The 280,073-nt window shown below is 41.7% G+C and overlaps 28 protein-coding genes and 1 long non-coding RNA gene across 41 annotated transcripts in view; 15 read left to right on the plus strand and 14 right to left on the minus strand.

Annotated features, from left to right (window-relative positions):
- Positions 1–4,779: 4,779 nt before the first annotated feature.
- On the minus strand, positions 4,780–5,780 carry LOC306778877 (gamma-crystallin M2-like; the record flags this gene model as incomplete). Its single annotated transcript, XM_079270601.1, has 3 exons — positions 4,780–5,058; positions 5,168–5,410; positions 5,748–5,780. 3 exons carry the CDS (start codon positions 5,778–5,780, stop codon positions 4,780–4,782), a joined length of 555 nt encoding a protein of 184 aa, XP_079126727.1.
- A 1,867-nt stretch (positions 5,781–7,647) lies between these two features.
- Positions 7,648–12,827, plus strand: inpp5e (inositol polyphosphate-5-phosphatase E). Its single transcript, XM_079271005.1, has 11 exons — positions 7,648–7,669; positions 8,253–9,088; positions 9,335–9,458; positions 9,554–9,651; positions 9,744–9,868; positions 10,115–10,234; positions 10,369–10,476; positions 10,924–11,085; positions 11,194–11,309; positions 11,408–11,544; positions 11,617–12,827. Exons 2-11 carry the CDS (start codon positions 8,322–8,324, stop codon positions 11,750–11,752), a joined length of 1,893 nt encoding a protein of 630 aa, XP_079127131.1. The 5' UTR covers positions 7,648–7,669; positions 8,253–8,321; the 3' UTR covers positions 11,753–12,827.
- Positions 12,828–12,839: 12 nt separating this feature from the next.
- pmpca (peptidase, mitochondrial processing subunit alpha) lies at positions 12,840–18,055 on the minus strand. Its single transcript, XM_079271008.1, has 13 exons — positions 18,003–18,055; positions 16,820–17,022; positions 16,643–16,722; positions 16,481–16,563; positions 16,242–16,336; positions 15,959–16,059; positions 15,571–15,834; positions 15,338–15,430; positions 15,113–15,231; positions 14,281–14,371; positions 13,996–14,058; positions 13,748–13,892; positions 12,840–13,655 (listed from the first exon to the last, which is right to left on the minus strand). The coding sequence occupies exons 1-13, from the start codon at positions 18,047–18,049 to the stop codon at positions 13,486–13,488; spliced, it is 1,554 nt and encodes a 517-aa protein (XP_079127134.1). The 5' UTR covers positions 18,050–18,055; the 3' UTR covers positions 12,840–13,485.
- Positions 18,056–38,630: 20,575 nt separating this feature from the next.
- ptgs1 (prostaglandin-endoperoxide synthase 1) lies at positions 38,631–46,800 on the minus strand (the record flags this gene model as incomplete). The annotated part of the gene is made up of 11 exons (XM_079270220.1): positions 46,724–46,800; positions 46,560–46,637; positions 44,880–44,996; positions 44,223–44,363; positions 42,914–43,057; positions 42,661–42,842; positions 42,417–42,500; positions 41,106–41,352; positions 40,407–40,693; positions 39,492–39,639; positions 38,631–38,983 (listed from the first exon to the last, which is right to left on the minus strand). The coding sequence occupies exons 1-11, from the start codon at positions 46,728–46,730 to the stop codon at positions 38,631–38,633; spliced, it is 1,788 nt and encodes a 595-aa protein (XP_079126346.1). The 5' UTR covers positions 46,731–46,800.
- Positions 46,801–58,616: 11,816 nt separating this feature from the next.
- Positions 58,617–64,900, plus strand: lhx6b (LIM homeobox 6b; the record flags this gene model as incomplete). The annotated part of the gene is made up of 8 exons (XM_079269518.1): positions 58,617–58,706; positions 59,332–59,460; positions 59,860–59,981; positions 61,892–62,112; positions 62,740–62,840; positions 62,940–63,035; positions 63,694–63,895; positions 64,818–64,900. The coding sequence occupies exons 1-8, from the start codon at positions 58,704–58,706 to the stop codon at positions 64,898–64,900; spliced, it is 957 nt and encodes a 318-aa protein (XP_079125644.1). The 5' UTR covers positions 58,617–58,703.
- A 6,248-nt stretch (positions 64,901–71,148) lies between these two features.
- krt1-c5 (keratin, type 1, gene c5) lies at positions 71,149–78,637 on the plus strand. 2 transcript variants are annotated; one of them, XR_013772021.1, is made up of 10 exons: positions 71,149–71,197; positions 71,863–72,257; positions 72,580–72,662; positions 73,704–73,860; positions 74,929–75,093; positions 75,183–75,308; positions 76,832–77,049; positions 77,500–77,528; positions 77,897–78,067; positions 78,346–78,637. XR_013772021.1 is itself a non-coding variant. In XM_079269506.1 (9 exons), the coding sequence occupies exons 2-9, from the start codon at positions 71,871–71,873 to the stop codon at positions 78,010–78,012; spliced, it is 1,281 nt and encodes a 426-aa protein (XP_079125632.1). In that variant the 5' UTR covers positions 71,149–71,197; positions 71,863–71,870; the 3' UTR covers positions 78,013–78,637. The 2 variants fall into 2 exon arrangements, 1 of the variants encoding a protein (XP_079125632.1); XM_079269506.1 differs by having other exon boundaries at positions 77,897–78,637.
- A 4,911-nt stretch (positions 78,638–83,548) lies between these two features.
- Positions 83,549–94,318, plus strand: shoc1 (shortage in chiasmata 1; the record flags this gene model as incomplete). The annotated part of the gene is made up of 26 exons (XM_079270735.1): positions 83,549–83,599; positions 83,699–83,828; positions 84,141–84,231; positions 84,316–84,506; positions 84,588–84,750; positions 84,941–85,046; positions 85,131–85,272; positions 85,379–85,462; positions 86,129–86,258; positions 86,514–86,608; positions 86,800–87,045; positions 87,382–87,636; positions 88,542–88,748; positions 88,857–89,051; positions 89,171–89,263; positions 89,468–89,649; positions 89,744–89,816; positions 89,926–89,995; positions 90,334–90,509; positions 90,601–90,697; positions 90,918–91,029; positions 91,226–91,510; positions 91,922–92,053; positions 92,245–92,394; positions 92,745–93,510; positions 93,978–94,318. 26 exons carry the CDS (start codon positions 83,549–83,551, stop codon positions 94,061–94,063), a joined length of 4,308 nt encoding a protein of 1,435 aa, XP_079126861.1. The 3' UTR covers positions 94,064–94,318.
- Positions 94,319–98,600: 4,282 nt separating this feature from the next.
- Positions 98,601–98,939, plus strand: tal2 (T-cell acute lymphocytic leukemia 2; the record flags this gene model as incomplete). The annotated part of the gene is made up of 1 exon (XM_079269894.1): positions 98,601–98,939. One exon carries the CDS (start codon positions 98,601–98,603, stop codon positions 98,937–98,939), a length of 339 nt encoding a protein of 112 aa, XP_079126020.1.
- A 4,497-nt stretch (positions 98,940–103,436) lies between these two features.
- On the plus strand, positions 103,437–107,195 carry LOC306778413 (UDP-glucuronosyltransferase 2A1-like). Its single transcript, XM_079269903.1, has 6 exons — positions 103,437–104,436; positions 104,557–104,705; positions 104,796–104,927; positions 105,253–105,340; positions 106,033–106,252; positions 106,641–107,195. Exons 1-6 carry the CDS (start codon positions 103,713–103,715, stop codon positions 106,924–106,926), a joined length of 1,599 nt encoding a protein of 532 aa, XP_079126029.1. The 5' UTR covers positions 103,437–103,712; the 3' UTR covers positions 106,927–107,195.
- A 1,148-nt stretch (positions 107,196–108,343) lies between these two features.
- On the minus strand, positions 108,344–116,338 carry LOC306778996 (uncharacterized protein; the record flags this gene model as incomplete). Its single annotated transcript, XM_079270736.1, has 16 exons — positions 108,344–108,478; positions 108,712–108,832; positions 110,278–110,416; positions 110,742–110,857; positions 111,200–111,304; positions 111,410–111,483; positions 111,594–111,707; positions 111,856–111,996; positions 112,085–112,156; positions 112,251–112,365; positions 112,451–112,591; positions 112,690–113,024; positions 113,426–113,684; positions 114,049–114,147; positions 114,250–115,748; positions 116,188–116,338. The coding sequence occupies 16 exons, from the start codon at positions 116,336–116,338 to the stop codon at positions 108,390–108,392; spliced, it is 3,570 nt and encodes a 1,189-aa protein (XP_079126862.1). The 3' UTR covers positions 108,344–108,389.
- A 397-nt stretch (positions 116,339–116,735) lies between these two features.
- poli (polymerase (DNA directed) iota) lies at positions 116,736–121,339 on the plus strand. Of its 2 annotated transcripts, none has more exons than XM_079269767.1 (10): positions 116,736–116,849; positions 116,994–117,119; positions 117,214–117,378; positions 117,875–118,021; positions 118,241–118,477; positions 118,591–118,769; positions 118,952–119,043; positions 119,133–119,266; positions 119,612–119,832; positions 120,135–121,339. In XM_079269767.1, the coding sequence occupies exons 2-10, from the start codon at positions 117,083–117,085 to the stop codon at positions 120,903–120,905; spliced, it is 1,983 nt and encodes a 660-aa protein (XP_079125893.1). In that variant the 5' UTR covers positions 116,736–116,849; positions 116,994–117,082; the 3' UTR covers positions 120,906–121,339. The 2 variants fall into 2 exon arrangements, with proteins under 2 accessions (XP_079125893.1, XP_079125892.1); XM_079269766.1 differs by having other exon boundaries at positions 116,739–116,844.
- A 1,366-nt stretch (positions 121,340–122,705) lies between these two features.
- LOC306778857 (ras-related protein Rab-27B-like) lies at positions 122,706–124,507 on the plus strand (the record flags this gene model as incomplete). The annotated part of the gene is made up of 5 exons (XM_079270575.1): positions 122,706–122,873; positions 122,983–123,068; positions 123,621–123,724; positions 123,918–124,041; positions 124,321–124,507. The coding sequence occupies exons 1-5, from the start codon at positions 122,721–122,723 to the stop codon at positions 124,505–124,507; spliced, it is 654 nt and encodes a 217-aa protein (XP_079126701.1). The 5' UTR covers positions 122,706–122,720.
- Positions 124,508–127,860: 3,353 nt separating this feature from the next.
- On the minus strand, positions 127,861–131,191 carry LOC306778856 (alpha-N-acetylneuraminate alpha-2,8-sialyltransferase ST8SIA3-like). The gene is made up of 4 exons (XM_079270574.1): positions 130,779–131,191; positions 129,705–129,827; positions 128,777–129,334; positions 127,861–128,170 (listed from the first exon to the last, which is right to left on the minus strand). Exons 1-4 carry the CDS (start codon positions 130,934–130,936, stop codon positions 127,888–127,890), a joined length of 1,122 nt encoding a protein of 373 aa, XP_079126700.1. The 5' UTR covers positions 130,937–131,191; the 3' UTR covers positions 127,861–127,887.
- A 1,276-nt stretch (positions 131,192–132,467) lies between these two features.
- LOC306778121 (cyclin-G2-like) lies at positions 132,468–136,416 on the minus strand. Of its 2 annotated transcripts, XM_079269515.1 has the most exons (8): positions 136,274–136,416; positions 135,719–135,842; positions 135,473–135,610; positions 135,088–135,338; positions 134,869–134,947; positions 134,676–134,774; positions 134,147–134,349; positions 132,468–133,292 (listed from the first exon to the last, which is right to left on the minus strand). In XM_079269515.1, the coding sequence occupies exons 2-8, from the start codon at positions 135,839–135,841 to the stop codon at positions 133,181–133,183; spliced, it is 1,005 nt and encodes a 334-aa protein (XP_079125641.1). In that variant the 5' UTR covers position 135,842; positions 136,274–136,416; the 3' UTR covers positions 132,468–133,180. The 2 variants fall into 2 exon arrangements, with proteins under 2 accessions (XP_079125641.1, XP_079125640.1); XM_079269514.1 differs by having other exon boundaries at positions 132,468–134,349.
- Positions 136,417–136,586: 170 nt separating this feature from the next.
- Positions 136,587–145,917, plus strand: LOC306778496 (uncharacterized protein). Of its 5 annotated transcripts, none has more exons than XM_079270000.1 (23): positions 136,587–136,958; positions 137,080–137,140; positions 137,328–137,473; positions 137,831–138,000; positions 138,110–138,219; positions 138,298–138,616; positions 138,717–138,772; positions 139,128–139,238; positions 139,360–139,441; positions 139,677–139,796; positions 140,187–140,285; positions 140,368–140,574; positions 140,690–140,858; positions 141,207–141,359; positions 141,726–141,838; positions 142,329–142,487; positions 143,078–143,170; positions 143,381–143,503; positions 143,921–144,048; positions 144,363–144,425; positions 144,636–144,703; positions 145,125–145,285; positions 145,725–145,917. In XM_079270000.1, exons 1-22 carry the CDS (start codon positions 136,844–136,846, stop codon positions 145,238–145,240), a joined length of 2,781 nt encoding a protein of 926 aa, XP_079126126.1. In that variant the 5' UTR covers positions 136,587–136,843; the 3' UTR covers positions 145,241–145,285; positions 145,725–145,917. The 5 variants fall into 5 exon arrangements, 4 of the variants coding, with proteins under 4 accessions (XP_079126126.1, XP_079126128.1, XP_079126127.1 ...); XM_079270002.1 differs by having other exon boundaries at positions 143,921–144,015; XM_079270001.1 differs by having other exon boundaries at positions 143,924–144,048.
- A 6,743-nt stretch (positions 145,918–152,660) lies between these two features.
- LOC306779247 lies at positions 152,661–155,621 on the minus strand. The gene is made up of 3 exons (XR_013772102.1): positions 155,502–155,621; positions 153,006–153,108; positions 152,661–152,872 (listed from the first exon to the last, which is right to left on the minus strand). It is a non-coding gene; the product is annotated as an uncharacterized lncRNA (long non-coding RNA).
- Positions 155,622–161,960: 6,339 nt separating this feature from the next.
- scarb2a (scavenger receptor class B, member 2a) lies at positions 161,961–176,342 on the plus strand. The gene is made up of 13 exons (XM_079269847.1): positions 161,961–162,352; positions 166,689–166,846; positions 167,010–167,157; positions 167,457–167,651; positions 168,411–168,502; positions 169,028–169,147; positions 169,440–169,618; positions 170,823–170,941; positions 171,369–171,442; positions 171,549–171,600; positions 171,696–171,848; positions 172,879–172,926; positions 173,247–176,342. Exons 1-13 carry the CDS (start codon positions 162,230–162,232, stop codon positions 173,376–173,378), a joined length of 1,593 nt encoding a protein of 530 aa, XP_079125973.1. The 5' UTR covers positions 161,961–162,229; the 3' UTR covers positions 173,379–176,342.
- Positions 176,343–184,454: 8,112 nt separating this feature from the next.
- LOC306778747 (flavin reductase (NADPH)-like) lies at positions 184,455–188,263 on the plus strand. Its single transcript, XM_079270407.1, has 5 exons — positions 184,455–184,541; positions 186,027–186,167; positions 186,873–187,074; positions 187,753–187,917; positions 188,093–188,263. Exons 2-5 carry the CDS (start codon positions 186,033–186,035, stop codon positions 188,248–188,250), a joined length of 660 nt encoding a protein of 219 aa, XP_079126533.1. The 5' UTR covers positions 184,455–184,541; positions 186,027–186,032; the 3' UTR covers positions 188,251–188,263.
- A 2,011-nt stretch (positions 188,264–190,274) lies between these two features.
- Positions 190,275–198,600, minus strand: LOC306778746 (long-chain-fatty-acid--CoA ligase ACSBG2-like). The gene is made up of 14 exons (XM_079270406.1): positions 198,530–198,600; positions 198,287–198,423; positions 196,644–196,927; positions 195,647–195,735; positions 194,989–195,109; positions 194,817–194,897; positions 194,445–194,594; positions 193,698–193,865; positions 193,433–193,614; positions 192,851–193,084; positions 191,312–191,529; positions 191,020–191,159; positions 190,691–190,934; positions 190,275–190,416 (listed from the first exon to the last, which is right to left on the minus strand). Exons 1-14 carry the CDS (start codon positions 198,592–198,594, stop codon positions 190,325–190,327), a joined length of 2,205 nt encoding a protein of 734 aa, XP_079126532.1. The 5' UTR covers positions 198,595–198,600; the 3' UTR covers positions 190,275–190,324.
- Positions 198,601–202,309: 3,709 nt separating this feature from the next.
- LOC306778745 (long-chain-fatty-acid--CoA ligase ACSBG2-like) lies at positions 202,310–211,023 on the minus strand. The gene is made up of 14 exons (XM_079270405.1): positions 210,891–211,023; positions 210,648–210,784; positions 208,994–209,277; positions 207,987–208,075; positions 207,329–207,449; positions 207,157–207,237; positions 206,785–206,934; positions 206,038–206,205; positions 205,773–205,954; positions 205,191–205,424; positions 203,638–203,855; positions 203,338–203,477; positions 203,009–203,252; positions 202,310–202,677 (listed from the first exon to the last, which is right to left on the minus strand). Exons 1-14 carry the CDS (start codon positions 210,953–210,955, stop codon positions 202,586–202,588), a joined length of 2,205 nt encoding a protein of 734 aa, XP_079126531.1. The 5' UTR covers positions 210,956–211,023; the 3' UTR covers positions 202,310–202,585.
- Positions 211,024–214,870: 3,847 nt separating this feature from the next.
- LOC306778744 (long-chain-fatty-acid--CoA ligase ACSBG2-like) lies at positions 214,871–224,450 on the minus strand. 2 transcript variants are annotated; one of them, XM_079270403.1, is made up of 15 exons: positions 224,319–224,450; positions 223,258–223,332; positions 223,015–223,151; positions 221,636–221,919; positions 221,205–221,293; positions 220,306–220,426; positions 220,134–220,214; positions 219,755–219,904; positions 218,704–218,871; positions 218,449–218,630; positions 217,825–218,058; positions 216,202–216,419; positions 215,864–216,003; positions 215,535–215,778; positions 214,871–215,203 (listed from the first exon to the last, which is right to left on the minus strand). In XM_079270403.1, exons 2-15 carry the CDS (start codon positions 223,320–223,322, stop codon positions 215,112–215,114), a joined length of 2,205 nt encoding a protein of 734 aa, XP_079126529.1. In that variant the 5' UTR covers positions 223,323–223,332; positions 224,319–224,450; the 3' UTR covers positions 214,871–215,111. The 2 variants fall into 2 exon arrangements, with proteins under 2 accessions (XP_079126529.1, XP_079126530.1); XM_079270404.1 differs by lacking the exon at positions 224,319–224,450 and adding an exon at positions 223,816–224,057.
- A 293-nt stretch (positions 224,451–224,743) lies between these two features.
- Positions 224,744–227,284, minus strand: LOC306778642 (putative HIT-like protein). 2 transcript variants are annotated; one of them, XM_079270250.1, is made up of 5 exons: positions 227,030–227,284; positions 226,668–226,805; positions 226,418–226,522; positions 225,995–226,067; positions 224,744–225,890 (listed from the first exon to the last, which is right to left on the minus strand). In XM_079270250.1, exons 1-5 carry the CDS (start codon positions 227,114–227,116, stop codon positions 225,799–225,801), a joined length of 495 nt encoding a protein of 164 aa, XP_079126376.1. In that variant the 5' UTR covers positions 227,117–227,284; the 3' UTR covers positions 224,744–225,798. The 2 variants fall into 2 exon arrangements, with proteins under 2 accessions (XP_079126376.1, XP_079126375.1); XM_079270249.1 differs by having other exon boundaries at positions 226,886–227,284.
- Positions 227,285–228,151: 867 nt separating this feature from the next.
- Positions 228,152–234,167, plus strand: mrps30 (mitochondrial ribosomal protein S30). Its single transcript, XM_079269994.1, has 5 exons — positions 228,152–228,780; positions 229,237–229,382; positions 229,505–229,610; positions 233,455–233,631; positions 233,738–234,167. Exons 1-5 carry the CDS (start codon positions 228,165–228,167, stop codon positions 233,995–233,997), a joined length of 1,305 nt encoding a protein of 434 aa, XP_079126120.1. The 5' UTR covers positions 228,152–228,164; the 3' UTR covers positions 233,998–234,167.
- A 183-nt stretch (positions 234,168–234,350) lies between these two features.
- On the minus strand, positions 234,351–239,129 carry emb (embigin). 2 transcript variants are annotated; one of them, XM_079270287.1, is made up of 9 exons: positions 239,025–239,129; positions 237,005–237,082; positions 236,719–236,902; positions 236,288–236,373; positions 235,961–236,097; positions 235,609–235,764; positions 235,330–235,447; positions 235,212–235,242; positions 234,351–235,102 (listed from the first exon to the last, which is right to left on the minus strand). In XM_079270287.1, exons 1-9 carry the CDS (start codon positions 239,092–239,094, stop codon positions 235,042–235,044), a joined length of 921 nt encoding a protein of 306 aa, XP_079126413.1. In that variant the 5' UTR covers positions 239,095–239,129; the 3' UTR covers positions 234,351–235,041. The 2 variants fall into 2 exon arrangements, with proteins under 2 accessions (XP_079126413.1, XP_079126412.1); XM_079270286.1 differs by having other exon boundaries at positions 235,609–235,770.
- A 1,345-nt stretch (positions 239,130–240,474) lies between these two features.
- malt1 (MALT paracaspase 1) lies at positions 240,475–249,069 on the minus strand. 2 transcript variants are annotated; one of them, XM_079270464.1, is made up of 17 exons: positions 248,847–249,069; positions 247,855–248,021; positions 247,578–247,699; positions 246,769–246,916; positions 246,389–246,567; positions 246,148–246,244; positions 245,989–246,036; positions 245,372–245,395; positions 245,228–245,272; positions 244,610–244,813; positions 244,320–244,497; positions 244,102–244,173; positions 243,879–244,006; positions 243,345–243,494; positions 242,230–242,387; positions 241,898–242,023; positions 240,475–241,580 (listed from the first exon to the last, which is right to left on the minus strand). In XM_079270464.1, exons 1-17 carry the CDS (start codon positions 248,993–248,995, stop codon positions 241,098–241,100), a joined length of 2,478 nt encoding a protein of 825 aa, XP_079126590.1. In that variant the 5' UTR covers positions 248,996–249,069; the 3' UTR covers positions 240,475–241,097. The 2 variants fall into 2 exon arrangements, with proteins under 2 accessions (XP_079126590.1, XP_079126591.1); XM_079270465.1 differs by lacking the exon at positions 245,989–246,036.
- A 2,270-nt stretch (positions 249,070–251,339) lies between these two features.
- prlrb (prolactin receptor b) lies at positions 251,340–254,711 on the plus strand (the record flags this gene model as incomplete). Its single annotated transcript, XM_079270737.1, has 6 exons — positions 251,340–251,470; positions 252,398–252,567; positions 253,173–253,339; positions 253,421–253,599; positions 253,856–253,925; positions 254,028–254,711. 6 exons carry the CDS (start codon positions 251,340–251,342, stop codon positions 254,709–254,711), a joined length of 1,401 nt encoding a protein of 466 aa, XP_079126863.1.
- A 990-nt stretch (positions 254,712–255,701) lies between these two features.
- LOC306778630 (selenocysteine insertion sequence-binding protein 2-like) lies at positions 255,702–264,245 on the minus strand. Of its 2 annotated transcripts, XM_079270235.1 has the most exons (18): positions 264,105–264,245; positions 263,532–263,635; positions 263,247–263,424; positions 263,081–263,156; positions 262,557–262,768; positions 262,364–262,448; positions 262,184–262,275; positions 261,744–261,890; positions 261,550–261,639; positions 261,042–261,143; positions 260,822–260,951; positions 260,466–260,632; positions 260,228–260,363; positions 259,952–260,135; positions 259,583–259,803; positions 258,894–259,048; positions 258,584–258,767; positions 255,702–258,370 (listed from the first exon to the last, which is right to left on the minus strand). In XM_079270235.1, the coding sequence occupies exons 1-18, from the start codon at positions 264,111–264,113 to the stop codon at positions 258,243–258,245; spliced, it is 2,400 nt and encodes a 799-aa protein (XP_079126361.1). In that variant the 5' UTR covers positions 264,114–264,245; the 3' UTR covers positions 255,702–258,242. The 2 variants fall into 2 exon arrangements, with proteins under 2 accessions (XP_079126361.1, XP_079126362.1); XM_079270236.1 differs by lacking the exon at positions 264,105–264,245 and having other exon boundaries at positions 262,557–262,793; positions 263,532–263,607.
- A 614-nt stretch (positions 264,246–264,859) lies between these two features.
- On the plus strand, positions 264,860–275,395 carry LOC306778998 (zinc finger protein 462-like). Its single transcript, XM_079270738.1, has 11 exons — positions 264,860–264,982; positions 265,318–265,379; positions 265,472–270,558; positions 270,659–270,945; positions 271,045–271,163; positions 271,670–271,804; positions 271,902–272,133; positions 272,249–272,391; positions 272,475–272,695; positions 273,081–274,098; positions 274,651–275,395. Exons 2-11 carry the CDS (start codon positions 265,370–265,372, stop codon positions 274,791–274,793), a joined length of 7,395 nt encoding a protein of 2,464 aa, XP_079126864.1. The 5' UTR covers positions 264,860–264,982; positions 265,318–265,369; the 3' UTR covers positions 274,794–275,395.
- A 384-nt stretch (positions 275,396–275,779) lies between these two features.
- The window catches only part of LOC306778485 (major facilitator superfamily domain-containing protein 10-like), a 5,569-nt gene continuing 1,275 nt past the window's right edge, over positions 275,780–280,073 (plus strand). The window contains exons 1-10 of the mRNA XM_079269985.1: positions 275,780–275,812; positions 276,829–277,013; positions 277,511–277,607; positions 277,731–277,834; positions 277,917–278,075; positions 278,300–278,491; positions 279,289–279,391; positions 279,503–279,614; positions 279,712–279,820; positions 279,946–280,036. Coding sequence (XP_079126111.1) covers positions 275,785–275,812; positions 276,829–277,013; positions 277,511–277,607; positions 277,731–277,834; positions 277,917–278,075; positions 278,300–278,491; positions 279,289–279,391; positions 279,503–279,614; positions 279,712–279,820; positions 279,946–280,036 — 1,180 coding nt within the window. The 5' untranslated portion in view covers positions 275,780–275,784. The remainder of the gene's footprint in view (positions 275,813–276,828; positions 277,014–277,510; positions 277,608–277,730; positions 277,835–277,916; positions 278,076–278,299; positions 278,492–279,288; positions 279,392–279,502; positions 279,615–279,711; positions 279,821–279,945; positions 280,037–280,073) is intronic.

The following is a 280,073-nucleotide window of genomic DNA, read 5'->3' on the forward strand; positions in this document are numbered from 1 at the left end:
TTTGATTTGGTTCACTTAGCGCACTGGCCGGGTGGTGATTAAATCAGTGCTTAATTTTAAAAAACGATGCCAAAGTTCAAAAATGTTAACCAGAACCAGAACAGAAAGAGGTTGTGATCCATAATTTGAATGTATTTCTATGTGACAATGAATTGCGGCCCTTTGTCAGAGAAGCTGCTTGAAGGCCTGCAATACTTGAGATCAAATGTACTTGAGTAAAAGAATTACCGACTTTTAAAAATAAAAATACTCCAGCAATGGTTGTGTTCCAGTAATGTGAGTTAATGTACTTTATTACTGCCAATATTATTTATAAACATAAAAGCCTATATCACAGATCACAAATATACCTCAAATAGACCAAAATAGCTACATTCCAACATGTGAAATCAGGATTGATCATAAACATATGAAGAATATGGATCTGAGAGGACTTTGAGTCACTTCCAGGTGCTGCCAAACAGATGAGCAGATGACCTCCTCTCCACCATGTGACATAAATAATCTCAGTACTTCTTCCACTGTTGCCAGACTCTCATCAGTTTGTGCAAATCTCTTCTTCATAAAAAAACACCTTCATCGCAGCAGTGGACATGTGTTCGTGGTACATCTGCGTGTTTATTCCCATGTTTGTTGTGCTTGTACTGATCTGTGTGTGTGTGTTTTCGTGTGCTGTGATGTCGTCACGGCTGGCTGCAGTCTTTCATTCGGCTCGCTGCTGGAGAGCCCGAGGCCTTTCGACGTGTGCTTGCTGGCTGCAGATGCTATCGGGTGTGATTAGAACAACGTGTTTGTTGGCACACGCGCTCTCTCTGTCTGAAAGCAGTTACACTTGTGACAGCTGCCCCGAGGAGAAAACCCCTGCACCTGCCTCTGTATCTGTAAACAGGTAACAAAATAAAAGTGTGATGTCGATGTGTGAGCAGGAGGGGATGTGAATGGGGCAATTTGCACAGATGAGATCAAGTTGTCAAGGTGCATTGAGGCCATCAAACCACGAAGAGAAAAATGACACCATCCTTATTAGACATGTAAGATCAGTGGGGTCGTGGGGACGGGGCCCAGAGGATCGCTGATGCAAATGTGTGTGAAATGAGGCAGAAGAGTGGTGTGGATTCCACGCAGCATGTCGGAGCAAAACATGACCTCTGGGGAGGATTCAGCCGCTGTGACTCACTGTTTTACACTTTAAACTGATGAACTGTCGGGACGTGTTGGTCCAGTCCAGCAGTTTATCAGTTCCGCCGTATTTGAGCATTTAATATCGTGGATAGGTTTGTGACAACAGAAGCAGTTCATCTGTACAATATTTCAGTAATGCTGCTGGCAACGCCCTCATAGAGAAGATGTTCTCAAAATAATTATGCAAAAACTGAATTAGTGATTTCAGGTTTCATATTTTGATTTATATTTTTGGTTGTATTGTGGTGGTTGTTGGTAATATAAAATGATAAATGGCATAAAATAAACAGTGTCAACGGATGCAAAACCGACAAGAGCCATTCCCCTGTACACATTTAAATATAGACCAGTCAGAGGATTATCCTGCCACACTCAATGACAATCCATCCAACAGTTGACCACAGCTGTTGACCAACCGGCAAACAGAATGATATTGCCAAAATAAATCAATATATCGGCCTCTTGATGCTTGAAGATGAAGTTGTCATTGAACATGAGAACAACTTTCCTTTACCAAACTTACTTTATAGAACTACAAAAGAACCCTCGTCTGTTTAGCAGCATCAACTATTAACCCGCATTCTTCACAACAAAAAGAATGCCACGGGTGCATCATTGGAGAAATCATTTAAGCTTTTTCATCTCCAGATTTGCTCGTGCTATGCAGAGTGATTTTCTGGGTCTCCACTGGCCGAGATCAGCGAGGGGGAAACAAATGGAAACCTGCCAAAACAGGGGAGCTCTGCTTTTGAGAATCCTGCCTCGGGTTAAAAGACGCAGAACTGTTGCGGTCTTTGATCTGCGTTCATATATCCAGGCAGAATAACGATGGCTCCTTTGTGCGGAGCTACTGATGTCTGTGGTGCTGTATACTGCAGAGGGGGGTTTGTAGCCACATGGGTACCTTTAATGAGTTTTATTTTGTTTTGTTTTATCCCCCTCCACCTCATACTCACCTCAGTACACAGAATGATGAAGAGGGAGGGGCGGTTTAAAGAATCAGCCTTCTCTGCACCTTCATGGGGCTAATTATCCAACCCTCAGAGGACCATCTCACAGCTAAAGGAAAAGAGATTTCCCCTCCTTTCTCGACACATAATTCCATATTAACCTCCTTCGTTAGTCCAAATTGGAGCGTGTCTGGATGAGGCTAATATCACTTGGCATTTCCACACTAACTATTCCCATCCACAGGACTCATACAAGCATATGCTGCTTTCCTGATGGATACGAAGGAACACGAGGTAGAAACTCGAGAAATGAAGGAACCAGAGGAATAGATATGACAAGAATCCCTGGACAATCAAGACTGTCAGGAACTACAGTGTACTTGTTTTTTAAACTTGGGTAAACTTCCAACTTTTGTGTTACTGCTGCGCTCAACTAAAAACACACTCAGAATCTTTCCAGGGCTCAGCATTCAACTTTAATCCATCTGTCCCACTTTTATTTTTGAGTAATGTTCACACTCTCAGAAGTCTGTAATCACCGACGCAGACTGGAAAGTGTGCCCTCTCGCAGCACCGGTCACACAATACGCTCCCTATCTCTCTCTCTGTGCGTCTAATGAGAGCGGATCAAATATAACTGACACCGAGGGGAGACAAAGGGAGACGGAGCCCTGGGTGAAAGATGAGGCGAGGTGGAACAATGGCCCTAAATGTGCCATCGCTGCGGCGGCATGGAGCAGCACCAGTGAATGCAGATGATTCCGTAATGAGGGATTAAGTGGTGGATTATGGGTCTTTATTAAGATGTTTCTGATCCTCATTAGGCTGAATCTCGTATCAGGGCATCGATTCGCCGCTCGCTCGCTGGATTGGCCGTTCTCTGGAGGAAGAAGAGATGAAAAGAGAAAGAAAGAGTGAGAAAGAAAGATAGAGAGGCATGTGCTTCTTTAATCCTCCTCTGAGGCGTGAAACAAAAACCTAATCTGGAGATAGGCAGTGATTTATAATGTATCTTTTGTCTGCATTTATCTTTTTAATAAAAGTTTAATTAAAGTATATTTTGACTTGGAAACATAAAGAACAGCTGAGGCTGATAGGAATGACACTAGCTGTGCAGGTATTTTTGGCAAAAATGATATAGAATAGATGATATAGAACAGATGATATAGAATAGATGATATAGAATAGATGATATAGAATAGATGATATAGAACAGATGATATAGAATAGATGATATAGAATAGATGATATAGAACAGATGATATAGAACAGATGATATAGAATAGATGATATAGAATCGATGATATAGAATAGATGATATAGAATAGATGATGTAGAATAGATGACATATAATAGATGATATAGAATAGATGATATAGAATAGATGATATAGAACAGATGATATAGAATAGATGATATAGAACAGATGATATAGAATAGATGATATAGAATAGATGATATAGAACAGATGATATAGAATAGATGATATAGAATAGATGATATAGAACAGATGATATAGAATAGATGATATAGAACAGATGATATAGAATAGATGATATAGAATAGATGATATAGAACAGATGATATAGAATAGATGATGTAGAATAGATGACATATAATAGATGATATATAATAGATGATATATAATAGATGATCTAGAATAGATGATATATAATAGATGATATAGAATCGATGATATATAATAGATGATATAGAATAGATGATATATAATAGATGATATAGAATAGATGATATAGAATAGATGATATATAATAGATGATATAGAATAGATGATATAGAATAGATGATATATAATAGATGATATAGAATAGATGATATAGAATAGATGATATAGAATAGATGATATAGAATAGATGATATAGAATAGATATAGAATAGATGATATAGAATAGATGATATAGAATAGATGATATAGAATAGATGATATAGAATAGATGATATATAATAGATGATATAGAATAGATGATATAGAATAGATGATATAGAATAGATGATATATAATAGATGATATAGAATAGATGATATAGAATAGATGATATATAATAGATGATATAGAATCGATGATATATAATAGATGATATAGAATAGATGATATATAATAGATGATATAGAATAGATGATATAGAATAGATGATATAGAATAGATGATATAGAATAGATGATATAGAATAGATGATATATAATAGATGATATAGAATAGATGATATAGAATAGATGATATATAATAGATGATATAGAATAGATGATATAGAATAGATGATATAGGTTATATATGGCAGTCTCAACTAAGACGATGTCTCAAACGACTTCAACTTGAATGTAAAGCAGTGCATTGCAGAGCTGATAAGATTGTTTTAGAGTGTGCGGGTTTTTGTGTTCAATTCCCCAATCCAGCACATGTGTCTGCCAAAAGATTGGAGATTGTGAAGTTGTTCATTATTCATATGGCGGGAAATAAGAAACCATTCTCTTTGTGAATTCCCTGTAAGTTACAACCAGCAATAGAAGTCTGGCCAGCTCTGGTTAAACTGTGTGAAGTATGAGTACTCAGAATCTTTTGGAAAAAAAGACACTGAAACACAGCAGCAGTTTAGGTTATGACAGTTTTATTCAGTGCAAAGAGAGTCTAGTAGAAGGAGTCGTTGATGCGCTTCATGCTCATGAACCTCATGCTGCTACTGCCCATGTTCATGAAGTTCCTGTACTCGCCGGGCCTCGCGTACATCATCCTGCCTCTGTACTGGGGCTGCTCGTACATCAGCCAGTGGCCCTCCATCACGTTGCAGGACATGCAGTTGGACATGCGGTAACGGTCCATGATGTTGTCGCTGTCGTCCATCAGCTCAGACATCTGACCTCCGAAGTTCTCCCTCTCGTAGATGTTCATCCTGAAGGATCCTCTGTGCTGTGATGCAGAAGACGGGTGTGTTTAACTCAGAACATTTAAAAACACAATTGCATTTTCTAGAGATGTCATCGAGAGTAAATCTAGCCAGGGAGATGCAAGATCTTACCATGGGGATCATGCGGCAGGACCTGATGGTGTCGCTCATGCCCATCATGCTCATGTAGTCGGAGTACTCGCCCCTCCTCATGAAGTACTGGTTGCCCATGTAGTTGGAGCGGTCGTACACCATGAAGCAGCCTCTCTCCACCCTGCAGGACTGGCACCTGCTCAGATAGGAGGACATGTCGGGGCAGTCGTTCATGCACTCGTAGGTGCGGCCCTGGAAGTTCTTCTCCTCGTAGAAGGTGATCTGAGGGAGAAAGTGTTTGGTTGGCACGTGCGAGGTACATGAGAGTTACAGGTGTCATATGTTCAAGCGGCACGTTTACTAAAATCTTTCATTTTTCTGCATGTGTCCATTGACATTTTTAGAGCTTTTTCAATGAAAACAGCTGCCTGCTGCGGCCAAAGATGACACTGAGCTGTCAGAGTGAACCAAAACAGTGAAATCGACGGCCCAAAAACAATGGCGCTCAAAGACCCTTTAAAGCTTAAAAACAGACGACTCAATGTGTTTAAAGGCCACAAGGGCAATATGTAGATGAGCTGTTCAGTTCTGAAAATGAAAACTACCAGAAAGAGCTTACCTTGTTCATCATGTTCATTCCGGTGGAAGTCATTTTGCTGTTAGTGGGCTGCTGCTGCTGCTGGTCCTGCTGCTGCTCTTGCACCGAACTGTAACTCAACCTGGTTTAACCCTTTGCTTTTATACCTGACTCACAGACTGGCCCTTTTGTCTAAACCCCCTGAGCCAGCATCAGTGCCATAGAAATGCACAGAATATGGAGGGATTGTCCACATTTCCAGCGGCTGGCAGAGTCAGAAACCCTTTCAGCAGTCACAGAAAGGGTGAACGGGTTAACAATTGCAGGTCGCACCTTGACATTATGCTGTTTTGTCAGCGAGAACGTACTTTTTTTTTAATCACATGTGAGTCATTTGCAAAGTCGCTGTATTTAGCTCGTAGTGGTGCATGTGGAACGTTTTTGCGTGTTCAATTGTGTAAGTCTCATGATATAACACTCAGTGAATGACCGACATGTAAATGCATACTAATAATGACTTTCTGAAAGTTAAAAATAGCCAAAAGAGTTAGGTTAATGTCACATCCCGATGAAATATTCTAACTCAATTTTAAAATATGTGAGGTTATTTTGTGATGATGAACTCTAAATAATCTAACTTTAGATCTAATAAGGCTGTTGGAGCATCCTACTTAATATGTGTTTGTAATAAACAGTGGGTGTATCAGACCCTGTTCAAATGTGTTTCATAGTTTAGATACCTTTTGCTTATTGTTGCAATCCACATCGCTTTAATGCATGTTTTAAACATTACGTATAGTATTACCCATATGAAGGATGAAATGTTGATCGATAAGAAAGCCAACATTTAAAGATAATTAGCATATAAGCCAAATGCTGCAAAATGTAAAAACTCTAGATATGATACCTAAAAGTACCTTTACCTTTAGTCATTTAACAAAACTTTAAACTTGGACCATTTCTTTAATTTACTAAAAGAGTGACGCAGTAATTAAATCAATTCTCTCTCCCTCACATATCATATCGTTATGCTTCATGTTTTCTTTGTGTGTGTTTTTCTTATTAAGCAAACTGGGCAACAAACTGCATTTTGTTGCACAACAGGGTTGTGTGGATGAGAATTTCACAAATGTTGTCCAATCAGAAGAAACAATGTCTCAGTAGTAAGTGAAGCACATTGTCCTGTTCAGTTTTCTACATAACAATAATTATAACTTCATATTCACATCAGTTTATTTGACATTGCCACAACAATACATTTTTTGTATACAGTAATCACAGCGTAATCAAGGATTTGAGGCACAAGAAAGGAATAATATCAAGCTGCAAAACAATACAGTAAACACTTGTTATTTCTCTCCTGCTAATGCAAAAGAAAAAAGGTTTAGGACACTGGTACCATTAGGAGATAATGAAGGTACAACATACAGACAGACTACGATCATTTGCTCATTCCTGTCTCTCTATTTAAACACACTCGTCACTTTTAACATTTCATACACTTCACTTGGTTTACAGTCCTGTTATCTGTTTTTGTGTGCACTTTATTCCATATCCTATGTTACATATCTTATTGTACATTTCAAATATGTTTCTATTTCCTGCACTGTGCTGACTGTTTTTGATAGTTAAATGTTATTTGATAGTTAAGTGTTATTTGATAGTTTATGTTATTTTGATAGTTCAATGTTATTGTTTATTGTTGAATGTTATGCACCTTCCGCCACGACAAATTCCTTGCAGGTGAAAACTTGCTTGGCAATAAACGGTTCTGATTCTGATTCTGATTCTGATTTTAGCGGGGTGTACTTTCACCTCTAAACAGAGGGGGGCGCTGTGACGAATGCTCTGCTCTTTGTCGTGACTCTCTTGTCTTGGTAACAAGATCTGTTGTCAAACGTTGCTAAGGAAGTAATTGAGCTACTCTTAAATTAGCCGCTCTGAAACCAAACAGTACACCAGAGGTAACTTTATTTCAACGTGATGACAATGCCAGAGTTATAGAAGACAGAAACTACCCACATCAGCCGTTTATGAATACGGTCTTTTAAACGTTTGCTTCAAACGTTAGCTGAGCTAGCATGTGACGTTATATCGCCTCTATAGCATGTTATAGCTAGATTTTCTGACGACTGTAGGCTAGAAGGTTAGCTAAAGTTAGCATTGTAACCGTTTATATTTAAACGTGACGTGTTGTCTGGATGATAGGTTAGTTAGCTGAAATCACGGAGCTTTTGTTAAGTTATTGGATAACAACGCGACTCAGTCTCGGACTCTTAACTAATTTAGAGCGCTAAGGCTAACATTAGCATAATAAGCTAGCTCACGCAGCTAGTATTTATTAACAGTAACTAAAGATAGTTAGACAGCACAAAGCTATCCCTAACTAATGCTGCAAGTTTAACGACTGTGAACACTGTCTTCTACTGGAAATAAGCATGTTATAGGTTATACAGCAAACCCTCTTTGTATGGTTTACGAGGCTAAAATAAAGGCTAATTTAAAGCCCAACATCTCATTGAATGATTTTCTGCCCTGTGTGTTCAGGTGCATGTCAGTGAGCGATGAGCGAGCTCCACCCACCTGATCGAAGCTGCTCTCAGACATGACAAGAGGATGACTGAGAATGGAGAGCACAGCCAGATCCACCGGTCTGGTGAAGTTTCAAAAGTCAAGACCTCATTAGATCCCAAATCCTGCAAGAACCACAATGAGGCCCTTAAACTCACTGCTAGAAAGGCCGAGGGAGAGATCAGTCCATACCAGCCTCGGCCACCCTTACTACCCAGGCTGTCAAAGTCCAGCAAAAGTGTCTCAGTGGAGGAGACCGTGAGAGCCAGGAGGCTGAGAAACAGCCAGGAGAGTCTGAGTGACCCGGTTGAGACCGGCTCCTCCACAGACTCGCTTAAAGAGGACCAAACAGCTCCAGGTGGGTTCGGTCTCAGCGATGACGCCCCCATCCGGACTGACCAGGACTCCGACGCGAGACTCCTCTCTGCTGTCACGACGGGATCCCCAGTCTTCCGGGACAGAGGTAGCAGTCTCTCCGAGTATGAAAGGAGGCCCCACAGTCAGCAGAGCGACCCCACGGACCACCGAGCGGGGCCCACCAAGCTGCGTCTGTCTCCAGTGCAACCCACAGGGACGCTGCCCGCTCTGGAGAAGAGCTTTGCGTCAGCCCCTTTGAGGGCTGCTAATAGGATTGACAGGGATTGTTTGGATTACGGCGTGTTGCCGAGAGAGAAACTCCGGGAGAGACTCCACAGGAACCTGAGCGACAGCCGGCTTCTGGAGAACATGGGGTCGGATAGTGCCTCAGTCAACTCCATGAGGTCCAGCTACAGCGTGCTCAGCCCCATCAGACCGCAGGACGTGAGGAACAGGTACAGTAAGCAATGGTGTATATCCTGACCATGGAGGTGATATCATCCCCAGGATGGAAGTGAAGGCTCTTTTGGAAGGCTTACTCTTTATGGTGTCAGAGAGAAGGCTTTTAAAGACCGGTCTGTTTCAAGAGTACCTAAGATCGGTCTGAGCTCTGACCAAGCTTCACCTACCTACGCCTTGTGCCAAAAGGAAATTGCTCGAAAGAAAGTGCTGAGGTTCCTTTCCGGTGTGTGTTTTCTCAGGAGCTTTCTGGAGGGCAGCGTGCTGGGGAGCGGTGCCTTGCTCGGGGCTGAGGAGCTGGACCGCCACTTCCCCGACAGGAGAATGGGCGTCTACGTAGCCACTTGGAACATGCAGGGAGAGAAGGTAGCGGAGGACATCGTGACCCAGCAGCATCTCCCAGACTAAGAACCATTTAAAGTCGTACTACTGAGTTGTAACCAAGTTTCTATTGTTTTCAGGGGCTTCCAACAAACTTAGATGATCTCCTCCTTCCAACGGATTCTAAATTTGCACAAGACTTTTATATTATTGGGGTCCAGGAGGGCTGTCCTGACAAGTGTGTTATGTTTTCCTTTGATTTGAATCATCATCACGGAATTAAAGTGAGTTATTGTAACTGATGGTGACTGTGACTGTGAATGTGTGCAGAAAGGAGTGGGAGACCCGTCTCCAGGAGACTCTGGGCCCTTACTACGTCATGCTATATGCAGCATCACATGGGGTTTTGTATCTCACTGTATTTGTCAGAAGAGACCTCATCTGGTTCTGCTCAGGTAATAAACTCGCTCCTTGCTTATATTATGTGTGTTTAGTGCAGATTATTGGAAGATGATTGAAATATACATGACTTTCTGGTACACAGTTAGTTTTTAGTTCATCTTTATTGTCCATAAAAGCATTTTGTTGTGGTGACATGTTTCTTTTATGGACACTGCACATCCTTTATGTTTGAGTCTATCTGATTGCACTGTTAAGGCTCTGATACTGACCACAACATTGTGTGCTGTTGACTCACGCAGAGGTGGAGCATGCCACGGTCACAACCAGGATCATCTCTCAGATCAAGACCAAAGGGGCTGTGGGAATCGCCCTCACTTTTTTTGGCACTTCCTTCCTCTTCATCACATCCCATTTTACCTGTGAGTAGTTCCCCAGAAAGTTGGGGAGGCCGCAGACTGAAGCAGTGATTTATTATACCAAGATAAGTAGATAGATCGATAGGACCAGTTGGAGAGTTGTACTAAAGTCTTCTAATTTCTGATTCTGCTTCCAGCCGGAGATGCCAAAGTTTACGAGAGAGTACTAGATTACAACAAGATCATCGAGGCTCTAGCTCTTCCCAAAGGCCTTCCAGACACCAACCCATATCGCTCCACAGCATGTAAGACTCCATCATCTTGTGGGAAAGACGTGACAAATCAAAACAACTTGGACGGAGTCGTCTCAACATGATCAAACTTTAACATATTAACCCGCAGCAGTCAGCCTCATATTCTGGGTTGAAATATCATCTTGTGGAACATTCTGGAAATGGGATAAATTATATTTTACTCATTCGTCATTTTCAAAAGACAAATGACTTAAACAAGGTATTCCTTCACTGGATTCTTGTCGGTTCACAAATGATGCATTTCTGCACAAATTGCTACTTCTTTTTCCCAAATAGGTTTTTTTAGCTGCAGCAATTCCAACCCATTCTTTGACCCTGCTGTTGACTGCAGAATAAAATGTATTGTTGTTCATGTACGGTACTTAGTTTCAAGCCTTGGTGTTGATAAGAATAATGGCTGGTGGTCTGATGATCACAGGATGTCCTTTTTAATTGTAGCTGACGTCACCACAAGATTCGACCAGGTCTTCTGGTGTGGAGATTTTAACTTCCGGCTGTGCAAAGACCGGGTCGACGTGGAGGCCATCATGAACCGCACAGTGGGCGGAGACATGGGCCCTCTGTTGGAGCATGACCAGCTCTCCAAGGAGATGAAGGACGGTATGCTCGCATGTTCTCTGTGAAAACATTTCTAAAAGTTTATAGAAGTAGGTCGATGTGTGTTTGATTGATTGTCATCGTGCGAATGTGCTGGCTTTCCCCTTCCAGGTTCAATCTTTAAAGGTTTCCAAGAGGCACCGATACACTTCCTCCCCACATACAAGTTCGACATCGGCTGTGATAACTACGACACAACTTCTAAACAGAGAACGCCTTCGTACACAGTAAGAAAAAAGAAAGAATATCAAGCCTCCATAATAAGCCAAACATTCAGCATATTATGGCTCTCAGCCGGGTTGAACCTCTCCGTGCGCGTTCACAGGACAGGATCTTGTTCAGGAGCCGGCAGGCTGATGACATAAAAGTGGTCAAGTACACCAGCTGCTCCAGCATCAAGACCTCAGACCACCGGCCCGTCGCCAGCGTCTTCCAGGTCAAACTCAGGCCGGGCAGAGACAAGTGAGTCCCACTGACCGTCATTTTATTTAGACTTCATAAGTCAGGTGTGTATCATTTGTTTGTGTTGTTTAGTATTCCACTGGGCGCGGGACAGTTCGACAGAGACGTGTACTTGGAGGGCATCAGGAGGAGGATCACCAGAGAGCTGAAGAGGAAGGAGGCCATGAAGAACCAAAGGAGCAGCAGCAGCATCTGCACCATCTCCTGAACCCTTAAAAACAAACTCTCCAGACCGGAGTGGATTGAACTGTGTTCCAGAAACTGGAATGGACAACCAGGCGGGCGGAACAAAGGACCAATAGGAAACCAGAGTTGTCTTAACTACACAGAGCCCAGTGCTGGCGGTGGCTTAGCAGAGTGCGCCCTCTGTTGGTCATTGTTGGGAACTGTCTGTGTGTGGCTGTACCTGAGGGCAGACACAGGTTTGCAGACTCAGTCTGGCCTTTATTTATTCAGCCCCCTCCACTCAAACATGACAGACTGAAGGGGGGGGGGGGCTGCTGCCGTCGTGGCTTACTCTTCAGTCACATGCTCCGGTGTGCACTGATCTAACCTTAAAGGCTCCGTTTCGGCATTCGTTCTCTCATTTTCTTTTTTGGTGTTTCCGAAGCATCAGGAACCAGGATGTTACGTTTTCCTGTTTTCAGATGCCTTGTGAATTTGTCATCAAATATAAATGTAAAATGAATACGAACATAATTGCATTTTGGTGGCACATTGAGGTGCACTTTCTAAATTGAATTTCAGCATCTGCCATTGGTCGATTTTGACGTGAATTTAGTTAGCTTGTTTTGTAGGAGGGAGACGATATACGCCTGAACGCTTCAGTCAGGAGGTTGTTACTTGTTACACGCTACTGTTGAATTTCAGGGAGAACAAATGTATTTGACAGCTTGTATTTAACTATTTTGCAGGAACTCACTAAATATGAAAACGCCTGTCACCTCTTATTGGGCCAAGTGATCCTTCTCAACTTTAACTGTAACTCGATGCCTTACCCTTCAGCTCCAGTGTACATGTACTCTATGTAAGTTACCATTTTAATGAATACTGCATTCCCAGCATGAAGAATAGTCTGCTCTAAAAAGTGCCTGTCAGTGTTGTTTTTATTTCCATAAGACCTTTTAACTTTATCTGCATATTTTTATAAGTCACTCTAATGTAACATCACAAACAAATAAATAATAATTTGTTTGTTGGCTAAATTTTGTACAAAACCATTTATTTTATCCTGTTTATATATATATATATATATATTTTAATTTGAAAGGGCATCTACACAGCCACAAAATACAAAAAAAATTGTTTTCAATCTCTTTACACTCACTGATACACGACGACAGAACACATGACTTCAGTGTGGAGGACTAATTGGCTAGTTGTGAGGTTTCTCACATCTACCCCCAAAAAAAACTCCAAGGATTTCTTTATTCATATTTAACCATCACTTTGTGTCGATATCCTACATTTGTGAAGAGACGGCTCAAGATCCAGCTCTAAAACCAGTCGAGACACTGCTGGGCATGTTAGCCGCTCCCTTCTCTCGCTTATATGCTACTTCACCTTCCCAGTGTAGGCGTCATTCATTCATAAACTTAAAGATAACAGGTTGGTATTGGGGTTTTGAAATGGGAAAAATAACACTTACATTTTGGCTTTTGGGGCGAATTGTTCCTTTAAAACCAAACTCCTGCAAACCACCCCAGTAAATAATGAAATGAGGCTTTCCTGCCCACAATCAATAAATACAGATACTCCAACTGTAGTTCGACAAAAGGTTAACGGAGAGTAAAATGTAACGTTTCCTTTACAATCACCCCTCTCAGAGGTACAGCCGGGAGCGCCGGGGTATTAGTCCCCTCCCAGAGCGAGCTGTATCAAGTCCTGTGGTGGGAGGGAACACGAGTGTAATCTTCCAGTCCAGTATATTTACAGCGATGACTATCGGAAGAGGCGGTACATGCGGGGCAGACGTCCGTCCTTGCTGGACAGGGCGGCCTGGATGTGTTCGTACGAGGGCAGCTCCTTCAGGTCGCCCAGAGCTGCTACTGCGGGCTTACTGCGCAGCATCTTGGTGGTCACTCTCTTAATGTCACTGGCTGTCACGTTGCCTAGAAATTAGTAGTGGACAAGTCAAAAAGAGAAATAAAACAAGTACCTCCAACAGGCATTTTAAGAGCGCTAAATTCTGGTCAGTACTCACTTATTAGATCACACAGTTCGTGTGGCAGCTTTCTCTTTCCTGTGGAGAGAACCTGGCGGCCAACATCTTCAAAAATAACCGGCCTCGACTCGAGGTTCATCATCAACATGGACTTGAGCTGAGTCTTGGCCCTCTCCAGCTCCATCTGGACATACGGGGGAGATGAGAATGGTACACTTCCATTGTTTCTTTGATCAATATCGCTTAAGTTGTGGTGGAGTGCCCGGATAGTGAAACACAGCAATTACCTCTCCTGCGCTGCCTGCCATCTGAATGAACTCTCTGGTTATTATCTCCACCATTTCCCGCACCTGGAGACGAATGCAACAATAAGAACACGAACATCACAAAAGACCACATCAACAAACAGTCACAACAGGAAGCCATGTGCAAGTTTTGAAAACAGAACAATTTGTAACCACGTTTTGAAGGGATAACTGCAGCAATTTAACTGCGATTGGTAACAAAAAGTCCTATTTGGTTCAAAGGGACAATAAGACATTTGAACGCCGCTGTGCTGAACCGGAACCAACCTGTCTGGGGTCTGCACTGGCATGAATACACAGCAGACCACTGTCCTCATAGCTGTGATGGTAGGCGGTGGCATTGTACATCCAATGATGCCTACAACCGACAAGGAAAACCAACAGACTATTAGTGAAACTGATATTAGTGAGTTAACAATTAGGGATGTTCCTCACTACTAACTGTCCTTGATGTTTAAAAAGGAAGATTAAACGTAGAGCAGTCGACTAGTTTAAAAGTTAGAAAACACTCAAAATTGAGCACAATTTAATCTGTAAGATCCGAAAAAATATGGAGTCTATTATAGCCCTTTGAAATCACATTTTTTAACAACCAAAACTGTATATTAAATGCTGCTGACATCAATGTTTATATTTGATAAAGCGGGGGTGTGGTCTAAGAAGAGTCACAACTTTGTTGACACGCTAGGCCGCTAGCTTTAGTCTGTAGCATACATGCTAGCAGCTAAGCTAGTTTTCGTCAGGCGGCAACCTCCGGTGCTGCCAAGGGAAGCCAATGTGGAAGTGTCTGAAACCGTGCACTCTCTCCACTGAACAGCAGGGGGCGACTCCTCCGGTTGAAAGAAGAAGTCCAATTGTATGGAAGTCAATGAGAAAATGTCTACTTCTCACATGATATATTGCCTCATTGTGAACATGAGTTTATGGTCTCAAGCGCTGCTGCAGGAAGAGCAGTGGCTCTCCACAGCAACAGCTGAGACAGCACATGCAAACATCTAATTAAAATAAGCTTAATTAACCGACTAGTATTTCTGGTGGCGACTAGCAAGGGCAGCAACGTTTAATCGACTAGTCGCGTTGATGTTTGTGAGACGCTCACCTGTTGAGCACGTTCAGGTAAAGGCGGGTGAACATGCCTTTCCCGGGTCCTCCTGCCGAAAAGGAGCCACCTCCACCCATCATCATGTTGAGCACCGCGAACGGGATGAAGTCGTCCTCCTGCGAAGAGAAAACTTGTATTTAATATTTGGGAGCTTGTAGCTCACATGCATCAGCCCCCCCAAGTTGAGACTCTTCAGGACAGCCGGGTACCGTGAACACCCACCAGGAAGGAGCAGCTCTCCAGGCCGATCATGATGTGGGTGAGCTCTGGGATCGGGGTGGGGCCGAGGCTCACATCCGACATATCCTTCTCCATCTAACAGCATAAAAGAAGAGGTTATTATCCTTCCAGACGAACTGTAGCAACAGTTCTGTAGCAACAGTATTACCCTTAAATAAGCAGCAGATAGAAGACAACATACAGAACCATATCAGCTCCAAACAATAAAACCCAACCTTGACGATGCCACCAGTGTACTGAGCCACAGAGAGGTCCACGTTGGCCACAGCAGTTGCTCCCCACACCGGCTGCGCACCCAGCAGGTACTTCCTGGCACATTCAACCAGCTGCTCGTGCTCGATGCCCACGCCGGCCAGCACCATCCGCTCGGGACAGTAGTAGTTACGCAGGTAGTCGTGGAGCGCGCTCTTGTCGATCTTGTCCACGTTGTCTACGGGACAGAAGCGAGGCAGCCCGACCGTGTTGCCTCGATATGCGGCCTGGAAACGAACGATGAACAATACTCTTAGAACTCTATCATAGTTCTAAGAACCGCCATTTTTATTGTGTCGCTGTCTCACAGGGAGCTGCTGCTGGAGGGTTTAAAGAAACGATGAGACTCACAGCGTGGATCATCTCAGTGAGTAAAGGTTCAGGGTCTGGCCTCATGCTCAGATCTTCCAACTCAAAGCGTACGGCCATTCTGGTCATCTCGATCTCGTCATCTGCACGGAGACGAACACAGACAATCTCAGGCCGGCAGGAGACACACAGACACTCGGTACAGTTGCCGCTGATTTGTAAGTTGAGTTAAGTGAAGAAGAGAAGACAGTAACACTAATACATAACAACAATGAAAATGAATACTTAATACGAACACCAGTAACAGGGTGAAGAGTGGATTTACCCAGCAGGCGAGGCTGTAGAACAGCATCAGAGAGAAGACTGACCACCGTGTCCAGACCCTTCACTTCAGCAGACACAGCGTACATGGTGGTATCCCTGCACATCAAAATGAGTCATGCATCACACGTACAACAGCTCTATATGCATACTCTCCAACAGAAGAAAGGCCCCCAAAGGAAGGTAATAATACACAAACGTTAGCTTTATAACACAGAAACAGACATTGAGCTGAAAGACTACCTTGATGTTTGGCAGTCACATATCCCTCCGTGTTTTTCCAACGTGAGGAGGATTTCATCTTTACTCCCGTACTGAGCTGTGGACTACAGATTTAAAACGTCATCTCACGTGCCTCAACATGCTTGACATTTCTCTTTGTGGTCTTCACTGTGTTGTACTTACAGAAAAGGCGAGTTTCTCTACGAAGTGGCTTATCCCACTCGGGTACTTTGCTTCATGTCTGGATCCAGAATTTACTAAAACTAAAAATAAGAACGAGAACAAACGCATTGTATCTACTTCAGCCAGATCCCAGAGACAAGAGGATATTGTGAAGTGCATATAACTGCTGTCACTTACTTCCGACTGTGCAGAACTGACCAAACTTGTTTTGGGAAGCGACTTTGAGGCCATTTTCTAGAGTAGTGATCTTGGTCTCGTATTTCTCCAGACCATCCCCAGATGCGAATACAGGTTTGGGGATCCCAGGCAGCGGTTCAGAGAGGGAGATATTTGGGTACCGGCCACCGCTGCTGTACTTTCTGTAAGCTGCGATCCCGAACCTTTGAGAAAAACAAAGCAATGCTCCTTTAATGTATTTCAAGCGACGTGAGGCCAGTTGTGAAAACAGTGTTTGAATCCATAACTTCAGCAAAGATAGAACAATAGCCACACATTAAATATTTAGTGTGTGCTGTTTGAAACAATACCTCAGGTCTTTGTCCCTACACTGTGTTTTATTTCACTGTAAATATTGGACTTTTCCTACAGAAAATTTAAGAATTGTTGAAGGAATATACCTGGAATTTACCTTTAACTTGTCAACCATCTGTACTTTTTATATTGTTGTGCATTTTTAAGTTGTGCTGTGCATTGCAGTCAAACATGTAACGCAAAAAGGAATAAACACCAGTTTATTAGGTACACCTGACCTAGCTCAAACGAATGCCGTCTTAATAAGATATACCGGTAACTTCTAATGTTCAGCTTGTGTTGAAACTGTTTCAGAGAGTTGTTGATTAGACTGCATGGTCATGTTGAAGTCTTATACTGAGGAGCGTTTCTTCATATTTAGTCTAAATTCATTGAAAATGTATGAAATAAATGGAGTGAACTAACGTTACATTTTAGACAACCCTCTCAGTTGTAGTTATGAGAAGCACAACCTCGAAACAAATATCACCTCTTTAAAACGGTATCAATTAAAGTGTAATAAACGGTAAAAGCACAGCTACATCACCTACACAATGTACCGTCTTTATCTCTACAGCCCCCCTCTAAACACCGGTGACTTTATTTACTCGTGATGCAACATTAGTCATCCTGACAGCAAGACCACCGCTTCTTAGACGGCTAACACTTAGCATCGAGCTAACCGAGCGAGCTAACCGTGGTGAGGAGGACGTACAGAAGTTATGACGCTGCAGTTGTCAGGGAGATATTTGACCCCGGCAGTACTGAATGTACCGCTGATGTTGTTTCCCTGTTTTTAACTCGAGTCTGGCGCTGACATAAGAGCATTTATTTTAAAAAACAAATCTACCTTTGAACACCACTCCAGGTTCTACATCCTGACATGTGAGTCGCCATCTTGGATCCTCTGTGACCAGACAGTAACCCGGATGATGATAAAAAGTTTCCTGAAGCACTTCCGCCACAAACTGCCCCCTACCCTTTCTGACTGTAAAGCACAAACAAACAGCTATATTTATTATTTAGTTTGACAATATATTTTGCTGTTTTATAACCTTAAAGAGTGCTTTAGAGAACTGTATTTGTAAATGGTTAAAATGTATTGATTTTAATCAAATCTACCTACATCAACCAAACATCTGACTTAACACAGATTCTGACCTAAACGTGTTAAAATGACAAAAAAAACCGACATAAAAGATCAAATATGGATCTCAGTGAGCCGCAGAGTTGATGTGAACCAGACAAATGCTGCTTCAAACTGTAACACATCTCATGTTTTCATCCTCTGACTGTTTTTAAACGCAGTCTGATGACTTCTGTGGGTTGGTAACAAACTCAAAGCTGTCCTGTGATTATAGCTCAGTGCCAAAACACATGATAATGGAGGTACATGACTCAAGTCCCAGCTACAAACAGGTACAGCAGCTCATTAGTAACAGTACGTAAGTTCTGACACAAAGACATAGCTGTATGTTCACTCTAAATTCCTGCTTTTATATATAAATATATATATATGTATACCCCTTGGTCTTCCTCATGCTTTGTGTCACTTTACGATTGGCTAATGGGAAAATAGTGTGCTTACTGAAAGCTGCTTGCAAAGATGAAGGTTTATTAACCCTTAAAAACGACTCTGTATCTTTGGGCTCTGGGATCCAAAACAGAACAATTGATCCTTTAGAGTGGTCTGCAGGCCAGGAGCATTTAGCTACACAAATCAATTCTGACACAGAAGTAGGCCAGCTCTAACATAACGTCACCACTTCCACCTGATTTTAAAACATTCAAGAGCTGCAGGATTTAACGGGACATTGACAAACAGCAGATTTGACTAACTAAGTGAATGACATCCCATTAGTACCACAATGTTCTCCATCTTGCAAGCCAGCACAGTTTTATGGTTGATTTCTCAGCTTTCACGCTGCAGCTCAGCCTATGAGCTCCAGGATACCATCCACACTCTGAAAGAAGAGAACCTCCACCTGCAGCACCGACTGGAGAACCTCACCCGGGCTCTCAGGGACTTGAAACATCTGCTGAAAGGTAACAGCTGAGAGCTATCTTGTAATTGAATTTTAAATGAGTAAATTGTCAGGATGAATAGCCATTTGTTTCACATTTAACACAGTTTCTGAGGGAGAACGTGGCGCTGAATTCCTGCACGTCTGGAAGGAATGGTCCCAACACGGTGAGGTGAAGTTTGACATTATGGAGCAGACCCGGTTTTGGTGGGTTACATTTGTCTTTATCTTTTCCAGGCATTAGTGCCGAGACTCACCAAACGCTGGAGCAGGCCCTCTGTTTAACTGAGCTCCATGGAGCTGCCAAACCCACCTTCATCACTTCGGGATTCCTCCTCCTCTCACCGTTTGTCTCTATGAATCTCCTGCTGCTGTCCTGACTCCGAAACGCCGACATCGTTCAACAACTCCACCTGGATCAGTGTCTCTATTAGGAAAGTATTTGTAAATGTAATTATTATCCTACAGTTAATAAATGAAATGCAGGACTAGACTTTTTTTTTAAATAGGCCACTGAGGTCTTTTTTTGGCCTTTTCAGTTGTATCCGCTGTAAATGTTCTCTCTCTCTTCTCTAAACTGTCGGTTATGCAATTGTCGTCGACAATAAATCTTTTAAACTCCTGTCTTTTGTTAGGATTGGCTTTACTTCCTCATTGTTTGCGATCATATGTTCATATGGCACAAGGATTCAGACCAGAGGTAGCATATCAACAGTTACTTCTGTAGCCAATGGGTCTTTACCTCAAAGAAACCTCTTCTAACATCTACGTTAAACTGTGCTCTCACACAGATTATTTCTGGAGAACTGGGATGCTACACCTCCTTTGGTGGATTTATGTGTTTGATGTCCTGAATCCAACAATATTGCATTTCGCCTGCTAAATCAGTCTTTGTCTGCTTAATTAAAATGACCCCTCCTGCATAGATTATAAATCGGTGCATTTGTACTTTCATTTCCATTTGATTATGTTGAATGGATCGTCAATTTACATTTGCAAGGACTTCATCTGGCCCCAGTAGACATGTGGCAAGACTGCAGTGTCTTAGCTGCAGCCAAGCATGTGAATAAACGAGACAGAAGCCGCTGCATGCAGCTGCTTCTTCACGTACTCGTCCCCCCTTTTAACGTAAGACGTCACTTCATGGTTGAAACAAGACTCAGAGTCGACACTCATACCAACAGCTCTGTGAGGCTGTACTTAGGTATGTTTACTGTCCTACTTTGCAGACGAAAGTTTGCTCATTATCAAACAAAGTCCAGCGGATGCTGATGTGAATGTCATCAGTTTTTCAGGTGTTTAATCATAAAATACAGTATTGTGAATGAAGATTTTGACTCAAAGATGGTGATAGATGAGAAGTCACAGCATCATCAAAGGTTGTTACAGTTCATCCTGAGGGGGATATGAATGTTTGTACCATATTTCATAACAAACAGTGACGTTTCACTGTTGTAATTGTATAAAAGGATAATCATATAAACCTATGAAGACACTAATCGTTGTTCTTTTTGTTCCTTTGTTGTTGTTTTTCTCCCTTACATGTGAGTGGTGGGAAGAGGCGGGTAATGTTCCTGTGTCCTTAACTGCTTCAATGTGTTGTCTCTTTTCTCTCTGAGAAAGGTATAAATAAGTATAAAGTTACAAACATTTACCTCTGAGCACCAACATCTATTCAGTTCATCCTTGAGTCCAACACGACGTTTGTGCCAAATTTGAGTAAATTCCCTTTCAGGGGATCCCGAGATATTGCGCTTAAGCAAATGGGACGGACTCCCAGAAAACATAATGGCTTCGTCTACGGTTATTGCCGGCACGGTGGAGTGAAAAGGAAAGTCGGGGGAATGACCCAAATTATTAAGATTCATCATCTGTACTAAATTGCGTGTGCTTAAACTCCATCTGCTGATGCAGATTGTGTGATAGGGTACCATCAAAGCTCAAGAACAAGCAAAGGGGCTCTCAAGCTGAAACTTTCTTGACAGATGTACTTTGTGTTAAATCAATCTCATCTAAGAAAACAATAATCTGAATATGAGTTGAGTCACATCTTTTATAGTCGCGCTGAAGAGCCACCTCCCTAAATGCTTGTCCTCGGTTTCTCTTCATAGATTGATTGAGTGTTGCAGCAGCAGTCATTATCATCCCCCATTAACCTACATTTAAGAGCAAACAGATAAACTAGCACTTACACATTAAACTGACAAATCTGCTGAGGCGTCGATCAATGAATGAAGTTGGAATATAGGTCTGTTCCAACATCAGATTGAAAGATGTACACTTTTTGTGGAAAACCTTCTCAGAACAGCGACAATCACATATGGGTGTTATCTTAGTATGTCTATATGCAGATACACATTTTATAGTACCGCACTTCTTCACTCACAATCAGTGGACTTTTTGTGTGGAGAGTGTAGTGTTTTATCATTTCTGCTTCTGTTTAATTTCTAAATAATGAGTATGCACGTAATGGTTTTGTGCTTCAGTACAAGCTGTTGTCTTTTAATGAGAATTCACGGTGTTGTGTGTGTGTGGGTGTGGGTGTGTATATGAAAGGAGTGGGTGGAGGTCGTCTACTACATGCGTGTGGCTGTTCTCTCCCAGCTGGAAGCTCTGCAAATGCATCAGGACAACAGAGGTTGTGCTCAGACTACAGACAGACAGACACTGACTGAAGACGAATGGGCTGATTGCAAAGCAACACAGAAAATAAAATCCTTGGACACGTGCAGAGTAAGTATCAATACTCTCAATGGAGTGGATGAAAATGTGTTGCAACATGAACATCTTGTGAATCTTGTCTTATATTTCGTCCGAAGTGCTTTTTTTTGACTGCTTGTACCTTTACACTGATTATTCAGTGTAGTGTGTTGTGTTTATTCAGCTGTTCATATTTCTCGTTTTCATATCATATGCAAATTAGGCTCTCATCTAGTTCCTGAGGGCACCATATTGTTTTTGCACAGCATGCACTAAACCAGCATAGAAACAAGCACTGGATGTGTATTTCTCTTGTTTATCTGTTGAATGCATGTAAGCAGTTTACTTTGCTAAATTCATCTGGTAGTTGTCAGGATGATGATAAAAGAGAGTGCAAACCAACAATGGTTGTATTGTTTCCAAATGCTTTTTCTGTGCACACATTGGCGATAAAACTAACCAAAGAAAATAATTACATGCTTTACAAGATGGAGTAATTCAAATCATAGGTTGTGTACTATTAGCAAATAACAGTATAAATGACCAAATAACATATATTTTGGTGAATACATGCAGCAGTGCCACATTTAAATGCAACTTATTACAAGGGAAAGCAATTTAGACAACATTACTTTTTGTCAATGTTGCTCTGAAAACAAGCCAAAATCAAAAGCAAATGCTTCAATGAATTGTTTTTTTGTCACTTAAGCTCCACATTGAAAGCAAACTATGAACGGAGATCTGATATTAAATAATTACAAACAGAAGAATTTCAGCTTTATAGTTGAAAAATACTCTAATGCAGGCAAAATTAAATGTAATCACTGCCCCACAATCATTTCAGGTGCTGGGGATGAGGTTTAGATTGTAGATTATAACTCCAGATTATCGACCACTTGATCTGAAGCGATGCATTCAGCTCATTCACTGCAGCTGTAGCCCATTTTAGTCCCGTTTACAGGCAACCACTTCCTCATAAGTACCTGCCAGACTTGAATTTTTTCTATTATTTCTGCATTATTTGAGGAGTAAAACGACATTTGGAGAAATGCAACAATGTGCGACACAAAGTTAAGTTTTGTCACAGTGCATACTAATTCAACATCTCCACTCATCGTTTTATTTAATTTAGAGATTAAGTAAATCAATAATATTATGCCTTTGACACTCTGTATTAAAAGAAAGAGCATAAGAGTCAGTGTGTGGGCTAAAAACACAATAATGACATGCTAAACTGTGTAAATGATCTGTTATGAGACAAACAAACACACACCCACAGGCTCTCAGCATTATGTGAGTTTAACCAGCCGCTGAACCAATGATTCATTGATGTGTTTAGTTCAACAGTGATGACAAATACTAGTGTCTGAAATCAAGGTGTTTTGTGTTTTGCTTGTTTCGTTTTCATTTGTTCAAGTATGTCATCACTGGTGGGATTTACACATTATCACATCCTTTGATTTATTTTGTTCTCTAGAAGCAGCAGGGCCAGGGGACAATTATAAAATAAAAGGTGATGATATTTGTTTTTCTAAACCTCAATATTGATAATATGATGCTTTCGTTGGTATGATTGTAATAATTGAATACAATTTTAGTCCAATTTAGGGGTGGCTGATACGTTGTTTATTCATTCATATTTTGAAAAACCTATTGAAGACCAGTAGAAGACGATTACGTTTTATAATAGTATGACCAGCAGATTTCCACACAATAAGTACGTTTCTATCCACCTCAATGCCAGAGTGAGAAAAAAAGTTGAAATATCAAAAACAAAACATCAGATAGAAACAGTAACTTTCCTCAAATTAAATCAGGAGGCAAAATAATGCAGAACTGTCATCTGCATGTTCTTTTTAAAAATGTGGCTACAAGCTTCAGACAAAGGTTGTCTGTAAACCTTTTGATGATACAGTTTTTGCGAAACTTGCTAAAGTGATCAATTTGATACAAAGCATCTTTTTATGTTTCTCTCTGGTTTCTCTGTGCAGCGCTCACATTCTTGCAAAGCACACCGAACCCATTACCCACACATTCAGCTTTAACCCTTTAATCACGAATGAGATCAAAATGTGTCTTCGGCATGTTTCCCGTCAATATCTCCGAATATTTACTTGTGCAAATTCAGCATTGCATTCACAACATTTGTGGCAGGCTCAAACAATAAAGGATCAGCCCTTACATGGCCTTATTGAGGATCATGAAAGCCTATGTGATCAGACGGGTAGCTTTCCTTGCAGAGGACCAATAACTGATCTTCACAGTACAAAGCTCCGCAGCCTCTTTTCATGTCACTTTCATTGAGTGGAGGGCCACAGTGGGAGCTCTATAATGTGGCTGGGCCCATTCAAGGGACTAAATAGGACAAAGCTGTGCTTGCTGCGGTGCCACAGACTCACAAACAAAATAGGAACGAAGCAAAGCGAAAAAAGGGAGGGGAGGGCATTAAGAGCACGAGGGAGAGTGATGTTGAATTCACCTGCTGAATACATTTGCTAGAAACTGATCAAAAGTGAATCTATGCATGCGGCGGTTGAAATGACAGCTGTTGTGGTCATGGTGCAGTGAGAGTTCATGAGAAAAATTAAGGATGAAGTCATATTGTATCACTGAAGAATATCTCGGATTTTCACATATTTTTCTATCCTTCTGCGCACCTAAAATCACAAGGTTGACATTTGGGTAAATATATTCAACCAAAGCTTTTTACTGTTGGGACTCAATCTTGGTGGGGTTGCAAACATGTCAACTTTTCTTTTTCAGATTGATACTACCGGTAATATTTGTTTCCTTTGCAGTTCTGAATGTCATACGCACGTTGTTTTTTACAACTAACAATACACTTTGTGAACACCGGGTCAAAACAACCTGGTCTCTATTGAGAATGAGACCCCATGTCTCAATTCTCATTCTAGTCTCAATGACATGCCGGCAAAAATAAAAGTAAAAAAAACAAAAACACATATATTATTTTGGGTAAATAACCCAACAAAAATATCAGCACTAACTCTAACTCTGAGTCAAAACGACCCAAGTAAACCCAGTATGCATTGGTGCTGTATGCTGACCCGAACTGGGATAATGTTGAACCCAGTAATCTTTAAATTAACTTTAATAGAAGTATTTATGTTGCGCTTACCAGGATGTGGGGCTTTAAATACCACAGAGTTAAATAATACAAATGCTGTAGAGCGGATGAACAACACTATACCATCAAAACAACATGACATGTACTTTCCAACTTGCTGAAACTGTGCATTCTGCTTCTGTACCTCCTTGTCTGAAACTTAACCATATGCATGTTCATTACCTTGTGCATGTAATTACATGTTATAGACATGCTACAGGTGCTTTGGGGTTCATTTTTAGCCTGTCGGTTACCTGAGTAAGTCTGCATCAAATTCCATGACGACAAGGGTTGAAATTGACCACATTTCCAACACAAACTCTTTTATGTGTGCACATTTTCAGCTGACACCATGGATGAAGCTGTGTGGTGGTTTCCTCAGGGAGCTCTGCAGTAGGATGCATGTCTCTGTCTCCGTTTGGACGCTTCCACAGATGACTTCCCACCTCTGCCTACTCATCCTGTCCAGCTTGGCGGTCTCATCCGAACTGAGTGAGTCCATGAACTTTTTTTTCATTGTAGGTTCGTCCAACCACTCGATGTTTGCTGTCCCTTAACATCATGCGTAATGTCGACAGACTGATTCGTGATTGTCTCTAACGTTCACGTTCATGTTCTTGCTCATACTGCAGGTTTGGAGGATGTTTTCTTTAGTCCCCAGGACCAGACAGTCAGAGAAGGAGAGGGAGTTTTCTTCCAGTGTGTGTCAGGGGAAAGTTCACCTCCTGCGAGCATCACCTGGCTCAAAGATGGGACACTGGTCACAAGAGGTAGACACATTCAGGTGAGCTCCGAATGACTGTCAGCTCCTGCTCTCTGTCTCCTACAACACTCGGAGGGATCCGATATTGCTAAAGACTTTTACTTGGACTTAATTTGTAGTGCAACCTATTTTGTAAAGGTACACTTGAAAACACAGCAGAACTATCACTAAGAGTGGTTATATAATCTTCACAAATTAACACCATTTTTATGATTTTTGAAGCCTAAATGCAATCGTCAGAAGAAAAACACTTACCGGTACATTAGATCATGAACGAAACACACCACAGTAAGATGAGCTTTAGTGTCTCCAGGATTAGGGCGTCTTTATTACATAATTAATTAGGTGTTTGATTACTCTTGAGTGTTTCAAACATAAACCAACGCTCCCTGGCACTGCAGTTTTTTCCGGTGGCCGGGAATAGCCAAAGTAAAGCAAAGAGAGAAGCCGCTCCAATGATGAAACTCCTTGTGCCTGTATAGAGCTTGCACCCTAAACAAGACACTGACTGAAATGTGTCAAGAATCCACAAGCCTCAGATAGCCGCTGAATAACCTCATTAGAGGGCAAAGCCTGTGTGAAATACAGCACAAACTCCACTTGTCTCATCTTTTGTTTAATCAGGGCACAACTAATTATGCAAATTGGAATATTATTGTACCTTTCGACTGAGACATATCATACGGCATGCTTTAAACTTAAAGTGGTTGTTGTTGTTGTTCAGGGTGAGTATGGAGGTGGTAACCAGAAGAAGACCTCAGGTACTCTGCATCTTTTGCACGTAACATTAGAGGACGATGGGATGTACGTATGTGTCACACACAGTCCTTCACTGAACATCAGCAAGAAAAGCAGCCCAGCCAAACTCACCGTGCAGGGTGAGTGCGTGTACATCTTTTTGTTTTCCCTTTTACATTTGTCAGTTCATACCAGCAAATCACTGTTTCTGATTCATCAAAAATAACAAAAATCTTGTCAAAAAATGTAGATTTGTAGAAGTATACTAGTTTTAAGACTCTATTATTCTTAAGTAAAGTGAAAACTTTCATCTTGCATTTTATAATTCAGTTACATGTTTTGTATCAGTATTGAAGCAGGGCCGCATTGGCAGATCACTAGCATCACGAAAATGTTGCTTTCATCTTAAAAAGTATCTTAAAAACTCAGTGGAATCAAGAGAAATGATCCATTCAAAATTAAAGGACTTGTATTCTGCATGATTTTTAAGAGTCAGCACTGCATTAAAGGTCTCATTTGAATTGTATTGTCTGCAGCGGGGTTAATATCTTGAAGCGGTGTCACTCTACCTTGCAGGTGTCCCTAGAAGGCTGCAGATCATCCAGGGCCCTGACAACATCACTGTTGCTTTGGGAACAGAGGTCTCCATGCACTGTGCAGTCCGTGGCTTCCCTGTTCCCATGGTGCACTGGTTCAAAGACGGCTGCCTCCTGTCGAACCGCTCGTCCTCGTTCGGCCTCCAGAACAATGGACAGCTGCTCACATTCAGGTCCAACACTGCATGGGACAAGAGGAATATTAATTCTTTATTGTCAAATTGTAATGATGATACGAGAACTATGCACTGTAAGAAAAACGATGTAACAAGTTGTGATCCACGCTGTCTGGAGCTTTTATACTGCCAGATTGAATTTAAATTATAATTTTTGTCCGTCCTCACCAGGAACGTGACTAGGGAGGATGAGGGCTCGTATCACTGTGAAGCATCCAACCAGAGAGAGTCCATCAAGTCCCAGCCAGCCTTCCTACTTCCAGCCGGTACTGTGTGCCAACGTCTACAGTAAACTCAACCGTTTAACGTCTTTGATTCAGACTTTAATTGATGATTTTATGCAAAAATAGCATTTGTATTGTATTTGTGACTTTTTTGTTCACAAAATAGATGTACATTTTGTGCAATATGCAAGTTATGTAGCAAAAATAAAACTTGAGGTAGTAGTGGGAAGTAGTAATGCAGTTAATATCAAATAACAGTTTGCAACAATGTCTTTCTCAAACAGGGAAAGAAACACAAACTGAATCACAGATCGTAATTTAAATGAATGAGATTGATTTTGGGGCTTTAATAGCTTAGTCCTCTCAGGATTCTCTTCATTACTTTTACTCACAAAACATGATTATTGATGGTTGTGGTTCGACAGTGAAACTGTGAAAAGTACATACTCAGTCAGACCGTGACTCGTGTTTCCAGAAATGGACTGGAGTTTCATCCAGCAGCCCATCAACCTGACGGTGAAGAGCGGAGAAAATGTTACAGTCACCTGCAGGCCTCCATACGGCCGACCAGCAGCTCAGGTGTCCTGGTTCAAAAACAACCGACTTCTCGCCCCCACAGCTCACGGGACGGTGCTGCCCAGTGGAGACCTCTTCTTCCACAGGTTTGAGTGCATGTATGCGTGTTTAAAGACACGCCATGTGTGCAGTTTAGTTTGTGAGTTCATGTGTTTGTCGTTTCTCTTTTGTGTACATTGTCGACAATATGCTACATTGCTGCGAATAAAGCTAATAATATATAACATTTGCGTTTCTAGAAGTGCGTGTCTTGATTTTATTCTCTGCAGTGTACAGGAGTACGACAATGGGAGCTACTTCTGCAGGGCCTCCAACATCCACCTTCAAAGATTTATCACTTCCAGAAGAGCAACTCTGACTGTGCTGGGTATGACATCACGATATATCCACAACACTGCCTCACTGGACACGCTTCAGACTGTTGCTTCACCTACATGTGTAACAACAGTCATTGTTTTCTTCTCTTCCTGGAAGCCCCTCCATCAGTGAAACTGTGGCCCCAGGTTGTGACGGTGTCTGTGGGTGCTCGGGTGGTGCTGGAGTGTCAGGTGTCCGGTAACCCTTCACCCTCCATTAGCTGGATGAAGAGAGGCCACTCCAAGCAGACTGGAGGCAAGATCGTTTTGGGGTACGCTAATATGTTGTGGCTTTATTTAAAAGGAAAGACGGTTGATGATATTTTCTGTCTTGTAACCCTGTTTGCTCATCAGTGGTGGAAGAAGTACTCTTTCCTTACATCAGTAAAAGTAACGATACCAATGTAAAGGTACTCTGTTACAAGTAAAAGAAAAATGACATAGTATTACAGTATTAAAATGTACTTTAAGGGCAGTGTGTAGGATTCGGCAGCTTCTAGCAGTGAGGTTGCAGAATGCAAACAACTGAAACCGATGTCAAAAGGTGAAGGGACAGTTTTAGTTTGTCCGTTCTGGGCTACTGTAGAAACATGGCAGCCGGCAACATGAAGACGAGAAGCCGAGACTAAAATGGTTCATTCTAAGGTAACGAAAACGATTCTTATTTTCAAGTGATTATAACCTAAAGAAAAGAAATCTAATAATATAATTTTCCCTTCCTGTCAATAAATCCTCCTAAATACGAAATACTCTTTATTCTTTATTATTAAAAGTTAAATTACTGACTCACAAAATGGTCCCTTTCAGGGTGTTAGATTATTGAGCTTTCAAGGTCCCAAAAGATGACAAATATTTTTTTTACTGATTGACACAAGATAATAAATTGTTCACAAGTTATGTGCTACAAGATTAAAAAAGTTTTATTGTGGTGTTATTCTTTTAAGTGCATATGTCTACACAATACCAAATGTTCCTCTGAGACGTAGTGGAGTATAAGTACTTCAGTAAAGTATGAGTACCTCAAAACTGTACTTAAGTATACAATACTTACTTTAAACCACGGTTGCTCACCAGCAAAACTACACAAAGTACTGTGACAGCTGCGTTATGACCATGTTCGTCTCTCTCATACAGATTGAGAAATGCCACTCTCTACATCCAGTCAGCCCGGAGCTATGATGAGGGAGTGTATGTGTGCGAGGCCTCCAACGCTCTGGGCCACAGCCGCAACACGGCAATGCTGAGAGTTGCTGGTAATTTGTAACACAAACTAATGTTAACACTTTCAGTGTGAGGAATATGCACTGCTCTGTACAGTATGTATGCAAGTACAAACTAGGAGTGCAGACCACATGGATTGAACCATGATATGATGAAAGATGCTGTGCACCAATCTAGAATTGTACCTTCAATAATCATTATTCCATATCCCAAAGAGAATTGGGATATAGCATATCTTACTGGTTTTGCAATAGGAATGTGGAGCGGTGTCTTATTTGGATTATTCGATATTGGACCTGACAATCTCCTTAAAACGAATGTGACATGTACAAAAGTACATTGTGTCCACTAAACAATGATCTAGTTGCAAAAAATTGTATTTCCTTGCAAAGAAATGCTTGACACGTGTCACAAAAGTGTATTATATTCCACAAATTGGTACAATAATGACAATGTAATTATGTTAAAATAATGTTAATTGCATTTTCCTCATCTTATGGCGCATAAAGCAGTACGTGAGGGTGCCTGTTTTGCCTAAAATGCACAATATGACTACATGTTTCTCTTTCCTCGTCCCAGTGAGTCCCATCATAGTGACCTTCGTAGGTCAGGTGAGCTGCAGGATCGGGGCTTCAGCGGTCTTGCCCTGCAGGGCTGTAGGTATTCTGCCCATCACCTATACCTGGACCAGGGGCAGAGAAGAGAGCCAGTCCCCCATCAGCCTCACTGAAGACAGACACACTGATGGTGAGTCCAAAGTGTCACTGGAGCTGTTTTATTTTCATCAGGTTCTCGTTGGAAGTTGTTTTCAGCAGCAAAACAAATGTACTTTAATCTACGGAGACCTGAACCGGATGTGATTCATGACTTGTTATCTTATGGTTCGTGCAGAAAATGGAACTCTTCACATTTCCAGTGTGCAGTATTCTGATGTAGGGGAATATTACTGTACTGCTGAGAATCGAGCAGGACGACATCAGAGACGCAGCATGCTTGCTGTTACAGGTATGTCGATATCTGCTCATCATAAAACCTGTTATTTCTCCATCATCGGTAGAGTGACAAATACCTAACATTATTAAAAATATACATGCAAATATTGTCTTATTATCACAGTATATTCAGAGAGAGAGAGAGAGTGTATATGTATTTAAAGTATATTGTTATACCACAAGCTGCTTCCTTGAACCCATACACAATCTTGCTGATTGTCTTTCATGCTGTCCTCTGTCCTAAGCTGAACATCGTCCAGCTGATAGAGGCAAGCAGACAAGACTGGTTTTGTCTGCTGTGAGTAAACCTCTGCTGTGGCTTATGTGGTGACACTGTTTGGCTCTCAGATCAGTGTGGCTTCTGTCCAGAAGCTGTAAATGATTCTTCAATGTCTTTGCTCTTTACAACGTTACGTGTGTGTGACTTTTCATTGGCAATGGCTGACGTTGCTGCTCTGATATTTGTGGCATATAACCTGCCTTTTACTTGTTTTGTGGCTTAGTTCATTTCTGATTGTGTCAAACGCTACACCTGTCCTGGAACTAAGAGTCGTTCATATTTTCTAGAGCACCATCACGAGCAAAGACCTGCCTGCTCCCCAATCCAGAGACTCTTTGGCTGAGCAACACCTTGGGACAACACACCATCCACATGTGCAGACACAGCATGAGGAGGCCACGTGTATGTAGTTCAAGAAAAACTTCTATAGGTTATGATAACTTTGTACTCATCAAAGTAAGTGCTGAGCTATTGTAACCATATCAAGAAAATAGGAACAACAGCGAACAGTCAGGTTGAAAAGAAGCCTTCATGTTATTCATATTTATCTTAAAGCAAAAACAAAGGCAAACGATAAAATTGCAACCCAAATTGTCTCGGTCCTATATGTCCTACGCCAGGTGAGGGTGAGGTGATGGAGACAAAAGAAGCATCTGTCACGCCAACACTAACCTAATGCTGCATTCACATGGAATCAGGCAGACGGCAAACCTTATATCATGTTAGTTGAAGAGATCAGGTTGGTGAAATAAGGTTAGACCGGCAAGCAATGTCGGCCAACGCTTTTGCCGTCCTTAGCAACAGACTTTATAACTGGGACGTTACGATAACTCCCTCACTCAAGGAGAAAGTTGTTTAAGTTTGCAATAGAATATTAACAGAAAGCTGCATTTTATAGCTACATGCATTACTAGAATAATTAATTGCCCCATTGGACCACTTTTTAGCAATGTTGCTGTGCGATTGAGCCATTACATTGATGAGTTTGATGTTAACCAATAGAACTGACGTTTGGAGCTCCAGAACATATTTTCATTTTTCATTTTCATTTCCAGGCTCCTTATCACACTGTGATGCTACTACAAACAGAGCCACCACACTGTCTACGTTTTCAAGAGGAGCAGTGGCTGAGCTCAAGATGCCTACGCTACGATCACTCGGCCATCTTTTAAAGCACCGCCTGAATCAGCCAACGACCAATCCAAGCCAGCCGTTAGTCACACAGATGCAGCCTCCAATGTTACCACCTCCTCCACATCCAAACTTCCAGTCAGTAGATCTCCACTTCCAACCGCCATTGACCAGTGATCCTCTGTTGATTTCAAATAGTGAGCCACCAGTAACATACAGTCAGACATCAGTAGTCACTAGGGGAGTTTTGAGTACAACCCTTCAGGATATGCTCACTGAAAGTCAATCCCATTGGACATTAACATCATCGCGTACACAATTTCAGCATAAAGTCAGTGACGGATTGTTGGTAGAGCCTGATTCTCAGGGCTCTAACATCCGTGCTGTGTCTCTAGCCAGTCGACTCATAGAGCCCTTAACTGAGACGTCAAGCGCTCCAGTGGATAGACCCTTTGGCTTTCTTAAGCTGGATTTGTACTCGCCGACTCCAACACAGAGTCCAGCGACCCAAACTAAGACGAGCCAGTCTAGTTCAATCACCCAGTCTTCTGCTTTTCAAGCTGAACTGCGCCAAACTCAAACTCACCAGCTGGTTACAAAAAGTACAATTTACCAATCCGTCCGTGAGCCAACCTCAACCCAGATTTCTCAGACCAAATTCGAGCACCACGGTCAACATCTACACCTGGACACACATCTGCAGCCTTCGCCAACTCTCTCACAAATATCTCAATCTGATCCTAAACAAACTCTCACTCAAAGTCTTCTTCCAAAGTTCCATCTTGAGCTATCGACAAACCCACATCATCTGCCTTCCACACAACCTCCACCGTCTTCAGTTACAAAGCCTCAACGATCCCAAATTTACAGTGAACCTTCGCCCACCCTACCTAAACCAGCTAAAACCATGTCTACACTTCCTCGATCATCTCCAACACAACATCCACTGCTCCACTCACAAGCTTATCTACCTCAGACAGAAACCTTTCCACCCCAGAACAGAAACCCTCTTAAAATCCAGCCTTCAATCTCAACCGCCCATCAGACCTCTGATCCTTCAACGCTGGGCCCTGAGATTCCTGTTGTCCATCAGGTCAATATGTCCGATAAGGTACAGCTAAATACGAGCCAGAAAGGTGACCCAGGTCAGGAAGCTAAATCAGCCAATGACACGGAGCTTACAGAGTGGCTGAAGAGGAACACCTCCCAATCACCTATGACCAGCAATGATCAAAGGTAGGTCAAAACATGATATGGTGGAGTGATAGATATTGTGAAGAAGAAAAAACAGAAATATTTCAGTTAAGTTTTGTATTCCACACAGAGTAACGCAGCAGTCTCCGTCATGGTTGCCCGTGCTGGAGAAACATGACATTCCCATTGTGGTGGGAGTGGGTGTATCTCTGGCCTTCATCTTCATCACTGTTACCTTCTATTCAGTGGTCCAGAAGAACGAATCTGCACCAACAAGCCGAGCAGGTCAGAGATCCTCAGCCACATCAAATGTCAGCACACCTATTTCACACTCTGAACATGGTAAACTTCGGAAAAAAAAATCATTACTCTTCAAGGAATAGTTTAACATTTTGGGTAATATGCTTTTTCGCTTTAGGGCGGCGAGTTACATAAGAAGATTGATACCACTCTCATGTCTGATTGTAGAAAGAAGAGCCTCGCCTATTTTAGACATCAAAGTCTGTTTACAGCTTTTGGGGAATTCTACTGCAGTTGTGAATTTGTATAAAGACTTTTGCAGGCGGCAACCTCCGATTCTGAAAAGTTAAGCCAATTCGGAAGTTCCTTAAACGTGCATCCTCTCTACTGGCCATCGAGGGTTACGACTCCGGTTGCAAAAAGAAGTCTGATTGTATGGATGTCTATGAGAAAATGACCCCACTTCTCACTTGATTTATTACCTTATTAAACATTACAAACATTAGTTTATGGTCTCAATTGCTGGTTTTAAGTCTTTGTCAACACAGCATGATGTTCATTTTGTAAATTATAGTCCCATTGGGAGTAAAAGAGACGATAAAGCAGGTTATGCCTTAGGACGTGGCTAACTTGCGATTGTAATATTACTATCACTACCAGCGATGTATACGGGGTCTCTGTGTCACTCATCCGCATCCGTTCACTTTACTGTAAAAGAAAACAAGAAGGTGAACTCGGAGCTTTGAAACCGCAGTCCACAAACCAATGGATGACGTCATGATGACTGTGCTCTTCATATATACAGTCTGTGGTCTTTTGTGGGCTGGTCTTTTTTTTTTTAAATAGTCTGTATAAGTAATAATAAGTTTGACAATGAAAAACAAATATGTGTGTAGAGAAAGAAATCTCTGGAGTCAACTCCTGATCTCTGCTTGAGGCTAACGGCTCGAGACTACGTTAGCTGCTAGCATAACACCATCTCAAAACTGTTGGCTTCGGAGTTGCATTGTGGGAAATGTAGGTGCCAGGTTTCTGTTGCACCAATTGTTGTCGTCTTTCTGTCCATAGTGAGTCCAACAATTTGTGTGCCAATTACATGTAATAGACAAGTATTAGAGTGGTGTCAATCTTCTCTCCACCGAAAAGCGAATAAAGCATATTTACCAAAATGTCAAACGACTGCTTTAAAATTTAAATTTCCTTGACAGCTCAGAGGAACGTAGACATCCCCATACGACAAACTGAATGTCGAGCTGCAGGACGTACGTATGAAAACAGGTAAATACACTAATACAAGACAAAGAAATGCATGACACAAGGTCAAAATATCTTTCTGTCTCTTTGTAAAAGATGCAGGAGCCTAGAGTGTTTTGTGTCTTGCACAGAGCTTTTGAAGACGATGATTGCATGGCAGTGATTGAGCAGAGCCCCAACACATCAGACACCCAAGCCCGACCTCCAGGGCCGAGCCTGGTCACGGTGCAGATGGAGCCTACATTTGAGGAGCTTCAGGAGGACACACAGCTGGCTCTGGACAATCATTTCGTCACCGTAGAGACTTATCCTGAGCCCATTCTTGACACAAAGGTTTGATTACACAGAAACACATTTTAAGAGGATTGTCGGTCCTCAGGGCATGAACAGATTGAACAAACAAGGCAGCCCGGTTGTAGCGCAGAAGAGCAAATCTGATACATTTCCTCAAGCGATGTCACTTGAGTCAACAAAATCTGGGACTTAGAATGACTCAAGTTTCCCAGACCTATTTACGGTAGTCCACTTGCCATGTCTGCATGAGGTTAGCGGCTCAGGGCTACATCTGCCGTTACTATAGCACATCCAAATCTCCATCCAACCTGTAAGCAGTGAAGTTGCATCGTGGGTAATGTAGGCGCTAGATAAGGAAAAATCACAAGAAATCATATCATAAAAAGGATCTTTGGTTCTGTTGCAACGATTTTTTATCAATTTTGCTTTCAACTGTCCAGTCCGAATGTAATTAAAGAAGTAAATTCCTAAATCGAATTTAAGATAATATGGCAACGGCATGTCCTCTAGTGCAACCCTTTGCCTCACAAGTGGCAACGATTTAACAGCATCACAGCTATCTAGCTTTTTGCAAATATTTTTGTTTTCTGATGTGTAGTTAGTGCAAACCTCATGATGCCATCTGGCCTGGTACCCTTTATTTGATCAAATCATATAAATTACCATTAATATTGTTTTACTATTTCAGATTGATCCCGCTCTGGAGGATGAGAAGGGCTGCAGTGTGTCGCAGCCCAGCATCCAGCTGCAGTGTGCTGAGGACTGGACCAGTAACAGAGAAGACAACCGCTGCAGCCCGGGCCAGGACGCGTTGCCGCCCCCGTCATCCTTACCCTCTCGATCGCCTTCCCCCTCTCCACCATCCAGACGTGAGGAGGGTCTGCGCTCCTCTTTAACCCTGCAAAGTGCAGAGGCATTTGTAGCACCCATCCACCACAGCCTCAGCATCTCGCATGGCAACCCTCCCATGCTCCTTTCTCACCACGTCTCCTTGGGCCTCACTACCGTGGCGGTAGATGTTCATTTTTACCCAGCAGCCACTGCTTCAACGGCAGTAGGCACGAGCACCCATATCAGTTCAGTCTCTAATTCCGCTTCAGTGGCTGCACCTCTGTTCAGTCCTCCGGTAGTTAACCGTCAGGAGAATGACCAATCCACTGCCAGATTTCATCAGAGTAAGTAGATCCAAATTAGGGCATCAAGTCCAGGACACGCTCATATGAACAACCAGTTCAACAGTCATCCAAAATATTTTATAATTTTACAAATATATTTCTTTGACATATAGTCCGAATATAACGACTAAACAGTTTACACAGGGCTGCAGGATTAGAACTCGAAAAATATATTTTTACGTAACAGTGTCTTTAAGTGTATGGGGTCAGAGCCTGGAGGTGGTTAGCTTAGCATAGCATAAAGACTGGAGGCAGGGGGAAACAGCTAGTCTGGCTCTGATGAAGTTAAAAATACGCAGACTAACTCATTTAAAACATTATTTATCTCCTTTGTTGAATCTGTACACAAACTGAAATGTAAAGACAGTTTGTCCGTTCACCTGTGCAGCATCTCTGCAGCTCATGACTGTTAACAAGAATTGAAATTAAATTGCGACGCAACCCTGTAACTAAAATGTGCATTTTTCCCAAAATGTTGAACCATTTCTTTCAAAAACAATTGTGATACTATGGGGCTAATATATTCTGTATAAGCATTCACAACTTTTTTGTAAAGCGTATTTCCTAGCATTAGCACGGTAGTTTTTGTGTTACTTCCTGTGTTACATTAATTATTATGTGACAGTCTGACTGTAGTTCAGGCCTCTTCTGAATTGTGGGCTTGCTTTCTACTCTCTTTATTTCACTGCTGAAACAGGAAGGTGAAAATGTGCATGCTGAATATTGTTTAAATTATTCATTATATAGGAATCATGTTTCATTGTGATGTTATGGGTTAGTTCAAGTACAGTAAGACTTAAATGTGTTGTACAGTATTGACTTATCTAGTGAAACAGCCAAGGATATTTTACTTTCTCACAAAATACTGTATTTCTTTTTGTTCAGTGACTTTCACTCTCTTATATCAAGCTACTTGACTGTTAACACCTTTTTTGAAACCAAAGGTAAGGGTAAGAGGGGCTGTATCAATAAATATTTAGACATTATAAACGTCTTAAGTGATATTTTAGACAGGGACTGGGAATGTTATTTTTAACATAAAGTAAGTTGCTGAAGCCCAATAACTATGTGCTCCAAACTTCATCAAAGCACATCCTGTATCAGTGTTTTATCAGAATGAACATGACTTGGTGTTGAGGCAAACCAGTTTCTTCAAAGTGGAAGTTTTGACGACACAGAAGCCGGTCTCTCTTTGGAAGGTGCTGGGCTTCCAGTACTCAGGGGAGCAGATGGGGTTTCCCATCAGGCCTTTCAGGGCCTTTTTTTTTCATAATAAAAATTAGCATCCCATCCTTATTCTGGTCCCGTTTTATAAATCTACAGTTTTGGGATCTTGGAGTTCAGTATTAATCTGACTAATCTTAAAATAGAAGAGATGAATTACAATTTTGTTCATGAATTTAATAGTTGCTCTAAACATTTGGGATAAAGTACAGGCTACAAGCTACGACTGAAATCCATTAGAACTCATTTACATGTGAGTTTTTACTTTATCAAGAGCTCTCTTGATACTACATTTGACTCTAAAAAATACACAGTTGTATTCCTGTAGCTATTGAAAGGGTGAATCTTTTAAATGAATGTAGTGCAGAGACTTGTTTTTTTCAAAAGGTAACATATTCATATTCAAATTTGACTCAGTCAATTGTTTTGGGTCACTCTTTGTAGAGTTAACGGCTTTTTTAACAGCAGACATTTTGACTTTTCATAGAAGGAAAACCACAGGAAATAACATTAATGATGTCTCTGTTTTATGACAGTGAGCCAGCATGCACACTATCTGAAACTGAAGCAGCTAAATGGATATTTGTTGCCCTCTAGCAGCTGAAATCTGCTCAGTGCAGCGATCACACTAGTAGAAACCGTCTTGAAATGTATCCCACAGAGGTCAGTGCAACCACACTTTTCTGCCATTATAGACAGTTCAGCACATCATGCAGTACAAGGTAATCCAGCCCAGAATAGCTTTGGTGTAACTTCTCAAAATAGATATTTAATTTAGATTTGTTTGCAGTTCTTTTTGCATCAGAAGTAGTGCACATTAATCCTGCAGTGTGTTCAGCATGCAAGCCCCCATGATATGATGCCAGTATTGGTTTTACTTATTGAGTTAACACTAAATACACATGAACTAATTACATTTAAAACAGAGAAGTACTGCTGACAAAACCACAGCAGTGTGTGATCACTTTTCTCACACATGCTGTGAGGTGATACACCACCCTCTGCATCCTGTTCGTCAGTCGAGAACTCGTTTAGTATTGGGATTGTAGGTTTTTTATTAAAATTAAAATCACTCCTCTCGTAAAATCCAGTCCAAATGGGATTATGACAAAGAAGTAATTATATTAAATACAACTACAGTATCTCCCACAGTCAGTATATTAATAAACTAATTATGATTATTGAAATCGTCATTAAAGTTCAGTAGGTAATTTCCTTGGTTTTGTTTCCTCCTCTTTGTTCCGGGGAACATGGAAGTCCACGTATGGACACCACTTGGTGTTGAGGCACACCAGTTTCTTCAGAGTGGAGGTTTTGACGATATTGAAACCCGTCTCTCCCCCAAAAGTGCTGGGCTTCCAGTACTCAGGGGAGCAGATGGGGTTTCCCATCAGGCCTTTCAGGGAGAAGGGAGCACCCATCTCCACCATGCTCTCACCAAATAGACTGTTGGGACGTGTTTTCTCCAGCAGGACGCCGGGGTAGAGCTCCAGAGCGTCTATGTCACCATAGAGCTCCTCCAAACCTCTGGCCATTTCGATGTCATCTATTTGGAGAAGAGAAAACAGCAGCTAATAAACTGTTGGCCTGATCAATCATGTTACACCAGACCGCCCCGTATGTGTCACACAGATTAAATGTGTTTTTTCTTTAACCACTTCAAAAACATAGTGTGCGAAAGCATTCTCAGTCATCTCGACACCTATTGCTTTATGTTTCGATCCACTATCACAGCACAGCTCCAGTGATGCTACGTCATCGTATGTTTCTGCAAACAACTGGATACTGGTCATAGTTTCTGAACCAAAAATATATTTCATAAATACATTTCATATCTCGGATCACACTTGCAGAAATGCGCAATGCCACGTGGTTAACATTTTTAACTTTTATCAAGTTATCAGTTACCACAAAAATGAAAGAGGAAATACCGACTTCATCTCTGCAATGACAACGTTCGTTCTTCCACAAATCATTTGACATCCAACTGTGGCAAATAAATGTCAAATTTGAAATCCAAAGCATAAATGCAATATTACATTATTCCTGCTTACCAGTGAAGTCATAAAACGAGGTGTATGGCTTGAGGTTGAACTTCTTCCTGTATTCATTAAAGGGCTGCACGCGTGTTGCTCGGGACTCTCTGATGACCATTTCTGCCACCTTGAGCACTACTGCATGAGAGTTGTGACCTCCACCTATCTGAAACACAAACAAAGACGTTACTGCAGTACTGAACTGTTCGTAGTGACACCATCAGCCAGATTTTTTAAAAAAACAAACACTCACTGATAAACACTGTTCATCTTAATTCTCCGCAAACAGAAATAAACCGTTGCAAGAAAATGATGCTGCTGAAAGATACGAGAATATTGTCTCTCATTTGATTTTAGGAAGTGATAAAGAAACACAGCGTGCACACAGTGTTTAGAGATACGTGTCCTGCCACATGTTTCACAAGAACTGCAGTAAAATGAGAGGTTTTATCAAGGGAATCTGGTGCTAGAGACACTACTGCTTTAGTCTACAGGACAGCAAAAATCAATACAAGAGGAAATTAGTTATTAAGTTCCTCTTAGTAGCTTTAAAGAGAAGTACAAAAGTTCATTTTTTGGTACTTTCTCTAACCGTTCTTTTGTTAACGATTGAATGATTTGACTTATTTGGGACTGAAACAGATACTTAAATAAAGTAATCTGAGAAGTATAGAGTTAAAATCTCTCCATCAACACGTGAATATCTAAAGCGATAAAGTTAATGTAAAATCTTAATTTGAAAAGTAACTAATAACGACAGCTGAGGGATAAATGTAGTGGAGTAAAAAGTACAATATAGTATAAAGTAGCATTAAATGTACATACAAGTACAAGTAACTTCACATCTAAAAAGCAACACTACCCAGGCTGTAGCTGCATTGGTACCGCTATCACTGGATTCTTGTGAACAAACAGTAGAAGGTACTTATCTACCTGTCCTGCAGGTTGTTTGGAGAAGGCATCCACCATTTTCTCCACACCGTAGTGCATGAGGAGGGAGGTGTTGTAAATAAACTGGGAGTACGGGACTTCATCTCCGTCGATGAGGAAGCTGTCGGGCATGAGCGGGTGCCAGTGGTAGATGTGGCAGAACTCCAGAGCGATGCGGTTGCTGTACTGGAAACGTGTGTTGAAGAGCAGGGTGGGGTCGAACTTCAGATCCAGCAGGTAACCACTCAGATGCTGCACGTACTCTTCTATTATGATGTTGATGATCTCTCCTGGGCGGGGCAAAGAATATCATCACTTGATGTCACACACTGAGCTAAACCTTATCAAAATGACTGATAATTTGTCAAACAATTAGAGCTGAAACGTTAAGTTAATTCCTCTATTAGTTGATTGACAGACAATTGATAATCAACTAATCTTGCAAGTCATTTTGCAAGCAAAAATGCCCAAAATGATACAGTTCCAGGTTACAGGAATTATGTGCTTTTCTCGGTCTTAAATTATAATAATTTGAATATTATTGTGATTTGGACTGTTGGTCGGACAAAACAAGGCATTATATGAAGTCACCTTTGGTATGTTTTCACAGTTTTCTGAAGTTTTAAACACCAATAATTAAAATATACATTTGTTCCAATCCCTCTGTCACAGAGAAAGAAGATTTGCTCCCGACGCCCTCACCAATGATGATGAGTCTGGTGGTCTGGAAGAGCTGCTCATCGTCCCAGGTGGGATGTTCTGCCTTCAGGATGTCACAGACTCTGTTATGCTCCCTCAGCCATACGGTGGCGTACATGGCGAGGCCCGGCAGGAGGCCGAACACCTCCTGACCGATGACCAGGCGCTTTTCTGGAGGGAAGTTCTCAGGATACACCATGTGCACGGGGACCTCAGATGCAGTAGGAGGGTACATCTCACCATTTACTGTCTGTGAACAAACAAAATAAGTAATTCAGAGAGAGATAGTTTGAAGATGTGATTCTGAACCATTTAAACGTTTTAATACCCCATTTTCTTCACCATGTTTCGGTAAATTTAAGTTTTGTTGTGCACAGGTCATGACAGGACTTGTGAATACCATGCTGGTAGAGTAGGCCTACCACAGAACATCCTCAAGCAGAGTGGCTTTTAGATAAAAAAATAGTTTGAGGAAGTTCCCTCTCAAACCCTGATAACAAGCATGTCGAAGGCACGCTACCAGTTAGTGTGACACAGGAAGTAAAAGTTTATCAAGACTGACAGTCTTACCACAAAATACTAATATTTATAAAATATTTTGGAATAGCACTCATATCGTACAGTTATAAGATTACTTTTACTGTCAAGATGTCTGATATTTCAAAGATAAATGCAAGAAAATGCCCATATAGCTTGTAAGTCTTAATGTAGATGTGTTTGACATTTTGGGAAATATTCTGAATAGCTTTCTTGTTAAAATTTAGATGAAAATATTGGTACCACACGTCACTGTTTTTGGGTGGATTAAACAAATGAGATGCTGGTAGGTGGATTTTGTTCCGTTCAGACAGAACCAGCTGTTTCTCCTGATTCCTGTCTTTATGCTAAGCTAAGGTAAGCTAACCCGCTGCAAGGCTATTAAATGTAGCTGATACACTGCTTTGAGCTATACATGCGCAGGGTAACAATAAAACGTTTGTGTATCTGTTTTAAAGTTATTTTCAATGATTGCAAAATTGTAATTTTCACCCATAAAGTATAGGCTACACTGGACGCCGCAGTGAAACCGATCAATCATCCTCATGTTTTATGATTGTGTGTCAGCTAGTGAGCATGTCAGTAAGTGCAGACCACATTTAACATCATGACTCATTATAAGGCTGTCACCTCTCTTCTTTTAAATCTGCTTGACTGCTTGCTGGCTCCTGCGATGTATTTACAGTAAAGACGTGAGCGATTAATAAATCTTCTCATCTAACTCTCGGCAAAAAAGACAACAAGCATATTTCTTGAAATTAAGACTTTCTTTATTACCTGATATTTTAGCTTTCCATCTTCATGAAGCCGGAGGTGATGCTGTCGGATGAGGTCGTCTCCGTAGATATTGCTCGCATCCACCTGGTGAGAGAAAAATACATAAATGTGTCAATAGATTCATAAGTCAAACATTCACAACCCAACAATGAATTCATAAAAGGTAACAGGTATTTACGGTTTAATAATAATTCAATTCTGGTTGTGGCTGACTGCTGAACTGCCAGTGCTGTGTGTGTCTCACCCCGTGTCCTAAAGCCTTGGTGAAGCCACCTTGAACTTTATAGGCTGTCTTGAAAAACTGGTGGGTGAAGTGTTGGGCCATGAAGGCAAACATCAAATTGGTTCCCTGAGGATCTGGCCTAAATGTCTTCCTCCTAAAAAACCTCTCAGTCAACACTTTGGGATCAGGCAGGCCATGTTTACCTGTTGAGAAAGAAACATTTCAAGATTTCCTCAGGAACACCGCTGTCTGTGTGCAGTTGAGCAGGTCTCACCTTTAGCTCCCATCGGTGGAGGGCAGTCTTCAGGTACCGGAGGGAGGAGACGGGTGTAGTAGGAGATGTTGTAGTACGACTCCCAGCTGAGGTATCCATACTTGGTATTGTAGGTCGGAGGGCTTGGAATTAGGTCGCTTCTGGCTTTGTGAGAAAATTTACAAAATATTGTGAAATACAAATTTATTTTATGTACATTTTCCAATTTTACTGTCTCTTTGAAATGAATGAAGAACCTTGTTTGGACAGCTGATTCATATAAAGATTTAAGGGATAAGGCTGGTGAGATACTACATGTAACTTATTGTCAACAAATCCCATGAAAAGACCAAAACCAACAATGGATCCAACTAGCATGCTACCAGCTACAACGCCTGATATTATTCTTCGGCTCTGTGGAGCTCAATTGTTGCCCAAAATCTATTAAAAATACATAAATTTGCCAAACCGGAAGCACTGTATGTATTTCTCAGCCCACAAACACTGATGTAGCAATACTTGCTAGCAGACCAAATGTGTATTAATCCGCAGCTGAACATAATCCCAAACAAATGCACTATTTACTCCTGTTTAAATAATGTTTTCTTGAAAACAGTGCCCTGCTGTTATACGAAAATATTTAGCTTGTTTTTTTAGTTTTTTGAACATCTTTAGTCGGCACCAATGGGCATTTTCATGGGTCTTTTTGGCAATAAGTTAATTATAGAATAACAATAGACTTCACCTGAAACTATGCTTTCAGTTTGCTTGCAAAGAATACAATAGCCCAAAGTGAGAGCGTTGAACTATGAAAATATAGAGCAAAGGAAACCGTAATGCTCATAGTAACCCAGTTCCTCTTTTGTGGGTTCAAATAATCTTTTGCACGCTCTCAAAACTTGTCCTGCATCAAGGAAAAAACCCTCTAGAATGCACTTACTGCTCACATTTATTTAGTCTAAAAGCAGTTTTATACACGCATGTGCATGCAAACAGCTTTGTGTCTATGGATGAGGCAAACCCACTCTGACCTCTCTTCCTTGCTTCTCATAAGAATATTATGACAATTAACCCACCAGGCCTTATCTCAAAAAGCTTTGAACTCAGCAATATATTCATCAAAATGTGTCTCCACCTTTAAATAAATCAACGTCAATAAAACCCAAACTCCTGGACAACACTGCGTATCAAAGTGTACATGCTGTGACAATAAATAACAGCGAAGATCTGTAGAATAATGGAGGGAAGATATTGGCTGCAAGCCAGTCGTGTTGATTTCTCTGCAGTGGTCCGTGTGATTCATTGATTGACTTGTTTTTTTTTAACCTACCCGTCAGCACCAATGTCATGACTGTGTCCCGCAGGAAAGAGCTGTTGACGAGGTCCCAGAACCAGTGGAAGTGGGTGAGGATGAAGTGAACTACTGAAGGGCTCGGCTTCAGCGTGAGACGAACTCTGGTCCAGAGCTCCGCTGCACACAAAGATAGAATAAATATTCTTTAAATGAACTTCTAATGAATCAGCCTTGGTACAGGGTTTATAAATTGTGACTATTGTAAATAAAGTATTTATCAATGCTTCATAGATCACATTAATAAGAGAAACCTTTGTGTTTTCACGTTTGTTTTGTGTTTCTTCTCCTTCAAAATGCCCCTTGCTTTATGTTTTTAGTTCTTTCGTTCATTAAGTGGTGAAGGGTCAGGATGAGGATCGGTCCATCGGACTGTTTGACGTTCACCCTTCTGATGAAGAGCTGCAGGAACTGCAGTCTTTATAGATTATTGTAAAAACCCTTTCTTAGTGTTTTAACTATACATAATTTAACTAAACTAAGAAGAGCATTAGAGTGGGTTAGGGTTAGGGTTAGCATGGTGTTTACGTAGGCTTAAATGTAACATTTAATTAGCACTGGAGCTAACAGGTACTTGGGAAGTTGACCAGCCGTTCACTTGAAGGGTGACTTTTAAATAATGTTTTCTGTACTTACGAACAGTGCAGTTGTCTCCATAGAAGCCAGTGCGAGTGCAGTCACATTCGTAGCGATCTGTACCAAATCTCACACACACTCCTGAGTTCTGACAAGGGTACCAACAACAGGGATTCACTGCAAAGGAAGAAAAACATCAACTTACTTTCTATGAATGAATAATTGGAAGAATGTTGCCACTGCTGAACTAAATGACAGTGCAGATGATGTATTGCCTGTCATTACCGAAACCAAATTCAAACACAGACAACCTGAAAATGTGCCGTTTGTGCGCGTCAAACATGTCCCATAACATCTTATAGCTAAAAAACAACTCGAAACTTTTATTATCTCACATCATCACTACCCCAAACATGTAACCAGCGGTTGCCTAAGGGTTAGGGAAGTCGGCTGCCCGCCCTCATTACCACCACTGGCTCAGAATATACGCTTCACAGAAAGTCTTTTACGAAATTAGGACTTCATTGCTTGTAAAAAGTTGCTGCTGCATAGCACCAACCCCAACCACCTTCCTCATATCTTCAACACTCTGCTGTTGTCGTACGGCTTCCTGTCCGCCCTTCAGACTTGCAAAAGTCCAATGTGATGGTGAGACGCTGCAGTTTTTTCTTCCTCATTAGCTATGAATGAGAGGATAGATAAGCATGCCCACCCTACATGAACGACAAATAAATGTAGGTTTCTAAAAAGGAGAACTGTATGAATGCATGCATGAGCTGTTAGTTAGAATAGCACTGATGTGTTATGTAGGTCTACATGTTTACCAGGAAAGCAGATAACAAATGTATTTATTGCACACATGAGTGAATGCAAAATGGTCCTACTTCTATTTAAATTGAATCACCATAGGTAGGTATTTCATCACTATTTCACACTTTTTCAAACCATTGCTTATGATATGTATGACACTCTTTTATCAAGGTTGATCAATGGTGGCTTCATTTGAAATAAAAAAGTCAGTTTATTCATAGATCCATTCATGGAGCGTTTCCTAAAGAGTACTTTGAAGTTTGATACTTTAAGTATATTTTGCTTTTGTGCTTTTACTTGAAATGATGAATTATGAATGCTGGACTGTATTTGTATTGAGTGGTATTTCTACATTTAATAAAAAGATCTCAATACTTCATCCACCACTGCTGCTGCTGCCGCTGTTTTCTAATATTTCACTGATTTTGATACAACAACCTGATATTTTCTGTGTTTAACTTGAATTTACATTATGGGCTTCTTGCTATCATTCATTAATTTGCTGTGAAAAAAGTGATTGTAGTATGCATGTCGAACTTTACGCGACAATATTAAGATAGGAAATGTAATGTAATGTGGTAAACTTGGCATTTCTTTTTACTTTCTGTCACTATGTCTGTCTCAGTTGTCTCAGACTCTCCCACCTGTCTCAGTCGCCCGTCTCTCACATCCACCTGCTCACCCATTTCCACTTTCCCTCATCAGCCCTGCAGTATACAACAGGCCTATTTCCACCCATTCTCTGCCGGATTCTCAGTGATTCTTTGTGCCTTCCTTACTCATACAATACCCTACCTATTAACCCTTGTACTAGCATCATAATAAAGAAAGAATGTATGCATCATCATGAAATACAGTTAGTATAATCACTACAACCTCAAACCACATTGTTAGTCTGAACAATAAAGACGTGTTGTGATGAGGTCTTACCAACACTTGATTCAGCAGCACATGATGAGCTCTCCAGCAGCAACAGGTTGAGAAACCAGATGGAAAAGATGCTAAACCCTACAAAACATAATTACAGGTCAATATTATCTGGCAGTAAAAACATCAAATTCTATCTGCAGGTGTTTAATAATTTGAGGACTCACCTTTCATGGTTCCTACGAGTGGATCGTTCTCCGGGGGCTCAAAATGAGTTCCTAGAAAGTAATTTGAGAGACATGGGTTTGCTACTCTCTCAACAACCCAAAGACCTGCTGATGTGGTCGAATGGGCTTTATAACCACAGCTGCAGGGAATGGGTGGTGACACAGCTTCCTCCACTTCCTCCATTTAGTCAGCAATACATTTCAAAGAAAGTCTGCTTCGTTTTGATCGTTTTGAACCAGATGTGGTGGGCAAACTGGTCTCAGAATTACATCTGGTGTGTAAAAAGTATTCAAATGATGAACATTAACTTTAATGTGTCATTCAATTCATTGCAGTGAAAGAAAACAGTGAAGGATGCGCAAGGAAGATTTCAAAGCGCTTTATCGCCGTCTGCTGGTGAATTAATATAACATTCAGGGCTTTGCTTGTTTAAATTAAACCATTACATTTCAAATTTACTTAATTAAAAGCAAAAGGGTTTTACAAAATTGACCCTAACACATGTCGGTACTAAGTATCCCAGTAACCCTTAATGCTCTTGTGCAATAGACACCCTCATTACACTTCATGTGTGTGCAAGTGTGTTTCTTGTGTGTTTCTTGGGAATATGGGGGTTGAGTCACAGGACAGAGGACGTCCTCTTTTTAAAATGAACCAAACATTGCTGTTGAACAGCCAACTTCTGATCTTTGATACCTTCCACAGAGACATCATCTGAGCCAAACCTATATGTGAGATTTTTTCCTGTTGAAGTAATTTCCTGCATACTGTAGCAATTTTAGGACTAGCTTGTCCACATGGAGATGAGTCAAATCTTGACCAAAAACATGTTCAGCTAATTTTTTTGAACTTCGCAGACCTTACCTTCTGCTCTCTCTGAAGAGTTACTCAATGTTTCTTATTTCCAACAAATGTAGAAAAATAATTCACTTTGTCCAGATGGGCTTAACTAAATTCATTCTAGGAATACAACACTTATTAAAAACATAAGCAGCTGATCAGCCTTTGCCAAAACAAAAACCACAACAGCCGTGGAAAAGGTTTCTTTTATGTTCTATTATCTGCGAGGGGATTATAGTATGTGTCGTGGTTCATGTAAATTAAAATCATATATATCATTGAATACATACGCCGACGTTTTCATTTGCATCTGGCCAAGGGACAGCAGTTGAGTCCTTTGCCCACTGGCACATTTACAGTGATGTTGATCAATGATCTACTTTGTTACGGTAAAAATAGAAAAATGTTTGATGATAAATTTAATGTCATATCAGAAGAAGCATCTAAAATGGATCATATTACTTTACCATAAACAATTTACAGGTTTTTTATGCTTTCTCTAGACAACAATTGTATTAGTCTCTTTAGACAATTTATCCTGCAGGCTATTCTACTTAAAACGCCTGCCTGATGTTTGTGCTGAATGTTTATCTATTCGCCATTTGTAGATAATAATTGTATGCAACTGATTCTGTAGGCTTTTTTTGTCTGGACGTTATCTCCAACACCTGTTTTGTTTGAACCTGTTGTTGTTCCTATATTTGGTGCACTGGGGTATGTGGTTTCTTGTATATGAGAGAAAGACAAAACCTTCTGCCTGAGGCCTTGAACTGTCATTTTGTGTGTTTCAATGAAGATTTGACCTTTTTAAGAAATAGATTTTAATAGTCCTATATGTGCTTTCTTTCACTAAGTTGCCACTGCACCTACAAAGGAACACTGATCGGGTTCCTAAAGTAGAAAAATAAGTAAAACCTTTAATCTTAGAAGTGGGAGGAGCACTTTCATGTAGCATGAAGTCATTTTACCCTTCTCACTGCTTAAACAGGGGATTTCTGGGAACTGTAGGAATGTATAAAACCCATAATTCTTGGAAACTGCAACATAATTGTGATATCTTCGCCCTCAATACATTTTAAAACATGTCAGTGCTTGGTGAATTTTTTTCTTTTCATTGTTTAGTGTTGAAATGTCACAATGGAAAACCGAGTGGACCGACTATAGAGCATCCATATACATCACTCTTCAATGGACTTTCAGTTTACCAGCCAACCGCTGCAGCTTCAAACTATATTTGAGTTGCATTCTGTTTCCTTGACATGATTGATATGAAAAAGAATGAGAGGCATCAGGAACTAATTATCAAATCATCATTCCCCCGCCTTACAAGTGCCTGAAAGGGACTCGTACCGGCGCAGGGCTCGCAGACGGGCTGCGGGTTGCCATGGTGCTGTTGGCTCAGCCTGCAGACCGAGGCTTGCTGCTTCCTATAGCACTCCTGGTAATTGAGATCAGATGCTCCTCTGAGTGGAACCTGGACTGGGAGTAACCTGGAAGCATTTATTTTATGGCGAAGATGTTTAGTTAAGCTATATGCTCCCGCTCTAAATGAGCCTCGGTCCGGCTCTGGTGATGAATACGATTGGTGAAAGCACTGAAGGCTTTTTCCTGACATCTCCCCCCCCCTCCTCCGGATCGGGTTACAGATTAGCAGACTTCCTGTCCAGTTGGGGAACGAGCCGACCCAACTGACGGAGAGGCGATAGGCGTACAGGCAACGTGCATCATGTGTTATCTCAGATGGGTTTTTTTGCCCGACACACAGCGGTAGGTCCTTAAAACAGCCAACCAGGTATCATTAAAACTGTTTGAAGAAGCAGCTGATTGTAAAAGGAGGACAGACCTCCTCTGGAGTCAGCTGGTGGTCCATTCATCAGTGCTGGAATTAATCAACTGTACTCAGGCCTGCACCAGTCGGTATTGTGCATAAACAATGTATTAAATGGCTATGTGTAATGTGAAAGGTGACAAACCCACAGAGAATTATCGTCCGACTCTGTCGTCCCCCTTAGCCGTATGGCGCTTGCACATTTAGCTCATTGTTTCGTTGAATGGCGCAAACAAATTGTCTCTTCTCTGCCAGCCGCATAATATAATCATGATGACCACCCAACAGTAGGCAGGTAGAAATATATCATCTTAAAATACCTCATTAAAAATGGCACTTCATTTTAAAAAGGTTGCCAACCCCCTGCTGTAGATGATCAGTCACTGGGTCCTCACATTGTACTGTGAGCTGGGCTCAAGTGTTCACAGTCCTCAGGCCTTTTACACGACACGCTACACAAAGGATCTGAGATCAGTGGGAGGCGCGAGACTCGGACTCATTCATCAGCTGTCTGAGAGCTGGCACGGTTCACCATCGAAAACACGAGAGTCCCCTCACTGTAATTTAGTCACTCTGCGGACTCACCACATCGTAAGTGTTGACGGTTTCAGGCCCTCACAAGTTTAAGGGCCCATGAAACGCAAACACTCGTAGCTGAATATCCATCCACGAGTCACTTGACCAGAAGGTACCATACGTCTTAAAATGGATAAATGAACTATGCCACCGTGTGCACTCTCTGCTTTAGAACACATGCTCCTGCTGAATGACCAGGGTTACTCCTATCAAAACAAATAGTGAGGGAGTCCTGGTTGTGCTCCGAGCAATAGCGCTCTTTACTAAAACACTCCTCTGTTTCCTGTCCCACCTTCCATACTTCCTCTTACTGATCGGAGTGCGAGCGTGCCCGGCACCAGCCACCCCTACTTGACACAGCTCGACTCCGCCACTCTACAACCGGAGCTGCAAGGATCAGCAGTGCTGCAGGATATTGCAGTCGGCATCAAACTAAACACACAATGCGTCCTGCGCAAGTAATCTCCACGTTTGAACCTATGTGATGTGACAGTTTAAACACTTGAACTCGGGAGTTGGCCTGTCAGGTGGGGGAGGAGGTTGGGTGGTGCCGTGTGTGGGCTGTGCGTGTACTGACCTAAAGGAGGTTTTTTTTCCGTGATTAGGAGCCCCGTTCACCTCTGATTGCCCCGGGTCACTGCAGGTGAGTGCAAGTGGTCGGAAGGAGGTAATTTTCCTTCTGGAGCTGGTTACCTGATTGGGTAAGTAGCTGATCTTTGACATTGGCCTGAGTCCTCAAACACATCAAGAGCTGGATACTGATCAGAGAGGCAAGATAAACTGCGAAATCAAAATCAGACGGAGCGATCACAACAGGTTCACGAAATTGGACTTTGCGTGTATTGTCATATTTTGGCTGTGGAATGATTGTTCCTAAAGGAAGCTGATTTAATTAGATACTGACTTTCTCTGTAATGTCTTAATCTGTAATGTCTTAATCTGTAAATAAGCAATTGTTTGCTAAAATAAATTGCTAGATCAACTTAGAAGGTGATGATATGCCAGTGTTGTTGTTTCAAGTGGCCAGAAAATGTGTTAAAAGGTTTAAAAATGATATGTATGTCACTCTCTATTGTGCCTTCGTTGATATTGACTTTAGACTGTAATGATGGGTTGATTGGGCTCAATTATCAAATGCCTTGTTGACACTGCTCGACTTTAGCCCTGATTTTCCACTCGACAACAGTCTTTGGAGTTCCTGACAAACAAAAAAAAAATCTGAAGCAAATCTACGTTGGCTTGTCGCTCGCCGATGATGCACCGCAGACACATTCCAGATATCTAGCAGGCTGAATATCAGGACCTGTTGGGGAGTCTGTCAGGGAGCTCCAGCCAATGAGAGTGCAAGACATAGGTTGAGGGGAAATCTAGAGGAGGGGGACGCCTGTAAAAAATAGGAATATTATCATGTGTTGCATTTGCAAAATGGACCCAGGGTGTTGTTGCACCACAGTTGCTGTATGTTTGCATAAAATGTGACTGATCTGCATTGGGTTAATAGTAATGACGTGTGGAAACAGGCAGATATGTAAAAACATGCCGACTGCAACATCAAATAGCATCGCTGCGCCAGGGTCACTCAACCAGTGTGTGTTTTTGCGTGACAAAATGAAGTCTGGAGACCTTCGGGGATTCCTCCTGTGACAGATCTTAATGTGTGTGTGATCCTCTGTCTCACCAGTCAGTCATGTAGTGTGAACAACTTAAAAGACTCTCAATTATAAGACAGCAATTTGTGTAGTGTGAGCAGTGTGGCAATCTGACGACTATTAAAGTTGTGAAGTGGAAAACTTGGCTTGAAGAAAGAAACTGTCAAACGAAGCAGTATATCGACTCAAGTTTAGTTTGCTCTAGTCTTAATAACTGATTCCAGAAAAATATTATTTGGAATGAACGGTTTATTGACGATTGCTTTTTACCCTTTCAGTTGAAAGAAAACAAAAACACAAATTGCACTTATCAAACTCTATTAAAATTAGCAAATCACTTAATTGCCTGAAAACAATATGCAAAACTGAAATGGGTTACAAGATAATACCACAAACACCTAAATCTAGTTTTCTCTCCATTTTACCACTTTTTTCTTGCAGCAAAATCAGCTCAAATACTTCACCAGACTCTAAACCCCACATTGGACTCTCTGTCACACACACACACACACACACACACACACACACACACACACACACACACACACACACACACACACACACACACACACACACACACACACACACAGACTCCCTCACTCGAGTTACCTACTAGTAGCACAAGCTAGCTTAATAAAGAAACTGCTGCTAGCCGATGCTACAGTACACTTAATTAGCAGCCTGTAGCTGCTGAGCAGTTAGCATCTTTACTCCCGCTAGCTTATCGGCTAACTGCTACGCACAGAATTCAGGCTTGTGCAAACACAAAAATAAACACGAACATTCAGGCTAATTAAACGAGATTAAATAGAGAAAAAAGTGTGTGTTGGTGTCTACCTACTGCTACTATTTTAAATTTGCTTTATCTTTCTTGTCCTGTTGACTGTGATTCTATATGGATACAAAAGTTGTGTATAGGGATTAGCAACTAACGTCTTTTAACCTATTACTTTTACACCGGGGCTACATTTCCAAATTCAGTTTCATCACAAACCAATATCAGTGGTTCGGGATAATCTCAGGACATCTGTGTTTCTGGATGTTGTCTCTTTTGGTGTGGTAAAACAAGACGCAAGAGAGGATACACTTAATTTCACAGTGCTCACTGGCTACTTGAGGGGTTTGTTCTTTCACCCAGCAGAGGAAAAACATCAGCGTCTTTCTTCCCTCCGTTAGTGGAATTGATCAGCTGCTTCCTGGCTGTAAATAAAGAGGCATACTGTAATCCACTTGATAAATATCAAGCAGAATACGGCAATCAGCTGAAAGCAATTTGCGTGTCTGTGCTCAAGCCAGCGGCTCGTGATTTTCTCTCCTGTCATCTATCATAGACCACACGCTTGGGCCAAAATACACAATACCCCCAAATTGCTGTCATATGGAGTGCAAGCCCTGAAAAAAAGGCCTTCATTTTTCTTTGTCTGTACTCCAAATAAACTTGCATTTGTTAAATATCTGGAGGGGTTTTTCTCTCTCTCCAATACAACCTTTCAGAGAAAGGGATGGTGTAATGTGCCATTTCCTTTGTTTGTTGAAAGCTTGGCTGCAGGACTGTAATCTAGATGGGTTTGATCTCAGAGTAGATGCAGCCTGTTGAATGTTGGACGCTACAAACGTCAAACTGATTCTGCAACAAGCTCCCTATAGGCAAACATTCACTGGCTGTCTGAGTTTTCTGCTATTATTCATGTGCTTCTTCACGTCCTCAGCAGTTACTCCCTCTGAAAAATCGTACATTTGCATGCACACATCACCAAGAAGGATTTAAACAAACAATTGGTGGATCTAGCCGAAGCACCTTTCAGCAGTGATTCTCAACATTTTTTGTCTGACAAAAGGCCTTTCAGATGAGCTCATATAGCCCATCATCTGTATCCTTCCATCGTCCTAACACATGAATTATCAACCGGGTGTTTTTTAACACTAATAAACAAAAGTGGTTATTGTCACACCATTGTTTTCATACAATTGCATTGTCTGTTTGTTGCCTCGGTCATGTTCGCAGGCTACTATTACCACTTTAGTTTCAACATTTATCCATCACTTCAAGCTATTTGGAGTGTTCATTCTTTAACTATTTAAACGGTTTGTTCCTCACTTTTAACTACTTAACTAATTCAGAGTGTATCAATGGGTATTTGGCTAACTATTGCAATGATTTTGATTGTTTATTCATTAGTTTTAGCTAAGTATTTTAACTGTTTCGCCATGCTTTTAGCTGATATTTCAACTTCTTATTAATTACTTTTAGGAATTTAAACCATCAACCATTACTTTGGGGTATCACTGGTGTAGGGAATCGGTTGGGAATACAGGTTTACATAGGAGTTAGGCCAAAACCACAGTTGCAGCAATGAATATGTTCAAGCCCTGTTCTCACACAGCCTGGCCTTGATCCAACTCTTATCTCAAACATCTAACAACATTCACATGGACTTCAGTGGCAGAAGTTCTACAGAAACAAGATAAGACCTCGGGTGTTGCGTTTAGGGCTCGCTCCGCCCCTCTCCAAACATTTTATTTCAGCCAACATGCCAAGCAGAGCATCAGTCATCCCTGTTACGTGGCTTTGTGCCGGTTCTCCGTAACATGCAACCATTGAAAGAAGGAGGTATGAATCATGCACATTGCATTTTGTCTGCACCTCGCCCCAAAATAATTACAGAAAGCTGAGATGGAGAAAATCATGAACTGCATGCACTCGACCTGACGAAGAGAAGACATTGTTGTTCATGCTTGACCATGTAATATCATAATTACAAATGTATGTATCTACACTATCGATTCAACAAGGACAATACAGATTAACATTGTTATAGGAGGAAGTAAATGTAAAGCGTTGTCGTAAAAGTCGTTTTTTCATTTGTTATTATTTCCCTTTCTCAAATTCATTATCACCTGCAATTTTGTACATAGCGGAATAAACAATGACGAAACACAAATTATGTTTGATCTGCTGTAAAGAATCACATTTCACTGTATCAAATACACGACACAAGCATAAAATAGACTTACAATCGGTTACTGAACTCATAGTTACTGAACTAATAGAATTGATCTTGATCTCTCGTGTGCCAAGTGTGTAGGACAACTACGGCTTGAAAAGGCAAAGGCCCTATCTAGAGCCAGTGTTTGGTTTGTCCAGTCTGGGCTACTGTAGGAACATGGTGGCTGGCTCTGTGTATAAACATCTCATTCTAAGGTAACGGAAACACAACTATTCTTATATTCAGGTATTTTTGTGGTTTCGTTACCTAAAACAAGCCGTTTATATCTACATGAGAGCAGGTCCTCTTCGGGTCTCCTGTGTTCGACTACCATGTTTCTACAGTAGCCCAGAATGGACAAACCAAACACTTACCTGTTACCTGAAGGCCACCGTAGTTCTACATGCTTGGTGCAACCTCACCACTAGATGCCACTAAATCCTACACACTGCTCCTTTAAAACTCAGCTAATCTGCATCATAACAATAATGTCGTTTTTCGGGACTTTAATCATGAGGAAACTGAATCTGATATTTCAAGATGACAAAGTTAAGTATTGTTTGATATCAAGAGAAAAGGGTTATTTTATGTTATAAATTAACATTTGTCACCAAAGTGGCAGCTGTTACCCCTCATACCAAACGCTGCAGCATATAGTGACGATTTAATGGTCAAACCCAGCTGAGAAGATAATTAAATTAAATTAGGCTACATGTTTTTTTCATTGATTTTTGAACTGTTATTAGGACCTCAATCTCAGACAGTAGTGCCTACTGAGAAGTAACAACTAAAAACTGTTGAAACTGCTTCAGAAAAAGGAGTCAAACCCCTGTAACAGGAGGAGAAAACTAACTTCTGCCAAATCAAAGCAAAAAAAAAAGCTTCTATTATTTAGCTGTCACATGACGTATTTTGGCTGCTCGACTCCACAGGATATTCCAAATCAATCCACTGAAAATTACATAAGTAGCTTCTTTTACACTGTTTTACCACCAAGACCTTCAAGATTTTATAGGCTTTACCTCTAAGTGAAGGCCAGCATGTTATAACACCATTGTTATTCAGTTATGACAAAAGGGCCACGCCTTAATGCTGGTTGTTTACCAACGTTTAGCACAGTAAATAAAGATTTTTCCCTCATTTGAACTCCTCCGCACCTCCACAGCGAGCGGACGACACACGTCATACATTGTTGACATACCAGCCATCAAGCTGTCCACTGGGGCCCATTGGAGGAGTCTAATAGCTTTAGCATGCGGTAGAGTTTGTTATTATTGTGGCAGCGTGCTGGTCACTTATTGTTTGTGCGGATCGCAGACAGCTGTGCGTAAAGGAAGGTCAAGGGCTGCAGGACAGAGCAGTCACACACACACACACACACATCCACAGAGCTCTATGGGATGCAACAGGTTACCCATCCTCACATATTACTATAGTCAGGAGCTTGTTGTGCGTTTCATGTTGCCAGATCGTCAAGGAGGAAATTCTGTAAGGAAGAGGAAGAGGAAACAGTTAAAAAGCCTGTTGCACAATGCATTCTTTTCTAGATAACCTTTACAAAAGGTGCTATTCAAATCTCATCAATGTTTTATTTCTTAAATAAATAAATATATTGGGCTGACTTTCATAACCTCCACTCAAAGTCCACTTATTTCCAGTTTCTGGAGCTTCTGATCACATTGAATGACACCAACATTTACTCAAGTACTGTACATCAATTTTGGTATATTTTGGAGGTAAATATTTGTTTTACTCATTTGCAGATTCATATTATTATTACAAATTATCATCAGCTATCATTATCATCTAATGAATGTTGACGTCTAATAGATTAAACTACCAGTAGTATAGTTAGAATGAACCCCACTTTTGCCAGCTGCAAAACTAATTATGATCCAGTATTCTGAAATGGACCATTCTGTACAATGAATACTTTTACTTTTGGTTTTCACACACTGATGTATTTTTACTTGACAAAAATTCTGAATGCAGGACTTGTAATTACAGAATAGTTTTACACTGGTATTTCTAGTTTACTTAATTAATACTTCCTGTCATTAGATTATTATTGGATTAAAATTGTCTTCATACATCTGGCTGATTCTCAGATTTTATTAAGAACTATTTATCTACACTGGATACTGTTATAAATGTCAACAAATGTTCTTTACGTCACCCTAAACTCTTTTTAAAGAAGTGAATGATAATTGAAAAACAGCTTCTCCTAATAATTACCTACCCTGGATTATGTATATACCTCAAAAATCACTGTCTCAAAAAAACTCATTAAGCTGGTCAACAACCTGCACATCATCACGAAAGAGCGACCATCGGAGAAATAACACTCTTCCCTCCTTCATCTTGACCAGCTCACTTCCAGTTGACCCTGCTCCACCTGGTAATTACAGTTAATGCACAGAGCTGCTCAAGTGTGTCACACTGACTATACAAAGAGTCTGACGTAATGCTTCTGCTGTTTGAGATGCTTTTTCAGTGATCAATAAGAATTACAATGTCATTGACTTCATGGAAACCTTTACTCTAAGTCTATTCATTCTCTCTAGAGTGGGAGTTTAATGACGATTGTGAAATACATTTAAAGCTGGGGTTTCAGTTTAAAGGTTGAAGACAAAATGAAAGATGCATCCTAAAGGTTCATTACTTGACCTGAATTCAAAATCATCTCAACTGATCAGAACAGACAAGTGGACAAGACAACGAGCACTTAAAAAAAGAATAATTATTTAAAAAATAAGTTATATATATATGCTGAATAATTAGCTGGCATCATTATCATCTTGAACACCTCTTACCCTCCATCACTCTGCAATCAGCAGTGATACACTGAAGTGATTTCAATGAAGTAACTCTGGCCTCCAATCTGCACCATTTTCGGAAAAAGAAAGAAATTTAAGATAATTAGTGGGTGTTTCCAGACAGATTTTCACCATTCTCTTTTTGTTGTTGTTGTTGTTGTTTTCATAAATGCATTGCCTACGTGTGAGCCTATACAGAAAGGAGGGTACAAACCCGCGGGTCTGCTGGTCCAATGGGCAGCATCACATCCTGTCTGACTGAACTGGGTGTAAACTTTGAGTCGAGGCGGAGAGAGGGAACCGCAGCGGAGTCTGAGGCTCACACTGGTGCCACTGGGTTTTTGAATCCCCACAAAGTTAATGAAGTTGGATTATTTTTTGGTGTTGAATACAGAAAAGAAAGAGAGGAGAGTTTGTTTAAAGAACGATGTCTCGCGGAATCATTCGGATATTTTGTCTGTGATGTTCTGGGGAAACTTTCATTGGACGATGTTTTCGCTGTTTTTGGGAGGTTTTCCATGTATGAAGTATATGTTTTTCTATTTCCATATAGACCGTCAATTCTTATTTTACTGCCTCCAATATTTATACCCTAGCTGGTAATTAACATAATCTTGCATTCCTGTTAATTTCGACAAAATGAAGGACAACACGGACTCCGGATTGCCACCTAAACGCCGATTTTTTTGGCACTTTCTGAATGCAGCTGTAATCACCCAGGGGAGCCTCAAGTACTTAAATGGGTCCATCATGACAACGACACAATCAAGCTCCTTTATGCCTCGAGATCAGCTGCAGTTTCTGCACATTGTCTGTTATGAATAGACCGATCTCCAATTGAGCCACTTCACTTTGGAGATTTTTCGATTTTCGATTATACAGCTATTGAAATTAGGATGCGCCGCTTTTTCTCTCTCTCTTAGCTTGGTGGCTCGGTTGCCTTTTCTTGATTGCCAGATGAAATTGACACTCGGGTTGCCACTTAACAAGCGAAGCATTTCAATCCACCGCTAATTGCAGATTTAGTGCCATCCTTTCTTTTCACTGCGTTTTGATTGCATGGGAATACAGCCTCCTATTGCGAGGAATGATCGATCATATATGTAGGGTTTTTTTTTCTTCTTCTAATTGCATCAAAATGTCTTTTGTTGCCAGGGTTTAAATGCAGGAGAAACTGTTATTCCTTGTTTTGGACCGGATATAGTGTGGGTTGGGGCAGAGATGCGTAATGCGCAGAGCAAGCTCCATCTTCTCTCCCAATAGGCAGCGTTCAAGACCCGAAAATGGTGAGTCACAAACATCTGGACGAGTTTGCTTTGCAACCTTTTGATTTCTTTGTCTTTCAGTCGGTGTAAGCTTCTTTGATTCCTTCTTCTTCCTGGACTTTTTACATGCGGGTTAACCACCGCAGGACTCTGGGTTTGGCAGAGGTTCTGGTTTAAACCAGGCTCGACTGTAACTTAAGGCTGTATGCGTGTATGAACAGGGATGTCGTGGAGAGTATAGCCACATCAACTCAATTGATCTGCTTTTAATTTGCGGATTGGAGTAAAGAATGCAGCATTTTTAGGCTGAGATAAATATTTGCGTTATAAAATGTAAATGAAACAGAACATATTGTCTTATCATAGCACATGCGTGGATATGTAAGTAAGTAAGTCAATGATCAATGTAGACTATAAATATAAATAATAGTCACTGGATAAAAATAAAGCCAGTAGTCTGTAATAAAATAAAATAAGAAGTTAAATAGGCTTATTAGCGTTTTTTCAAGACTGAATCTTCAGGTCTGACATATTTCACGGACTATTTTTTTCAGTGACTCCACTCTTAATATTTCCTAATACAAATCAGCAAGAGACGATGAAACTATTCTTGTCTTTGGTATGAAACCGTATTTTTTTAACGCAGTCTAAGTCGGAGGTGAAGAAGGAGTCCGGTGAGTCCAGCCCGTCGGAGGCCGCCTGCCTCTGCTCTCCGGCGGCCAAGAACCAGTGCGCCAGCTGCGGCATGGAGATCCATGACCGATACCTGCTGAAGGTGAGAAATAAGAGGAAACGTGATCAATATTTACACTCTCAGTCATCATAAAATGTATCGACGAAGCTTCAAGAGATTTAAACTCAAACTGCGTCTCCTAATTTGGTTGGTAGCTTTACTTTTATTCTGTATTTCTGTCTTTACACCTCAGATTAATTTGAACAAAATAGGCGCATAAATAGGTGCAGAAGGTAAATGTGGTGATGGTTTTGCTCTGGCATTACAATGCATTTTTTTAGTTCCTTCGGTTTTTAGAAAAACAAAAACACTAAATAAACACATCAAACGAGTTAGTTGAGTTAATTATAAATAAGAGGCTCAATGCACTAGTTATCGCTCACACACACTCAGACGTGCATTGGTCCGAGAGTGATTGCATTTTATTTTGAATCTCCACAGGTCAACAACCTGAACTGGCACTTGGGATGTTTGGAGTGTTCAGTCTGCAGAGCGTCTCTGCGGCAACACAACAGCTGCTACGTTAAAAACAAAGAAATCTACTGCAAACTGGATTATTTCAGGTATACAAATCTGCTTTGTTCTGATTTATTATTTGTAAAACGCGAGCATATTCTTAAAAGTTACTGTCTGACGAGGCCTTTATTCTTAGATCATCAGTGATTTTATCTATGAAGCTTAAATATGTCAAATTTATAAAATTACAGATTATTAAAAATTATTAACATCTTTTGAATGGAGTTCAATTCAAATGTGTCGATTAACACAATTGAACTGAGGTTATTGAAACGTTTTTAATGTAAGTATCAAATTAAATAATTATTTAGTTTTTTCCCACGCCGAGTTTCTCCTGATAAATAAACTGCAACTTGCCAGTGCATACAGTAATACTGTATATGGTTCATCACATCATTTCACTGCAGATGTTTTTAATAAATAAATAAAATAACGAATAGGCCTACTGGTCTGTACTCTATGGCGAAAAAATACACATTAAAAATAATACCGGAGCGTTTTCTACCTAAATATTCCTGTTTCCACGAGGTTTAACTGACTTAAAAAAATCTCCGAATCACCAAATTCATGTGAACGATCACTAAGGGACAAATGCTTTTGATACAATACTCGAAGAGCATCCTTCCTGTTGTTTTTCCACGTTAATAAAAAGCCATGCAGACAAATCAAACATGCATAAAAACAAAATAATTAACTATTTCTGGAAACCATATGCAGGGTGATTTTTCAATGCTTCTCAATCCTGATAAAAGTGAACGTTTTTTATAAGATATTTCAGACGATCTAAAAACCATTTAAGAGCTCATTTATAAAACACTTGACCTTTACACCTGAATGGAAAAATAATGAATTTCTAGTGACAGGTGAGCTAAATCAACCTGGCAACCCCCCCCCCCCCCCCCCCCAACGTCACAGACAACGTGCTGTCTGACACGCCCACCACGGAAAAAGAACAATGATTAATCATTGGACATCATTTTGTTTATTTTTCTGTGTATTTTACAGCTAATTTATCTTTGCACCCCAATATACATTTTTGGATTCAAGTATAGGATTTGGCTCCTCGTTGAACAATATGTTCTGCACAATGGCCATGATGGGCTTTTGGTCTACAAGAATATATGCTGTATATATACTAACACAACCAAGTTTTTAAAAGTGACTGTAAAAGGACAGATGAATGCACTGGGTGAATTACCAACCAGGCAAAGTGGACTACTCCACTAAACCCCCCACTGCATGCCAATTAGTTTTGGTAATTTGATTGAATGACAATTGGTTTGAAAATTTGCACCACTGATGTCCAATATTAACTGCAATATTTGCGGATTTGACCAAGCTTCGTATTTGAGGAGTTGGGAACGTGTTGCAGCAGGTTTGTAATATTGTGCTGACATGGTGCTTAATAAAGTTGTCTTTAATCACACTATCACAGACTCACAGACACATAGAAACCTGATTGGAATTACAGACGCTCATTAGCACGGACGGATTAAAAGACAATGAGCCCCTGGGCACAGACTTTAATCAGCCCCCTCACCACCACCCAACAAGACACCCAGACTCAGAGACGCAGAGATGCTGTTGGTTGAAAAGCTGCAGCTGAACTTCAGTATTTAGTTCAGTCTGGAGAGGAAGAGAGGTGGTCTGACTCTCCACAGTTCCCTGCCACAACAGATCAACAATAACACTCTTCTGCAGCGATATTACACAAAATATACAGCAAACTATAAATATAATGGGATGGATGATACAACTTCTGATGTTCTGCCTCAAACTGCTTTATTAGTTTTACTATTTAAATGTGCTGTGTAGCTGTAATAAGGTGGTCAAAATAAACAAATATTGAATAGGGTTTGGTTGGCAGATACTCAATATTAAACGATTCTGTGAAGGATCTGAACATCTGGTCTGCAACAGCCGACTTTCACCTGCGTTTCCTTCTCCTTCCTCACAGTAGGTTCGGCACTAAGTGCGGCCAGTGTGGCCGGCAGGTGTACGCCAGCGACTGGGTGCGGCGGGCTCGGGGCAGCGTGTACCACCTGGCCTGTTTCGCCTGTTTCTCCTGCAAGAGGCAGCTGTCCACCGGGGAGGAGTTCGGCCTGGTGGAGGGCAGGGTGCTCTGCCGCAGCCACTACGACATCATGCTGGACAACCTCCGCCGAGCTGCAGAAAACGGTAACAGACGACATCAAACGTGCAAACGTAATGATCCAGATTGGATTACCAACAAAAACATGCCAGAGTCAACAAATGGAACAAAATATTCTGGCGAGTCTTGATCTCTTAGGTTTCCAAATCTCCCTTTAAGTTTCCCCTCAAGGAGCTTTTTCCACTCTGGATAACAACTTCCAGCTCTTTGTTGCAGTCACGTAACTATTATTAAGTGAAATATTAAAATACGAGAACATTTTCAAATGCAATTCTCTAAATTTCTTATTTTCACCATGAAATATCATTTGATTTGATGTTAACTTCTCTCACTAAAGATACATATCTGGGAGTCTGAACAGTGGTTCTTCACCCAACATTCAATTATGAACCTGCAACATCTGTAAGGTTACCTGGACATTTTGAGGAGTTCTAACAAAATCACAATACAATAAGCAAGAGGAACAAAGCGTTATTTCACCATCAGCTCACCATGTGATACTTTGGACTGTGCGGTTGTTGGCAAGAAAACATCTTAATTGCGTTACATGGGTTGTTTGGACAAATGTTGCTTTGTGTAACTTCACAATATGCTGACTCAAACGTAATTATGGGGAGAAGGAACAGAACTGTTGCGATTGTGCTCTCTTAAAGGGACAGGACTCACTCTGGAGGGAGCACTGCCCTCTGATCAGGACTGCCAACCAAAACCAGCCAAGAGGGCGCGGACATCGTTCACTGCTGAGCAACTGCAGGTGTGTGTGTGTTATTGCAGTCAGGGTAGTATTACATGTGTGTACATAAATATATGTATATATGTGTTTGTGTGTGGATTCATGACTGTGTCCTCGCAGGTGATGCAGTCTCAGTTCGCTCAGGACAACAACCCCGACGCTCAGACTCTACAGAAACTGGCAGAAATGACGGGGCTGAGCAGACGAGTCATACAGGTAGGAAATAACAAAACACAAGATGAAGAAACACCAACGCAGCAATTTCTGAAGGAGTTAAAAACTTGGGGTTGAAATACTTTTAAATGGTTGTGAGACATTTAGTGGAATGAGACAAATAACAACAGATGTTCACACAAATAATCCCCCTAAATCCAGAAAATGTCCCCCAGAGTTCAGACATGTTCTCGCTTGTAGCTCCTTAAAATGAAGCATTGTCTACCTGAGACCAGGTTTTCCTTCTGAAATTGACAGATTTGAAGGATTTTTGGAGACCAGACGAGGTAAAGTATCTGGTATTTCAAAAGAAAAGAGCAAATTTTGTGAAAGTTTTCATTTTCTTTCCATTTTTATCCCAATTTAATGAACCTGTGACTCCTCAGATGTGTGTGGGAACTCATTTAGACCACTTTAAATAGATAAACTCTCTGATGACACACAGGCCACTTGTATGCTTTGAGAAAAACAATCAGAGTCGTTTCATTGTAGGCTACACACTAACACCATTAATCTGATGGCTAAAATCCTCCCACACCACACTATGACAAACAACTGAGGTCTGGAGAGAGGAACGACGCTCAAACCCTCATTACCACAGTGTTGTTGAGTATATCCCTCCCTGATTGCTGCATGTTCACTATCTGAACTACTTCACCAGGTCTGGTTTCAGAACTGCCGAGCTCGACACAAAAAACTGCCGCCTCTGAGCGGCTTCTCTCAGAGCGGCTTCTCTCAGAGCGGCTTCTCTCAGAGCGCTCCGATGTCCAGGATGCCTCCGTCGCTGCCAGACGACATCCACTATTCACCGTTCAGCAGCCCGGACCGACCACATCTGCTGGCCCTGCACGGATACCTGGACAGTGAGTTTAAGGCTCTTTAAGTCAGTGCCACTTCGTTAGGGACGTTAGCCAATTAACACGCACAACAATTATACATTTGTTAAATAGCAATCACTATAATTAGCTAATCAGTAACGTAGCACATTTACTTTCTTTGAGGTGCTTGTACTTGTGTATCTCTATTTCCTGCTACTTTTAACTTCTACTAAATTACATTTCAGATGGAAATATTGTACTTTACTTCATTTATCTGACAGCTGTCATTACTAGCTATTTTACAGGTTATTAAGACTTAACATAAAAACATCCGTTCAGAAATTATGATGCACCGTTACACATACTGTAGATGTTCCCAACTGTATCTATAATAGATCAAATCAGCGAAATCTCCACCAACTATGAATGTAAAATGCTACTTACATATTAAGGCATCAGTGATAATAATCCAATGATATAATATGGAGTCGTACAACAATGAGAGAGCTCGAGTAGGGAGATACAGGGTGAAATAGGTTGTGATTAAATGGCTAGTTTGCAATCAAGAACAATCATTAGAATAAGGGTATGAATAAGTGTTCGAAAAATACATGCCAAGGACCAAAATTCAAAAATAAAAATGTATTCATATTTGCAAAACAAGTATTAAAGCCGTATTTTGGTCTTACATGTAAAATCCCACACAGTGATTTGGGGCTACACCATTAAAATGACTTGAAAGTATTACAAAGGACATCATGATAAAGTGTTGAAGGCCTGAGTTAGAAACACCGCATTGTAGTTTTAGAAATACGCATTCTGAAAGTATCCTGAAGTCTCTGTGGCTTCACTCAACATTCAGGAGTTTGTTGTTTTTCCGTCGTCAGCAGAATTTTCTTGAACTAAATGACATTGCCATGCTCACGTTGCTCCATAAACTCACGCGGTCTCTCTTTCCTTCATGCAGCTCATCCCTTCTCCGTCCTCGCCGCTCCGGGCCACTTGACCCATCCCTCCATCTCTTTACCACAGCTTCCCATCAGCCGCTGACCTCCTGCGTCGTCACCGTTCTGCTGTTGTGAGAGGGGAAAAAAAAAAAAGAATCCTTTTGGGACGTACTGTCAGTAATCTGCTCTGTTTGGGAGCCTAACCCCTCGGGGCGTGCAGGACCTCGGCGATTTGTTTTCAATCAGTTGGATTCTTCTTTGCTGTGAGACCGTCTTTGAAAAGACAGCAGACTGGAGAAATGGCTCACCTTCATGCCAACATGGGAAATAAGAACACCACTTACATTTTATTTTTCCTCTTCTTGATGGGACTCAAAACATTGCATCAGGTCAGGATTGTTTTCCTTTTGTTTCCCCGCTCGACGTATTTTAATGATTTTGCTGCAGCATGAACACAGGGAGTGTTGAAGCAGAATTACAGTAAAACCTCAGCATTTGTTTTTTCTATTGGTGATGAGCACGTTTGTAGCTTTACTGTTTGTTGTTGTTGTATTGTTGTCAGAAAACTCCTTATTTATTCAGAACAAAACTTCACTTTTGAAAAAAAAAAAAGCACTTTTAAATGTGTCTTGAAATGAAATAATTCAGTGATTGTACATTGTAAATACTGCTACAGTTTAATAAAAATGTATCAGAGCCGTTATGAAAATGTTAGTGTTTGAATAATTGAGGATCAGGATTTAATTTACTCGTGCAGAGAGAGCAAGAGGGAGAGTGTTGTTACGTGTGTGTGTGTGTGTGTGTGTGTGTGGCTAAAAATGTCAGGAGAAATGAACGTTTTCCAAGACATAAATGTGAATGCATCTCCACATTACATTAGGGCACTATTTTCACACTAAGTGCTACAAACATCAAAAGGTCGACTGTCAGAGGCCCAATAACTTACAGTAACCTATTATTGAGCACAATGTCCTGCACTTCATCTCCAATTTACATGCTGTACGTAACAGGAAATGTGATCAATGCTACTGTGAATGCGTGGCCATTGATCTGGCAGCTTGTTGGCTTTCATGAGGCCTTTTAACACAGATTATCTACAGTTGTTACATTGATTGACAGCACTTAAGGAGCTGCAATGTTAAGAATGAATGGAATACTTTGAGTTAAAGGATATCATTAGATCTAGATTTTCCAAACTGGATCAATGTGCCCCCCTTTTTTTACACTTGCACTTCTAGCTTCACAATCCTGAGAACAAGCAGCAGCCCAGCATTGATACAAGATATCTGATGCTGGATGAGACATTGCTATTTGAAAGATGAAGAAAATCTGTTGCTTTTGTCTCTGCCAGCATACATGTTTTATACATAAACACATAACTTACACAACGGGATCCATTACATTTGTTTTCTTTAAACAATAGCTTAACATTTTGAAAAATATACTTCTGTGCTTTGCTTCCAAAGCGTTGGAGAAGACAGAAAGGCTGTCGGCCAATTAGCTTAGCTTAGCAAAAACTGGAAATGGGGAAACAACTAGCCTGGCTCTGTCCAAATATGCAATGAATACATCTGCACACCAGCGACTCTAAAGTCTATCTTAAACGGTGTTATTAATTGCGCTTGGCTCCAGAGGCCGCTAATTGCGGATAGCCTCACGCTCACAATCTCAAGTGCTACGAATGCAACAATGTACATGCACAAAGCTGATCGCCACGGTTGTGTCGAGATGGTAACCTTCGATTTGGGAAAACTCTCGCGAGATGGCTTAGGTGAGGCATTGACCTCAACCGATTAGAGTTAGGATAGGTCGACAGGCAGCAAGTCTCGTGGGAGTTTTTCCGCATATTTCGGGTGACCATCTAGACACGACTGATTGCCAGTTGCCCCGCTGCAATTTGAGTGGCTGTTTGCCAAGTGCTGTGGACCTCATTTGTATGCAGTTGGCAGAGGTTAGTATTTATTTTAAAGACAGAAAAGGTATAAGATTGTGGCCATCTTTAATTGCTATGATTATGGCTATCATATATTAGATTATAATGGGTGTAACACGAACTACATACAGGGATTTATGTGTGCAGTGAATTTACCTGGTTGTGCTGGTTAAGCGTTTTGTTAAAACTTTAGTACTGTATCCTTGAACTTCCTACATAAAAAAACAATTATTTTAAAGGCTTTAGTGTGGAAATACCCTGATTGTTTGTTGCTGCTTGTTTTTTTTTACGTTTGATTAGTGAACACGTTTTCTCTGAGGAATTAAAACCGGTGAACACACATCTAATTTGAGTAAAAATACGGAAAGAGCTCGATCACATCTGCATAATACAGTTTCAAGTGACGGCCGTGTTTCTCGTGTTGCTTGTGGAGGAACAGCAACAGATAAAAACACACACAATGGTTCCCTTATACCACTCAGAGATTTAATTAAAGATCCCCAAACGTTGACTAGACCAGGTGTATGAGAGTGTGTGTCTGCATCGTTTTTAGGTACATGATGTATGCGTGTCTTTGTGTGGGAGCGTACGGTAAGTGCATGAGGAAGAAGAGCACAACTTGTAACATAAAAGACTGATGGAATACTCTTATTCTTTCCTAAACTTAACCTAAAAACCAAACTTTCCCCTCATCACTTCTAATCAATTCAATCCAGGAGGAAACCTGTTTAGGAAAACGATGCTCCTCCTTGTGAAATCTTAGAACAAAAAGCCGTCAATATGCTTCGCAGAGAGATGATTATCAGGCTGACACAGTTTGGGCCACCTGCCAGCACTACACTGTAAAAACGCACATTTCTTCCCCATTAAAGTCCCTGTCAGATACGAGCGCTCGAGGCAGCGTTTAGGCATGTCTTCTCTGCATGCACAAGCATCCCTGAGCATTTAAGCCGCCCCGTTTTTGCCATCATGTCACGCGTCCGCTTTGGTGATTGGCAGCTTCAAGTGGTTACAGATGAAAGCGGGCCCCCCATGCTAATGAATAGGCCCCTGATTGCAGAGCTGCTCGCTCTCTGAATTACAGCGTCGCCCACCTAATGAGCAGATACACTGCAGTGCCCCTCGTCTCTGCGTATTCACATTTCTCTCCTTCGTACTGATGAGCTCTCCCCTGCACAACAGTCAACAAAACCTCTGTGGAAGATTGCAACCAACGTGAGCCATCTTCATCAGAACCCTCCTCAAGTTTATTTCAGACGCTGCCATATGCTTCTTGTTCTCTCCCCCCCCCCCCCCCCCCCCCGGCTTCTCTTGAGGATAGTATTCGACATTGCTGATGATGGCATGCAATGTAGCTGATGAATGGCTGATGAGCATGATGAAGTCTCAGTTTCAACTCTTAAATAAAAGAATATGGAGAATACATTTTCAGAATTACTCATGAGATTCATAAAGATATATAACTGTACCAACAAACTGACAATGCCGGGGTGAATCTAAGCACAAAAAGGCTTTCTTTGTGTATGTATGACTGTCAGGAGTAAAATAATCAACAGGAAACAAGTTATCAGATATATCAATGCAGGCTATACACAACTTTGCATTTCATTGTCTCCTGATGAAGTAACTACTTTAGGAAATGTACAAAAATATTGGAGCTTTGTTGAAAACCAAGGCCCTTCCATAGGCGTGTACTTATTGTATTTAAACTCTGGCCATTTGACATCGTCGTCACAACATGAAAGCTACAGCTGATAGAATCTACCAGCAATATGCAGCCAACAAATCAATGGTTACAGGCTAGAAATGAGAGTACTGTGTATGTCCACCTCTGGCTGAATCAAGGACCCATTGTTTCAAATATTACAATAAATCTTGAAGAATAAACTCAATGTTTAGTGTTTTAATTCTAGTTTGTTCTCAACAAAATGAATGTGGCATTCACCCTTGAAACGCATAGTTTTGTTGTTTTCCTCCAATAGAAACTGCTTATTTCTGGAGGCACTTAAAGCATCATATCACATCTACATGTCATTTCGTCCATCGGCTGTTTCGTGAGCAAACCAGCAGCTTGAGCTCCTTTCCCACTAAAAGGTGACTCAATTTGTTATTCAGAACTCGACTATCCGAGGCTTCAGAACAGGGCCACGTCAACAAACAACAATGAGAGGGTTAACACTATGAGTGAACAATTTTCTGTGAAACTTTCTTTCTTTAGGCAAACTGGACCACAATGAATTTACTTTGTGGCTCAGGGTGTTATGTTTAAATGTGGATGTTGCACAGGCCTACCATTTAACCCTGGCTATAAAAGCTCCTCACAACTGGATCCAGGATCAAGTTTCCAAACAAAGCTAAATGAATTCATTTGACTCCGGGTCGGTACATAGTACACTGGAGAAATTCTGAGAAATAAACAAAGAAACTTTCTTTCATGTGTAAACTATGACTCTTACAGTAGCACACGAGAGCAAGGAAATAGCTGAAACATATGATTCACTCCAACCAGGCTGACGGCCAGCCGTGCACCATGCAAAAATAAACACAGGACTCCACGGCAGGTTCCCAGAATGTGTTTATATTGGGGGAGACGACAACGGCTTTTGAAATATCACAGCACTTCGGTTGATTTGTAAGAAGCTGGAGCAGGATCTAAATCACTCTCCTGAGGCATGTCGGAGGTAGAAATGCCTACTTGCTGTATATTAGGAGCTTAAGGTGACGCTACTGTACAACACACTGTAAATCTGGGTATTCTGGTGAAAATATATGCTTTTCATTACTATTTAGCTGCAAGGCAAAGCTCACGATTTCCCAGTCCATCTATGTTTGCACCCTCACCTATCGTCATGAACTTTGGGTAGCGATGGAAAAACTGAGATCTTAAATACAAGTGGCCGAAATGAGCTTTCTTCATAGAGTGGCTGGGCTTCTTGAAGATAGGGTGAGGAGCTCGGACTAGAACCGCTGCTCCCTCGCGTCATAAGGGGAAATCTGAGGTGGTTCTGCACATGCGTCGTCTATGATACAGTAAATAGCATATATGTTGTTATAGCAGCAGCAACTGATCTGTACATATTGTGCAGTATGTCTTTGTACCACTAGGCGGTGGTACATCCACGCTGCATCCTAGTAGGGCGATTAGTTGAAGATACAGGCAACATGTGGTAATAAGCTGACAGAAACACACTTGAGAGGCATAACATTCATGTAATCACAATAGTTATTTAAAAAACGATATGGCATTAATATGTAATGATATATTCTGCAGTATGTATTTGATATTAATATTGCAAGAGCTGTTTACATTGTCACAAACACCTGTACAACGTTATGCAATTCAGCCCAATAGCCCAGCAATCTACAGGACAAAGACAGGACATGGTACTTTTCTTTTGTTGAGAGCATGTGAGGCACTAAACCAGGTCAGTGTCACTGTGTGATCTGATCCTCGAGAGAATAATGCTCACCAGAGGAATGTTATAATACAGTAACAGGGGACAGCATACTGTACAGCAGGAGAGGGCTGAGAGATAGTTTTTCAAATGTACAAAAAGGTGTGTTTCTGTCTGTGTGCGTGTGCGTGTGCGACTACAATCCAGGTTTAGTTCAGCCACAGCTACGCCCAGCATTTCTCAGGGGTCTTCGCTTTCTTTTCATTCAGTCCCTCCATTGTTCCTGCTTCCTCCCACCGGGCTGTCCTCCGGTGAAGCCGGTGTCTCACCTCGCTGTGTGCATTGTGTCCACACTAAATGGGATCACTGTGGAGACAGCAGGGTGCCTGTTTCCAGTCCTGCTAGCCCACACCAGTCTGTCCTCCCAGTTTCACCATACAGGTCAGATAAACGCCTGAGGAGGTGGATGCCACTGTATGATGGCAAATATAGCTCAGTCAGTTTGTGTGCTAACTAGTCGTGCAGATAATAGGCTACACCAATGTTTTACAGCACTATAGTGACGACTCAAGGTCTAACCACTTATTTTCTAGCTAGTCATCCATTCTTTCATGATTATTTCTAATTTTATTATATTATTAGCTCTAATATTCAGTAGTTTATTTGTCATTTCGTACATTTGGTCAAACAGAAAATGAACACGGTTTAAATGCCCTGAAGAAAACCTCAGTACACCGATAACAATTCGTTGTTATACGACCCCCCACAGAAAACGGTCTAAACGTACAGCACGAAATTAACTGCATTTAAAATTTTGACACCGACTTGTTAAGTTCATGGGGACAAGTTATTTTTTTTTCATTCCTCTACAAGGTGTCAAGTTGCATCCTCCTCCTCGTTGCTGTGTGATTGGACACACCAACAGCAACTCCGCCCCGACAAAGAGACTTCTGCCTCCGCAGACAAACTCACCTGTGAAATCTGGTCCAGTAACAAACAGTCACTCGCACCATCCGGGTCGAAACCTGACCTCGCAGCGCAACAGAAGACCCACTGAAGAACTGAGAGCGATGTAAGTCCTATGTTATCTTTCTCCTCCGATTTTACTCATCAAATAACAACTTCATGTCACTGAGTTTTCAATTTCACACAGGAAGAAGCAGATACAGTTCACAGTGTTAAGACACCGATAGCTGGAGGCCTTGAAATCAAATCGATCCTCTATATTGTTGTGTACTTTTTAGATAACCTTCTGACAAAAACCAAAATATTGTGTTTTATATTTAGCACTTGTAGTTTGACCATCACCAGTCACGTTGATAGTAGTTGTCCTGAGAGAAGTATAGATTACTTAACGAGCACGGAGCCTGTTTGACATAACTGTTAATCAAGCGCCCACAAAGACGCAAAACAACAACAAAGAGATGCAAAACCACTACAGTGAGATGCAAAACCACTACGGTGAGATGCAAAACCACTACGGTGAGATGCAAAACCACGACAGTGAGATGCAAAACCACTACGGTGAGATGCAAAGCGACTAAAGGCAGATGCAAAAATGCCTACAGAGAGAAACAAAAGAACGCAGCGTTTCGTCCCTTTTCTGAGCACTTTCTGTCCATGTTGGTTCGAAGGATTATGCCGTTTCCAAAGTCAAGAACCCACTTTCAATTTTACCAATCAATCAAATGCATGAACGAAGGTCTGTGATTAAACGTTCATCTTAATCTTCTGCAGTGGACACCATGGCCTCCACCCTCTCTGTGCGCAGCTACTCGGTGCGTCAGCCCTCCTACTCCAGCATGTCTGTCAGGGACAGCGGACGCAACATCCGCTCCAAGCCCCCCGTCTCCGTCGGCATGCTGTCTCTGTCCCGCTCCGTCTCAATGGGCAACGGTCTCAACATGCTGGGCACCAGCCTCTCCTTCAACGGCCTCGGTGGCGCCGCCAGCGACAAGGAGACTATGCAGGGCCTGAACGACCGGCTGTCCAACTACCTGGATACGGTGCGCTCGCTGGAGCGGTCCAACGCTGAACTGGAGGTGAAGATCAAGCAGCTCATGCTCGAGAAGGTTCCAAGGGGGCACGACATCGAGGGGATGATGTCCCAGGCACATGCCATCGGGGAGGAGGTCAGTGTTTGTCGATCAAATTCAAGAGCTCACTTAACAGAGGACGTTCTTCAGGGAGCAACTGACTGCACCCCAGTGAGCTTGATGTTTACTTGTTGATCGTTGATGGGCTTGATTGTATTTGCCTTTTTACCTGCACACCTGAAATCATATTGGAATACTCATACACTACTTTCCAGCACGATGAAGAAGTCAAATGCAGGATATATGTTTCGGGTTGTTTGATTAAGCAGAAATGTTTACGCTGACATTATGAAAAGCACATATCTCCAGTCCTTGACGCCGGATCTTCATTAACTTCCCACCATGTATCCCCGCTCAGGTGAGAAAGAGGACGCTGGAGAACGCCCGCATCATGCTGGAGATTGATAATGCCAAGCTGGCGGCCGACGACTTCAGGCTCAAGTGAGTGTCACACAGTGGGTCCTTTCTTTTACTTGCCTGCGAGTGTTCACACGCGAGCGCCAAGACTGCAAAGCAATGTGAATAAATGACCTTTATGTCAGGCTGTGAAATAAGAGCGCCATTCCCACGGTGCCCAGGCAGCCGCAGGAGATGAAGATGGCCATCGGCGAGCGCAGGATGTGATAGATTGTGCGGGTCAGAGAGACATCTTCAGTTACAGAAGTCCAGAGTTGGCAAAGTGAAGCTGAATGAAAGCCGGTGGAGTCACCCACCCACTGCTGGTGTTTTTCACATTGTGTTGATGGTATGTTCTGTGGCCTGGTGTGAAGGGGCGATACATCAAGCTGCAGTTATTTATGGTGTTGGCAGCAAAGTGCACCTCACATGCAGCTCTTTGCATGGGTTTGGATGGTACTTTTCACACGTGTGCATCCACTCTGGAAAAATTCAGGAGTGGTTTCATGTGTCTGCTGTTTGCACAACCTGTTGCATTATCCCCAGATTGTGCCTCTCATTCTTATGCCTTATCAACGGTAGAGAGTTATGAAGGACAATTTCAAGGTACTTGTACTTTCCTCGAGTATTTCCATTGTATGCTACCTTCTACATCTATCCCACTCCATTACAGGGACAATATAGCAGTTTTACCCCACGATATTAATACGCAGCTGTTACATTGCAGATTAACATTTTACAAACAAACAGAAGCTAAATTAAAGATTATACATGCAGCATGTATGGAAGTTGTGTAAAGTAGCTGATAATACTTCACACTATTACTTCTAATTAAGTATTTTTACAGTGCGGTAATAATAGTTAAGTAAACAAAAGGAGAACTTTAAGCGATCTGATTAAATGATGATGATTCACAACTTTGAAAAAGGGTTAAAAATCGTATAAATGTTACGTAGATAAAGGGATTTATTTATACTGTAACCAAAATGTAATAAAAGCACATTAGCGGCACAAACTGTGACGAGTGTTGCTAGTTACTGAATGTCTGCTGATGACCTGCTTTCCTCCGCTGTGTTTTTCCTGCAGATGGGAAGCAGAGGCCACCTTGGGCCAGTCGGTGGAGAGGGACTGTCAAGCTCTGAAGAGAGCAAAGTCTGACCACGACCAACTCATCACCACTCTGCGAGGAGACCTGGACAGCCTGAAGGAGGAGCTCTACTTCCTGAAGAAGAATCACGACGAGGTGAGATCCTCGCCGAGCTGAAGGCCACGTCAAGACATGACCAATGAGTTTTTCTCCTCAAGATAATCACTTTACACGTTGTCAAGTGCAGTCTTGCTTCCATGTAGGATGTCTTTGAAGCACGGCAGGTTTACTGAGCAGCATGAAAACCAGTTTCCTGCATCTCGATAGGACGAATATCATCCAAAGAAGTTGTAATACGTTCTGTCAGCGACACAATAGCAGAAGATTTCACAGTATTCAGAAGCTGAAAGGTGATCATTTTAAGTCTGCGGACACACCTCTTTTCTTTGTAGCCATGGTGCTACAAGATAGCAAGACAACACCTGTGTAAACAACAGACAGGAGCATTTGAGCCCATCCAGCCATGGGGATTATGTGTGTTTAGACTCTAAGGCGTGGTATCCGGGATGTGGACTGTAAACCTGACCAGACAATATTTATCTTGCACATGCAGAGGTCATAAAAAAAAAAATGTAAGAAACAAAGGAGTTCAAATTGACTGCAGCACAGCTCAAACTGGTTGTAAATAAATAATTGCTATAAAAAAGAAACAGCAATACTGTCCAATATACTTATTACTTTCACTACTTTGCTTCAACCCCTCAAGTTACGAGTTATTTTGCATACTTTCACTGTTAAAAGTTTGTAAAACATGACGCAATATTTTCTTATATTGTAATTTTCATAATTTTAGTGGAGCAAACTCCTATTCCTTCAAGTTACGGAAATTACATTCCAGACTTTTTTTTTTTAAACAACTTAAATTAAATGAAGTAGAAAAAATATCCTAACCATCTTTTCAGTGTGCAGGATGATACTTTCAGTACATTTTGCTGATAGTACTTCAGTACTGCATTCAAAATCCTACATAAGTACTTTTAGTGCTAGTGTGGTAATACTACCGCTTCAACTAAAAGTAAAGGTTCTGAATAGTTCTTCTGCCACTGGATAGATAAGACGGCGCCAAAATCAGATGGGTCGCTTCAGGGTTGCCCGGAGAGTGGAAACGTAGACGTTGCAGCATTAAACACCGCTTTTACCTTTTCCCTCTTTAAATGATCAAAGGAGACGAGTCTAATGAAGTCTCGTCTGGCTACCGAGCAAGTGACCGTCGAGGTGGATGCGGCTCAAGGTCCGGATCTGGGAGCCATCATGGCTGAGCTCAGGGTCCAGTATGAGGGCATCGCTCGCAAGAACAAGGAGGACGCCGAGACCTGGTACCTCAAGAAGGTCCGTCACTGCACTAATCGATTATTACTTGCCTTTTCTTCGTGGATTTATAGACTACATGCTCAACATTATTACGTTGATGTCTCCAGTTGGAAGCAGTGCAGTCGGAGGTCAAAGAAAACAACGAGGCCTTGCGTTGCAGCCAAGGCGAGCTCAGTGAGAGACGACGTTTCCTGCAGGCTCTGGAGGTCGAACTCGACAGTCTTTGGAAGCAGGTACAGCACTTCATTCAAAGACAGCAACAGAACTCCGTACGTTATCACACATTTCTCCAGGAATAACACTTTAACTTCTCAGTAAATAGTCTTTTTCTTGCAGAAATGAATCTAGAGTCATAGTAACTACCATTCCTCTACTTCTTTGGAGCTCAGCCCCGTCCTGACCCCTTCTCTTCTGAACACGTTATCTGTAGACAACAGCTGCTTTCTTCTCGTCAACAAAGAGCCTTTAGCGGCACAATGCACACAGCAATTTCATTGTGCTCCAATAATCAATCAGCGTGACAAGACGAAGAGCCAAACAAGCCAATGCTTTGTCCGTGTCTCCGCTTCATGTAAGCACAGGTTAAGCGAGCATATAGAGCTGTGCAGCGGAGGTAAATATAGCTCGTGGATGTTTGCCTAACAGATAGCACGCAGTATTGAATGCAGAGATATTACGGCGCTGACAGTCTCAAGTATCTCTGGTTGAGTGGTGGTGGGGGGGGGGGGCGCGCGAGTGGATGAGCTCAACAGGTAAACATACATAGAAATAATGGATGGTAAGAATGTACACTGTCTGACAGCGGTGACACATCTATCAACCTAATAGAGGAATATTATGTATAATACATCATGCTTTGTGTGAGCCGTCTGAGTTTAAAAAGGTGCCCTGTGGAGTTTTCTCATAAATGTATTTATTCAGTGTTGGCCACCAAATCGCATCTGTGTGTATCCGTGGATTTCTTCCACATAAAACATTTGCAATGCCAATTTCTTTCTGTTTACATGTTTATTAGTGTGAAGTCGTCCTAATCACGGCCTTTGTTGGGGCATTGCAGCATATCTTGGCGTGTTACAAGACAAACAAAACAGGAGAAAAACATCTCCATAGGCCTCCTATTACCCGTGGGGGCTAAAACTCCACAAGGAACCTTTAACCGTTTATCAGTGTTTACCTTTTATTGTCACATCTTGACTACACTACCAGTTAAAGCCGCACTTTAAAATACGTTTATAATAATGCATCAGTTCCCCTCAGCTCTTTGGAGTGCTTTAGCAACCTTACCGTTTTGGTGCCGCGCTGTCATCTGCGTCAATTCCAGCTGCAGCAGATTTCAGGAAAAATGACCCGATAAACCCGCTGAATGCTTCCTGTAAAACAGCAGCAGACAGTGAGCGACAATGTGGCGAACTTTAAAAACATTAAATAAGTATTTTTCTCAGGAGTTGGTGCAGACCAAAACAGAGCTTAAAGAGAGTGCAGGTAAATTAATTTGGTTTCAAAATGTATTTTCCAGCAAAAGAAAAACCAGCAGATTTAACATTTAATGCTTTTGGTGAAAATTGTTTTTGCATAAATGTTGTGGATGTGAAACTGCTCCAGGTTGCACCTTTTAATACATATGAGGGGCTGACGGGTGACATTTCAGAACAAACGAAATGTCTTCTTCACGTCACATTGTTCTGTAATGTACGAGACTGTACAGTACGTATGTTATTAACGGCCACTGATCATTACCCGTTGGCTCCGCTGACAGGTCGGTGTGTTGGAGGGAAACCTGGGAGAAACGGGGCACAAGTACTCTGTGGAGATGGACCGTCTTCAGGCCACACTGACCCATCTGGAGGACGAGCTGTCTCAGCTACGTTTGGACATGCAACGCAACAAGACCGAGTACGAGCAGCTGCTGCGCATCAAACAGAACCTGGAGATGGAGATCGCCACCTACAGGAGGCTGCTGGAGGGAGAGGAAACGTAAGTGAGGGCCGACATTCCACCATCAACACTCAAAGCTACATCGTTTTATAACAACATATTTTTAAGCAAGAGCATTTGTACATTTTTTTCTTTGAGTAGTGCCAATATCACAATAAAGAAAATGGCTTTACGTATTCACGAATATTGCTTTCACACAGGAGCACATGTAGTTATCCTGAATATGAACGTATTGTACACACCAAATGAAATAGTTTGACATTTTGGGATTTACAGTACACTTTCTTGGAGAGTTGGATTAGAAAATCTATACCACCGACCACATCGAGGGTGGTATCCATCTTCTCTTCACACTCAACAAGAGGAGTAAACATAAGTCCCATAACAAGGAACTATTTCTTTAAAGTGTCCTACTTGCATCGGATGTTGAGTGAGCATGGTGTCAGCCTGCTCTCTTGGATGACATTGTCATATTATTTTATCCCACAGGGTAAAAGAAACACCTCCACCTCCTAAAAGTAAGTTCAGACTATCTTTATCTTTCCTATGTATTTCAGACTCTCCCTTTAGCCATTTAGACAGTCGATCTCTTTCCTTTTTCATCCCCTTTGTATATTTCTGGCATAAAGTTGGTACACACCAGCATGCAGGTTGCCGACATTAGTTACATTTGAAGGTTACCAATTTCACCCCCTCCCCTCCGGGAAAAAAATGAAGTATTTCTGATACTGAAGTTTCGGTTCAGCCTCATAACCTCAGTATGGATAACTAATACTTTGCTAGTAAGAGGTTTTATTGTTGTTAGAGGACTGTGAATGTTATTTTTCAGTGCTGTTCCAGCAGACAAGAAAGATTAAGTTGTTTTGTTTGATATTCTGTGTCACAGAAGAACCCGATATAAGGACAAGGAAGATAGTAAAAGTCGTCACCCAGACCATGATCAACGGCAAGGTGGTGGATGAGTCCAGTGAGGTGGAGCAGATCGAGGAGCGCAGGAAATGAGCCAAAGTGTGCGAAGAGAAGGAGATTCTCTTAAACCCAAAGCCTGCTGACTGAGGTTCAACATCAACCTTATTTGATCCAAAAATAAATAAATTAAAAAAAACAACTTACTACTTGGGGAGGTTTTTTCCAGAGCTTTTGACCACATGCTATGGTCTTCCCCAGCAGATTGATTGCTCAGTTATCGGCAAAATCTGAAACGTCCACTAAAAACTGCCTATTTTTTGCTCAAACTGCTGTTTTCAAATTTAAGAATGTACTTTCACACTCATTTGAATTTAAAGAAATCGTTCACCTTTTTTGGGGGAAATGGGCTCATTTTCTTTCTTGCAGGGAGGACGACGAGGAGACCAATTCCACGTGTCTGTATGTTGGATATGAAGAGCTTGTAGTCGAGGACTAGGACACAGGCAGCGTGGCTCTGTTCAACACAACCAGCATCTCTAAAAATGTCACAAAATAACATGTTATATCTGCTTTGTTTAATTCATACAAAAAGAGTGTAAAAAAAGTATTTATGCTAAGCTAACCAGCTGTAGCTTCATATTTAATGCACAGACATGAATCTTTTCATCAAGCTCTTGTCCTTTAATACTGACTGAAGCTTCTAGAAAATGTACTGATCCTGCGACAGTATATCTACTACATGTGCATGATAGTTTCACTGTGAAATAGTAATGGCCGTCTTGTGCTGTAGTTTTATTCTAGAAATTAACAAATCAACCAAAGCAGCTGTACAGTGTCAATAAAACAGTGTTTCAAAATAAGAGTCTCTGTTGATTTTTAAGAGAGTTTCGCACAAACAGAAACTTTGACTGATACTCGAGGAGCATAATAGGACTTAGCAACAAAGACACACATGATTCTCCACCAAGAGGGCAGAAAGTACAAAAACCTTCACACAACAGTTTCAGGTTACAGGCTTTTGTGTATTCAAGTGTTGTGTTTCAGTGAGTTTCTAACACACATATACAAACAGCATAAAGTCACCAAAAGATGACAAAGTGAAATATGACGACCACAAAAAGGGACATAAAGTCTTACAGTACTGTGATTAAAGACCATTGTGTCATCTTTCTGGGTCGCTGTGATAAAAAGATCACAGACAATAAACCCACAGTTCAACAACAAAAGTTAAAAATGGGAAGAAAAAAGATGTTTCGGAAAACCAACTTTAAGGATTCTGGTGATTTTTGAGGTGAAACTTTTGAAACCAAGTTGTATTTCATAAAATTTGATCGTGACAAAACACTGAATTGCTGTCATTTGGGGATTTCAACTATTTTGAGTTTTAAAAGCAGATAATCGCTGAAGTGTTTTGAAGAACAGATGTTTGTGTGGTAAACAGCATGTGCATGTGTTTATTATGTGTGAGCGTTTCTATACGTTTGGATATCAACGTTGTTGTAATTGGAGTCCCTGCACTGCTGCCATCAAAGACTGAATGGACTAATTATGAAGTGAATAAAGATAGAACTGAAGTTCTGCTTATTGGTCTTAACTTTTAAATCTCATCATCCCCATCTTGGACCACTAACAGCTAACTTAATAAAGGATACACAATTTTGAAACACGAATAAATATGGAAGTTTGCTGCACTACAATTATGAAAAATAAAAAAATACTTTTAAAAACAAAACAAAAAAGGTTGGAACTTGCCTTTAAAAAAACTAAAATAAAAACGCACATTTGACAGATCGTTCATGTTTTGAATGTAAAATCTTAGCATGCAAAATAACTTCATGAGTCAAAAACACGCAGTAAAGTATAAAGTAAAAATATGTCCCTCTGAAATGTAGTGGAGCAGACGGATAAAGGAGCAGATAGATTTAATACTCAAGTAAAGTACCTCAATATTATACTTAGATATAGTACTTGAGTACTCAGTTACTTTCCACCAGTTCACTGACACAGCTACAGGGATTTTAAGTGGACTATTGTCCGCGTTGTCTTTTGGTCGGGCAGAAAGAAAAGTGAGAGACATGATTTCTGTTAAACTGACCCTTCACTAAGCTACGCTGACCAACGGTCGCTATATACACATGAACAACAGTGGCAGCTTTAACAGTCCCAATGGGGGGTCATTTTATATACAATGGGTCCATCATTTCACACAGAGGTCGACAGCAACAGCAGTAAACGGACATCGTCTGAGGTTTAACAGTTGCAGATTTTTTTCCCCCCTCAATCCTAGAATTTAAAAAAGGACAGGTTGACAAATGTTCACGCCTTAAATCAATCGTCACATTTATATGAACATTGAAACAGGTTTTGCTGGCTGTAATTATACCTCCTGTTCATATTGGATATTAAAAAGATCCTCTCATCTTGTCTACTGAGATTTATTATGCACTTCTTCACCTCAAATGTCCATATCTATATCGGTGGCTGAGTTAATTAGGCTCATTCACCTGATTAAAGCCCTTTGTAAGGACGACAGAAACGTAATTTAATTTTAATCGTATAGTTTGTTGAACAATTCAAACCGCATAAAACAGTTCATTTTATGGATTGTAGCTTTTATCGAGTATTTTATTCATGGGTATTTATCTTCCATCTTTTTATGGGAGAATACATTAAACCTTGACCCTGCATTGTTTTTGGTCTGTATTTCTGACCCTTTTTTAACTAATACAACCAAATGTTCAAATATACACCACCTGGGTTGAAGGAGGATCATGTTTTTAGTGTTTTAGCTCAAGATGCCTGTTGTAATTTGGTGTTTCATGTTAGTTTTATATTTTGTATTTTATTTTTTCCATCTCTTCTCTGAAAATCGTAGAATTCCAATCTTAAAAAGGTATTGTGAAGAGAAAACTCAGCTTACATCAGTGCTCATTTACTGCAGTTTCTTGAAAATGTGTGAAAATAAAAATGTCTGTCACTCCAGTGTGAAAAGTTTAACTACGACGCTGAAAAAAATAAACAAACACGCATTCCCAGAGTCGGATGTCACTGATAACGTCAAAGCCTGAATCTGACGCCTCGTCATCCGTGTTGTTGGACGTGAGATATTAACATTGTAACCTCAGCTGCCGTTCTGTCATGTCAGCGTTTCACCACTTGAGGGTGCAAGAAGACCAAGCAGACCAACTTATCTTATCACTTGACTACATGAAGAAATGAGACGGCAGCTCTTCAAGTTCTCCCTGTGGTCTGTTCTTCCGTTTTTGTCCAATTAGAAATTGTTTGCCGACAGATGACCTTTGCCCTGTTGCTCCAGCCTTCACCTCCTGGGAGGACATCAGGCTAATATACAGTGGTGCTCACGATTCTATCACAATGGTCTCCTAACTGGCCTTCCCCAAAGGCACCATAAAGCAGCTCGTTCAGAATGCTGCTGCTAGTTTGATTAGATATAAGACTGCCACCTATCCGACCAAAATACAAAAGAAGTAGAGCATGATAAGTTGAAAGTTTGACCGACAATCACACCAAAGGGCAGCAAAGCTGGTTTGAGGCCATGGTTGTATAGAGAGAGCTGGACACAGCGATGGAGAAGGGGCCCTGTTCATTCCCATGAAAGTTGCTCAGTGGCACATGAAGCAAAAAAATATATATTTGACTTTCGAGTATAAAATTACCCGGACCATAGCGCAAGTGCAGAGACATCTACTTTCACGCTGCCTCCCGGCCCTCAGTCCAGCCTTGTTCTCATAAGGGAGGGGAAAAACGGGATGAGTGCACTTTACAGCTTTTAGCTCACAATGGTTTGAATAGGGCTATTCAAGTGCTCGTACTGGGAAGTTTATTTACCACAACAAAAAATGATCCACTGATTTAAAACTGTCTCTTTACTAGGAGACTTTTTCAGTCCTTATAACCAGTACAGAGTATGGATCTGATCCCAGTGTAATTAATAAGCCGTATACCTCACTGTGTGGAAGTGACATCATTCTGTGTAAGGCAACATCAGGCTCCAGTTATTGCTTTCCTAACTTTTTAAAACAAAATGTAACAGTAAATAAATACCAATTTATTTAATAGATATTTACTTAGAATATAAATTCATACACCAACAAATTTGTGTCAAAAAAATTAAAATTTTAGAGTAAACCTTTTCAATGCAGCAACAAATTGGTCAAAACTTACAGTAATTAAAATCCCACGATGTAATGTATACATGTAGAAATGAAATGATCAGCCCAATTCAGCTGTTTGAGTCAGTATCTAACGTTACATGATATCAATATAAATGATCCCAATTGCATCACATGACAGACCCAGAAGTTGTGATTCCACCCTTTAGCCACTACTTAAAATATGCTTCAAATCCGAAGTAGATCAAAAATAATAAGTACAATTCATAAAAACAAGATCTGCATAAAACAATTAACCCTTGCTCTGTGTCACCTTTTTCCCCACAACTATACAGAGTACTGCTTCCATGTCGTGCTACACATGCATGATTATTAACAAACATTGGCAGCAAAAAAAGACTTGTTTTTTTCACACGGACTCTGATCATTTCGGTTTTGCCCGTCTGCACAACAATACATGACTTACATTTAGTTGGAGGCCACATAGATGCTGCCTGTCCACATGTAGCGCCGAACGGCACCGCCCAGCAATTAGGCCACGTGCATCGTTGAATCGAGGGGACACTCTTGTTGCTGTTGCCGAATAGCGGAAGTCAACACCTTGGTCCAACTGATAAACGTAACGTTGCGGTACGTTGTCACCCTTAAACAAGCTACGGATAACAACGTCAATGAACCTTGAAGCTGCAGGATACGGGGACCAAACAATTGGCCGCTCACCGCGCTGCAGTGATGCCAAAGATAACATGCAAACATAATATTAACTACGAGCACCGCTGCCACCTAATAGGGCAGCTATAAAAGTGTCACCTGTTCAATTCTGATGTTTTTCTTGGAATGTAATCATTAAAAAGCCCCAGGAAACGTAATGCTGTACAGTATATGACCTTTAAAAAGGACAACAACGGTCATTTTTCTTTGTACCTCACCTGCGAAAAACCTAGAATAAAACAAAACGTCTCAAAGCGCATGCGTTGAGGAAGTGTGTCATCCGCAATAAACGCTCTTTGGCTGATCAGCCCCTGATGGACACTTCACCTGTAAAAACACCTAACTTACACCACTAAAATAAATCGTCGGCGATTATTATGTAAGTGTATAAAATACCTGATTACTTACGTTTTTATTATTTGTTAAATTTGTGCTGTTGGAAGTTTTAGTTCCATCAAAACCTGTAATGAGTTGAAGGACGTAGAACACGCTAACTAGCTAACTGCTAAATAAGTTACTCTGCTAGCTTAACTGAACGTCACTTGGAAGAGATCGCTAAGCTAACTTTAGCTAAACTAAGCTAACTTTGTCAGATTTATCATCTGATAGAAGCACTAATGTTAGGAATTTACCTGTTAATGATCTGTTTAATATTTTTCGTTTAGACAGTGATGATTATGCAATTAATGTTTCCTGAAAATATTATTTTTCATTGAATTGCAGTTTTTATGATTATATTTTATGATGTTTAACGTTACAGGTCTGAAAACGACATCAGTTCTCGAATGCAGACTTTCCCTCCAGTCAGATTTAAAGCTCTCGACTATGTTTTTGAGGTGAGTTTAGTGTTTTCTTTTTATATTTACCTCAGAATAATATCATTTAACCTCAAAGCTATGTTGCCCTGCTCTTCCTCCTCTGTCCTTTTATTTCAGACCACCACCAGTCTGAAAGTAATGATGAACTTACTGGCGCTGCCAGTACCGTACCTCACTGGTACCAGTGACCTGTACCCGCACAGGGGCAAGCTGCCTGACGTCACCTACAGGACACCATGGATCAGAGGTAGAGACACGGGATAACCAAGGTCACAATACCACTAGGTTGACTGGTTTCATGTGTTTTAAAGAGGGTTTTTATATTAAATGTAGTCCAAGACAGTGTAGCCCAGTCCATTTCCCAAATAAAGAGTATTCTGATCTTGTCTAATGTTCCAGTATCAGAGTAGACAGGAAGCTAACAGAGTCCAGTAAAGAGCTACTGTAAGGCTGAAATGTTTTCCATGCTTAACCAAATTTATTCTGGTCACATAAATACTTACAGGTGTCGAAGTACCCTAAATGAGACAACCACAAACTTCTTTTTAACTTGTTGTAGGAAAGGTGATCTCAACCTGCAAACTCTTCGTCAGTGGTTCTGTGCTCGATGACCTGGGAGAACAAAGCCAAGCAGATATTTCACCAGAAAGGTTAAAAACCCGTCTCACTGTGCATCATTTTACTCTCATTGTGTTTTATTGTTTGAGGCGTGATTTTAGATATTTGTATTCCAGATTTCAAGTGTCTCTGAGTGAGGTGAAAGGGGATGTGGAGGTGGTACCCAGCTCTAATCCTGGCTCACTGCCGGATCTAGACCAAGATGAGTATGTCTGCCTGTTAAGAGAGACGTGGATCAATAATCCGTGTCTGGAATCATTCTTAAAGTGTTCAACTGACCAGATGAAACATGGAAATGAAAACAAAGGTAAGTCAATGTTCCATTTTAAGAATATCTGTGACATTAATTGTCTTTCTCACCAAAAAATATGTTTCCATCTGTTCAAAGATCTCCTCCTGCCTGAAGAGCTGATGGTTGTTGATTACCTGCCACACTTCAAGAGACATTTACCCTCGCTGAAAGCTAAACTGTCCAGGCTGAGGACGCTTCCTGTGGCCGACCCTCTGCTGAGCTCAACGGGAGATACCATCTCTGAGGACGCCATTTTCAGGTGTCTATGTTTATCCTTCAATAGTTATGTGATCAAAGTGGTTGCACATTCCTCGTACAATCCTGCAAAGTACAATATTTCCCTCTGAAAAGTAGTCGAGCAGAGAATGGAAATAGTAAAGTAAAGTACAAGTACCTCAAAACAGTACTTGAGATAATGTACTTAGTTACTTTCCCCCACTGCTTTTTAGGCACTGTGCGTCTTTTGAAAAACCTCCTGATGTGCACACCAAGGACTTTCAGACGTGTGCAAACATTCACGAGGAGTTTGGTAAAGAGTCACTGATGAAAGAAGAGGTAACTAAAAAGAAAAGTGCCGAATGATTTGTTTTCGTATGTTTTAAAGTTACTTTAAAGATTGTTTCTTTTTGTTCTGTGAAGTCTCTGTTGCTGCCTGTCGTAGTGGACACGCTGAATCTGAGCCAAGAGAGCTGCACCACCTTTTCAAGCGTTTGTGATCGAATGATTGTTGGTCCTGAACAGCTGGATGAGCAACTTCCAGTCCTGGATGTGCTTTATAAAGGTAATTAACGACATATAAGTTAATTAGGAAATATTAAACATGCACAGAAAAGTAAACTCATATACTGGAGTCCCATTTCTCTCAGCGTTCCTTTCTGATGGATCAGCATCGGTTGATATTTCTCAGTATGAAGTACCAGAGGAGCCCGACGAGGAACGCATCATAAAGGGAGGCTTGATGGAGCCGGCAGGTAAAAGTTAGAGAGAAAACACAGAAAGTAACTTGTTAGTTCATCGTGTTTGGACATAAGTAGTTTCTACAGTGGCTGGTTTACTAGAATGTAGTATTCAAATCATTTATTTAGTAAAAGTAGCAAAACCATACACAGGTCAGTAATAGTCCTGTGTATACCCTGTAGTATATAAAGTATCTCAAATTGACTCCACGTTGACCAAGTACAACATTAAAATGATCTCACATGTATTATTTAGTGTTAAAAACAGAATTATATAATATTCTGTAATAATTGTATGATTCACAGTGTTATGAGAACTCCTTTTTGCTAATAATCCTTCTGTACTTTTGTACTTTTACTCAAATAACATTTTTAATTCAGGACTTTTACTTGCAATGCAGTATTTTAACACCATTTCTATTTGTAAAATACTCTAAAATATAAATATTCAGGTAAAGTATCTCAAAATTGTACAAACCAACCCACTACAACTGATTCCTTTTACAAGAAAAAAATTCAATATTTTGAATAGAATATAACAATAAAATGTATAAAACCAGGTGTAATATGAGTGTTTTAAATTCCAGTGTTAATATAAATCTTTGGTTGCAGTTGGGACGAGGGTCGTGCAGAAGGTAGCGGTGCGGTAATGAGCAGAAACTAACTTCCTCTTCCTCTCAGGACGCGTGACGCTTCCGACTGAAATGGAGCTGGACGTGACTCTGACTCCGAGTCCCGAGACGAGTCGAACCCAAATCTGCCCGTCAACACGTGAACTTCAGAAGGAGGAGTCGTCGGTGATCTGCGGAGGGTGAGTGATGAAACCACGCGGCCAAACTGCTCGTACATCCTGATCAGGTTCAGTTTATTCTCACTGGGCGTGCAGATGAAGTGTTAAACATCAACTGAACTGGCTCTCATAGACGGCCTTTAATTCTCCTGAACACATTCAGAGAATAGAACCATATATGTTCCAGCATGAGCTTTATTAAATCCCTGTGTGGTATAATATAACGTTATGTTAACGTCATGTAGGAAAGCTCGTGTAACAATGATCGTCATGTAGATCTTTGGTGTCAGCGAGAGCTCAGGAAGAGATGGAGACGGCCCTTTGGAAGGCGGAGAAGCATCCGACCTTCGTGGTGGGCTTTCTATTGGCAGGTGAATGTTTTAGTTTTCACAGATCTGTAGTTAAAGTAGCGTTTCATTTTTAAAAGTTGAGTGTAAAACTTCTTTGTTGTAAGGGTCCGTGTGTTACCTGAATCTCTAATCTTGGCAGTTTAAGAGACCTACACTACAAATACATCTACAAAGGATGTTATTAATAATCTACTCGCTGTATTTTCTCACAGAGCCTCAAATATATGAACCAGCGGTCGACTTCCAGCCGCTGTCTGAAGCCTGGAAAGTCACAAAGTCAGAGAATCTGAGCTTTGTCGTCGTTGGTGACAAACTGCAGTCAGAGATGGAGGCCGGAGCTCCGCAGGTGTGTTTGTGCAGCGATGGAGACTTCACAGAGAGCATGAGGCCGGAGTCTCCCTCCGCCACACAGGAAAAGATGGAGGACTTCAAAAAACTGTCCCCTGAGCACGAGGAGAGTGAGTAGTTCTGTTCTTTATTCTTCAGTCCACGCTCGGTCTGGACTCAGCAGCTAGTTGATTGTTTTAGACGACTAAAGTTTGAGATTGTTGCAGCAGATTTCTCACCCGTCCTCTCATCTCCTCTGGTCTCAGTCACATCTGTCGGGATGAATCCCACAAACAGAACTCCGTCACCTCAACTGAAGAAATGTCAAACTGCTGCTGACGACGCGCGTCTTCAGAAAGAATCTGTTGCCGCTACGTCTCAGAACGCCTTCCCGATGCACGCTGTCCACACAAACAACAAGGAAGTAAAACATGCACCCGTAACATTTTCTAAATTCTCCGCTAAAGCCGACACCAAAGATGAGGTTTCAAACGAGAGGTTTTTAGACGGTTCGGCCATGTTTCCCCGTAAGAGCGACATCAGCGCACGCAGAGGCGACTGTAAGGCCGAGCAGAGCGCCGTGTCCGCCGCAGACCGTCGCAGGTGTGTGCCGGTTACGAGACGTCCACCGGAGAAGGACCTCGACCCTCTGGCCACCTTCATGACACTGAGATCTCAGCAGACGGCTGCGGTTACTGAAGCTCCTCAGAGCTCAACTCCAGGTACTCTGTGATGCTAAATGACTGAATAGATGATGCGTTTATTAAGTGTCCCTCTTATAAAGACTCCAGAGGATTTTCATCACCTCCAGTCCTACTTTTATACACATATTTCATCTGATCACTTTTATTTTTGATAATAATGCATGCCTCTCCAAAAAATATGAATTATAGGTTAGTGTAAGGTAGAGAGCCGAGTTTAATATTTTAAAATAATCAAAATTTCCATCAATATATGCTTTTTTTTTGTCTTTTTCTTTTCGGTAAAATATAAATATGCACTAGTCGTACCTTTATTAAAGTCACTCGATGTAGGATTTAATTTACTTTTAAACTTTGGCTCCATCTGGTGGTCAAATCCAGAGTGTTCATGAAACTCCCAACAAGTATCTGCATTTCATTATTTATGTATTTATCTTTCTATTTTTATTGCTGCACAAAATAATTAACAACACACGGAAGTTGAAATTAATCAAACTTTTTTGACAATTGATTATTTGTATTTAATTTCATAAAATCTCCAGTTCTATATTTTCACTTTTCTAATTTACTATAAAACTGAATATATTTTGGTTTTGGACTGTTGGTTGAACAAATGACATTTTAAGACGTCACTGTGGGCTCTTTGCTGACACATTATTTATTTATTTATTTATTTGTAGTCCAAATAATTCATAGAAAAGGGAGGAAGTAATCTGTGGATTATTCAGTTATGTAAATAGGCTGTAGTTTTAGCACTAAACTACTACTGTCAACCTTTACATGGCTTTCTTTATCCAAAATTTAAACATTTTGGTGTTCAAGTTCATGATACCTAACTTTGATATTTACCTTACAGAACTCGATCTCAGTGTAGTGACACTAGTGTCTCTTCACACACTGTTACATCATCTCATCCTTTTCATCAGCACCAAACGTGGACCAACAAGAACCATCTGAGCACCATCAGCCTCCTCCAGAGCAGAGGCCAACATATATGAGTGGCGCTGTGTCAGCAAATGCTACCAGAGAGCAGAACGCAGCGGGTCAGGTGACGGGTAAAACGAGTCATCCTGTCCGTCCGTCCGTCCCTCCGAACAGACGGGACAGCAGAGCGGTACAAGTCCAAGCTACCGGTACGATACCCAATGATATACCAAAACACGTGTCTCAACTTGTCCTCGTGGGAGGAAAGCGTGGATGAGATGGTTCAGAAAGTGTTTGTGACTCTGGCTCCCTCACAGAGAGCCAGCAGCGTGCCCACTGTGAGCTGCTGGCCTTCGCTCAGCCTTGTTTGAGCTCTGCCAGACAGCTGGGCCTCAACTTTCCTGTACGAGGAGACTTCAGCTGCCTGGCCCCGGACCAAACACACTTCCTCCTCAAACAACAGGAGAGAGCGCTCTGCGGGGCACATGCACCGAGCCCAGAGCTGGTCAGAGGTACAAAACACAGTTTTTACAACCTTGTCTTTTGGCTTGTAACTGTTCGTTGAGATATGAATTCAGTAAATCTGTGTGAGAAAAGGTGTTAAATCCCTCTGCCGGCCTGGTGTGTACAGATCAGGAAGTGCTTTTCAACCAGGCGGCTCTGATTCATGTGCTGGTGACATTTAAGGAGCTGCTGCTGAAGTGTGACCTCGGCACTGCATTGGGTCAGTATATATATTTCTGTAGATAAGATTTGAATATGCTTCTTAATACAGCACACGTCTTTTTTTCAGTTTCACTTATAAAACTCAAACTAAGAAGCTGAAGGAAGATACATGTTTTAGGGAGTTTAAGTATAGTTTTGAGGATTTTCACGTTCGTGATTCATCGATCTGCATTGAAAGAAGTTGTCTCCTTATGCACTAAAGAGTACCTGACCAAGGCAGCTGAGGCGTGTGCAGAGCAGAGTCTGGAGCAGCTGGTGAAGAGGCTGCAGATCATCCTCTACCTCAGTCACAAGAAGCAGGAGTCAAACCTCAAACTGCTGGAGCTGCAGAAGCTGCTGGCATCATGGCTGCACGGCAGAACGGCACAGAACAGCACGGAGAAAGTCAGTTTCACCAGCGGCAATCAGGTTTCAGTGGTTATTTGTGAGAAGAAAAACAACAACCTGCTGTGATCCTGACTCACTTGTCTTTCTGTAGGTTCTTGTCATAATATCGGTTGACTCTGATGACATCAGATCTTTAATCATCAGCAGCTTGAGCCACGTGGCTGGTGAGCAATCCATTAATCTCTTTCACTTATCAGCCACAACACCACCACTTCTCATAGAAACTAAATGTGCGTCATACTGTTAAGTATGTTTTTTTGCGTGTCGTCTCAGGTGCTGCTGTCACAGCAGTTTGTCCCGAAGGGAACAAGAAGAAACTTAATGGTGCCAGTGTGGTCAGCAGGTGAAAATGATCCGTTTCTTCTGTGTTCATTGCATCATTCACGCACATATTTCAACGCAAACTTCATAAATCACATCCAGAATCTGTGGTGGGTTTTAAAATCCTAGCACGAATAAAATATACACAGCAAATGCTTGTTTAAAGTGCTCTTTAGTTTGAGTTATACGAACATCAACTCAAAAGTAATTCCTCGTACTACTCCATACTGTATGAGTAAGAAGAGTGCGTCGGTGTAACGGAGTACGTGGTAATGGTTTTGGCGTGTTAAGGAAATATGTCAAGCTGCTATTGTACGTCGAGCACAGTGTTGTTTCCTCACTCCCATCCTGTTCCAGCAGCATGTGCGACAGTGTGTGCGTGGTGGTGTGTGAGCAGCACGTCGGGCCAGACTTCCCCTGGAGCTGTTTCTCTCTGCTGGTGGAGTACGACCATCCGGGCCAGTCACCGTGGGCCACGGTCTGCAGAGAGAGGAGCATCAGCCACCTCACCTTCAACACCATCATGTCCGACACCGGTCAGCTGCCGCCACCACACGCATATTATTCCACACTGTTGTGCAGTAACGTGGGATGTTTTTCCTCTAAGATGTGTGCGTTTGTTTCCAGAAGCCGTGTGGTTCCTGGAGAACGATGTTCCGTACGTGCTGTTTGTCACAGAGGGGCTTCTCAACTGCCCACTGCTGCTACAGACACTGGAGTCGGGGTAAATGTTCCCGTTCATCCAGCAAAGACGAATTAAATCACATTGTTTCACATTTACTGGTTATTCTAATATCTCGATATTACCTCCAGACATTCCAAGAATAAATCTCTCAAGATTTCTTTTTTTTCCCTGTTTGTTTGTACCATATTTGCCAGTGAAGATAAGCTATCATCTGAACACCATGTGGTGAAAGTTGTCTGTATACGTGTTTGTGTTAAAGGTTCGATATAACTGTGCTGGAGAGGAGCCACTGTCCGTCCCTGCAGATGCTCGGAGGGACTCAGAACTACGCTGTGATCACAGTGGATGAAAGCACCGCTATCGTCATTCAGGTACCACACCTGCTGTGGAACACACACACACACACACAAAAATCAATTATGATGCTGCATTTCTTCCATGTTTTTATCTCCCTCGACTGAACTTCTTGGCTATTGCATGGACATGTGGGGGAAAAAAATCTCCGTCTGGACAGCAACAACTAACAACAAACTGCTTCTGCAACTGTCTGTGTGTGTGTGTGCGTAGGAGGAGGATGAACTGTGTCAGGAGCGAGCCAGTGAGAGGGTAGTGATGAGACTGACCGCTCTCTCTTTGCAATACAACAACTGTTGGCTCATCCTGCACTGTGGAGACAGTCAAGGAGGAGGGTCAGTGTCGACACACTCACACACCTACACACACACTCACACCGTCACTGATTGTGTCTGTCTGTGTGATGGCAGATTTTCCACTGAAGCCTTCAGCAACTTGGTGTTGGTTTATTCGTCTCTGGTGCTGTTCGGCATGAAGTCTGAGGATCTAGACATCAAGGTAGAATTTTTAAAAAATGATTCATTTTTTTCTGCCTCAACTGCTCTGGATTTTTCAAAATCGTGCTGGTCAAACTTTAGCATACCATTTGGTTATTAAAATGTACCTACTGGCACAAAAAGTTATTCAATTGAACCAGCACTCGCACTGACGATACATCTTAAGAAAACATAATTATGGGATAAAAACGCATGCGTGGTGATAAAGCGAGCGACAGCGTAACAGCCCATCATAGAATCATGTGATGGAGCCCTGTGCTATATGCTGAAACAAATAGGACGCCATTTGATTAATTAAGTTTGACATCCCCCAAATTGACGTGAAAAAGCGGCATTTGCTGAAAAGCAAGTTGTTTGCTGCACTGGGCATGATAACGATTGAAACCACCTTGTCTGCTACTCTGTCTGTCAGGTGCTGATTGTGTCCGAGGTGACTGAAATAGCCGAATGGATCAGTCAGATCTGCTTTCACAGCCTGATGGCCAGTGAGAAGGAGTGTCGCAACTACCTGGACAGAGACTGGCTGTCTGTGACTCCTTCAGAGGTGATCTATCCAGAGGAAGTTACATAAAGTAGTCCCGTATTTAGTTGAAAGGCTTTTCTGTGGTTTTCAATCACTACTTCAATGCAACTCTTTCAGGGTAAAATGACTCCTGCTGTCTCAAACTTAATTTATAGGTCTTATATCACGGTAAAAATATACCTTTCAGTTTGTGTTGTTTCCTTTCCCTCCAGGAGGAACGCTGTCTGTTGCAGTTCCCGTGTATTAACCCTCTGGTTGGTCAGCTAATGCTGAGGAGAGCGCCATCCGTCCAGTGGCTCCTGGGGGCCTCTCTGTCTCAGCTGATGGAGCTGCTCCCTGAGGTGCCACATAAAGTCCTCAAGGTGATCACAGATGTACCACTACTCTTTAAGTTCACCACACTGTATGTTGCTTTTCTGCCTCTGTAATACAATGTGTTAGCGGCTGAAAGCACACCAGAGGTTGAGACACTGCAGTTATTTAAATGATGGGATGTCTTTTTTTTGTTTTTTTACAGCCACTGATCTGACCAGATTCATGTTACTTTGTTGTAAATGTCTTTTTGGCCTGAGAGTTCTCTAAGATATATGACAAAATATTAAATGTAATTCACATGAAATCAATAAAGATAAGTGACTTAAAATAAAGTCAATTTGAATCTTTTCAGTGACGTATCGGCATAAAACATCCCCTCTTCTCTGTCTTGTTTCAGCTGTTCAGCGACACCACCTCCCTGTACACACTGACCACAGGCCAGCCAGAGTCTCAGACAGTCATCACTGAGACAAACGCACCAAACAGCCCGTGGACCACCACTGCTGACCCACAGCAGGAAGCCCTCATCCACCCCCATCCAGAACTATTCCGTAGTGACCCCAACACCAGCTTCCTGTTCGGAGCCGATCGCAGCTTCAGTGAACCGGACCCAGACTCGATGGCGCCGGAGGGAAACACAGATTTCAGACTCGACCTGAGTTCCTCCTTTGGCAGCCCGGATGTCCCCCTCCAGAGGAGCTGGACCAGCAGTGACCCATGGAGAGAGGAGGACGGCGGCAGAGAGGAGGTGACGTTTTCTGGCTGGAGACGCAGAGCCGGAGCAGTGGGGAGAGTCGTCGGGAGAGCAAATGATGAGTGGACACGGAGAGCTCCTTCGAACCTCGGCGGCGACGCTCGCGGCGGAGTCCAGCTGGACGGCCCGTTCCAGCTGGACTCCGCATTCAGTTCCAGCCACATCCTGCAGCAGCCAGCCAACAGTCAGACCTCCACTCAATCTGCAGTCTACGGTGACCTCCAGCATCCAGATGTCCACCACCGCATCTCCTACGGTCTGAGCCCCCCTACAGAAGTCACGCTGTGGGGTCGAGGCCAAAGCGGCGAGAGAGAGACGACGGCAACGGTTTCAGCTAACTATGGCTCCAGGTGCTGGATAGGACAAGAGAGGAAGCGGAGCGGCGAGGCTGCCGGGTCGGTCGGAACAGGTGAGTGATAATCTCTCACGGTGAGTTTCCATCCACCTGTTTCTCAATTAAAGCAAAATACAACAAAGTGTAAAAGACTTGTAAAAGAATAAAAGAATAAATCACAACGTACATGAAACATGTGACTTCACCATTCACTGGAGCTTCCGCTCCATAAAAAAACACCAGATCCTCAAATGAATACAAGAAACAAATGTAAATTGTTTTCCACTGTTTGAAGTCTGACATTAATACATTGCAGAGGACATAATTTAAAAAAGCATCCGACTGAAGAATTTGTGTTTATCTTGAAGAACCACCACCTAATATCTGCATAACAGTTGTGAATGGAAAAGCACATTCATTTCCATTTTCCTTTTGCCAACTTTTAGGAAAATTACGGGAGTTAAAATTTGCGCTACATTTGGACGGCTGTTACTTTGTTTTTATTGGACGAATTGAGATATTTGCTCCTGTTTGTTTTGCAGTGTTGACGCCACAGAAGAAGGGGAGGTTAAGCTACGAGAAGGTGCCCGGCAGAAGTGATGGACAGACCAGACTTAAATTATTTTAAGCATAAATGCTTGTTGTTCCTTTGGCCCGTCTGTGAAGACAAGAACGTTTCGTTAGACTCAAGTTAATTGCACAATTTAAGCTTCAGAGTTTTTAGTCATGTTATATGATGTTTCATTTGGCCTGGTTAGTCTGCAAAAGAGTTTCTATTGTAAGATAAGTTCCTCGTTTTAAAATATGAATAAAATGTCCATATTTTAGGCATAAACTCTCTTATTAACAAGTAACAGTCCAGTGCAGTAATTGCTGGCAAAATAATAAGAATTAATTATTTTCAGTCTAATAGTTTCATAATATAAAATACTGATTGTTTTGATAATATTCAAAAATATTTTGTTTTGTAACAGTTGTTTGTTATCCTATTTCATCTGAGTTGTTTGTAGACTTTAATGCTTGAATTTCACAGGACAAATGGTATTTATGTGATTTATTTAATCAAACACTTGTTTATCATTTTATGCACATTTTGAATGTCCTGTATTGTTAGGCTCTCAGAACTGGATTCACAGATAATGAATGCCAATATAACACAGTTGTAATGTTATAAAATGTTTCTTTACAGGTGAAATTGTAATTGTTAAAAATACTGCAAATTAATAAACCGTTGAAACGCCTTCCAACTACTATTTTACTGTGTACAAACTGTTTATTATTATGTTTATATACCGCTTGTAAGTAATTTAAAAAAGGACGTTGTTAGCAGTTTTTGTTTTTACAAAATAAGATTACAACAGTGCACATTTAGTTTTCCTCCATACAGAGCATGCTCAGTAGTGAAAAACAAATTGTGATTTATGGTTGGAGGAGCGGGATCGAGGGTCTTTGCCAGCTAAACTGATAAAGCCTCTCATTTTAGCAGCTCCAATGGTGGGGCTATTTCTTTCTCTTTTTTCATTTAGTGAAGCAATCCCCTTATCATCGTCTCTCAGCATGTGGAGAGAGTGCTTATCTTCACGAGCCAGCAGAGTGAAGCCAGCTCCCTCAGGAACGATCCCCAGACAAAGACAACCCCGAGGGACATCGACTCCAAGCCTCCCTGCCTCTGGACAGCCATATCCAGCACTGGCTAGCCACCATCAATAACCCACCAGCTTTTTTTGGGGGGGCTTTTTCTTTTTTTTTTAAGCATCTCGCTCTCTCTCCCTGGCCTGTGCCTTCTAACAAGCAGTGGACAAACAAAAGAGACAGACTAAATGGTTTGTTTTTTTAAATGGCACAAGGAACAAAAGATGTGGGGCAGGATGGGCAAAAGGAGTCCCCGTGTGAAGGCTCGGTAAACAGCAGCAGTAATGGAGTAATTGCCCCCGACTATACTTAAAAACCCGGAGCTGAATGGGACAAGGGGAGATGTTGTGGGAATTAACAGGCTGTTTAAACCCAAGCCATCCTTTAGATTTTGGATTCTACGCCGACTACAGCTGTAAAGGTCACACAGCTGTGGTTATCTTCAATCACAGGCAGCAGTTAACTGTCACCTGTGTGTTTCCTCTGCCCTGTAAATAAAACCCGCACAGCCCCAGCAGGAGTAGGGGGAGGGTTTCTGCTTTCACCTGAACTGATTTAAGACGGAACACATTACGTGTCAGCAGAAGGAACCCACAGTATTTTTGACACAATAACCACCATTGCAACGTGTCGATAAGATGATGTAAACAATGATGCATGGTGCATAATCTTGGGAGACAAACGGCAAAATACTCATCAATATTGGTCCAATAAGTAGTCATAACGTGTACAGTGTATCCTCCCTAAATACAAAGCATGGATAGAGCCATGCAGAATTGTAGCATAAATCAACATTTACTGTTATTATTGGGACTTTATTGTATTTCCTTATTTTTTTAAATATCAAGTCAAGGTTTGTTGACCAACTGTATGTCTTTACAGTTAAATCTGCTGGTAAATATATATGTATTGACTGTTACGGTAATTTGCAAGCAATATCACTTCTGTTTGCATGCCAGATAGCAAGTTTTGAGTGGTAATTAAAACCATAAATATTGTATTCATTTACCAAGGTGCCAACTTTTCCGTTTTTAAGAAACATGTGTTTATTATGTTGAATTCAAGATAATAAACACATGTTATGCAATAAAAAATAGCAGTAACCTCTGTTTTTGAGACCGTCTCTCACAGTGTGCTAACACGTCAAAATGCTACACTTGAATTCAACATAATTTATTCCACAAGTGGCGTCACAGCTCGTCATGCTTATTCTGCCTGTTCAGCATGACGGATAAACAACAAACCAGGTATGATCTTGGCCTTGTAGGTGTGATGGAAGTGAACTGACTGGTGGAAGTGGCCCACAGTGAGTGTGTCTGCAGACCTTCAGCCTGCAGTGGAGGCTGGACGCAGCCAGAGAGCGGCTGCGCCTGGCCTGCAGGTGCAGCCTCTTGGACGTGCAGCAGGGCCCATGAATGGCGATTCAGAAAACGGCCCCCATCGGGCCCGTTCTCCAGGCCCGGAGCTAATCCCAGCCCCTAATCGGATTATGTAAATTCCTACTCCACACAGAGACTTTTATAGAAGGCTGCATCTTTGAAACAACACTTGAAGGGTGTAAAAGGAACAGTGACAATTGGTTAAACTAGACTTGGGTTTTTTTGTTTTTTTTATCTGAACGGAGGTTGAAAGTGGGAGGCAGAGAAAGGGGGAGAGAGAGAGAGAGAGAGAGAGAGAGAGAGAGGAGTGGTTGGAGAGAGGTGAGTCAGGATGCTGTAATTTATGTGTGGCCCCTTGGAATGGCTCAACAAGATTACCATAGTCATAACAAAACACATATTGTTCAACTGTCAATCTGGATATGCTATTTTTACCTTTTGTGGCCCAATCAGGCTGAATTCAACAGCAGAGCAGGCAGTGATATCAAGGTCTTTTCCACGGCGCAGTGGATGGTGGGTTGTCCATGCCTAATGTCAGAGAAACAGAAAGGAACAAGTGTCCACAGCAGTAAGAGAGGGATCAGAGAGATGAACGTCTCAGTTTGACTTCAATGGGAATGTATTCATCACCTTTAGTGCGAACCTTCAAGGATTAAATGAGCAATGAATCATAAAAGCAGCAACAAATAGTCACTTAAAAGGCTGTTGAGAAGAAGAAAAAAAGATCCAGAATTCTGTCAAATGCAGAAACACCTATGAAAATCATTTAAAGTGATGATTTGTGGACAGTAGAATCAGAAAGCCCCCTCCATTGGTTCTAAATGATAGAAGGGGAGGGGGAGTGTGTTTTAACAATCACCGCTCAGTTAACACCAACCACACACACACACACACACACAATGCCACAGAGGCTCCACGACAGCACACGTCACACAATAGGGTTCACCCTGCTATAAAATGTGGGATGCGAGCATGCGGCAGTCTTACCCCATCCCTCTCTCCCTCCCACTCTCTCTCTTTTACTCTCTCCTTCCCTCTCGCTCATAAGGATCCCTCAGCGAGCATGAGAAGACACATCTGAGTGGACATTGACAGCGGACTCCTGGACACTGATGACCTGCAGAGGACGAGTCTGCAACTGAGATTTCGGCTCATTTCTACACACATACAGGTTTGTGGGATATTGAAGCATTTCATTTTTCCCTTCAGGCCATGTGTTAATCAACGAGGGTGTAATAAGGAGATGTGCATGTATACCAGACTTAGCAGAATTGTCTGTTAATAATGATCATTTTAGATTTTGTTTTGTAGCAGAACAGCTTTTATTTGACCTTAAAATCAAATCTGGTAACACTTAACTTCAAACCCCTCTATTTAGCATTAAATAGCACGATGTTAACATTTAACAAATGGTTTATAATGCACTGTTATGTAGTTATAACACCATAGCCTCATATTGTGTGTTCCCTGTATTGTCATTTATCTGTTCATACACCTGTGGGGGCCCACAGGAGGACTTGTTGACAAATATCTGCGACATTATAATGTGTTATCAACTATTATCAAATCTATTAAACGTGTATATACTGCTTGTTAATGCTAGATACTGTAGGGGGAGTAAAAGCATTTCCAAAATCGATATTTACAGTGAAAGCCTGGTACAACCTTTTGAATATGTCAATTTATGACAAAAAGAGGAAAAATATGAAGGTTGTATCTTTCAGAAATAAGCAGCAAATTGCAAAATGAATCCTGGTAAATATTTCTTGTAGGATTTTATAAATAATATTTGAAGAATATCAGTAATTTCTGTGCAAAATAAAATCATTCAGGAGTGTGGCCAGTTTTCCTCATACACTTAAGTCTTTCTCCTTCCAGTCTAGAACGAGGATTATTTTATTATTGATTAAGATGCACATTATTTTCTTGATTGATCATTTTGTTTATAAAATGTCCCAAATAAATAGTGAAAAACTCTCTTCATAATGTCGCACAGCCAAAGGTGGCGTCTCAAAATGTGTTGTTTTGTCCAAAAAAGCATCCAAAACCAAAAGATGATCAGTTACCTATCATAGCTAAAATAGCTGCTGATTCACTTTCTGTCAATCGACTAATCGATAAATCGACTCATCGTTACAGCTCTAACGCGGCACCATGACCAGGAAGGTGTTCACCAACACGAGGGAGCGCTGGCGCCAGCACAACGTCAACACTGCCTTCGCCGAGCTCCGCAAGCTCATCCCCACTCATCCTCCGGAGAAGAAGCTGAGCAAGAACGAGATCCTGCGTCTGGCCATGCGCTACATCACCTTCCTGGTGCAGCTTCTGGAGAGCCAGACCGGTCAGCCGGCCAGCCACTCCCCCACCGCTCTGCTCACCTTTCTCAGAGGAAACATGGAGCAACTGCACTCCCCTCCACACGGCTGGGCCCTGACCAGTGACACAGAAGTCCCGTCACCTGGATCCAGCTGCGACAGCTCCGAGGCCTGGTAGAACCACACACACACACACAAAAGAGACTCTTGAGTGGACCTTCTGACCCTTTTCCTGGGTTTAAAAAAAAACTGATTTAGTCCTTCCTCAAGACTTATTTTCTTTCTGCATTTGTCACCCGTGTGTGACTCGTGTTTCAATGCAGAAGATGCAATATTGTGTGATATTTGTGGACCCCAAACGTGGCTGACAACCTGGGCGCAGCCTCCCGATCAGTGTTGAAATATGATTTGCGGGTGAAAATTAATTTGTATTCTGCATGGAATGGATGTGTAAAAACCTGGATGTACAATACTCCCTTCATGTCTTCATGTTAATATTCCTTGTTGCCGGCCAGCCTGGAACTAATTGGGTTTTGCAATGACCGGGTGTTTTTGCCGATGAGGAAAATGGATGGGGATTAAGGAATTTCTCATTTCAAGCAATAGATTCAGCATTTGAACAGAGAAAGGCTCAGCCAATTCTCCAGACTGCAATTGTCTCAAAATAGCCAAGGGCCGGGTTTTTTTTCCTTTTCTTAAATAGACATGTTGTTTTTTTCATGAGAAGACTAAATCTGACCTTTATATTTATTAACCAAGATTATCTGACTTCAGAATGATCCGTTCTGTGAAAGACCTTTGCCAGTTCGCACCCGTTTTACACAACAATGTTCAGTATTGGGTGATTCTTAGGATTGGGTTGAGGAATTTCGGCAAAAACTGACAATCCTCTTTCAGCAATCACACGCTTCACCACACAAATATCTTCTCATTTAAACGTGTTTTGAGTTTTTGTAAAATACGCATGTCATATAGCCAAAGATTATGAATTGATTGTCTGCTGTGAAGAGTGTGCTAATTATCTTCTGATACCTCCTTTGTAAGTTATTTTGGTGTGCTTGTGAATATACAGTATGTTATTTATTTGAACTATTTATTTAATAAATGATTTGATAATAGAACACTTTCTCAAGCCTGTTTTGAACTGTAGCGTGTTCACACTGAAAAAATGGCAAAAGTATGTGTACTCAAAACAGTCAGTGTGCATAAACAGCAGATTTCTGAGTGTTCAAGGACATGATTGTCCCACAATGCAATTCACAAAGCAAATGGAGGAGTGTCTGCTGGGACAAAACAGCCCCAGGAACACCTAATAAAACAAAAACACAACTCAAATCCTTGGAAAATATTCTTAGTTCGTTTGCAGTGTGAAATTGGGGCTCACCGATGACATTATTTCACACTGTCTAAATCGAAGTGATGTGAAGTTAAGAGCAGAGCTGCTGCCTCTTTGTTCGTGCCCAATAAGCCCAGAAACACTGCTCCACAAGTCCTGTGATGACCGTGTGGACACAAAGCTGACCTCTGCTCTCTGTCCGCTGACCACAGGTCTGTGAGAGGAGCGGTGAAAGTGGCAGCTTAACTTGTGACCGCGAGGATCGGAGGTCATTCTGGAGTCAAACGCTGCCCAGTTGACCGACGTGCAGATGGAGTTCTCTTCACTTTGTTGTTACACGCAGCATTTAACAGCACCGACGTCATAACTGTTAAGTGAAAAGGCAGGAATCTTACTTGAAAGCAAACAACAGAAATGACGGAAATCACCAATTTATTCCCAATTAAACTCTAAATTCCAACATAAAAATGAACAAAATGTTACTGTGCAATTAGATTAATGCTTTTTATGAGAAACGCCATCAAAATATTGTAAAGATAACAGAAGAAGATCAACTATAGTTCCAATAAGGGCTACAATTGTTTTTTTAATTAATCGATTAATTGATTTGTCAGCAAATCAGACAACAGTAAAAAAAAAAGTAAAGAGTACAAAGTTCGTCTTCAAATGACTTGTTTTGTCGTGCCAGCAATCCAAATCAAAAAATGATATTCATGTATATATATATATTATATAATATATAATATACTGCATCAAATCGATCATCAAAATAGTTTTCTGTCCATCAACAAACTGATCAATGTGTTTCAGCAGTTCTAGTTCCAATATCCGCAGTTTTGTTTGCACCCGTCTCCTTGTTTGTCATTTAAACCGAGGTCACACATTTAGATGCCTAATTAAATGCCAATTGTGACTGCAGAAAATGTGCCCCATTTTCAGGCAAAAAAGGCTGCAACTAACTGAGCTGAAGAGTAAACACCGAGTTGGTTTCGGGCGCTTTCACCCCGGCTGTTAAACTCGGGCTAATGGTGTGTAAACGGAGCAGAGGGCAGCTGGACATACTGACTGGAGGCCTGTGGGAACTGACAGGTGACTCATTGTAATCCTGCAAACATCCAAAATAAATCACATTGAAGTGGGAGAGTGAAAACAACTGTACAGAGCAGTCTGCCTCTCCCACAGCATGCATTTTGGGAGAGATTTACCTCTTGCGCAATTTCACAGTGAATTGAGCAATTTCATGGTGAACTGAAAAAAACCTATTTCCGTTCTTAAAAGCTGTACTTCCCGGTAACATGAGATGCAATATTAAAAAATGTTTACCTCTTTGTACGTTGAATGTTTTGGTGTATTTAATGTTCAATTATTCAGTAATCATTTGAAACTGGATAGGAAGGCACGTGTTTGCTTTTGCGCACATGCTATCAGGCTGTGAAATGCATTTTGCTGATACATCCTTATTTACAGAAATTGCCCAATGACAATATGAGCATTACTCTGACCTCAATTTTCTAGCAGAATTATGAAACCCTGCATTGAAAATAATAACAAATCTGTACGCTTCTCATTCCCTCCACCAAGTATATTTGCCTGAATGACTATTCTCTCCCAAGTACGAGGGTAATCGTCTATTGAGAGCACATTTCCTTATCAGCGTCTAGCACACTGTCTGAATCTGTTATCACAATGGGCCAGATCAGTGCAGGCAGCCCCTCGCTCTCCCGGCTGAGGCGCCCATGAAAAAGAATTTCTGGAGTTGGGTGCCAACCGATAGGCCCTGAGCTCTTTATCCCCTTAAAGCCAATTCACACTCTGCATGTTTAAATATCTCAGCTCAACCCCTGCCCTCCCACTCCTGTCATGCACTCAGACTCCCTCCCTCTTTCCTTTTCCCTTCTCTCTCTCTCTCTCCCTCTCTCTCTCTCTCTCACCCCTCTGCGGCTGCAAGTCCAGGCGTGGACTGCCACCGCAGCCGACCTGCAGCCCGGATGGGTGGGTGGGATGCAGGTGCAGGCTGGTTGGAGGGTGAGAGAGGAGGGGAGTCACCCATTGTTTGGCTGGACAGCACCCTCTCTCCTCTGGAGCACCCTCTGATGGGGGAGCCCACTGACAATCACGCATCCTAATCTGATTATGCAAATATCTACTTCAAAAAGCAATGCTCTGTAACCCTTACCCTGTGGTGGAAAGACAAGGCGAGGAAGGAGGACAGAAGGAGAGGAAGCAGCAGGAATGCAGTGACTGAAGCGTAGATTGTGCATTATGCCCCTTGTATTTAATTTCATCTGGAATTCAACATTTAGACTGAATGATTCTGCGATTGTATGTAACACGGTGATATACCCATCATTAGTTTCCCTCACACGTCCTCTGAACCACCAGGGGAGGTCTGAGGACGAAACAGTATACACTTACACACTCTGAATGGCCACTGACTCCCTCAACAGGGCATTGAATTCAATATTCAAATGCTTATTGTTTTTCCAGACGCTCTTGAATCCAGCGTCAAAAGGAATCTACAATGTTAATGAGGGGGCCAAAATACCCAGAGTTAAGATTTAGACGCCCAAACAGTCGCATGTGACATTTCCCAAGAACAGCACACGCTCAACGCCACCGATTCCTAAAGGCATGGCCGACAACCCCCGCCTACCTAATGTTCACACCGCGCTGACCCCTCTGGCCCCAGCCGCTTTCTGAAATCAGCTGCCTCATTCGACTGCGAGATACATCTCTAAAACAAGAGGCTACAGCCGTGCTGGCAGCTCTGTGAGGCTGTTTGAGCTAAATGCTAACATGCTTTCAACGACACTGTTGACATGCTGATGAAAGTAGGTGTAATGTTTATGTTCAAAATGTTAGCATGCTAACGTCTGCTAATAAGCATGAAACACAAAGTGCAGCTGAGGCTGATGGGCATGCCATTAGTTCTTCAGGTATTTGGTCATGAACCAACATGTTAGGCGAATAGAAAATTTGACCCGATGATGGGATCACCAATCTTATTACAATTCATCCTGAGGTGTAGCAACACATCCGGCACTGCACTGCGATACCTTGAGCCACCGCTAAAATGATCACAACTGAGAAAAAAAAACAGTAAACATACAACGACTTTCGAAATGTGGCTTTAAAAGATCACCCCTCCCCCCCCCCCTCCCTTACGAAAACCAAACATCTTTGGTTACACTCACACTCCTACACTTTGTATGCACGGACATTCTTGCACAGGCCCCAACATGCACACTCCACATCCTCAAATTGCTCCAGTGTGTCCAAGCCAACATAGCGGAACTCTTTATCAGTCAGTTATGTCACTCCATTTCTCCACAGCCTACAACTAGTGTCTGGGATTCTGAAGTCAGTTTTTACTTTCCTTTTGTGGATTTATGGTTCAGGTTAGAGACTGCTTTCTTTTTTATTAACTGTTGACTTTACCTTTTACCCCTTAACAGTTGCTTGGGGTGTGTGTGTGTGTGTGTTATATAACATTTCATGTAGGACAAAGAATAGCTGAGTCAGAGTTCAGCTTTGTTTGGTTAATGATTACTTTCCAGGTGCACCTTTAAAAAGGGTTCAGAGCACGGCAAGCCTGCAGTCAGACAAACACGCACGATGAAGCTGGAGCAGCGTCTCTCTGTTTCTATCCTGCTGGTACTTTGTGTGACATGGAGCGCAAACGGAGGGAACATCTTGGTGTGGTACACTGAAGGCAGCCACTGGATTAACACGAAGCCTCTGCTGGAGGCGCTGATCGACAGGGGACACCAGGTGACGGTTCTGGTCCCGAGCTCCTCGATGTTCATAAACACCAGCGAGCCTTCTCGCTTTGGCTACGAACCCTTCAACGTCTCTGTTTCAAAGGAGTCCGTTGAGGACTTCATGAAAGACTTCCTTCACTTCACAGTGAATGAGATGGCTCATATGAGCTACATACAGATTTACATCAGATTCATGGATATAATGAAGGCCAGCTTGAAGAATTCTTTAAAGTTTTTGGACGGCGTGCTGAAATCTGAATCCATCATGAAGAAGCTGAAGGGGGGAAAATATGACCTTCTCTTGGCTGACCCCATCTATCCCGGCAGTGACTTAGTAGCAGAGATTTTGGGCATCCCTCTGGTCTTCTCCTTGCGGTTTTCCATAGCCAACAACTGGGAGAGACACTGTGGTCAGCTCCCTGCTCCTCCTTCCTTTGTCCCCGGGGCGATGAGCAAACTAACGGACAAGATGGACTTCCCTGAGAGAGTGTGGAACTTCCTCTTCTACGCACTGCAGGACATTGTGCTTGACAACATTTTTTGGAAAGTACTCGATAAATATTACTCCGAAGTAAAAGGTGAATTACTCAAATACAATACACTGTGTAACAATCATTTTTTTCTATGGACCACATAAAGTCCAATGATGATTTAATATCTTTGGATTCACTGGTTCAGTTACTTTTGTTTTATGACAGGAACACCCACCAGTGCCTGTGAGCTGATGGGTCGGGCAGATATCTGGTTGATAAGAACATACTGGGATTTTGATTTCCCTCGTCCTTTCCTCCCTAACTTCAAATTTGTTGGTGGGATTCACTGCAGACCTGCTAAACCGTTACCAGAGGTAGGGCTGTCTGCACAATATTCCTGACTTCAACAATAAAGAGAATGAGCCACTAAAACGAGAGAAATTGGGATAATGTTATTCTTGCAGGATATGGAGGAGTTTGTGCAGAGTTCTGGAGATGCTGGCATTGTGGTCTTCACTTTGGGATCAATAATCAAGAACATCACTACAGAGAAAGCAAACATGATCGCCTCAGCCCTCGCTCAGGTCCCACAAAAGGTCAGAGTACAATCTCTTTATTTTTTCCAGATTCATTTATTGTCATTGTACAACACAGGGTTGCATAACGAAATGCAGTTGTAGTCCCTCTTGTCCACATGTCAAAGTGTTCTTGAGACACTGAACCAAATCACGTTGGATAGATTACCTAACACCACAAGTGAATCACCAAAGACAATTTCCCAATGAAAAGAACTAAAGTTTTGCTTTAAAATACTACTTTTCACCTTTATTTAGCATGTATTATTAAATGTACTGCTATGCAGTATATTTTGAAATATAATTAGCACGGAGATATTTTGAGTGTTTACATTTTTGTTTCTAGGTGCTGTGGAGATACAGTGGAGAAAAACCAGCAACTCTGGGTGCCAACACCAGAATATTCGACTGGATCCCTCAGAATGACCTACTGGGTAAGTAAAGCTGTTAGAAAACACAGCAAGATTGTTTTTGGTGACGTTTTTTCTTTGGCATGTCACTTCAGAGAGACAACCATAACACATTCACAGCATGCATAATTACAAGCTGGTATTCAGCTTTGATTAAATGCAGGTAAACTATCTGTTTGGAGAGCAAATGAGGCGGAAGGCATTGGCCGAAATGCCATTCCAGAACCCATCGCTATCGTCTGACAACCCTTTAGCTTCTTACTATCTGAAAATGAGCTTTTAAAATGGCCACTTGTGAAACTCCAGTCTCGCAGCTCAAGTTGCTTATCGTACTGTAAACAATGACCAAGCACGGAAAAGGAAGTCTTGGCCTGGATATCCGGTATTAATGGAAGTTGCCTTCAGATGCTAAATCGTTTTCAGACCGATACCTGATGGGTTCCAAGATTGAACCTGACTTGGACCAACAATGATAAAGTGTCTAAGAGGTGAACTAGAAGCACTAATCCACGAGGGAGGGGCTTGTGTTTATAATTGCCGCTTTCTGAAGTTTTCCAAAATCTGAATGGGATCTGATCTAGCCAGCATCACAAGCCTTTGCCAATGTTCAGTATATGTTTATAGAAGTCATATCCAGAAGTCAAAAGATGTGCTTTAACAGCCAGTCTTAACTGAAGAGATTAATGTATGTTTCACCATTTTAATACCCATATCAGGTCACCCTAAGACCAGAGCTTTCATCACCCATGGAGGCACAAATGGGATTTATGAGGCCATCTACCACGGTGTTCCCATGGTGGGCATCCCCATGTTCGCTGACCAGCCAGACAACATGGTCCATGTTAAGGCAAAGGGAGCTGCAGTTACTGTAGACTTGAACTTCATGAAGACTGAGGACCTTAGAGATGCAGTCAATACTGTCATCAATGAGAAATCGTAAGTTCTTTTTATTGAGTTTCACTTTTAGGGTTTTAAAAAGGCAGAGAAAAATGACTGCCTGTTTGGAGAGCTTACGTTAATAATCTGTAAGCGATTAAAGACATGCCATAAAGGAGCTTTGGTGTAATGTAGTATGAGAGTGTTCAATTACCACAGAGTTCCAAAGTCACAAAGAAATTACAAGACCGCTGGATGGTCTGTTCCCCGTGTTTAATGGCGTTCCTGTTCGATTTTTAAGTTTTAAAATACATGGAACTAAAAATAAATCAACCCTTTTTATTCCCATCCTTGGTAAAGCAAAAAAACTTAAGTATAAAAATAAAAAATACATGGAAGACATGTAGCGCCTTCATCCACATTTCCACCTGTATGTCTGCATTGATAGGTACAAGGAGAATGCCTTGTGGCTGTCCAGTATCCACCACGACAGACCAACGAGTCCGCGTGATGAGGCGGTATTCTGGATCGAGTTCACCATGAGAAACAAAGGGGCCGAGCACCTGAGGGTCCAGGCCCATGAGCTCACCTGGTACCAGTATCACAGCCTGGATGTCCTGGCCTTCCTCCTCGCCATTGTTCTGATCCTCGTACTCCTCTTTGTCAAGACCTGCAGTTTCTGCTTCCGGAGGTGCTGTGGCAGAAAGGGAAAGACAAAGAGAAAGGCTGAGTAACTGACTGGACTGAGATGTAGCTGGTGAAAAACTGTTGCAGGAAAAATCCACAGATTGTCTTGTTGGTCTAAAATATTTTATGTATCCACAATGCCCTGGATTGTAATTTATGGCCTGAGACCAATAATCATAACTATGAAACAATTAAGACTATTTTTTCTTTTTTTTAAGTGTCTAGTATATTCTTGGGAAACAACGTACTATGTGCTGTACTTTGTACAATATTCCATGAGCATGGCCTGGAAAACTGAATCAAACTGAATCAAATATAATTGTCACAAAGTAAAAACATGAATGTAACAGACTGTCTCGTGTTTGTCGTTCTGGTGTTGACGATATGTCCCTTGAGGGTTGCCGTAGCGAAGGCGCAACCCCCGCCTCTGGCCAAAGGAGAAAACAATAATAAAGAGAGTAGGTTTGAGTTTTTGAGTAGGAGTGAGGTTCTGGCTAACAGCTGTCTGAAACCCTCTTATTTATGTCGCCACCTGAACACCAAGCATGCCAGTGCAAGTCAAAAGCCCCTTACATGTTTTATATCGAAATTGGAGGAGTTACAAAACAGCCCAAAACAACTGCAGTCTCATTCTATGTGTGGTTGATTGTAAATTAAATGTGACGCAATCTGCCTCTGAGCCTGTGCGTGTGTGCTCGCCATCCGTATTGCTCTTTAAAAGTCACGCCTTGTGTCACTGAAAGTTATTGAAACTTTGTTGCAGTGTTTCAGGGCGTTTTCACACCTTCAGTTCGTTTGCTTTGTTCTGATTCAGGGCTTAATATGATACAATGTTGCAGTTGCCCCTTTGTTCGGTTTGTGTTCACACTGCAACATTTAACAGCGGACTAAATATTGTAAACAAACGCCACGCGCGAGCAAACTGTTCTCTCATTGGTCCGATTTCTATGCGCTATAAATAGGCTCTGTTGCTTCTGTTTTTTTTAAGGTGTGGGGGATTAGGGGTGCGTGAACCCGGTCGGGATGTAGAAGGGGGTGCGCGGCCTAAAAAGTTTGGGAACCGTTGCTCTACAGGCACAAATACCATGTGTTTGCATTCCAATACACATGTGGGCATTTGCACTTTAGCCTATCACTAGTCATTGCAGACAGGTGATGTTATTCGCATAACTGCACCTGAGCCCAATTGGACATTAGATGATGGCTGTTCATTGGCTGGTGTAACTTTGTAAACAACACACACAGAAAGGGGTTTCATTATGTGCCTTTACTTGGATAATACTGACAACACCCCACCCCTTCAGATTTTCACAAATATTTATAGACACAGGCTGCAACTCAAAATATAATATACAGGTATTACTGTTAACACAAAATTAAGTGATGTAATCAAACTAAAATAAACAGCCCTCCCATGTCATCAGGACATAAACCGATGTGACTTTCAAATATGCATAACAGCATCTGCTTTATGTATGCCCAGTATGGTGATTATCATGCATTATATCCATCACTTCTTCATTTTTCCATCTTCTTTGAGTCTCCATAACATAAGCTCCATGCAGGCAGCAGCATCTTCCTCAGTGTCATGGCCACAAACTGGGAGAAACATGAACACCATGTATTAAGTCAGATGTACACATTGGGAAAACATGCATTAGCTATAAATTACATCAACATTTTGGCAGTCTTTTCACTCCGGTGTTGTAGTCCGGTTATAATCATTTCTTTATTTTAATTTAGTTTCAGATGTAGGGTGGAGTTTAAATTCAATGGACATCCAAATAAAACAGCCACTTGTATGGTGGCTGTAGTTATCCATGATGACCCACCACTCTCTTGGATGATCCTCCTGAGGTATTCAGCTGTGAGGTTGTTGAGGGTCAGCTTGTGAGGGGGACCCAGACGGTGAGGAAAGACCACAGACGTGTCTATCACTGTCCCATGGAGCAACTACAGAAAAGAGGAAGATATCTGAAGCTCTTATTACAGCCTCTTTGGAAAAATGAAAGTTACTCAGTAATCATAAAGAATATGTACAAACTAATCCCATGGCAGGGCCCACCAGCAGGTGCCCAAAATGTGTGGCTTTATAGTCACTTTGTTATAAGAAGGCAAAACTAGTAGATTGTACGGCGATATTTGATTAGAAAGTACCTTAGACCTCTGACCAAAGTGGGTCATACAATGTTAAACGCAAACTAGCATTTGTTAAACCCTTACAAAACGTCCTCTGGTGGAAGATATATAAAATTTAAAAAAAAGTACACTAGTATGAATTAGCTCTATGATATGAATTTTGACTATGCTGTCTACAGGCCTCTTTTTCCCCCCCCAAATCATCGCTGTATTTGTCGTTGTCATCCTGCGGCAGTAAATCATCTGGAAAGCGTCAGCCAGGGCGGCGGAGCCCGTGCTGGGTGCATGGTTCAGGTTTTAAAAGATGACAAAAAGTCAGACAACAAGCAGAAAACGATAATCCGCTAATTATTTCAAAAGCCGGTGGTTCTAAAAAGTGGTGAAACAAGTAATCGTCTCGAAATAATGCGTCCTCAGCAAATGGGCAAGTGAGTCGTGGAGCAAGGAGAACTGTTTTGTCGTCTTTTATATCTAATTCTGCGCAGTAAATATTAAAATACCTCGAGACTAACTGACATGTTGTAATAATACAGTTAAGAGCACAGTACAAGCCTCCATGCAGTTACCATACCAGTGCTTTAAAATGTAGGTAACCTGCACATACCGTTACCATGCATTCTTCAAAATTATACCATGATATGAATTTTAGGCCATACCGCCCAGCCCCATGTCCATACCTGTTCGACTTCCTCTTGGTTAATGCAGTTATGAGTCTGGCATATGTTTGATTGAGACTTCTACATATTACAGTATCTCCATTTTTACAGCTTAGGTTTATTTTAGTAACTTGCCAAAACACCTTCAACCGCTGAGAAAAGCTGGTACTTTACAACTTTGTGTTGAAATAGTTTATAATTCTGTTTCACGTTGAATCAGCATTTGTACTTTCTCGTGAGGCATTTATAATAGTTCAACTACATTCAGGTTGTTTACAATCTAGGTCATAAAAAGCCAACCTCCTCACTCAGCCATCTAAAAACATGGTAATATTGCTACATGATCCCATGGACTAACTTTATATACAGAAAAAGAAACATTAACTATGCACAGGAAGACTCCTGACATCGCATCAAAAAAGTCCCTTTGCAGGGAAATAGATTAAAGTTTAGCAGACGGCCATGTTGAATGTGACTGGCTTTGATCTGCTTGGTTTCAGCTTCATTTTAAAAATACAGTTAATATATGTCGTGAAACAATCTATGCAAACAAAAATGCCATAATGTTGGAAAAAAAAACAACCCCCGAGTAGTAGTAGTCACCTTCAGGGCACAGAGGTCTGTTTCCAGGCCGTGTCCAATCAGAACGGTGTCTGCGCTGACGAAGCTCAATAAGGTCTCCTGCACCTCTCTGAGGGAGGTGCGGTTACCCTTCACATCTTCCTCACCGACGCCCGAAAACCTTGAAAAGTAAAGTGTCACGCAGGCTACTGAGTAAAGATGCATCAAGTTGTGTCATTTTCTAAATGTTATCACTCTGTATTAGTAATCATCATCGGGCATTACATCTGTTGTATTATGTAACATCCTAGTGCCTTTCTGTTAAATGGCAAGACTATTTGATTTGTATACTCTTATATTCATATTTAAAGGCACAGTACAAGAGCTTTAATAACCCTTTTTTTGGTTCTTGCCAGTTTCCAAATCAGTTTTGGGTGATTATGAAAGGGGGGGGGGGGGGGGGGGAGATAGAGTTTGAACACATTTGGCTCTTTAAGACACATTACCTGGTGTTATAGTCAATGACCTCATTATCAGGTCTGACGAAGGTGTCGTAGACGACTTGCAGACTAGAGTTGACCACCGTCACTCTCGACAGCTCCAGACCATGAATGGTATAACACTATGAAGACAAGAATTTTATTTTAATCATTTTAAGTCCACCCACAGACCCAGGCACATGTGTACATTAAGGTGGTTACAAAGTAATGACTTACAATTAATAGTCTTAATAACTTGGGTGCATATAAAGTGTATTGGGGAAAGCTATTCAGTAATCATTTTGGAATAAAGAGGATCTGGTAATGAATATCTTTTCATTCTGTCAAATAAAGTTGTATATGGCCTTCTTTAAAACAGTTACTCATGTATCACTATTCTAATGAAACTTCCACAAATTAGTTGCTTTAGTTTGAGTTTTGTGCTCAACACTGGGAAGATTAAAAAAAAAAAAAAGGCTGCTCACCATTTCACAATCCAAGGAGTAGATCCCAGGACAGCTCGTATCTGAGGGATGTCTGGGGACGGTCGACACAAACCCATCCAGGCTGAGGTAATCATGGACATGCACCTGGTGATGAACAAAAGAGAAGATCAAACATTCCCCCGCCGGTTCATTTGAGGTTTTAGGCGAGAAGCTAGTTACGGATTAATCTCGCGCGCTCCCTTTCCGTACCTGAAACACCTGACATCCAGGAGCTCCCATCACTCCCTCACAGCAACTGTAGCGCGTCTCCACTCCACCCGGCACTGTTAAAGGTTTAAAAATGTACACAATGATCCGATAGCGTAAGCCATATCTCTTTGAATTGGTCAAACATTTGGGATGTTTATAAAGCATAACACTATGGTACACTCACCTTTGTTTGTGACTCCTTTCCCATAATGGTAATTACACTCCTCCTTACGAATGTGTTTGCCCATTTGGTTCACGGAGTACGTAGATCCACAGCGACAGCAGATCCTCTTGAGCGCTTGAAGCAACAAAACAGAAAGAAAGTCAGATTTAAATGTGCTGAGGAAGATGGCACAGGTTGAGTGAGCCCTCTAGTGGAAGAATATGAGAATAGCATCAAATTGTCATTTCAGGGAGTATAGTTTGAGTGTAATGTTTTCACTCACGGTCTGCACTGCCTTTCTTATAGTCAACAAAAAGAACAACACAACCAGGTTTCTCTGGGTGCTGGAGAGGATAGTTGCTCTCAACCAGCCTTTCCTCAGTCAAGATATAGTCCTTCAAACTCTCATACAATGCCATGTCATCTGGTGGGAAACACATTCACTGAGAAGCTGCCAGAACATTTTCAAGGAATGACAAACGCATTCAAATTAAAAGGAAACTATTTCTCACCGTTTCCTTTGAACTTCTTAAGATTAAGTGAAATGTTGCCTTTGGATCTTTGACTTTTGACTTCATTTTCATCTGCACCAGACAGAAATAATAGATTAAATATAACCAGATTATATGTTGCATCACATTTCATGAAGAACGGTATCGGTTTTCCAGAAATGTTCACCTTTCGCAGTAACAGCACTTTGGTTCTTCAGCCTCTTCAGAGCATTCACTGCAACACTCAGATATTTCAGTTTGTTCACACTGCGATTGTACACCGCCTTCTCTTCAGCAAGTGCCTATCAACACCAACACCAACAACAGTGTTAGAAAAGACGAGCCCGTAGTTTGTCAGGGAGGATTACATAAGTGGCAACAGGTCACCTTTTCAAAAGCCTCATTAACATTTGCTGTCGTCTTGAGGAACTCCTCTGTGAACATGTTGACGTAACGCTGTCGGATTTCATGGGGCACCTTCTCTTTGGCGGCCTCATACTGCTTCAGTTTTCGCTTAGTAGCCACCGGCTAAAAGAATAAATAAATTATTAATAGTCACAACAGATGAAACGTGTCTTCTTTACAACAGAGATGGGTTTAGTTCAGGCTGCTTGTCTCCTTCTCACCTTAACAGCAGTATGGACTGCAGCTTGAGGGATGGTGGAAGCAGCTGGACTTTGATGTGACAAAGCAGAGGCGAGCGAAGGTTTACGTGCCGGCGCAGGAATGAGCACAGGTGCTGTTGTGCGGTATCTCTGCAGAGGGGTCAACGCAGGCGTATGGTACATTTGTCTCACAGCGACGCTGCTGGTGTGCACTTGACTGATTGGGGTAAGCACTGACGTAACTTGGCTGCAAGTGGAAGTGCCGGGCAGAGGGAAGATGCCCTCTGGGAGGATCAAGTGCAAGTTGTTGTCCGCTCCAATCACAGCAGTTCCCAAAGATATGTAGTTAATGTGAGCTGTGGAATGAGACAAAGACACACATACAGGCGTAATGCAGCCATGCAAAGCAACTAAAATGCTAATAGGAACGGTTTAGCATACGAAGCATCAGAAAAATCCCTTTGCTTGCTTTCGGCAGTCACCACTGACGAGCAGGCTACTTTCTATGCATAGACCCCAGGTCGGCAAGATGAACTGGTAAATATATCAATGTCTAACATGACAATGTAAATGACAACACAAAAGTAACATTTAAATTCAATAACGGCTTCAACTTTGGAATTAGACAAGTAGATTGTTTTTCCCATACTATATTTTACTTTTGTAAATAGACACTATTTGATGTTGACAATTGAATGGTAATCTTTCTAAAAATTACCTTCATTCATCTCATCCTCTACAGCTAACAAATGCTTACCATTTTGTACAGGAGCCAGCTGCATGTATTCAGGAGTTTGAATTGAAGGAAGAGATGCATTCTGGGTCTCTGGCTTCCTCTGACAGGTGGAGGACACAACAAAGGCCTGACCACCTTTAACTGAAGCAGTCAGCACGGAGGCTCTGTGCTGTACCTGCTGGATCTTAGAGGTGATGGAGGGCTGGGAGGCAAATCCCGACACTGCAGGCGCACGTAGGGGAACCAGCACCTGGGGCTGAGGTCTGCTCTTGGCCACTGGCTGCTAAACAAAGCAGATACATAAAAGAAAGTGTTCAATTATAATTTAGGCTTGAAATTCAGAAGATAGTATTTTCAGGAAGGTAGTGCCCCAGACAAACTTCTGAGATATGCTTCTTAAATCTATGTTAGATCTATTGTACCGTATTAACTACATTTGTGCATATAACGGATTTTAAAAATTGATTTAATATATTTTCTTACCATAACATGTTAATGGTTTTAGAGAGTTTACATAGATTTATTAATCATTCACAAAAATAAGGATAATTTCCAGTGTACTTTTGTGAGACTGAAAAAAGGCAGCACTTGAACTCAAAGACTACAGTGAGCAACAAATATGTATTTTTAAAGTAACTATGTACCTCTGTATGTTTGGCATCATGAGCCACCCTCTTCTTTCCGGGCAACACTTGGGGTTTGACGTTTAACTTCGGCTTCTCTTCGACATCCACAGCGCCAACCTAAACATTTGTGAGAAATCGTTTGAGGGAAACTATTGTTACACTGCTAGTGTTGGCGAAATGTCTTCCATCTTGGATGTGTAGTGTCTACAGCATACTTACAGACTCATCAGGCTGCTCTTCCTGTCCCTTATCCTCATTTGCCTCCATGAAGATCCGGTAGCATTCCTCCATCGGATCGCTGTCAGACAGCTCCATTTCAGAGTAGTTGAGCTCATCTTCATCCGAGCTGGAACTAATGAGTATAACCGCCTCATTATCTTCTGTCAGGAAAAGCTGTCCAGCTGATGCGGCCGATGATTCTGCTCTGTTTGACAAACTTGACGCAGCCGAATCGACTGAAGCTGGTTCTGCCGGCACCAGGTAGCCTTCAGGTGCAGCAGCTTTGCCCTGAAACGGTGCTTTTTGCATTTTGCTTGACGTTTTCTGGCTTTGTGGCAGCACCGAAGACCACTGGTTACTAACCCGGTTCTGAGCTGGCGGCTCTGCTGCCCGGACTTGCTCGGCGTGTTGTCTGCACGGGGAGTACGAGTTAGCAGCCGGCGCTTCGTAAAAAAGTGAATTGTTTGGTGGAAAATGATGCGGCTGCAGTGGATTCATTTTCCCGACAGAATGGGGCAGCTCACACTGAGGCAATTCAACCTGAAACACGTTTACCTCCTTTTTCACCAACAGAGTGTTGCAGTTGTGATCTTGCTGGTCTGTGGTGGCCGGAGGACTTGCAGGTTCAGGACTTTTCTCCACTAATTGTTCAGCATTAGAGTGACTAATCTTCTGACTTTCGGTTTGCACGTCTTCTAAATAGCCAGTTAAATGAACTACATCAACTGGTGCATTGTCACAGTCTTTGTTCTCATAAAGATTAAACGGATTGTTTTCAGCACTGTAATTACCATCAACTCTATTTTGTTCTAATGTTGATGCAGGGAGAGTCGCTTCCTCGCACGCATCCACATTTAAAAGTGAAACAGGTTTTGTTTTGACCTCCGATTTCTCCTGGAGGGATTTGCCAGCAACGAAATCAACAGGTGTCTGAGCTCTCGCTCTCTTCTTCTTAGGCGACAGAGGAATATCAATAATCAGGTCACAGTCTTCATTGGAGTCATCAAGTGGCTCTGGAGATGGCGACCGGGAAATGGGAAACTGATATGCGACTGCTATGATTTGGTCACACGGTACAGCCTTTTTTGCTCTTTTCAAACATTTCCCGTTTTGAGTCACTTTTTGCTCTTTAGCCGATGAGCTGTAAGATCGCAAGCCAGCAGAAAAGTTGGACAGAGGGTCATACTCTAAATCAGTCCTTGGTCTTGAGTTGTCAACCACATACTTCTTCCCTCTGGAATACGTTCTAGGAAGGTTTGTGCATGACGACAGCCCATGAGGGCCCCGGTCTACATTTTTACCTCCAGTCTCAGACTTTGAAACGGAGAAATTCGGTGGAGTTTTGATGCTGTCTGCCAGTACGGTCTGGTAGCGGGACAGTCGCCTTTGCTCCTGTTCCACCTCGTACCTTACAGTTTCAATCTCCTTGTTGATTCGCTCCAGCTCCTGGAAGGAGTCATCTTTGGTCTCATCAGTCACCGGATAACCATTTTGCTCCCCTGTACAAAAAAAAGGAATATGAAATAGGACTTATTAGTAATATAGTGGATTATAATACAGGGTGAGATTGGTTTAAATACAAACATGTGGAGAGTGCTGGTGTGGTGACATGTAGCCGTGTGCAGAGCATACATAGTTACACTACCATCATTTGTTTTTAGAATACAAGCTTTAAGCATCTGAATTAAGAATTTGCAAACAGGCTAAGACAACAGACCCTCAAATGTGCTTAATTTTAAAGTTACGTATAGGAACAAAAAACGGGCTAAATAATTATCAGCGAAAGTGTGATACAATTTAGTTTTAGTTTAAAAAAGTGATGCAATTTAGTATTGTAGAGTAGTTAACGTTACATGTTAACTTTTAACAGACAAAGACAACAAGCTAACGCACTTTAAATCGTTGTAACCTCATGTTAGGATACCTCAATGCACTGACCTGCAAAGTCAACCACCGATGTTTGACACGACGCACCAAACACAACCCGCAATTCTGCGGCATGTTTGTACAAACAGTGCGGCCGCGCACAAAGCCCACGTTTTAAAAAAGGACAACTTATACCAGCAAAGAGACGCGACGAGGGAAACATCAGGAAAAACCGTCACTTTTCACGATACGTTTGTTTTGACTAATTGACTGTCGTGCTCCAACTGAAGTTCTCGTTACGTCAGCCTCGCTTATATAGGCTCTGTTCAAGTCGCGAGACGACCGTTAAATTAAATACAAAATTTAAATTACTTTTTTGTCTTTTAATATTAATATTTTTGGAAAATAAAACTAATTTAAACGCAGGATAATTACAAAAAAAACAATTCCTGCCGTGACAATTGATTGCGGTTCATTGTGTCGCAGTAATCCCTCCGCGCCGGCAGAGGGCGCTGCTGCACATAACCGAACTGGGACCAACCGTATAGTAGAGTATTTTCTCTGTTTGGTACCGCAACCACAACAACAGTCTTATCTGGGATATTAAGATCTACAAAACACATACAATTTGCGTTGAAATGGATAACAGCGAGGAAGAGATGGAAGAGGATGAAGCTGAGTGGAATAACAGCTTCGTGGATTCAGTCCCATACAGCACTGCTGCTTCTGGTAAAGTATGAAGACTGGGAGGCTAACTATAAAGTTTATATTCTGGCTTTCATCTGGCTTTTTGGCATGCATATAGATACACGGCTCGGTATAACAGCTATCTATACGTGTAGGATGGTCATCATTGTATGTATAATCTCTTGTTTCAGATCTGAGCCTCAATAAGACATCAGGACCAACACCTGCTCACAGAGTCATTCTGCATTTTGACCTGGACTGCTTCTATGCTCAGGTGGAAATGATCAGAAACCCTGCACTGAGAGAGGTCCCTTTAGGTAAACTGATTCACTCCAAAAGATCTTCTGTGGCGGAATAATTCAAGTTAACAAAATACTTTCGTGGTTTCAAAAATGTCTCTCATAACATCAGGTATTCAGCAGAAATACATCATAGTCACCTGCAACTATGTGGCAAGAGATCAGGGTGTCACCAAGCTGATGTCTGTGACTGATGCTAAGGAGAAATGTCCTCAGCTGGTGCTGGTTAAAGGAGAAGACCTGACACACTACCGAGAAATGTCATATAAACTGACAGGTAGGCAGGATTCTCCGCTCAATAAAGCTGTATTCTAAGACTACAAGTGTAGAGTAGTTAGAAAAAGATTCAGGGTTTAGCATTCAGAGTAAGAATCCACCCCATAACACACTCAATAAACAGATCTCATCTCATCTGTGGGTTCATTTACTGTTAGGTGGTAGCAGAAAAGAATATATATATATATATAAAAAAATAACAGAATATCAGGTTCTGGTGTCAGTCTCTCAGAAATAAAGAGGCAGAAAATATGTCTAGACACTTAAAATATCCTCTAATATCCACAATGAAAGGCAAGATATTTTGTGTTTGAGTAAAGGCACGAGTGTAGAAATGCTACCACTATTACTGCCTGCTTTCCTCCTATACACATACTATATAGCCCGCACATTAGTGCATCAAGCTCTCGCTAATCTCTGATGATTGTTTAAAGTAAATTTGTGAAATTACATTTTTGCTAACATTCTTTCTTGACCTTTTCTTGTCCTCCTTCCAGAGCTGCTGATGTCCTACTGTCCACTGGTAGAGAGGCTTGGATTTGATGAAAACTTCATGGACATCACAAAGATGGTAGAAAGAAGGCTAGCAGAGACGACGGAGTCCAACAACTTGTCATTTAAAGGACACGTCTACAACCACCTCAGTAGGTCACACTTTGTGTGTAGCTGTGCATCTGTGTACATCTGGCTCATGGAAACCGAGAAATGAGTTGTGAAACAAGCCTAGAAGCTAAACCCTAACTGTAACCGTAATTTGCATTGCACTCTCAGTTTCCCACCACATGAACAGTTTACTTTTTGTATTCTGTTGATGAATGTTTTCACGACCACAGATAGATTTCTGTTTTTCTTTTCCTGCCCAGGTGCAGACGTTAAAGCCAGTGATCATCCGAGGTTGGCTTTAGGTTCACACGTGGCGGCGGAGCTAAGAGACGGCATCCACAGCAAACTGGGTCTGACCGGCTGCGCTGGCGTCGCCACGAACAAGCTGCTGGCCAAACTGGTGGCGGGCAGCTTTAAACCCAATCAGCAAACCACCCTGCTGCCTGAGAACGTCGGCGACATCATGGGCCGCCTGAGCGGTCTCCGCAAAGTACCGGGTACACATGATCAGAGAATGCGTAACTGTGTTATCTTTATTTAGTATTGCTTGAATATTTTTCAATTCAAAACTCTTTTGCTGTGTTTTTGTCCCTGGCGATACATTCTTTAGGGGTTGGTCACCAGACAGTGAAGCGACTTCAAGCCCTGGGATTGGTCAGCGTGAAAGATCTTCAGCTCTTCCCGTTGAACGACTTGGTGAAGGAGTTTGGAGGTCCCAGTGCCCAGCGCTTGAAGAATCTGGCCCTCGGCGTTGACGACTCACCTGTCACCCCCACCGGAGCCCCTCAGGTAGACGAGGACATCCCTGAAACGACCGGAATCTTCTTAGCTCAAAGTTGTTGTGACAAAACAAAGTAACTGTTGACTCGCTGGTATTGTTGTTGCTTTGAGTCGTCAGAGTTCTTAATTGTTGTCCCATTTGATCAATCTCACCTTATTTTCCCCTAATTAGCATCCTCTTCATGTTTCAGTCTCTCAGTGACGAAGACTCCTTCAAGAAAATGTCCTCAACTAAAGAGGTTTTGGAAAAGATTCAAGAACTCCTGAGCAGTCTGTTGGAGAGGTGAGATAACTGTCATTTGGGGGGGGGGGGGGGTCTTTTAAAGCTTGAGCCACTTAATCTCTAACCTCAGATCATCTGTTGAGAACTAGGATGCACAAAGATGGCAGGCAGCCGCAAACCTTCCGGCTGACCATCCGTAGATACTCGGCGACCAACAAGTGGTTCAGTCGGGAGAGCCGACAGTGTCCGATCCCCAACCACGTAGGACAGAAGATCACCTCCGGTAAGCTCACGCACCAGGAGAACACATCCCACCTGAGACGGGTCAGGATGGCTTGTGCTGTCGCTTGATCGGGGTTTAAAGTGTATTTAACCCTTAGCATTGATGGCAATACATGTACTCATTTTGTTCAGTTCTTATCAGTGTACCTCAGCACCGTGGAGTTCTCTCCATCCTGAAAGTATTTATACAACAGCAGCTGAAGTTCATAAGCACAAAGCCGCTGTCATAATGTCAAACTTTAACTCACAAACGATGCCTTTTTTGAGTCCTTATATTCTGTCAAAGACCTTTTTAAAAGCTGCTCTGCTCGTCATTAAAGCATTGCTTTCTGCCATGTTTCTACAGACAGCGGTGATGACGCTGCGGTCCTGCTGGTGTCGTTGGCCATGAAGCTCTTCCACAAGATGGTGGACCGCAGCGCCGCCTTCCACCTCACTCTCATCAACGTTTGCTTCAGTAACCTGCAGACCAGGGGAGCCGCCGTCAGCGGAAAGGGCTCTATAACATCTTTCTTCGCACACAGCTCGTCTCCCAGGAAAACACAAATCTTCTCACCACAAAGCCAGGTAACACAGTGACGTAACCTAGCATAATCTGGCTTTTTATTACCGTTACCTGTCATGTAATTGAAATTGAAATTGGCACTGGTTTTCCATCTTACTTTTGATGGTATGATCTCGAAACAGAGATTCTTTGTGGTATTAAAAAGGTCCTAAGAAGTCTTCAGTATACAATGCTTACTTTATGCTGAGAGAGGTCTTGTTCTGTCACACTGTGCCGTTAAATGATGCCTACAGGATTCTCTCTTCATAGAAATGGTGTTTCCTAAAATAATTAGTTCTCCTCCTCCTCTTTCCTTCTCTAATAGGATGCTTGCTCTCAGAGTGGGAATACGGATCATCAGTTGAGCGCACACAGCGTGATGACTCAACCTACCCCTCCTCAAAAGACAGTCACCTCAGAAAGCCCTTGTAGCTCTGGGGCAGAATTATATGGGTTTAAAAGAAAACAGAGGCCCGTTGTTGCTGTAAAGAACCCTCCGCTTCAGAAAGAATCCTGCAGCACAGCGAGGTCGGACCCAAAAATCTCGGTGACGCATCGATTGCCCCCAAATGTTGACCCCGAAGTGTTCAGGCTTCTCCCTGAGGAAATTCAGAAGGAGCTGTTATCTCCTGCCTACACGAACTCTCTCCCCGGTCTTTCAACGAGCTCCCCTGCTGTCGTCAATGTCCCCAACGTAACAATAAACAAGTCTCCTCAGTCATTTAGTGACTCACAAAATATTAAAGACATCAAAGAGGCCGTGGAGAAATTGGACCCATCCGGCAGGCCGAATACCGTGAATCAGAGGCCCGAGGGCACAAGTGCATTTCTGGGAGAAAACGTCACGGAAGAAGGAAGACCGTCATTCTCTCGGTCTTCTGACTGTGACTTCCCAGGACATGTGGACCCTCAGGTGTTTTCAGAGCTTCCCCCAGACGTTCAGAAGGAGTTGATGTCTGGATGGAAGCAACAGAAGCCGGTCCTGAAGACGCCCTCATCCAGGAAACCAGGGAGAAGCTTGATGAGCAAAGATAGAAAGGCTGCAGGAAAAGGCAGTCAGGCAAACAATCTGTTAAAGTATTTCAAACCCAGTTAGAGGGCGAAGCAAAGCTTCTGCGAGAGCTCATTTATGACAAACTCTTCTGTTATGATATTTCTCGTTCTCAGGTGATGTGTGTATAGGGCGTGGACAAAATAAAATAAACGCTTAACTGTACAGCAGCAAATAGGCTTTTTTGGTGACACTACACTAAATTTAAAAGGCAACTACACAAATATTGAGGACCACAGGTGTCAGGAAAATGATTTCTGATGCATCACTTACAAATGCAGCAACATTATGTACGATAACATTCGGGAAAAGTCTAAAAGACCTTGCCAAAAATATGAAAATTGCATTGCACTTTAAAAAACGGCCTTTAACGTATATCTCAGCAGTGGTTGAATGCTTTAGAAAGTGAACTGCCTCTAAAGTCAAGAATTCATGTTTTGGCTCCACTATTGATCCCAACAAAAACAGAAAATAGTTTGAGCTTGACCAAGTTGGTGTTGGTATTTGTGGGTCCACCCCTGTATGTCAGTATTAATACGCATGTCAGTTACTGTTTTGGAAATAAGAATTGTGTATATATATATTGTTTATAAAATTGAATGTTGATTTCAAAATATCTCCAAACTGCTTGATTTGTCTGGGCCTTGAACATCATTTGTGAAATCTCCTTTTATTATTTGTAAACACGGATGAAAGTAAATTCCAAAATCTTACTGCTATCCTACGTGAGGTCTTTAGCTTCAGGTTTATTGTTTTCACATTGTTTGGAGAAGCAGGATTACTTTGCTTAGCCTCTAGAAGTGGGGCCCTCTTTACTTGGTTGGACGATTTCCACTGAAATCCACAGAGGCTCACATTATTCGTTGACATCCACTTTTTTTTTTTTTTTTTTTTTTTTTTAAACCCTCATGTGAAATACCAGAAAACACAAGGCCTGTAAGCACAGCCCCGCTCGGTTCCTGCTGACCTGAAACTCCTCCCTGGATCACATGTAAGTTGTGGGGAAAAGGTTCAGATGTGCCATCGCATCACCAATGAGATTATTTTAGGCAATCAGGACAAGTTGAGCGACGTCTCAATGGGTGTTGGCACTTCCTCCGGATAGACTGGTAAGGTTACTTTTTTTTAACGTCATTTTAAGTGAAACTGTTTGTGTCAGAGGGTGTTCTGAGGAAATCCTCAAAATAGTGTTTGATAGAGTTTTGTAAGATAAACACTGAGACTGATTACAGGTTGATTGCTAAACTCATACTCACACTGCTGATTGCAAAGAACACAACAATTAAACATGCACATGGGAAATGACTCTATATTTCATGGTTGTCCTGCCAGAGTTGACCATGACTACATCCTAAATGTTTAATATACTGAAGGAAATAAATGGCATTCTTCATCCATCTCTTACATAACAAACAGCCTGTCTGAGCTGTTAAGTGTAACCGAAGCGTTTCTGTGATTCGAGCGGTGGCATGCAGTGTTGAGCCGTCTGCCCGTAGCCCTTAAAGTCAATAAAAGGAGCTCTGTCCGCCAAACAGGCCCGTGTTTTTCACTCAGCAAAGTCTGGGGGAAAACTGGCGAGACATTTGACTGCTCATGTGGAAGCCAGCTCAAGTCATGTGCTAGCCCCTTCACTGATCAGAGCCTCATGAGTAGGGGAGTTATGACGTCCTGCTAAACCTGTGTGATGGTCTTCCACACTTAGACTGAACACTGCAGCTCATAGGTGGAACTGTTTTGCATGTCTTTGCTAGTGTTGACTTGTGCAAGCTCTCTCTAAACTCCCATGGTTCATGATCCATCAAACCAGCATCATTGTACTGTGAGTGCACCTTTGTGGCAGGTTGAGCACTCTGCTGCACTATGGCTGACTGGGACTATGACTATCTGGTCAAGCTGCTGGCACTCGGGGACTCGGGGGTGGGAAAGACCTCCTTCCTCTACAGTTACACCGACAGCAAGTTCAACCGCAAGTTCACAACCACAGTGGGCATCGACTTCAGGGAAAAGAGAGTGGTGAGTGATGCTTGGTATCTAACATGTTAAGGTGCACGCATACGAGGAGGATTCTTGACTTAAAATGCATGTAACTCAGTGCAGAGGTTTGTTCTGCGCTTTGGCTCAGATGTACACTGGGACAGGTGCTGATGGGACGACTGAGAAGAACTTCAAAGTCCACCTTCAGCTTTGGGACACAGCGGGACAAGAGAGGTAAATCTAATCTTCATGTTCACAATATCTTTTACGATTCGACGTGTTCATTTAAAATCCCAAATGTCTGCAACTCCTAGTGGGGAACACTGAGAATAAATGGGCCAAAAGCCAGTAAGTCATTGACCGGCATTGGCACATTTTCTGTATGTATATTAAACCAAGGTGGACCTGGTGATGGCACAAGAGGAAACATTAAAGGAGTGTTCATTTCCAGGTTCATACTTTTATTTTGGTTATCTACTAGAAAATCTTTGCATATATTTATTGACCCTCCGAAAACGTTCCGTTTTAGCTCCTGTCTCTTTAATGCCCCCTCCCAAAAAATCCCAGTCCATCTGTACCAAATTTTTAATGCCAATCCATCCAACAGTTCTACAAATCTCAACCTCATGGGGGTGCTAGAGGAAGAATCAGGGGGTTGCCAAAGTCAGTATAGGATTCATCGTCTGGGGCCCATGAATGTCTTTTCAAAATATCATGAAAATGTATCCGACAGTTGCTGAGATATTTCTGTCTGGGCTAAATAGTTAAATAAAAACCTGTTTTCAGGTTCCGCAGCCTCACCACCACTTTCTTCAGAGACGCCATGGGCTTCCTGCTGATGTTCGACTTGACCAATCAGCAAAGTTTCCTCAACCTCAGGAACTGGATGAGTATGTGTCATCTCAGCAGCACTGCTCTGCTGCAGCTCAACACTCTTTTGGATCAATGTTTTCTCTCGTGTTGCCGCTAAGAATGAGTTGCGAAGTTGAGAGAGAGTTTGAGAAACTTGACGAACACAGAGTCTGCTCATGCGCGTCTATTTGCATTTCATGGGTTTAAATGACTTCCTCTGTGTCGGTTCAGGTCAGCTGCAGGCCAACGCGTACTGTGATAGTCCAGACGTGGTGCTGGTGGGCACCAAGGCAGACCTGAGGGATGTGAGGGATGTTCATGCGAGACAGGTCAAAGATCTGGCAGACAGATACGGGTGAGGCATTACATACAGCACTATTGTTTGTTGGAGACAGCACATGTTAAAGGCAGTGTGTGAAGTGTAGTGGAGATGAATATCACTGATGTCGCTTTCCACCTTCCCCCACTCATCTTCCTCCTGAGGGTTGAATATTTGATTCACAATAAAACGTTATGTTTGAACTACTCAGGACCAATAGACATGTGCAAACTATTTAACAAGGGTTGAAAGGCAGAAAAAAAGGTTGAGAACCACACACACACGTCAATAAACTCCTCTCTCGGTTCTCGTCAGCATCCCCTACTTTGAGACGAGTGCAGTGACGGGTGTTGACGTGGACCAGGCGGTGACCACCCTCCTGGACTTGGTGATGAAGAGGATGGAGCAGAGCACTCCCAGGGGCCCCAGCTCTGAACCCATCGGCAGCCCCGTCACCAGCCATGTCGAGGAGGCTCCTGTCAGTAGGACGTGTGCCTGCTGATGTTACCACCAGCAGCCACTCTTTTCACACTCTTTTCACACTGTGTTTTTGAAATGCTGCTGCTTGCTGGAGCTTCACCAGGGTGCCTGCTAGGTGTGATCTCAAAGTCAACTGATAGATTACCCATACTGGAGAGGAAATGGGGCCCAATATTGTTATTACGGTGTGAATTCCTCACTTGACATCTGCTGTCTGTCACGTTATTTATTCACAGCTTGTGCATTGTGAGAAGAGCGAGAGAGAGGAAGGAAAGGAGTACAAGATAACCAAATTGTATATCGTAAGCGACTATTGGTATTGTTGTAAAAGAACTGCGATGTTTTTAATGCACCAAGTGGTTGTTATTCAGAAAGAAAAGTCAATTCATTATCAGAGAAAAATACTGTTTTTATTTGACACATTGAGGCATTGATGGAAGGAATATGCAGGCACATAACGTATATGTATCATGGAGCATAATCGAAAAACATTTAAGACATGGTTACATTTCTTAAATGAATAATCGTTTTTGTTTGAACAACCAAGATAGCAAAGTCACTTACATGATCTGTGACTTTTTTTTTTACGACATGTACATAAGCAGCCAAGCTTTTTTATGCATTATGGAACAAAGTTGCCATGCAGATCGAACACAAGTACAAGAATGTTAAAGGGTTGTTGGAACAAATCCTGTATAGTGCTGCGTTTGGAATAAAGACATTTGTTTCGGTTATGTATATGTCACTGTATTGTCATTTACATGTAATGCACTAAAAGCTAGACCGGTATTCAGACTGGAAATACAATCCTCACAGACTTTGTTAGCATCATTATTGTTTACACACATTCTATACATTGATTTTGATTAAAATAAGACAGAAACGTAAAATGACCTGCATTCATGTCAGTGGATTTTTCCAACATTCATGGAGTCACAAAGAAAAAACCACCACATGAATTTGGCTTGAAGCCAAACAATCTAAAAGTTTAAAATGATTTGTGTGCCACAAAAAGTGTGATTCAACATCAAATTCAACATCAAAAAAGTGATTTCTTATACAATAATACTTGTTTGTTGTCATACATCTTCCAAAATCCCCGAACAATCTGTATCAAGCTAATATTTCTCCTTTGAACACGAGGTCTTTGGTGTACCTACAAAACATTCCTCAAGACGGAGTACGGAGATTATCCTTAAATGTACACATCTATGACATATTAAATGGCCTACAATTCAGCAAAACAAACGTTTTTTTTTATCAGTTATGTATTTTCATAGTGGCGACTGCACTGTGATTCGGAGACGAGACACATGAATCTGAAATGTTCATCTTGTCTCAAGGAGACGGACATAAAGACACGCTTTGTGTGGGACGGGATGTCTAGCAAACTCCTACCATGCTCAATCTGAATGAGACGCACTACGATCTGGTAAATGCAAATCCCTGCATTGCTCCGTGTATTAAACCTCAGCCTAAACCAGAGAGTTTACAACGAGGAGCACATGTTTCAGAGTCATGAGACGAGTCATGTGGCCGGCTTCACCCCCCCCCCCCCCCCATATCCACCAGTCTGCGTCAGTCTGGCATGACAGGGTGTGGATTTTTTTTTGAGAACCCAAGATTATCTACAGTTACAAAAAATAAAGCTTGTTCATTTTTCAGTTGATCTGTAGTTTGGTCCCATGTGGAATATATTAGGGTTCTACTTTTAGCTTTCAAACGCCTCTTATAAAAGGACACTGGTGATATTCTTAAGGAATACACCAGCAGGAATACAAACAATAGCGAAGGACTGAATTTTTACCCTCAAAACAATCTTCAAAAAGGTTGTATAAAACGAGCCTAACATGTTTGTTTGTGCTTCACATGCAATGTCATTTAAATGGGTCATGCTCTTTATACCAGATGCAGTAAGTCATATGACATTCATTCATCGCTTCGTTTTACGTCACAAATATTGGAATCAATACGGTTACGGTTGAATAAATAACTTTTCCCTCTGTCAACAAAATCTGTATAATAAATAGTGTATTATCTTTAGTATTTGTCGTAATTGAAATAGTGGTAAACCTTAGTTGTTGAAACTACCGAAAATGTTGTATTTCCTGATGTTTTTCGCCACGTTAGCGCCATGATTTAGGTCACAAGAAACTGTGGTATCCTCTGCTCCCGCTCGTTTACTCAATCAAAACAGCTTTTACAACTGCTGTATCTGACATATTAGCTGTTACTACTGTAGATATTTACACTCATTAAACTGCAGGTGTAATAGTTTTGGCATCGCTAATTGAACTAACTGACAAAGCTAATGTTAGCTTGCTAATATAAGACCTGTTTAGGTTTAAGAGTAAAGAAGATCATATTGATTTGACACACCTGAACTGTGCAATAATGTAAACTTTGGAGATATGAAATTGCACGTCACAAAAATGCAAAACATACAATATGATATGCAAGTAACGTTAGTGAGGTAAACAACATTTTAGGTATTTCTCTTTTAGAAAATCAAGTTTCTGTGACTTAAATGTAGCTACTAGCGTGGCAATAGACTTGTTGGAAGATGTTTTTAAATGTCTTATCGTCTCAAAACCTAATGTAGGCCGATACCACTTTCTAAAATTCTGCATTCTAATGAAAACACACTATCGTCCGTCTATGAATTTATGGCTTGTTGTTGGAATGTCAAACATCATTCCAAAAATTTTGAAGAATCTCCAAAACATTTGAAGTAGACAGTCACACTGTCTACAGAAAATAAAAGACACGCAAGTACACATATATAAATACGGTACATATATATTTATAGATATATACGGTATATATATAGGGTACAGTAAACAAATACCATCTTCCAGAGCAGTGCAGATTGTCAGACTGGGGGACAAAGGCCTGAAAACAGGAAATTCACCTCTCTTGAGGCCTTGAATCTGATTACAAAAAAACACTGATCTAACTCCTTCCCTGAGATTAGGCAGTGATTTCAGTGTACAGAATCAGTATACTGTTGTAAAAGGCTATTAATCAATCAACACTGTGTTAAACAGAACTGGAAGATTTGACTTTGCGTTGAATCCCCCCCCGCAAACTCCAGTTACAATAGTTCTGTTCGTGCTGTTTAGCCACGGCCAGCAGCCATGCAAAGGAGCGCAATGGAAGCAACAGAGCAGCGTAAAAAGTCCGAACTGTGTAGTGCTGAAGACAACCATATACCGAATAAATGAGTGACAACGCTGTGACATCTTCATGTGACATTACAGCGCGATGTGAGTGTGTGTTTGTCGAAAGAGGGTGTCGTAAATTGCCGTAACACTTATCATGCATCGTGGATCACAACAGACGTTTTGAGCAGAGCGGATGTATCTGGGTCTCTGGAGTGGCCTCTTAAAAACCACTGCATGTCTAGGAGCAGTGCGTCAGGCTGAGTTTGATCACACCTTCCCTGTGCAGCTTGTAGAGCAGCTTGAACTCGCTGGGCAGCTGGTGGGTCTCCTGCCACTTGGTGGTGAATTTGGTCCCTTTCTTGTCGTAGTAGTGGTAAGGCAGATCATTGCCCGTGTTGGGGTCCCAGCCGAAGGGCCAGAAGCCGTAGAGATGGATCTCGTCGCACATGGCGGACGCCAGCGTGTACATCAGGATCCCCGTGCTGAGACGTTTCGGGGAGAGGTTTTTAGTCTTCCAGTATCTGTGTGGAAGGGGGGGGGGGGACAAGTGAACCACCAAAATTAGACATTATATTAAAACACCTCTGAGAGCAGAATACCACGATTAATCCTTCATCACCATAATCCACCATAGTCCCACTTCCCTTATGTCTATATGCAGACTCAAGTATAGTACTTTGCTTAATTGCAAATTTGAGATACTTGTGCTTCACTTAAGTATTTCCATTTTATGCAATGTTGTACTTCTACTCCACTACATAAGCATACACTTGCAAGTGAATGCTAATGTTACTCTGATGGATGTGTAAAGAGGCAACTGTTAACAAAGTTGCCATATCAATTTAAAATGTAGTATTTAACAGCAGTTTGTTCTACTGTAACATGTTAATATTCCCTAAAATAAGGTATACTATATAAGCAATACCCAGTGCAACGTCTTTACATATTAATCTTGTTGGCCTAAAAGTAGTCAAATGAAAGCAACTAAAGTAAAGTAAAATCCACCATGGGTACGTTTTCAACTGTTAAATGTAAACTCCAGAGTTGTGGCCCTGATTATACTTTCCAGTTAGCTAAGTCACGTCTGTTGACAAAATCTACACTACCAATCAGATCAACACTCTTACTTGTTGACATCGTGCATGATGTTTCCCGGCCAGGCCAGTTCGACTTTCAGCTGTCCCTTGTGCTCCACAAAGAAGTCCACCAGGGTCCTGGTTACTGTGGCTGAGGTGTGGAGGAAGAAGGCAGGGATCCACAGGATGGCTCCCTCCAGCTTCTTCAGGTTGAGGAAGAAATTATTCCTGTCTTGAATGGTCAGCAGGTTATTGTAGTACCTCTCCAGGATGCTGGGGTTGAAGGTGGTGAGGTTGGTCTTCTTGCCCACGTCCTTGGAGTAGATCTCCGTGGGGGCGAAGTTGCAGCGGAACACAAAGTCGGCCTGGTCGATCTCAGGGCCGCAGTGGCTTCCTGTCAGGATGCCGCTGTTGCCCACCACGGCGCACATGCTGTAGTGCTTGTTGTGGATGGGAGAGGAGTCTGGGAGCAGGGACTTCAGGTTGTTGCTGATGGAGAAGACGTACTTGTGGCTGGAGTAGTCAAAGTGCATCAGCTGGCCAACACGCACGCTGTTCTTTGTGAGGGAGAAGTTGGTGGGAATGTCGATGTAGCTGAAGATATCTTTCCTGAAAAGAGACAAAAACACTTTAACACTGGGACAGGCAGAAGTGAAAGAAGTACTCAGATCTTTTACTTTAGTAATAGCAGCAATACTGCAAAGAAGAAAATAGTATATAATAAATCATATATATAGGATGTTGGATTATTAATACTCACACATTAATGTGTAAAAGCAGGATCTTATTGTTATTCCCTTTAACGTAAGCTCTGACAACGCAACCCCTACTGTTTATCCTGCAAGAAGACACATACTAAAAGAAGAAGAAGAAGAAGAAGAAGAAGAAGAAGAAGAAGAAGAAGAAGAAGAAGAAGAAGAAGAAGAAGAAGAAGAAGAAGAGATAGAGTGGAAAATAGTTCAGAATTAAAATTTCTCACTTCTGCAGATAAAAGGCCGTCTTGTTGAACTTCCATTTGGACGGTTTTCCTTGGAGCTCCTCATTCAGGGCGTTCGTTAACGGGATGAAGGAGGGGTCCAGAAAATTCATGGCAAACTGAGACCTGTGGAAAAACATCATAAGACATATAAACCTGAGACTCCATTGTGTGAACTACTCTCTTGTTTGTTTTTGTTTGGTCTTGTTTTAAAGAGGATTAATGATATTTTGGTATTAATATTTTTTCTGAGGTATTAAAACAAGAGATCCACATTCTGGTTATTCTGAGGAAAACAAGAAGTTTTTTCATAAAGCCACCAAAAACCATTAATGTTGGACATAATCACATACTCCTTAGAAATCATCAGATTCTGATTCTCTATGTTTAACAAATATGTGTTTTAATCTCGTAAATGTAACAGCAGTGGAAACCCATTTTAATACATCTAAAGCAATTCATTCATCTCTAATTCATTAATCTGATTTTATGGGTCAATAACGTTCGGGTTGCCAGGTTGTGGAAAATGACTTTGACTGGTTGGACCCTTTGGACTGCTCATGGAAAAGGTCTGCATCGGATGTGGACCAAAATCCATTTGTTGACAATTTACTAACATTTACAACGGCAGATTAGATGGATGGAAAAGTAAAATATCTCCCTCTGAAATGTATTGTGTACAGGAGAAGTATAGAGAAAGATACAATGTAGCGGTGTAAAAAATACAATATTTCCCTTAAAATATCGAGAAAGTACTGAACAATTATACTTCAACACAGCACTTGAGAAAAATGTATTTTGAGCTGCTTCAATTGGATGTGATGTTGCTGATGATTCAAGCGTTTACAGTACAAGTACTGTTACGACATGCATCGCCCATAGCAACAACATCAGCACCTCGGACAGCTCACCATCGTTTGATTGACAGGAAGCATTTGGCCCAAATTGAGGGGGAAAGTGATGAGTTGAGCTGGTACATCACATCCAGGTTGAATCGTGCACACAAGGCCCGACTCCTCTGTGTTTACATTCACAACAACACCAATTTTCTGCATCACAACCACGAATATCACTCACCGAAATCCTGCGTGGAACATGATCCGCGGGCCTCCCGTGTAGTATTTGGAGGAGCCGAAGAGGCTGTCTCTTCTAAGGGACACATAGCTGATGAGCGACAGTATGAGCACGGCGACGCACAGAATAACCAAACCCAGGGCCTTGGCGATGCGGACCATCTTGGGTGCGTTTTCATTCCCTGTATGAAGCTGCAGCGAGGCGTTGGCCTATGTTGTAATCGCCGGGTCGGCACACTGCCTGCCTCCGAGATACAGACAAACGGGCGCTCGTGGGCTCATATAATCGAATAAAATGGACGGCTGGTGGTGGTAGTCGTCTGCATGGTGGAGATGCCGCGGCTCGGTCCTCTTTCATTCCTTCTGACTGCTTCTGCTTCTGCTTCTGCTTCTGCTTCTGCTGCTGCTGCTGCTGCTGCTGCTTAAACTCTCCGCGGAAACTCCCCTCCAGGCTGCCGGTTTAATCATGGAGATGGAGCAGAAATGCGTGTCAACACACCCAGCCCGCTACAATACAAGCCCTGTCTACCACGAGGAGCAGCAGCATCACCACCAGCTCCTCTCTCACACACACGCACACACACGCACGCACACGCACGCACACACACACACACACACACACTGCAGCTCTCAGCATAAAGGAAAGCTTGTCCAATAATGAATTGAATGGGATTGAAATAGAGAGATGGGGGAGGAAAAAATCACACAAATCCACTAACTTGTCCTCTGGTCTTTAATCCGAGCATTACTCAAGTACATTTGAGGGGCTTGTGCTTTACGAGCATTTCCACGTGTTGTTTCTTTATACTATAGCTTTTAAAACAAATACAAAGGAATGTGTCATTATTGGTTAGGATGAGACTGACCCCCAGGGAGGAGCAGTAAGTTAAAATAATACACAAATGAACTCCCCTTTACCAACGGTAACATAAAGTAATGCACACATGGATGCATTAATAATTATGTTTAAACGTTAGACGTTAATACTTTTGTACGATTACTAAAGGTACATTTTGAATGCAAGACTCAAGCAGAAGATTTGAGTACTTCTTCCATTGGTTTTGAATGAATTTGAGGTACTTTACTTGAGTCATTCCTTATGGAAGGAAAGGAATGTTGTACTTTTTACTTTTGTAAAAAAACATTTGTTTCACAGCTAGTTAGTTTAGATTGTAGATTCAGATCATTAATATTAAAATAATCAACAAACAATGATTATCATTTTCTAAGATATGGAGCAGTGCATAAAGTGATCAGCTGCGACATTAGGTGTATGCATTAATGCATCAATAATTGTCACCCAATAATATAATAAATATTATTGTGAAATAGGCAGTTCTGCATAGTGAGTATATACTTATGACATTTTGAATGCAACAGGAAGACATGCTTGATGCATAACTCCTGAGGGTGTCATGCATGAATTATACTGCAGGATATCAAATGAAGTCCCGTCCCTTCAGCATGTGGTTTGTTTGTCATGAGGACACATTTTAAAATATGATTAAATCATCTCATGTTACAGTTCTTCTCGATATGACTTTTAAGTGAACCAGAATAAGTCAGTGTTTCAGATTGCTCTCAAAGAGTTGCCATGCTATATCAATGCCACATTTTTTGGCAGCACCCCAGTTCACCACTAGTGGACAATTCAAAACACAAGCAAGTGAAAACAAGAGGATGAAAAGCACTTCTTTTATTTGGAGGGATTTTTTCTGACCCTTCCAACATCTTCCACATGATATCCAAATACAACAGACGTATGTAGAGTTCACAAAACATACAATTTGTTCCTTCTTTCTTTTTTACATTTTATATACATTTTTTTCAACATTTTTTTCTTTTTACAATGAGCTTATTTTGGTAAACATAAACAACATCCATTCATAATCACATATTTCAATGTACCCATGCATAAACAATCTGGTATTTTCACACTAAGATGTCATATTGTATACATATGTGTAATATATTCTAGCGGAATACTTTATATTTGTAGATATTGAGTAGGAAAACAGGTTTAAAAAAAGATGGAGGATGTGGTAGTGTGTTCGATGGTATTCAACAGTGAGTGTACCACAAGTTATCCCTTGTGCTTCACGGATTCTCCATGAATGTGCCGAGCTCGGTCACAAACAAAACACAAAGAGAACATCTCGGAAAAAGACATTCAGACGCATTACCGTCAAGCTGCCAAGATATTGCAATTTTCCATTTATAGGATATGTATTCTTTTTAAACATAAAAAAAACGACAGGAAACTGAATCAACACAGGCACTTAATGATTAAAACCCGCCACTTGTCGTACCTAAGGTGGTAGGACAAGTTGCTCAGAAACATGGTGACTACCTTAAATCGGATACAGTTTGGAGGACAAACCGTCCCCACTGCACAATGACGACACGTCACTTTTTGCGGTTGAGAAAGGTGGAGGGGAAGAAGGCTCCTTCGCCGTCACTTCCTGGCGAGCCGCACGGGCTTTCCTCTCCACAGCTCATGTCCTCACAGGAGTCCTCACTAAGAGAGAAGAGGAGGCCATTAATACTCAGTGCTTCATAGAGCTGAAACAAGTAGCCGATGAATCAACGAGTGAACGGACAGATGTCTTCTGTGGTTCTGGAGGTGAACTCCGAGAAAATAACTCTGGTGTCGTCTCTGCTTTGGCTTGGAGAAAAATGTTCAAAAAAACCGAAGGGTGGAGTTTAAAAGATGTGGCTATTTACAGGCAGGGTCTCATGAAAAGATGCTATTGTGCAGTACAACATTGCTGGAAATCCCCTTTAATCTACAACAATTTTGATGATTCATCAAATATTTAAGTCATGTCTCAAGAGGAAACATCAAGTTTCACTTGTTCCAGCTTCTCTGACATGAGAGCTTTTGTTTTTTTGCTGTTTTGTATTATGAACTGAATCTCTTCGTCATACAAAACAAGACATTTGAAGATGTCAACTCGGGTTCTGTTGAACTGTGATGGCCCGTCTGCACTATTTGTTGACATTTTACAGACTCATGATACGGACGACTCAACGGAGAAAGAAGTTGTTAGGTGCAGCCATAGTTCAGAGTGATATCAACTAAGGTAATAAATGACAGAATGATGATTTTAGCAAATTAAGGCTTTTGGGTTGGTAAGACTGTCTACTCCAGTACTCACTTAACCATTCATGGATACAGTTCAACTCGAAAATAAAACGTATTGTCTTTAATTACTGTTACTAGCTGTGATTTTGCTGAGTCATGAATTTGAGGACTTAAAAATGAGTCTATTGGCATTCAGGAAAGACCGCTTCCTCAATATCTCATCATCATAGCACAGTTTATTCAAAGGAAATTCAGCATGAAGGAAATGGAAAAACGGGACGATTAACCTCTCACTCTCGTCCCAGATGCCCTCAGGAATAGTTGGCAGGCCGGGCACACTGACGTGATTGGCCTTAAGATTTTGGGCCGTTCGCCTGGAAACGATCCAAACAAGTTTTTTGTTGTCTGGTTTGTTACATTCGCTTGAGCAGTATTCAGTCATGCATTCGGCCACGAGTTCCTTCCAGTGGAGCAGCTCGCTGTCGCTGATCTGGGAAGAAGACAAACAGGAAACATCTGAGAGGCTGCAGACAGAAATAGTCTTTAACTGCACCGTCATCAACAAGTGTTTTTCCACATACTATACGTGCGTGTGATCAGACCGTGACACTGACATGCCACATTGTACAATTTCAAATTATTTATAATACAAAGCTGAGGGACTTAAGAAATGATGTTTTAGACTATTGGACAGAGAAAACATTCTTCTCACATGATATTCTTCTAATAACATGTGATGGCCATGTTTCACTATATATGCAGACATTTTCCAGAGCAAAAAATCTAAATGAATTGAGAAAAAAAATATTTGTATACCTTTAGGTGTCTTTGGAATTGCTGTACAATCTTGGACAAGGTGATGGACTGGAGGGCTTCAAACTCCTGAGCAATGAGGGACAGTGCCAGCACTGATGGCTGTAAACGAGAAAAGTAGCATATCAGTAAGTCCTGGGACTCAAAGTGTGAACGCTAATATACTGTGAAATTGTCGCCTGAGAACAATCCTTACTTTTGCTTTAGAGAAAACAAGTCGGCATAAGCAGGCTTTAAGCTGGGCTTCCAGTCTCCCAATGCTTGGGATCTCCTCCCTTAAAATATAGAGGGAATCCTAATGTGACCCGCCAGTACAAAGCTCAAAAAGCAGAATCTATTTGACCAACTCCATACCAACTGGAGCAATGCATCTGCAGTAACAACACGAGTGCGCACAATTAAATTAAATGTTTACCTTTCAGCAGGCAGGATCGTGAAGGTTGGGTAGTAGAGGCGAAGAAAAGTTAAAGCCGTCACTGCTTCGGGCTCCACACTGAGCTTCTCTGAGATGATCTTCTCCATGCGACACAGGTCGGACACAGTGAACTTGCTTTGGCTGATGCGAATGAGTTCGTGGGTGGGCGAGACATTGTTCTCTTCCTCGACCATTTTCGCTGCAATGTGAAGACAGCAGACTCCAATACAGGGCAAGTGTTTGGGCTGCACCTGACACAAGGACAATAGGGAGAGTGTGAGTCCACATCCCATGATTCACGGTTAAACAAAGTCTTTGTGGTTTCCTTCTTACTGGTGATGCAAAACATCCAAAGTTGTAACTTGAAACAACACTATATTCCTACCTTCATAATGGTGAGGAATCTATCAAGCAAATTGACAGCTTGAACAAATGTTTGAGTGCTGTAGCCAAAGAAACTGGTCAGACCCCACAGTTCTTCCACTCTGGTGTCCCTGCATTTCGCAGACACTCCGCTGTGATTCTGAAAATATACCACGATACATTAGATTGACATCGCTGGTAAAATGAATATCATTTTAGCAATCCCATAAGCCTGCATCGACACCAAAGATATGTAAACGTGGCTCACCTCTGTGGAAGCTGACTCCATCATCCTCAGGCCAGTCTCTCTGGGAAGAAAGTTGTACTCTTTTGCACGACATGACTTCAACTCTTTCAGGAGCAGGCTGTCAATGGCTTGAAGAATCCTCATCCTGGAAAACAAGATATTTCAATCCATCTGCATTGATGCATGTGAGAGTCCGCATATAAATAGTGTCCCCCTCCCCAAGCCGCCCCAAAACACATTCCTGACCATATCTAATTATAACATAGTTATACAAGTATAATAAACTAAATAGTGGGAATAATGTGTACAACATTATCAACACTCACACAATCAAAGTCAATGTTGGCATTGATTTGGGCTAAATGTAGACCAGGTCACCTATAACTGGGTCACTATTGCACATTTCAGAAGAGCCTGAATTATTAAACTTTGATCGAATCTTGAAATAATAACTTACAACATCCATAAATGCCAAAAAAGATGAAGGCGTCAGAAACATAAATAATGCCAACATTGGCTAACATTAACTTAGCTACCGTTAGCTTGCTATCGTAAATCAACAACCCTTCGTCTTACTTTGCCCAGAAGCCGCCGACGTGCAGGAAATAATAGCGCTGCAACTTAAATACAGTTTTCAGCTCTTCACATTTCCATCTTGAGTACGATGGTGGTCGGTAAATGTTAAAAAAAACAAGACCCTTGATCCCTGCTGAAAAGAGAGGGTCCGCCCTGAATAAACAAACAACCGTAAACTGCAATGACCATCATGCACCACGGGAAAACGCCTCTGCGTCGTGTGGATGCGTAATGAACTGGTCGGGAAGGAAGGCGGATGTTGGCGGAATATTTCAAAGTGTCGGTGCTAACGTTACTTTTGCGGTCATTTCAACATCAGCTTTCCTAAACAAAATACATCACTAACCTCCGCAGTCAAACAATGTTAACTATGTGACGCATTAGTGCCGAGTTACATCGAATGATTGATTAGCATAATGCTAGCTAGGAAGTAGCCAAAGATGCTGTTTCCATGGTGATAGAACTTTATCATCGACGACAATTCAGTGGCTAATGCTAGCTGTTGATGTTAGCTTCGAGGAGGTATGGCTTGAACTTAACTAATAGGTTAGGTTACGGATGTGAACAGAGATGTCATCGGACGTTCAGCCCTCGGGTCCTCACAGTATTCAGCCTTCCGGCAATAAAGTTTTGCAATTTGAATTTCCACCGAACCATAGAAAACTAACACGAGCAGGAACTACGGGTAGGTTACAGTGAAGCTAACTACTGTTAGATTAAGTCAGAGGGGAATCTCTGTTATATTTAAACTACTGTTGTTGAATTGTTCAGCTCTTCAAGTCATTTGTTCAACTTGTTCTTTACAGAGACCCATGATGACGCCTCTCCAAGGCTGAGATTTAACAGCCTGACTCTAGATGAATTGAGGTATGAAAAACTCTTCATGCAATATGCTTACCAAATACCAAATGCATTGCAGCCATTTGCTCATTTGATATTTCAGCTCAACCACCAACTCCCAGCTCATCAGCAGCCACTGCTTTAGTTCAAGATTTATTTTGATGTGATTTAAAAAATGGCAATCAAATTTATTTTTATTTTTCCTTTGTTATAGCGAGGAGCTTGACAGGCGCACCAAGGAAACACAGAGGCTTCAAGAAGAGGTGGAAAACGCAACCAAAATAACCTTGGAGAGGTTTGGCTGCACATACGGCATCCACAGTTCACCTGGACAAAGCTGCCTCAACCACAGTAACTATTGTGAGTACAAGCAGCGTCACACAGCAGCGAGATGAAAAAAATAACGTGTTCAGTAGGGATTATTCATTTTTCACAACACCCACGTTATGATACAATTACTGAAAAGCACCCTAAGTGGGGATACCACCCACGTTATGATACAATGACCAAAGCCGAAGGTAATTCTAAAACCTAAACCACCTGACTAGATATACAGATGGGTAGGGAAAAACATTGGAAAGCAAAGTATTTAAAAAAGAATTCAACATTAGCAAAAGCTCAACCCATGTAAGTGCTACAAAGATGCATGTTTCACCGAACCCTATCTTTGACAACATACACTGTGTGTGTTTTAAACCTTCTTTGCTCTTTTGGCAGATGATTCATCTGGGGATTCCGCTATTCCTTCAGCCCACCAGCAGCTAGAGCCCCTGGTCTGTGATCTGGATCATTTAAACCAAGGGGATATCGGCTCTCCTGGAAATGAGGTGTTGGGAACTGCAATAGATGACTGTATTCAACAGCTGTCTGACTTGCAGCTCAACAAGGTTCATACTTTCTTTCCAGCCGTGAATCTTGTTAGTTTGATGCTGTTTGAAATCCTCAATTGGTAATGCTTTCTCGATGTAATGTATTATTTTACCCTCTCAAACACAGACACGGGATCAACCTGAACAAGAGACATTCAGTTTTAACAAAGCCATCATGAACCTGCAGGCTAAGTTGCATAAAGTCCGCGAGGAGAAGGCCGTCCTGTCCAACCTCAGGTGAAGACACTGATGAGATGTTACTCCTGTAAATAAGTGTTTTAAATCTCTTTGACCCACAGATCTTTTTATTTGTAGATTGAAGGATTCAAGGACACACGTTGGTCAGATGGAAAAGATGCTGTTCATGTTGGAGGAGCTCCAAAACATCAAAAGGGCCGAGGACCAGAAGCTGCAGGAGACGCAGGATGAGGCGTTGGCATTTCACAGGAAAGTAGAGACATTGGAACGAAATGTAAAAGAGATGTACTCGCTGTTATCTCAAGAGACACAATGTGGAGACAACGCCATCACCAGGCCTAACGACGCCACTACTTCAAGACAGCTGTCACCTGCTGCGAAGTTAACTGAGGATTTTAACAACGAGTCAGAGAAGCTGCAGGAGAGACTTTTTACAGTAAGTACTAGAAGTCAGTTACGGATCATATTAAGTGTATTGTAGTCACAGACAAATACTTTTCCTCTTATTATGTCTGATACATTTTTCTGTTTCATAGTCAACACAATATCTGGGGAGTGAGGAAAGCGGTGGAGTAAATAAGCAAAACGAAAGGTAATTTAATGGAGAGCTGCAGCGATAAGTCCAATAATGGTTTCGTCAATCGGCATAAAAAGGAATCGGCAACTGTTTTTATTATAGATTTTTCTTAATTTCTTTCACTTTCCAAGCAAAAAAACCAAATGTTCTTAAGTTCCCGCTTCTTAAATGTGAGGATTGGCTGCTTTTCTTTCTCATATATGATAAACAAAAACATTGTTGGGTTCATTTCTAATCTGTAAACATAGCTTTAGTTGGAGAACAGTCATTGAACATAGTTTGGGTTGTCGGCCCACGCTCTGCCATTGTATATCACAGGTATATTATGTCTACTACAGCAGGGTTCACTCTTCATATTGATCTGTTCTAGAATGGAAGACCTGATGGAAAGTCTGGGCCAGGAGATGGCGCTGTTGACTGACAAACTGAGCTCATCGAAAAACAACAGCTTCAGCTTAAGTGTCAAGTTGGAGCTGCTGAAGTAAGAGTTGTTTCCATTCACTTCGTGCCTGTTTTATCAGAGAGTGTTTTCAGTCCAAGGCCACTTCACAAAATGATCAGTGACCATGAATGTGTCAGAAACTTGTATACTTGTATCCCAGGAAACTTGCAGAGAGACAGACATTACTGCACCGGTGTCAGGTCAGTGAGCTGGAGTCGACTCTCTGCAGCCATACAGATACGGTAAGGAAGCGTGTACAGCAACACTATGGACAATATAATGTGAGCAATGAGATACTGAGGCTGCTAAATGTCAATATTAACCAGCCCTCCACTAGATGTATACACCAATAACACCAGCGTAGCTTGACGAATAGACAAACACAATGTGGAGAAGCAGAACTGATGGAACTCCTGTCTGCCTCGTCTATCAGAATATAAACTAAAATGAAGTTGGATTTGATTTGTGACGTTGTAGGTTTGTTGTCTGGAGCAGCAGCTCACTCAGTCTCAGTCCCAGCTGATGGACGCCCAAAGAGGGAAAGAGCGATCTCTACAACAGGCAGAGGAGCTTCAGTCCCAGCTCGGCCACTTCAAGGTTCAGCAGCAAAACCATGAATGTCCAAACCAGCATTCTGTCTACTTGTTATCATCCCCAAAGTCCTCATATGTGCATGTTTGCATGAAAGCACACTCCTTGAAGTGGAAAGTGACGTGTCAGGTTGACTTTATATGAAGTAATTAAAATGACACATAAGTTCTGCGTGTTAAGATGGAGCACAGAGAACAAGTGGAGGTGTGTAATCTGCTGGTAGAACAGCTTAATACACCGATGGGACGAGTCAACAAGGAAGGTTATTGCCTATTCCATTGCAATTACTGATGTTGCACACATTGGTATATACATTTCATTCCATGAGTTATCGATAAAGCTTATTGTCAGAAGGCAGTTTTTATCTCCTAACGCTGATGTGGAAATTGCCTACAGGCCCTGCTGGAGCAGAGGGCCCGGGAGGGGGAGAAATACCGGGAACTCCTGGAGGAGAAGAAGAAGGAACTCCAGCTCCGGCAGCATGAAGCCCAGCACGTAATGTTCATGAGGGAATTATATATAAACCGTGAGCCGGGAACCATTTTGATAGCTCATTGTACTTAACTGACTTTTCCAGCATCTCGCCAGGTTGGAAGAGGCCCAAAGCCGATGCCAGACCCTGCGTGCAGAAGGAGAGACACTGAGGCTTAAGCTGGAAGACCGAGAGAACACGATAGAGAGCAGCATACAGATGCACAACAGCACCATCGACGACCTTCACCGGGAGAACAGCCTTCTCAGCAACCAGCTAAACCAGCACAAGCTGGAGATTCAGCAGCTCAGGGTCAGGAGCAATTTCATTTTTTTTCCCTCTTACTGACTTTCATACCCCTCCTCCATCATCATTAAGCTCTTACTCGTTGTCTCTCTTCCTTCCTCTCGCGCCATGTGCTGATTAGGCCGAGTTAGACCGGCACAAGTCAGACCTGGCTGCTGCAGAGCAGGATACGCTGCAGCTACAGGCCTCTGTGGCTGAACAAAGTGTGCGTGTCCAGGAGGAAACTCTGGAGAAACGGCAGCTCACCATCCAGCTGGACATCCAGCGCTTGCAGTTACTCACCCTCACCAGTGAGTTGAGCGTTACTGATGTGTATCAGACCAATATCCATCATATAAACATGAGGCTTTACTTAATTAATACCCACACAATAACGTATTCCATGTGGACTTTTACCATATCGCATGTTACCTCTGGACAGCAGACTTTTCATTCACCGGAAATGACTCAGGGCTGTTTCTAGAAAGAGACCGTTTCTTTGCCAAATGAAATGATCTTCTTGTCCTGCTGTGTTAAGAAAACAGAGAACCATGTTCGGTATGTTTTCACTGTCAACCAAGCCCTTCCATCGCTGCGTGCGTTAAAGTGCGCTTCACTCTGTGGATACGATGCATGTGTTTGTGCGGGCGCGATTTCAGAGGAGCACGAGGAGCTGCAGCGGCTCCACAGCTGCACGAACGAGGAGCTCAAGGGTGCGGTGCTGAAGCTTCAGAGTCAACTCAGGAACGCCCGTGACGAGCTGGACCAGGTCAGGTGCACCTTGAGGACCCTGGAAGGAGCTGACGGACACGGTTAGATTCATGACATTATTTAAACTTAATTTAACATCTGATGTACAAAGAATTTACATCCAATCTCAGATCAAGTGGACAGATAACAGAGATTTACTCTGGAACGTGATTAAATCTAGAAAACTCTTATAGTATAAATATTAACATATCATCCTCTGCTGTATTCCAGTCTGAGAGATATAACCTGATATGTGTGACCATGAACATACAGTATGTCCCGAATATGTACAAAGCCTGTCCAAGACTAAACCTCTGGGATTTACAATGGCATTCTGATATATTATGTGCATGATGTTCTTTCTCGCTATATCACCTCCTTGCTCTTCTTCAAACTCTCTGTCGTTTTGTCTTGTGGGATTGCCTCAGGCCTCCAGGTAGCCATGGACATGCAGAAGGAGATCACGGCCAGGAGGGAGCAGGTCGACTCCCTGCAGGGCAAAATCCAACATCTAGAGGAGATTAAGGACAAGCTGTACCAGGTAAAATATGTAACTGTACAACTTGTTTGTTTTTTTATTCCATCACGCTCCTTTATTTTCTTTATGCCAAAACAGCAGACTTGACAGCTCAGCTGTTGGCAAGTTCAGAGATCCAAATGTCTGTAATTGATAACAAAAAAAAGAGCCTGAGTTTGTAAGAAATGTATTAAATTACATAAATGTTTTTTGAAAATCTTCCAAATACGCACCAGACTCCGACGAAACAGTGAGGAGTGACACAACAGCAGTGATTTTATCTAAGCAAGTTCAGGCGCTATTATACTGTTTGAGGGCATTTTGAAGAGTTTTATTTTTATTTCTTGGACACAAAATTGCTCTACTGGGACATCTTTGCCCAGTCAAAATATTACATTCAAACTCATTTCCACATGTCAGCATTTGTTCCATTTCTCTGTTCCACATCTAGACAGTACACCAAAACACATTTACATTCACCCACCCTATGCTTCTAATTTAACATCCTATCCAGGAGAAGCGCTACCAGAGCCTGGAGAACCAGCGTCGGCTGCAGCAGCTCACCTTCGTCAGGGAGGAGAAGAGACAACTTGGCGATGAGCTGGAGGCCCTTCGCTCCAAAGATAAACAGTTGAGGGAGCGGATCGACCAGCTGGAGGCAATCCTTCACAAGGTGACGCTCATGCACACTTTTTTCTAGTCATTAGATTACTACCAAATGTTATCTGGTGTTAAGAGAAGCATGGATACGATTGTGACAGACTGAAATACATATAAAGTTTCAAGTCAAACCAGTACACACCAGTAAAAAGATTCTTGATCTTTTTAAACAACAAAGTGTTTGAGGCCTCGAGTTCATCGTGTGTAGACCATGAATTGCAACGTCTTTTGGTTTGTGTTTAGTCAGCGAGTTTTGTTGCATTTCATTCCTCATCTCCCTCTCCCCTCATTGACCATCAGCTTTACCTTCTCTTCACATTTACTCTCTACTATCTAATAAATACACAAAATGCCCCAAAATAGGTACAGATGAAAACAGTTAGAAAAGGTGTTAAAAATGGGCTGATGATCAGCAGCTGTCTTAAAACCAAAGTATTTACAATATCTTAATAACTTCTTTTTCTTTCTGAGAATTACTAACAGTTGTTCTCTCAAACATGTTTGTTTATATTCATATAAATAAAGAAACGTATCCTCCCTGTTCTGTCTCTGTGTGCGTCCATCACTGTGTTATTGTTTCAAATTCTCTGTATCTTCTCAAAGATGTCGGAGAGCTTTGCAGACTGTCAGGATTTCATCCAGCTGAAGGAGCAGGACTTTTTCCGTCTGAAACTCCGACATGCGCTGGACTTGAAGGTAGAGCTGAGTACAGATAAAGAGTCTTTCTGTAAGAAGGAATATGGCTTATCCACTTACACACAGTCTGCTTCTCGTCCTCATGCATGTTTGATAGTATTGTCTTTATCTAGTCTGACTAATTCTTACTATTTACTTACTGTACTTACTTTTCTTAAATAGAGCTGAGCACTAAATCTTGAGTAACAACCAATTTTGTCTTTTCTATAGGAGCTCCAAGGTCACAGTTTGCGCACAGCTCTGAATGTAGCTCCATCTGACCTGGACTCCTCGTCCCCATCTGCACTCACCGCCCCACCCTCCTCCCAGCACGTCTCCAACACCCAGATCACGGTACAGTCAGGAACTCCACATAGCCCGCCGATCTCCTACGGTTCCAGCCCATCAAGTGCACGTGTGAATCGACGTTTATTTGGCTGAACAGACACAAGCTCAGCACATCTGCTATGCCTTTTAAATCAAAAACATACACAGCATTGCATTCCTGTGGCAAGGAGAGACACCAAACTGTAAATCATTTCAACAAAGCAGTAAAACACTGATTGGTTTGTTTGCTCTTGAACTGTGGTCGTGCTAATTCAGTTTTACTGACTTAAGAGTAACAGATCTTGTTGCTATTTGTCACAGACATTTGTGAGATTCTACCTGGTTTCTCTGTATAAACTCAAACTAATCGGTCCATCACTATATAATATCATCATCACCACAGCAGTGCATTGGCATTGTCTTTCTCTCTCCTCTCTCTTCCAGCAGGAGTGCCACGCCCGGGAGCTCAGGTCTCTCGTCGAGGAGCTGCGAGGAGTGATTTCGGAGAAGCACAGACCACACACAGATATCAGGAGGAGGTCTGCACCAGAGAGAGTGCACGGAACCACATTGTACGCCTGGCTCCGTTCCCACACACTGCGAGGATTAGCTTCGCTCTTAGGCTAGGTTAGGTCACATCTTAAAATCATGCGATGCTACTAAGTAAAGCAGGAAGTCATTTGGAGTGGAGGAGGAGGATGAGGAGGAAGGGGATCCAGTCACGAGCGGTTTCAAGAACCACACTGTTTCACAGCTTCTACTGTACTACATCATATAAGAAGACGAGACAGGCTGTTGACCTCCTTTTTATCTTAAGATATCTGTTATGGAATCAATTGAAGGTTAATGTCTCACTCTATATTTTAATATCCCCCTGCACCCACAGAAGTACTGACAAAGCAGAAGAAGTAAAAGCTGGTTCCAGATTGAGAAGAAAAACCTGCGGCAGGTAGGGAGCTCGCCAAAACCTAACCGACTCGTGTCTTCTTTTTTTTTTTCTTTGAATGTTTTGCGCATGGCTTGTCTCGAGGCTAGCAGACGCTCACACCATCTTCCCCGTGACCTTTCATCCCTCATGCAACATGCACGGTGCCGCAATGTGCTGGAGGCTGTGCAATGTGATGTAATGCGTGTCTGTTTGTGTATACACTGTGTACAGCGAGCCCCATTTCCTGAAGGCAGCTAAGCTCAACGGAAAAGTGATCAACAACAAATCCTTCTGTGAGGGTGAGTTTTTGTCATTTTCATGCAGTCCAACATCTGCTATACAACATCATTACATGATTAGTCTATCACCAGAAAAGTAATCTGCAACTATTTCAATAATTGACCTATTGTTCAAGTCATTTTTTAAGCAAATCTGGCAACTATTCGCATGAGGATTTCCTGCTTTTCTCTGTTTTGTATCATTTGGATTTTTGGGTGCGCAGAACTAGCAGCTAAACTTGCTATTTAAAAATGTCACCACCATTTTCTGACATTTGTTAGAACAAATAATGAATCTGGAAAATGATCTACATATTAATCAATAATTCAAATAATCCTTAGTTGAAGCCTTACATTCAACAGACGGACTATATACAACAAATTGTCGATTTTTTGTCAACATCAATATTCAATTCTCTAACATACAGTTTGACTTTCCTAGGCCGCTTAAAGTCAAGTCCAGCGACGGCAGTGAGGTTCACTTCCTCCCCACGGCTGCTCTCACTGGGTCGCAGGTCACCCGTCTACTCTCTTCTGACCTCTGACCCAAACACCTGATAGTGACACTTCACACTGAACTCCCGAGGCCAACCCTTCTTATCAGTAAGTTGTTAGTATTGTGTATCACATACACACACACACACACACACACACACACACACAAAGACACAGAGTCACTGGTCGGTGTTTCTTCAAGATATCATTTATATATCAAACTGTATATTAAAAGAGGGAAAGCTGAATAACATTCACACCAAAGTGCAGTACTTTAATACAGTTTATCAATATCAAATAATAAAACAGACATTTTCTCATATTAATGATTTCATCAACTGTATCTCAGCATAAGATGTCCCAGCGCACACGCTTGGTGTGTCAGGATGTAATGAGGCAACAAAATCCATTTCCGCAATAGTAGTAAAGTTGCGCGTTACTATTGTCCGTCAGCAGCTCACAGGCTTCACAGACTTTTCACCAAATTGTGTAAATGTATTTGATTGATCATCATTGATTCCTTTATCACCCATTTTCTGTCTTTCAGAAAGCTCCTTTTCTATTTTGAAGGCTCCCCAGATGAAGTTGTGAAAGAATGAAATCCACAATCATGTGTCGCTTTGTAATTCATTGTTGAAATAAAGTTTTTTTTATTTTTCAATAAAATAATAATTATTAAATAATAATAATAATTCTTTCTTCTCTCTCTCACTAATTATTTTCTCTCTCTCTCTCTCTCTCTCTCTCTCTCTCTCTCTCTCTCATACAGTCATTCAGGTCTTAGAGACTTTTAGAGGACCCCCCCCACACACACACACACACACCCCATTTCAAAATAAAAGCCCCAGAGAGTGAATTCTAATTGAAATGCTTGTGATGAAGCCATGCATTTAATAACCTCTGTTTATGTGTGTCAAACATGATGATTATGTCTCCTCTCCCCCCCACCCAGCACCACCCTTTCAAAATAAAAGCCCCATGGATTAACTGTATTTAAACAAGCTCAAAATTAGGCTTTTTTGTTCAAAAAATGAATGCTCTTACTAATACTGCGACAACTACTACTGCTGCTGCTAATATAGTATTACTACTACTGCTACTTCTACTATAACTTTTGCTGTTGCTACTATTACTGCTACTACTGCTATCATCAATAGTATTACTACCACTACTGCTATTACTACCACTACTACTATTACTTATACAACAACTGCTGCTACTGCCACTGCTATTCATGCTACTAAAAGTAGTAATACTACTACAGCTATTAGTACGACTGCTACTAGAACTACTGCTACATCTTCTACTGCCATTACTACTACTACTACCACTGTGATATTAAATACTACGACCAATACTACAGCTATTACTATGACTACTGATACTACGTCTTCTACTACTTCTTCTAATTACTAATACTTCGACTGCTAATAATACTTCTTCTACAAATACAAATATCACTACTACTAGTACTTATTCCAATGCTACCAATACTTCTACTGATAATACTTATACTACAACTTATACTACTACAAATATCACCACTGATGAATTTTTTTAAGCCACAGAAACTGTTCAAATATCAAAATGTTCAGCTCTTTCAGGAGAGGTGTGATATGACTTCATATTTGTAATCTTTAAACTTTTTGAATTGTTAAGCTTTTTGCAATTTGTTTTTGAATTGGATATCTATTTTCAGCAATGTTTTTGCGATTGATTTCAGTTTTCAGCATTCCAACGCATTTTCAGCAGGAAATGCTTTTTCTCGTTAACAATGCTGCAGCATCTATATTAAGCACCCATTAAACCTCTGCTTACACACAGAGCTTAAGAGTCTTTAATGTTTCCTTGAATACCGAAACAAGCACGTTGAGGACACTTCTCCTTTTGCTTCTTTTTTACTGTGGTTTTAAAGAGCATTTCCGATATACAAATGCTGTGAAACCCATACGGGTCTGTTGAAATCCCTCTTCTAAATGTATAGCCTTGCCTGTTAGCCTTGGCAGTCGTCGTACATTGTGCATTACATAACTCCTCGTAGCTACGGTTTCATACATCTGTTTCAGCTCCTTGTTCAGGCAACAAACCAACTGTTTCACATGGTCCTCATCTTATCATGTGACTGGTTCCAGCAGAAGACCTGTTGTGTGGGTCTTTACTGTATGTGTTCTTGGATTTTTATAATCAGAAGCCATCAAAAATGAGTTTCTACTCTTTGTGGTTTTTGTGTACTTTCCTCTTTTTGTAAGACTTTTGAAACTGTCCTGTCTGTTTGTGGCTGTGACAGGAGTTCATTCTTGACCTGAGAAATTGTTTGCATCTTCTACTTCAATGGGGAAAGAAGTGGATGAAGTGTGTTCAAGGCCCAGTATTGCAGATTCGCTAACATTGGTCTCTTTGTCCTGCAAGGGTCAAACATAATTCCATTGTATCATCATTTTTGATTATATTAATACTACACATCAGTTTACTTGCATTTTATCAGCTGCATTTCTGTGTTTTGCTCTTTTCACTCCTTACTTGGCTCTGTGTAGTCTTCTTCATTTTCCTCCTCCACATGGCCTCCTGTAGGCGTAGGAAGTGCAGAGGCGCTGTTGACGCTCATGTCTGGGTCCAAAACAGATACCACCTCATCAAATAACTGTGGAGAAGCAAAGACACCATTTAAATATGATTTAACACAGGATAAACGCTTAACATTTACTACTGGCCTCATTGTTCTGACACACAGACAGACTGCTGTCATCTCCACTGACATCTGGGGTCATGTGATCCTCATACTGCGGGAACATATAGCCAGAGGATGCTGTTTGAGTTTCTTCTCCACAGCGGCCACGTATTCTCTGCGAATCTGCTTTTGGATCATCTGCTTTAAAAAGCAAGCATGTTCTTTAGAAATGCACTTCCTAAGGCTTTTGACCGGAGTTGCGGTTTGGAGCGTCATGGAAGATAACCGGTGTGGCACCTCCCTTGTCTCCGGACAAGACTGACGAGCAATCACTGAAGTCATCGAGGCTCACTGTTACAAAACGGCAACAAGTGCCGACCGAGGAAATCTTGTTTGCTGGTGCTTTAAGATACTTGGTCTGCAAGCAGATTCAGACACTTAAATATCTGTTGAGACAAAATATGTACAAAATAAGTTTCGTAGAATGTCAAACAAAGGTACTTTGTAAGTAAACTTCAGTATCAGTTATGTATCATGTAGAAGTGTGGCCTCGCCACAAGGATGATACCAGACGAATGGCTCTCCATGACTGTTCATGTACTGTATGTTTGACATAATGACTAACTGGCAAACAAGCTATTTCTCCATTACCTGAGGCATAAAGCAGACTTTCTGTGCTGAAGCAATTTTCCATGTTTGAGTAAAAACTGCGTCTCTATTTCAACCGCATGCACGTTGCTCTCCGAGTTCTCTTTTTATATCCTGCTTTATGTGCTGCCAGTTGGACACTCAGCCCGTACTTGACCGATGATCAATCACTGTGTCACATCTGACGAAACAGGAGAACATGAGAGAATTTATACTCGCTATCGAGAGCCTGATAATAATTCGGGCTACTTTGATGTGCCGGCTCTTCGTGTTGTTTCATAACTGGGTTTAATCGGTTGGGATTCCATAGATGGGTAGAACCTTGTGTTGAAACACCTCTGTACTTGCACAGGCAAGTCTACTGTAGTTGTTCGTGATATTATATTGTACAGCATCACAGTGCAGTTTGAACTAAAGGAGTCCTCTGCACTTCCCTTTTACCTGTTTGCACCAGTTAGGTTACACGTTGCAATGAAGGACTGTGTTTCTGCTCGTAGTTTAAATTTCACAAAGGTGCTATTAGTTACAGGTCTATTGTTTTAGCTGCAAACCATATCCAACTTTTGTTAAATCGGGTTGGTTTTGATCATTAATACATATTTTACAGAACATCTGAGATGCTTGTGTTTAGGAGAATTGCTTCCATCTGTAAAATAGTGGCTGATAGCACAACATCGTCTTTTCCCATTAAATAAATGGTAAAAAAGCAAAAGCTGAGACTATATGGTCGCTGCAACATTTATACCAAGGCATCTATCTCTTTCACATTATGGGGTGTATATTAGGCCATTGCAGGTTATGTTACACACAGTTCTGTTTAATAGCAATCATATATTATAGTATCTCGGTTTTTCAGGCAAAAACAGACAATAAACTTTCTCAATTGTTTTTACAGAAAACAATCGATTATGAAACAAAATTGAAAATACTTCTATGTCAGTCATCTCAATAGTTGATAATGCTTCTGGCTTGATGACACTTAATTCTGTCTCAAATGTCTTATAAGCATTACATATTTCTTTTGTCCTGTTAGTTTGAAATACTCAGTGTATTTTTGTAATCCTAGTCTCTTTGACTCTGGCTCTCTCTACTTAGCAGGCTGATAACGGGTGTTGTATCATTCACCTCAGAGGTATTTAATCTTAAATAAGATTGACATGAACATACACATATTGTCCAAATGAAGCAGCTCAGTGACTATTTTAAATAGCAGTTTGTACGTTCCTGCAGTGATGGATTTCTGCCTCTTTCCTTTCCTCCTCTGAATTCTAAGTATTTCTCACCTTCCCTCATCGCTGTCTATTTTTCTGTCCTCAGACTGGTTCAGTTCAGGTGAGCAATCAACAACAGCTATAAATAATGAGAGTAAAGCGCCATCACATTTACATAAACACGACATTAAGATACTTCTGTATTATTGCTGGTGTGCCAGGCAGTACATCTAGTACTGCATTTCAGAAGGAAACCGTGTACTTTTTACTCCACTACATTATCTAATAGCTGTAGTTGGTGATTCAAATTTTACATACAAACATATATCATCCGTTTTTGGGTAATGTGATGCAATGTTATAGATAGAAAAGTCAAAAAGTACCCAGAGTAGTAATAATTCGCTAAGGCTACATTCACACTGCAAGCCTTAGTGTCTCAATTCTGATTTAGTGCTCAGATCTGGCTGTTCCCATTAAATAAATAAATTGGCCAATATCAGATTGCAGTGTGAACTGGTCACAGTCCTCAACTGACCCTCATGCGCAAAAAAATCAATAATAAAGATGTCACACGCAGAACACTGGGGAAGTAACCGTGGAGGCTAATGAAGTCAGTGTTTACGGTTGAAGTCAGTGTTGCTAATTCTACAAACAGTGGTGGAAAATAACTATTTTACTTCAGTAAAAGTAGCTTTTATCACTCTGTCAAAAAATACATACTTGAAATAAAAGTAAAAGTCCTTCACAATCTGAAAGGGGCCATTCGGCATAATGAGCTATCGGCTACTTTTTAAATATATACTTTAACTTCAGCAACATTTTGAATGCAGGAATTTTACTTGTAATGGAGATATGTTAACTCTCTGGTACCGGTCCCCACTACTGGTCTACATCGGTGGCAGTACTATATGGTTAAAATACTCTTTTACAACTAAAAGTCCTGCAGTCAAACTCTTTTAATAGTAAGTATCAGCATCAAAATACACATAAATGTCATTTTAATGTGTTGTCAATATTGGGGTTTTTCATAGTTTGTTATTAATTGGAATCTGCAACTTGTAACTGAAGCTATCAAATGTTGTTAGTGACAAGAACAACAGTTGCTTCTAGAGTATTAGAAGTAGAAAGTAGCATACAATGGAAATGCTCCATAAAGTACAAGTAGCGCTACCTCATGTTAGTTACATTCCTCCACACATTCTCACCAAATCAGCAAAGAAACTACTGCTAAAATGTTCTTTACTTTAAATAGAGACACGGTTAGTGTTAGTTTCACTTACCAAGGGAGAATGGGCCTCGTGGTTTTTGTCTCCATCCCTCGTTATGAATATCATTCAACCAAAATCTGCCTCACGACCAGCTGCTCCAAGTACTTAACGCTAGTTTGTGACTTGGTAACTATGGCACTGGTAGAGGCTCCTGGTAGGGTATTGGCTTTTAATGTGAAAGAGGACGTTAAATAATCGTTTTACATTAAATTAAATGCGAAAACATTTATTTTTACAGTCGACCAGCATTAGCAAATCAGTAACACATCTTGTTTGGGAAATATACATCAACCTGAAATAGATGTTTCAATTTATATCAATTCTTCCGGTATGCTAGGCTCGCTGGTAGGCTTAGTGCGGCCTTTAAATGGAGTATGCATAGCCGAGTGAGTGAGTGGTGATGATTACCTATAGCGTAAGGTGTGTTTATAGAGTGTTTAAATGTACTTACAGCTGTTGTGTTGTTTGAGTGACATTATAGCACTGGGCATCGTAGTTTTAGGTAAGCTTGGCTGTTTACCTCTTTCCACTGAGTCAAGTCAGAAGCACTTTTATAAAGTAAAAGTTATTATTATATATATAATATATATATATATATTTAATGAGTCAAAATACTTCTGTATGGACGTCTCTAGTTGAGCACTAGGGGGCTCTCCTTGTTAGAACATTTGCAGTTCAGGTTATGCCAGCCTGTACCACTGCACCATGCTGCCATAATATACATATTTAAATGCTGAAATATGCTTCTTAAAGATTACTTAATTCAGATGTTTTTAATAGTGGTAATGTCACAATGTAAATAAACTCGACAGGTAAAAGCCCTACCTTCATAATTTTACTTCAGTAAAAGTATAATCAGCCCAATGTACTGAAAAGTATCACAAGTATAGGACTCATGTGTTGTATTCATACATATTGATTGCTGTGTAAGTAGTTTTATTTACATATGCGATTTTAATCCCTTTTTAGTTTCTTAAACTGTAGCTATTAAAAAAGTAGTCGGGTAAAAAGTACAATATTTGCCTTTTACCAAGTACAATAAAACGGAAACCTTAAATACATTAAGCATACTACTTCAGTAAATGTCCTTAGTTATATTCCACCAAAGCTAAATTTGTTATTACTTTTCTGACTGTAAACTGATGTTTACTTCTCCCATAGCGGTATAGTTTACTCTAATTGTGTGAAACTGCAAAGAACTGAAAGCGAACTGAAAGATTCTGGAGTAATTCATCACAACGTCTTTTGTAGAAAGGTGATTGTTGTTGACTTGATTTAATCACATCTCATTCCCTTCGGGGCTGATGACTTATCTAATTAGCCCTGGTTTAAGTCCCCAGACTCTCCTGCTGTTTAAACACCAGGGGAAGCACTGCAGGGACAGAGAGACTACTGTTTCCTCTCTTTCAGCACTGATGTTCCCTATTTATAGCAACAAACTATAGTAAACGGTTTCAATGCAGTCAGTGAACTGACTGTTGTTTTGTTTGTTTGCCAGCGACACAGCCACCTTAAGTGCAGCTATAAAACAGGGACATTTTAATTGTTTACTCAGTATTCAATTTTGCTTCATAAGCCTAGATCCTGTTGTAGCACCTGTTGAGTTCTTACTAAAGGAAAAACAGTGTTGAAAGAACTATCAACTTCTAATTAGAGCTCTGTTTTTATGCTTTGGAAAAGGCAGATAACAAACAAGCAATAAAATCCAATGAATATAGAGCAGTCTGGTATTTCGATGCCAGCAGTTTGCATTAAGATCCATGTCTTTGAGCGTCTGCAGGCCGTGAATGGCTCCGTTTATCACTCCAGTCGTCCCGAGCCTCTTCCTCTTGCCTACAGTTGCCTCGTGCTGTCACAGGAACGCTCCGAGCCGCTGACATGATGCAGCGGCAACATGGACCTATGAATGAATAATGTAGCCGTTTAATGAATAATGTAGCCATTTCTGCGAGGAATTTCCAACTTCATATTGAGGATGGAGCGTCACTCATGTGACACCCAACAGAGTGTTTTAACAGCTTTCTCCCACATACCCTCGTCAGACTGCGTGACATACAGTGACCTGGAAAGGCCAAGTGTCAGGTCAGGAGTCTTCCTTCCCTTTTCTGGTCTGCTGGTGACTTGGATTTTCTATTTCTGTTTTCAAAGAAGAAGAAGAAAGAAGAAACGTCAGCATGCGTGAAAACTAGCACACGTATTGAGATAAACTGTGTCTTCACTCTGAAACTTGTACTCAAAATAAGCTTTTTTCAAAGGAAAAGCAGCAAACCAAATTCTCTCAAAACACATGCCTCTAATACAAGTTATTTCAATGTTTTTATCTAACATCAACACTACCCGGCCTTCTGAGGAATGGGAACATCCATCTTTGGCCAATATAGGTGATTTATTCCTGCCTGGATAAACTCCAACACACATTATTTGTCCTGCGTGCCCACAAGGAGCTCTAAGTTCCAAGATGCTTCTTTTTTTTTCTTTGCCACGTTCTTATCTATCTACTTCATTACAGTGAGGAAACGCCTGAAGCTTTGTGTACTCCAAGTTTTACTGCACCGTTCTTTCCACTTCAGAAGGATTTCCTTCTCACGCATCCTGATTTATAAATATTGAAATACGACTCCTGTGTATTTTGTCATTGTCTGCAAACAGCTCTCTAAATGGTTGCACGATGATGGCCTGACTTGGGAAAGCCCAGCCCCTTTGGAAAAAAAAGAAGAGAGCAGATATAAGGACGTGGAGAACAAAATAGTTTACACATGCAGACTGCTGATATGCCTAATGTGATCGGTGCAAAAGTCCATGAATTAATCCATGAACAAATCCCAAATTACATGGATTTTACTCATTTAGAATCATCTTTATATGCAATTGTTTTATCCAGAAAGGTTACAGGGAACCTGAATTTAATTTCTTTGTGTTTGTTTATTTATTCCACGCATGTACAATGATATTAAAAAACAAAGCAACAGTCCCAGATTAATTTTCCTCCAGAGACTTTCTACTTCTAATCGGCAAGATAAGTACAATTGGGGGAAACTGGTGTCGTACACAGGAAATGTTTTTGTTTATGGTCAAATCAGAGAGTTTGGCAGCACGCTGGTTTTCCAGTGAGTTTACTGCCATTTTAACCATCTTTAGGATGTTGCGCAACTGCAGAAAACAATACGCCAGAGAGGATGTGCAAACCTTCCAACACCCTATCTGTACAGAATGCCACAGGTGTGGCACGAAAGATTTCTCCCCGATGCCCTAAGGTCAAGGTCCTGTCAACTTTGGGTGAAATCTAATTTGATTGACAGACCCTTATTCAAACTTATATGCCCTATATTTCGACAGACTGATTTAAAAACAACTTCCTTGAAACATAATTGTTACTTAGTACATGAACATTTAAGACTTGGTCGACCGAGTTTTGTACATTGTAGCTATTCTGTTTTTTTTGTCATTGTGTCTGTTTTTTGTGACTCCTTACTTTCAATAGGGCTGTGTCCTTAATTTGACGATAAAGATTAAGGTCAAATGATTACATATAATTAAACACCACAACTAACAATCATTTTCATTGTTGATTGTCCATCATAATTTCCCAGAGCCCATGTCAACATCTTCAAATTCATTAATTTGTCCCACTGGCAGCCTGAAAGCCAATAATACTGAGTTTACACTTATATAAAACAGATCTGCAGCAAATTCCCACATTTGAGAGGCTAAAACCATAAATAACAATTAATCAATCATCAAAATGCTTGTCATTTATTTTTCTGTCAATAAAGTGATTGATAATTAAGCAATATTTTCAGCACTAAATATTAACAAACAGCAGCCAAATAAAGTCACACCTGTTTTTAAGGCCTTATTTGATAAAATAGCTTGAAGCTTTTTACCAGCCCTACTACCTCCACATGACCGTAGTCATATTGTTTACAGTGATCGAGCCTCCAACCATGTCTTGCAACCTGCACTTTTCACTTCACATTGAAATAAGTGAAGCTAAATTGTGGTCTGACTTCGTCAGACAGTGTCGATAATACACAATGAAGACATTGTTGCATAACTCTCCTCTCAAGCCTTGGAACAGCAGGGCGAAACACCGCAAAAACAAAAGAAAATCACGACGCACTTGTTTTCAGAATATGTTGTTGTGGAAATCATCATTTTTCTGGCATTGCAATGTGGTGTGATAGCGGGGCCTCTTTGAATTCCTAAATTAACACTTTTTTGCTCCATGCGGGAACAATGAGTCCCTGTCTCCTGTTACAAAAGCCATTAGTTGAATGGTGGGAAATGAACCACACCTACACGGACAAAGGAATTTTACGGGCAGTCCATCACTTGACCTCTGTTGAGTAAATCAACTAAAAAGTCACAGCATGAGAAAATACCATATGACAAAGAAACACCTCGATTGTTCAGTAAAGTACAACTGCCTCCGAATTATATTCATGCACAGTACTTCAGTAAGTGTATAGTTACTTTCCAACGCTGCAGTATAAAGTGTAGAACATTGGATCTTGGATTTCTCATATTACCTAATATTTCTTCCGCTGCAGCACAGCAAGTTCTTTCGGCCTCTGTGATCCTCTCCAAGGAGAGCAAGGAATGGTTTAACCCAGAAATAAATTCAGTGTAGTGTACTCTTCCAATAGCACTTTATGGCCCGCTTTGCATTCATCACCTCCAGTGAAAAGGTCTGCCACTCCCCACAAGTCTCCCCTCCCACAACTATGCCTGTATATCAGTCTGTGGCCTTACAAAGGCTGCCTCAGCCTCCGACGTACCGTGAGTTAATGTTCGGTACCAGGCTCCACCGTGGTGGAGCCGGGGTGATGGATACCGCTTACCATGTCAAGCAGTATTTACAGAAAGAGTTAATGTTGTTTCTATTGTGTTGATACAAGGAGGGAGCTGTAGATAGGGAGGACGGATGATGGAATGTGACTGGTGAAAAGATGTGGTTGCTTTTCACATTTTTACTTCATCTTACCGGCAGTAGATTGTTGCTGTGAAGTAAAAATACCACTCCTCCAACATTTTAGAGAAAAGCTGCCTTGTTTAAACCATAGACTGTAGATTTTACAGTTTAAACACGGGGTTGGAAGACTTTTCTTTCTTTTTCAAAGGTCGAACTTTTCCAAACCGTTATGAATTAAAGTTGAAACTGCAACATTTAAAGATGATACAGATCATAGTGTTGTCAGGTAAACTGCTGTTTAGGGGCTTGGTTTTCAGTAGTGACAATAAATTCATTATATTCTACTCTAGGTCCACTTACAGCATTTTTTGGTGGTAAACTGGTCCACCACTCTGGTCCAGACTGAAATATCTCAACACCTACTGGGCTGATTGCTATAGGATTTCGTACTGACATTCATAGTACTAGCAGAATGAATCCTACCGACTTTGGTTTCCCCCTGACTCTTCCTCTGTAGTGCCACCAAGTTGACATTGGTATGCAAAACGAATCAGCCTCAGTTGCACTGAGCAAATTGAAAATATAGTTCAGCAAATTAGCAAATGTTAGCACGCTAACACGCTAAACTAAGACGGTGCAAATGGTAAACATTATGTTAGCACTGTCATTGTAAGCATTGTAAGCATCTCAATTCACACACAAATATACACACAAATGCAATACCTCAGATAGCTTTGTTGGCCAGTGCGTTGGCAGTACAGTGGTGCGCATGAATATAACTAATTGTAATTTAAAGGATATGTTTGCACAATGTGTGTGTTGTATAATATGAAACAGGTTTCATGTGTTTACATTTCGGCTCTGCAAAGTTTACAGTGAATCCGCCCATCAAACCTCAAACAGCATTTACTTTTGAGCTGTGACTATATCTGCTGTCAAACTACACGCTGTGTTATCTGGATTACAACTTCCTGTTGTGAGCTACGGACTCTCAATTTAACTTTTATTATAATTGTTGGGTGTGTGAGGATGGTGACCTTAAATTGTTCCTAAACTCAATGTGAAGTGATCCCACATGATTGAGCATGTAACCCATCACGGACGACTCCGACCAGCTGACTGTGCAGAATGTATTACACATTCAGAGAATACTTTCTTTCCCAAACTCATGAATGGACATTTGTGTCCAAATAAATGTGCTTGCTGTTGAGCCACATTTGCACTTTCTCCGTGTCTTCAAAGAGAAATCCAAAAGCTATTGGTGCAATTTTTTTGGTGGGGGTCAAAATGTGTCGGAGCACAATGAATGATTTGTGGGGACGACAAACACCAGTTTGAAGAACTTATTTACCCTCTTGATAAAAGTCTCCTTGTTGTGGTATGCATGAATGCTCGCCTTATTCTTACCATGAACCACTTTCATGATGCTGTACATAGAGATATTCACATGAAAAACAATCTCTAGTCATCAAATAGCTTTGTGTAGGCCTTCAAAGCTGGGTGTCTTCAGCTTTCAACAAGTCCAACAACAACAACAAAAAAATCGGTGTCGCTCTGCTGACCAAACATAAAAAGAGACCATTACAAAGGTTGAACTGATTTACCCCTCTTCACCCTCCCGCCCTTTCTTTTGGCAGAAACAATGTTGCTGCATTACTTGACTGTTATCCTTCCCCCCTGATGATTTTCTTTAGCATTTTTTACTTCTCTTGTTTGAACAGATGCCGCCCCCCTCCTGCAGCCCCCATCCTCTGGGATCGCTATAAGACTTAGCACAATGAGGTAAAACTCTAATGCATTAAAGCTGAAAGTTCAGCCCAGTCAGTTCCTTCCAGTGAGCAACATCAAACAATATGATGTATATCATTTCCTGGGGAAAATTTGTATTCCTTTGTTCTACTTTATTCATGAATGGATTATGAAAGAGGTAGCCACATGCCCTTGCTCACTTTCAAGTGCGTCCATTACTGCCCAGTGTTTTAAAGCAGGTTGCTTAACCTGTTGGCCACCAACTAAACCCCAAATAAACTGGCGAATGACTGGTTGAACAGGTGAGTGAAGTCAGATTTAACCAGCCTTCTTTTCTTCTTCTCATCTGTCCACAAGAAGTCTGGGTTAAAAACTCTTGAGAAAAGCAGCTGGTGTTGTCTGTAAACAAGGAGGGTGGTGGATCTCAATTCCCCGTGTCCTGTTTCAGCCTTAAACTGGTTACGTGCTTTGAGCGTCACGGAATCCAAAAGGCCCCGGAAGAATCCCAGAAAAAATGTCACCTTTGACCTTTGGTGACATTAATACGTGATTGTTCTTCAACCAAATTGTGGTAGCACATTCATGAGCTCAGTGTTGTGAATAGCTGAGGCTACTTTTGACATTACCATTGTAAAGAAAGTAACACTGTAAGGCAGCGGTTCCCAAACTTTTTAGGCCGCGCACCCCCTTCTACATCCCGACCGGGTTCGCGCACCCCCCCCCCCTTAATAAAAAAAAAAAAAAGAAGCAACAGAGCCTTTTAAGCCTTCATAGCCGCATAAGAATCGGACCAATGAGAGAACAGTTTGCTCGCGCGTGGCATTTGTTTTAGATTTAGTCCGCTGTTAAATGTTGCAGTGTGAACACAAACCGAACAAAGGAGCAACTGCAACAAAGCAAACGAACTGAAGGTGTGAAAACGCCCTGAAACACTGCAACAAAGTTTCAATAACTTTCAGTGACACAAGGCGTCACTTTTAAAGAGCAATATGGATGCGAGCACACACGCACAGGCTCAGAGGCAGATTATCACATTTAATTTACAATTAATGAGCGACTAATGTAGCCAGGATGTCTTCGGACAAAGCATCGATGCGGCGCGACACAGTGTTGTTGGACACCGGGATCATGTCCAACTTTTTTGCTTCTTTCTCCCCAATCATACATTCCACCATCTCTCTGGCAGCTGGCAAGCTCACGTCTTCTGCGATTGTGTGCGGTAGCCCCTTTCTCGCTATTCTGTAACCAGATATGAAGCCCGTAGTGCGTCATTTATAGACCCAACACATCAATGAGACTGCAGCTGTTTTTGGCTGTTTTGTAACTCCTCCAATTTCGATATAAACAATGTAAGGGGCTTTTGACTTACACTGGCATGCTTGGTGTTCAGGTGGCGACGTAAATAAGAGCTTCAGACTGTTAGCCAGAACCTCACTGCACACCACGCACTGTGGCTTTGGGGAATCTGCGTTGCCAATCCAAGTGAAGCCCAGACACAGATACTTTTCATCATATTTCCTCTTTTTTTCCCAGTCTGCGCCGTCTCTGGCTCGATTTCTTCTCCCGGTCTCTCCCCACGCACCTCTCCGTTCCCCTCGCCTCCGATTCCTCTCTCTCTCTCTGTCCCTCTCCTCTTTTACGACTGATAGCTTCAGATATCCCACCTGACAGTTTTTAAATTAAAATTACATTTTTTTTAATATATAATATTATTACACCATCAGACCGCCATTACACTTTTCCTCTCGCGCACCCCCTAGAGGCAGCTCGCGCACCCCCAGGGGTGCGCGCACCCCACTTTGGGAATCCCTGCTGCAAGGCAAGGCAAGTTTATTTGTAGAGCACATTTCAACAACAAGGTAATTCAAAGTGCTTCACATGAAACCATTAAAAGCATAAAGGCAAAAGTAAAGGAGATTTAAAACATACATTGAAACAATAATCGATGTCTCCCTGAGACATTACGCTGCACGCAATCAACCATACACTGCCGCAATTCTGCAATTACTCGCACACAAACCACGTCTGGAAAAGATCTCTGCCGATCTGCGTTTTATAGTGTACGCCTTGCACGAACTCGGTCCCGGAGGAAATGGCGACATGTTGTGCACTTTCTAAATTTGAATCGATGTCTCCCTGAGACATTACGCTGCACGCAATCAACCATACACTGCCGCAATTCTGCAATTACTCGCACACAAAGAGTCTGTACGAGTGTTACATCTGATGCTGGGACCATATCATAGCGGGGGAAAAAGATCCATATTCACCGGACCACAGCTCAGAGAAAACTGTCCAACCAGCAGCCAAACTCTGCTTCATACAGACGCATGTTTGCGGTGCTGAAACAAATGGATTTCTTGGAGTGCAGCTGTAAACTCAATGTCATTGCTGTTTGTCCTTCCGCATGTCACGTTGAGAATTTACACCATCAGCAATTATAACATGTTCGTCAATAAAGAACCGCTTTCACCAAAGCCGAATGACACGCGGTCAGAGTCACGTACACACGCTTCATTGTGAATTCAGAACATACTGCATCCACAGTTGCATTTCACATGGTGACTGCACATGGATGGATTATTGGGCCTCCGGGCACAGACGTGGGCAGAGAAACAAGATGGCCATGTTTGTAGTTGTTACGCTTCTCTTACAGTGACATTGTGCAGGTTAAACGAAGCCTACAGATGCAGGTGCTGCAGAGCACTGTCAGCACTGTCAAACTGCTTTGGTAGTTCTACTGTATTTTAAATGTGAAACACATGACATCCCCCTTTTCCACCTGAGCCCTGCTTGCTTCAACCCGGTGAGAAGAACGCAGATAAAACACAAAATACAGAAAATATATCTTGTAAAATAACCAAACTATTGTGTTTATAGGGCTGTTATCACTCAGAAGGAGCTGACGGATAGATTAGGTTTTCAGGGCTGTCCAGCTGTATTATAAAGGCCAAAAATAAACAAATATTGGCTTGGGTATGGAAGATACTCAATATGAAGTCATTTTTTCCAAAAAGAAACATCAATATTCACTTCATACCAATCAATTCCAGTCGCTACAACATCCTGTTTGTAGAATTGCACGAGTGAAGCATGCAAATGTAAGTGGAAGTCCTCTGAAATGTTTTTTCTTTTTTGGTTTGAAACATGTTCTTGTAGATTTTACTCTCCGAGTGTTTCAGTGTTTGTCTGTTAACACCTCAGGTTCAATTGAGTTTTGTCAACAACATGGTTTACTGTCTTGCTCCCTCCATGACGCAGACTTCAGATGCTCTTATGTACATGTTTGTCAATATTTAGCGGTGATGATGACCGTAATGCAGGCCATTTATCATCCACATTTGTTTCTGTTCTTCCTCCTCAGCATCATGGGCGGTTAAAGCGGGCTCCGCGGCGAGCCTCTGAACATCCTTTCTCTGTCGGCGGAGAGCATCACGCCGTCGGTTTACCCTTTATTGGAGCCCCGCCTCGAAGTCAGTCGATCAAATTCAGCATCTCACTCGCCGGTCCCTGACCAATCAGCGCGCAGAGAGGGTGGTCTCTCCGGTGGTCCGTGCGGGCAGTAGCCAATAAGAGCTCGAGCAGCTCGAACAAAGGGCTCGCGTCAACGATCGTCGGTCGCTTGAATGGAACATTATTCATGTGCACGCTGAGTTTATTTAAAGAGACACGATGAGGCGAGCTCGCGGAGCCCTTATAAAAGGTAACGGACCTCCTCGAGCTTTACTTTTTTTTTCTCTGAATGCGGTGAGTGGTGCACGAGGGGAGAATCATAGTTTTATCATAGTTTTGAATTTAAAGTGTGATTTTCAATCACCCCCCCCCCCCCATCAAAACAGTCCCGGGTCGTCTCACTAAAGGTTGCTTGGTGATGTACTCCCATGTCTAATCTTGAGCGCGCTGCTGATGATTCACTCATAATCCTCTTGCGTGCTCATACCTGCCAGTGAATTACAACATGATCACGCCTTTCTATGATCAGTGCAACAAAGGCGCCTTCAAGTTACTTAAAGCCAAATAAGTTGAGCTGGAGGCCACCAAAAATGACGATACACGTGGAAGATGATTCCACTTTTTTGTTGTTTTAGCCGTTTCATCATGTGTGTGTGTTTCAGGAAAGAAGCATGAATATCTGTTTTACACACACCCACCGCCCATGCAGCCTCCCGAAGCGACGCGTTTTCGCCTGACCGGGTTCATTAATGCGTAGAGAGGAAGGGGAGGAGGTGCACGTGCACGGCTCTTCTTCTACGATGCGCTGAGCGCTGCTGTTTCATTTCACCACCGCCTCCGAGCAGCTCACTCCTCCCTCTTCCTTTAGGGTTTAGGCGTTCTCTCTAAATTTCGATGAAAAGTGCCAACATTTTCGATTATTCTTTTGTACCCGCAGCCTCGCCGAGAAGACCACTCCACCGGGCGGCGAAGAGAGAAGTTTGAAACCCGCCCAGCTGCTGCTCAGGAGAAACGCCGGATCCGAGGTCTCACGATCCGACTAATTAGTTAAATTGTTTTGGGGGGGGGAGGTTATCATCGACTTCAGTGAAGTTTTATTTGTAAAAAATCTTCCCTGAGAGGACCGCTCATCTGCCCGGCATCATGACTCGGAGATCCTGTGCCATTTACGCCACCGGGATCGTGTGCGCTCACCTCCTGATAGTGGGGATCGCCCTGGTCGTGGCTCAAGTCTTTCAAACAATGATCCAAAGCCGGTTAAAAAAGGTGAGTTGTAGTCTCTCTCATTTTTTTTTAAAAAGGTAACTGTTTTCAATGCTTTCTGCTCCTTTCACACTTTTTCCATCTGTCACACTTCAGGGGTTTAAATGTTGAAGCGTGTCATTCTGCAGTGGTCAATCGCGCGCATTCAGCATTTCACAGTATTGGCTACATACAGGGTCACAAGATCTATCCGGTGTATACGTTATCGTAATTATTTTACTGTTTACATGAGAAGTAATTCGTGGTTTTGCTGCATGCTGCAGCTGCAGCTCGGCACCATCAACCCAGAGCCTTCCCCCCCCCCCCCCCCCTTTCATGAATCCGCATGATCCGAGTCTGCAGCGTGCAAGTCCCATTGCCTTATTGTGCAGCTTCTGGGGTTTTGTTCAAGATTGCATTAAGGCATGATTATTCATAGGCATTAAACGTTACATGCAGTCCTTTAAAAAAAAAAAAAATGTTTCGCTTTAGGTAGAAATCCCCTGGAACTCTCACACGGGGATGACAATTGTTTGACTCTCAGAGGTGAGCTTATCGTGACCTTACCCCTCCCCCCCCCCCATCCCCCCCATTTTACGGTGTTTATTTAGTTTTATATCGCCTCTCACATTCTTACCCGGATCTTCACCGTTTATATGATCTGGCAAGACATCACGGGATTCAATTAGCCTTTTCATGAATGGAAGGGAGTCTGGCGAAATGAGAAATAAATGCACCATATGCTCTTTCTGCTGGCTGACACAGTCGCGTTTTAGTGAAGCTGCCCAGTGCTTTGCGCATGACCTGGTGACACGGTCCTGTTGATACAGGCGTGATATACTGACTTCATGGTGGTCCACTAATCGGAGCAGGGTTACCGGTGGTAGTAGTAGTAGTAGTAGAAATCTCAGCGAGCGGGGACACGGTGGGTAAGGGCGGGGGTGGGGGGGGGGAGGAAGGCTTGGTCAGTCCCTGGCTGATCTGTAAAAGTTTGACATGGTGTGTAGAGGAGGATGAGAGGCAGACATCCAGCCTTCTGTCCTGCTTATATACACCAGACAAACCTGCATTCATTTGACTGACATGTCCTTTGTAATGTATGTATGCTATTTGTATTGTTTTTAACAGCAGTATGTTTCCAAGACAAATTTTCGGGACAATAAAGTCTATCTTATTTTATCTTTGCATTTCCTAACTGAGACGGTGAAATTATTGAGAATTAAGTGTGTTGCTTTCAAATCTGTATGTAACAGAAATCTCCCACAAACCCCGCTGATTTAAAAAAGCAATTTAGTTCCATTACTGGTCTATATTTGAACTTCTCAAATCAGTCGGCGCTCGTTCAGCTCATTCCCAGTCTTGAGACACATTGTGTTGTTCAGTGAACCACCACACAGGATTGATTAACATTCATATTGATATTTTGGAGTGAAGTTGTTACACCGCTGGTATTTTTTTTTTTTTTTACTTGAGCGGGCTTAAACATGTACGTAGAAGTGTGGTGTGACTGGTGGACTTGTGCAGTGGCACGTCTACATATGTGGGGACTGGTGCCTGAGTTCAGGGGTGGTGGGGTGGGGTTGTTGGCAGCTGACACTCTATCCAACCCTGCAGACCCACTGCTGCTCTCTTCCCTTTTTAGAACACCTCGCATTCCTCTTACTGACATGAAGTACTGTGCTGGATGCCCGGTGTTACTCCATAATCTGTCTGTTGAAATGCCTTCGCTTCGTCTTGCAGTCGCCCCCCCCCCCCCCCCCCTCCCGCTTAAGAAGAAAAAAGCTCGACTCACTATTTGTCCGGGACTCGTAAACGGCACCACCTGACACGGTTTCCCCCTCCTGTAGTTCAATTTCGGTCGGGGGCTCATTTGTGTCTCGTTCTGAATCACGGCAGCGACCCAGGGGACCCAAATTAAAGGAAGTTCGTCAAAGTTCATCAACGGGGGACATTATTATGATGCGGCTGGCGATTACATGAAATGACAGCGTTGCTAATCCTCTTTAGCCACACAGTCTTTCCCATTGAATTAGTCTGGCCGGGACACGCTGAACTGACTTAAAAAATCTACCTAATCTGATGTCTGACTGTGGCGCTCTGCAATAATGATGTTGCCGAGTTGTTTGGTACACGCTGCCTCCAGCACACAGTCTCTGTGTGTCTCGGCTGGGTGTGGAGAGGGAGGCAGCGTGAAATTCATGCGAGGAATTTGACAGACTCCGTGGCCTCGGGGGAATGATTTCTGCCTGAGAGCCACCTTGTTGTCCCTTGTTGTTCCAGCCTCGGCCTATCCCGAGTTGTTCTGCTCAGACGGGCAAACTATACACCCACGCATGCCCCTCCCCTCAGCCCTATTTGGGAGTAGTTTTCAAGGTAGTATGACTGATTAAAGTGTTCAAGAACAAGGTAATGCTGGCAAACCGCGAGAGGTTACTTATGAGAAGGATTTCATGCGTTTTTTCCTTTTTTACCGTTTTGTTTTGTTCCCGTGCTGTTCAGAGCCGGATCTTGTCGCACCACGCGTACGTAGGCTGTGCCTGAAGTCGTTTGGCTGCGAGCCGGTTCACTTTGTTTGGTTTGAGTCCCTCATCCAGCCTTTCCACTGGCGAATGAACAACACCGTATTTTGATTGCACCGACAAACCCCTCCACTTTGTCCCTCGCTTGTTTTTCTGTTTGTAATAGATCAAGGTTTTGTTTTTTTCTTCTGAGAGATAAATGATGTTCACTTAACTGTAATGAAGGCCTCTGAAAGACCTTTGTTCAAGGTGGGCAAACACAGAGCGTCATGCAGGCTGCAGTCACACGTAATGCTGCAGGGGAAAAGCCAGACCAGCTTCAGAAGTGACACTTTGCTTCTCAAACACATTATGTAACTATTGCCGCTTTAGCAGATTGTTTCGTACAAGTCATGTAGGCTGCCCGTGATGGTCATGTGCTTCTGTTGCGTTGCCTGGTTTCACTTCAGCTCTTAATTAAGACGCAGAAGACATGATCCTGAAGACTCTGGAGAATCCATTCTGCTTAAATACCTCAAGTTCCGTATTTTGGAGGGAATGACGCAGCAACGTAAACATAACTGATGATTTCTTGGGTTGAATCTGGGATTGTGCAATCTGTAATTCTTGGTTAAGAATAAAAATAAATAAAAAATGCATGCAATGACAACTACAGGCTCATATAAGTGCTGATTATGGCACACCCTTCTGCAGCTGCAACTTAGTTCATTCATTCAAACAGCAAATCCTGTGAGGATTTGCTGCTTTTCTGTCAGTCAAATTTGCCCCCCCCCCCCCTCTCAAAGTAGATATTTTGGTTGAACCCTTCTGAGATCTAACTTGAGGAGTTTTGTGAAGTAGCAAAGGGGCGGTGGTGCAACAAATCCCCTGCAAACAATTCTATAGAGCAAAAACAAGTTTGAAGTTCGGAAGTTGAAACCCAAACAGGAAGTGCCGGCCACACCTCACACTATATTTTCTCAACGGCAACCGTTTGCAGAAGACAATGTATGGCCTCCTTCAAGAGCGCCTCGCTGGTCTCCGGACAGAAGGTTTTCAGGGACTCACCGTGAAAAACACACGAGAGGAAGTGGGTCACTTATCCTTTCCCATGTTTAAAAATACACCTGAAGAAAAGAATAGAAATAGCTTGCTCATTCCCCTCTGTAACAAACACCATCAGTCAACATACTGGAAGCTGCTGTTGCACTGAAAGTGGGCTGTTTTGCTCTACAGCTGAGCGACGCAGTCAACGGCTTCTGTTGCTCTTGTTCAGACAGCTTACTTACGACTGACTAAAACTTTCAAGCTTGCTTTTTTTTTTTCTCCACATGATCACAGCCAAAACGTCTGAGACCACTCGGGAGTGAAGCCATCTCCTCGGTTGCTCCGGCCTCACCTGACATCCAGCATGTTAGTTTGATGGCGAGCGCTGCAGAGACGCCACGTCTTTGTTATTGCGTCTGATGATGACTAGTAGCCCACAGTCACAGGTTCTTGCCTAGGCTTGCTGAGGTCAGAATCTGAATGCAGTATTTGCTAAAATTTTCTGCCGATCCAGACTTTTATTTATTTTTAAAACAAATTTTTTTTTAAATTTTTTCAGCTGTCGAGGGCTTTTCTCTGCCTCCTTCTGGGGCATCAGCTCCCGGCATCAGCTCCTTGCAGAACAGTGCAATGTGTGCTCTCGGATAGCTCTCATTCAGAACAGTGAAGAGCTTTGAAAGTGCCCAAATTAAAACATTGTTCAACCAAAGTGAACAATTTGAGTACCAATGCTTGCCGAACTCATTGTCCCAACATTTCTGTGCTGTTTCTCAATCTGAATGCTTTTCTTTTCTTCTTTATTTCTTTGTCAACAGGAAATTACTTTGACAGAGAAGAGCCAAATGTTTGAAGCATGGAAGAATCCACCGCCACCTGTTTACATGGAGTATTACTTCTTCAATGTGACCAATCCAGAGGTGTTCCTGGCAGGCGGGAAGGCAGCTGTTAAACAGATCGGACCATATACTTACAGGTAGGTTTTATATGAAGATCTGTCGCCGTAAATGTGTTTAATACATAGTGATGGAAACTCACTCCCCACCCATGCTCCCAAAAGTCCTGTTAAATGAAAGATATCTTGCATCTGGTTCATCTGCAAAACAAGACATTTGGACTAACTGACTTTTCCACACCAGGGAGTACAGGCCGCGGGAGAACGTCACTTTCCTAGAAAACGGCACCAAGCTTTACGCCCTCAACCCCAAAACCTTTGTGTTTGTGCCGGAGAAGTCAGCCGGTAACCCCGAGGTCGACATCGTCAGGACTGTGAACATCCCCTTCGTGGTAAGACGGCGTGTCTGGACAGGATAATGTGTGTTATGATGACACGCAGCAGCCAGTAATCATGTCCCTTAGATTTGAGTTTAAGTCATTTTATTGGCACGTCTGTTTTTGTTGTTCCGTAACACACTCCAAGCCATTGTCCTCTTAGTTTTATTGTGACATTTTGATGTGTTGAACATACAAACTTAAGTCATATCAGGCGAAGACGAACAAGCCTAATGAACACAAATGACCGTGAGAAGTATTGCAAACAACCCGAGCCAATCTTTCCGTTCCCTGACTTGTTTCTTCGTCCTTAGGCGATCATGAGCGAGCTGAACTCGTACTCCTTCTTCCTGCGAACTTTGGTTTCCATGTACATAAACAGCCTGGGCGTCGAGGTGTTCATGTCCCGCACTGTCCACGAGGTTCTGTGGGGCTTCAAAGACCCTCTTCTCACAAAGGTCCACTCTATGAAGCCCGAAGTGGACGAATATTTTGGGCTGATGTGGAAGGTACGTTTTACTCACTTTCATGAATATGTTTTTAGAGGCACGCTTGATGTTATTTTAGTTCAAAAAGAAAGCGTGTTGCATGCTGGTTGTTGGTGGTTACTAAAACAACAGACGAGCCTGTGCTGTGGCCACGTAAGAGAAGTGAGATTGACCACATGCTGATGGAAGATGATTGTACTTCCTGTTAGTCTGCAGGTCGACGTACTCCGTGACAGCAGCAGCCTTGTGATCCTGAGCACAGCATTTATTTATTTACACAGAGCTATAGGTCGATTTATGGATCGCTTGATCAGCGGAAAATTAACAATTTTATGATTTTCTTTTTATTTATTTATTTTTTTTTATTTTTTTATTCCAAGCAAAGATTCACAGCTTCTCAAATGTGAGTTAGATGCTTTTGTTTTTCATTTATGATATGAAACTGAATATCTCTGGGGTTTGGACTGTAAAACGAGCAATTTGAAGACATCAAACAGTGGAAAGTAGAAGTCGAAAATTAAAATTTTTTCAGCATGTGATTAATCGATTATTTTAGACAATAATTGGCAAATTAACCGACTAAAATATATTTTGTTTGTGTTCTTCCATTGGTTACTAATGCCTTACTGTGTCTGGTGATAATACACTGAGGGGCATGCTAAGAGTAGCGAATACAAGCAGTATTTATTTCTCAACTCCCAACGTTTCCGACTCTCCGCCGTATCCTGAGCACTTGTCCGTCACAGCAGCTTTCTCTGACCCTCGTCTTGTTTTCTGCAGAAAAACGGCACCCATGAAGGAGAGTTTGTGTTCCACACCGGCGAGGAGAACTACATGGATTATGGCAAGATCGACACGTGGAACGGCATGAGGTAAATACTCATGTCAGGCAGATTTCTTTTATTTTCCCGTTTCCTGCTTTCCTCAATGATAGGAAATACTCTCTCTTGTTAGCACATGGCTCCCACATCCTCCCACTCATGATATTCACATACAGCAGTTAAACAGCCTGAAAGTCTAAAGGAGAAAGCCTCGATGATTACTTTGGTGTGAAAGAAGAAAAAAACAAACATATTGGATAAATGTACATCCCTTTCAGCAGTACGGTAAAAGAGAAATCACTCTTTGTAACTGCAGAGTAATGATTCAATCAACGGAAAACGAATCGGCAAGTATTTTGTGGGGTCCCAACTTGCTGACACTGTTTTCTTGGTTAAATCTTGAATGATGCAGTGCATTATATAATCTAATCATGTAAAACGTACATTTCCTCTGAATTGTGGGTTGATTTAGGAGTATACAATACACGTAGGCAAGTAGAGGTTCCTCAAAAGTACAGCACTTGGGTGTAGCTGCAAGTAAATACATTTACTAATGTCACTGGTTTCAATCAACAGGGAGATGTCATGGTGGTCTTCAAATCAGAGCAACATGATCAACGGTACGGACGGCGCGGTCTTCCACCCTCTGATAAACAGGAACGAGCTGCTGTACATCTTCGCTGCGGATCTCTGCAGGTATGCACATGCCGCTTACGGGGTCATAGATTTGTTTACAGTCAAAGCATCTCGGGCAAGGACCAGAACGCCCAGGAAATCGCAGCAACTGAGTCATACACAATTTGCTTACTAAGCCACTGATAAGGACCTGAGTTGTGCGTATTACGACCTCTGATAAGGCTGTCAATGAACTCAAAACACACGTGGGAAAGTCAAGAGTATGTCGACAGACTTGGGAGGCTTCGGGACAATACTTAGTCCGTAGCTCTTACTTTATGATCGCTGAGCTGTTTCTCTTTTTCTTTCTTAGGTCTATCCATCTAGCCTATGTGAAAGATGTGGAGGTGAAAGGCATCCAGGCGTACCGCTTCGCCCCCCCGAATGACGTACTCATGAACCCCATAGACAACCCCAGTAACGCGGGCTTCTGTGTGCCGGCTGGAGACTGTCTCGGCACCGGGCTGCTTAAAGTCAGCGTTTGTCGAGAAGGTAAGGGACTGCCCTGTTTCTCCCCCTCAGTAGCCAGAGAGTCTGACCCACTTACCCAGTCCCCCCCCCCCCCCCCCCCCCCCTCAGTCCGCAGCACCGTCCCCTGCCTGGTATCTGACATTCCCACTGTTTGAACCAGATTTTCACTCAGTGCACGGTTCAATGATTAACTGTGCTGTCTGTGTGTGGAGGCCATTGAAGTATTTTATGGTGGTCATTGAGTGGAGTGCGATTGCCCTGATAAGGCTTGACACATGGGGACGGACAGAGTATTATCACTACAGATATGTTACTGTAACCTCACGTTGTTTGTATAATTGCCAGACAGTTTATTTTTTGGGGGTAATTTTGTTCAAACATATACAGTCCTAGTGGGAGAAAACACTTAATTATATGTATTGATGCATGTGCTAAAACCTGATAGGCTGCCTACATCAGCGTCTCTGTTCATATGAGGCAAAGGCGTCTGATTGGGAGGATTTTTGTGCTGCTTCTATGAGAGCCAATCACAGCCAAGCCCTGTTGTCATGTCATGTCATGTGCAAAGTGATGTCATTCTGAAACTGCCCGTGTGGTTAAAGAATCCGATCATCTGTCTTTTCTATATATGATCGGTCAACCGCGTCGACATATATGGAACAGTTTCTTTTTTTTTTTTTGTGGAGAACATCCGCTGTCAGTTTAGTACAAAATATAAAAAGATCACGTTGCTTTCTGGTGACAGAATTGTGTCGGTTTTAGCAGCAGCAGTATTCTTCAGGCTGAATCCAGTATAGTTTCAACGTGTTTAAATTTGACTTCTTTTAGGCCACAAAATAATAACTAAATAAAGTTTTCAGCATATATCCCACTGAATTTATGTTTTTTTGCAATTTGGAGAAAGCTTTGAAACAGGGTTAGGGTTATGCATTTAGACCTTTTTGTATTTGGGAATGTAACTTTAAAGAAAGGACAATTGAGCAGTTAAATGATTAGATAAAATATATCAACGGCAGAAAACGGTGTGTTTAGTGCTGCAGGGTCACTCCTGTTTTTACTGTCAGCTCATCATTATTTAGGGTAAAACAGGCTCTGACTATCTGCTGCACCTTTACAAAATATGATCTTTTATCTTATCTCGCGTTTCTCTAATCTGGTTTCAGCCCTTGTTGTTTAGCGTTCGAACACTAATTAACTCGTGTTTGTCTCACTTGTTTCCTTCAAGGTGCTCCCATCGTGGTGTCTTTCCCCCACTTCTATCAAGCAGACCCGAAGTACATCAACGCCGTTGAAGGGCTCAGCCCCAACAAGGAGGAACACGAGACCTACCTCGACCTGCAACCGGTACGACTGATGTTTCATTTCCCCAACAGGTTGGAGCCATGCGGACGAGTCTGTGTTGAACCAGCTGGTTAATGACCACCTTTTATGTAAATGACAAAAGTTGTTTTGAATCCTCGTGATAGCTCTGCATGTATATCCGGTTTGGTTCATATACAGATAACACGAATCAGTTGTAGCTCGGTTTAACGATTAGAAAGCCAAATGATGTGTATTACAGCTTATCTGCTTGACATTTCATTCGTACATAGAAATCAGTACAGTTATAACAGTAAAAACAACTAAATACACAGGAAGGGGAAAAAATGAAATGGGCACCAAATACTTGAGATAATCTCACCCTGTAAATGACATCATCTATATGTGAGGATTCCAGCAACGGAAAGGTTCCTGGGCTGTTCTGAGACGTCTTTCTGTCGCTTTGTTTCAGACCACAGGGGTTCCCATTCGTGCCTGCAAGAGAGCTCAGCTCAATATCATCCTGAAAAGAGTCCAAGGCTTCCCGTAAGTTAAACTTTGTCGGACTCCGACCCATTTAGCTGTTGCCACACTCGTGTCCTCATTTCAGCCACATGTTCTCCCTGACTTCTCTCTCTTTCTGCTCTTACAGCAAAACCAAGTTCATCAACGAGACCATTTTCCCCATCATGTTCGTCAATGAGGTGAGGATTTCATTCAGTACAATCTGTGAACGAACCCTGTTCTCATAAACCCCGTAAGTGGATCACAAATCAATAATCATCTCTCTCGAATCTAGACGGCGACCGTTGACGATCAGTCCGCCTCCCAGATGAGGACGCTGCTCCTAATTCTGACTCTTGTGTCAAACTTCCCTTTGCTCATCGTGGGCATGGGCATCATCTTGCTGCTGGTGCTCATCGTCTTGTTCTGCCGAAACCGGCAGAAGAAGGTATGAACTTTGCCCCCGTTTGTTGCCGTGAGCTGAGCTGTAGTATTAATCCAAACGGTTACCCTGGCGGGTGCTAGCCACTGACATTAGCTCACATTGTAAATGAGTCTGATAATAGATGGTGGGGGAAATGTGTCGCAGTTGTTTTGAGTGGGATTTTGAATGGTTAAGAAGTTTCCTCACTGAGCTGCTGCAGGTTTAACCCCGAGCTTTGTGCACGTTAACTAACACGCATGCATGTATTCGGCTAAGCAAAGCCAGCATGGAGCCGTTGCTTATTTGTTTTCCTTGCTGAACATTTTCTAACAGTCGATGCATCTTTTGCGTTCAGGATCTCAATTCCCTGCTGGTCATTGTAGCTATGAGCTAGCTTAGCACTATTCAGTAGCAATTGAATTAGACTAGCCCTGAGAGTAATGTGCAGCACATGCTCGCCTCTCTTATCTCTCGTAGTTTAGGACTGTTGATTTGAACCCTGACCGTCGCGCCCTGTGATTACTGTGGTTAAGGTCATTCACTGTCCAAACAGTCGCCTGCACGTTTTGAGTTGGATGAGAAGATTGATACCGCTCTCATGCTGGTATGTTAAATATTCGCCAGGAGACGGTTGGCTTAGTGTAGCTTAAACTGGAAACAATGGAAAACCTGAAAATGTGTTGAAGTTGTTCTTATTAAACGAACGAAACATAGCTTGTTCAGGACTGAGCTGTACAGGTGCTGATAGGTGGATTTAGTTACCTTTGCACAGAGCTAGGCTAGCTGTTTCCAGTGTGTAAACTTAGCAAACCGGCTGTAGCTTCATATTTAGCGTACAGACATGAGCGGTATCAATCTCCTCTTCTAAATCCCGTTAAAGGAAGTATTTCCAAAAAACGTCGGCTATTTCTTTAGCGTGCATTGCCGTTTTAGACCGTTAGCTTAGCATTGAGAGGATGTTAAAAACATGCGTAATTGCAATGTGAAGTGTTGTATTAACAATGTTCAAATTTTAATTTTCTGTAACCCCCCTTTTTTCTTTTTCTGTTTTTAGAATGAAGTAAAACGTATTGATTTTACTGAAGCTTTTCATTCTTTTACTGTAAGTCTTAATTTTTGCCTTGTTTGCTATTCTCCTTTTTTAATTTGTTGTACATCATCTCTGATTATTATCATTTTTAATTCACTTTATGGGACATGACATTCCTTTTTGAGTTCTCGCCTCAGTGTAATTTCTTTACTTTTGAAGTAAATGTTTTGTGGTGGTGGTGGTTGTGAATACTTAGATAAACGTAGTTTACTGTGAACATTTCACTCAAAACATTTATTCACATTTGAATGTCAGCATTGAGTATTTGAAGACTATTTGGGCGTCTTGCCACTTCGGTGGTTTGCACTGACACCTTTTCTTCTCCCGTTCAGACGGTGAAAGACGACACGGCCTACACTCAGGTCAGCGACAAACCCGACGAGCCGTCAGAAACGCCAGCAAGCCAGCCGCCGAGGAACGGCTCCTACATTGCCATGTCTCCAGTGGAGGCCCAGAAGTGTTGATCGAGGATCCCCTCCCCAAGTGTGGAGCTCAGGAAGGGGGCTGAGGGAGCAGCACAGGGGTGTCACATTACCATGGATGGGGGTTTGCATACACAGCGGGCTAATTTCTACTTATTTTGAAGGGGGGGGGGGAATAGGGAAAGGGGTGGGACACGAACCCCAATAGATATTTAGTCGACAAAGACATTGCGCCTCTCACTGAGCCCTCTTATGACGGTCTGTCCTCTACTCTACCTGCTGAGCATGGCCCTCACTGCCTGCCGTACTGCAAAACTCCCACACTCTCATTCCTCTTTTCCATCCTGGTCGGCCTTAAGGGACTCTGGGCGGGGTCGGCCAGGACGAGCCTTTTTTCCATAATTCTTCTGAGGGAACACGTAGCGTAGGTGTCTCTGTCGCACACGGATGCATGATCTGCCGAGCAGACTCTGCCGACTGCTGAAGGAGTGTTTTAGTATTCACCTCAACAACGGTGGGTGTTGTTACCGACGTATTCCGGCTCCTTGCCTCTGCATCAGTGGGGAAAATTCAGGCCAACAGATTTTTCTGAGAACAAAAACTCTGAGCTCCTTTGCTCAGAGGATAACATGGTTTTGCTAATATAATCAGAACTTGGCGTATCCCTTTTGTAACAAAAAAAAAAAAGGCAGAGGAAAAAAACACTGAGCCAAACTATTTATAGCATTTATGCCTTTTTTTGTTTTCCTAAGGTGAATAATTGCTGACACTTTTATAATTTATCAGACACTTAGTGTCCTGTTTTGATGGAAAATGGGAAACCGTTTGTCTTGATGCAGGCACAGTGTAGTGAAACCTGGAATAATTGTAGTTTTTGACCCCCCCCCCCCCCCCCCCCCTCCCGCAACCTCTCCAGAACACTAGCTAAAACAATATTCCGCAGCATTTCCAAGTTCATCAGTGGTGAAGGTGAAATTACTAGGGTTTCCACCAGTAGCTTGATAGAGTTGCACCTTTTTTTTTTTTTTTAGGCTTCATCACACATTCAAAAAAAGCACCCAGAGAACTTACAAGGGAGACTTGAACCTGCTTTCTGCCTTATGATGGTTCAGCGTGTTCTTTATCTTCATACATTGTTCAAATAAGCTGGAAATCTCTTCTGTCATTATTGTATATATGTAAAAGGGGAAATGTTGAGATGCCTCTGACCAAATCCAGCAAGCAGTCCTTCTAGGTGTGCTGAAAGACACTAACTTTGCTCTGGTGTCGACCGCTCCTGCACGTCTACACTGTTACTGATTAGAGAAAGCACAATTTGGACCGCTAGAACCAGTCCTCACACAAGACTACCAGGTTGTTGTTTTTTTTGTCCTACTTTGATATATATTTACAGCCGATTTGTCAAAAACACTGTCAAAGTGCCGTGAATATAAACAACAAAAAAAAAAGTGGACTCATTGGGCGTTTTGAGAGAGCCCTGTGCGCCACTCGCCGCTGTGCAGTCATTCAGTTTGCCAAGGAGCTGTAGGCATTCAGGCAAAAACGCAGCACACAGCACTTGAATCACTGTTTGTCTTATGTTTCATGTCTTCTCGTTTTTCTGTCCGCCACACTTGTCTCGTTACGTCAAACCCTGCGGTAGTCGCTAATGGGAAGTGAATTTAAGGCCATAATACTGTCTCCGTGGAAAATTCCCTGCACTTTGCCTGGAAATTGTGCCCTGTGTATTTTCATCTTCGTTTTTTTTTTGTCCCGTTCATTCCGATGCAGGTGGTCCATATGGTCAGTACATTTCAATGATTTGTTAGTGTTGGTTATGAAGGATGCTGATGTAAATGAACACACAGCCATGCCTCTGTTACTTGCTTTTCAGCAGATGGAGTGTCTTCTTTTGATATACTTTTGTATTTTGTTATTGCTGCTATAAAAAAAAATACCATAACCTATGGACTTGTATTTGTACATACGTGTACATATATGCTCGTATTCGCTTTCAGGTTGAGCCGCAGAGGCTTTTTCTTTAAGGCTTTCTCTGTCGCCAACCCCTTTTGACACCTGAGCACAAGATACAAAGCCCAAAGCTTGCTGCCATTTAATGGAATTAGCAGTTACAGTTATTACTAGCAACACTTTTTGTAAAATGTATCTCACTTAACACACTCATTCCTCTTACTAGCAGATCGTGACCATATCACATGTATTGTTGGGGTTCATTATAGGTGTAGTAAACTTAACGGTTCGCTGGAGGTGCCCAAAAAGCGAGCCGCTTCGTCTAAGATCGGTGTCAGAAGTCTTATGCCGGGATTAATAACACTGGGGGAGAGGTTGAAAGTATTCCTTTAAGGTTAAATCAATTCACGAAATGCCTTTTTATTCCATCTACAGGCAAGCAACCGCCGCCTTGTGCAAACTCAGTCATCGTTCTCCACCTTTTTAAAGACTTGAACCGTAGAGACCTTAATCCCGAGAGTCGTGTGTGTTTGCTGCTCGTGCAGCGTCTGTTCAAACACACACCTGAGCCATCCACTGTCTGACTTCTACACCGACCTTTGAGTCCAATCCTTCGAGCCCATTGGCTCGTCCCTGCTTGACCAAAGATAACCTCATAGATCTGCCCCGGCACCGTGTTTACTCTCCTCTGTGATAACGGTTGTACCACAAAACCACCGCTCACCTAATTATTCTTTTTTTATCGTGCCACCTCTTACGTGAAGTATTACTTCACCTAAGCTTACTTATTGCTTCTTTTTTTTTTTGTCAACCAGTAAAAGAGCAAACCAAACGAATCTGTGCTCTTTGTGAGCCGATCTCAGTATTATGTAAGACGAAGCAATACAGAGTTGTGTAAAACGCAAGGGGCCACACAATATTTATCTTTTGTTTTTTCCCTTAAATTTGTGATTTGATAGTTGTGTAGAAGTATTTCCTTCTTCTGTAGCTTGATTTAGTTTTTCTTTTTTTTTGTGGTTCTAATAAGTATTTCATTGTTGATCATTTCATTTTTTTCCACACTGAAAATACAAAAAAGGTGTAAAGAGATGGACCAGTATGTGACACTTGGAGCTGGCAAAAGACCTGTAAAATGTCTGTAAGAGTTCATGAATGGTTTAATGATTTGAGTGTTTGAGAACTCGTGTGTGTAAATTTGTATTTGTGGAGCCGATTGCACCATTTCTGTCAAACTGGAGTGATTTTTACTGGAAGGCTGATTATCTTGACGACTGAGTTAAAGTGACGAGTTGATGCTGTGTAGACTTATCTCGATGAATGAAGCCCTACTTCAGGGATGAGCACTAGTGCCGTGCCATATCATCCTGTATTATTCTTTTCCTTAATTTGCTCTTTGGTGTAACAACCGCATCTGCCCATTTCGATGTTCTGAAGTCACTAACAGACGTTTCCTGTTGAGATATACTAATTTGTTTTGCTGCTGAAAATGACAATCCTTGTCATGTGAGGTGCAAAATGAATGAGTACCGTAATATCCATTCTTAGTTTTGATAATTTACACTGCACAGATGTTTCTACAGTGCTTTTGTAAACATTTATAGTGTATTTGCAAAAAAATAAAGTTGCAGTCAAGTGCAAAATTCACACAGTTGTCTGTCTTTTGATTAACTGTCAGAGAAATATGACTGAAGTTGGTGGTACTATAACTGTTCATCCAGAGGAGTCTGACTGTAGGTGTAGGTTATCAGCAACTAAACAAATTATTGTGGACTTTAATCTCTACTGAATACATTTTGTTGAATAGCATTGAACTTTGAAAACCATCTAAATTATGGTTGAGTTTGTCCCTTTTGAAAGTTAAAGCTTACCTCCATATGGTTAAAAAGAAAGTAATAAAAGTTCATTTTTACAGCTTCACAAATCCAGATCAGTTCAGATGTGCAACCCCGACATGAATTTTCCATCTGAATTGACACCCTGGAAAAAACACTTGTAAAACTGGACCTGAAAATAAACACAATTCAGATGATTTTCAAAGTATAATATTCCAAAGCTACAAATCCAATGTTTTTTTAAGGAATATTTAGATATTTGAGGAACGATTGATAGCACTCTCATGTTTGTCCACTCAAAATGAAGCTATAGCTTTTTAGCTTAGCATAGCATAAACCAATGAAACATTCCTAGAAATAGTCCGTCACATAACCCGCCATGAAACCACAACGTGACAAATTTACACTTCAGTTTTTGTACGGATTAAACAAATTAGTGAGCATTAGAGAAGCCAGGCTAGCTGTTTCCTCTTGTTCCCAGGCTTTATGCTAAGCTAAACCAACCAGCTGCTCTGGAGCTACACCACTGTACAAACATGAGAATGGTGACTAACTCTGACGGTAAACAAATGAGCATATCTTCCCAAAATGTGGATCCACTGCTTTAAAATTCAATGTTATGTATTCACAAGTTCTTAAATGTCACATTTAGTTAAGCAGTTGCATATAAAATCCAGATTTCCATGTAATTTCCTTCCTTTCATAAATAACAAGTCACTGTGACTTGCATTTTCTGCATGTTTTTGCTTTTTTTTTAAGTCTAATTAAATGCAATCTTGGCATGTTTTTTGTGGAAGAAATTCCCGTTATAAACATTCAGGCCAAAGCTGTTTGATAACGTGTATTTCTTTTTCCCTTGAATAACACAGAGATTAGAGAGCAAGGACTTTTTCGAGACTGACTTTTATGCACAAACATTCAACACATTCAGGTGAAACCCCTTCTCTTATGCGCAGTAACGAGATCTCTTTGTGACTCTTCCCACTCTTTTCAAACCCTTCACAGGTTTGACTCAAGCTCAGGCAGGTTTTTAGGGAGAACCGAAAGGTCACACGTTTGTGTCACGCGTCTCAAGTTGCAGCAGATAAACGGTGTTAATTGTGTAGCTGCAGCTGGATTCAAACTTGTGGCCTCGGGGGAAGTTACATTCTCCTCGTTTGAGAACTGGCATCATTTGCTGCCCTTGATGTTATCGTTTCAGGGTCTGCGGGCATCACATGCACGCTCTCCTTCAGTCTTTCCATTAGGTGAACAGTATTTACTGCTTTTGGGACCAGATCGACCTTCAGTGGAGTCGACGCTCTTGCTGGCTGGCGCTTCACTGCGACTCTTCTCTGCTGATTGAAGTGAAGTGCTTTCTTGTACCCTCTGGAGTCTCGGTTCATTTTTGTCTTCAGCATCTTTTGAACTGTCCTCATCCCACATGAAAAATAATAATTATTTGTGATGTCAAACCAGGGGAACAGACGATCATTTAAAGCTTCACCCCTGCAGGCCGGTCGACTTGACATAAATAGTTGTCGACTTTATGTAAGGCACTGTCATGTGGTAACGACTTTGTTTTGCTGATCAAGAAATTTGTTAATCATAAGTATTTCTTGAGTTATTTGGGTTCAATTATAGCCAAAATACAGTAGACACAGAGTTCAGTAGGTATATTTCTTAAGAATAATTTACAAATAATCGCTTGAAGCCCACAAACACATGTGAGACATATAAAAATAAACTGGCAATTGGAGCTGAAGAAGGTCATCTAATGTACTTTTGATGTTAACTGAGGATACATTTATAATAAAATGATATTATATTAGGGTTCAAATGGTGAAGACAAGTGGTATACACCCTCAAAACTGACGAAACCTCGACCAACACATGGAGCTCCACAATTTTATATAATATGAATACTAACAGTCACAGACTAATTACTCCTCTTCAGACCTGTGGAGCACTTTAATGTACGTAAAAGTGCAGTCCGGGCTTCAGCGGAGGCCTAATCTACCACAGCGAGTCCTTTTAGACGATTGAGAATCTTTCGTTCAAATTTCTCCATGAAGGCAACGCTCCAACAGCTTTACAACTATAGACCCCCCCCCCCCCCTCCTCAAACATACTGGAAAAAGAGGTCTAACGGCCTCCTCCATTGTCTCACTTGTCACCAACATGTGAGTCTCTTTATTGGGGGTGGTGGTGGTAGCTAGATGTGAAAAGCAGTAGAAGGAAGGAAAGTCCTGTTTTATGCAGTTTAAGAATTTCTACAACTTTCACATTTTACAGTGAGGGTTATGAGTGGGACATCTTGAGCTATGTGCAGGACACAAGTCTGAGCTCAGATGACCTGCTGACACAGGAGCTGCCTGAAGCAGCAAACTCTCCTCTCCAGGTAGCTAAGCGTCGATGGCGTGTGCAAATGTCTAACCCTGTTTAAACTGCAGGCAGCTCCGGGCATGTTTTAATATCCACCCACTTGAAAGAATATCATTTGAAAGGAAAACTACTGTCCCGACCACAGAGGCCTACAGGGAGGTAATGCTGTTGAAACCCAAAGAATGTCGATAAAATGTTGCTGCAGCTGAACTTCGTGATGTATTTGGTGTCTTCAGGAATCTCTCAGAAAACGCTGGTTGCTCTTTTGTATTCATTTATAACAAGTAATACTCTTTGCCAGTTTTTGTGGATTGTTTAAAATGACAGTGTGTACTTATTCTATCAATCAGTATCAGTTCAGATAAACTGGTCTCCTGGTTAACAACACGTTGTACTAAATGGTCTGCTGCGCCCCCTGCTGGTGTTCCCGAAAACTACTTTGACCGTCCAGGGAGGATAAAATGAATAATGTGATGTGAGCTGAGATATTCAAATCCTGAAAATGTGCAGGAGGCTGCTTATGATAATATCAGGTGATTAAAATGTACTTAAATATGTTCAAGCATTTGTGTATTTCAGTTTGTGGCCTTCATTTTGGGGGACATTCATTTAAACTATCACGTTTAAGAACATATATATTCTCTGTAAAATGGACAATTGGCTCAGTTTTAACTTTCAATCTGTAATATTGTTGATGTTTTTTTATTGTAGAGCTGGTTCGATTCATATTGATTAGTTGATAAAAAAAAAGATCTGTACATCAAATTACATCCCTAGAGTAGGTTTTTGTGTTTAAAAAAACATTAAAAGCACATGAATGCCTGTAGCTAACAAAATATTTTTAATGTTCAGATCACTATGTTATATTAGCTATATTAAATTACATAGTTATGTATTTCCAGAAAACTTCCAAAGAAACTGTAGACCTGTAAAATAAAGCATTACCTACTGACAGTGTATACTTTAAAGAATTAAATCAGAGTTACATTTTCTCTAACAGACCACTTTTAGATCAGTTATGGCTCTTTACATTGTAATTCATGAACATCTCCTCAAACAAAGACACGCACACAAATGAATGCTACAAATTTGACTGAGATTTATTGACAGTAAAAGTTTTACATGGTCAGCATTGCAGAAACAAACAAACAGATACAATAACATTTACAACACACCTTTACACATATGCACACAGACTTCCTCATCCCTTTTTTGGTTGAGTTATATTAATATTAAACAATACAGGAACTTTGTCTAACAATGGAAATTAGCTTTTGTAAACACAGTAAAACTAAATGTCAACCAGTGAGCTTTAGAGGTGCCAGTTGTCGGATTTAGTTTCCTTCAGACAGAGCCGGGCTAGCTGTTCCCCACAGCTTCCAGTCTTTATGCTAAGCTAGCCGTCTCCAGGCTCGAGTGACATGTTGAACAGGCAGACATAACTCCCGGTAAGAAAGCGAAGAAACATATTTCTCAAAATATGGGATTGATTTTTTAATTTGGAGGTAGAGATGCATCCTAAAGGTCAAATAAATAAAAGCATGAGTTCTCAGTTCTGGTCAAGTTGAGGGTCGAATCCCACGAGACGAGGAGGGACCCCAGTAAAGCGTTGGCACTGACACAGAACATCATCAGTGCAGACGTAACTTCATCTCTCGAAGTCAAAACACTTCGACTGCTAAGGCACCAGCAAGTTGTATTTAATAAATGCAAATAAAGAGCTGCACAATTGTTGATAAATAATCAAATAAATTGATGAATAAAAACAGATTTCAGCACAGAAACACAAAAGATATATTTGAGGTCATTTAGAAACTGTGTCTCTTCTACATCGTTTGTGAAAAGTTCTGACAAGTTTATTTTTCAACTGTAACCAAATTGAAGGGATGCTTATCAAAATGTTTCTTTTGTATGATGTCGGATATCATTATAAGATTTTTAAAATCTTAAATGTCGATAACAGAATCAACTTAAGGACTGTGATCCAAAGCATCAGATCATCTTTTTTTAATAAATCAACCTTCACTCTGTGAGAAGATGAACATGTTTGATTCTTTATCTTTTCCATGATTAAAAAAAACACACTGACTACCCCAAGAAAGCATCAAATACTATTTTGTTTGACGAACACGTCTCATTTTAACTTCAAGACTTCCCCCTTTCATTACAGACATTACAAGCAACTCTATCCGCTGTTGGAGATGCAGTTGAGAACACAGGTTGTAAGGTCCAAAAGGAAATTTAAAGCAAGTAAAATAATAGTTTTTTCAGAGTTGCTTTGTTCAGTGACCCTTGAGTTTCAAAAGCAACAATGTAAGCAAATCTGTTGTAAAATAACTAAACGTGAGGAGCTGAATGAAAATGAAATATTTTCTTATTTACTTGTCTATGTACTTGAGGAACAAGGGTGTTGGTGAAACTAAAGTCAAACCCTGAACAACAACAGTTTCTGTGAAACTGTCAAATGCTCCTGGATGGACGTTTGGTTTTCCCACGTTTTCTTTATCTGAATAAGGATTAAAAGCTGGGAGCTCACATTTCTCCCTTCCTTTGAGAACTACAAGGGGAAGTACACAGGATAAAGAACAAAGAAACACCTGATGGTGAACTGGTTCCTGATTGTCCCACTACACACCTGTGTTGCTGCCGTCGACCTTTTTGAAGGCACCGATGAGGTCAGATTTGTGCGCAAACAGCTGCTCCCGCAGGACTTTGAGGGCTGAGCGCTCGGTTCGCCCGACAACATACAGAATTAAAAAGGCACAACAGTGTTATTTCACACAATCTAAAGAGACAAAAATAGTGCTTTTCTGTTCGACATTGTGTGTGCTGCTTGTAGGTTAATTGGGTTACCTTTGTACAGAGCCATGGCAGCTGCCTGTTTCCTATATTTAGCTAAGCTAAGCCGCTAGCTGTAGCTTCACACCGGACAAACATGAGCTATCGATCTTCTGAAATGACTTGGTGAAAAAAGCAAATGAGCATATTTACCAAAATGTCCAGTCTCTCACATGCAAAGATTTGCCAATTTCTTTTTTAATATTTTGTATAATTGTACATTGCAAATATGTAGCATTTTGAACTGTTTGTTGGACAAAACAATTTGCGATGTTGCCTTCAGCTCTGGGGAAGTATAACAGGGATTTGTCACGATGAACTAGTTGCAGCCCGAGGAGAATGATTCACATTTCTTGAGATGAACATCTTCTGGTAGTTGTTCTGTACTCTTTGTCTCACGGTGAGCTCTCTGATCATGCTGCTGGCCTGGTATTGAATCAAATAAGGCACAAGGTCTGGACCCAGCTTCACATAGGCCCCCCTGTACATCCCCCTGGATTACTTGAGCTAATGACTTGATGCGACTCGGCTGTTTTTTTATAGGAAGTGCAAATGGAAACATAGGTTTTTGATGACAGTAATTTGTAAGCGTTTGTGGTCAGGTGTGTTTGTGTTGACATCTTGCCTCATGATGAACCCAATGAGGACTCCTCCATGTTTCATTTGCAGCAGCGAGCGTTGAAATGGTCGGATTTTAGATGTCTGTTCATGAGTTGCACTGCCCTACATCATGTATTTCAGTATTATCTTTAACCTACTTGTTTCTTTTTTACCGATCTAATGTTTTCCTCAATAGAAAACGAATAACAAAGGGATAATCATTCCCAAACAGTAACTCCACTTTACGTTTGCTTAGAGTCCCATGCACACACATGTATACCTGAAAGATGCAGATAAGCAGAGCCGTATAAAGAGAGATTCAAAATGCTAGATGGTCAATGGACTCACATAGACTTCTGATACTTCCAGGAAGTACTTGGCGGGCAATTTGAATGCGTATATTGATTGAAATCGAGAGACAGAACTGTGATTTTTGCTAATTAGTTGTCAATGAATATATTCACAATACTCATATAGAGCAGGGACATTTATTAGAACATTTATTTATGTATTTCTATGTATTTCTATGTATTATTTATAATCCATCCAGTTAAATTTGAAAACTGAGAATAATAATTTGTTAAAATATAATTGATGTGCACTTTATTTGATTTGACAGTTGTTGACTACACAGAGACGCTGTTACTACTGGGCTTCTTGAATATATTTAAATATATATGGCACTAAATAGCGCGAGTTAGATATTATTGTAATGTTTCGGACCTTTGCCCGAGGACATTTTCTCAATCTGGACCTATTGGTTTAGTTACATACATGTCGTGTTTTTTTAAAGTGTAACAGCTGGAGTTACATGCCTTTTTTATGTTTTACAGTCAATAGTTCTATTTCTTTATGTCATGTGTTTTGATGTAATTGTATTGGGGTGGCTGTAATGGTGATATTGTAACTATCTTATATACTTTTACATAATAAGTTTGGTCTTCATATCTTAATTTAGTCTGAAAAGAGACAAAGACGAAAATAGATTTGAACATAATATGAAACAGGAAAAAGCAAGCAAACTATTTTATTACATTTCAGACGCTGTAAACCTGAGAATTTGGGGTATTTCTAATGAATGTACGGAATCAGTTGCCAGTCATTACTTGATGGCTAATTAGTTAACGAGCATATATTGACTGGGTGCTAATTTCACGTTAAAATATAGTTTTTGTGACATAGTTATTCAGTCACTTCAACGTTTACTTGAAAGGGTCACATAATCGCATCCTGCGTGTCATCAAAACAATTTTAAATCCGTTTTTAAAATACATAAAACGCATAACTTGTAAAAACCTTTCCTTTATAAACATACCTGAACTCATACGCAACACACCGGTCTTGAACGCCTCCCTCACTGGACGTGACGTGTCACGCATGGCGGAGGTGAGTTAGTTCATGTTTGGTTTGTTTTGTTTTGTTTTTGTTAACAACGAGCTGTCCTCTCGTTTATATGGATAATCATTGACGCCAAACTGTCATATTTTTGAGGAGTGGAAAAACGTATGTTGCTGTTTTTTGTTAAGCGAGAGCTGTTGATTGAACTTAACAGGCTGCAGGTCGTCTAATTGCCAACACGTGACATAAGCACCAAACATTTAGGAATAAATGGGAGCGTTTTGTAAGTATGTAGCGTTATTTCATTCAGCCGTTATGAGCTATATGCGTACAGATTGAAGGAAAACAATACTTGTTTCTCAAATGTGAGCCATTGTGGACATTTCTTTAAAAGCATTAAACGAGTAAAAGCTGTTCGCATTATCATGCGAGAAGATTGAGCTTCGGGTCAGTTGTTAGAGTTTAAAGACTCGTGTCTTGTCATTGTTGGTGCAGCTCCACATTGAAAGCTGCCTTATAGTCGTAGAATTATGTTATTTCCGATGCTTACTCATTAATTTTCCATGCTGATGGTCTAACCAGGGACCTAACGCCAGCGGGTCTATCCGATCTTAAGTGAGGTTTTGTGTGGAGAGTTGGTGAGTTATGAATGTCTGCTTTCATAATCTCTGCAGCATTGGGAGAGATTATGAGAAAGGGGTTGAAACCTTTTTTTTCAGAGAGTTTTTGAAGACAAAATATTGCCCTAAATTGTTTCGTTGTTATAACTGTATCGCAGTTTTCTTTTTATTTCATGCAACTTCTGCAGCCTTATCATTCAAGTGAACCACCGCTAGATTAACTTAAATCATTTTACAGGGTGTGCCTCAGGGAGTCCTTTTAAAAAAAGCAATCCAACACTAAATACTACTTCACCCCATTGAAGTATCGCACCACATGATGTGTTTTCTTCTATTTGTCTGGGAACGGGTGCGTTTTAAGTGCCAGAACAAGAGCAAATGCACCAGGTTGAAATTTGACTTTTGGTTGTATAAGTAGTGGTGGTACGACTGTTTGTCCTGAAGAGCTTCCAAAATCTTTGTTACGGTGGGTTGACAATATTAAAAAAGAGCTATTACATATTGTAGTCTATATTGTTTATAAATAAAGTTGAAGAAATGAACACAAGACAATTATAGCACAGCTGCTGTAACAGTCTGGCTCCATCTGGCTCCATGTTGACCAGAGTTAGCTTGAACATAGCCGCTATAAACTAACAAGAATGACTTCCGAACCAACATCATTTGAGGTTCAGTCGGTTGTATCTGATTAATATCGTCAGAACATCTGACCTACAAGCTCGTCGTCCTCTCCACGGCTGCAGAAATGATACATTTGTCCCAATTTGGGATTCAACAAAGACACCCAGTGTTTGTTCTTCTTGCCTCATCAAACAGGTTTTCAACCAAGCTGGGACAACGTCAACGTATAGAAACATCTTACAAAAAATAACTTATACATGATGTAACCTCTTTGGATAAGCATTTGTTTAATCAGTGACTAATGTATAAACAAGGATGCAGTGTAACATCTACATTTTAAGCACAAAATCCATCAGATGACGAACCTTAACGCCTCAGATGGAGCTTCTTTAGTGCACCATATTACTCGTTTATTTACACTTGGGACTTGTGAAACCGGGAGGGACCTTCCCTGCAGTCTGATTGAGGAAGCGGAGCATTCAACACGTCGTCAGCGCTGACTGAGTTCTGTGTGTTTGTGTCGGAAGCTGAGGATGAAGATCGCCATACTGGGAGCCACTGGGCAGACTGGACAGTATCTGGTCAACCAGGCACTGCAACAGGGCCACACTGTCACCGCCATCGTCAGGAACCCGGGAAAACTTTCAGTGCATCATGATAATCTCAAGGTAATATGACACTAACTTTGAGTTAGCCGTCTTGTTTTTTTTTTTTATTATGGTCAACAAATCCATTTTGAAAAGACCAAAAATGGAATATATCCAAGTATCACCTGATGACTCTAAATCATTGTTTATTAAAAACACCTAAGTTAATGAGTTACACAGAAATAGTTTGGCGCTTGAACTCGACGAGGAGATTTGTGATCGAGTTGTGATTGCCGAACGTACGCTGGAGCTTCGTGGGGAATGGTACGAGTGCTCTTTGACGCCGCAGCAATGGCGATACATCTTAATGGCAAAACAGCCGCTTATCTTGAGAATACAAGAAGCACAACTGGATATAAAATGGGCGAAACGGACAAGCTGAGACCGGCAGGATGGAGTTATTATTGGGAAATAATGTGAATTCACTTTTCAGTTGTTATTAAATGTTGCAGGTTTCTGGTCGATTAAGGTGGAAAAAGCTTGAGGCTTTGGTTTAGTCATCTGTAGGAACCAGTGAGACTGTTTTGAAAGACAGACTCACTATTCATTCTTCATGTTAACCGCTCAATTGTAAATGCTGCACTTTGAAATGCATCATCTGTTAAAATATATAAGAGGACTACGCCTGCAGCCCTGAATGAATAAAACATGCTTTGTTGTGATCTCGACTCAAAGACGTAAAATTCTCCTCCTTGATTATTCACGTCTCCCGTCTGCTGCTTTCAGGTGGTGGAAGCTGATATTTTCTCAGCAGACAGTCTGACGGCTCACTTCAGAGGACAGGACGTGATCTTGTCCTGCCTCGGCTTCCCGGCCTCCTTCTTCTCGCCGGTGACGGGCTACTCCCTGTCCATGAACAGCGTGGTCGGCGCCATGCGAGAGGCCCAGGTCAACAGGATCATCGCCATGACCTCCTGGTACACAGAGCGTGAGTGCCGCACACATGATGATGCCGTCTGTGGGTTCTTTTGGGATTTGATGATGAAAACAAGGTCACCCGAATGATTATTTTGAACCAACTGTTGCTGTTTAACCTTCTTAAAATACTCTCACACAACTTTCTGTTGTGTGAGAGTATGTGGCTTTCAATAAAAGCTTTTTATAGCTACTTATCCAACTAATTTGTGAATGTGGGGCTTGTCGCTGCATTTCACTGTGGTGGATTGAGGCTTTTATTACAGAATTTTACATCAACTAATTTTCTTCTAAGAGTTCTTTCTTGTTTTATTGCTCAGAATATGATCAAACATCTAGAAATAGGTCCTCACAGAGCTGCTAGCAGTCTGTTTAATGGTTGGTTTTCATTGGAAGAGCAGAATATACTTTATAATTTTAATATATGTCATTTTTAATTTTGAGCGTAAAGTGCTACACTTGAAACCTTTTTAAATGTATGACATTAGCTCTCAGTTATGGCATAAAAGTGTTTTTCAGGATCTGCCGTTACCTCTGTTCAGTTGTTTAATGCGGACACCTGAAAGCATCAATTTATAATTCAGACAAATTTGAGTTCTTCTAGATTTGTGTGTAGATTCTCATCAGACTGAGAACTTATTTACGTGCCCGTTTTTAATGAAATGTTTCTTTTTCTTATTTTTGTTGTTAGCCAACTCCGGAGTGCAGTCATCTTATCTCATCCGCTTCCTCCTGCTGCCGATGATCCGAAGTGTTCTCACCAACATGCATGACATGGAGCAGTTTCTGCACAAGACCGAGGACATTACCTGGACTGTGGTTCGTCCGCCTGGTCTTAAGAACCTGTCGGCCTCAGGTAAAAGCAGCCCGTCTGCCTCGGGATCCATTTTGACAGTTCAATCGCAACGCTGTTCCTCGAGGTTCCAGCGTGTACCTCCTACCATTCATTAGCTGGAGGACCAGATTTAGAAATGCTGTCGTTGTCATGCCCTCTGACTCCCAGTTTCTTTTAATCTTTGTGTCCTCCACAGCTCAAGAGTTTCTGACCCACGAGGGATACTTTGTTCCCAACAGCAGTGGTAACCCTGTAGGCAGCGCAGTGGGAAGAGGAGACGTGGCTCGCTTCATGCTCTCGCTACTCAACAGCAACGCCTGGGTCAAGAAGGGAGTCGCCATCATTACCAAATGAGAAAGAAGAAGCCAATGCTGGCGTTATTAAGCAGTCAGTTCACCCAAAGTACAAAACGTATATAGATTTACTCACAAATATCTGTTGCTCTGTATCAACTCAATGTGTAAATAAGCACCTGTTACCTGAACAAATTAACCAAAACGACTTCATAAGGTGATGAAATGTCACTGTTGTGCGTGAATTATCAAAAAATCAAGTATTACTGGTATAAATGTCGACATGCATTATGTTTCCATTACTCTGGATAATCCCACTGACAGTTTTCACTGTAACTATTAGAAGAACCAGTTAACTATGCAGCTATCCAGCACAACTAGCCAAAAACTGTTCATGGTTAGATACCACTACAGCAAATTCGGTTGAACTGGCCCTTTAACTAAATGTCTACTCGCTGCCTTCATAGTCTACTACTGGATATAACTGCCTTATACAGCCTAATCTGTCTGAGTAATGTTTTTATTTACTCTTGTTCAACATATTCTGGATTTATACATTTGAAAACCTCTAAGTTTATCATTTAATAATATTGGTGTTCCTACTATCAGTGGTAAGCACCTCTATGAGGGCTCAATGCACCGACACATGTGACTGAAGTACATGATTTCATCCACAAGAGGCAGCGTTACACCAACAGCACTTCCATAATGTGCTCTTTAACTACAGCTACTGTTGCGTCATGTAGTCACATGAGTACTTTGTCTCCAAATATGTACTGTCTCAGTTCTGTCGAATACATTTAAAATAATGACACTGGAAAGGATCATTTGTGCCGCAAGTTCAACATAAGAACCTGAGAACAGGTTTCACGCAGCACTGATCACACATGGCAGGAACTGTTTGTTGCACTTATGAGTTAAATGCTTTAATTATGCAGCACTTTGGGCCACACCTGGCTGGCTTTCATACAAGTGATCATGATTGCAACATGCTTAGTAGTGGACAGAGAGTCTTGTCTGTGTTGGGCCTGCATGGTTAATCTTAGCTGCTGCATTTTAAATGAAGCGAGGGTGTGAGCGTCTCAAGTCCTTCACAGGTTGATATGTTTTCAACTATTTCGCTCGCCTAGAGCGGCCTTTTTCTAAAAGCAGGATTGGCAAAAAGCATTGTTGGTCATGAAGCAAGAAAAGTCCAATGTTTCTATGATTGATATTTGTTATATTGACCTAAAGATAGTCTTGATTGGTCGAAGACAACACAAACTAGAGCACTGGGTGAGAGGTCATGAGTGTGTTGATGTGCCACATCTATTAAACCTGACGTCACCCTCTAAGTCTAGGGAATGTGCAGCCATCAGCCCAACCCTGTACAAAGAGTTTAGATCGTCGAGATGAGATGTTCAGATATATTCTCTTTTTATTTATTATTTAAAAGCACATTCTTGAAACGAGTTCGGTCAGTCACTTTTTACTGACAATCATGGGACCTCAATCGCAAAACATTTGTCAAACTGTACATGGAGAAGCACAAATTACTATGTATGCTTTACAATTTACACTTGATTGCACGTGATTGGATTCCATTAGATATATTATTGAAACATCAGCTCCATCCAGTCGTTAGAGGTGATGTCTGCGGTTTTGCTAGATGGGGATAATATCAAAGCATGAGGCAGAGAACTGGCAATCAATGCCTTAAAATCTTGAAATAGATATTTCTGCTTCAAACATAAAATACATACTGGTATGCTGATGACAAGAGAGTTTCATGTTTTAGGTCACAGTGGATTCTCAGAATGTCCTTCAAAAACTGTAAAAATGATGGCGACATACAGTGTATCTGTATGCCAACAGTAAATGGCAAGATTTGGCTCTGATTTGGATATTTTATTTACAAAATGTGCACAGCTGCTGTGAAACCGTATGTACATTTAACATCTTAAATATCGACTCGAAACAGACAACAGAAACATTAAAACATAGCACAAACATCTATTCCATTAAATACAACGTACTTTAAACCTCTTTTGCACTTTAAACATGCAGGTAAAAAGAGATTTATACATTTCTCAACATGACGTCTGGGCACAATACAAACATGCCCCAGGTATTATCTCATCTCTGTGCAGTACAGTCTACTGTCTTTCCGTGGCCACTGCATACAATTCATTTATTTTCTCCTGGTACATCTTCACAACGATGGGCCTCCTCAGTTTCAAGGTAGGTCCTGCACAGATGGAAAAAAGATAAAAGCAAGTTAATCTAATCTAAATCTAAACTTTAAGTCTCTGTTGAGCGACACTGACACGGTGACATGTTTTCGAGAGAGACAAACTTCACTGGAATGCTGTCATGCGGCACAGTCACACGACTTGTCTGATTACGACATGACCCTGATTAAAGTACATCACAGCAGTAGTGAATACTTCTTCAATTATAGTGTTTTGTGCAGATTTTGCTATTTGAATACCAAAAGAAGGAAGCAAAGCAAAATAGCTCACCCAGTTCGCCTCCACTGACAGAGAAGTCTCGCTCCAGTATCACCCACTTCTGGATCTTCTGGGCGTTGGACGTTGCTCTGGCGTTGGAGCGGTCCATGCCTTCCTGTATGGCTTGGTAGAGCGCCGGCTCCTTATTGGCTACGATCTCGGACACCTTGGTGGCTGTGACGTTGTGCTGCTGGCAGAATATCAAAGCCTCGGGGCTCAGCTCGTCTGTGGGCTCGCCGCTGTCATCCGCCACACACTGTGGAAACAGAGACAGGACATCATTGTGTTTGTTTGATTTAATCAGTAGCTGTGACTGCGTGCAGGAATGGAGGCCCGGTTACTTTGAGCGTGAGCAGCATGGAGAGGAACTTCAGCTTGTCTCCGATCAGCATGGCGTTGCTGATGATGGGCACCTCGGCCTTCACTGAATCCTCGATGGGCACAGGAGGGATGTTCTCTCCACCTGCAGTGATGATCAGTTCTGTGCAAAAAAGACAGTTTAGTTTCAAAAGTGTGTCACCTGTTTGACAATGTTCAGAGTCCAACTAAACACAACGACCTTTGTCATTTCTGACAAACCATTGCGTCCTGTCGATCAAGGGGTCAGGCCCCTCCAAAGGGACAACAGCTTACCCTTGATCCTTCCTGTGATGTACAGGAAGTCATTCTGGTCGTGTCTTCCCAGATCTCCAGAGCGCAGCCAGCCGTCCTGGTCGACAGCCTCCTCTGTTTTTTCCGGCATGTCCAGGTAGCCCATAAAGACGTGCCGACCCCACATACATATCTCCCCACTCCCGTCCTCATCTGGGTTCTCCAGCTTCGTCTTGCTGCCTGGCATCACTTTTCCACAGCTGGAGAGACAAAACACAAGTCAGCAACATGCTGATTTAGACCTGAACTGACCAACGGCTGTGCTACAACTGCACCGCTACTTTAAAGTTTAGTACAAAGAAATAAGACATCACAATGTCAGTGCACTGTGAAAAACATTTTCATGCAAAAATGTCTGACCATGTCTGTCCAAACCCTCAAGAAATGTTGTAATGATAGTCATCTTGCATAACCAGACTTATCTCCACGGCACCATGTCAGCGCGAAAGAAATGTCTGGCTCCACAAATTATCTTCTGGCATCGAAGAAAGCTCTGGCTTGTTTGCATTTCTTTAAACCAATCACAATCATCTTGAGCGGCGCAAAGCACATGATGCCGTGGTACAGATAGAGGAAGGGAAGGAGGATGCTGTGTGAGATACACGGCCAATGGCAGACTTATAACCATCGTTGAACTATAAAAATAATAATAACTTTATTGTTCATGCAAAGATAGAGCCCAAAGTGCTTTACAAAATGAACTGGAACACACACATCCCAAATACTGGAGGAAGATGTTGCACACTGCAGTGAGGAAACATCACAAACCGGTGCTAAACGTCACATGGAATTCACCAGTTATTAGGGAGGGATCCTCATTTTACCATTATCCAGACTCTGCTGCAGGACAAGCTCTCTCAGTTGCACATCCCCGACTCCACCTGTCGGTAGATTAAAGACTTCCTGTCTGACACTGAGCAACGCTTGATGCTGGGGAAACATGTCTCAGAGTCCCGGACCATCCGTCTTTGAAGTTCGTGGACGACAGACCTCATTGGACTCATCTCTGGTGGGCATGTGTCCTCCCTCAGGTGGGGGATTAATCATCCGTTGATCTGGTGTTGTCATGATAACTCAGAGCTAAAAGTCTAAACACAGCGGAGATGGTTGTGGATTTTAAGAGGAGCGCAGTGGAGCTTTTAACATCAGCTTGCTCATCATCAAAAAAGCACAACAGCGTATGTACTTCATGCGGCGGCTGAAGAAGTTTAATCACCAAAAACAATTTTCGTGCACATCTACACCGCCCTCCAGGACCCGTATGCCTCCAAGTCTAAAACCTCACGTCACAAGAACAGTTTCTTCCCATCTGCGAATGGCCTCATCAACAGGGCCAGGGGCCCCATACTGACACACACTCAGAGGTGAAGAGTGGGCTACAGAGGTCTGGTAAGCTCTCTTCTTTTTAACGCCACACTGATAGATTTTCTTCATCTTCAACACCAGCCGACGCTGCCTCAAGTGACACAGTATTTTCACATCCATATCAATAACACATAATGTTAATGCTTTGCTGCTCACCTTGTGAGGTGGTAAGAGGTGTCAGTGGAGACGGTGTGTGGGCCGGAGCTCTCACTCATGCCGTACAGCTCCAATAAAGGGATGTTCAGGCTCATGAAGTACTCCATAGTGTCTTTGGTGATGGGGGCAGCGCCCGTGAAGCATAACTTGCAGCGGTCTAGGCCCAGCGAATCACGGACCTTCTTAAAGACCAGATTATTAGCCAACATGAAGCCCCAGGGCACCTGGTTCTCCCTGTAACCAAAAAGATAAAGTCAAATTTACACCCATTGTTTGTTTGAAGTTAAGATTTGTTAGGAATTAAGAACTGTGCTCAAAATGAAACATTACCAACATGGCAATGTTGGTCTGTCTGTTTGCCCCAGAAAGAAATAACTATTGGATGTATTGCCATTATATTTGGTATAAACATTCATGTCTCCCTGAATATAATTTGCAACCACAAAATTTCAAACACCACCACAGAAGCATGCAGAGCGACTGTCCTTCCCATCAGCCTCAGCGGTTCTTTGTTTAGTGCTAATTAGCAAGTGTTAGCACGCTAACATTAATTCTAAAAAAGGATCTTTGCTGCTGCCTCACCCGTTCATGACACTGTAGTTGTACCGCAGGCCTATAGACTTGGCCCAGCCCGCCACTGTCCTCTTCATTGGAGATGCCTTGGCCCCAACAGCTTTCATTTTCTCCTGCATCTTCTCCCAAACACGAGGAACTCCAAGGAAACAAGTTGGACGAACCTCTTTAAGTGTATTTACCAAGGAGCCCTGGAAAAATTATTGGGAATTAGAGTAAAAATAGTAAACCACCATTAATAATTCTATGTGTATACAACAGTAGGCATCCTTACCTTGAGGGCGTCTGGCTCTGCGAAGTAGATGGTCATGGCAAAAGAAAGACACAACCACATGTCAACGAGCTGGGCGGCCACGTGGCTGAGCGGCAGGTAACTGACCACCACCTCCTCAGCGTGCTTTAAGTTGAGCATGGAAGATGCCGTGTGGACCGTCCATGTCAGCTGCATATTAGAGAGGAGTCAGAATCACAGTAATTTACTCAAATATGTTTCTATTATTTTCATAAAACAAGTCAGCAAACACATTGTTCACACAGACTGTTATCAGTGTCTTATAAAACTCTCTGGCTGAGCCAATAGTAGTAGGGTTTAGTTGTTTGAGTTTGAGGTTTTGTCTTCACATCCACCACCCAGTGTTTATGAGATGGTGGTCAACTTTAAGTCTTCAGGGCTGCCCCAAATATGGCAGTGAAAAGGTTGGGATCAATAACTAAATTGATGTATATTAAATTTGAAAAAACACTTTCCAAAAAACCTTTTGAGCGAGTCAGGAGTTTTGTATTAAATGTCTGATCTGGTTGCTACCTATCTGATAGTATTTGATGTGCATAATGTACATGTTGTAGCTGTTTTTGGAGTTCCCCAGGGCTCTATGTTGGGTCCTCTTCTTGTTTTCATTTGCATAAACAAACAATTACAATAAACAATGAAACCAATTGAGCCCTAAGATGAAATGATATATAGATGTTTGTCAAAATAATAAAAGCTAAGAAAAGGAAAGTATTTGTCCAGATAACTTACATTGTCATGGCTCAACATGACTCCTTTAGGGTTGCCAGTGGTTCCAGAGGTAAAGATGAGAGTACAGCACTCGTTGGGCCGAAGACTGTCAATCACAGCATTTAGCTGCTCGTCAGGCACATCCTCTCCCAGCTTCATGAACTCTGCCCACTACACAAACACAGAGATAATGTGAAATAAAGTGAGTCTAAATCCAGACTGAACTGAACATTTGAGGTCAGTCACATGTATCTGCTTACAATTCTTAAAACACAAGTCAGATAATATGATTGCATTACAAAGGTCATTGGTGAAACTGTAGGCATCACATGAAGATTTTCTACAACCATGTGACTTATCTGCTACATCAATATGTTTGCTGAGCAAACGTACTGTATACAGGAATGGTGCTTTCTGCTGCAGCTCGCCTTTATACTGGACAATGGCTTTCAGATGAGGTAGATGATCTTTAACCTGTTGGGGAAATACAAATTAAACAATATGAGGACAGATGCTTTTCTAACTTTACCAATAGTTATTACAGCACTCTAATGAAGCTCCTGACCTGCAGGATTTTTTCAAGCTGTTTCTGGTTCTCCACTACCAGGATGTTGGCCTCACTGCTGGCAGCCACATACTGACAAGCTTCAGGCGAGTTGGTGGTGTAAATTCCAGTTGCCAGACCCCTATGGAACAAATCAGATATAAGAGAGTAAAATCCTCTGTTGAATGCACACATTTCCTTGCATGTTCTGTGGATTTTGCTCTTTGGACTACAGTTTGTCTCACAAAAATGTGCACGTCTTTCAGAGAGACTGATCAGAAATAACTGAAGTTAATGTTTGATTTATGTTCATTATTCATGCAAATGAGTTAAAAACATAAGATATATGGCACAAGATATGCCACATAATTTGAACTAAACAAAAATGATACATTGCTTACACAATTATGAACAGGATTGTATCCTCGAAACAACCTAACTGGCATTTTAAATTAGCCCAAGAGCTATAGGTACATAAAATACACAACTTCAACAATACTTATTTATCTGAGGACAACGGCTGGATAGAAGTTTCACACCCACATTATAAGACTTTTAACTGGTACGGCCTTAACGGCTGTGGGTGGGGATACAGAGATGGACTTTGAGATGAGCATGGACAGAGATAAATGTGTAGTTTCGGGTGGAATTTTATCTTCCTCCTTTATTGTGATCTTACCCTGCAAAGATGCAGCCGACATCTGAGATGAACCATTCGGGGGAGTTAAATCCCAGAATGCCCACACCATGGTAACGCTCCAGCCCCAACTATAAAGCAGACAAGTTGTTGTTTCTTTTTTTTTTCAAAAGAGCATGTATCTTTAATGACACAGCAGCACAGTGCCTCCATTACTCGTGACCTACATCTCGTTTCAAAAGCCACTCCACCTCATGGGACACAAACATGTCCATGAAACAGGAGATGGAACAAGCTGTGAATTTCACACACCCAGGTGTTGACTTTCAGCAGCCCGATCTCACGCCACAGATAATTCAGTGAGAGAGGGAGGCAATTCTGAGCTACTTTTTACAAAACAGGAATTTACTTTGTTGTGTAGCCTGTAAATCCTGTACTGTAATTCATGGGCATGTCAAAAACTTCTGCTCGTTTAGATTACAGATGTATATCACAAACAGTGCAGGCAGAACATAAGATACACTGTAATGGAATGTTTTTATTTGCTCTAATTCAGCACACTTAAATTAAACTTATGACTTTAACGTACTAGTCCCAACGCTTTAAGAGGATAATGATCCTTCACATACAAACACGACAAACAAGACATTTGTATGTTATGTATTTACTAAAGAACAGGCTAAAACCAAAAAGCCCCTGAAGCAAGCAAGAAGTGAAGATGGCTGCAGTAAAAGTCTGGGAGAGCAATACAATTTCCCTGTGGCAACTTGTTCACTTTGTTCCTTTTAAAGTTTGTAATATATGTTTTATGTACTTACACATAAATGTATGCGTTATATACAATACATTAAAGTGCCTTGCCTAGTTTCTGCAACTGAAAATTGGACTACAGTTTGTGTAAAACAAAAAAAGTCTACAATTACTACTATTGACCCAAAACAAATATAAACACCCTTAAATTAAAGCTCATTCAAAATCCAATGTGCTGGAGCAGAGACCAAAACAATATGCCACTGCACAAGTTCATTTGCAAACAAACCTTGAGGAAACTTTTAGCTGCTGCCCGGCACTGCTCATAGTATTGCCTCCATGTCAGGGTCACCCACTGGCCCTCTTTTTTGGAAGCCAAGGCTGGATGATCCCCGTACGCTTCCGCCGTCTCCAGAAACAGCTGATGGACAGTCACGGGAGTCTCTGAGGCCGGGCCCGAGCCCTCCATCCTCAGCCTGACTGCCTCGTGTCTGCTGGTGCTCCATAGCCGGTCCGCTGGGGCCAGAGGTGCTGGTCCGTTCGCCCTCAACAAGGGAACTGCCTTGGGCTCTTCTGTATTGGGACAACAGGGACAGCCGTATTTACTCGCCATTAATAACAAGTCAAATTCAGAAGACACCCTCACCAAACCGAGACAGCAAGCTCAAGAAGAAGAGTCGGGTTCATGAGAGGACTACAGATATCTCTGGACTAACCCTGTAGATTTCTCACACATGAATTGTCAGAGCAACACGATTTACAGGTTGTGCTGTGAATGTGGGAGGGCTATAACGATACCTGAGACAAAACATAAACGTCAGTGGCTACCTGCCGATCAGGTTTGGTTAGAGGAAGTTTGGTCAGAGCATCAAACAACACAAACACAACAATGTTGTATTTGTTCGTGTTGCTAAAATTCCTTCCCGTTATTTATTTTTCTTATTTCTCTCACCACAACTCTACAGTAGGATGGTGTACATTATTTTAGTCCTTCCTTTTGCTAAATCTTTGTTTGCTCTTCTGCAAAAATCAGTTTTTCATCTTGCAGTTAATTTTCTCCAAAACTCTTCAAACATGCAACACGTCAGCCGCCGAATATTTAGCATCTATTGTTACAGCTCTTTGACTCTGAGGTGCATCTTCCTCTCCACATTGTTGCTGTATGCACTTCACTAAAGTCTAATTTCAAAGAACTTCCCAGAACTACAACTGATTTCATAAAAGGTCACAAAATTGAACGATCTTGATGCATCATTTGACACAGTGAAACATGTGATTTTTACTCAATAGTCTCTTTACCGCATCAAATACACCCACAAGGCATTTTCCCTTTTTCATGTTGTATCAGCACATGTTGCTATTTCACTTTGAATTTTAGCATTCCAAACTGCAGGAACTATTTCAAAACCTCTCGGATTTCAAAAATTGTAAAAAACAAAGAACACATCGTGACAACAAGTACATAATGATAATTAAACTGAGAACGAGGGTCATTCTCTGACTCCAGCGTAAGAAAGATAGAAAGGTTATGCTGCGTTGTATTGGATGTCATTTGAAGAGATCTCTAGAAGATCTTTTTGCTTCATTTACTTGACAATCCAGCTGATTTCACAGGTTGCATTTGTTTCGAGATGTTTGTGTTTAACTTAAGAGTGATGGCGCCTTCTCAGTTTTTCATAATTCAATCATTTTTAGAGGTTTTCTCAATAAAGGACAATATAATTTGTGGAGCAGAAACCCCACTAAATTATTGTTTTTATGTATTGTTATCATTTATCGTCTTGTTAATGTGTCTCTCAGCCCTTGGAGCCTTTGAGAACAACTGTGCTCGACAATTACTAGTTCGACAAATCTTTCCAAATCCTTCCCTCTTGAGGCAGTTTTTGACATCAGATTAGTTCCTTTCTCCTAACGTTGCACTCAGACTCTTACCGAGTGAAAGTCCTTCAGTGGCTTCCTCCAGCTCAGATGTTGCACAGAGCTCAGCTGTGGTGGCTTCTCCATTGAGGATGAGGGTGGGGTGAGTCTTTACGTTTGTGGAGTCTGACGGTGCCTTTTGGATAGAGATACTGTGGACAAACATAGATGTTAGTTACATTAGTACAAATGGATCAAATCTACCTGATAGTAAAGATGTGTGTTTTTTCACTTTGGGACACGCATCATTTTGCATACCTCTCAGCTCTACCGTCCATGACTGCAACACCACTGCTCTTAACCGAACCCTCTTGGACACTCATCTCGTATTTGCTGGAATAAAAGAGAAAACTAGATTAAATGGTCGTTAAGTACAATCAGCATTGAAATATTTCAGATATCATCCGAGTAGATAAGGATTCCAGTTGTGAAACAGCACCGCTCTGGTCATTTATATAAGACTGACAAAGTCATTGCAACAGGTCAGAGCCAATGACCGTCATCGCTAAATGTTGAAACTCTGAATATTGTGCCAGAAAGCATTGCAGGACATCTGCATGCTTTCATACTCTTTCACTCCGTTTTAGTCATCGCTAGTTAATTCAAGTTAACAAAGTAACGAACCAACGGTTCCCGTATTTGATGAAATTAAAACATTGTCAAAAAACAAGCTTGTGTTTAGGACTTAGGAATTCAGTTCTCTTTTATTGAGAGAGCAGTTGATGCACTGCAGAGAGTGAAATAATGCCACCTAGTGTGTAAACGACTCGACTACTGTGTTTCATGGTCCCAAGATGTATCTTCAAATAACCAAACTGCCGAAAATCAATTCAACACATCTCTACGGATACAAATTAGCAGTGGTGGAGGAAGTATTCATAAGGGTAGTATTGCTCTGTACAAATACTCTGTTACGAGTAAAAGGCCTATTCAAGATTTCACTAAAGTAAAAGTTCAAACAATTAAGAAGTATTAAAATAAAAGTATGTGTAGCCTAAAGAAATCAATTATTTTAACACATCTGTAGAGATACAATGAAAGATCAGCAGTGGTGGAAGAAGTACTCATAACTTCTACTTAAGTAAAAGTGGTAGAGTAGTACTGCTAGTGTATATATAAGGATATACAGTATATACTATAGGAATACTATTACTGATGCTTTAACATGTAACTGTGTTTGTGAAATCTTAATCTGTAAAATAACTAAGAACTCCAGTTGTCAGATAAATGTAGTGGAGTAAAAAGCACTGTATTTCCCTGTGAAATGTTTGGGACTATAGAGCTATAAAGTAGCATACAATTTAAATACTCAAGTAAAAGTACCTTACAATAAAACCGTCTTAGATTAAGATCTGTCAACCCAGCAGACTCTCAGTCTGACCTCTAGTTCAGAACTTTGGTCAAAATTTCTCTGGACCAAAGTTCATACGACTTACAAAACTACAGTGTGGCAACGGCAAAGTCTTGTATTATGCAAATAATGATGGATTTCAGTGTCAGCAATGACTTGGGTTTGCACATTACCCAGAAATCAGAGGTTACCTTTGAAGAAAACTTTGTGTTAAATCTTCTAGTAAAAAGTGAGTAGTAGAAAGTCCTGTAAGAGTCCTATGTGAGATAACTGAAAGCCCAGAGTAATTCCAGATGTTAAGTCTGATTGTGTAATAATCACTCTACTCATTGTGGAGGGGGGTTTAAAGAAAGACTTTGTCTCTGTTGATCAAGCGGCCTGCTCACATTTAGTATTTCCATCTCTGAGTCATGTGTTTGTCTCAAACACATTGACCATGCAGCCCAAAGACGAATTGATGAATTTGCTTCTGTCCACACATCAAAGATATCAGTGTCTAGTGATATAAGTGTGCGTAGCAGTATATTTTTCTCAGCCTTAAAATCGTAAATTAAATTGTGAAATGAATTTATTATTTTCAGCTGACGCACAAAAGGAGCTGTAACATGTCAGCAATCAAAGACATTCAAAGTGCATCATCCTCAAGACATGCAGTCCCCATAGCAACGCATGACAACAAAATTCCCCAAACACAAGTCTTTTTCATACACTGTAACGTGAAAAAGGATCTTAAAATTTAAACTTTTCCTACCTTCTTCTGCGACAGAACTGATTGACAAGTCGTCAGGTGCGGGACAGACCCGGATCAACCTTTGCCCGGTGCAGGTGTTTGACTGTTGCCCAATGGAGAAAGTATCAGCCTAAAGAGGACTCCCTGAAATGCATGCCAGCTTCCCTCACACTCACGCCTCATGTCCAGAGCTTGAAAGACTTTTGCAATCCTCTAAACAACTGCCGAGTCGACCGGTTAAAGATCCACCAACGAGCTTGACAAAAGGTTACTGCTCCTCGAGGTGAAGCAGACACACACACATCCTGCGACTGGTAGAAACCTGCTTTGTTTATATTAATGATACCAGCAGACAACTAGTGGGTAGTGTGTGTGTGTGTGTTTGTGTGTTTACTCATGAAGACGCGTCATTATCAGATATGCATGACCAGACCTGCCAAGGGTAATGATAGAACTAGGTAAGTTCTCTCAGGTTCATGAGGAGAGATGAGACTTTGGACCATAAAAACAGTTTTTCAACAGTTCAACAAAACTCGTGTAACTCTAACTTTTTCTACCTGATTAACACGACAAGAAAGAAGTGTCAATATGTTGGCAAACACGTTAAAATGCACAAAAATAATAGGGATATAATACACCTTTTGCAGAGTCTACATTTTCTTACGAACTCTTAATTCTTCCGCTTCTCTATTTACTTCTTGGTAAAAAAAAAAAAAGTGCACAAGAGAAATCAGTAAGAATCCATGATTTCTACTTAAACTGTCCATAGATCAATACTTGTTACATGTCATACAGCCCTCGTTTCCTCTTTTGTCTGGTTAAAAAGTAAATATTGAGAAGAGTTCAACAACCCCCCCCCCCCCCACCCCCCCACCCACCCACCCTGCTCACGGGCACCGATGTCACTAAATCATACCACCCAGTCACACCACATCTGTCTAGACTCCGACCCTCACTTCTAATACACATGCCATCTGTGGAGGTTAGTAAGGGAATTTGACTTTCATGAAATGTGCTACATAAATAAAATTGTCTTTCTACACTTTAACATAATATTGTTGACTGTGGTCATGCATATTGCTGACTGTTAACTAATACAGCCCAGCACACATATGCAGTTTGTGATTTATGTTCTAAAAATGTATGTAATACTGTAATTTGTTTGCCCTCCAATAGAATCAACTCCTCGCAGAAAACATCAGCAGCGATTTTATTTTATACCAGGTAGGTACACATCACTAAATGGTCTGAAGTACTTTTACAACCTGTCACACCTTTTGTTTACTTCTGGCCTGGGGCTATATTCTAAATAGGTTGGGGCAAGGCCCTTTAGTTTAAATTAGGTATATTTCAGATTGTGGTGCGCGTGACTTGTCAAAGGAGCGTACATATTTAGGTTACTCTTGTTCAACATATTCTTGATTCATACGTTTGAAAACCTCAATAAGTTTACCATTCAATTATGTTGGTGTTCCTACTATCAGTGGGAAGCACTTATTGCTGATTGAAGTACATCATTTCATCCACATGATGGCAGCGCTACACCAACAGCACATCCATAATCTGCTCTTCAATTACAACTACTGTTGAAAAATGAGGAATGTGATTGGATTCTATTCTTATCTCATAGATATATTTATGGAAACATCAGCTCCATCCAGTCGTTAGAGGTGATGTCTGCAGTTTTGCTCGATGGGGATAATCTCAAAGCATGAGGCAGAGAACTGGCAATTAATGCTTTGAAATCTTCAAATAGATATTTCTGCTTCAAAATAAAATACATACTGGTATGCTGATGACCAGGACATGAGAGTTTCATCTTTAAGGCCACAGTCGAATCAAAAAATGTCCTTAAAACAAATGTAAAAATGATGACTGACACCATTCAGTGTTTCCCAGTGTGATGACATACAATGCACCTGTATGCCAACAGTAAATGGCAAGATTTGGCTTTGATTTGGATATTTTATTTACAAAACGTGCACAGCTGCTTTGAAACTGTATGTTTACACATGACATCTATTGCACTTCTGTTCATCCAGGGATAGCTATCAGAACATATTAAACAGAAACAAACATAGCACAAACATCTATTCCATTAAATACAACGTACTTTAAACCTCTTTTGCACTTTAAACATGCAGGTAAAAAGAGATTTATACATTTCTCAACATGACGTCTGGGCACAATACAAACATGCCCCAGGTATTATCTCATCTCTGTGCAGTACAGTCTACTGTCTTTCCGTGGCCACTGCATACAATTCATTTATTTTCTCCTGGTACATCTTCACAACAATGGGCCTCCTCAGTTTCAAGGTAGGCCCTGCACAGACAGAAAAAAGAAAAAAGCAGTTTAATTAAATCTAAATCTCAAGCCTCTGCTGGGCGACACTCACACGGTGACAACATTTGACCCACTGTAGCTTTGAAAATATCTCAGAGGGAGAGATTCAATCAGTACCAATCAAACTTCACTGGAATGCTGTCTGGCATGCGGCACAGTCACAGGACTTGTCTGATTACGACATGACCCTGATTGAAAGCTAATTAAACTAGATTACAGCAGTAGTGAATATTACCTTAATTATAGTGTTTTGTGTAGATTTTGCTCACATTTGAATACCAAAAGAAGGAAGCAAAGCAAAATAGCTCACCCAGTTCGCCTCCACTGACAGAGAAGTCTCGCTCCAGTATCACCCACTTCTGGATCTTCTGGGCGTTGGACGTTGCTCTGGCGTTGGAGCGGTCCATGCCTTCCTGTATGGCTTGGTAGAGCGCCGGCTCCTTATTGGCTACGATCTCGGACACCTTGCTGGCTGTGACGTTGTGCTGCTGGCAGAATATCAAAGCCTCGGGGCTCAGCTCGTCTGTGGGCTCGCCGCTGTCATCCGCCACACACTGTGGAAACAGAGACAGGACGTCATTGTGTTTGTTTGATTTAATCAGTAGCTGTGACTGCGTGCAGGAATGGAGGCCCGGTTACTTTGAGCGTGAGCAGCATGGAGAGGAACTTCAGCTTGTCTCCGATCAGCATGGCGTTGCTGATGATGGGCACCTCGGCCTTCACTGAATCCTCGATGGGCACAGGAGGGATGTTCTCTCCACCTGCAGTGATGATCAGTTCTGTGCAAAAAAGACAGTTTAGTTTCAAAAGTGTGTCACCTGTTTGACAATGTTCAGAGTCCAACGTCATGACTAAACACAACGACCTTTGTCATTTCTGACAAACCATTGCGTCCTGTCGATCAAGGGGTCAGGCCCCTCCAAAGGGACAACAGCTTACCCTTGATCCTTCCTGTGATGTACAGGAAGTCATTCTGGTCGTGTCTTCCCAGATCTCCAGAGCGCAGCCAGCCGTCCTGGTCGACAGCCTCCTCTGTTTTTTCCGGCATGTCCAGGTAGCCCATAAAGACGTGCCGACCCCACATACATATCTCTCCACTCCCGTCCTCATCTGGGTTCTCCAGCTTCGTCTTGCTGCCTGGCATCACTTTTCCACAGCTGGAGAGACAAAACACAAGTCAGCAACATGCTGATTTAGACCTGAACTGACCAACGGTTGTGCTACAACTGCACCGCTACTTTAAAGTTTAGTACAAAGAAATAAGATCTCACAATGTCAGTGCACTGTGAAAAACATTTTCATGCAAAAATGTCTGACCATGTCTGTCCAAACCCTCAAGAAATGTTGTAATGATAGTCATCTTGCATAACCAGACTTATCTCCACGGCACCATGTCAGCGCGAAAGAAATGTCTGGCTCCACAAATTATCTTCTGGCATCGAAGAAAGCTCTGGCTTGTTTGCATTTCTTTAAACCAATCACAATCATCTTGAGCGGCGCAAAGCACATGATGCCGTGGTACAGATAGAGGAAGGGAAGGAGGATGCTGTGTGAGATACACGGCCAATGGCAGACTTATAACCATCGTTGAACTATAAAAATAATAACAATAACTTTATTGTTGTAGCACTGTTCATGCAAAGATAGAGCCCAAAGTGCTTTACAAAATGAACTGGAACACACACATCCCAAATACTGGAGGAAGATGTTGCACACTGCAGTGAGGAAACATCACAAACCGGTGCTAAACGTCACATGGAATTCACCAGTTATTAGGGAGGGATCCTCATTTTACCATTATCCAGACTCTGCTGCAGGACAAGCTCTCTCAGTTGCACATCCCCGACTCCACCTGTCGGTAGATTAAAGACTTCCTGTCTGACACTGAGCAACGCTTGATGCTGGGGAAACATGTCTCAGAGTCCCGGACCATCCGTCTTTGAAGTTCGTGGACGACAGACCTCATTGGACTCATCTCTGGTGGGCATGTGTCCGCCCTCAGGTGGGGGATTAATCATCCGTTGATCTGGTGTTGTCATGATAACTCAGAGCTAAAAGTCTAAACACAGCGGAGATGGTTGTGGATTTTAAGAGGAGCGCAGTGGAGCTTTTAACATCAGCTTGCTCATCATCAAAAAAGCACAACAGCGTATGTACTTCATGCGGCGGCTGAAGAAGTTTAATCACCAAAAACAATTTTCGTGCACATCTACACCGCCCTCCAGGACCCGTATGCCTCCAGGTCTAAAACCTCACGTCACAAGAACAGTTTCTTCCCATCTGCGAATGGCCTCATCAACAGGGCCAGGGGCCCCATACTGACACACACTCAGAGGTGAAGAGTGGGCTACAGAGGTCTGGTAAGCTCTCTTCTTTTTAACGCCACACTGATAGATTTTCTTCATCTTCAACACCAGCCGACGCTGCCTCAAGTGACACAGTATTTTCACATCCATATCAATAACACATAATGTTAATGCTTTGCTGCTCACCTTGTCAGGTGGTAAGAGGTGTCAGTGGAGACGGTGTGTGGGCCGGAGCTCTCACTCATGCCGTACAGCTCCAATAAAGGGATGTTCAGGCTCATGAAGTACTCCATAGTGTCTTTGGTGATGGGGGCAGCGCCCGTGAAGCATAACTTGCAGCGGTCTAGGCCCAGCGAATCACGGACCTTCTTAAAGACCAGATTATTAGCCAACATGAAGCCCCAAGGCACCTGGTTCTCCCTGTAACCAAAAAGATAAAGTCAAATCTACACCCATTGTTTGTTTGAAGTTAAGATTTGTTAGGAATTAAGAACTGTGCTCAAAATGAAACATTACCAACATGGCAATGTTGGTCTGTCTGTTTGCCCCAGAAAGAAATAACTATTGGATGTATTGCCATTATATTTGGTATAAACATTCATGTCTCCCTGAAGATAATTTGCAACCACAAAATTTCAAACACCACCACAGAAGCATGCAGAGCGACTTTCCTTCCCATCAGCCTCAGCGGTTCTTTGTTTAGTGCTAATTAGCAAGTGTTAGCACGCTAACATTAATTCTAAAAAAGGATCTTTGCTGCTGCCTCACCCGTTCATGACACTGTAGTTGTACCGCAGGCCTATAGACTTGGCCCAGCCCGCCACTGTCCTCTTCATTGGAGATGCCTTGGCCCCAACAGCTTTCATTTTCTCCTGCATCTTCTCCCAAACACGAGGAACTCCAAGGAAACAAGTTGGACGAACCTCTTTAAGTGTATTTACCAAGGAGCCCTGGAAAAATGATTGGGGATTAGAGTAAAAATAGTAAACCACCATTAATAATTCTATGTGTATACAACAGTAGGCATCCTTACCTTGAGGGCATCTGGCTCTGCGAAGTAGATGGTCATGGCAAAAGAAAGACACAACCACATGTCAACGAGCTGGGCGGCCACGTGGCTGAGCGGCAGGTAACTGACCACCACCTCCTCAGCGTGCTTTAAGTTCAGCATGGAAGATGCCGTGTGGACCGTCCATGTCAGCTGCATATTAGAGAGGAGTCAGAATCACAGTAATTTACTCAAATATGTTTCTATTATTTTCATAAAACAAGTCAGCAAACACATTGTTCACACAGACTGTTATCAGTGTCTTATAAAACTCTCTGGCTGAGCCAAGAATAGTCGGGTTTAGTTGTTTGAGTTTGAGGTTTTGTCTTCACATCCACCACCCAGTGTTTATGAGATGGTGGTCAACTTTAAGTCTTCAGGGCTGCCCCAAATATGGCAGTGAAAAGGTTGGGATCAATAACTAAATTGATGTATATTAAATTTGAAAAAACACTTTCCAAAAAACCTTTTGAGCGAGTCAGGAGTTTTGTATTAAATGTCTGATCTGGTTGCTACCTATCTGATAGTATTTGATGTGCATAATGTACATGTTGTAGCTGTTTTTGGAGTTCCCCAGGGCTCTATGTTGGGTCCTCTTCTTGTTTTCATTTGCATAAACAAACAATTACAATAAACAATGAAACCAATTGAGCCCTAAGATGAAATGATATATAGATGTTTGTCAAAATAATAAAAGCTAAGAAAAGGAAAGTATTTGTCCAGATAACTTACATTGTCATGGCTCAACATGACTCCTTTAGGGTTGCCAGTGGTTCCAGAGGTAAAGATGAGAGTACAGCACTCGTTGGGCCGAAGACTGTCAATCACAGCATTTAGCTGCTCGTCAGGCACATCCTCTCCCAGCTTCATGAACTCTGCCCACTACACAAACACAGAGATAATGTGAAATAAAGAGAGTCTAAATCCAGACTGAACTGAACATTTGAGGTCAGTCACATGTATCTGCTTACAATTCTTAAAACACAAGTCAGATAATATGATTGCATTACAAAGGTCATTGGTGAAACTGTAGGCATCACATGAAGATTTTCTACAACCATGTGACTTATCTGCTACATCAATATGTTTGCTGAGCAAACGTACTGTATACAGGAATGGTGCTTTCTGCTGCAGCTCGCCTTTATACTGGACAATGGCTTTCAGATGAGGTAGATGATCTTTAACCTGTTGGGGAAATACAAATTAAACAATATGAGGACAGATGCTTTTCTAACTTTACCAATAGTTATTACAGCACTCTAATGAAGCTCCTGACCTGCAGGATTTTTTCAAGCTGTTTCTGGTTCTCCACTACCAGGATGTTGGCCTCACTGCTGGCAGCCACATACTGACAAGCTTCAGGCGAGTTGGTGGTGTAAATTCCAGTTGCCAGACCCCTATGGAACAAATCAGATATAAGAGAGTAAAATCCTCTGTTGAATGCACACATTTCCTTGCATGTTCTGTGGATTTTGCTCTTTGGACTACAGTTTGTCTCACAAAAATGTGCACGTCTTTCAGAGAGACTGATCAGAAATAACTGAAGTTAATGTTTGATTTATGTTCATTATTCATGCAAATGAGTTAAAAACATAAGATATATGGCACAAGATATGCCACATAATTTGAACTAAACAAAAATGATACATTGCTTACACAATTATGAACAGGATTGTATCCTCGAAACAACCTAACTGGCATTTTAAATTAGCCCAAGAGCTATAGGTACATAAAATACACAACTTCAACAATACTTATTTATCTGAGGACAACGGCTGGATAGAAGTTTCACACCCACATTATAAGACTTTTAACTGGTACGGCCTTAACGGCTGTGGGTGGGGATACAGAGATGGACTTTGAGATGAGCATGGACAGAGATAAATGTGTAATTTCGGGTGGAATTTTATCTTCCTCCTTTATTGTGATCTTACCCTGCAAAGATGCAGCCGACATCTGAGATGAACCATTCGGGGGAGTTAAATCCCAGAATGCCCACACCATGGTAACGCTCCAGCCCCAACTATAAAGCAGACAAGTTGTTGTTTCTTTTTTTTTTCAAAAGAGCATGTATCTTTAATGACACAGCAGCACAGTGCCTCCATTACTCGTGACCTACATCTCGTTTCAAAAGCCACTCCACCTCATGGGACACAAACATGTCCATGAAACAGGAGATGGAACAAGCTGTGAATTTCACACACCCAGGTGTTGACTTTCAGCAGCCCGATCTCACGCCACAGATAATTCAGTGAGAGAGGGAGGAAATTCTGAGCTACTTTTTACAAAACAGGAATTTACTTTGTTGTGTAGCCTGTAAATCCTGTACTGTAATTCATGGGCATGTCAAAAACTTCTGCTCGTTTAGATTACAGATGTATATCACAAACAGTGCAGGCAGAACATAAGATACACTGTAATGGAATGTTTTTATTTGCTCTAATTCAGCACACTTAAATTAAACTTATGACTTTAACGTACTAGTCCCAACGCTTTAAGAGGATAATGATCCTTCACATACAAACACGACAAACAAGACATTTGTACTGGCCCACAGGTTATGTATTTACTAAAGAACAGGCTAAAACCAAAAAGCCCCTGAAGCAAGCAAGAAGTGAAGATGGCTGCAGTAAAAGTCTGGGAGAGCAATACAATTTCCCTGTGGCAACTTGTTCACTTTCTTCCTTTTAAAGTTTGTAATATATGTTTCATGTACTTACACATAAATGTATGCGTTATATACAATACATTAAAGTGCCTTGCCTAGTTTCTGCAACTGAAAATTGGACTACAGTTTGTGTAAAACAAAAAAAGTCTACAATTACTACTATTGACCCAAAACAAATATAAACACCCTTAAATTAAAGCTCATTCAAAATCCAATGTGCTGGAGCAGAGACCAAAACAATATGCCACTGCACAAGTTAATTTGCAAACAAACCTTGAGGAAACTTTTAGCTGCTGCCCGGCACTGCTCATAGTATTGCCTCCATGTCAGGGTCACCCACTGGCCCTCTTTTTTGGAAGCCAAGGCTGGATGATCCCCGTACGCTTCCACCGTCTCCAGAAACAGCTGATGGACAGTCACGGGAGTCTCTGAGGCCGGGCCCGAGCCCTCCATCCTCAGCCTGACTGCCTCGTGTCTGCTGGTGCTCCATAGCCGGTCCGCTGGGGCCAGAGGTGCTGGTCCGTTCGCCCTCAACAAGGGAACTGCCTTGGGCTCTTCTGTATTGGGACAACAGGGACAGCCGTATTTACTCGCCATTAATAACAAGTCAAATTCAGAAGACACCCTCACCAAACCGAGACAGCAAGCTCAAGAAGAAGAGTCGGGTTCATGAGAGGACTACAGATATCTCTGGACTAACCCTGTAGATTTCTCACACATGACTTGTCAGAGCAACACGATTTACAGGTTGTGCTGTGAATGTGGGAGGGCTATAACGATACCTGAGACAAAACATAAACGTCAGTGGCTACCTGCCGATCAGGTTTGGTTAGAGGAAGTTTGGTCAGAGCATCAAACAACACAAACACAACAATGTTGTATTTGTTCGTGTTGCTAAAATTCCTTCCCGTTATTTAATTATTTTTCTTATTTCTCTCACCACAACTCTACAGTAGGATGGTGTACATTATTTTAGTCCTTCCTTTTGCTAAATCTTTTTTTTTGCGCTTCTGCAAAAATCAGTTTTTCAACTTGCAGTTAATTTTCTCCAAAACTCTTCAAACATGCAACACGTCAGCCTCCGAATATTTAGCATCTATTGTTCCAGCTCTTTGACTCTGAGGTGCATCTTCCTCTCCACATTGTTGCTGTATGCACTTCACTAAAGTCTAATTTCACAGAACTTCCCAGAACTACAACTGATTTCATGAAAGGTCACAAAATTGAACGATCTTGATGCATCATTTGACACAGTGAAACATGTGATTTTTACTCAATAGTCTCTTTACCGCATCAAATACACCCACAAGGCATTTTTCCCTTTTTCATGTTGTATTAGCACATGTTGCTATTTCACTTTGAATTTTAGCATTCCAAACTGCAGGAACTATTTCAAAACCTCTCGGATTTCAAAAATTGTAAAAAACAAAGAACACATCGTGACAACAAGTACATAATGATAATTAAACTGAGAACGAGGGTCATTCTCTGACTCCAGCGTAAGAAAGATAGAAAGGTTATGCTGCGTTGTATTGGATGTCATTTGAAGAGATCTCTAGAAGATCTTTTTGCTTAATTTACTTGACAATCCAGCTGATTTCACAGGTTGCATTTGTTTCGAGATGTTTGTGTTTAACTTAAGAGTGATGGCGCCTTCTCAGTTTTTCATATTTCAATCATTTTTAGAGGTTTTCTCAATAAAGGACAATATAATTTGTGGAGCAGAAACCCCACTAAATTATTGTTTTTATGTATCTATTGTTATCATTTATTGTCTTGTTAATGTGTCTCACAGCCTTGGGAGCCATTGAGAACAACTGTGCTCGACAATTACTAGTTCGACAAATCTTTCCAAATCCTTCCCTCTTGAGGCAGTTTTTGACATCAGATTATTTCTTTTCTCCTAACGTTGCACTCAGACTCTTACCGAGTGAAAGTCCTTCAGTGGCTTCCTCCAGCTCAGATGTTGCACAGAGCTCAGCTGTGGTGGCTTCTCCATTGAGGATGAGGGTGGGGTGAGTCTTTACGTTTGTGGAGTCTGACGGTGCCTTTTGGATGGAGATGCTGTGGACAAACATAGATGTTAGTTACATTAGTACAAATGGATCAAATCTACCTGATAGTAAAGATGTGTGTTTTTTCACTTTGGGACACGCATCATTTTGCATACCTCTCAGCTCTACCGTCCATGACTGCAACACCACTGCTCTTAACCGAACCCTCTTGGACACTCATCTCGTATTTGCTGGAATAAAAGAGAAAACTATATTAAATGGTCGTTAAGTACAATCAGCATTGAAATATTTCAGATATCATCCGAGTAGATAAGGATTCCAGTTGTGAAACAGCACCGCTCTGGTCATTTATATAAGACTGACAAAGTCATTGCAACAGGTCAGAGCCAATGACCGTCATCGGGAAATGTTGAAACTCTGAATATTGTGCCAGAAAGCATTGCAGGACATCTGCATGCTTTCATACTCTTTCACTCCATTTTAGTCATCGCTAGTTAATTCAAGTTAACAAAGTAACGAACCAACGGTTCCCATATTTGATGAAATTAAAACATTGTCAAAAAACAAGCTTGTCTTTAGGACTTAGGAATTCAGTTCTCTTTTATTGAGAGAGCAGTTGAGAAAGCAGAGAGTGAAATAATGCCACCTAGTGTGTAAACGACTCGACTGCTGTGTTTCATGGTCCCAAGATGTATCTTCAAATAACCAAACTGCCGAAAATCAATTCAACACATCTCTACGGATACAAATTAGCAGTGGTGGAGGAAGTATTCATAAGGGTAGTATTGCTCTGTACAAATACTCTGTTACGAGTAAAAGGCCTATTCAAGATTTCACTAAAGTAAAAGTTCAAACAATTAAGAAGTATTAAAATAAAAGTATGTGTAGCCTAAAGAAATCAATTATTTTAACACATCTGTAGAGATGCAATGAAAGATCAGCAGTGGTGGAAGAAGTACTCATAACTTCTACTTCAGTAAAAGTGGTAGAGTAGTACTGCTAGTGTATATATAAGGATATACAGTATATACTATAGCAATACTGTTACTGATGCTTTAACATGTAACTGTGTTTGTGAAATCTTAATCTGTAAAATAACTAAGAACTCCAGTTGTCAGATAAATGTAGTGGAGTAAAATGCACTGTATTTCCCTGTGAAATGTTTGGGACTATAGAGCTATAAAGTAGCATACAATTTAAATACTCAAGTAAAAGTACCTTACAATAAAACCGTCTTAGATTAAGATCTGTCAACCCAGCAGACTCTCAGTCTGACCTCTAGTTCAGAACTTTGGTCAAAATTTCTCTGGACCAAAGTTCATACGACTTACAAAACTACAGTGTGGCAACGGCAAAGTCTTGTATTATGCAAATAATGATGGATTTCAGTGTCAGCAATGACTTGGGTTTGCACATTACCCAGAAATCAGAGGTTACCTTTGAAGAAAACTTTGTGTTAAATCTTCTAGTAAAAAGTGAGTAGTAGAAAGTCCTGTAAGAGTCCTATGTGAGATAACTGAAAGCCCAGAGTAATTCCAGATGTTAAGTCTGATTGTGTAATAATCACTCTACTCATTGTGGAGGGGGGTTTAAAGAAAGACTTTGTCTCTGTTGATCAAGCGGCCTGCTCACATTTAGTATTTCCATCTCTGAGTCATGTGTTTGTCTCAAACACAATGACCATGCAGCCCAAAGACAAATTGATGAATTTGCTTCTGTCCACACATCAAAGATATCAGTGTCTAGTGATATAAGTGTGCGTAGCAGTATATTTTTCTCAGCCTTAAAATCGTAAATTAAATTGTGAAATGAATTTATTATTTTCAGCTGACGCACAAAAGGAGCTGTAACATGTCAGCAATCAAAGACATTCAAAGTGCATCATGCTCAAGACATGCAGTCCCCATAGCAACGCATGACAACAAAATTCCCCAAACACAAGTCTTTTTCATACACTGTAACGTGAAAAAGGATCTTAAAATTTAAACTTTTCCTACCTTCTTCTGCGACAGAACTGATTGACAAGTCGTCAGGTGCAGGACAGACCCGGATCAACCTTTGCCCGGCGCAGGTGTTTGACTGTTGCCCAATGGAGAAAGTATCAGCCTAAAGAGGACTCCCTGAAATGCATGCCAGCTTCCCTCACACTCACGCCTCATGTCCAGAGCTTGAAAGACTTTTGCAATCCTCTAAACAACTGCCAAGTCGACCGGTTAAAGATCCACCAACGAGCTTGACAAAAGGTTACTGCTCCTCGAGGTGAAGCAGACACACACACATCCTGCGACTGGTAGAAACCTGCTTTCTTTATATTAATGATACCAGCAGACAACTAGTGGGTAGTGTGTGTGTGTGTTTGTGTGTTTACTCATGAAGACGCGTCATTATCAGATATGCATGACCAGACCTGCCAAGGGTAATGATAGAACTAGGTAAGTTCTCTCAGGTTCATGAGGAGAGATGAGACTTTGAACCATAAAAACAGTTTTTCAACAGTTCAACAAAACTTGTGTAACTCTAACTTTTTCTACCTGATTAACATGACAAGAAAGAAGTGTCAATATGTTGGCAAACACGTTAAAATGCACAAAGATATTCGGGATATAATACACCTTTTGCAGAGTCTACATTTTCTTACGAACTCTTAATTCTTCCGCTTCTCTATTTACTTCTTGGTAAAAAAAAAAAAAGTGCACAAGAGAAATCAGTAAGAATCCATGATTTCTACTTAAACTGTCCATAGATCAATACTTGTTACATGTCATTACTACAGCCCTCGTTTCCTCTTTTGTCTGGTTAAAAAGTAAATATTGAGAAGAGTTCAACAACCCCCCCCCCCCACCCACCCACCCTGCTCACGGGCACCGATGTCACTAAATCATACCACCCAGTCACACCACATCTGTCTAGACTCCAACCCTCACTTCTAATACACATGCCATCTGTGGAGGTTAGTCAGGGAATTTGACTGTCATGAAATGTGCTACATAAATAAAATTGTCTTTCTACACTTTAACATAATATTGTTGACTGTGGTCATGCATATTGCTGACTGTTAACTAATACAGCCCAGCACACATATGCAGTTTGTGATTTATGTTCTAAAAATGTATGTAATACTGTAATTTGTTTGCCCTCCAATAGAATCAACTCCTCGCAGAAAACAGCAGCAGCGATTTTATTTTATTTTTTAAAATTCCTGACAATATGATTTTAGATGGTTTCAAGTTGTGGAAACGAGATGCTACTGTTCCTCTGCTTCGTGTAAATCTTCCCTATGGGCTGCATACGTGACAACAATTAATCCAGGATGTAAACTGGGAGCGTGCTCCAATATTTAAGATGAATGCAAATGACTTGAACTTAAAAAAGGTACTGCAGGTAGGTACACATCACTAAATGGTCTGAAGTACTTTTACAACCTGTCACACCTGTTTGGGGCTATATTCTAAATAGGTTGGGGCAAGGCCCTTTAGTTTAAATTAGGTATATTTCAGATTGTGGTGCGCGTGACTTGTCAAAGGAGCGTACATATTTAGGTTACTCTTGTTCAACATATTCTTGATTCATACGTTTGAAAACCTCAATAAGTTTACCATTCAATTATGTTGGTGTTCCTACTATCAGTGGGAAGCACTTATTGCTGATTGAAGTACATCATTTCATCCACATGATGGCAGCGCTACACCAACAGCACATCCATAATCTGCTCTTCAATTACAACTACTGTTGAAAAATGAGGAATGTGATTGGATTCTATTCTTATCTCATAGATATATTTATGGAAACATCAGCTCCATCCAGTCGTTAGAGGTGATGTCTGCAGTTTTGCTCGATGGGGATAATCTCAAAGCATGAGGCAGAGAACTGGCAATTAATGCTTTGAAATCTTCAAATAGATATTTCTGCTTCAAAATAAAATACATACTGGTATGCTGATGACCAGGACATGAGAGTTTCATCTTTAAGGCCACAGTCGAATCAAAAAATGTCCTTAAAACAAATGTAAAAATGATGACTGACACCATTCAGTGTTTCCCAGTGTGATGACATACAATGCACCTGTATGCCAACAGTAAATGGCAAGATTTGGCTTTGATTTGGATATTTTATTTACAAAATGTGCACAGCTGCTTTGAAACTGTATGTTTACACATGACATCTATTGCACTTCTGTTCATCCAGGGATAGCTATCAGAACATATTAAACAGAAACAAACATAGCACAAACATCTATTCCATTAAATACAACGTACTTTAAACCTCTTTTGCACTTTAAACATGCAGGTAAAAAGAGATTTATACATTTCTCAACATGACGTCTGGGCACAATACAAACATGCCCCAGGTATTATCTCATCTCTGTGCAGTACAGTCTACTGTCTTTCCGTGGCCACTGCATACAATTCATTTATTTTCTCCTGGTACATCTTCACAACAATGGGCCTCCTCAGTTTCAAGGTAGGTCCTGCACAGACAGAAAAAAGAAAAAAGCAGTTTAATTAAATCTAAATCTCAAGCCTCTGCTGAGCGACACTCACACGGTGACAACATTTGACCCACTGTAGCTTTGAAAATATCTCAGAGGGAGAGATTCAATCAGTACCAATCAAACTTCACTGGAATGCTGTCTGGCATGCGGCACAGTCACAGGACTTGTCTGATTACGACATGACCCTGATTGAAAGCTAATTAAACTAGATTACAGCAGTAGTGAATATTACCTTAATTATAGTGTTTTGTGTAGATTTTGCTCACATTTGAATACCAAAAGAAGGAAGCAAAGCAAAATAGCTCACCCAGTTCGCCTCCACTGACAGAGAAGTCTCGCTCCAGTATCACCCACTTCTGGATCTTCTGGGCGTTGGACGTTGCTCTGGCGTTGGAGCGGTCCATGCCTTCCTGTATGGCTTGGTAGAGCGCCGGCTCCTTATTGGCTACGATCTCGGACACCTTGGTGGCTGTGACGTTGTGCTGCTGGCAGAATATCAAAGCCTCGGGGCTCAGCTCGTCTGTGGGCTCGCCGCTGTCATCCGCCACACACTGTGGAAACAGAGACGGGAGATCATTGTGTTTGTTTGATTTAATCAGTAGCTGTGACTGCGTGCAGGAATGGAGGCCCGGTTACTTTGAGCGTGAGCAGCATGGAGAGGAACTTCAGCTTGTCTCCGATCAGCATGGCGTTGCTGATGATGGGCACCTCGGCCTTCACTGAATCCTCGATGGGCACAGGAGGGATGTTCTCTCCACCTGCAGTGATGATCAGTTCTGTGCAAAAAAGACAGTTTAGTTTCAAAAGTGTGTCACCTGTTTGACAATGTTCAGAGTCCATGTTAATACTTATGCATCAATTAATGAGCAGCTATTTACTTTTTACTAGCTGGTGGAGGTGAACTTTATATACAGTTACATAGTGCAGTCCTATCGATCAAGGGGTCAGGCCCCTCCAAAGGGACAACAGCTTACCCTTGATCCTTCCTGTGATGTACAGGAAGTCATTCTGGTCGTGTCTTCCCAGATCTCCAGAGCGCAGCCAGCCGTCCTGGTCGAGAGCCTCTGCTGTTAAGTCCGGCATGTCCAGGTAGCCCATAAAGACGTGCCGACCCCACATACATATCTCTCCACTCCCGTCCTCATCTGGGTTCTCCAGCTTCGTCTTGCAGCCTGGCATCACTTTTCCACAGCTGGAGAGACAAAACACAAGTCAGCAACATGCTGATTTAGACCTGAACTGACCAACGGCTGTGGTACAACTGAACCGCTACTTTAAAGTTTAGTACAAAGAAATAAGACCTCACAATGTCAGTACACGAGGAAAAACATGTTCCTGCAAAAATATACAAACCTGGCTGATTTGTGATTAATTAAACCAGTGGTTCCCAACTTTTTTGACTTGCGACCTCTTAAAAACAGATGAATGTCTGCTTCTAAACCCTCAAGAAAAGTTATGACAATAATAGTTTCGCATAGCCAGACTTATCTCCACAGCGCTGTGTCAGCGCTAAAGAAATGTCTAGTTCCACAAATTATCATTCTGCTATAGGAGAAAAAAAAGCTCTGTCTTGTTTGCATTTCTTTAAACCAATCACAATCATCTTGAGCGGCACTCAGCACAGGATGCCATGACGGTTCCCTTCCTAAATAAATAGTACAGATAGAGGAAGAAGAGGAGGATGCTGTGTGAGATACGCGGCCAATGACAGACTTACACCCGTAGTCTACATGCGGTGAGTTGAACTATGATATTAATAACAATAATAACATCTTCATTGTTTTATCATTGTTCATACAAAGATGCAGCCCAAAGTGCTTACAAAATGAACTGGAACACACACATCCCAAATACTGGAGGAAGATGTTGCACACTGCAGTGAGGAAACATCACAAGCCGGTGCTAAACGTCACATGGAATTCACCAGTTATTAGGGAGGGATCCTCATTTTACCATTATCCAGACTCTGCTGCAGGACAATCTCTGTCAGTTGCACATCCCCGACTCCACCTGTCGGTAGATTAAAGACTTCCTGTCTGACACTGAGCAACGCTTGATGCTGGGGAAACATGTCTCAGAGTCCCGGAGCATCGAGCACCGACCGGTTCCCCTCAAAGCTGCATTCTCTCCCCTCTGCTCTTCTCCCTCTACAACATCAACAGCTGCACTTCCAGTTACCAGTTCCTCAAGCTCTTGAAGTTCATGGACGACACCTCATTGGACTCATCTCTGTTGCGGATGAGTCCGCCCACAGGTGAGTGATTAACCATCTGATGACAACTCAGAGCAAAAAGTCTAAAGACAGTGGAAGATGTGGATTTTAAGAGGAGCGCAGCCCCAGTCGCCCCTATCACCCTATGTGACTCCCTAGTCGACTTTGTGGAGTCCTTTAGCTTCATGGGATCGGTCATCAGCCAGGACCTCAGGTGGGGGCTGAACATCAGCTTGCTCATCATCAACAAATGTGTAAAATCTGTGGAGTTCCACTTTAACTAAAACTTTCACTGGAGAGAAAATTACAAACAGGTTGTCACAGTATTCTCACAGCAACACATTTTAATCACAGTTGAAATGTTCCATAATGCTTTGCTGCTCACCTTGTGAGGTGGTAAGAGGTGTCAGTGGAGACGGTGTGTGGGCAGGAGCTCTCACTCATGCCGTACAGCTCCAATAAAGGGATGTTCAGGCTCATGAAGAACTCCATAGTGTCTTTGGTGATGGGGGCAGCGCCCGTGAAGCATAACTTGCAGCGGTCTAGGCCCAGCGAATCACGGACCTTCTTAAAGACCAGATTATTAGCCAACATGAAGCCCCAGGGCACCTGGTTCTCCCTGTAACCAAAAAGATAAAGTCAAATTTACACCCATTGTTTGTTTGAAGTTAAGATTTGTTAGGAATTAAGAACTGTGCTCAAAATGAAACATTACCAACATGGCAATGTTGGTCTGTCTGTTTGCCCCAGAAATAAATAACTATTGGATGTATTGCCATTATAGTTGGTACAAACATTCATGTCTCCCTGAAGATAATTTGCAACCACTTTAGTTATTTCCTGACTTTTCATATAACGCCATCATTAGGTCAAAATCTCAAACACCACTACAGAAGCATGCAGAGCTAATGTCCTTCCCATCAGCTCCAGCTGTTCTTTGTGTTTAGTGCTAATTAGCAAGTGTTAGCATGCTAACATGAATTCTAAAGGATCTTTGCTGCTGCCTCACCCGTTCATGACACTATAGTTGTACCGCAGGCCTATAGACTTGGCCCAGCCCGCCACTCTCCTCTTCATTGGAGATGCCTTGGCCCCAACAGCTTTCATTTTCTCCTGCATCTTCTCCCAAACTCGAGGAACCCCCACGAAACAAGTTGGACGAACCTCTTTAAGTGTATTTACCAAGGAGCCCTGGAAAAATGATTGGGGATTTGAGTAAAAACAGTAAACCACCATTAATAATTCTATGTTTGTACATCCTTACCTTGAGGGCGTCTGGCTCTGCAAAGTAGATGGTCATGGCACACAAAATAGACACCCAGATGTCAACTAGCTGGGCGGCCACGTGGCTGAGCGGCAGGTAACTGACCATCCTCTCCTCAGTGTGCTTTAAGTTGACCATGGAAGCTGCCGTGTGGACCGTCCACGTCAGCTGCAAGTCAGAATCAGAGTAATTTACTCAAATATGTTTCCTTAGTTTCCACAAAATAAGTCAGCAAACACATTGTTCACACAGACTGTTATCAGTGTCTTATAAAACTCTCTGGCTGAGCCAAGAATAGTCGGGTTTAGTTGTTTGAGTTTGAGGTTTTGTCTTCACATCCACCACCCAGTGTTTATGAGATGGTGGTGCAGTCTTTCATTCCAAAAATCCTCTAAATGCACTTATTGCAAAACAGTGAGTTTTGCAATAAGTGTCTGGTCTGGGTGCTACCTGTCTGATAGTATTTGATGTGTTAGCATATAATACATACACTGTTTTTGGAGTTCCCCAGGGCTCTATGTTGGGTCCTCTATTTACATAAATAAACACTTTATTTGATGCTGTTAAAATGCTCTAGTATCTCCCAAAAGAACAACTTCCTTTTATTCAGCTGTGTTTTTTAAAATGTTTTTCTTTCTTCTGCAATACAAGTTGATTTGCTTTCTATCATATGTGACCATAACAACTATATTTGTGTTATTATTTTATTGTATTTTACTTCAATAGTGAAGAAATGGTCGACATTCTCTGGTTCCAGCTTCTTAAGTGAGATGATTTTCTTTTCTTTGTCACATATCATTGTTAATTGAACATTTATAGGTTTGGGACTTTTGGTCGAACAGCACAAGAGATTTGAAGATGTCATCTTAGGCTCTGGAAAGTTGTGATGTGCAGTTGTTCAGGATAAAATACTGGAGCGAATAATTAATTGAATATTCGATTAATTGATAGTAAAAACAATTGTCAATCAAGCCCTACGAAGAAATGCTGTATAAATAGTTAAAATATAACAAAAGCTGAGAAAGGGAAAGTATTTGTCCAGATAACTTACATTGTCATGGCTCAACATGCATCCTTTAGGGTTGCCAGTGGTTCCAGAGGTAAAGATGAGAGTACAGCACTCGTTGGGCCGAAGACTGTCAATCACAGCATTTAGCTGCTCGTCAGGCACATCCTCTCCCAGCTTCATGAACTCTGCCCACTACACAAACACAGAGATAATGTTAAATAAAGTGAGTCTAAATCCAGACATTTGAGGTCAGTCACATGTATTTGCTTACAATTCTTAAACCACAAGTCAGATAATATGATTGCATTACAAAGGTCATTGGTGAAACTGTAGGCATCACATAAAGAATTCCGTTTAGATCAGATTTTCTACAACCATGTGGCTTATCTGCTACATCAATATGTTTGCTGAGCAAACGTACTGTATACAGGAATGGTGCTTTCTGCTGCAGCTCGCCTTTATACTGGACAATGGCTTTCAGATGAGGTAGATGATCTTTAACCTGTTGGGGAAATACAAATTAAACAATATGAGGACAGATGTTTTTCTAACTTTACCAATAGTTATTACAGCACTCTAATGAAGCTCCTGACCTGCAGGATTTTTTCAAGCTGTTTCTGGTTCTCCACTACCAGGATGTTGGCCTCACTGCTGGCAGCCACATACTGACAAGCTTCAGGCGAGTTGGTGGTGTAAATTCCAGTTGCCAGACCCCTATGGAACAAATCAGATATAAGAGAGTAAAATCCTCTGTTGAATGCACACATTTCCTTGCATGTTCTGTGGATTTTGCTCTTTGGACTACAGTTTGTCTCACAAAAATGTGCACGTCTTTCAGAGAGACTGATCAGCAATAACTGAAGTTAATGTTTGATTTATCTGTTCATTATTCATGCAAATGAGTTAAAAACATAAGATATATGGCACAAGATATGCCACATAATTTGAACTAAAACAAATGCAATTATCAAATTATACATTTCTTACACAATTATAAATAGGATTGTGTCCTCGCAACAACCTAACTGGCATTTTAAACTAACCCAAGCGCTGGCAACCAATCTAAAACAACACATCTGAACCCCCAACACATTAACAGCCAGATGATAAAACACACAGCTTCTGCATGAATTAATTGTATTTTATACTTTTGTTTTACTGAAGATCTCCTCTACTGCAGAAAGTAAATTTGGAAATAAAGTTCTTGTATGTGAATCCTTGTTGCACAATACATTTAAGTCTTTGAATAGTTGCATAAAGTACACAACTTCATTGTTGCTCATTAATCTGAGGACAACAGCTGGATAGAAGTTTCACACCCACATTATGAGACTTTTAACTGCTACGGCCTTAACGGCTGAGGTTGGGGACACTGAGCTGGACGTTGAGATGAGCATGGATAGAGATACATGTGTATGTTGCATGAAACAATGCTCAGGCATCTCTACAAGTTGACGTGGAATTTTATCTTCCTGCTTGATTGTGATCTTACCCTGCAAAGATGCAGCCGATGTCTGAGATGAACCATTCGGGGGAGTTGAATCCCAGAATGCCCACACCATGGTAACGCTCCAGCCCCAACTATAAAGCAGACAAGTTGTTGTTGTTTTTTGTTGTTTTTTCAAAAGAGCATGTATCTTTAATGACACAGCAGCACAGTGCCTCCATTACTCGTGACCTACATCTCGTTTCAAAGCCACTCCACCTCATGGGACACAAACATGTCCATGAAACACAAGCTGTGCATTTTTACACACAAGTGTTGATTTTCAGTGAGAGAGAGAGGAAATTCTGAGCTACTGTTTACAAAACAGGACAAACAAGACATTTTTACTGGCCCACAGGTTATGTATTTACTGAAGACCAGGCTAAAACCAAAAAAGCCCACAATAACCCACTGCACAAGTTCATTTGCAAACAAACCTTGAGGAAACTTTTAGCTGCTGCCCGGCACTGCTCATAGTATTGCCTCCATGTCAGGGTCACCCACTGGCCCTCTTTTTTGGAAGCCAAGGCTGGATGATCCCCGTACGCTTCCGCCGTCTCCAGAAACAGCTGATGGACAGTCACGGGAGTCTCTGAGGCCGGGCCCGAGCCCTCCATCCTCAGCCTGACTGCCTCGTGTCTGCTGGTGCTCCATAGCCGGTCCGCTGGGACCAGAGGTGCTGGTCCGTTCGCCCTCAACAAGGGAACTGCCTTGGGCTCTTCTGTATTGGGACAACAGGGACAGCCGTATTTACTCGCAATTAATAACAAGTCAAATTCAGAAGACACCCTCACCAAACCGAGACAGCAAGCTCAAGAAGAAGAGTCGGGTTAATGAGAGGACTACAGATATCTCTGGACTCACCCTGTCGATTTCTTACACATGAATTGTCAGAGCAACACGATTTACAGGTTGTGCTGTGAATGTGGGAGGGCTATAACGATACCTGAGACAAAACATAAACGTCAGTGCCTACCTGCCGATCAGGTTTGGTTAGAGGAAGTTTGGTGAGAGGCTTTTAGACGCACCATTAGACTGCTTCAGATCACTCTATTACTTAACATGCTGTCCATCTTCTTTTGCATTTTTCCCTTTTTCATTTTCCATAATTATATTATCCAAAAGCAAATGTTGCTGTATCACTTTGAATTTTAGCGACCCAAAATGTAGGAACTATTTGAGAATATCTTTAAAAACAAAGAACACATCGTGACAACAAGTATATAACGATAATCAAGCTGAGATCGAGGGTCATTCTCTGACTCCAGCGTAAGGATAGTTTGATGTATTTATTGTTATCATTTATTGTCTTGTTAATGTGTCTCTCAGCCCTGGGAGCCATTGAGAACAACTGTGCTCTACAATTACTAGTTTCGACAAGTTTTTCCAAATCCTTCCCTCTTGAGGCGGGTTTTAACAGCCTTAGTTCATGGAGTTATTTTTAAACACTTGCAGTTTCCCTACTTGAGAAGGATCGATGAGTCTCCCCAAACAACTTTTATTTTGGTAGGTTCGGCATATTAGTTTGTTCAGTCACTAAGACATTAAGCCATTTTAGGTGAAAAACCTTTAAAGAGAAAATAACCCACAGAAAAGAAAACCCATATATATATTAAATATACCCATTAATGTAAACTGGCAAAGCGTTCATGATAGTTTGAGTGATAAAGCACCAGTGCCATGTTCTATAATCTAAACATGTTCTAATGTTTTTAATGCACATAATGCCCACTGCTGCCATAACTGCCTTCTTAACACCAGGCAATGTATTTATACATCATTTTCCTTTCTCCTAACGTTGCACTCAGACTCTTACCGAGTGAAAGTCCTTCAGTGGCTTCCTCCAGCTCAGATGTTGCACAGAGCTCAGCTGTGGTGGCTTCTCCATTGAGGATGAGGGTGGGGTGAGTCTTTGCGTTTGTGGAGTCTGACGGTGCCTTTTGGATGGAGATGCTGTGGACAAACATAGATGTTAGTTACATTAGTACAAATGGATCAAATCTACCTGATAGTAAAGATGTGTGTTTTTTCACTTTGGGACACGCATCATTTTGCATACCTCTCAGCTCTACCGTCCATGACTGCAACACCACTGCTCTTAACCGAACCCTCTTGGACACTCATCTCGTATTTGCTGGAATAACAAAGAAAAGTAGATTAAATGGGCGTTAAGTACAATCAGCTATCCTACAAGTAGATAAGAATTCCAGTTATGAAACAGCACCGCTCTGGTCATATCCTGTGTAACACTGACAAACATTGCAACAGGTCAGAGTCAATGACCGCCATCACAAAATGTTGACACTATTGTGCCAGAAAGCATTGCAGGACATCTACATGCTTTCATACTCTTTCACCCATATAATCACACATTGAAGCACAACACACTGCATCTCAGTCATCTCTACTTAATTCAAGGTGACAAAGTAACGAACCAACGTTTCACGTATTAGATGAAATTTGAAATATTGAGCTTGACTTGAGATCTTCCTTGATTCAGTTCTCTTATGAATGTACTGCAGAGAGTGAAATAATGCAGTTTAGTTCGCAAACAACTTAACTGCTGTGTTTTATGGTCACAAGGCTGTATCTTCAAAAATATTAAAGCAGACGTTACCTTTGAAGAAATCTGTGTAGCAAAAAGTGAGTAGTAGAAAGTCCAATCACAGTCAGCGGATAACTGAAAGCCCAGAGTAATTCCAGCTATTTAGTCTCAGTAAGAATTACTTCTTCATTGTGGAGGGGGGTTTTAGAGAAAGACTTAGTCGGTTGATCAAACAAGCGGCTTGCTCACATCAAGTGTTTCCATCTCTTAGTCATGTGTTTGTTTTAAACACATTGACCATGCAGCCCAAAGTCTACACATCAAAGATATCACCAGTGTGCGTAGCAGTATGTTTCTCTCAGCCGTAGAATCTTAAGTTAAATTGTGAAATACATGTATTATTTTCAGCTGAAGCAGAAAACGAGCTGCAACATGTCAGCAATCAAAGACATTCAAAGTGCATCATCCTCATACAAGACACGCAGTCCCAATAGCAACGTATGACAACAACGACACAAGTCTTTTTCACACACTGTAACATCAAAAAAAGATCATAAGATTGAAACTTTTCCTACCTTCTTCTGGGACAGAGCCGATTGACAAGTTGTAAGGTGCAGGATCAACCTTTGCCCGGAGCAGGTCTGTTTGTCCCCTTGGAGAAAGTTCCAGCCTAAAGAGAACCTGCTAAACTGCATACCAGCTTCCCTCACACTCACGCCTCAAATCCAGAGCTTTAACGGCTTTCGCAATCCTCCGAACAACTGCCGCTGAGGCAGAGTCGACCAGTTTAAGATCCATCAACAAGCTTGACAAAGGGTTTCTGCTCCTCCAGGTGAGTCAGACACACACACACCCTGCGACTGGTAGAAACCTGCTTTGTTTATGTTAATGATACTAGCAGACAACTGCTGGTATTAGATGTGGTGGAAATTAATCTGTGAGAAATAAACGTGATGAAAAAGCTCCCAAATGTCTTTTAAGTATTTTATTGAACAGACAGAATAATTCAGCTGAATGGACAGACATTAGTCCAAAAACATTTAACAGCATAAAGCAAGTGTATGCGTGTTTTTGAGGTATTTAGACTACTATCATCCCTAATTGACTCATGAAGACAAGTCATTGTCAAATATGCAAGGGTAATGATAAAACTAGAACTTTTAACTCAAAACTAAAAGTTCTCTCCGGTTCATGAGGAGAGATGAGACTTTGAACCAGTTTTTTTGGAAAGTTCAACAAAACTTGTGTAACTCTAACACGTCAACAAAGAAGTGTCAGTATATTGGCAATACATGTTGAGACGCACAAACATATTAGGGACATCGTGTTGCACACACCTTTTGCAGAGTCTGCATTTTCTTAAGAACTCTTCCGCTTCTCTATTTACTTCTCGGTAAAAAAGTGCACAAGAGAAATCAGTAAGAATCCATGATTTCTATTTAAAATATCCACAGATCAATACATTAATACAGCCCTCATTTCCTCTTTTGTCTGATAGTCTGGGTTAAAAAAGTAAATATAGAGGAGAGTTCAACCACCTTGCTCACAGGCACCGATGTCACTAAATAACCAGCCAGTCCAGACTCCGACCCTCAGTGCTCATAGCTGGGCGCATGCCATCTGTGGAGGTTAGCAAGGGGATTAATTCATCCTTTTTTTCCACTTGATAATTTGAGTAGAAAATTGAACACGTGCTTCAAAATAACAAGCAAATCAGTTTGACGAACAAAAATTCTATCGCTGTCTAGATTGAACTTCTCATTGTATTTTGAAACAGTGGAAGTATTATCTGCATTATCTCCTGATCACTGATTGCAGACGCTAGAACTGAGTCGAGTTTTCATCTTTCCATATTAGAAACGCTGTCTTTATTTGCAGCCGTATCAAACATGATGTCTAAATGTTTACATTTGTTCTTTATATTTGATCAAATCAACATATTATCATGTGTTTGCATGGTGAAGTTAGTCCTTGTACAGAATGACGGGAGGAGGATGAGCTCCTGGGATTAAACACATGAAAGCAGCCTGAAAAGACAAGGGACACATGAAGCCTTTATCCTGGTGGCCACATCATCTGTCTTCCTCCCAGGACGTGGACGTGAAGGTGGTAAACTGACTGAGCACCGTGCTTTCCCTCGTTGATCACTACAGAGGACAGAAAGAGACCCAATATTCAATGTGCACGTATATAAACAGCCTGTATTCCCACATATACTGTGTGTCACTAAAAGCCCACTTCTGCAACTTACCCACTCTGTATCCTTCATCTAGAGACTCTTGCTTTGCCACATTTTTGGCAACAACCAACAAATGTCCCAAGAGCTGAAACATGTAAGAAAAGAGAGTTGAAGACGTGATTTTTTTTAATGCATGTGTGCACAAAATATATAGAGGAAATGTTGACCCCCTATGAGCCAGCTCGCAGCCTTAGATCCTCAGGTGGGGCCCTTCTGGCTGTTCCAAAGTCGAGTCTGAGAACTAAAGGTGACGGTGCTTTTACCATCGGGGTCCCTCGGCTTTGGAACGAGTGGAGGGTATTATAGCAGCAGATTAATAAGAAGATATGTGCAACACTCACACGCGTGCGTACTGTTTGGGTGCCCACCATCCCATCACCTCACAACCCTTGAACAGGATCAGTGAGTATAATAAAAATGGATGTGCATATTTACCTCTACATCGTCATCTTTGGCCTCACTTATTCTGGGAATTGGGACCCTTGGAATAACCAGGAAGTGAACCGGGGCCTGTGGGCTGATATCCCTGAATGCCAAACACTGATAAACACACAAAAAAAACAACTTATATGAAGAGTTGAATCGCACAACTTCCTCTCAACATTCATATGCTGAATTATCTCTGGCCTCCACGTGGAACAGGACAAATGAGACACCGTGTTTTGAGAAGGGTTGGTTGTTTTACCTTCTCATCTTCATAGATTATATCTGCAGGGATGCTTTTATCAATCACTTTGGAGAAGATGGTTGGAGCTGGGGAGCCATACTTCTTGCTGGCCTCCTCTGCCAACCTCACCTCGACACTTTTGGCGCACAGTGGTCTCTGTGGGTCCGAGAGACACATCACACACAGAGGAAATTAAAAAGCTCTGAGCTGAATAACAAACAACTCATAAACCAAACCTCTTGGTGGGCGGACACTGTGCGTTCCCCACAGCCTCCACCAGGACGAGTGGGACAGGTGTTGTCAAAATGCTCAGCTGCCGTTAGCGAAAAGAAAAGGTTTATTAGAATGAGACGGTTTATCTGAAGAGCAGCGGACTTTACCTCGGCTCGACAAACACGCTGCAAACGGCTGAGGCGAGCCGCTCTGGTCCCGATCAACTGCGTCCGCAAAATCTGCCTAAAATACATAACTAGCTAACCAGCTGATTTAGTACATCCGAAGTAAATATTTCAGGGTTCACTTGTTTTTTTGACACAACACTGTGGTCTAAAAAAATCTTGTTGACAGTTGAAACTGTGTTGTACGGCGATGTTGCCTTCACGTGCTCCCTTGTAATGTTTACTTATCTTCTTCTTCTTCTTCTTCGGTTCTAAAGGCAGCTTGCATCCGTAGCGTTGCACTACTGCCATCTTCTGGAGTTAGTTAACTCCTACAGTGACCAACATGTTAAGTTACATTTCCCTGTGATTCGTATCTGCTACATACAACTAACCAGCACATGCTCTTCAGTTTCTAGTACCTGACAATGATCTCAGGAAACGGTTGGATGCTTCCCTGAAGTGTGAAGTGTACTCTACAGATTACTGTGCCCTATTCTTAACCAAGTAATGACTGTCTCCTGTTTTTTATTACCTCCCCTATTTTGAATTGTACAATTACCTTTCCTTCTGATTCTTAAAGATCAATATGTGTATCTGTCTCCTTTATTTAACAGCTTGTTTGGCTAATTTGTCCATTCTTTCATTTTCCAGCATGCCTGTACGAGCAGGAACCCGGATCAATACAACCTCCGCACCTTGTTTGCTGAGAAACAAACAACACGCCCTTAGATAAGTATAAAGTTATCATTTACCATATATTTATTTATATGGTGGTATTTGCGCATATAGGGCCATTTATGTATGTGTAATTTTATTTATATTGTTGGAACCAGGCGAAAAACACGTATAACATAATTTACTGACCATCAAAGTTGACAATTTCACATCAAATGATAAACATTAGCTTTATAAAAGTAAAACATGTAAAATGGCCGTAAATTAAATTGACCATAATAATAACTTTAAGTTTCTCAGTTCATACATAGGAGTTGATTATTGAGACAACTGAAATACTGTCGAATATGGACATGTATTTCTGTTATGACTTTTCGTCCAGCAGGGGGCGATGTTGGGGGAGACTAGCGGCGCATATGTCAACGGAAGAACAAGTTTGAAGTAAAGTCATACAAGAAACATGGCGGCCCGCACACGGCTGCCCTTGCTGTTCCCTAAAAAACTGCCCCCGCTTAGAAACCAAAGGCTTGCCCACACCGAGGCTGCGGTAAAGGAGCCCGCGTATCCCACCATCGTCTCCTCCCTCACGGCTAAAAGCAAATGTGCCCGCGTGCGACAGGTCGAGGACCAGGTAAAGAAGATATGCGGCTCTCCCGTGGAGGAGAAGCTCTCCCTCATCACTCGCATCCAGCGGAAGAAATTTGTGGTTTATCCTCAGACTTTCGCACGGAACGCAGACAGATGGTACCAGCACTTCACCAAGACCGCATATATCCCAGGCCTGCCAGAGAGGTTCACCCTGGGCCCGGATAGGAAGACCCAGGCGGAGGAGAAGGAGAGCTCTCCTCCAGCCGCAGCTCACACCACTCTACCGGGGATCGACAGCGATGCGTTCGCGGACATCCGCTCCTTGGTCATTCGTGTGATTTTACAGGAGCACTGGCACATTAAGAAACGCGCACCTTTCCTGTACAGAGAGCAGGAGCAGATGGTTGGACCTTTTCTGAGAAACCTGGTGACTGGACTCACCTTCAGTCTGGCCACATACAACCCACTGCTCCGCCTCGCCAGTCTGGGTATGAATCCCTCATTTGACACCAGTCTATCTTAAGCTGCCCTTCCACCCATTTTGGCACAATTAAACCATACATTGCAGGCCTTTGTGCCTCCTTTCAAAACTACATTTGTGACAACATTGTGAATGTAAACAATGTTTTTATCCTTTATTTTTACTGATCAAATAGAGCAGGTTATTTATATTTCTCATTCAACACCAATAATGTGTTTTGATTGCTGTAAAATTTCCAAATGTATGATTTAAATAATGAACAATCTGACCAATAAATATGTTGGCAAAAATACAATCTGCTTTTCAGTGCTTTTGATACTCAAAAAAACTCCCCCAAAACGTTAATTATCAAGATACATAAACCAAAGTCCTTCATAGTTCTAGATCACAATAGTATTATTTTTGCATTCATTCCATAACTATTTGACTTCTGTAAGTCATATTTTGTGTGTTTCTCTATCAGATATTGCTCCCCAGGTAAACTTCTACTGGAGGAGAGGACAGAGAATCATCCCAAAGGGGCACCGGAGAGGCCGACAAGAGCCAACCAGGTTCCAGATCGATGACCAACCGCACTGTCAGATCAGGATAACCCAACAACTGCAACAGGTGGATGTCATTCCCAAACCTTTTAGATATATATATATATATCATTAATAGGTGCCGTTTAATGTCAAGCATTCATGTGATTTTTCTTCTTACCCATTTTTGTTGTTTTTGATTTCTCTTAGTTCACCCCGCTGGAGGCTTCTTATGCAGCCGATGTTCCAGAGGTGACGTTTGCTCCGGACCTGCTGCCTCTGTTCAGAAGGCAGTACGACAACGGCATCTTTACAGGTAACGCAAGAGAGCAGTGACATCGGTCTTACTTCTCTTACTGATGTGTAGTTTTGAAGCAGCCAAAACAAGATCAATTGAGCATGTTGTGTTCTGGCTACATTTAACATGTTTCAGTTCTGTCTTGCTGCCACTAGAGGGCGCCAACGTGCAGCTGTAACCGGCTGTAATGTTCTCTATGAGATGGTTGTTTTTCTTGTTTCGGGAGAAACCATTACTCAAAGCAAACACTGCTTTGGTGTTTTTCTCATAGCATTTATACTGGTCTAATAAAGTGTAATGATGCTAACAGCTGTAGCCTGGGACTTTCAGTTGTGTGTTGCATTCCAAGTTATCCTGTTTCCATTGATCATTAACCCGTTCCTGTTTATGCAGCAGCTGCATTCAATCATTTCTAGAGGCAAGGCAAGGCAAGTTTATTTGTATAGCACATTTCAACAACAAGGTAATTCAAAGTGCTTCACATAAAACCATTAAAAGCATCAAAACATAAGGCAAAAGAAAAGGAGATTTAAAAACAATTAAAGAAACAGTGTAAGAAATAAAATTCAGTCGTAAAAAGTAAAGGAGATTTAAAACATACATTGAAACAATAATTGATGTCTCCCTGAGACATTACGCTGCACGCAATCAACCATACACTGCCGCAATTCTGCAATTACTCGCACACAAACCACGTCTGGAAAAGATCTCTGCCGATCTGCGTTTTATAGTGTACGCCTTGCACAAACTCGGCCCCGGAGGAAATGGCGATATATTGTGCAGTCCTTTTAAAACCATTAAAAACATCAAAACATAAGGCAAAAGGAGATTTAACAGCAATTAAGAACAGTGTAAGAAATAAAATGCAGTAGTAAAATGCAGAAATGCAGGAAATTGATTAATATATTAATTGAATGTGGTTCAATTAAAGGCAGCAGCAAACAGAAAAGTCTTCAATCTTGATTTAAATGAGCTGAGGGTCTCAGCAGACCTGCAGCTTTCTGGGACTTTGTTCCAGATATGTGGAGCAGAAAAACTGAACGCTGCTTCTCCATGTTTTGTTCTGACTCTGGGAACAGAAAGTAGACCGGTCCCAGACGACCTGAGGGGTCGGGATGGTTCGTAAGGTAGCAGCAGATCAGAGATGTATTTTGGCCCTAAACCATTCAGTGCTTTGTAAACCAACAGTAGGATTTTAAAGTCAATTCTTTGTTGGACAGGAAGCCAGTGCAAAGACCTCAGAACTGGAGTGATGTGATCCACCCTCCTGGTCTTAGTGAGGACTCGAGCTGCAGCGTTCTGAATCAGCTGCAGCGTTCTGACGGACTTTTTACAGAGACCTGTAAACACACCGTTACAGTAGTCCAGTCTGCTGAAGATAAATGCGTGGACAAGTTTTTCCAAATCCTGTTGAGACATAAGTCCTCTAATCCTTGATATATTCTTCAGGTGATAATAGGCTGATTTTGTAATTGTCTTGATATGGCTGTTCAGGTTGAGGTCTGAATCCATAACTACACCTAGATTTCTGGCTTGGTTTGTGGGTTTTAACATCAGTGACTGAAGCTGAGCGGTGATTTTCAATTGTTCATCCTTGGTACCAAAAACAATTACTTCTGTTTTATCTTTGTTTAATTGAAGAAAATTCTGGCACATCCAGATGTTGATTTGTTCAATGCAGTTACCCAGCCCTTGTATGGGATTATAGTCCCCTGGTGACATAGTTATGTAGATTTGTGTGTCGTCTGCATAATTATGATAACACACTTTGTTGCTTTCCATAATCTGAGCTAGTGGAAGCATGTAGATGTTGAACAGAAGAGGCCCCAGTATTGAACCTTGGGGAACACCACATGTCATTTTAGTCAGCTCTGATGTGTAATCAGCCACAGACACAAAGTATTCTCGGTCCTTCAAGTAGGATTCAAACCAGTTAAGTGCTGTGCCAGAGAGTCCCACCCAGATGTTTAGTCTTTCTAGGAGTATGGCATGGTCGACCGTGTCGAATGCAGCACTGAGATCCAGTAACACTAAGACTGAACTTCTGCCATTGTCTATGTTTAAGTGGATGTCGTTGAAAACCTTAACAAGAGCAGTTTCAGTGCTGTGGTGCTGTCGAAAGCCTGACTGGAAAACATCAAAGCAGTTATTTACGGCCAAGAAGTTGGTCAGCTGTTGGAAAACCGCTTTTTCAATTATTTTACTTAAAAATGGGAGGTTTGATATTGGCCGATAATTTTTCATCGTTGCGGAGTCTAAAATAGCCTTCTTTAGGAGAGGTTTAATAACTGCAGTTTTTAGGGCTTGTGGGAAGACACCTGAGAGAAGGGATGTGTTTACAATATGTAAGAGATCAGTGGTCATGCAGTTTGAAATATTTTTGAAAAAGTGTGTTGGTAGAATATCCAAGCAGCAGGAGGATGACTTCAGATGTTGTATAATGTCTTCTAGGCTTCTACGGTCGATTGAATGAAATTGTGTCATGATATTTGAATGGATGTTATTCAGAGATCGGGACAACACATATCCTGTGGTTGGTGTGGAGGCACTGACTGCTTGTCTAATTTTCTGAATTTTGTCAGTAAAAAAGGAGGCAAATTGATTGCATGCCCAGGTGGATTGGAGCTCAGCAGCTACCGACACTGGAGGGTTTGTTAGCTGTCGACGGTAGCAAATAAGGCGCGTGTATTGTTCTTGTTGTTGGTTATGATGTCAGAGAAGAATGACTGCCTTGCATTTCTAAGTTCCAAATTATAATTGCGAAGTCTCTCTTTATAGATGTCACAGTGAACCTGGAGATTAGTTTTTCGCCACCTGCGCTCAGCTTTCCGACACTCTCGTTTCTCTATTTTGACCAGCGTAGCATTTCTCCAAGGAGATCTTTGCTTACCCGAGACAACCTTCACTTTAGTGGGTGCAATGGCATCAATAATATTTTTAACTTTAAAATTGAAGCCATCTACAAGCTCATTGACTGAGAGGCAAGAGAGGGCTGGTGTGGAGGAGAACTTCTGAATAAATAGTTCACTGGTGTTTTCAGAGATGTAACGCTTTGTCACAACCTTGGTTTGGACATTTGTGTGCAAGGAGATTGCACTCTCAAAGAAAACACAGAAATGATCAGAGAGTGGAACATCAGTCACAGCAACCTTGGAAATGTTTCCACCTTTGGTGATGATTAGGTCCAGAGTGTACCCCCTGTTGTGGGTGGGTCCTGTCACATGCTGAGTCAGATCATAGTTATCAAGGACACCACATAGTTCTATAGACTCTCTGTCCTGGGGATTATCAACATGGATATTAAAATCACCAACAATAACAACACAGTCAAAATCAATACAGATTACAGACAGCAGTTCAGTAAACTCATAAAAGAAGGTTGCACAGTATTTAGGTGGTGCCGCCGACTGTGTCGTCGGCTAATCAGTTAATCTTCTGGTCAATAAAAACAGCAGAAAAACATGAAAAATGGGCATCAAGTCTCCCCGGAGTTATTCTTGTTTTGTTTGACCAACAGCCTAAAATCCACAGATATTCACTTTACTATGATGTATGAAAATGAAAAGCAGCAAATTCTAATATTTGTGAAGCTGAAACGATCAAATATTTACATTTTTGGCTTGAAAATTGACTTGGCCTGCTGATTGATTCTCTTTCAATCAACTAAGCGTTGCAGCTCCGGCCTTTTCTGGCAAAGACGGTCCATCTTAGTCGTTTACATCGAACAGATTTCATAATTTAGTATCAATCAGAGATTGAGAAATATTTTTAAAAAAGGTAATTTTAAACTGGGGAAAATATTTGAAGCACGTTGTTTTATTCCTCTCTCAACTGTGCCCTGTCCTCTTGGTCTCATCAACAGGTGCCAAGGTACCGGACCCGGCATGCTACGGTCAGACTCAGTTCCACCTGGTGCCCGACCGGTACCACAGAGACCGGATGGCTCGGCTGCAGCAGTCTGATCAGGTGGAGGTCTTCCTCAGAGCCAATGCAATCGCCAGCCTCTTCGCCTGGACAGGAGCTCAGGCCATGTACCAGGGTGAGTTATCAACGCAGCAAAGAGATGCACACACACACACAAGTGGACTTTTACTGAAGAGAGGAGAAACAGCTGATGGTCTAACTTCCCTCTCTCACCTCTGTAGGTTTCTGGAACCACGAGGACGTCACCAGGCCTTTTGTGTCCCAGGCTGTGATCACAGACGGACATTTCTTCTCCTTCTTCTGCTACCAGCTCAACACGGTGGCCCTCTCTGTGGAGACGGACGCCAACAACCCCAGGAAGAACCTCCTGTGGGGCACCGAGAGCCTGCGGCTGTACGAGAGCGTGCAGGACGGAGCGGTGGTCGGGCTGAACGATGACGTCGTCAAGCTTCTGGTTCAGTTCCTCATGAACCGGCCGTAGACGTTCGTAAATCAAGAGGACGAGCTTCTAAAGAGCCCTCATTGTCAGATTGTATAAAATGTAATGTTCAAAAACGCAGAAACGTTAGTGATAAGCAGGCTCGTGAGTATGAAAACTGAGTATTATTAATGTGCAGACTGTAGCCTATTTATGCAAAAATAAAATCATGCTTTTCAGATTGACACTTGTGTGTTTGTCAGTGCCAACATTAATAAGACATCTTTTCACTCATACACACGCTTACTTCACTGACATTGCCCTCCTGTAACATTGGACTTGAGAAAAAAGGATCAGAGTCAATGCAGCAGAACCAGAGGTGTCTTTTATTCCACATATTCTTCCTCCTTGTCCCTCTGGAGCCACATATGGGTTTTTACAACTTCATTTCTTATGTGCAGTAGTTCTCAACAAGCCCTGTGGACAGAAAATTGGTGGTGTTGCCCTTTAAGTGAGCTCCATCTCCATTTCGGCTAACGCAACGGCTTTGATAGTGGTTTCAGGCATTGTGTATTTTTAATTTGCATGCTTACACTCACAGTGACATGTTCAGGTTAACAGCTACAGACGGTTGAAGTCATGATTCGGGTGAAAAATGACCATTTCTGACCATCTTCTGATACATTAACATGAAGAACACACAAGCGCTTGCATATATGATGAAATATCTTGATATACACGCTATTATGGCATTACAGCATGTTCACTACAAGGACAAAGTGCAAAATTGTTGCAAGCACAGTATGAACGCTTATGGGAGTGGTTGTTTTTTTTACGCTGTAAGGCACTGCTCACAAACCATAACACATTAATAACAGAAGATAAGAGAAGCAAGCAAAAAGCAAGAAATGCACTTCCTGTTTGAGAGAGGTGTGATGCGTGTCAGTTTTTTCCACAGGATGTGGGCACTGACGGTTATTAAGTGGTGGTTATTGCACTTTGTTTTTGTGAACACACGTACAGAATAGTTGCTGAGATTTTGAATTTAAAGCTTCAAATCACATTTGAAAATAATCAAAATATGTCAACAGTGTTGAAGAAGCTTTTTTAAATTTTCCGCTGTCTCACTGAAGAACTCTCCTCTGGTTCGCTATTTTCTCCCTGAGTCCTGATGAGGGAATACAAAATATACATCATTAAAAACTACAAATAAATACATTAAACTTAAAAAATATATACTTCTTTAGCGAACTCAGCACCATTCCCATAGTACTCACATTGTATTTGTTTGGTCAATGGTCCCATTTCCTGAGAATACGGCAGATCATTTCAAGTTAAAATACCACGTGCAGTACACATAAAACACACAAGAGTATCGGTTTACTGTCTGACTACCTGCTGTGTAGTCTTTCTTGGACTGACATCTCTCGTAGAGCAGAATGGCGGCGACCAGGACGATCACTTCGATCACGATGGCAATGAACGGCTTCAGGGGCTCCTGGAAGCTGATGACCTGCAGCAGGGGGGGGGGGGAGACGTGTTCAGTAAAAGTCCTGCATTCAAAACAACCTCCACTTCAAACACCCAAGTCAAGTGAAAGTACCTCAAATTGTACTCAATTGTACTTAAACACAGTAATTGGGTTCATGTACTTAGTAACTTGTAATGTCTCACCTTCAGCTGCACGTGGCTCATCGCGGTGCTGATGGCGTACACCGCACCGCAGTAATACAGGCCTCCGTCAGCCTCCGTCAGGTTGTGCACCACAAGTTTGGTCTTCCGCTCTTCGTTTTTGATCTCATAGCGAAGAGGCTCTGCAACGGCGAAGATCTGCTCCTGGATCAAATATCGAATGGGTCAGAGGCACATAAATGTGTTCACAATCTTTCAAAGTGAAAAAACTAAATAATTCAATTCAATTAATTGAAAATATTCCATCGATACAGATTGAGTTTAGACACACCTGCACAGGTGTTTTCAGGTATTTGACGCAAATCGATATGAAGGCTCAGAGCAGCTCACCCACCTTGTCTGTGCCATTTGCTTTGTACCAGTTCCAGGTGATGGGTTTCGGTTTGGTTTCCGCCATTTTACATGCAATCACCCCAGAGTCCCCCACATAGCTGACTATCGGCTTATCTCGCACCTCACCGATCTGTGGAGCTCGTGGACAACAAGGAAAAAGATCATGAGAAAAAGGGCATTGTTTGTTCTGCATGATGTAAATATTGACGTTCATTATGAAAGGAACAAGCTGATAACAACACAAATGCTGGCTGGAAAATGTAAGATTATATTTATACATATATACTGTATATACACACATATACTCATGAAAGGATGTGATCTGTACCAGCCAAAACAAACTCTATTGTTGCTTCTTCACTTCCAAACACGCATGAGTAACTCCCGAGGCTTTCTTCACTGACGATGCTGAACCTGTGAAGCAAAACATTTATTAAGTGTGAATGTTATTTTAAAAAGGTCTGTAGATAATGTGCTATAAAGTCACAGATTTGGACTGCAAGCTGATAAAAGCCAGTTTTGAGACATCCAACTTAAATTCTCAAGCTGCTGTACATTAAAACATACATTTTAGTTGTATGAAATATAAGAATGGCTATTAACTTTTATTGTACAGCATGATGCACACATGCATGAATAAAATGATCAGACAACTCAGCACACAGTGGATACGGGTATTTACCTATCAAGACAGCCAATTTATGATAAACAATGTATGATTTTAAGCTGATGGATGGAATCATGAACATGCGTACTCACACTCGTTTGAGTTTATACTGATCGCCCTCCAGTTGCACTGTGACTTGGCTGTTCTCAACTTCATCCCCATCTTTTCTCCAGAACCCAGTTATGTTTGGCAATTTGTTCTGGTTGCCTGTCCAGGTACACGCCAGTGATAGATTGACAGGATTCAACAGTTCAACTTTCTCCGTGTGACTTTCACCTGCATGAAGAGTTGAAGCACGGACACAATGGAAATTCAGAATGAACATCATGACCGGATAAAACACTCTCTGCCATTATACTAAGACTTTAAAACAGCTACCTTCAAGAGAAGCGCTCCTTTCATCTGTTGACAGGGAGGTGATGGGGACCAGTGGTGGGGGCGTCGGACCAGGTGTCTCTGACATGAAAACGAAAAATTAACACACAAACTAAAAATGTAGCACTAACCATCAGTATTCATAATAAGAAGCAAGTTCTAACTTGGGTGTTGATAAGTTGTCTGTAAGGAAAGCGGTCGTTGTTAGGATATTATTGATCATTGCTCAGGCATTGCTATGTTTGATGTTTAGAGTTGTTGTTGTCAGGGTTATGACAACAACCTTTATGAGGGTGTTTCTAGGTGTTTGCTAGGTTGCACTTGCTAAGTTTGCACTAGCAGGTTGTTAGGTTGCACTAGCAGGGTGTTAGGTTGCACTAGCTGATTGTTAGGTTGCACTAGCAGGGTGTTAGGTTGCACTCGCTGATTGTTAAGTTTGCACTAGCAGGTTGTTAGGTTGCACTAGCTGATTGTTAGGTTGCACTAGCTGGTTGTTAGGTTGCACTAGCTGGTTGTTAGGTTGCACTAGCTGGTTGTTAGGTTGCACTCGCTGATTGTTAAGTTTGCACTAGCAGGTTGTTAGGTTGCACTAGCTGATTGTTAGGTTGCACTAGCTGGTTGTTAGGTTGCACTAGCTGGTTGTTAGGTTGCACTCGCTGATTGTTAAGTTTGCACTAGCAGGTTGTTAGGTTGCACTAGCAGGGTGTTAGGTTGCACTAGCTGATTGTTAGGTTGCACTAGCTGGTTGTTAGGTTGCACTCGCTGATTGTTAGGTTGCACTAGTTGATTGTTAAGTTGCACTAGCAGGTTGTTAGGTTGCACTAGCTGATTGTTAGGTTGCACTAGCAGGGTGTTAGGTTGCACTAGTTGATTGTTAAGTTGCACTAGCTGGTTGTTAGGTTGCACTAGCTGATTGTTAGGTTGCACTAGCAGGTTGTTAGGTTGCACTAGCTGGTTGTTTGGTTGCACTAGCTGATTGTTAAGTTGCACTAGCAGGGTGTTAGGTTGCACTAGCTGGTTGTTTGGTTGCACTAGCTGATTGTTAAGTTGCACTAGCAGGGTGTTAGGTCGCACTAGCTGATTGTTAAGTTGCACTAGCAGGGTGTTAGGTTGCACTAGCTGGTTGTTTGGTTGCACTAGCTGATTGTTAAGTTGCACTAGCAGGGTGTTAGGTTGCACTAGCTGGTTGTTTGGTTGCACTAGCTGATTGTTAAGTTGCACTAGCAGGGTGTTAGGTCGCACTAGCTGATTGTTAAGTTGCACTAGCAGGGTGTTAGGTTGCACTAGCTGGTTGTTAGGTTGCACTAGCTGGTTGTTTGGTTGCACTAGCTGCTTGTTTGGTTGCACTCTGTGGTTGGTAGATTGCATTAGGTGGTTGCAATGGTAATTCTGTGTTCTTGATATGCATTAAAAATCTTCACATTGCACTTTTTATACAAAGAGGTGCAGCCCAAAGTTATTGTTGACTCAAAATGATGAAGGTAAAATATATATAAGCTAAACTAAACAAAAACAAATAAATTAATATATCTTAATGGCAGGAGAAAAAGACAAAATAAGATCAAAAAAGTTATCCTCTTTGAATTTGCAGTGGTATTATAAAAATGTGCTATTTAAACAAAATAATCTTCAAACCTTTAATCTTAACAGTAAAGGTAACTGAGTTTAGCCAAAGGCAATGGTAAATGTACGATGAGTGAACATAATGCATTCAAAATGTGATTATAAATTTGCCAGTTGAACAAACTTTTAAATAATTTTTTTTAAATCCTTTAATAGGTACATGTTCTTGGTTTTAATGTAGAGTTTCAGGGTCCTGTTACAATAAAAAATAAACATCGACTATCTGCAACTCACAATCCGAAATGTGGTGGATACAGAAGTACATGATGGTGTGGCAATCCAATGACATTCTCTCCAACTGCTCCCAAGGTTACAGATCATTTAATGGGGAAATGAGAAGGCAGAAAAAGGTTTTAACACAGCCGCACTCAGCCAAAATGAAACCCAAACTGTCATTTACTTGTATTGATGCGTCTGCAGGAGACGAGGACGAGGATCTGAAAAAGGAGCTGCTTCCAGGAGGCTGACATGATTATTGTCCCTCTGTCCTCTCTGCAGGCAGGTTTCTCACTCCTCTCTCTGCCTGCTGCATCGTCTAAAAAACACCACCCACCCCTCCTCCTCCCTCAGCTGCACAAGTGACGCAGCAATGATATCACCCTGCAGCCTGTAGAGGGCTGACTCCATCCATTATTCAATCAGACAGGGTTCATATCTCCACAATGTACTGTCCTGCACCGCTATGCATGAGCAGAACATGCTGAAATAAACACTCCTGTGCTTTGAAGCGTAATGTTTTCTCTGTGTGAATACAATGTTCTGCTATTATGTTGCTACTGTGGGAGCTTTCTTCAAGGTTCCCTATGGTGTTATGTGAGAGGACACGACCTGCCGGCCCTCATGAAAACAGCCATGAGTGGAAAACACAGCGACTGCTACCGGAGCTCATTTGCTTTTTCATACATTTGAACTTTTTTGAACATGCTCCAAAACCAAAACTTTTGTCTGAAGTCGATTTTAGATGATGAACTCTACGTAAAAGCAAGTAGATGTCAAAAGAGCCAATTTTCGAGAGCAGATTTCAACAAAAATAATTTCACATCTACTTGAGTAACTCAATGCTTCTGCTTGTGTGTATACTCCAACCCTAGAAACAACCCCCATGAGCAATATTTATCATAACACTGAGTTAAACACCCTCATGTGATTCAATACAGAGCCTGTGAATGCATGACTCAAGACTATTGAATCATGCATTCACAGGCTAAACAAGTGCACAGTTCTCTCTACATCACACATCCTCCTTCAATTAAGTTGTATTGTTCTATATTGTTTTTGTGCCATTCTCCTTTCTGTCCACATTGGTACATTTCCATTCTGTCTTTACGCTTATTTGTCAACTTCCCTTTCACCTCTTTCCTCCTCGTTTCTGAAGAAGTAGTTCCTCGAACAAATTGTCTCAGCCTGACGGGAATAAATACTGCGTGAAAATAAGGGTGGAGCCATTTCTTTTGCTCATGCTGCATCCTGCAGGGTTTGACACAGACACGTAATGTGGTTTCTTATGATAGAAGATTAATTCTGCCACATTGTCTCATGGAGAAATGAATCCATAGTAGGACTGAGCAGCACATTTTGTCTGTGCCTACCGGCCCATTGAGGTTCTCATAGTGACCTTCTCACATGTTACAAATGCTGAACTCAAACCTCAGGAATAAGGTCAATCAAGTGTGCAGTGGACAATCCAGAAGCAGCTTCATGAACTTGTCGGGGATAATAAAGTGAACGGTGCCTTTAATTCCCAGCACGAAAATCACCGAGTGGAACTCTTTTGGAAGGTTTCACAGTTCACCGAGGAGCAGATTGAGACTAAACAAGGCTGTAAGAGGAGCCGCTGACATTAGAGCAGGAGAGGCAGCTGGTGGAGGTAAGTCATCACAGAGAGGCCTTCTACTGACATCCTGAGGGGGATAAGACAGAAGAACGATAACGGTGTGGAAAGTGGCTTGAGGTTTTTAATCTGAAGGATTGTTTTTAACGATCACTTTCTCTCCTCTGGTTAATTATATTACAAAACGTCTTTGATATTTCCCCCGACTACAAATCATTTTTTAGACTAGTTACATGAACAGATGTTGCTATGTGTAGATCCCTTCAGCCCTTATCTTGATCTTTAATGCCACTTCCATCTGTCCACATTTCGCTCATATTCTTAAACAAACATCTGTAAGAGGTACAATTCCAGCTGTGAAAAGACATGTCTGATCTTGACAGTTACCATCCAGTATCTTTGCGCTTCCTCAGATAAATATTGGCAGATCGACACCTCAATTATCCACGTTTACTCAAGCACACTTTTTCAGTCTTCCTAACATGTATTTACACTGTTCTTTAAAACTTTTGTATAAAGGTCAGTGTACGGCTTCTCGTTAATAACTGGATGAATATAATATTTTAAAAAATGGTATTAAGTCACAACATGTCACAGAAAGAGCAGCAGTATTCCAGATACAACGTTAGACCTTGAAAGCTTTCACTGCTGCTGAAGCTGCAGACTGTTGATGAACACAGTCTGCAGCTCGTGGATGTCGTCGGTGGTCTCTATTGGGGTGCTGAGCCTCCCCGGCGAGCTCGAAAGCCCACCAGCCGAGTCGTACGCAGGCTCACAGCGAGATTGGCCGACGTTGTCGTAGAAGGAATCCCCACAGCCTCCTGCTGCTCCCTGGTGCTCATAGACGTCCAGGTAGTGGTGTTGCGGGGACAGGCGGTTGTAGTCCTGGGCCTGGTGCGACTTGAGGTGGAGGTGGTGTTCGGGCCCGGGGCTGTGGCAGGGGCTGTGGGACGGGCTGTGGGGCATCATGCAGGTCTGCAGGCAGCTATTTCGCCGCACGCCCCGGTTCAGGTCCAGTCGGGCGATCAGTGGCTTGCCGATGTTGATGCTTTTGGTCCAGTGGACGGATTCGTCATCCATGGCGGTGAAGGTGCCCTGGAGGCACACGGTGAAGACCAGCTCCTCCTGTTGGAGGTGGGGTTAGAGGAGAAACAGTGTTAAGAAATTCAATGTGTAACTTCACAAAATACTTTCAGGATGGACACGTGTTCTCGGAACACGAATGAAGGAATGAGAAGTAAAATATTGCCTAAAACGTTTTTATCCACAGTAGCAGCGTGGTTCTTTTTTGTGAAAGAATTGTGAATTTGTGAAATTTCGTACAGACGTTCATGGAGCCCAGAGCATGAAACTGAAAAATACCAAAATAGCTGTTGTTCCGTTTATAAAGAGGTTAGGCTAAACACAGTATTTAATGCCAGAAGGCCTTGTTGAGTTTTTACCCTGAGCTTCTGCAGTGCGCTGACTCTGGTGTAGAGGCAGTGCTGCGGCAGGTTGCTGGACAGAAGGTAGATCCCCGTCTCCTCTGGAGTCTCTCTGTTCATCTCTTTAGGATCAACATCAAGGTCCTGCAGTGAGGAAAAGAAGCAGGTGGCCGATTACAGTTTGCACAAACTCACAAACATATGTGCACACGCCCAGGTATTTTGTGTTCCCTCAAGTCTGAAGGGAAAAAGTAAATTCGAATCAATTTCCCTACAAGGTTCCTGTTAGATTGGTAGGACAGATGAGAAATTGCCTGCTTAATAACCAGTGTTCATGACAACATATTAACCTGTGAGAAGTCGGTGACGTGAGCCTGGCAGAAGGACATGTCCTCTGGCTTCTTAACGATGTGGGTGTAAATGACGAGCACGTTGGAGAACTCCGCAGCGAAGCCCAACTTGATCTGAGCCCCGCAGTCAAAGTTCAGACACATACTCTCAGGGAGCTCTGGAATAACAAAGGAAAAACATTTCAAGTTCTACGATTGATTTAAAAAACATCAGCTGTTCGTCATGCTCCATTCAAAAGCTCTCATGTCGTGTCATTTTAAATAGGCTTTTTTTTGTAACAGGGTTCTAAGGAATAACTTTATATTTATTGATTTATCATAAGAAACATCCACTTTGTGTGTGTTTGTTTAACTTTTTGTCTTGTGTTTGCCTGCACATCCAGTAGAGGCGCTGCATAGAATATTTTCTGAAATCATTAGCTCAGAAATGGTGAGTTACTTCTAAACTTGCTTGTTAATTTGCACAAAAAGTCACAAAAGGAAAAATAAAAGTCCTTGAATCTTAAAATCTTGTACAGCAGCACTTCCCAGCCTGAGGGTCGTGGTCCCCCAACCTGCCTCAAGATAAATCATATCGACGATTTCAGGAATACGATAGAAAATAAAACAGGAAATGTCTATTTTTCTGACTTTTCTCAACATTTTCTTGTGAAACGCTGGAGCTCTCAAAATAAATAATCTGAGAAGGAAAAATAAGTATTTGGTTGAACTGTTTGTTCATAACTGAAGCCATAACCTGTGATAATAAGAGGGTCACATTACTGAATTCAATGGGGTCACAAGCCAAAAAGTCTATCTGGTTGGAATGATCAAAAAAAAAAAACACGAGAAGAAATGCTATTTTCCTTCCTGGCTTCTCCATAAACAAATATTTATTGGCTGATCATGCTGTCATCCGGTGTTTGTCACTCGTGTGCTGTTGTCTTGGGAAGCCCTCCATGTGTGCAGGTGTGTATAACAGAGGGAGCACTGTGTGTTTAATCAGCATCGACCAAAGTCAACATTTGACTGAGCGTGCAATACAGAGCTGCAGTGAGCTAATGGGGGCTTCCCAGCACAGAGACAACACGTGCTAAACAAACATTTAAAAAGTCAAGTTTGCGTTGTCTACTCACCGTGAGCCTTTGCCCACTGGAGGCTGTGAGCGTGAGCGAGATCGGCGCTGTCGCCGGGCAGGATAGGATCGGTCAGCGCTCTCCTCTCTGACAGACTACTGCGGATCTCCAGAGCCTGCTTGCCCTTCGTAGCGTCAAACTGACCCATGTCTGGACACGAAAAAGTATAAATCATATGTTCAACAACAGCCTGTGTTGACTGTATCACCTCCACAACATATTAAAAGCTCCTTTACATGAGTTGAAGCATTTAAGCATTTAACCTATTTTAGTCTTCTATTGAAAAACGAACTGAAACAATTCCTGTGGCAAACACACTTATCTGTAACACGATCAACTTCATAAACTGCAAAATGGTCTTTTAAATTTGTCACGGTAACCTAATAATCTACTCAGTCACATTTGAATTTGAAGAAATCAAGACTACAGTAAATAATCGTAATTTTGCACACGTGACATATATCGTTATCTGCATCAGTCTTTCTCTCAGGGCCACGTGTGTCGTCATCTCTTGCGCTTCTCTTCCTCTCTCACCCTCAGCGACTCTGTCCAGCACCACGGTGATCTTCTCATCGTCTAGGAGACGATTCTTCAAGAACTTGACAAACACACCGTTGGTGAAGCCGCTGGAGCTCAGCTCGAAGGCCTCGGCATCCTGGCACCTGAGCAGCCAGAAATCGAAGAACGAAACATTTTAGATGCTCTTGAAAACAAAACAAAAAAAGCGCGACATTCATTTTAGACGATTCAAACGTACGTCGCGTATCCAAAGACGATGTTTGCCGTCACCCTCAGGACAATGTTTGGAGCGCTGTCATCATGAATATTCCTGGAAAGATAAAAAAAAGATACAAACCAAGGCGATAAATAAATACTGGAGAGAATAACAAACACTCTTCCACCTACATGTAGTCTTAACTTCTCTATGTAACATTTTAAACGTAATAAACTCACAGGAATGACCCACTGACTCACCTCTTCCTGCACATGTCCAGCAGGAAAACATTGAGGCCCGTCTCCTTCTCCTGCATCAGTTTCAGGATGCTCTGCACACATAAACAGTTGGCCGACCGGTACGGGTTTGGTGCGTCTACCGGCACCATGAAGCTGTTGCCGTAGTTCTCATATCCGTGACCAGCGTAGTACAGCAGACCTAAAGGAGGTGAAGTGAGCATTTCAATCGACCAACAACACAATTCATGTGAACATTTCTGGTCCTAGCGCAATCTAGACCCATCCTCGGGTATGTCACGGTCTCAACGCACCATAGACTCCCTTGTGAAGCAGCAACAGGAACTCCTCGACAGCGTTTCTCATCTCCGACTCCGTGAGGTCGAGCAGCGACACCACCTGGAAGTTCATCTGCCGCAGCAGGTTGGCGAGGTCGTACACGTCCACCATGGGAGCTTTGAGCTGCGGGTGGTTTTGGTAAGACAGGTTGCCGATCAGCAGGGCCACTTTGTCGGTTGCTGTGAGGGGAGAGAAGCGTACTGTTACACTGTGGGAGGGGGCAACAACTCATGTCTCTGAGAAGAAGATGTTGATTCAACTCTGTTGGTATTTGTTAGAGGGTTAATTATCTGGTGTCGTTGGATTTTATTCTGCTGTAAATTGTTTTTTTTTGTTCACGTTTAGCTGCGGACATCAAATATCAGAGAAAGCTATCACATCTTTATTTTGGTGTTCATGTTGAGAGAGGAACCGACGGCAGATCAGAACAAAGACCGCGATCGTATCGGACACAACAGCGACACAGTTGATGTATACTGTGGAGAAACTGGATCAGACATATCAATTACTAAACTACAGCAGAGAACACGGTGATCACATTTTAACACATTTTTCGCCAACTCTTGCACAAACATGTGATAAAAGACACTCACCATGAAGTTGATCTGGGACATTGTTCAGGAAAAAGTCACTGGATCCTAAAATTGCAATGTCAAAATAAAAAGAGCATATCATGGCAAGTTCTGTGTGAGAGAAATGGATAAGTATAATTACTTGATGAGTGTGATGACTCTTACCTCCTCCAATGGCGTAAACATCATCTAGAAATCAGTAAGACAAACATGTTACCATCACATAAGATGAGCATGGTTACGTCTACGTTGGAAAGACATTGTATCAATTCAGGAAAGAAGGATTAGTCAAAGAGAAGGTTGGCGTCACAGTCATGCAATTGAATCAACTCATTATTATGTTTAATCTAGAGATTAAAGGTGGTGTTATTCTGTGGTTTTCTTATTGTCAACAAATCCCATTAATACGACAAAACCAACAGTTCGTTCATCCGTCTCTCAACACTGTCCACGAGTTCCTCCTCAACACATTGAACCGTTCTTCAAACAAACAGTACTCCAGGATTACGTTAGAGGATCACTTCATTGTTGGTTTTTGTGTTTTCGTTTGTTGACAATAAGGCAAATGTAGAAGACAGACTTGAAATTAACGACATAAAGTCAAAACAAAATGCAGGCACGTGAGACCTCGAGATCGACCCCTTCATGCTGGTTCGTGTTTATGTGACAATAACCCGGATCATGACCCACATGCAGTTAAAGGAGCTGTGATTAAAATGTGCATGCATGCTTATTGTTACGCTATCCCCATTTTAATACACCATGCGCCAGTTCCACTCTACCTTCAGAGCACTCCATTGCCACTGAAATCTGGACAGATATCCTCGGTGCTTTCAGTCAAGAGCAGAGCAAATAATCACTCGTAAAACATGACAACACGAGAGCTGGTTTTGCTGGACTGTAATCACGCCACAAACTCAATGTACTGAAGTGTGACATACCGATCGCGACGTCGACTTCTTTGGTCCACATTCTCTCAGTGCTGCTGCTGATCTCGCAGCGATACCTGCCGTGGTGATCCTCCATCGAGTGAGGAATCTGAAGCGCGCGCGCACACACACACACACACACACACAAAGAAAAGTCTGATGCTCGTGTCTTGTAACGTCTGACGACTAGAAGCTCCAAACAAGAAGCAAGAGGTAGAGTTTTGGAAACAGTAACAGCTTTGTTTCTCCTCACCATGTGTTTCCTCTTTGTGGCGTTGGGTACCGGGACTCCGTTCCTGTGCCACTGGTACCGAGGGATCGGCCGTCCCACGGCGCCACACTCCACCTGCAGGGTTTCCCCAACATGCAGCCGCTGGGACTGAGGCTGGATCACCAACTTCAGCCGACCCTCCAAGGAATGATAACTCTGCCCTGGTAGTGGAAGGAGAGGAGTCATCATTACTATATTATCTCTTATATTCTCAACGGCAAAAGCACTGGAGTCAGGGGTTCAATTCCCACAGGAGTCACTTGTCCTGTCCTTCGACGAATAAATACGTAAAACAACAAATGCATTTCTGAAACATCGCACACGGAGCAGAAGGTAAGATTTAAACACCTGCAAAATCTTACCGCACGACCCGGTGACATTCAGGACGTCCACTTGAACCCACTGGCTGAACTCAAAACTATCTCCACAGTTGACCCTGCAGATGTAAAAGCCAGCGTCCTGCAGACAGACTGGACTCATCACCAGGTCTGAGGAGAAGCTGTTCGGCACCTGAGGTGGTGAAAATGTAAATCACATTTACCAACATGCAAAGTGTAACACTATCACAGTCCTATAAGAGAAACAGCGGCCCCCGTGTGAAGACTGAAATCTAGTGTCAGGTGGATGAGAGTCAGACATGTTTTGAAGGCCAGAGTTTATGCATCTAACACACGTCTTTACACTGCAGTAAAATGCAGGTGAACGTCTTGGAAAGACAAAATAGTCTTTATTGATCTTTTCTAATATTTAGGTTATTTTGGGGAACAGAATATCATGTTTTTATACAGATGCTAAATGGAGTCATGTGCAGCCATTGTTTGAGTTTCTGACCTAGAAAAATAGAAAAGTAGTGATGAAGAAGCGTTTCAAGCCCAGACTTGTAAAGCTGGCATATTAACTGCAGTTTGTTTCACCTGGAAATTTCTTTCGAGTCCTGAAGCAATACTGTTTTGGTGAATTCATTCCAGAGAAACCGATGCACAGCGATACAACTTTAACACAAACATATGAAGAATGAAGAAGGGATGACGCAAAAAAATAGTGATCGCATCTTACTTACGATAACATCTCATATCAGCATGACCGCGACAAATAAACAAACGCAGCGGTTTATCACAAACAACTTTCTTTAAAGTCGGAAGTGTGTGAATGCGGAGGAGTCGTAGCTCACCTCTTCATTGGTCTTGAACCACTGGTACTGTACCAGAGACTTGCCCACAGCGTGGCAGCTCAGCCGAAGATTGTGTCCAGATATAAGAGCCACGGACTGGGGCTGGATGAGGATCTGCAGGGCTGTGCGTTTAGGGGAATTGTCACACTGGTTTTAAACTGACTATGGACTGAATGGCAACATACTGTTAGTGTCCACACCATGACGTGAGTCATACATTCCATATTTTGGGATATGTGAGAACACGATGACAAGCATGGGTGCATATTTACTGTACCTGATGGTTTCATGCACTGCAGGGCCTCCGAGTTGCCCAGAGTTTGAAGGTAGTCCACCAGGTGACCCGTGGTGCAGCCTCGATCTCCCATCAGCCTCAGCAGCGTGCGGCTCGGGCTTCCCTCCAGCTCCAGCACCTTCAGAGAGCACATCTCCATGTCGTCTGGGCTGCAGAACGATGCAGGACATTGACGTCATATTTCACACATCAGATTCAACTTTTTTTGGGGCCAAGGATTTGCCTCAGGTTGTCGGTGGCTCACAATATATTTATGTGCATTTAGGGGAAGATAATCAAGACATAAACATATCGTCCTTATAAACAGGCAAGAGCTGGGCAGAAAATAAACAGTATCTCGGTGATATCATGATGATGGCTTTATGGGTTTAAGTGCTTTTAAATTTTTTTATCTCATAATCCTGACTGTAGATACAATTATGATCACAAAATAAACAATAGGGTATTAGCTCCAGCACACAAATTCACAACACAGGACTGAAGAGTAACGGCAGAAAATGACTAAATCTATATAATATTTCCTGATGTTATTAAAAAGGCTTGTTTATATTTGTACACACATCTTTTTTGATGTATTTTTGTTCTTGTGTGAAGTTATTTCACTCAACAGACATAGCTCTATTACAACAATTGCATCACTCATTCATCTGTCCTACACATCAATTAGATGCAAATAGCATACACGTTTGATTGTTGTTATTATATTATTATTATTATCGCATTTTCTTTGTAGAAAGGACATTGTGTTGTGATAATCTATTATAACATCCTTCCTGAGAGAGAATATATCTTAGAAATAGCTATTTCATTTCAAAGGCTGCAGACACCATCCAGCATGTTGCCATTGAGTGCATCACTTTATTCACCAAACTAAAGTACAGTTACTCCTGGACTCAGACACACTATATTGTTTTAACAACAATAACATTGTGATTTCATACAGTTTACAGTCTGACTTCTCAACGTCAGCCTACCTGACTTTAAACCGTCTGTCGTTGCCGACCAGCTCTCCTAGTTTTCGCCATCCTTTATTGCTGGATTTGTCCAGCACCTCACAGAGCTTCTTCACAAGCGGCTCCCTCAACAGGTTGATCTTCGTGGACCGGTCCAAAGAATCCGACATGGCGGCCAGCAAGAAGAGTTGACCATCAACGCGTTTCTCTCAGACTACAGTCACTGGTTTTACACTTGACAACATTTCCCTTCAACACAAAAAGTCTACTTCCTGGAAGAAATTGTGAAAGTGATACGGATACAGATACGCCTACTACACAGACTTGGTTTCTCCCACCCCGCACGTAACTGTGGGCTGCCTCTGTCAAAGGCTGTATATGCGTCAAGATAAGCACCCGTAAGTAAACGTTATTTTTAAATACAAATTGTATCGTCATTTGCAGGTTTTCTAGAAATGCTCCACAACTGAACCTTACTGTTGAGAATTCAAAGTTTAAGATACATTTCACTGTTCAATTGTTTACATTCCTTCAATACTTTACACAATGTTCAGATGAGGGGAAACGTATTCAAATAAATAACTGTAAATAACAGTAGGCAACGACGTCTTGGCGCATTGCATTCTGGGTAGTGGTCACCTTGTCCGTCGTTGTTTAGCTACATTCAGTCCCATGCTTCAAATAGAAAAAAAACAATAAATAAACAAAAAATTAATACAATTTTGCAAGACTAAAAATACAGCAATAAAAAATGGAATGTTCAAAATAAAAAGATTAAAAGTCAGTAGATTAAGAAAAATGCTAAAAATAATGTTAAAAAAAATATTAAATCTTAAAAACGAAGGGTATGACATTACTCCAAATTTAAAGCTAGGTATAAAAAGATAGGTCTTTCATTTTCTTTAAAAATACAGAGAGAGTTCGCTATTCTAATATTGTTGGTTTTAGTTTAAAGGAAGACACAAAATAAAACTTAAGAGCAATTTATTCGCCACAAAACGACAGCACGTTGGTACAAATAAACAAATAAAAACTCGATGGTTAAAAGGACTGCCAATTCAAGTTTTTTTCCAAAGCTTTGCGAACAAGACAACTCTGCATTTCTGTAAGTAAGATTGTTTGTAATGTCAAAAGTGAGAGACATCTCGATGCGGCTGTGATCTTTGGCTGTACTCAAGTGGGCCAGTCGTGACGACACGAACCCCTCCCCTTCGTAACTCAGAGGACGGAGGAGGAGGAGGAGGAGGAGGAGGTCTCTCTTCCTCAGGTCGGTCACATCGCGTCGGACACACCTGTGGTCTTATGATGAAGGAAGAGGACTTCCTTGTCCTGACCTACTCTCTGAGGATAAATGTCGTGAGAGTCGACACCCGTCCTGGGTAGGTGAGTGAACACCAGAGCTGTAATTATCTTCATTTATGTTTAGCAATTTGTATTGTAATGGTAATTATTTTAATTAGTTATATTGTGAGTATGCTCGGACTAAACACAACATAGTAATGCAATGAAATGCAAAAACTTGTAATGATATATGCATTGGGCGTACTGCCCTTGAGTTACTGAGTGTGTAATTCTCAACTTATATTTAATGGTGTGTGTTGGAACATTTTCTGAGGACATATATGGTGAAATATTGGATTGTAGTGTCATTTCTTATTATTTTGTACAACATAACAGAAAACAACTTGAATACACATCAGAGTCAGTGGATCTGAATTAGCATGAGCTCCTTGGGATAAGGAAGCACATAACATTGACCTAAAGTTTATTTGGGTGATTTCAGAGAGCAACAATAGTGAGGGAGATGAAGTATTTATCCCTGAACTGAAGATACAAGGTTTGTTTTAACATTTACATATTCTTTATAGTTACATTATCATGCAATGACCGTAGTTGTCAGCTACAACATGTATTGGTTGTGCTCTCTGTTTTCCCTTCACATCTCCTTGTTTTAGGTCAAAACAAGACACACGGTTTCTATTACCTCATTAACCACGAGCTGGGGATGACACGCCACACAGTGTGACAAACAAGTTGGTCCCAGGATGAGGAGAGATCTTGGGGTGGCTTTGCTCTTGCTGCTGTCTGCAGCTGTAGAGTCCAACAGTAAGTTGAGAGGCTTGAATGGCATTGTCTTTGGCTTCTAACAACATGTCTAATAAACCTAGAATTGCAGGTAGTTTTGGTTTTATATGTCTTGGTTTGGAGATCTGCCTTTGAGATGTCTTTCGTGTTCACAGCACTGAAAAATAAAATTTACATCACTGCTCAAAGAAAAAGTTTTTATTTAAAAAAATCAACCTTTATCAACTCGGGTGGATGAAGAAATCTTAGATACGCATACGTCAAAACCAGGGCAGTTAAAAACAAAACAATGTATCTGTGTAGCAAGTCACCATCAAAGTTAAGGTTCAACTCGTTGTTTAGATCCTGCCAACGTTTCTCTTTTTTATTATGTTAGTGCTAAATTGTGGATTAGGAGCTGATGTTTGTTCGTCACGTGTGTTGCCAGGCATGTCTCCACCGGGGAAACCAGTGTTGCTCGGCTGCAGGTCCCCTGAGAAGGAGACGTTTACCTGCTGGTGGGAGCCAGGCTCTGATGGAGGGCTGCCCACCTCCCACCATCTGTACTACGAGAGAGAAAGGTGTTTTGAATTTAAATTTAATTTGGGGAATTTCTCTTTTTGCTTTTATTCAACAGGTCACAGTCGGGATGCAGGAAGGGTGAGTGAGAGTGAGAAAGAGGGGAATGACACACAACAAAAACCAGAACCAGCGTTTCAGTCACGGTGTTTTATCTTTTAACCTCTCGGCCACCAGATGCCCCATTAAGTCTCAGAGTTTATCACCAACACGGAGCGAAAGTAAAGGTAAAGCTTCTGCTGCTGAGTTATCAGTTATGTAATATTGTATGCGGGTGAGTGGAAAAATACAGTCTCTCTTGTTCCCACATGACTTCAAACGCTTCACCTGTGTGACCTTTACTGGCAGTGGCCTGGGGGAATAAAATCCTAAAACTGAATTTATCACCAGTAGTTTCAAAGATCGGCAGCGTCCGTTGGTTCGTCGAACTGGATGGATTGCCATCAACATTGTACACATAGTCAAGGTCCCCAGAGGATGAATCCTGGCTGGTGATCCCCTGACCTGACCATTGATTTTGACTAATTCTTTGGTTTATGCCCATTATGACATTCCCATCAGCCTCAACTGTGTTTCGTGCTGATCATCAGCATGTTCGCGTTTTAATTGTGAGCATGCTAGCAAGCTGCTGTCAATATTCATCTGTGCCTCGGTATGGCCTCACAGAGCTATAATACATGAAATGTAAAGTTTGGTCATTATGACATGTGTGATCATGTTGCAGTGAGGAAACTACGTGGACATCACACACACACACCTGAGTCTTTTCTCATTATCAGTCCAGCCCTGTGCTTGTTTATTGAATGTCAACATGTGTTGACGGCCCACAGCACAGTTTTACAATGCTGACTTTGTCGTATATGCATGAAAGCAAAATGCCCTGAGCAGTGTTTGCTGGTCAGTAAAGGTCTTGTTTTGTCTTCGTACAGGTTGGAGGGAACGTACGAGTGCCCGGACTATCGGTCGGCAGGAAGAAACTCCTGTTTCTTTGATAAGGAACACACCTCCATCTGGGTCGACTACCACCTGACGGTGATGGCCTCCAATGCACTCGGGAACGCCACTTCAGAGCCCTTTAAGACGGACGTGATGGAAATTGGTAAATTGTGTTTCTCCCCCCCCCCCCCCCCCCTGAACAGAATGAGGCGGAACTGGTTTGTGTCCTGTGTAAAACTTGTGTACAGTCTCGGATCAAGTTTCACATCTTTTGTTTGGTTATGCAGGCAGCTGTGCATGTGATCATCATGTACTGTACTTACAATCGCCTACATGTGGAGCGGAGTCCTGTCCCATGTGAGCAAATAGTAACTCCACTGCCTCCAGACCAGTAACCCTGTAGAGACACTTCAGGGCCCAGGATCTAATGCACGAGCCCCCGCGTGACGGATTGCTATGAAATTTGGTCCAGACGTTCGTGTCCGTCTCAGGCAGAATTGTAATCACTTTGGGGATCCCCTGACTTTTCGGCTGTTGCCATCATCAAGTTTTTAATTTGTCCAATACTTTGGTTTCGTCAGATATCAAACGACTGACATTACCATCAGCCTCAGCAATACTTCAATGTTAGTGCTCTTTAAAAAATGTTAGCAAACTAAACAAAGATGGTGAAAATGATGAACATCAACATGTAAGCATTGTCAATGTGAGCATATTATGCTGATGTTAGTATGGTTCTGGACTCAGTGTCTTGTTCTGGCTCGACAGTGAAGCCCGATGCTCTTGAGAATGTGACGCTGCTGGTGGAGGAGAGAGAGGACAGTCCATACCTTCACGTCAGATGGGACCCCCCCTCTAACACCGACACCAAGTCCGGCTGGGTCACCTTGAAATATGAACTCAGAGTCCGACAAGACAACAGCAACAAGTGGACGGTGAGTTTGCAACTACTGTTTGACCCAAATGTGATCCTAATCTGGGTAAGAGGTCAACATGGTTTTTGTTTTTTTCTCTAGGAGTACACGTCAGGTACACAATCTCATTTCAGCCTGTACAGCATCAGTCCTGGGGTGGTCTACACGGTTCAGGTGCGCTGCAGACTAGACCACGGCACCTGGAGTGAGTGGAGCAACTCTACCTGTGTGAAAATCCCTCACTGTAAGTCTCAGAAGCTTGTTGCAGAAGATCTTTGGCTGTATCACTACGCAGCAACGAGTACCAATAATCACTGAAAATGCTTTTTATATTTTATATTTAGATCATCAGAATGAGAGACCATTTTGGATAATGGTTTCTATCCTTTCTGCAATTCCATTTATAACAGCAGTGTGTGTCTTGGTAATGAAGAGGAAATCGTACGTATATTCCGCAAAAAATATACATAACTCCTTATTCATAGTCAAGATGATGCGGATAGTTTGACTCATGATTCACTTTCTTTTGATCGCCAGTGTGAAGCAGTGTGTTCTGCCCCCTGTTCCTGGTCCAAAGATAAGAGGTGTTGACGGTCAACTCCTCCAGGTAACGCTGAATCTGCTGTGTTTTCTCCAATATATCCAAAAAGTTGCTTTGGACTTGATAGTGGTCAGGTCATAATTGAATTGATTAACTCTTAACTTCCAGAGTGGGGGATCTGAAGACGTTGACAATGCCCTGATGGTCAACCAGAGCTTTCCTCCTATCGGGGCCTGGACGGACCAAATGGAGGAGTACCTAATTGTGACTGAAAATGACGATGGGCTTCCCTCCAAATCTCAAAAAATGAAGAACAGCTTTGTTATTCCCACTGGCTTCAAATTAGACTTGGAAAAAATCTATTATGATGAGACAACACCATGCCAAAATAACTGGGAAAAGGCTGAGAAAAGAAATAATGAAATGGATAGCTTTGAAGGCGATAACACCATCAAACCCTTCACAAACAGCGGTTATGTGGATATTCAGAGACATGCGGAAAACATACAGGTGGTGGATGTGAAACGGGTGAACTACAGCAGAGTGGAAGTGGTGAATGGTGACAATATTCTCATCTACGGGAAAGAAAACGTCCCATTTGAGAGCTCTGGCTACATTGATGTTCAGATACCAGTGAACATACCAGAAGACTACAGCAGGGTGAAGGAGGTGGACAGTGACAACGTGGTCATCCTGCAGACACAACATGCGTCAGTTGACACTTCCAGGAGAGAGAAGGAAAACCATTACACAGACTGTGCCCTTCAGAAGACAAGAAAACCCAATATGTGCACAGAACTCATTGAAAGCGGATATGTAGATGCCATCCATCCATCATCAAATATTGGATGAATTGCTGTGATATCTAGTAGACATTCATGTTCTCCATAGGATGAATCAAAATGACTTCGGTGATCCTGTGACTTTTCCTCTAGCACCACCATGAGGTTGACATTGTTATGCCTCCGCGCCGGCGGCATTATGTTTTCGGGTTGTCCTTCCGTCTGTCCGGTCCATTGTCGTGAACGCGATATCTCAGGAACGCCTTGAGTGTATTTCTTCAAAGTGAAACATTTGATATTTTAAGTGTCTCACATTTGGGTATGAAAGAATGGCTCTATAGTGCCCCCTAGAGCTGATTCTAAAGGCCATGCCCCTCACCCCGTATGTCCGATTGAACACGCATGTCAAGTTCTATCTGCTCTACAAAAAAATCAATAACACCCCTAAACTCCGCCTCCCAAAATGTTCCACCATTTTGAATTTAGTGAAAAACTAATTTTTGCAAACTCCTAAACGCTGGATCTGTTTGCAACTGCAGACTGCACATAACATGATAGGAGCATAATCAACTAAACTGTTTAATTCTGCAATCTACTTAAAAATGCAACTGATTTTTAAAAGAATGATTGTTCCTAAAACTCATTTGAGATATTGAGTGTCATTCTAAAATGTTTTCTAGAGACCACTTTATGTCGCACTATACAAGGGATTAAAGAATAAACCCTCTTTAGTAAAGTATTAGTCAGAGAATTCAAATGTATTGACACAGGTGACATCTCATGAGTATTTTATAGCGGATGGCATTTCAAAATGTTTGCACATTGTACATTTTGCACCGCGTCTGGTGTTGAATGGCCCTTTGCGTCGTGCAGTTTGAACCCTGGATTATTTTTGCTGCCTCGGTTTGACACTTGCTTTAAGAGTAAACATACATTTCTGGTCTATTTGTGAACTATGGTTTTAAAAGTGATCTCATGAAAGATGTTTCTTCTTTTCTTTCACCTAAATAAACAAAATGTTTGAGTAACTTTCAGATAAAACTTTAAATATTTTCCAAGGTTCTTTATTCAGGTGAAAATGCAATCGTCTGTAATATCCATTGACACAATGTTAATCATTTACAATTACCAAAACAATCTATATCTGCTTCGTTTTTCACTCTTTATTAATGACCCAAACGCACTTAAAGTAAACACTGCATTTGTCCTCTTTATGAAGATGACTCTACATTGATATTTTTCTTGAAGAACATGAATAAACTCCAAATTCTCCTTTGATTTTACTTTCCTATTTAACATGCAACAATTGGTTGTATCTCTGTTGTCCTCGGAAATATAGCCTACAGTCCATCTTACATTCAGAGTTTATATTCAAGGATTTATGAAACAGCTAAATCAGGATTTATATCTTTACATTAGTTTCCATCTTACTTCCTGTGTTTCAAATCTTCATGCATTTTTAAATTCCTGTTATTTCACAGTTTGGTCTCATTACCACAGAACATATTGAACCATTATATAGCAGTAAAGAAACAGTTTGAAGTTTTGGGAAATACTCTTATTCACTTATTGGTGGTGGATTAGATGAGGAAATTGATCCCTATCACATTTCTGTATGATGGCCACCTAAAGCTAGCTAATTAATAAGTAATATCTCATTTGTTCAATCCGAAGAGAAAAATAAAAAACAATTCACCATTTTACGGGGAGTATTTTTCTTAATTTATTTTTTTATTATTACAGAAAAGTGATTTTTAACCGCTAGGAGCCCAGAAATACTCGAGCACATAAACGCCCCACAAACCAACAAACAGTTGTTTTGCTCTGATAAAACAAATGACATATAACAATGACATTCAAGTATTATGCTCAGCTAACCAGCTGCTGGCTGTAGTGGACGTCGCTGATATGACAGCGGTATCATCTTCTCATCCAACTCTCAACCAGAAAACAGATGAACACATTTCCCAAAAATGTCAAAGTTGTGCTGTAAGATTCACATGAAATGAAAGACTGTGTAGAGATTCTTAGAATAGGTCATAATTAATGCTATTAGTCACACGTGTGCTTTTCCTGGCGTAACATGTCAAAATAACTTGTCAACTTCATAACAACCATCCTCGTCCTGCTTCCTGTAGAATTGTATCGAGACTTTAGCATGTTAGTAGGTCCATCGTGCTTTAACCCAAACAATAAGATTCACTTCCACAATGATCTTCACAATCATGTCTTCCCTCCTCTACAAACTTCATCTCAGTCCTCTGAGATCTGACTGTTAATTCATTTTGTCCATTTCAAATTGCAATCCATTGCTTTTCTTAACGCATATTGCCACCTAGCACTTCAGATTACGGTACTGTCATTTGTTTTATCATTATACTATTTTATAGTTTCTTATTCCTCACTATGTGGATGAACAAAAACAAAATCACCAAACAGCTTTTTAACTAAGTCAAGTAAACAGCAGCTAATGTTTCTCAAGATTATTTTGCTCTTTTTCCCATTAAAAGAAAATCAAATGCTACCATTTACACCAATCACAGGTAGTACTACATGCCATGTTCAGTACTTTGGTAGTCTCAAACAAATAATACAAATTAAAAAACACAGGCTCTACGTGGTGCAATCAGGATAAAAAGTAAAAAATATTTTCAACTCTAAACTCAACAATACATGTGTCATGGTGGCCATGGGGTTTAAGACTGTGGGTCAAATACAGTTCACTGAGGTGTTGAGCTGGTGAAGTCTATCACCTTTTGTAAATCTGTGAAAAACAGGTTGTGAATGTAAATTTGTTTCCACGGTAAGGTTACACAAACACTGAAACAAGTGGTCTAGAGAGCGTCCGAGTGCAGATTCAAAACGAAAAACCTGCGCGTTAAACTCAGAGCTCAAACTTCCCACACTATGTGTAACTCTGGAGTTACAAATCCACATACATACCAGTTCTTTAACAACACAATTTGGTGCAAAAAAGGAAATCTAAAAACTTAAATAGTGGCTTTTTTAAAGTTACATTTTGATTGACACCCGACGGAACAAGTATTTTATAATTTCTTGTCAGTATAAATTGGTTTAGAATGTAGAACTGAATTGATTAGATAAAAACTAAAATGCACCATATTGGCTTTGCTGAGAATGTCTTGGCACTGTGTAGCTGGTTGGCATTGTACATACCGGTACATTCAGTACATAAAGCCCTGCACGTCCTCTAGTCTTGATCACAGACAACTTGGTTGCAGGTTCATATTGTGGGATTGCTTCAGGTGAGTGGTTTAGTCCTGATTAAACCTCCCCAGTTTATACCCACACACAAAGTAGCTTTGCCCAATTATCTTGAACTAAAACACAGAAACATTACTTAAGCTTGATGTCTTATTTTTTGTGTGTTTAAGTTTAATCAAAAATTAAAATGTATAATTCATTGTAAACTTTAGCAACATAATTAATTCCCTGACAAAAATCTTCAGGCCGACAACCACTGCAGCGGAGCAGTTTGCATTATGTGCACGTGGGGTTGAGTCCATTCTAGTGTCCTCTAAGCTGGTGATCAGCGAGAGTGGGTTCATTCATTGTTTAGGCACAGAGGGATTCGCCACTGTCAACTCTTGTCATCTTCATCAGTGTTTTCAGCACATACACTGTCCAAGTGCATGGAGCCAAACTGCTCCTCAAAGTTCAGAAATTTGTGGTTGCAATCCTTCTCCAACATTTTCTTCCAAATTTTTACTGGAAGAACAAATACAGAAAGAGAATGATTGGACTTTGACTTGACTTTCAATGGGATAATATGTTTCTGTATGCTCCAACTCTTCAACACCGTTACTTACAAATGGAACTGGTCAAGTCACAAAGTCACAGCTTTCCCTTTGTTTCACCTCACAAGACCACATTCATTTAAAGAGCAGGTGTCATAAATATTGGGTGAGGAGGGTAACTTACTGTACTCTGGTTCCTCTGGCTGTGTGGTGTCAGGACCGGGCTCAGCCTCCTCAGCCAGGCTGCTGATCTGCAGCTTTTCCTCAACCTCTGCATCTGCCTGGCCTGTCTGCTCCAGGCTCGACACCATCACCTCATAGGCTCTCCTGGCATCAGACGACAACTCGATCATCTTACGATAGAAGTCCTGTGGGTAAGAAAGACAAACTTCTCATCTTTTTTTAAATATATTTATTAAAAATACTAATTCTCATGTCTGAAACAACTGTTTTCTTAGTGATTAGTATGCATTACTGCTGAACACATTCCCCACCTGTGCACCATCATAGTTGAAGATGCCCACCAGGCTGACAGGCACGGCCTTGCTGACGCAGCGACCCAAAGCTTTCCTGGAGAGGGCAAACACGAACGGCACCCCCTGTTCACGACAAGTGTCGATGATGGTGTAAAGAGCCTCATCCAGGCCTCCTGCGGAACGTGACATTTTTCAAGAACTTTGTGATTTGACCCGGTGCGCATCTTAACCTTGTTGCTGCCAGGGTTCAATTTGTAAATGAGTATGGTCTTGCAAAAACTGTCACGGTCAGCGTATGTACACATTTAACTGGATAAATCTGCGATAGAATTTGTTTTCCTTCCCTTTTGGCCATATGCCACCAAGCTGCCATTTCCACACCAAACATGCATTTGTTCAGCTGGGGATAAAACTGAAACCGCTGGCTTTGTCCAAAAATAAGACTTACTAGCTAACTTTCTGTCACCCCTAGTCCACACATCTGTGCTGTTTTTGTTTTTCCAAACGAGGAGGGAGATGAAGAGATTTTGCTATTTTAACTGTAGTTTTGGGGCCTGTTTGGATAGTAATCTTTACAAAAACAACCCGACACTTTATAGGAGAGCTGAAACAATTAGTCAATCAATCTCTTCACTCATTTGTCCCCCCAAAAATACATTTAACATTTCAAAAGGTGGCGTTGTGGAACTCTCACAAGGACACAGTACCTTTGGACTGGATGCGTTCACAGTTGGGTGAGATGACGACACACTTGACCTTCCTGAGTTTGAGGTGCTTCAGAACCTCCCTGAGCCCCATCACAATGCGTCTCTTCATGCGGGCCTTCATGGGGTCCTTCTGGTACAGGCGGTCCTGGAAACGAACCAGCTCCTTTAGCAGAGCCGTCACACATTCATCCACGTCTTTGCTCAGCATCTGGCTGCAATAGCTGACATGCACAACAGTATAATATACTTTTACAATATACAGTTACCACAAATGTGAGGAAAAAAAAAATTAAATGAGATTAAATGTTTCCTTATTTCTGCACAACCAACAAAGAATACAACTTGTGGGAATAGAGTGAACAGTCTTACTCTCTGAACTTTCTGCTGTGGATTTTGGGTCGACTGGCTGGGCAGGGCACAGGCGAGGTGGTTTGTTCCTCTACGATTTCGTCTTTGTCGGCCTCTTCATCACCCTCCTTCACCGTCTGGTTTGTGTCGTTTAACTCTGACTGGTCATCAAGTTCTTCTGTAGGACTTCCAACCTCATCTGGGGCTACAGAAGCACAAAACAAAACCAGATCAAATATTCGCTATCATCAAAGATTTCCTCAAAAGTATTATATTGTTTCACATGCTTGATCTGACCTGTGGCATTTGTTTCACACTGCTCTTCTTCTTCTACTTCAGCATCATTAGCAGGTTTGAACTCGTTTTCAGGCAGTAGTTCTCTCTCTTCCAGCAAACGTTTTAGTTTCCTCTCCTCCCTTTCTTTCAAAATGACCTGAGAAACAGAAATAAACTAACAAAGGCTCCACCGCTGAAAATACATTCTTAGGAAATGTAGTGCATCTGTATTTGTTCCAGAGTAAGTCGGTGGACATGCCTTTTTGAGAGGTGTGGGTTTCTTGGCTTTGGGCACCTCTCTCTGCTTGCCTTTCTTCACCAAAGGGCTGGTGGAGTCCAGAGGATTGTGTGCAATTTTATCCTGCTGCCAGGCCAGCTTCTTCTGGACTAATGGCTGCTTCTGGACAGCAGGTAGTCCGCCACCAACTGCAAATAAATCATTTAAAAAGAGACTTATTCTGGGGTACGTTTTCATACAGTTTTGGATCAGTAGGCTTTGTGCTAAGAACACAAGTGTAACCAACTGAAATACATTCTTAAATAATCTTTATCGAGGAAAGACAGAGAAATTACGAAGCCTTTGTATCAGTGGCCAAGATGCCAAACACAACCCACCTGAGAGAATGACTGGTTTGGCGTCCTGCTTTGCTTTTTGAGATTGCTTCTTTTCCAGGGCGACCAACATGTTTCCGATGTCCAGCTGAACAGAAACTTTGCTTTTCTTCCCAGACACCTTTTCAGCTTTCTAGTAATCAGGAGACCAAAAACAATCTCTCGTGTTTTCTCCAGGATAATATCAAAACACACAATTTGAATGTACAAGAAAAATACAAACCTGTCCTTTCTTCGCCGTCTCTGTGGGCTGACTTTTTGCTGCAGCGGATTTTTCCTTGGTGTGGTCGGCAGACTGATGCTGAACACCTTCTCTTTGGTTTTCCTGGGGAAAGAAACGCAACAAAGGTTTTGCAAATTAGATACTACATAATGTTGAAGACAATCTCCTGAGCCGACAGGTTGTAATGTTTCCACCCATATAATGTGCATTTTAGCAAAAACAATAAATACATGGACATGGGGCGACAGAGTCTCTCCCCAAAAACATCCGAGATTGCACTGACCTTTCCACATTCAAATCACAAATCAAAACTCACCTGTTCAAAACTGCTTTTAGTGTGTGACTATTATTGTGTACTTTGTTTTTAGTGTATTGTTTTTATATGTGATGATCTTAATGTAAAGTGTCTTTGAGTGTCAAGAAAAGCGCTATATAAATAAAATGTATTATTATTATTATAAATATAATGTAAAAACAACCGGGAGGAGAAATAACTGTCAATATGTACCTCATTGCATAGTTTTGCGGCATAGCTGCTCGTTATCAATCTATCAGTTACAGTCAGAGCAGGAGTCAAGCCTGGAAACTCCTCTTCGTCCTGAGAAGACAACATGGCAACAAAAATCAGCTTCCATCACCTGCAAAGAAAACATTGCTGTTGAATTGAATAAAAATATGGCTGCTGTTTTTTATTTTATTCACCTCAAATTTTGGAAGCTCCTGATACATCGCTGGCTCTTCTGACACATCTTCTGCATCTTCACCAGCAGCTTTAGCCTTCTTCTTCTTTTTCTTCCATTTCCTTTTCCCTGGCGCTCCCTCCTCCTGCTCTGCAGCCATTTCCTCCGTCTGAAGAGACGCAAAAGTGAAGTGACAGAAAACAATGATTTAAAAACATGGAAGCGCAGAAAAACCCAGAGGTTTACCTGACAACTAGATTGCATTACCTAAGTGAGGCTGACACCTTCAACAGACTAAACAGCCAATTTTCAGGCAAGAACAAACCTTCAAGTTTAAGATGTTGACACCTTCCAAAGCCTGAATGAATTTAACACTTTTAAAGACTTTTTTAAGACTTACAATGGCGTGTAAAAATAAAGCCGTTATGCCGAGAGCCTGAATCCAACAAAATGTCATCTAACCTGCCGATTGCTGCTGATTGTCTTCTCTTTAGGGACAGGTTTCTTTGGAGGCTGAGAGGCAACATTAGCCCAGGAAGTCACCACCGGCTGACCTGTTGACAAAAATAAATGTATAATCTCAATTATTACTGACCCCGTCTTATAGTCACCAAAAGACTGACAACAGGGACTTTCACCGACCTGGCGACGCAGCAGAAGAATCTGGCTCAGCATTACGGGCCATTTGTTGGTGGTCAGTTTGTGTTGAGGATCCTCTCCGAACAGACTATTCAACAGAAAATGACATTAGCACCAAATTTAGGAGGATACCAACATTAGTGAAACATTCACTGCAAACTACACAATATAACTTCTGATATTTAAATTATCTTACCTTCCAGGAAGATGCTGATGTTTGCATTTGAGGGCTCAAGGATTGAGGAGTTGGACCCCAGCACTCTTTCTGAATAAGAGCGCCTGCTTTTCCCAGCGAACCACCAGCTAACTCTGGGAAATCAGTCATCTTCACTTCAAATGGGAGCGAGTCTGCCTGTGCTCGTTTCGACGTCCCTGCAGAGTTCGGGAGAGATCTGGCACCTCTAAAACCTGAATGGTACCAAATCATTTTTGACTGATTAAAGTAAGATAACTTCCTGAGGTGCCCGGGATCATTCAGTAAAAAAAAGTTAAAGATGCCATGTGGATGTATATGTTAAGAGTGTAGAATGAAAGACTGAGGCTGTTGTATTACAATAGAAGAGTAAATAGCATATTTCATGAGTGCTGTCTGAGTGTCTTATTTGTTTTTGCCATTTATATTCTTAATTTATTTTAAATGTTTCAATTAATTCTGTTTTTAAAACATTATATTCAGTACATATTCATGATGCTATGGGAATGATCATGTGTGATGTCTACCTTTTTTCTGAACATCCAGTGAGTTCGTGCCCATAATTTTGCCTTGAGCAGGAGATCCAATGTTGCCTTTTGATGTCTGTGGAGATGGATGAAAATCACTGAAATCAATTTCATGAAGAAAGTTTAGCTTATCTGATCTTTCTGAAGATTAAAACTAAAAACCCACCTTAGCTTGAGGACCCCGTGTGGACCTGTCCCTCTGCAGGAAATCATCACTGGTCTCTCTAACACGACGGCTGCTACTGTACCCATGACTCCTGGACACATCTCCCCCTTTTCCTGCTGGACCTCCATTTGTATTTGATGTGTTCTGCTTTTGGCTCAGACCTGAACTCCTTGTGTTCCTTCACAAACGTTCAGACATTCACACAAATAAGGGGCTTGTGACATCAGTCCATCGGGTCAAGTCATGGTTACTTAATCAAGTACAAAGCAGTGATCATCCTCCTACCCTCTTAAACTGTGATCACACACGTGTGGATTTGGTAACATCAGAGGTGGTGGTGTGGCTGTGCGTGGCTCAGCAGGTCTCCTCTGGTGTTTATGGTCAGAAGACTGGATAGCAGGTGACAGTAAAGATTTCCATTCACAGTCTGATGGACTACGACCTTTGGCTGGAAGTGAAGCCATGTGTTGCTACACTTCTTTAATCGCTTTATCTACATTATAGACTCACACTTATATGCGTTAGGCACAACTTTTTGCTCCAGTACAGTTAGCTAACGATTAACATATGTCACCTATAACTAAACTATTTAGCCATTAACTCAAAAAATTTGCATCTAGCGTTATGTTAGCGGACGTTACATAGTGTTTTGTGTAGCCTGTCAACAACTTTGTGTTTTACAAAGTTAATAACCAACAGTTGATGGTGTAGTAAAACCATCTGCAAACGTCAAAGTATCTTCTCAGCTAACTTACACATTCACAGCAGCTAGCTAAAAGTTACGTCCATACGTTATGGTTACTGGCTAGCTTGCTAGCTAAAAAACAAACAAATGTTACGTTATTATTTGTTAACTACCGTGTCCATCTTCGGGTTTTCCTAAATGCAGTCACATGTTCACTCGATCTTCAACGTGTAGTTAAACACCCTGTTACACCGCTGCCACATATATATATCCAACTACCGCAACAGTTTGTTGGCTATCCAGGCTAAGCTACTTGATCGATAGCAGCTAGCTGTCGTTGAGGCTCACTGGAACAGCTGATGTTTACAGCGACATCTTCCGGCTCGTTGCGCAACAAATCAACTTGGCAAAGGGCACACAAACAACGCTAACTAAATATGAATACCTTTATTTGAATTGCCAAAAGATGTGCCAATATATCAAGATAGACGATGTCACCTGTAATAATAGGAAACATTTTTAGACGGACCTTTATACCACAAATAAATGGGATTTTAGCAAGGAGACAGAGTCACATTTAAGGCAAGTGGCAGTCTAGAATCCAACTACTTCCGGTCAAATATGTCTCTGATTTCACAGTTAAAGCACAGGTGTCTGGTGTTATTTTAGTTTTCAGTTTTTTTGGATGATCAAATGAAGGAAAGCATTTAAAAATGTATTTTAAATGTATGTTAATGCGTAATTAATTCATGTTTCATCGGTTACATTCACGTAAGAGTGTCATAACGTAAAAAGAGGGCCCCTCTGTGCACGGCACTAATAATCAATTTTATTTTGAAGGCTAAATGGCTTTCGACGGAAGTGATGTAGACACATTGATGGGTTGGTGGAGCGGAAGCGACACAAACCAGAGTACTAGCGGGAAAAAATGGCGGAGTATTGTGGCTTCTTCACGTTCTCAACATCAGCAATTGAAAATGTTGAATTATAAGCCTCATTCGATGTTTATCTGGATGCGTGAGTGCATTATTCGTGGTCGTTGAGTATTTGTGTAAGTTGTATTTGTCCACTTTGTCTTTTTCATTGCTTTGTTAAAAGAGTTCGTACCAGTTTGTCTGTAAAGGGGCTGGACTCTCCCTACGTTTCCGTCCTGTTGAACATGCCTGACCGAGGTCCTAAGTTCTTTCCAGTGCCATTGTTGTTCTGCTCTTCAGTTGATTTTCCTTTAACACTCAAGAAGTGCGATATATCTTTTGTTGTCATTTTTAAATCCCCTTGGAAACCCCCAGTAGTGCACGTGACTTTAACAGTAACGCTAGTAATCAAAAATATGTTGCTTATTCTGTACGTTGAACGATGCAATAATATATGCTTTCAATCCTCCAGGTTTGTCACAGCGGTGTCTTCATATGGCTCTGTGTCTAGAGAGGAATACACAATGCAAGAAGGTATTTATTACAGTCATTTTTCTGATATTGTGTCAATGTAGTGCATGCAATTAAGTTGAGTATTCAACATAATCTTTTATTTACCCCCTCAGAGTCACTGAACGTTCCCACCTCTGGCTACAGTAAAACGAATCAGGTTTTCAGTCAAGAACCTCCAATCAAGTATATCAAGTGTAGTCGTTGTATACTCCTCTTCAAATCCAAGGTCTACCTTTTTGAACACATCAACAAAGTGCATGGCTGTGATGTAGATGCTGCTCTCAGAGAGGCTGGTTTAAAATACGCGGTGACTGACAAAGACAAAACTGACAGCAATAGCAACAGTGCAGAAGATGATTTTGAATGCCAGCACTGTGATTTTAAAGCTTGCAGTCGGGACATTTTAAACGAACACGAGAGACAATGTCACAAAACATCCGAAGATGTTATTGGAAATATAATCATTTCTGAAAACCCGGATACCAGCATAATTGTCATGTCAGCTAACCAGCACAGTGACGCTGCAGGAGCAAAAGAGATTTCCTCTGTTATTTCTGTGATGTCTACCTCAAAATCGAAATGCACGCTTAACTCATCAAAGGATCTTAAGACGTACAAGCGGCCATTGCAAACCATTACCAAGTACTTTGCGGTATCATCTGGATCAAATGGGAAACCCCCAGTGGACTCAGCTGAAAGCCCACATCTTCTAGACAGCACCAAAGGAACCATCCTTTTGAAAGAATCCCCCTCCAGCTCCAGCCCAAACAGTAGTGGTGTGTTTAAAGTCACTGCAAAGTCCATGAATGATATCGCCAGTATTTCTCACCGGTTTTTGCTAAATGACCAACTTATAAATCGTGACCTGAGTGCACCAAAGCCCAGTGAACAATCCAGAGAAACAGTTCCTGACAACATTGGTAAAAGGGCAAACAGTGAAATCTCAAAATGTCCTGCTAAAAAAGCAAAGTCAGAAAAAGAAGAGCCAAAGCTCCCACAGGAAGGACAACAATCATCAAGCAACACAGAGTTTTCGTTTGACGTTAGCGAAGATGAAGAAGAAAATAAGCTTTGTCTCGTCAATGGAGACCCTTATGTGAGATATAACGCTGCTTACATTCAGGATCCAAGTGATAGGAGTGCTATCTTTCGTTGCCTGCAGTGTCCAGTTGAGTTTGTAAGTATAGCTGACCTCAAGAGACACTACAGTGAAAATCACCCAGAGGCCCCAAATGTATTGACGGTGCAATCACGTGATCTCAGTTTGGTTTTCAAGTGTTTTTTGTGTGTATTTTCCACCAACTTATTGAAGCTATTGAAAAAGCATTACAAGGAAAGTCACCCAACTCGTGAAGTGGAGAATGCCTTGCTGTACCGCAGAAATTCGGCGACTGAATGCCAAGACGGATCAACTCGGTCAAATATAAGTGACAAAGCACAGAGTCCAGAAAGACCAGGAGGGATTTCTCCTGAAAGTGCCTGTACACCATGTAAGGGAGTCCAAAATACCCCCTCAGCCCAACATCCCAACTCCACAGGAGCAGATGTGGCCTTGTACCATTGCAACACATGCACGTTTAGTCATAAGTCAGTTGTTGTTATGCATGTCCACTACCAAAAAAGACACCCGGGTCAAGAAATCACAATAGATAAAATCAAACAGTCAGCTTGTGTCGCGTCACGCACAACATCACCGATGGCGCCAGACAAGTCTCCAAACTCTGTGACAATAACAGAAAATTCTGCACCTCAAACGGACATCACGGATTCTTCTAAGACAGCAAAAAACACAGCTGAGCAGTCGCAGCGTAAGTGCACATCGGAAGAGTCAACGACTCGTTCAGAGTCTCCCAAAACCAAGAAAGTGGAATCTGTACTGGAGACTGAAGACGAAAGTAAATGCAAGGAGTTGCCCAAAAAACGCAATCGGATGTCTACTAGAATGGGCAAGTTATCCGGCATTTCTCCAAGCGGATTGTTTTACTGCCAGTTTTGCAGTTATTCAAGTACCAATATCAAAAGCGTTCTTGGTCATCATAATGCAAAACATTCTCTGTATGCACTAACGTGTATGGAAGAGATCATATGTTACAGTGCTCAGATGCAGAAAAAGAAACTCAAAAGTACAGCTGAGGCCTCAGCAACGATTGCATCTTCTGATTCTAAAACTAGTAAACAAGTTGAGGTACATGGTTCAGAAGTTCTCCATGACCAGGATGATGCAGCAGACGCTTCTGTGGCTGAAGATAATGCTTATGCATGTGCAGAAAACTTGTTTTACTGTCAAAAGTGCAACTATGGAAATCCATCGATAAAAGGTATCGCAAACCATCAACTCGGAATTCACAAAAGCCTCCATTACAGGAGGGTATGTATTATTGAACATACAGCTGTGATTCGTGATCAAATTGAAAAATCTAAATCTCAAGCAAAGGAGTTCTCCTTTTCTACGGGTCTACCTCTTCCTCTTATGGGGGAGGGAGACGAAGATGTGTATTTCTGCCACTTTTGCAACTACAGAAAGAGTACGGTGGACTATGTAGTGCGGCATTACCTCAAAAAACATAGTGGGTTTATGGTTAAGGGCGAACTAATCCGTCTGTATACCGCTATGGTTCGCGAAAAGACAAAGAAACTACACTTAGAAACTGCAAACCAAGAAGTCAGTCATGCATCCCCAGAGGGGAAAGGAAATGAAAAAATAAAGATGGTTGGCAAATCCCTCCCAGCTTCAGCGTCACCCTCAATGACAGCCTCACAACCACAGAGGACCCTTCGTTGCTATAGATGCCCATACAGCACTCAATATGTGCAGGCCTTAAAGAAGCATATATGGAAAGTCCACAGGGCAAATCGCTCAATCACAGATGTTTTAAGAGTGTGTTTCAAACAAGGAACTTTACAGACGGGGTATCACTGTGACGTGTGTGTTTTCTCTCACGAAAAAGCGGCAGCAGTCCACGAGCACTACAGGGAACAACACCCAGGACGTAGCCCAAGCCTCGAGTACGTGACTACTCGGTTGTATGTCGGCCCCGATGCGCATCCTCCTAAAAAGAAGAAACCTCAAACGAAGTGCACCGACGGTATTAGTGAGGGTGATGGCACTGATGGCAGCTCACCATCTCAACGATCTGGACAAAATGAAACCACGAATTATTCATGCAGAGCGTGCTCATTTAAAGGTAGCTCAGTGTCGGCCATCACGCGCCACTATCGCGTTGTTCATCCGTGGTCTGTGAAAGAAGACGGTTCGGTCCTGGGTATCGTCAACAGCAAGAGACCAAGTGCAAACAGGCAGGTGGAAGACGATGATGTAATGCCACAGACATTCGAATCTTACCAAGTGCCTCTTGGATTTGTAGCAAAAACAACTTCCACATTGCTCAGTTGCCCTTACTGCCCTATAAGATTTCTCACCCAGCACGGCCTCAACACTCACTGCGGAATGAAACACCATGAAGCTATATACGAAGGTTACAATGAACATCAAGAGAAAATCCAAACACGCATGCAAGTCTTCAAGTGTCCACATTGTACCTACGTGAATACCCTTCATCAAGGAGTTCTCAGTCACTGCCATATGAAGCACCTTGCCCGCGAGCCCAGAGCGGACAGTCTTCACGCGGATGAAGCACAGCTATCTAAGTGGCTTGACTGTTTGAAGAGTAAAGGTCCTGTTGATCCTGGCAATTTCAGACTTCGTGGCTACATATGTGAAACCTGCCAACAGATCTGTGCAACGCAGGAGAAACTGGATAAGCACTGTGAGAAGGACCATACTGAGACCGTTCCAAACGCCGTGCCAAACGCCGTTCCAAACGTCGTTCCAAACGTCGTGCCAAACACCGTGCCAAACACCGTGAAACCAGCCCCTAAACCATCGTCCATGGGTAAAATAAAACAATACAAGACTCTAAGCAATCGGGGATTAGTGTCACAGTCTTCCTTTTTATGTAAGAAAATCTATACAGTGATTAAATGCCAGTACTGCCGTTATAGTTGCAGCACAAAAATTGGGATCGACCGACACGTGCGTGTTCAACACAAGACGGCATCTGTTTCTAGGCCTCAGGATTGCGTGTACAAATGCGTTCTGTGTTCCAGTTCCTATTACATGAAAGTACTACTTGGAAGCCATTATGTTAAGAAACATGGAAGGGACAGCTTCTTAAAGTACTTTGCACCGGTATACAAGCAGGCCCAGGAGAAGCAACCATCAACATCTCATGACCGCCCTTTAACTCCGACACCAGAAAACACTCCAGAGGCATGCAAAAGCAGCACGACGACAGAGGAAAGCAAAACAATGTTAGTCTACAGGTGTCCAACTTGTCCCTATGTGAATACAAGCTACCATGGCACTCTCACTCACTGCCAAATGAAGCATCCGACCCTCGTTGCCAGGGCAGATGAGCTCCAAACAGAAGAAATACTTGGAACCAACTTGGTCGGGTGTACGGTTGGAAAAAGTGCGACTGAAAGAGGGTACATTTGTCAAATGTGTCCACTAATTTATCCAACAATGAAGAAACTAAAAAGCCACTGTGAGAGGGACCACCGTCAGGCTCTGCCAGCAGCTCCTGAACATTCAGCTCACATTGAAACTGAGAAACCACCTGATCTCTGCTCTCAGGGCTCAGCATCAGAGGCGGCTTTAAAAAGCAAAACATCAACAACAGAAAATGGCCTCCGTCACCAGAGCACCGCTCAGACAAACAAAATGTCCGTACAGAACAAGGCAACACTGTACAAGTGCCACATGTGTAGCTATAGAGGATTCTATCGAAGATACCTGCTATGTCACTACAAAAAGACCCACAAATTGGATCCACTTACGACACGCAAGCTGCTACAGAAGTATAACAAACGCAGACAGGCCTGGAAACAGCCCGAAGCTGAAGCTGAAGCTGAGGAGGGAGTGGCCATCAAATGTAGGAAGTGTCCGGAGTTGATTTTTGACTCCACCCAGCTGCTCGTTGCCCACTATAGTACTTTCCATAGCTCAGATTGCATATTGGACTTCACGGTGTTATCCCGAGGATTAAAGAAGGGTAGTACAGGTCTTTACAGATGCATCCACTGCAATAAACAAATGAATGGAGTTAGAAAGCTGTGGTATCACCTGGATTGCCACAGAGAGCTGGCAAGAAAGAGAGCAGAGGCTGCAACGGCATTGCCGAAGGCCGAATCCATCGAGGTAAGTTGACTCTGCCAATATTGGGCATTTTACACTCTTGATCCTTTTTGCTGCATGCCTTAGCTACGCCTTGTTGACCTTTCCTGCGTTTCATTTCCAGCTCTTCATTCAAGATGAACGTCTCACGTTGGAAACTGTGGACGAACTTGCCCAGTGGAACGTGACACCGGGTCAGACCGTCACTTTGCCGCCAATCCCTCTGTCGCCACTGTCAAAACCCACGGATGAAGAGCAACCACAGCTGGAATCCAGAGAACAACACACTTGCAAACAGTGTCGGAGGACATTCATGTCGTTGAAGGGGCTGCGTTCGCATGAGCGCAGCCATGCAGCCGTGGCAGCCCTCAAGAAGATGAACAATGCACCGACCTCAGTGTTAAAGTACAAGTAAGAAGAAACTTTGGGGATCTGAAATAATGACGAGTGTCTTCAGCACTTCTTTGTGTCAGCAATGTGGTTCATTGTCTGTTTCTTTTCTCTCTACAGCATTAACAAATATGTCCTGTTCAAAGCTGGGACTATCAAGCCCTTCCTCTGTAGTTTCTGTTCCTATCGGACCACCGTCATGGGCCTCTGGAGGTGTCACTTTATGAAAGTGCATCAAGGTGAGAAACCTGCACATATCCCACCTTCGCCCAACATTCAATAAATTGATAGTTACTGTGATGCGTACTTTATGCTTTGTGCATGTTTTTCAAATAAGCCGGTACGAGTATACACTGCACCATATTAGTGAGGGTAGGCTGAATATTAGAAACATCTCTTCCTATAACCCAATACATTTGAACCACAGCTCTCTCACAGTTTCAACACACACTGAACATTATAACCTTCATGAAGGTATTCACTAGGTTTACCCAGGTCTACTTAATACAATGTCAACTGAGTGTAGATGGTTGCAGCTCTCTGCTTGCTGAGATTTTGACCAGGATGGTTTATTATCACTGACGTCTAGCAACATGTTGTTAAATATGGGCTGTTGTAATGAATAGCAGTCTCTGCCCGTTTGAATTTACCAGATTGTGTCGCCCGTATGCTAATAATCAGTGTTGTGATATTGATACGATCTTCTGTCCTTCAATCCATGTTTGTACCGCTGATGAATGCTCAGATGTCATGATGGAACCTGCTGACACTGACGACCAGCATGAGGAGGACGTTCAGAGGGCCGACACGGAGCCCTTTAACTCATCAGAGGAATTGAACTATTGGCCTGAACCTGATGAAAAACCTGACATTTCTCAAAGCAAGTCATCCCGATTGTGTTAATGTATAATGTATTCATAACTTTTTTCAGTAGTGGCTATACTGAGATTAAACTGTGATTCATTGTACTTTGACAGAATCGCTGTACTTGGAGCCCCCAGATGTGCAGCGGCAGTTGAACCACTACAGCTCGAGGGCACAGGCTGAAACAAACGTGCAAGAAGCCAAGTTACCGGACAACCCTCTTCTTCACTGCGAGTTCTGCAATTTCAACACCGGACACCTGTCGAGTATGCGACGACACTACCTAAATCGCCATGGAAAGAAGATCCTCAGGTGTAAGGACTGCGACTTCTTCACTTGTTTTAGGTAAGTTACAACCCCCATAAGGATTTGTTTGAATGTAAAATTAATCTTTTGATTTTGCGACAGGAAAAGTTGTCTCCAAACACTTGTCACTTGTTTCTCGTGCCTTTTTTATTAGGAAAACCCTGGAAAAGCACATGGAGGAGGGTCACTCTGCAGGCCAGTCACAACCTACTCCTGAGAAAGACCTCCGCTGTCCTTTCTGCCTCTACCAGACCAAGAACAAGAACAACATGATCGATCACATCGTCTTGCACCGCGGTAGGTTCGATGCTCGACAGGATTTCGGTCTTCGCGTCCGCTTACGTTCTCCTCCGTCACATTATGTTTCCTTTTGTTTTCAGAGGAACGCGTTGTGCCGATAGAGGTGCGACGCCCGAAGCTGTCGCGTTACCTTAAAGGCGTCGTCTTCCGTTGCCACAAATGCACTTTCTCAAGCGGGAGTGCTGACAACCTGCATTTGCACATGGCGAGGCACGATGTCAAACCCTACAAGTGTCGGCTGTGCTACTTCGACTGCACGTGGCTGAGCGACTTGGAGGCGCACCTGAACGATAAGCATCAGGTGAGGATTTGTTACTAAACCCCCGTCTGTGCGTCACTCGAATCCCTTTGTGTCTGGAGAATTTAGAAAGTATCCACTGTCAGTGTACCGGAATTTTGAAAAAGTAAAGGGAATAACAGACAGTCTTTGTCTCACATTGTCAGTAGCCGTTAATATGCACGATAGAAAATAGAAGTTATTTGCTGAAGACTCCGGTGCTTGGGGGACACTGGAACTTGATTTCAATATTTGTATTCTACTGTTAGCATATATACATAGCTTTGCTTTAATTTCAGTAAACATTTAAATAAATATCCACCTAATATTCTAATGTTTATGATAGTGGCACCCAGTGCTTGATTATCGTGTCAGGAAAGCCATTCACAATTTCTTTGTTTTATTGCAGGTTGTGAGGAATCATGAGCTTGTGGGTCAGGTCAGTCTTGATCAGCTACAGGCAAGAGTTAGTAGGATGCCAGAAGAGGAGCCTTCATCTAACGTGGAGCACCACAACACTGGCAGTGAGGATGTAGAAACAGAGGAGTTTGTTACTGACTGTCATGAAGTTCCACTTGAGACACAAGCTAAAGACCCGGCAGAAAATACCACGAGGGGGGAAATTACACGACAGGCCGAGGAAGCATATCAGAAGCGAGAGCAGGCCGGAAAGAAGGAAGAAAGTACCGCCAAGAGCTGCGTGTTGGACCTTCAGTGTGAGAACGCAAAGCCAAACACTATTGTCCAAGAAAAGCGTGAGCAGGAACCAGCCCAACCCAAACTGGGAGATGGTGAGGACGGCAACGTAACGTTCACACAACAGAAAGAGGAGGCAGCAGCGGGGAGCTCGCTGACATCTGGTGAAATAGCTGAGGATGTCAGCATCTGCAGGACAGATAAGAGGGCAGAGCAGGATGAAACGGTTAAGACAGAGGACATTGAGACAGAGGTTGTAGATAATGTTAGAATTGAGCTGGTATTACTAGATGAAAGAGGCAGCACCCCTCTGTCCCACAGCCCCAAAAATCAAGTCGATACGGAGGCAATTTCAGCGCTCGCAAGGCCTCGGGGGAGTTTTGCAGTTGCAAGGCATTTGCTAACTCTCTCGTCCAAGTGTGCACAACTTAACATGAGCCCTGAGGAAAGCTTAAGGGTCTCATTTACAAACTGCAAGAAGGAACAGGTGCACAATCAGACAACCAGTGCCGAGGTAAGGGAGCCGTATGGGGAAATGCCAGTACTTGAGAATGAATATCTCAAAGAAGAAATGCAGCCTCTTGGTTGTTGCAAGGAGGAAGATGAGAGCGATCGTCTTGAGCAAAAGCGGGACGGAGAAGATGAGACGGTCACAAAAGACGATGAGAACAGATGCACGGAACAGAAACATGATGGCATGAAGACTGGTGGTTCTCCACATGTGCCCAGAGGTAAGATACGGAGTTGATGACAATGAGTATACATCATTCTATTATAATTTACAGAACATGAGGTCAGAGCACTTGCACCCAATTGTTCTTTAATAGCCTGCACTCCAGCGATGTCTTGACTCACGTCAGTCTGGATACATCAAGATTGCCCTGCATCAATGATAGGGCCCCAGCTTACTGTCATTTTCATTATCGGTTAATCAGCTTATCATTTTCTCGATTGATCGTTCAGCGTATGAAGATCTTTGTTTTGTCGGACCAGCAGTCCAAAGATATTCTGTTTCCCATCGTATGTAACAGAGAAAAGTATCACATTATCACAGTTGAGGAGTGGGAACTTGTGAGTAATTTGGTATTTTTACTTGAAAATTTACTGAAATGAAAAAATGCTTCTCTCATTAGTCAGCGGACTTAAAATCCCCCCAAAAACCAGCATTTAAACGTGTGCAAGTTCCATTTTTTCAAATATGAAGATGGTCTGCTTCTTTTTCTGTTTGCTATTATAGTAAATGTAATCTATTTTAGTGTAAGCCTGCTTCTCTTGTTCTTCAGGTGCTCTCACAGTCACTGATGGAGCTGCTGAAGTCTCATTGCCAGCAGCTACTGAGGAGAAACCGTTTACTTGTGAGTTCTGTGGACGAAACCTCATGAGCAGCTCTGACCTGCAGCATCACATCGTGCGACATGGATTATAATGTTTTTCATTATGTTGTGGACGGTTGCGAGGGCTTTCCCTATTTATTTCTTTTGTGTGGGAAGCTGTGGACTTTATTTTTCATGAACTGTCCTGGACTCTCTTACTGTGGAAATCTGTACAACCTGGTTGCAGAAACATGTTTCATGTTTTGTAGAATGTAAACCTTTTTCTATTGACATGTTTTTATGGTACAGCTCTTGTGCGTAGGATATGGTTTGAGTAACTAAAACTTAACCGAGACTTTGACTGTATAAAGTGTGACACGTTGACATTAATATCTTTAAAGACAATAATGGATATAACCATGAATATCTATCAGCCAATGCAAAGATCCTTTCTTTTTTATTGTTCTTTGAGTGTATGTGAAGATATTAATCATTAATACTGTAAAACATGCAAAACTGTTGACACTGTGAATAATTGTTACACGTAAACTGGTAACTAGACCAACCTTAAAAAACACTGATTGTGGGAACAGCTTGTGCTGCCTTCAGGTGCTGTTAAGTATTTGAACATGAATTGTTGTGTACCTTGACATCGAGGAAGTGAGTCATTTAACCAGTACTGAAGTAGTATTTTGTTTGAAATAAAGTTCTGTTAACTTTTTAAAACCCCTTGTGTTGTATGATGTCGTTTAGCCAAATTGTAGTCCAACAGTGAGCAACACCTAATTTATCACAATGCAAATTAAGCTATCACTTGTATTACTGGAACTAATAAGAGTAAGGCAGTTGACTGTGTGGGAAGAACTTAACACGTAGCTACTGTACCGGTTTGCTGTAACGAATGTTTGATTTACTCGTTTGCTTCGCCCGGGTAAATATTTACGACCAACGGACACAATTGGATGTGGAACGCGGAAATACGAGCTTCCGATGAACACCTGAAGGCGTCATTTTCGTCTGTGCGCGCTGGGTTGGGTACGACATTCTTGTCATCCAAATGTAAGAAGACACCGCTTCCTGGTGTGGACTTATAATAATGGACTGATGAGAGAGGTAGACCTGCTCGAGTCGGGTAAGTGCTGAGTGTGATCCGTTTAGATTTATACTTACGAGTCTGCACATACTGTGTAAGTATAGAAACTGTCAAATGTGGCTGCTCGCGTGGTTAAATGTCGTTGCGGTGTCCGAGGAGAGGTGATGATGATAGATATTGGTCAATCTCACTTGCTCGGTGTCATACATGGTGGAGGCAACTATTTGTCGAAAATGTGTTATTTATCAGAGGTACAGTTTTGGGACTAATTCCAGTTAAAATCTGTTTTCATGTCGGTGCGTTTACTGAGGAGTTAATAATAATTAGATCAACTTCGATCTGACATTTGTGGTTGCAGTTGTTTCCTCCTTCCTTCTTGGGCAACACCTTTTTTCGTTCTTTCCTGATGACTTACTGGAGGTAGTAAATGGATGCTAGTTGCAACTTTACTGGCATACATCTACTTTTGTAAACATCTATTTGTTTACATATAGCATATCAGAGTCACGTTGCCTTATCAACAACTTTCACATGTTTACACAGGGTTTAACTGAGCCCCACGTGGAACTAAACAACTCACCCTGCACATTTATGTGCAGAGTTCTGCTCATCAATCTGCAGATAACTAACTCACTGTATGTATTAATTGTTAATGCTTTATTTTACTGGTTTCATACTGACTCATTTTCTAGAAAGTAACTGACATGTATCTGCAAATCAGGACGTTTTCTGGTAATAACTATATAATGTGTATTAGACCCTGTTCAGTTGATACACTTCCAGTTAATTCAAGTTATTAATTAATTAGAAATATAACCTACAGTGTGCAGCAGGCCAGCTGAACATGCACAAATATATAAACAATCAAGCACAAATGTTGTCCTTAAATGCCCAATATATATTCCCATATAAATAATTTATTTCAAGGAAACTCTCAAGTAATGTATTAGGAAATTACAGACCTGTAAAAGTAAGCTGTTTGTTATACTTTCCCAAGGGTTCATTAGTCCCTGTCTTTTCCTAACATATACTGTGTGTGTTTTACGTATGCACAGGAACAGAAAAGACGCCATATTTAGTCCCAGGAATGTCAGCCGCAAACAAAGCCGCAGAGGATGGCAGCTCCTTCTCATCAAAGGTCATCAACATTGTGTTTATCACCATGCTGTTGGACCTGCTGGGGTTTACACTGATTCTACCTCTACTTCCTTCTATTTTGGACCATTATGCACAAACGGGGGTTAGTTTTGTTTTTTGAAACGATCAGTTTTTGATGATTCAACCAGCCTTGCGTCCTAATTTGAGTTGCATTTGATTGCATGTAAATTAAGAGAAATTATTATCACCTGTGACGATATTTTCAGCAGTTAAATCATCGGACTGGTTTGGAACATATGGGCGCCAGACAATAAGCTCTTGTTCCCTTGGCAAGACAGTTGCACATCACTTTCACCAATGGAGCCGGTGTTTGTAGTTTAGAAACTGACTCTGCTGTTTGAATCATGGTGTGTTTTGGACAGACAATGTGCCGAATCTGATGCTCTGTTGAACAAAGGAGGCCCTGTGTGAAGAATCTGTTCCATAAAAACCAGAACCAACTCAGTGATTAGATTAGCCGTCATGTGCTGTGTCTGTGTGTGACTCTGCATGCTGACTCATTCTGAACAGACATATTCACTCGTGTTTGTATTGTTCGCGTGTAATGTTGTATGTTCTGTGGTTTGTCTTGTTGGACAGGATGGCGTATATCAGTCTCTGCAGAGTGTTGTGGACTGGTTCAGGGAGGTCGTCGGGATTCCTATGGAAAAGAAATACAACAGTGTCCTGTTTGGAGGTATAGTGGATTGATTTCATGTTCAATATAACGTATGTGGAGCTCTACTTTTCATGACTGATTACAATTGAAATACTGCCAAGAAACTGGCCTCATTTGTTTGCTTCTCAACTTGCCTTTCAGGTCTCATCGGGTCGCTGTTTTCTCTGCTGCAGTTCCTGTCATCGCCTGTAACCGGGGCTCTGTCAGACCGTTATGGCAGACGACCCTTGCTCATTCTTACCACAGTGAGTAAAATGCCATATCACACTACTTTATGTTTTTTTTACGACTTTTCATTCGGGTCTAATTGGGTGCCTTGTGTTCCAGTTAGGGCTGATGTCCTCCTATGCGGTCTGGGCCGTTTCCCGGAGCTTCAGCATGTTCCTTTTGTTTCGGGTCATTGGGGGCATTTGTAAGGGCAACGTCAGCCTCTGCACTGCCATCGTGGCCGACTTGCCTTGCCCAAAGGCACGGAACCGAGGAATGGTAGGCACATATTTTCTTTGGCCATAACAGGAAATGTACTGTTAAGATATGGCATCCAAAAAACACCATCATGTGATGTGATGCATGCTGGAGGTTCATGTATGAAAACAAGCTCTGCTAGTTTTCATTTGAATCTCATTGTTGTGCTGTTTGCCAGTTCATAGCTTTGTAGCTCACCTTCAGGTAAATATCCTAAAATCTAACTTTAATTTCATTATGACCAGGCTATGATCGGCATTGCCTTCTCCCTGGGCTTCACTGTGGGACCTCTGATGGGTGCCTACTTTGCCCTCAGCTCCAGAACAACAGGGATTGTCTTCTACCAAACTCCAGCTCTGCTCGCCTTGGCCTTCAGCGTAGCTGATCTGCTCTTTATTTGGGTCGTGCTGCCAGAGACGCTCACAAAGGATGTCCAGGTTGGCTATCGAAACATTCACACTGACAAACTGACAAACTGAATCACTTGCAGTTTTACTCAAGTTCTGTGCAGCATGTTGTACGAGATTTACATGAGAAGATTGGTACCGCTCTCTAATGTGTGTACGGTAAATGTGAAGCTTCAGCCAGTTCGCTTAGCGTTGTATGAAGGCTGCAAAGAGGGAAACAGCTTGTCTGGCTCTGCCCAAAGTTAACAAAATACGACAACAAGCAATTTAAGATTGCGCTTGTTTAAAAAAACGGCCTATTGTTGTTTCATCTGGGGTTATGTGCCAGACTACTTCTTGGTTGAAAGCGGTATTTTCCTGACAAGACTCCAGGAAGTAATTCGACCTTTTGTCGGACCGAAGCTGGGTGGAGCTATGCTGGGAATTACCTGGTGTCATTCACCGAACTCTATGATCGAAGAACAACATCAGTGTACATTGTCCTGTCACAACAAACAGCAAACAGCAAACTTAAAGCAAACAGAAGCGTGAGGGAGCTGTCAATCCAGTGCAGTTTATACATGCCCTCAGAAAAATCCACCACGCAAGCTCACATAAAATTGAATGCACATCAAGTGACAGGAAAACATACTCATTCAAAACAATAATTCAAGGTTAAAGCATCATCACTACACACTGATTGATATATGTAAGAGCCATGGTTATTGTTTTCACTCAGTGATAAAGTTAAACACCAGTTTATTTTCCTTAGTGGGTGAAAACTTTTTTCTCACAACAGCATTATTCTATTTTAAAAGATACAGATCGTTTTTCTTGTTTCATCCTAGGCTTCATCTTCGGGGTTCGGGGACTCCAGGGTCCTCCTGAACCCATTATCTTTGTTCCATTTTTCAGCTGTTACCAGGACAAAAGATCCGCCTCCAAAAGAAAGTGGGTACTGCACATACTGAACTCCTCTGTAGGGAAAGAGGCCGACATCCATTTGACCCGTATAAAGCATGAATGAACACTGAAAGATAAAAGGTGGAAATGTCTTTACAGGAATGCAGAAGCTTCAAGCGTTGGGCCTGGTTTATTTCTGCTACCTCTTCCTGTTCTCTGGTCTGGAGTTCACGCTGAGTTTTCTGACTCACCAACGCTTCCAGTTTACAAGGTATGAACTCAAAGATAAAGCTGTGTGCTCTATCAGTTACAGTAAACGCACCCGAGTAGCAACCCTTTGATTTTTACGAGCATTTTTCTCTCACTAGTATGCAGCAGGGAAAGATGTTCTTCTTCATTGGTGTCATCATGGCTTTGATCCAGGGGGGTTATGCTCGCAGAATCAAACCCGGGCAGCATATCATGGCTGTTAGAATGGTAGGAGCATCTTCTGTTTACATGACAAAAATATGTACAGCGAAATACTCTTCATGGTGAAAAGACATGAACCACTGCTACACCTTTGTTTTCTTAATAAGCAACCACTTTTCTCATTTGTTTAGGCAATCACAGCATTAATCCCAGCGTTTATTCTCATCGGGCTCTCGTGGAATGTAACGATGCTTTACGCTGGCTTGGCGTTATACTCATTTGGTGAGCTCACTTTATATCGTATGTCCGCTTAACAGAA

This window comes from Melanostigma gelatinosum, assembly GCF_949748355.1.
Source record: "Melanostigma gelatinosum genome assembly, chromosome: 6".
Taxonomy (NCBI): Eukaryota; Metazoa; Chordata; class Actinopteri; order Perciformes; family Zoarcidae; genus Melanostigma; species Melanostigma gelatinosum.

Bases quoted from the DNA above. Each gene is read 5' to 3' on its own strand.
- inpp5e (XM_079271005.1), top strand. From the start codon at position 8,322: ATGACTGAGAATGGAGAGCACAGCCAGATCCACCGGTCTGGTGAAGTT. The intron at 9,869-10,114 runs GTAATAAACTCG...TGACTCACGCAG, and splicing joins CCTCATCTGGTTCTGCTCAG to AGGTGGAGCATGCCACGGTC. The intron at 10,235-10,368 runs GTGAGTAGTTCC...TTCTGCTTCCAG, and splicing joins CATCACATCCCATTTTACCT to CCGGAGATGCCAAAGTTTAC.
- pmpca (XM_079271008.1), bottom strand. From the start codon at position 18,049: ATGGCGACTCACATGTCAGGATGTAGAACCTGGAGTGGTGTTCAAAG. The intron at 16,337-16,480 runs GTAGTCTTTCAG...TTTGATGTGCAG, and splicing joins TGTGACTGCCAAACATCAAG to GGATACCACCATGTACGCTG. The intron at 15,835-15,958 runs GTGAGTCTCATC...GTTCGTTTCCAG, and splicing joins TCACTGAGATGATCCACGCT to GCCGCATATCGAGGCAACAC.
- krt1-c5 (XM_079269506.1), top strand. From the start codon at position 71,871: ATGGCCTCCACCCTCTCTGTGCGCAGCTACTCGGTGCGTCAGCCCTCC. The intron at 75,094-75,182 runs GTCCGTCACTGC...TGATGTCTCCAG, and splicing joins AGACCTGGTACCTCAAGAAG to TTGGAAGCAGTGCAGTCGGA. The intron at 77,529-77,896 runs GTAAGTTCAGAC...TCTGTGTCACAG, and splicing joins AACACCTCCACCTCCTAAAA to AAGAACCCGATATAAGGACA.
- LOC306778413 (XM_079269903.1), top strand. From the start codon at position 103,713: ATGAAGCTGGAGCAGCGTCTCTCTGTTTCTATCCTGCTGGTACTTTGT. The intron at 104,437-104,556 runs GTGAATTACTCA...GTTTTATGACAG, and splicing joins ATATTACTCCGAAGTAAAAG to GAACACCCACCAGTGCCTGT. The intron at 104,928-105,252 runs GTCAGAGTACAA...TTTTGTTTCTAG, and splicing joins TCGCTCAGGTCCCACAAAAG to GTGCTGTGGAGATACAGTGG.
- poli (XM_079269766.1), top strand. From the start codon at position 116,754: ATGGATAACAGCGAGGAAGAGATGGAAGAGGATGAAGCTGAGTGGAAT. The intron at 119,044-119,132 runs GTGAGATAACTG...GTTGAGAACTAG, and splicing joins CTGAGCAGTCTGTTGGAGAG to GATGCACAAAGATGGCAGGC. The intron at 119,267-119,611 runs GTAAGCTCACGC...ATGTTTCTACAG, and splicing joins AGGACAGAAGATCACCTCCG to ACAGCGGTGATGACGCTGCG.
- LOC306778856 (XM_079270574.1), bottom strand. From the start codon at position 130,936: ATGGTCCGCATCGCCAAGGCCCTGGGTTTGGTTATTCTGTGCGTCGCC. The intron at 129,828-130,778 runs GTGAGTGATATT...GTTTTTCCACAG, and splicing joins ATGTTCCACGCAGGATTTCG to GTCTCAGTTTGCCATGAATT. The intron at 129,335-129,704 runs GTGAGAAATTTT...GTCTCTTTTCAG, and splicing joins ACGGCCTTTTATCTGCAGAA to GAAAGATATCTTCAGCTACA.
- LOC306778121 (XM_079269514.1), bottom strand. From the start codon at position 135,841: ATGAGGATTCTTCAAGCCATTGACAGCCTGCTCCTGAAAGAGTTGAAG. The intron at 135,611-135,718 runs GTGAGCCACGTT...GTATATTTTCAG, and splicing joins TGGAGTCAGCTTCCACAGAG to AATCACAGCGGAGTGTCTGC. The intron at 135,339-135,472 runs GTAGGAATATAG...TCCTTGTGTCAG, and splicing joins GATTCCTCACCATTATGAAG to GTGCAGCCCAAACACTTGCC.
- LOC306778496 (XM_079270000.1), top strand. From the start codon at position 136,844: ATGTCATCGGACGTTCAGCCCTCGGGTCCTCACAGTATTCAGCCTTCC. The intron at 138,001-138,109 runs GTTCATACTTTC...TCTCAAACACAG, and splicing joins CTGACTTGCAGCTCAACAAG to ACACGGGATCAACCTGAACA. The intron at 142,488-143,077 runs GTGACGCTCATG...ATCTTCTCAAAG, and splicing joins TGGAGGCAATCCTTCACAAG to ATGTCGGAGAGCTTTGCAGA.
- scarb2a (XM_079269847.1), top strand. From the start codon at position 162,230: ATGACTCGGAGATCCTGTGCCATTTACGCCACCGGGATCGTGTGCGCT. The intron at 169,148-169,439 runs GTATGCACATGC...TTTCTTTCTTAG, and splicing joins TTCGCTGCGGATCTCTGCAG to GTCTATCCATCTAGCCTATG. The intron at 171,443-171,548 runs GTAAGTTAAACT...CTGCTCTTACAG, and splicing joins AAAAGAGTCCAAGGCTTCCC to CAAAACCAAGTTCATCAACG.
- LOC306778747 (XM_079270407.1), top strand. From the start codon at position 186,033: ATGAAGATCGCCATACTGGGAGCCACTGGGCAGACTGGACAGTATCTG. The intron at 186,168-186,872 runs GTAATATGACAC...TGCTGCTTTCAG, and splicing joins TGCATCATGATAATCTCAAG to GTGGTGGAAGCTGATATTTT. The intron at 187,918-188,092 runs GTAAAAGCAGCC...TGTCCTCCACAG, and splicing joins TAAGAACCTGTCGGCCTCAG to CTCAAGAGTTTCTGACCCAC.
- LOC306778746 (XM_079270406.1), bottom strand. From the start codon at position 198,594: ATGAGTGTCCAAGAGGGTTCGGTTAAGAGCAGTGGTGTTGCAGTCATG. The intron at 193,085-193,432 runs GTGAGGCAGCAG...TTTTGGTTACAG, and splicing joins AACTACAGTGTCATGAACGG to GGAGAACCAGGTGCCCTGGG. The intron at 191,160-191,311 runs GTAAGCTGTTGT...TTTTTTGCACAG, and splicing joins CATCACAGGAAGGATCAAGG to AACTGATCATCACTGCAGGT.
- LOC306778745 (XM_079270405.1), bottom strand. From the start codon at position 210,955: ATGAGTGTCCAAGAGGGTTCGGTTAAGAGCAGTGGTGTTGCAGTCATG. The intron at 206,935-207,156 runs GTACGTTTGCTC...GTGTTTGTGTAG, and splicing joins AAGCACCATTCCTGTATACA to TGGGCAGAGTTCATGAAGCT. The intron at 205,955-206,037 runs GTAAGGATGCCT...TCATTTTTCCAG, and splicing joins CAGAGCCAGATGCCCTCAAG to GGCTCCTTGGTAAATACACT.
- LOC306778744 (XM_079270403.1), bottom strand. From the start codon at position 223,322: ATGAGTGTCCAAGAGGGTTCGGTTAAGAGCAGTGGTGTTGCAGTCATG. The intron at 218,631-218,703 runs GTAAGGATGTAC...TCATTTTTCCAG, and splicing joins CAGAGCCAGACGCCCTCAAG to GGCTCCTTGGTAAATACACT. The intron at 215,204-215,534 runs GTGAGCTATTTT...CTGTCTGTGCAG, and splicing joins TGTCAGTGGAGGCGAACTGG to GACCTACCTTGAAACTGAGG.
- LOC306778642 (XM_079270249.1), bottom strand. From the start codon at position 227,116: ATGTATTTTAGGCAGATTTTGCGGACGCAGTTGATCGGGACCAGAGCG. The intron at 226,806-226,885 runs GTTTGGTTTATG...TCGGACCCACAG, and splicing joins CAGTGTCCGCCCACCAAGAG to AGACCACTGTGCGCCAAAAG. The intron at 225,891-225,994 runs GTAAGTTGCAGA...TGTCCTCTGTAG, and splicing joins AGATGAAGGATACAGAGTGG to TGATCAACGAGGGAAAGCAC.
- mrps30 (XM_079269994.1), top strand. From the start codon at position 228,165: ATGGCGGCCCGCACACGGCTGCCCTTGCTGTTCCCTAAAAAACTGCCC. The intron at 228,781-229,236 runs GTATGAATCCCT...TTTCTCTATCAG, and splicing joins GCTCCGCCTCGCCAGTCTGG to ATATTGCTCCCCAGGTAAAC. The intron at 229,611-233,454 runs GTAACGCAAGAG...TCTCATCAACAG, and splicing joins CGACAACGGCATCTTTACAG to GTGCCAAGGTACCGGACCCG.
- emb (XM_079270286.1), bottom strand. From the start codon at position 239,094: ATGTCAGCCTCCTGGAAGCAGCTCCTTTTTCAGATCCTCGTCCTCGTC. The intron at 237,083-239,024 runs GTAAATGACAGT...TTTTCATGTCAG, and splicing joins CTGCAGACGCATCAATACAA to AGACACCTGGTCCGACGCCC. The intron at 235,243-235,329 runs GTAGTCAGACAG...CCGTATTCTCAG, and splicing joins CAAGAAAGACTACACAGCAG to GAAATGGGACCATTGACCAA.
- malt1 (XM_079270464.1), bottom strand. From the start codon at position 248,995: ATGTCGGATTCTTTGGACCGGTCCACGAAGATCAACCTGTTGAGGGAG. The intron at 246,245-246,388 runs GTGAGGAGAAAC...CGCGCGCTTCAG, and splicing joins CCACAAAGAGGAAACACATG to ATTCCTCACTCGATGGAGGA. The intron at 242,388-243,344 runs GTGAGTAGACAA...TTGTTATTCCAG, and splicing joins CCAGTGGGCAAAGGCTCACG to AGCTCCCTGAGAGTATGTGT.
- LOC306778630 (XM_079270235.1), bottom strand. The intron at 261,144-261,549 runs GTACATATTGAC...TTCTTTCCCCAG, and splicing joins CCGCAAAACTATGCAATGAG to GAAAACCAAAGAGAAGGTGT. The intron at 258,371-258,583 runs GTAAGTTACCCT...TTGTTCTTCCAG, and splicing joins GCCAGAGGAACCAGAGTACA to TAAAAATTTGGAAGAAAATG.
- LOC306778998 (XM_079270738.1), top strand. The intron at 270,559-270,658 runs GTAAGTTGACTC...TTTCATTTCCAG, and splicing joins CGAAGGCCGAATCCATCGAG to CTCTTCATTCAAGATGAACG. The intron at 272,696-273,080 runs GTGAGGATTTGT...GTTTTATTGCAG, and splicing joins ACCTGAACGATAAGCATCAG to GTTGTGAGGAATCATGAGCT.